Source organism: Aegilops tauschii, chromosome 6, assembly GCF_002575655.3.
Source record: "Aegilops tauschii subsp. strangulata cultivar AL8/78 chromosome 6, Aet v6.0, whole genome shotgun sequence".
NCBI lineage: Eukaryota > Viridiplantae > Streptophyta > Magnoliopsida > Poales > Poaceae > Aegilops > Aegilops tauschii.
This window is the reverse complement of record NC_053040.3, coordinates 88,802,234-89,069,191: the sequence shown is the minus strand read 5'-3', so window position 1 is coordinate 89,069,191 and position 266,958 is coordinate 88,802,234. Positions and strand designations below refer to the sequence as shown.

Below are 266,958 nucleotides of genomic sequence, written 5' to 3'. Positions count from 1 at the left end.
ATGAAACAGCAAATCATTTGCTGCTCTAGTGAAGAATCCCAAGGTTGAACCCAAACCCGAGACTAAGTGCTTCTGTAATGAGGGGAACGGTCACTGAAGCAGTACTACCCTAGATACTTGGTAGATGAGAAGGCAGGCAAGGTCGACAGAAGTATATTGGATATACGTTATATGAATGTGTACTTTACTAGTACTCCTAGCAGCACCAGGGTATTAGATACCGGTTCGGTTGCTAAGTGTTAGTAACACGAAATAAAAGCTGCGGAATAAATGGAGACTAGCTAAAGGTGAGATGACGATGTGTGTTGAAAGTGTTTCCAAGGTTGATGTGATCAAGCATCGCATGCTCCCTCTACCATCGAGATTTGGTGTTTGCGTTGAGCATGATTGGATTATGTTTATCACAATACGGTTATTCATTTAAGGAGAATAATGGTTACTCTGTTTATTTGAATAATACCTTCAATGGTCTTGCACCTAAAATGAATCTCGATCGCAGTGACACACATGTTCGTGCCAAAAGATATAAAATAGTAATGACAGTACCACATACTTGTGGCACTGCCATTTGAGTCATATTGGTATAGAACGCATGAAGAAGCTCCATGTAGATGGATCTTTGGACTACTCGTTTTTGAAAAGATTGAGACATGTGAACCATGTCTATTGGTATATATGCATGAAGAAACTCCATGCAGATGGATCGTTTGGACTCACTTGATTTTGAATCACTTGAGACATGCAAATCATACCACATGGGCAAGATGACTGAAAGGCCTCGTTTTCAGTAAGATGGAACAAGAGAGCAACTTGTTGGAAGTAATACATTTGATGTGTGCAGTCCAATGAGTGCTGAGGCACGCAGTGGATATCGAAATGTTCTTACTTCACAGATGATTTGAGTAGATGCTGAGAATATTTACTTGATGAAACACAAGTCTGAATTATTGAAAGGTTCAAGTAATTTCAGAGTGAAGTTGAAGATCGTCGTGACAAGAGGATAAAATGTCTCTGATATGATCATAGAGATATCTGAGTTACGAGTTTGGCACACAATTAAGACATTTTGGAAAGTGTTTCACAATTAATACTGCCTGGAACACCACAGTGTGATGGTGTGTCCGAACATCATAAATGCACCCTATTGGATATGGTGCATACCATGATGTCTCTTATCGAATTACCACTATCGTTTATGGGTTAGGCATTAGAGACAACCGCATTCACTTTAAAAGGGGCACCATGCAATTCCGTTGAGACGACACCGTTTAGAGAAACCTAAGTTGTCGTTTCTTAAAAGTTTGGGGCTGCGATGCTTATGTGAAAAAGTTTCAGGCTGATAAGCTCGAACCCAAAGCGGATAAATGCATCTTCATAGAATACCCAAAACAGTTGGGTATACCTCCTATTTCAGATCTGGAAGCAAAAGTAATTGCTTCTAGAAACGGGTCCTTTCTCGAGGAAAAGTTTCTCTCGAAAGAATTGAGTGGGAGGATGGTGGAGACTTGATGAGGTTATTGAACCATAACTTCAACTAGTGTGAAGCAGGGCATAGGAAGTTGTTCCTGTGGCACCTACACCAATTGAAGTGGAAGCTTATGATAGTGATCATGAAACTTCGGATCAAGTCACTACCAAACCTCGTAGGTCGACAAGGATATGTACTACTCCTGAGTGGTACGGTAATCCTGTCTTAGATATCATGTTGTTAGACAATACTGAACCTACGAGCTATGGAGAAGCGATGGTGGGCCCATATTCCGACAAATGGTTAGAAGCCATGAAATCCGAGATAGGATCCATGTGTCAGAACAAAGCATGGACTTTGGTGAACTTGCCCGATGATCGGCAAGCCATTGAGATAAATGGATCTTTAAGAAGAATACGGGCGTGGACGGTAAGGTTACCGTCTATGAAGCTCGACTTGTGGCAAAGAGTGTTTTCACAAGTTCAAGGAGTTGACTACGATGAGATTTTCTCATCCGTAGCGATGCTTAAGTCCGTCGGAATCATGTTAGCATTAGCTGCATTTATGAAATCTGGCAGATGGATGTCAAAACAAGTTTCCTTACCAGTTTTCGTAAGGAAAGGTTGTATGTGATACAATCAGAAAGGTTATGTCGATCCTAAGGATGCTAAAAGGTATGCTAGCTCCAGCGATCCTTCCATGGATTAGAGCAAGCATCTCGGAGTCAGAATATACGCTTTGATGGAGTGATCAAAGTTTTTGGGTTTATACAAAGTTTGTTAGAAACTTGTATTTACAATAAAGTGAGTGGGAGCGCTACAACATTTCTGATAAGTATATGTGAATGACATATTGTTGATCCGAAATGATGTAAAATTTCTGGAAAGCATAAAGGGTTGTTTGAAAGGAGTTTTTCAAAGGAAGACCTGGATAAAGCTGCTTACATATTGGGCATCAAGATCTATAGAGATAGATCAAGACGCCTGATGATAATTTCAAAGAACGCACACCTTGACATGATTTTGAAAGAGTTCAAAATAGATCAGCAAAGAAGGAGTTCTTGGCTGTGTTACAAGGTGTGAGTATTGAGTAAGACTCAAGACCTGACCACAGCAGAAGAGAGAGAAAGGACGAAGGTCGTCCCCTATGCTTTAGACGTAGGCTCTACAGTATGCTATGCTGTGTACTGCACATGAAGTGTGCCTTGCCATGAGTTGGTCAAGGGGTACAATAGTGATCCGGGAATGGATCACATGACAGCGGTCGAACTTGTCCTTAGTATCTAGTGGACTAAGGAATTTTCTCGATTATGGAGGTGAAAAGGAGTTCGTCGTAAAGGGTTACGTCGATGCGAACTTTGACACTAATCCGGATGACTCTGAGTAGTAAACTGGATTCGTATAGTAGAGCAGTTATTTGAAATGGCTCCAAGTAGCGCGTGGTAGCATCCACAAGATGACATAGATATTCGTAAAGCACACACGGATCTGAAAGGTTCAGACCCGTTGACTAATAACCTCTCTCACAAGCATAACATGATCAAACCAGAACTCATTGAGTGTTAATCACATAGTGATGTGAACTAGATTGTTGACTCTAGTAAACTCTTTAGATGTTGGTCACATGGTGATGTGACCTGTGAGTGTTAATCACATGGTGATGTGAACTAGATTATTGACTCTAGTGCAAGTGGGAGACTGTTGGAAATATGCCCTAGAGGCAATAATAAATTGGTTATTATTATATTTCCTTGTTCGTGATAATCGTTTATTATCCATGCTAGAATTGTATTGATAGGAAACTCAGATACATGTGTGGATACATAGACAACACCATGTCCCTAGTAAGCCTCTAGTTGACTAGCTCGTTGATCAATAGATGGTTACGGTTTCCTGACCATGGACGTTGGATGTCGTTGATAGCGGGATCACATCATTAGGAGAATGATGTGATGGACAAGACCCAATCCTAAGCCTAGCACAAGATCGTGTAGTTCGTTTGCTAAGAGCTTTTCTAATGTCAAGTATCATTTCCTTAGACCATGAGATTGTGCAACTCCCGGATACCGTAGGAATGCTTTGGGTGTACCAAACGTCACAACGTAACTGGGTGGCTATAAAGGTGCACTACAGGTATCTCCGAAAGTGTCTGTTGGGTTGGCACGAATCGAGACTGGGATTTGTCACTCCATGTAAACGGAGAGGTATCTCTGGGCCCACTCGGTAGGACATCATCATAATGTGACCAAGGAGTTGATCACGGGATGATGTGAGTTATGGAACGAGTAAAGAGACTTGCCGGTAACGAGATTGAACAAGGTATCGGGATACCGACGATCGAATCTCGGGCAAGTAACATACCGATAGACAAAGGGAATTGAATACGGGATTGATTGAATCCCCGACATCGTGGTTCTTCCGATAAGATCATCGTGGAACATGTGGGAGCCAACATGGGTATCCAGATCCCGCTGTTGGTTATTGACTGGAGAACGTCTCGATCATGTCTGCATGGTTCCCGAACCCGTAGGGTCTACACACTTAAGGTTTGATGACGCTAGGGTTATAGGGAATAGATATACGTGGTTACCGAATGTTGTTCGGAGTCCCGGATGAGATCCCGGACGTCACGAGGAGTCCCGGAATGGTCCGGAGGTAAAGATTTATATATGGGAAGTCCTGTTTTGGTCACCGGAAAAGTTTCGGGTGCTATCGGTAATGTACCGGGACCACCGGGAGGGTCCCGGGGGTCCACCAGGTGGGGTCACCAGCCCCAGAGGGCTGCGTGGGCCAAGTGTGGGAAGGGACCAGCCCCTAGGTGGGCTGGTGCGCCTCCCACAAGAGGCCCAGGGCGCAGGAAGTGGGGGAAGGGGGAAACCCTAGGCTCAGATGGGCCTAAGGCCCATCTAGTGGGGCGCCCCCCTCTCTTCCCCCCTTGGCCGCCCCCCTCCCCCCCCCCCCAAGTCCCATCTAGGGTTGGCCGCACCCCTTGGGGGGGGAACCCTAGATGGGGGCGCAGCCCCTCCCCCTCCCCTATATATACTTGAGGTTTTGGGGCTGCCATACACACGAGAACACCTCTCTTTTGGCGCAGCCCTACCCCTCTCCCTCCTCCTCTCCCGCGGTGCTTGGCGAAGCCCTGCAGGATTGCCACGCTCCTCCATCAACACCACGCCGTTGTGCTGCTGCTGCTGGACGGAGTCTTCCCCAACCTCTCCCTCTCCCCTTGCTGGATCAAGGCGTGGGAGACGTCACCGGGCTGCACGTGTGTTGAACGCGGAGGCACCGTTCTTCGGTGCTTAGATCGGAATCAACCGTGATCTGAATCGCTACGAGTATGACTCCTTCATCCGCGTTCTTGCAACGCTTCCGCATTGCGATCTACAAGGGTATGTAGATGCACTCCCCTTCCCCTCGTTGCTAGATTACTCCATAGATTGATCTTGGTGATGCGTAGAAAATTTTGAATTTCTGCTACGTTCCCCAACAGAAAGAGGGGTTATGATGGAAGACAATGAAGAAGAAGAGGAGGACGACAACTATCCTAGCCATGGGTTCCCTGAATACGATGATACAACAATGGGGGAAGAAGTTGAGCCGGCAATGCGGGAAGAAGCTGAAGAAGAGGCATCAGATGAGCCCGCTGATGATCTAGGTCAGGCCATTGCCGATGCAAAGAGAAACTGCGCAAGTGAAAAGGAGAAGAAGAAGTTGCAGCGCATGTTAGAGGATCACAAGAAATTGTTGTACCCGAATTGCGAAGCTGACAAGAAAAAGTTGGGCACCACACTGGAATTGTTGCAATGGAAGGCAGAGAATGGTGTATCTGACAAGGGATTTGGAAAGTTGCTGGTAATGATAAAGAATATGCTTCCAAAGGACAACGAATTGCCCGAGAGTACGTACGAAGCAAAGAAGGTTGTCTGCCCTCTAGGGTTAGAGGTGCAAAAGATACATGCATGCCCTAATGACTGCATCCTCTACCGCGGTGAGTACGATGATTTGAACGCGTGCCCAGTATGCGGTGCATTGCGCTATAAGATCAGCCGCGATGACCCTGGTGATGTCGAGGGCGAGCGTCCGAGGAAAAAGATTCCTGCCAAGGTGATGTGGTATGCTCCTATAATGCCACGGTTGAAACATTTCTTCCAAAACAAAGAGCATGCCAAGGCGATGCGATGGCACAGAGAAGACCGTAAGAAAGACGGAAAGTTGAGAGTACCCGCTGACGGGTCGCAGTGGAGAAAAATCGAGAGAAAGTACAGGGAGGAGTTTGCAGGTGACGCAAGGAATGTATGGTTTGGTCTAAGCGCAGATGGCATTAATCCTTTTGGGGAGCAGAGCAGCAACCATAGCACATGGCCTGTGACTCTATGTATGTATAACCTTCCTCCTTGGTTGTGCATGAAGCGGAAGTTCATTATGATGCCAGTGCTCATCCAAGGCCCTAAGCAACCCGGCAACGACATTGATGTGTACCTAAGGCCATTAGTTGAAGAACTCTTACAGCTGTGGAATGGAATAGGTGTACGTGCGTGGGATGAGCACGGACATGAAGAATTTGACCTAAAGGCGTTGCTGTTCGTGACCATCAATGATTGGCCTGCTCTCAGTAACCTTTCAGGACAGACAAACAAGGGATACCGCGCATGCACGCACTGTTTGGATGATACCGGCAGTATATATTTGGATAATTGTAAGAAGAATGTGTACCTGGGACATCATCGATTTCTTCCGAGCAGGCATCCCGTAAGAAAGAAAGGCAAGCATTTCAAAGGTGAGGCGGATCACCGGACGAAGCCTCGCCACCATACTGGTGCTGATGTACATGATATGGTCAAGGATTTGAAGGTAGTCTTTGGAAAGGGTCCTGGCGGACAACCTGTTCCGAATGATGCTGACGGACGCGCACCCATGTGGAAGAAGAAATCTATATTTTGGGACCTGCCGTATTGGAAAGACCTAGAGGTCCGCTCCGCAATCAACGTGATGCACGTGACAAAGAATCTTTGCGTGACCCTGCTTGGCTTCTTGGGTGTGTATGGGAAGACAAAAGATACACCGGAGGCACGGGAGGACCAGCAACGTATGCACGGAAAAGACGGCATACATCAGGGTCATGCCAGCTACGCTCTTACCAAAGAAGAGAAGGAAATCTTCTTTGAATGTCGACTCAGTATTAAGGTATCATCTGGCTTCTCGTCGAATATAAAGGGAATAATAAATATGGCAGAGAAAAAGTTCCAGAACCTAAAGTCTCATGACCGCCACTTGATTATGACGCAACTGCTTCCGGTTGCATTGAGGGGACTTCTACCGGAAAACGTTCGATTAGCCATTGTGAAGCTATGTGCATTCCTCAATGCAATCTCTCAGAAGGTAATCGATCCAGAAATCATAGCAAGGTTAGAGAATGATTTGGTGCAATGTCTTGTCAGTTTCGAGTTAGTGTTCCCACCATCCTTCTTCAACATCATGACGCACGTCCTAGTTCACCTATGCGAAGAGATTAACGTTCTTGGTCCTGTATTTCTACACAATATGTTCCCCTTTGAGAGGTTCATGGGAGTCTTAAAGAAATATGTTCATAACCGTGCTAGGCCAGAAGGAAGCATCTCCAAGGGCCATGAAATGAGGAGGTCATTGAGTTTTGTATTGACTTTATTCCTGACCTTAAGCCGATTAGTGTTCCTGAATCGCGGCATAAGGGCAGACTGGATGGAAAAGGCACGCTAGGAGGGGATCAAATAATATGTATGGACGGGCATTCTCTCACTCAAGCACACTACACAGTTCTACAGAATTCCGCCTTGGTGGCTCCGTATATGGACGAACACAAGAATTTTCTACGCTCCAAACACCCGGAGCAGTCTGACGACTGGATTACACGTGAACAAACAGGGACTTTCGCCGGCTAGTTGCAGACACATGCCATGCAAGACGCCGCTATTGAAGATGACATGTACTTGCTGTCCCAGTTACCATCTTCGAATATAATGACTTTCAAAGCGTACAAGATAAATGAGAATACATTTTACACGACCACCCAAGATAAGAAGAACACCAACCAAAACAGTGGTGTCCGCTTTGATGCAGCAACCAAGACAGGAAAGAAAACATATTATGGTTACATAGAGAACATATGGGAACTTGACTATGGACATGGTTTGAAGGTCCCTTTGTTTCGGTGCAAATGGGTGAATATGACACGAGGCGGGGTAATGGAAGACCCGCAGTACGGAATGACAACAGTGGATCTCAACAATCTTGCGTATGCAGATGAACCATTCATCCTAGCCAATGATGTGGCACATATTTTCTATGTGAAGGACATGTCCACCAAGCCGAGAAAAAGAAAAGATAAGGTAGCGAATGCATCATACGATGATCCAAAGCGCCACATAGTTTTTTCTGGGAAAAGAAACATCGTGGGAGTGGATGACAAGACAGACATGTCAGAAGATTATGAAAAGTTTCATGAAATTGCTCCATTCACAGTGAATATTGACCCGAGCATCCAGTTAAATGATGAAGATTGTCCATGGTTACGGCGCAAAGGGACACACGCGAAGAAAAAGTTTCACACGGCCCAAAGATCCCACTCTGGGATGTGATCGGCTTCTCACTATCATCACTTTCTTCTCTAGTGAGTTTCTGGACTTATATATCTGGAAAGTCCCGCTTCGAACAAACCGGAGGGAATCTTTGTAATAGTTAGGGTACTTATGTGTTTTGGCATTTGAAACGCGAAGAAATTTTATGTGCAAACAAATTCTTTCATGCATTTACTAATTTTTTCAGCTAAATGACCCTCAAATTGAAAAACACTTCAAATGAGCCTCTGAAAAGGTTGAAAGTTGGCATGGTATTATAATTTCACCCACATAGCATGTGCAAAAAAGTAGAGAGGGTTACGGCAAAAACTAGATGCACTTCGTGTACAAAATGGACAATCTCTTTCGAAGTATTAGGGTTTTGGACGAAAACTCATCTGTTACAAAGGCATTTCATTTTTTAAATAACCTAAGTATTACTAAATTGAATATAATGATAAAACACACTAATATTAAACATAAGAAAAAAGAATCACTGAAAATCTATTTTTAAGGTTAAGTTATTCACAAACTAGTGATTCACACCAATTTCAAATAATTCAAATTTAAACTATTCAAATTTGAAAACTACCGGCACTAACAGAAAGTTTGTAATTTTTTGTACCTAAAGCAAAAATATTCACAAAGAAACTCTAAATACAGCAAAAAACAACTCAAAAATAAATAAAATAAAATAAATAAAGCATAAAAGAAAAAGAAGAAGAAAAAACTAAATAAAAAAAGCCCCCCTACTGGGCCACAGCGGCCTGCATACGACTAGAAACCCAACCACTAGTTGGGCCAGGATGCAGGCCCGCTAGTCCAGTAGGCCCAACAGGGCATCGCACCTGAGGTAGGCCCAGAAGGCCTGCTTTAGGGAGGAGCTCGAGACAGCAGCGGCGGCGGGGCTTATAAGCAGGTGCGGGCGCCCCTCGGCTAGCGAGGTGGGACTAAACTTCTGCGCCCCTCGCCTGGCAGCGCACCACCTTTAGTACCGGGTGGTGGCTCCAATCGGTACTAAAGACCCCCCCCCCTTTAGTACCGGTTGGAGCCACGACCCGGTACTAAAGGGCTGCAGTTCCCGCCGCTTGGCCTGGCCAAATTTGACCTTTAGTACCGGTTGGTGGCTACAACCGGTACTAAAGGTCCCTCCTATATAAACAACACTTGGAAAAATTTCATTCTCCCTCTGTTTCTTCCTCTGTTTCTCCATCGACGACGCATCGCGCGCTTGCCCCGCTCGATCGACGCCGTCGCCACCCCCGTCTCGGATCGTCCCCGTCGCGCGCCGTTGCCGTCGGCGCCCCCGTCCCCGTCGCCGCCCTCGTCTCCGTCGCCGCCCCCGGCCGGTCCGCGTCGCCGCCCCCCGTCTCCGCCCCCGTCGTCTCGCCTCGCCGTCGCCGTCGCCCCGCTGTGAGCTCTCCCCCTCTCCCTCGCCCCCGACCACCATGGCCGCCCCTCCCCGAGCCCACACACACACACATGCATGATGAACACACACACACACACACACATTTTCTTAAGTTAATTAGTATATATGTATTTTTGTATGTTTAATTAGTTTAGATGTTTTAGATTATTATTATTTCACTAGTATATATGTATGAATGCATGTTAGATGGATATAATTAGTGTTTAATTAGTATGGAATTTTTGTATATAATGTTTTTTTTCTATTTTTTAATGGATGTATAGAAGTTGCCTTTTCTATTTTTAGTGTTAGATGCTTAATTAGTGTTTCTGTTGCATATCCTAGTTTAGAAAAAAATTGCATATAAAAAAGTTGCATAGGAAAAAGTTGACCATATATATATATTTGTTAGACGAAGGACTAGGAGAAATTGCATAGGAAAAAGTTGCTCAAAATTTCCTAATAAAATGACATTGCATATATAGGAATTTTTTTCATAAGAATTTGTTATCGACGTCAACGATGCCCGGCCCGCATCCTCGCCGTCGACCCGTTCGCGACGACGTCCTGGTTCAGAGGACCCATGTCTGGGACTGGGCTCCGCCGGGCTGGCACTGGGAGGTGCTACCTTCAGGGGCTCGCCGCTTGGTGAGGAACCCGGCCCCGGGTCCCGTCGTCGACCCTGAGCTCCTTTGGTGGCGTTTGCGTGGGCCACGTTCGGTGCAGAGGGAGCCGGCCCCGCCGGAGGTGGTGCGTCGCCGTGTCAGGGAGGAGGACGAGCACGTCCGTCGCTACATGGCTGCTATGGACGTCAGGTTCTCCAATACCTGGCAGGTTCTTTGGGGAGATGACCGGAGCTATGATCCTGTGATGGTTCCTTCTCTTTGGGTGTCCACCGCCCGCGCCTCAGGAACCGCGAGTGGCCTAGATTCTTCTGTAGTATTCGATCTTTATTAGCTAGCTAGCTAGTGATGTATTCGATATATAATATTCGAGACGATGTATTCGAGATTATATATATTCGAGACGATGTATTCGAGATTATATACTATGATTCAGATTTTACTTATTGATTGCATGCATGCATTGTAATTTGAATACTAAATTGTTTTATATTTCTTCTGGATTAGTTAAATAAAAGCTATGGCGGACAATACCGGTGGAGAGGGAGAAGAGGCCCTGTTCGAGATCATACGCTCCCCTCGCGGGCCAGATGATCAGAATGAAGAATATGACGGCTCCCAATATCTGAACAATACCGGGGAGGGTGATGATATGATATTCGATCGCGACGACCGAATTGATGAAGTCATGAACTATGATTATGATGACGCCGAAAATGTTGATCTTGAAATAATAGAGACCGGCGAGGTATATTTATATAAGCAGGCATCTGGTGATCATCACATGTTTTTAATGACTTGAAGATATATTAACGAATCGATCTTTCTTCTTTCAGCCCTCCGGATCGAGCAAATCTTCTACAGGCAGCAGGACAGTGCGAGGCCCGGGCAAAAAGTTGAAGGAGGGCGTAAAGTACAACATCGATGCCATCAAAGCTAATGGCGAACCTAGCGCGCCTAAGAACATTGCGAACAAGTTCATTCGTCAGTGCGGAGTTCTTGTGAGGGACCAACTCCCGATCTCCATTCAAGAATGGAAAGAGCCAACAAAGAAACATCCAGCCATGCCGAGAAGCAGCATTGGTTCCGCCCCGGGCGACGCACTGCTGGATAGATACCCTGTGGATGACATCATGGAGAGCACTAACTGTGAGCTACACTTCAAAATGAAGAACATATCCATGAAGGTGGAAGACGCCATTGCTTATACAAATTCCCCCTATGCAACCTTCCATTGCAACCCGATTCCAGCCGGCTATGCTCGTGTCGTGGTTGATGAGGTGGTGGACCAATATTCGGGGCTAGAGCTTGACATTCCTAGAGGTGACGAGGAGCACACACTTGGAGAGGCCAAACATCATATCATCCTATGGAGAAAGGATTGCATCATCTTTCGAAGGCCACCGACACCGCGTCAGCAGACTCCCGCTCCTCCAAGTCCACCAACGCGTCAGGCCACTCCTCCTCCTCCAAGTCCGGCACAGCGTCAGGCCACTCCTCCTCCTCCAAGTCCGGCACAGCGTCAGGCCACTCCTCCTCCTCCAAGTCCGGCACAGCATCAGGCCACTCCTCCTGCTTCAGGTCTGGCACAGCGTCAGACCACTTCTCCTGCTTCAAGTCCGACACCACGTCAGGCCACTCTCCTGCTTCAAGTCCAGCACAACGTCAGGCCACTCCTCCTACTCCAACTCAGCCACGTCAGCCGTCTCCGCCGCCTCAGCAATCGCGGAAGAGAGCCGCCGCAGCTATGGTGCGTAGTGGTACGAGTCGAGGTAGTACAGGAGGTACAGGCGGAGGCAAGCGATATAAATATGGTCCAAGCCTCACTCCTCTTCCTCAGAGGCCTTACGACATGACCGAGGAGCAAAACACAGCCATAGTGAAGGCCCAAGTGGACGCCCATTTTGGACCGAAACCGGCACCGCCGCCAAGGGAGAAAGTGCCTGAGGAAAAGATTGACCACTTTATTCGTATGGCTAGACCACCAGCTCCCAAGCCTATTGACTCAGACTATGAGTGCCAAATAAGGAAGGCACATCAAGCACGACTACAGAAGGAGTCGAGCTCGAGCTCGAGCCAAGCAGCTGGCAAAAAATGCGGGAAAACCGTTCCCCAGCTGGGAGAACAGGCGGCGCAATCGATCCCCCCGCTTGTTGTGCCAACACATGAGAGTACCGGTGCCCCATGTGGGTAAACCGTTCCCCAGCTGGGCAATCAGCTGGTAATAATCGACGAGCATAGGAGCCAGGGTAAAATGCTCGGCATCACTGTTGGACAACTCCTCGAGATTGAGCCCATGTCTCCGCTTAGAGAGGAGGACATAAAACGAAAATATGTCCGCGGCCAACCTTTGGTCGAGCCCGAGGAGGTCAAGAAACTCCCAACGAGAATGTATGAATTGCATGATTGGTACATGAAAATTACCAAGAGTTCCAATCGTGAGTCCCTCATGGTGAAAGTCGAGGAGGAGCATTACTTCCATGGGCTAGCTGTCTCCGTTGAGTATTCAGAACTATTTTAGTTATTCAATCAAGATGCACTCGACAAATCTATCGTCAGTTGCTATTGTCTGTAAGTGATTTCTTTCTGTAATTTAAGTCTCAAGCTAGCTGTAGTGCTCATTGATCGATCATTACCTGTAATTATCCCCACTATATTCTTTTCTGTGGTATTATGCAGGATGAAGATGTATGAAATGAAAAAAGCTGGACGCTATGGCATTGGGTTCATTGACCCAAATTCCATTAATGAAGACGCATGGAAATACGAATGGTATAAACAAGATGTAGAGAAAAACATGCTAGAGTTCTTCAAGCGCCTCAATACCCAATGAAGATATACTACTGTTGGGGATCGTTGCAGAAATTAAATAATTTCTACGCATCACCAAGATCAATCTATGGAGTCATCTAGCAACGAGAGAGAGGAGTGCATCTACATACCCTTGTAGATCGCGAGGGGAAGCGTTCAATTGAACGGGGTTGATGGAGTCGTACTCGTCGTGATCCAAATCATCGATGACCGAGCGCCGAACGGACGGCACCTCCGCGTTCAACACACGTACGATTGGGAAGACGTCTCCTCCTTCTTGATCCAGCAAGGGGGAAGGAGAGGTTGATGGAGACCCAGCAGCACGACGGCGTGGTGGTGGAAGTAGCGGGGATTCCAACATGGCTTCGCCAAGCGCTGCGGGAGGAGGGAGATGTGTCACGGGAGGGAGAGGGAGGCGCCAGGGCTTGGGTGCTGCTGCCCTCCCTCCCTCCTCTATATATAGGGCCCCTGGGGGGGCGCCGGCCCTAGGAGATCCCATCTCCAAGGGGAGGCGGCGGCCAAGGGGGGGACTTGCCCTCCAAGTCAAGTGGGGCGGGCCCCCACCCCTAGGGTTTCCAACCCTAGGCGCAGGGGAGGCCCAAGGGGGGCGCACCAGCCCACCAGGGGCTGGTTCCCTTCCCCACTTCAGCCCATGGGGCCCTCCGGGATAGGTGGCCCCACCCGGTGGACCCCCAGGACCCTTCCGGTGGTCCCGGTACAATACCGGTGACCCCCGAAACCTTCCCGGTGGCCGAAACTGGACTTCCTATACATAATTCTTCACCTCCGGACCATTCCGGAACTCCTCGTGACGTCCGGGATCTCATCCGGGACTCTGAACAACTTTCGGGTTACTGCATACTAGTATCTCTACAACCCTAGCGTCACCGAACCTTAAGTGTGTAGACCCTACGGGTTCGGGAGACATGCAGACATGACCGAGACGACTCTCCGGTCAATAACCAACAGCGGGATCTGGATACCCATGTTGGCTCCCACATGTTCCATGATGATCTCATCGGATGAACCACGATGTCGAGGATTCAATCAATCCCGTATACAATTCCCTTTGTCAATCGGTACGTTACTTGCCCGAGATTCGATCGTTGGTATCCCAATACCTTGTTCAATCTCATTACCGGCAAGTCACTTTACTCGTACCGTAATGCATGATCCCGTGACCAAACACTTGGTCACATTGAGCTCATTATGATGATGCATTACCGAGTGGGCCCAGAGATACCTCTCCGTCATACGGAGTGACAAATCCCAGTCTCGATTCGTGCCAACCCAACAGACACTTTCGGAGATACCCGTAGTGCACCTTTATAGCCACCCAGTTACGTTGTGACGTTTGGCACACCCAAAGCACTCCTATGGTATCCGGGAGTTGCACAATCTCATGGTCTAAGGAAATGATACTTGACATTTGAAAAAGCTCTAGCAAACGAACTACACGATCTTGTGCTATGCTTAGGATTGGGTCTTGTCCATCACATCATTCTCCTAATGATGTGATCCCGTTATCAATGACATCCAATGTCCATAGTCAGGAAACCATGACTATCTGTTGATCAACGAGCTAGTCAACTAGAGGCTCACTAGGGACATGTTGTGGTCTATGTATTCACACATGTATTACGATTTCCGGATGACACAATTATAGCATGAACAATAGACAATTATCATGAACAAGGAAATATAATAATAACCATTTTATTATTGCCTCTAGGGCATATTTCCAACAACTACTTCCTTACAACTTCCCGTGAGTCATACTGTCTTGTACTACAAATTTTGTTTTTGCTTACTAGCTAGCTAGATGTTAATAATTACGTGTATAGGGTTTAGGGTAGTTGATTAGTGTTATGCACATGCCTGCTTAATTAAGACATGCAAACATGTGCGCATGCAGTTACCACTGGTTCTTGTTAGTCATTAAAGTTGAAGAAGGAACAGTTGAAGTACTGGACTCACTACTTAAAAAAGAAAGTGACTTCACCATCTTGAAGGGGATAGTCGGCAGGTAATTTCAATCATTATTAACTATATCTCGGCCTTTTAAGTTCGTCATTTCCTGATATCAACTATTTAATAACCCCTTTATTCATTTTCTTTGTCGGCGGGCAGAGCTTGGGCAAAGTTCATCAAGGTGACTCCAGGCAAATGGCGACAAAAGCTGTTTTGGTTTCGACCCAAGGTAAGTAATTAAGTAGTACTAGCTAGCTACCATCTCTTTAATTCTTGTTTCAATATCATTAATTAATTATCATGCTTGATTAATTATTATCTGATTAAATTCAATTCTCGTAAAGGCCCTGAAGCAGGCGCCGGGAGCTGATCTGTGTGCATACTACGTTTGCGAGAACATTCGCATGATGGCGTCCTAAAGGAGCAAATCTGATAGACAGCAATGGGTACGTTTGCAAGAACACTATTCATAATTTTTACATGATTATCGATATCTAGTCACACAACTAATACACATGCATATTGATCTCCTTCTTATCAGTTCAAAGACGTGCGGGAGCAGCTCCTACCAACGGAGCGCATACTAGCAATTCAAGAGGAAATAGCGGGATTTTTGCTCGACCAGGTCATAGATCCCAAACCATTACCCGCTACCGCCCCCATGAACCACTCCCAATTGTCACCGTGCTCCGAAGGCACCAAGGCAACATGTAGAATAAATTGTATATATACCTAATTGTATATATGTATACATGTGTATGTGTGAATAATGGTGGTTGTGAGACATTCGATGATATATATATATATATATATATATATATATATATATATATATATATATATATATAAAATCGGTTCTACGAGAAATTCTATTTATATATATGCATAACGTGTACAATATGTAGTATCGTAAAATACTAGCAAACGAAAAAGAATTAAATGGAAAACACAAAATTAAAGGAAAAAGAAATCATGAAACCAAAACCCCCCAAACATTTTAGTACCGGTTGGTGTTACCAACCGGTACTAAAGCGCTCCCCGCCCCCGGCGCTGGCTCGTGCCACGTGGTGACCCTTTAGCGGCAGTACGTGCAGAACCGGTACTAAAGGGGTGAGTGCCGGTTACAGAACCGGCACTAAAGGCCCTTACGAATCGGTGCTATTGCCCGGTTCTGCACTAGTGTCGGTGAAGGTTGAGGGAAGGAAGACGTTTCCCTAGTTGCCTTGGATGTTCTGGAAGTGCAACTGACAAAGAGTTTAGTTGTAGCCTTTTGAAGTACTACCTCCGCCCGTGTTTAAGAGGCCCCTAGACAAAATCTCTAGGACAAGGTAACATCAGTTATGAAAAATATTTAATTATACGTGTCCTGATTACCTTAGACTACCCATAGTGGGAGTAACATAGATGGTAACATCACATGTATTTAGACAAAATAGATGATGTGACAAGTAATTAATGAAGATAGAGAGTGGTGTGGTAACATGGTTAGTTACTAGTAGTACGAGTAACATCACACATACCAAGACAAGATGAGTCTACAACTTAATAAATGAAGTGTTGCATGACACCACACATATGTTACTCCCCTTTGTGGAAGTGGTAACATAGACTAGTAACATATGCATGTTACTACTCCCTCCGTCTAGGTGAATAAATCATCTTAGGTTGTGCACCGTGACCAAGGAAGAGTAGAAAACGAGAGAACTTAATGTTTATTTACTAATTAATAGCATTGCATGCAATGAACTAACCACTGCATTTTATGTTTGATAGTCTCAAGTCATTTAAAGCATGCACGCCCCACATCTCTTATTGGTTGGTATGTTAAGAAACAAAAGACAAGGTGGGAGTTAATGCATCGCGCCTAAGTGTTTTGGGGTTATTTGGTTTTTGTAAGGTGACTTATACACCTAGACGGAGGGAGTACTCTAAGTTACTCCCCACTGTGGCTAGTCTTTACAATGGGTAGTAACATAGAGTATTAACATGACCATGTTACTACTCTATGTTACTACCTCTATAGTGGGGAATAACATATGTGTGGTAACATGCAATATTTTATTTATTAGGCTATAGACTCATCTTGCCTTGATATGTGTGATGTTACTCATACTAGTAGTAACTAGCTATGTTACCACATGCCTCTCTTTCTTCATTTATTGCTTATTACATCATCTATTTTATCTAGATATGTGTGATGTTACTACCTATGTTACTCCCATTGTGGATAGTCTTATAGTCCAATGATGTTAAAAAAAGTCTTTATAGTCCATTGGGAAAGAAAGAGAGGCCCCACTAAATCGGGCATGCACTGGCGACAACTCTAATTACGCGCATGTACAGCAGGTCAACTTCCCTCCGCTCTCATGCGGCCTCGTCCGTTACGCCTTGCATGCAGCCCCACCTCGCGCAAATCAAAGCTGACTAAAAAGCTGCGCGTAAATTACGGCGGGCCTTAAAATTACGGACGGAGGCAGTAAGAATCGATCCCATAGAGAGCAAATGAAATGATCTTTTTCTCGTATAGTGGTTTATTTAAATGTGCTTGCAAGTTAATTGTGATCCGAATCAAAAGGGTTGCGAATGTGAAAATATTGCAAGGGTGTTGTTACTAGAATTTAGAGTGTGCAAAAAATAAGTAAAAAAACAAGAGAGTAACCTAAACAATGAGGCTAAGGTGTTCTCATTGTTACATGTAAACAATGAGGCTAAGGTGTCGATTCACCTCATATGTTTCTGGGGCGGTTGGGCTCACATCGTGGACACTGTTTTTACATTACCGCGCGGCTTAATATGTATATTTGCATCTTCAAGTGATGTAAAACGAGATGTAAACTTTTTTCTACATCTACATCATGTTTTTTTTAGTACAAGTAATGAAAAAAGTAGGTTGGAGTGGTAAAAATAAGAAGTATAGGTTGGGGATGAACGTGCCTCCGATTTGGGTCGAATTGGGCTCCTCCCGCAGAACCGACCGCTTGGACACAGGCTCGAACGAGAGCCTTTCCTCCCCCGCGGCGGCGGCGGCGCAGGTATCTTCAAGGTCACCGCGGCTGCCGCCCCTTTCCATCCCCTTCAGCCGTCTTTCCTCTCCCGCGCGAGTCCCTGCATCTCGCCTCATTCCAACCATCTTGCTGGCCGACGCAGCCCCTCCATCCCGCCCTTCTTCTCCTCTGCCATCTTCTTCCTTCCCCTTCCCTGGATCCCCTTCTTTCTCTTCTTGTCCTTGCCCAGCCAGCCCCCTTCCAAGCCCTCCTCTTCCCCTGTTCCCATTCTCCCCCTGCTCTCCATTGTCCCATTAGTTTACTAACCACAGATTCATGTTTTGCAGGTCTCGCTGATAAGGGGAACACGGTGGCGTACTCCTGAGAATACGTTTGCGTCCTCCGGTAGCGGGAAGAGGCAGGCACCACCGGGATCCCCTTCCCCTACCTCCCTTACCGCCGCCTCTTTTTTTCTTGGTGGGGAGGAAAAGAAAGGAAAGCCGAGGAGGAGCCTCGAGGAACTTCTCGGCTCGGCTTCTTCTCCAATCCAATTCATTGCCTTTCCAGTGATTCCCACGGCCCGCAGCTAGCTCCACCGTCGCACTACCGGCAAAAGGGAGATCAGACTGTGAGATGGCTTCCCCGGAGCCATCGGCGGGCGGCGATGCGGCCAGCCAGAGTGCTGCGGTGCAGCCGCTCCAGCTGCCAACGCCGGAGGAGATCAAGGGGCAGGAGATGATGAACAACTGCGCCGTCCGGAGCGTCCTCAGTGGTGTCATGGGTAACGTCGCTCACGATCCCCAACTCAAATCTCTTGATGATACTACGTATATGGCTAATGCTATTCGGTTACTGAGCAATTGTACTACTGGGGCGCATTATACAACCCTGTAATTGGATCATGCTAAAATGCCGAGTTAATATGTCTGCATGATCTTGTTCAAATGCCATGCGATCAGAGTTTCTGGATGGTGTGACATGGATGTGGTTGTTCATTCTTTAGATGGTTAGTTCTTCACCTGAAGAGTTGCAAATAAGACGATGCCAGCTCTGCAAGAGATGAACTTAATTTTGTTTTGAGCGAGTGCACGCAAGAACTTAAATATGTTCATATGCTGATTCGATTGTGCTCACTTGTACACCTGTCTACTGTTAATTAGTTACTCTAGCTGCTCAAATTCTTTGGTGGCGTTAAAAAAACACTTCTTTCCTCCCGTATGGATGATCCTTCATGTGATAATACATACTGGAGACGCCTTTGTTTCAATTTTTTTTTTTTTTTGGTTTCAAGTGAACTTGCCTGGGAGAGTTCGGGCCTAAGTTTATGTAGTGGTTCGTCCAGTAAAGTTGGGGTCACGAAATCAAACTAATTAAATTCCAGTACTTGCACATAGTATTAGCTTTCAAAGACTTTAAGATTGAGAGTTTCTCTATATGTCAGATGGTCAAGTATTCGGAAAGTGGTTGGATAAAGTCTCAACTAGTCTGAAAAGGGTTTTGGTAGAGCATTAGAAAGGTTGCTGCTTAACAATGCACAATCGTTTTCCGTTGTAGCTACAACATTGTGCCATAGGCATACAGCGTGATGTGCGGAAAATAGCAAGGTCGGCATTTATTGAAGGTTGTCTGACAGTTGTTCTAATTTTTTGAGCAATAGTCTGAATATTTTTTATACAGCAGTAGAAAGGTTGCTGTTTGGCGGTGCGCCCCTCTCTGCCCCCCCACCCCACCACCTCCACTATCAATTATTCCTTTTAGCACCGGGTATGTGCCTTCCTCTGTTTGCATGCTTGATTGCACAATTTTCGCTGCGTGAATAAAATCGATCAGAGCTGTTGTGGTTCCTCCAGTTGTCTCCTAGAAAAAGTTTGCTCTGATCCATTCATTCCATGTTCTGCTGTTTCTGCTTCAAATGAAGAAACTGAACATTGGATCTAATGCTATAACACTGTGTATGTGTGTGCTTGTACGCGCGTCCACATGTGAGTACTAGTAACATTTCACTTGTGCAGTATATGTAGCTTTCCAACAGCTTGTTGATACTGTCATTGAATATAGAACATGGCGAAGGCCTGCGATGTCAAAGTATCTGTTGTCTGATTTTGCCCTGTTTAATGATTTGTTTGTTAACGGCCTAGAGGATAGAATCAGTGATGTCGATACTGTGCACTCTATTGTATGTATTACCAAAGTATCAGTATTTCATGTAGTTTGACATTTGGTATCCTCAAGACAACAGCCAACAGTCAGTGTCTGGATACTCTGTCCTATACTAACTTAGAAGTCATGTTGAGTTGTTGCCTAATGACTTGTGCTTCTATTATTGTCAATCATTTTGCGTCATGCTAAACAGCTTAGAGTATCAGCTATGGGCTTATCCCAAATGGGGCCCACTTACAAGTGCATAATGTTCCATAAAATGGACTTATGGAGTATGCACATCTGTTATTAACTGCATTGCTTTCATTCAATAGGAGGTGGTCTTGGTGTACTTATGGGACTATTTTTTGGAGCTTTGGAAAATCCAATAATGTCAGAGGAGATGACAGCAAGGCAACAAATAGTCTACCAGGCAAAACAGATGGGTAGGAAAAGTATGAGCCATGCTAAGACCTTTGCAGTAATGGGCTTGATTTTTTCTGCAGCTGAATGTGTCGTAGAGAAGGTAGGTGCAGTGTGACATTTTTTTTCCTTACATTTATGAGCATTTCTGTAGTACTTATTTGGACACTTTGAATGGTCATGTCCTGGCAGGCTCGGGCAAAGCATGACATTACCAATTCGGCAGTAGCTGGCTGTGTCACAGGAGGGGCTTTAGCTGCAAAAGGTATGTTTTTTTTGTACAATAACTGTGGATGAGAACCAACATAACTTTTACAATGGATCAACTTATGCTCCCATGAGAACTTCCCTATCTGCAATCGTTAGAGATGTTTTAGGCTTGCTTGAGGTGAATGGGCCGACATATTTTTTTGAATGTAAGAAAGGGAGTAACCTCACTCAAACTAGTTTGGTTCTACTAGGGCAAGTTGAAGGGCAGTCGTACTCATCAGGTAGTCGGTGTCTCTGTTATGATATTTCAGATAGTTTAACCAATGCTATATTTCTGACTGTATTTGGGAGTTTAGAGATACCCATCATGTAGTCGGTGTGCCAGGTCAGCAGTCTGTTATGGTGTTTTGACCACTTACCTTGTCTACCCCTTGATTCTTTACTGCTTAGCCAAAGTTGTGATTGCTTATTTTGAAACATTTTTTTGCTAGCTGATAAAGCAGTAAATTATAATAATGAGGACAAGAGAAGCATGGATAACAATTAGCAAAGCACTCTAGCACCACTAGCAAGTTGTTATACTGTTATTGGTTATGCAGCTCAGTTTGATATTTCATCCCTAATGGAACTGGTATTTTTGTTGCAGGTGGCCCTCAAGCTACATGTATCGGGTGCGTGGGTTTTGGTGCCTTCTCTGTGGCGATTGAGAAGTTCATGGAACGGCATACTTGAATCGGTGATGGAAGCGTTGCATCCGATAAACCAAGTGATGCGTCTTTGTACCAAATCATTAGCAGGATTCAGCATTGGCCAAAGAGGTTTTGGTTATTTTTGCAATATTCAGTCGTTGGCATGTACCCAGAGATGGGGTAACCTAAATTTCAAGTCTTGCGGCTATCCATCCATAGCACTGAGTAGCTAAATTAGTCTGTAGCCAGTTTGATGGCATGTACCCAGCGATGGGGTATATACGCATTTTCGCTGATGCAATCTCGCGCCATGTATCTGTGTCTGATGTCTGAATGGTTTCAGAGAAGTCTATTTTACTTTTTATACTTGTGCGTGGGCGTGGCAATGACTTGAAATCTGCTCTGGTCTTGTACCCTGATAGGCTGACAAAGTAATAATAGCATTATTAAGTTCTCTCTAGTATTCAATGCGATTTTTTTTCTGCGAATAAGTAGTCAATGCAATTATACAATGTATTTTTGTTGTTCTGTGGGGTATCAATTTTATTTTCTGGCAACGACTCTAAATTTAAGCATGTCAATGGTAAATATCAGAACACACTCCAGGGTAAAGTATATATTATTCAACAGTTCGTTAGACCCTAGAACGAGACCCAACGAGACAAATTGAATCTATCGGTACATTCCAGCGAGTATGATCATCATGCTGGTCTGGTAATCTTTGTACTCCCTCCATTTAGAAATACTTGTCAGAGAAATATATCCATTTCTCCGTCAAGTAGTTCCGGACGGAGTCTGTTAGCATTTCAAGTCATGTTTGCTATAATAAGGATTAATCATCCACCATACGTGCTTGCGCTGACTTCATTACTCATGCTAAAGATCCTTCATCTTAGCAACCACGGTTTAGCCCAGCGTATGAGAATTTGTCTAGGTAGCCGCTAATCCATGTGAAACCATTTTGTCTGGCCACTCTAACCAAGCCTGCACTTTGAACTAAACAGCAAGTCCAAAAGATATACTATATATCAACAAATAATCTAACCATGGCCATTTAAATAAATTTGGCCCAACATACCTAGCAGCCAAATTATACGTTCAACGCATGGCTAGCCTACTATTTGTCGAATTTTCAATAGTTCTGCGTCAGGCAAGCCTAATGTAGTACTCCCTTCATTTCTAAATATAAGTCTTTTTAGACATTTTAAATAGACCACAACATACGGATAGATGTATGTAGACATATTTTAGATTGTACATTCACTCGTTTTGCTTCGTATATAGTCACTTGTTGAAATCTCTGGAAAGAATTATATTTGGAAACGGAGGGAGTAGTAGGAAGTAAAAAGGAAAGTAGGGCCGGTGTTAGGTGTTTAAGAAAAACCGATTTATTTTCACAAGTGGGTACTACTATATCGTATCTGATGCAAGGTTTTGGTTACCGAATGAGGCAATTTTACCGAGGGGGACTGGTAAATGTGGTTACCACGGTTATCGAGAAATACCGAGAATATTTTGAGCGAATTTTGTAGTTGAATTTTGAATTCAAATAAGTGAATGAACGAATATTCGAACCAGAGACCTATCAAAATAGGAACTAGGTTGCTACCAACACGCCAGAACCAACTCTCATGGCATTAATTAGATCCTACGTACTTTACTGTAAATCGAGTGTTCTCGGTATGTCGATTTACCGAGGGGCGTGAAAATACGCGGTAATCATGAAAAATCTTGAAATTTCGACCGGTAACCAAAACAGTGATCTGATGTGGCCTGACGAGTGACGAGGGAACCAATAATTCTGTATGCTGATTTGACCGATGCCGACGCCAACAAACAGCAGCACCTGTCGTGTGCCCGTTCGCCTACCGCGTTGCTGGGTGCGGTGAGAGCTGGCCCCTACCCTACGCGCACCGCGGAGCCGGTTGATCACTTGATCTGTAGTCCTGTACCAAACCACCACTACCACTGCTCTCCGGCTCCTCCGCCTTCTGCTCTGTTCTGCTCGGCAGCCGAATCTCCGCCCGCCCGTGGTCAGGTGAGAAACCTCGTCCCTCCCCCAGCCATCGTTCCTCCAGTTTGCTCGCTCCATTTCCGTTTTTTGGTGGCGGGGCAACCTCGAGCGCCTCCGGATTGGGATGATCTGGGCACCCCGGATCCCCAGGTTAAGATAAACACCACTGCTTCGGATTGATGTAGCAAGGCAGCGATTTAGCGTTCTTAGGGGGTATGATCCGGTATCTTAATTGCGTGAGATGAGCTTAGACAAAAAACAATTCTCATGCGTGCTTTGAATAATTTAGTCGAGCCATGAGCCCATGATCCAAGTAGTAGCAGTGGAAGTTTGGGCAAAGGGTATGGAAACACTGGTTTTCTGGTAAACTTGAGTTTGCCAAGTGTGAAAATCATAGCATCTCAACTACAGAATGCAAAAAAAGGATGCTCGCCGGGAGATGTCGGCTTGTATGGTTTCAGTCATTTTATCAGTCAGATATGGCTTCCAGTTCCATCGATTCTCTAATTAACGATGACGCCTTGTTGATTGTTGAACAGAAATTCTTGGTGCCTTGCCCCTTCGCCAGAGGATGCCATTCATTAAGGTTTGCCCTTTCGTCTTGACAGTATGTTTTTCAAGCAGTATATGCTTCCTGATGCATAAGAGTAATTTGTGAGGCATTACTGAGAAACACAAGTGTATTTCTGACCACTGCACTATAATGCCGATTTATTATGAAGCAGAGCCTCCTCCAAATGATAGAATAGATATCCATCGTATAAGGACTATCAGGACATATTTATGCACATAATCATCATGTCAAAACTAAGTTATGCTCTGGCTAGTTATCAAAGTTTGTAACTGTAATTTTCTGTAAAGAAGGAATGCGCATATAAAAACTGTTGTTCAGAAAATGGTACGGTGTTGCCAAGACAAGTCTGCTTATTTTCATGTAATTTTCAGTATGGTGGTTTGGATGAGCATAGGATATGTAGTAAGATGATGGTTGTATGTATGGTCAGATATAGGCAAGTATTTAGGCATAATATCCTTACTCCTAGGACGATTTTCAATTTGTGGCGGTGGCCCATTCATCTTCGAGCCACGCCAACTGTTGACCTTGCCCAAACCATTTAAATGAGAGCGGGTATGGACGAATTTGGCTCAGCCAAATGATAGTGCAGTGTCCTTCTTAAACATTGTTGCATTGCATGGGTATTGTGCTATTGGCTTTAGAAAGTTGGAAATCAGGACTGGGTCATGATTATTAATGAGCCGTGATCTCTTGACCACATGCTTTCTTTGTTGTGTTCATTCATTCTTCTGCATGTTATCCTAACCTATGTTTTTTAGGTGCACAAACGTGGGGTTATAAGCCGCTCCATTGACATCGGTAGGTTCTCTGGATACGGAGAATTGAATCAAGCTTTGGCCCACATGTTTGGTATCGAAGGGCAACTCGAAGAACGACAGACTAAAGGTTGGACGTGTCTCTACCAGGATGATGAGGGTGACTTCCTACTTCTCGGTGATGGCCCATGGGAGTAAGTCCACCGTCAACTTTCTGCCTATGGCAATATGAACTTCTCAAGATTCCCGATCTCAAATATTCCCCGAGAAACTGGAAGCTGTTAAAATGTCAGTAGTTGATACGACTGAAACACGAATTAATGTGTGCATATTTCCTTGAAAAAATGAGAAGTTTAGAACACCGCCCTCTTTTCTTTTACTGTTCATACGATGAAAGATTTTATTATTTTTTCGGTAAAGATTCTATTGGTTGGGTACCCTGACATTTTTGACATGGATGCTGCAGGGAGTTTGTGATCAGCATCAAGTCCATTCTGATCATGTCACCTCAAGAGGTTGACCAGAAGTGTCTGCAGAAGCTGGGTGGTGGTTTAGCATCAAGGCTGTAGCCTACAAAATCAATGCAGTGAAGAATATAGTGTATATGTGTGAGCTTATTGTTGTGAGGGCTAAAATTCTCCTAAGACTAGCTTGATCACGCGTGCTGCGACATTTGCCGTGAGGGTTATAATTCTCCTAAAACTAGCTTGACCATGGGTGCTGCGACACGCCATTTAAATGCTACGTACATTGGCTCTGGGCTCTACTCTTTTTCTATATGTATTTTCTCCCAACAATAATGTGTTAAACTCTCTGAGAAGAAAGATAAGATGATATTATCTTCTAAGATTTATAGCTTGATATTCACAATGCATTACACACGACAACTCATTCACAATTGTCGGTATTTGGAAAATAATCCGAGCTTGCTGATTTGGTTTGCTTCCAAATCATGATCATAGCAGGTATATGTTCGTGTATGTTTCGAATTACAGCACGAATATGGTCTACTCTAGTTAGTGTTATTTTGATGCGATGGATCCTTGGCAAACCCATGCAGGGCTGAGGTCCAAGATTTAAAGCCGTGCTTGTCTAGGAGAGGTGACCCATGCTAGCGCCTCGGGACGGGCGATCATTATTTGGTGAAACGACAAGGCAAAGACGGTGAGCACATTGTTGTTAGCAAGGGCGACGGTCATCTTCCTGTGGAGCGCGTTAAGATCATCTTTAGGGGAGTTAGACGAATCATGAAGTCATGTGTATTCATGTAATGTAAGCACGCCTAGTCAGCACCGTGTCCGTGAGCCGTGGTTCCATCCATATCCTAGCGGGAGCGATGTTTTGGCGCGAGGCCAATGTGATAGGGTGTGAGGCCGATGGCGATGGTGTGAGATCATTTTTGTACAAAATTGGTGAATGTTGACTTCGATCACACCACAGTCAGTGAAATGCCCATATGAGATGGGTAACATGATGCCGCTAAGGCGGGATGAGTCATGGAGTTTGTGTAAGTACCCCCTCCGTTCAAAAACAAATGTCTTTAATTTAGTACAGTATTTGTGTATAAGTGCTTGATTGTTTCTGAGAGACACTATTGAAGTTGAAGCACATCACGGTTGAGGGGCTATCCGGTCTCTGAGTGTGTCACCATGGGTGAAGAACATGCACTAAGACAAAAAATCGGGTGGTTATTGTCGCGGTCATGACATCCCTAGCAGCACACTAGGCGAGGCGGTATATAGTTCATGGTCCATGGGATTTGAGCAGAGGAATTTCGAATCCTAGGGTTTTAGGAGGAAGGGCAGCTTAATCTTTGATGCCCCATGATGAAGAAGACCGCAGCTTAAGTAGATAGTTGTTGGCTACAGGGCCTCGGCCCACTAGGCTCCCCCCTTCCCTTTGTCAGTGTCATTGGGTTCACACGCCATGACTGAAGGAAATATGCCCTATAGGCAATAATAAAGTTGTTATTTTATATTTCCTTATTCATGATAAAGGTTTATTATTTATGCTAGAATTGTATTGATCGGAAACCTAAATACATGTGTGAATACATAGACAAATACTGTGTCCCTAGTGAATCTCTATTTGACTAGCTCGTTGATCAAAGATGGTTAAGGTTTCCTAACCATGGACATGAGTTGTCATTTGATAACGGGATCACATCATTAGGAGAATGATGTGATGGACAAGACCCATCCGTTAGCTTAGCATATTGATCGTTCAGTTTTATTGCTATTGCTTTCTTCATGTCAAATACATATTTTTCGACTATGAGATTATGCAACTCCCGGATACCGGAGGAATGCCTTGTGTGCTATCAAACGTCACAACGTAACTGGGTGATTATAAAGATGCTCTACAAGTATCTCCGAAGGTGTTTGTTGGATTGGCATAGATCGACATTAGGATTTGTCACTCCGAGTATCGGAGAGGTATCTCTGGGCCCTCTCGGTAATGCACATCATAAGAAGCCTTGCAAGCAAAGTGACTAATGAGTTAGTTGCAGGATGATGTATTACGGAACGAGTAAAGAGACTTGCCGGTAACGAGATTGAACTAGGTATGTAGATACCGACGATCGAATCTCGGGCAAGTAACATACCGATAGACAAAGGGAATAACGTATGTTGTCATAATGATTCGACCAATAATGATCTTCGTAGAATATGTAGGAGCCAATATGAGCATCCAGGTTCCGCTATTGGTTATTGATCGGAGAGGTGTCTTGGTCATGTCTATATAGTTCTCGAATCCGTAGGGTCCGCACGCTTAACGTTCGATGACGATTTAGTATTATATGAGTTATGTGATTTGGTGACCGAATGTTGTTCGGAGTCCTGGATGAGATCACGGACATGACGAGGAGTCTCGAAATGGTCAAGAGGTAAAGATTGATATATAGGATGATAGTATTCGGACACCGAAAGTGTTCTGAAGTGTATCGGGTATTTATCGAAGTACCGGGGGGGGGGGGTTATCGGGGGTTATGGGCCATAAGAGGGGTGTACACGAGCCCACAAGGGGTGGCGCCCCCCCTATGGAAGGAGGCCGAGTGGGAGAAGGGAAAGAGGGGGTTCGCCCCCCCCCCCCCCTTTCCTTCTCTCCTTCCCCTTCCTTTTCCCCCTCCGGCAATTATGGAAGGGGGGAGGCCGAATTGGGGAAGACCCCAAGTAGGATTCGGCCTACTTGGGGCCCCCCCTGGCTGCCTCTCCTCCCCTCCCCTCCCACTATATATATGTGGGGGGGCGCCTAGAACACACAACATCAATTGTTAGCCGTGTGCGGCGCCCCCTCCACAGTTTACACCCAGGTCATAGTTTTGCGGTGCTTAGGCGAAGCCCTGCGTGAATCACTTCACCATCATCGTCACCACGCTGTCGTGCTGACGGAACTCATCTACTACCTCGACACCTTGCTGGATCAAGAAGGCGAGGGATGTCACCGAGCTGAACGTGTGTAGAACTCGGAGGTGTCGTATGTTTGGTGCTTGATCAGTCGGAGCTAGAAGAAGTTCGACTACATCAACCGCGTTGTCAAACGCTTCTGCTTTCGGTCTACGAGAGTACGTAGACACACTCTCCCCCTCGTTGCTATGCATCTTCATGGATAGATCATTGCATGTGCATAGAAATGTTTTTCTTTTCCATGCTACGTTCCCAACAATGACATACCCCCCCCACACACACCCCCCCTCCTCTTGTGGAATGGCCTAACCCCAAGCCGTCGATGGAAACTAATGCTACATGTCAGTGAGTTCTTCCCAGGTCGCTTTTTTCTTCAAACATGATCAGATCTATTATAAAGATTTATTGAAAGTACAAAATACCTCAAACATAATAAAAATTACATCGAGGTCCATGGACCATCGAAATACCATTGTCATCGCTAGAACGAGTCGCCAACACGCCGCTGTCGCGCTCCCATACCGGAGCCGGCCTGACCTTGTCGATGATAGCCGGGAAGTCTTCGTGCATGTGCCCCTAAGGACCAGCGCCCCGGAGCCGTAGTCGTCATCCTTGAATCCTTGAATCGATCTGAAGAACCTCACACCAAATATCGCCACTAATAAATAAATTGTCTGAAAACTAATGACCGCTAATAAGAACTCAACCAAGACTGGAAAAAATAATATACTAAGGAAAAATGATGAAATAAGATAAACAGCTTAAGTGGGTACTAGATAAGTAATGAAATGATAAAATAAAATAAACCGAGGAACAAAATTAAAACCGAGAAGAGTGATACTATAGACCATAGCTACACGACTCAAAACTTGTAGCAAATTAAGATACACAAAAGCACTAATGAAAATAATAAATGACAAAGACCCATGAGAGTAAATTGCAGGAAACCACCACTTTGAAAGTTAGGTTAGCAAAAAGCACTACGTTACATTTTTTTGCAGAAAACACCAATTAGTGTAATCATTTTGCGAAAACTACTGATCGGCAGATCTGGCTCTATTAAGTGTGATTATGACAGATGGACCCCTGTTATGTTATAGCATGGCTTGCAAGCATTCCGTTTTTAAATAATCTAGCTTAAGCTTGCAAGCACTGTATTTTATGACAGTTTTTAAATAATCTAGCTTGTAAACACAGCAGTGTAAAAACCATGGACTAGTTGAATGGATTGATCCAGCTTGGCCGAATACACTGGAGAATGCATTGGCCAAGTTATGAGATATGTATGAACAGAGTAAGAGAAACATGACTGAGGACAATCTGATGAATTCATTTGTTATTCATAACCTGACACGAGAGAAGAAGAAACTATAGGCCAGCTATGAGAAGCTGTTTCAAAATGTCAATGCACTTCTGGATGCCCAGGAGCATAGGCAGAGATAGAAAAGAAAGATGTTGAAAGCAGCAAGCTACAGGAGAAGTATGACGTGGTTAAGAACTTGTCAGCTACTCAAGCCAGTGTCATTAGGAACCTCAAGCTCAAGCTAGCTGAAAAGAGGAAGAACTTGCGGATCATAGCAGGTACTCCCTCCGTTCCAAAATAGATGACTCAACTTTCTACTATAAAGTTAGTAGAAAGTTGAGTCATCTATTTTGGAACAGAGGGAGTATATGTTTGTGTATGTTTCAAATTACAGCACAAATGGTCTACTCTAGTTAGTGTTATTTTGATGCGATGGATCCTCGGCAAACCCATGCAGGGCTGAGGTCCAAGATTTAAAGCCGTGCTTGTTCAGGAGAGGTGACCCATGCTAGCGCCTCGAGACGGGCAATCATTATTTCGTGGAGCGGCAAGGCAAAGACGGTGAGCAATTGTTGTTAGCAAGGGCGACGGTCATCTTCCTGTGGGCACAGCTCTGTCCTTTTCCTAGCCCTCGACTTCTTACTCATTGCCCTGGCTCTGGGCATGGTTTTTGTTGTGACAGCGGCAGATGGATTGGGAGCAGAGGCACCGTCCCCTGCCAGTTGCCTGCACATTTAGAAACAGCAAAGTGAATCATTCGATTAGACATCCTTGACGGCGGCGAACCTCATCCCTTGTGCCGTGATCCCCACCTCCTCTATATGGCACAGCGCGACAGGGGCCCACCAGCCTTGCTTGGGCTGGACGCCCCAGATCAGGGCGTGAGTAGGGGTCCGATGGGTATCATCCGTACGTGGCTGCTTGAGTACGTGGCTACATGAGAGGTCATCATCCGTACATGGCTGCTTGAGTACGTGGCTACATGAGTGGTCATCATCCGTACGTGGCTGCTTGATCGCAGGTAATCGTTATTACGTGGTCGTTTCACTACTGCTACTATCTATGCAGTGCAAGTCATGTGTTGTTTGTACTCAATAATGCAATCTGTTTCATCGATCCTTGCCCACTGCGTGAGTTACATACTGGAGAAGGGGATAAAGAACACACAAACAAATCACACCCATAGCGATTCGGGATGGACTCGCTCCCGCGAGCGGCTCGGGAGCAAATCCTAGCCGCCGCCAGCGCCCCACCCACCCTCCCCTCCTCCCCCTCGCCGTCGCCGACGGAGGTCGCCGGGCGAAGCCCGCGCGGCTCGGCGGCGGCGGGGCCCTCTTCCTCCTCCGCCCGGGGCTGGCTGGCGCGGGCCGGTGGCATCGGGGGGAGCTCGAGCGGCGGCGCACGCTCGGGGCGGTGCTTCTGGCCGCCGAGGACGCGCACGGAGGCGCTTGGGGCCTTGGGGCGTGCGGATCTGGCGAGGGGCGGCGCGGGCTGGCCGCGGCCGGTTCGCGAGTGCTGGGATCTGGCGCGGCGCGTGGTGGTCGCGGCCGGCTCGCGGGCGTGGGCGCGCGTGGTGACTGCTGCGGCTCGGCTGGGCGACGGTGGTCGCCGTGGTTTGCGCGACATGGCTGCTCGGCTGGGCGGCTGCGTGTGGTGTTAGGTGGGGGACCTGGATCTAGCAGGCTGCGGTGGGCAGGCGGCCCGGGCGGGGTTCTACCGGCGGCTGGCGGTGCCCGTTGGCGATTGCTGGAGCAGGAAGGCTTCGCCCGTGGTTTGGACGCGGGGTGCAGGACCAGATCTGGTTTCTTGCAGGCCCGTCGACGAGGAGGCTTGCTGGTGGCCGTGCACAGCGTTGGCGCGCTCGTTGTGTGGGGGGTGCACGGTCCAGTGGAGGTACGGGTCGGCCTCGGCCGGCTGCGTGGGAGTGGTTGTCCCGGGCGAATAGCCTGGCCGGTGCTAGCCGGCCGGCGACGACGGCGCTCGTGGGCGTCGCTATCCTCCTTGGAGGCGTTGTCGGGAATCTTCACAGCCTCAACTCCCGGATCAAGTTCTTCGGGTGAAAGCCTAGACCCTGTTGTAGGGTCGGGCGGTGAAGACCTTGATCCCATTAGTGCTTCCTACGGCTGGACGTGCATGGTGGTTTCTGTGGCAACGATGACGGCGATGAGCAATGTCGGAGGCGTGGCCTTGGTCGTGGTAGTCGGCTCTTCTTCTCCGGCGTGTCCGTGGGTGTGCCTCGACCGCCTGTTATTGTGAAGTCGAAGCCGCGGTGGGGGGGGGGGGGGGCGGTGGTATACGATGACGCGTGACAGATGGCTCGTTCGGTGATCCTCCGTGACGCCACTCCTGCCTGTTTCCTTAGTAGTTTCTTCGTCGGAGTCGGAGCTGCGCTGCCTAGTATGGATTGTATGGAGTGTTGTGCTGCAGCTATTAGGGCTGTTTTTTTTTTCTTTTTTTTTCTTTCTTTGATCTCCGGATCTGGTCCTAGGACCTTCACCATCTTGTTGTTTTCCGCTGCTTCCTGCTATTATCAATGAAATGCCAGCGATACTGGATCTTTCAAAAAAAAGAGAAGGGGATAAAGGCATTGGGCATTGTCTGTGCTGATGTGCTAGTGAAGGGAGGCCTGATGTCATGTTCTGTTGGTGAGGGCAACGAGCCATCAGGTGGGACCGGCCGGGTCGCTGTCGTCCACACCTAGGCATGTCATCTGGTAATATTCTCTTCTTCTTCGTGCTTGTGAATGTTCCAAGATCTGCCGTTCAGCACTTGGTTTTGGTGAAGCATCAGCAAAGTTCACACAACTGAACGCCATCATCGGCTATGACAAAAATGACAGCCTTTCCTTTTTCCATCCCCACAAATAACATTTTCTTGCAGCCAAGACCCTGGAATTTTGCATGCAACACCCTAAAGCTCTTGTTTCCTTACAAATAAGGACAAAATTTCGACAAGTCATGGGAATTTCGGGTAGAAATTTCGGCAGCATAACACGTCGGTTGGATTAAGAAATGTGTCCGCAACAACGCCGCATGAATGACAAGCAATTTTGGCTACTAAGTAGAAAGGATGGTTGAAACACGAGCGAAAGCAATTTTGGCACCAAACGTGTGTGTCATCATGATCACAACTACACAGTTTCCTGAATAAATCCCTACATGACAAACCATCATGACACTTTGTTGCTCGTCCATTTGATTTTGAATCTGTGCTAGGGGTGTCATATAAATCCACTCTAGTCTAGTATTTCCTAAGTACTATTGCGAATCAGTTTAACCCCTAATATCAATGTGCTCTCCAAACAACCTTGCATTTGGTTCCTACTAAGTAATTGAGATACTGAAGAAAAATTGATCAGTAGTCATGCATGCATGCCGACACTAAATACACTCATATGCACAAACTAATTTTTTAGGTACCTAACCCTCATTTGCACAAACTGCTTTTTCTAGGTTCCTAACCCTCCTTCATGGAGTTCTCTTAGAATAATGACTACTGAACAACGACTAGAATAACCGCAGTATGCCTGCATGTTTCACATGTTCTACACTCCACTTTGCTTTGTTAAGAACTGTTACTGTTGGTGCTTATAACTTCTAAGGCATGCCTACATGTTGTTCAGTATTTTTGTTCCTGCATGTATGCATTATGCAAACTCAAAAAGGATCAAATGAAAGAGGAGTTGAATTAAACAAGGGATGAATCATGACTTGCCATCTTCTTATTGTCTGTTGATGTTTCTTTCTGAAGATACATTGGTTATTCCTAACTCCTGCATGCATGCTGTTAGAAAACTCAAAGGAAAATAGTCTTGGCAGTGTTTACATTGGGCATCCAAGAGTCTTACACCACTCTGATATGTTCTCATATGAATGAGGTAGCATTGCCCGTGCAAACAGAAACTTTTATCCCCATACAACATGTGGTCACCTGCTGCAGCCAACGTGCAAATTTATGTCCATCCTAGTTCAGAGTTTTTACCTAGCCTCGCACTGCAGCGTTTAGACCAAGAGTCTGGTACAAGGTCTTCACACGCCCTCATGATTGTTGGTTTTAAAAGTTCAGGTTTTCATACCGGCCAATAAACAAATAAAACCAGGTGGTCATCGCTGTGATTTAGCAATAATCGCACAATGTAGCTGCCACCAAGGCGTCAAACAACTGCTAACACAAAGAGATTGGTTGATAATTACTGGTGCCCAATAGATAATTACTAGGCTCACTCTTCCTCTTTTTCCATGGACACCAAGTCTTAGAGAGACTACGGGTTGTAGTAATCGTTGCCACAAATATATATACTTGTGTTGGTGGTGCTGCTGCAATGCTACCTACATGGCTTGCTACTAATTACTAACACTTCCTTTATACTAGACTAGATCAGTTCATTATCTGATTGAATCTTGTACTAAACCTGATGTATGTTTTAATACGAGACAAGGGAGGAATGAGGGTTTCATGCTCTACTGCTCGATTATACATATTACTGAAAAAATCAAATCAAGACAATCAACTTTACTACTGAAAAGGAAGCATGCATAATTATTTTAGTACCTTTGCTTGGATGAGCTGGTGTGGATCTTCTGAATCAAACACCCATGTACACCACTGGCCCATCACCCTTGTTAGGATGCTTGTGCGGAAGGGTACTTCTTGCCAGCATCTCTGCCTCCTCATGTCCAGCAGGACCATCTGCATCACAAGGTACACAGACCCTGCAATTTTCCGAATTTTCACATGACAATTGTATTAGTGCACGTTAAATGTAGAAAAAAAAATTGAAGGCCGTAAAAGGAAGCTATCTCCCCTTCGTCATCAAATATGCATTGTTCCCTCTCGGAATCACGAGCCTTCTAGTGAGTTGCTCCGGTTTGTGAGGGGTGTGTGTCAAAACTTTTGTCAAACATGCCAATTTTTTTACCACATCATCTTGGTGGCATGACATTACATCAAGCAAGGTTTGATGTGTTTCTGATCTTTTTTAATTTTTTGGAATTTAAATGTCATGGCACTCCATGCTTAATTGTGTCATAGCCGTGAGACCAATATGTTTGAAAATTCCTTGCAATTTACTGCACATGGAATTAACTCGCACACAAGTACGCAGAATATGATTTTTCAAACCATTATGGTTAGCTGTTGCATGTACATGTAGTTCAAATTTGAATTACGGTCATTAAATGGCTAGAAAATCACTTAAATGTCTTAAAAGGTCAAATGACCCCTGAATTTTTTTTAAAATTTGACATGACTGTTGTATTAGTACTACAAATTTTCACGTACATTTAAAACACCATCTGTTGCCACTTTACTCCAAATTCGTCTTTCACAGCTAATAAAAAATATCAACAACATCACACAAAGTTTTTTGTAGGAACCATTTGCGATGAAAATTCCTGGGTCTATTTAAATTTTCCTCCTTAAGCTTCGTCGGCTCGTCTGCTCCAGTGCTGGCAACCCCCGGATCTACGAATCCCGATCCCCATTCCCGGAACCCCTTCTTGCAAAGATGACGCCGTGGAAACGCTTCGTGAAGGCCCGTACGGTGGTCGCGTCCTCCCCGAGCGCGGCCTCCTACGCCGAGAGTGCCGCCGCATCCGCATTGAGCGCGGCCGCATTCGCCGAGAGGGCATCTGCGGCAGCCAACAGGGTAGCTGCAGCAGCCGAGACGGTTGCAGCTGCTGCTGCGACGGCGGCTGCAAACGCCGAGAGCGCTCGAGCTGCCGTCTGTGCCGTCGATGTCGCCCTGGCCCGGGTCGAGGCCGTCCACACCAAGAACGAGGACACACACGCCAAGATATTCTAGGCCACCTCGGAATCCAGCATGCAACCCACGTCCGAAAAGGCGGCGGTGGCCATGGAGCACCTGCTTCCTCATGAGATCGCCGAGCGGGAGCTGCAGATGCAGGAGGCGGCGGAGATTGAGGAGCGCCGGGAGGAGGAGTTGCGCGTGGCCGAGGTCGAGGTAGAGAAGAGTCTGTTTGTCGAGTAATCGGCGGTGGAATACCAACGCGAGCTCTGGCACAACCACTACTACGATTACTACAACCTTGAGGGCGGCGCCGAGGACGAGGATGCGGTCGACTTCAGCAGGGGGACGCAGAGTCCACCAATGGCGGCATGTCGCTAGGACAAGTCATCGACGTCTCTGTTGGAAATATGCCCTAGAGGCAATAATAAAATGGTTATTATTATATTTCCTTGTTCATGATAATTGTCTATTCTTCATGCTATAATTGTGTTATCCGGAAATCGTAATACATGTGTGAATACATAGACCACAACATGTCCCTAGTGAGCCTCTAGTTGACTAGCTCGTTGATCAACAGATAGTCATTGTTTCCTGACTATGGACATTGGATGTCATTGATAACGGGATCACATCATTAGGAGAATGATGTGATGGACAAGACCCAATCCTAAGCATAGCACAAGATCGTGTAGTTCGTTTGCCAGAGCTTTTTCAAATGTCAAGTATCATTTCCTTAGACCATGAGATTGTGCAACTCCCGGATACCATAGGAGTGCTTTGGGTGTGCCAAACGTCACAACGTAACTGGGTGGCTATAAAGGTGCACTACGGGTATCTCCGAAAGTGTCTGTTGGGTTGGCACGAATCGAGACTGGGATTTGTCACTCCGTATGACGGAGAGGTATCTCTAGGCCCACTCGGTAATGCATCATCATAATGAGCTCAATGTGACCAAGTGTTTGGTCACGGGATCATGCATTACGGTACGAGTAAAGTGACTTGCCGGTAATGAGATTGAACAAGGTATTGGGATACCGACGATCGAATCTCGGGCAAGTAACGTACCGATTGACAAAGGGAATTGTATACGGGATTGATTGAATCCTCGACATCGTGGTTCATCCGATGAGATCATCGTAGAACATGTGGGAGTCAACATGGGTATCCAGATCCCGCTGTTGGTTATTGACCGGAGAGTCGTCTCGGTCATGTCTGCATGTCTCCCGAACCCGTAGGGTCTACACACTTAAGGTTCGGTGACGCTAGAGTTGTAGAGATATTAGTATGCGGTTAACCGAAAGTTGTTCGGAGTCCCGGATGAGATCCCGGACGTCATGAGGAGTTCCGGAATGGTCCGGAGATAAAGATTTATATATGGGAAGTCCTATTTTGGCCACCGGAAAATGTTCGGGATTTTTCGGTATTGTACCGGGAAGGTTCTAGAAGGTTCCGAAGTGGGGCCCACCTGCATGGGGGGGCCACATGAATGTGTGTAGTGGGGGCAAGGCCCCACACCCCTGGTCAAGGCGCACCAAGATCCCACCTTAGAAGGAATAAGATCATATCCCGAAGGGATAAGATCAAGATCCCTAAAAAAGGGGGATAACAATCGGTGGGGAAGGGAAATGATGGGATTTCTTTCCCCCACCTTTGCGAACGCCCCAATGGACTTGGAGGGCAAGAAACCAGCCCCTCCACCCCTATATATAGTGGGGAGGCGCATGGGAGCAGCACCCCAAGCCCTGGCGCCTCCCTCCCTCCCATGACACCTCTTCCTCCCCGCTTGCGCTTGGCGAAGCCCTGCCGGGATCCCGCTACTTTCACCACCACGCCGTCGTGCTGCTGGATCTCCATCAACTTCTCCTCCCCCCTTGTTGGATCAAGAAGGAGGAGACGTCCCCGCTCCGTACGTGTGTTGAACGCGGAGGTGCCGTCCGTTCGGCGCTAGGATCATCGGTGATTTGGATCACGACGAGTACGACTCCATCAACCCCGTTCTCTTGAACGCTTCCGCGCGCGATCTACAAGGGTATGTAGATGCACTCCCCTCTCTCTCGTTACTAGATGACTCCATAGATTGATCTTGGTGATACGTAGAAAATTTTAAATTTCTGCTACGATCCCCAACAGTGGCATCATGAGCTAGGTCTATGCGTAGTTTCTATGCACGAGTAGAACACAAACTTGTTGTGGGCGTAGATGTTGTCAATTTTCTTGCCACTACTAGTCTTATCTTGATTCGGCGGCATCGTGGGATGAAGCGGCCCGGACCGACCTTACACGTACGCTTACGTGAGACAGGTTCCACCGACTGACATGCACTAGTTGCATAAGGTGGCTAGCGGGTGTCTGTCTCTCCCACTTTAGTCGGATCGGATTCGATGAAAAGGGTCCTTATGAAGGGTAAATAGAAATTGGCATATCACGTTGTGGTTTTACGTAGGTAAGAAACGTTCTTGCTAGAAACCTATAGAAGCCACGTAAAAGCATGCAACAACAATTAGAGGACGTCTAACTTGTTTTTGCAGCATATGCCTTGTGATGTGATATGGCCAAAAGGATGTGATGAATGAGATATATGTGATGTATGAGATTGATCATGTTCTTGTAATAGGAATCACGACTTGCATGTCGATGAGTATGACAACCGGCAGGAGCCATAGGAGTTGTCTTTATTTTTTGTATGACCTGCGAGTCATTGAATAACGCCATGTAAATTACTTTACTTTATTGCTAAACACGTTAGCCATAGAAGTAGAAGTAATCGTTGGCATGACAACTTCATGAAGACGCGATGATGGAGATCATGGTGTCCTGCCGGTGACGAAGATGATCATGGCGCCCCGAAGATGGAGATCAAAGGAGCAATATGATACTGGCCATATCATGTCACTATTTGATTGCATGTGATGTTTATCATGTTTTACATCTTATTTGCTTAGAACGACGGTAGCTTAAATAAGATGATCCCTCTCAATAATTTCAAGAAAGTATTCCTCCTAACTGTGCACCGTTGCGAAGGTTCGTTGTTTCGAAGCACCACGTGATGATCGGGTGTGATAGATTCTAACATTCGAATACAACGGGTGTAAGCCAGATTTACACACGCAATACACTTAGGTTGACTTGACGAGCCTAGCATGTACAGACATGGCCTCGGAACACGGAAGACCGAAAGGTCGAGCATGAGTCGTATAGAAGATACAATCAACATGAAGATGTTCACCGATGTTGACTAGTCCGTCTCACGTGATGATCGGACACGGCCTAGTTGACTCGGATCATGTTTCACTTAGATGACTAAAGGGATGTCTATCTGAGTGGGAGTTCATTGAATAATTTGATTAGATGAACTTAATTATCATGAACTTAGTCTAAAATCTTTACAATATGTCTTGTAGATCAAATGGCCCACGCTAATGTTGCCCTGAACTTCAACGCGTTCCTAGAGAAAACCAAGCTGAAGGATGATGGCAGCAACTATACGGACTGGGTCCGGAACCTGAGGATCATCCTCATAGCTGCCAAGAAAGATTATGTCCTAGAAGCACCGCTAGGTGACGCACCCATCCCAGAGAACCAAGACGTTATGAACGCTTGGCAGCAGCATGCTGATGATTACTCCCTCGTTCAGTGTGGCATGCTTTACAGCTTAGAACCGGGGCTCCAAAAGCGTTTTGAGCAACACGGAGCATATGAGATGTTCGAAGAGCAGAAAATGGTTTTCCAAGCTCATGCCCGGGTCGAGAGATATGAAGTCTCCGACAAGTTCTTCAGTTGTAAGATGGAGGAAAATGGTTCTGTCAGTGAGCACATACTCAAAATGTCTGGGTTACACAACCGCTTGACTTAGCTGGGAGTTAATCTCCCGGATGACGCGGTCATTGACAGAATCCTTCAGTCGCTTCCACCGAGCTACAAGAGCTTTGTGATGAACTTCAATATGTAGGGGATGGAAAAGACCATTCCTGAGGTATATTCAATGCTGAAATCTGCGGAGGTAGAGATCAAAAAGGAACATCAAGTGTTGATGGTGAATAAAACCACTAAGTTCAAGAAAGGCAAGGGTAAGAAGAACTTCAAGAAGGACGGCAAGGGAGTTGCCGCGCCCGGTAAGCCAGTTGCCGGGAAGAAGCCAAAGAATGGACCCAAGCCTGAGACTGAGTGCTTTTATTGCAAGGGAAGTGGTCACTGGAAGCAGAACTGCCCCAAGTACTTAGCGGACAAGAAGGCCGGCAACACCAAAGGTATATGTGATATACATGTTATTGATGTGTACCTTACCAGCACTCGTAGTAGCTCCTGGGTATTTGATACCGGTGCGGTTGCTCATATTTGTAACTCAAAGCAGGAGCTGCGGAATAAACGGAGACTGGCAAAGGACGAGGTGACAATGCGCGTCGGGAATGGTTCCAAGGTCGATGTGATCGCCGTCGGCACGCTACCTCTACATTTACCTACGGGATTAGTTTTGAACCTCAATAATTGTTATTTAGTTCCAGCTTTGAGCATGAACATTGTATCAGGATCTCGTTTAATTCGAGATGGCTACTCATTTAAATTCGAGAATAATGGTTGTTCTATTTATATGAGAGATATATTTTATGGTCATGCCCCGCTGGTTAATGATTTATTCTTAATGAATCTCGAACGTAGTGTTACACATATTCATAGTGTGAGTACCAAAAGATGTAAGGTTGATAATGATAGTCCCACATACTTGTGGCACTGCCATCTTGGTCACATTGGTGTCAAGCGCATGAAGAAGCTCCATGCTGATGTACTTTTAGAGTCTCTTGATTACGAATCATTTGACACGTGCGAACCATGCCTCATGGGTAAGATGACCAAGACTCCGTTCTCCGGAACAATGGAGCGAGCAACCAACTTATTGGAAATCATACATACTGATGTGTGTGGTCCAATGAGTGTTGAGGCTCGCGGTGGCTATCGTTATGTTCTCACTCTCACTGATGACTTGAGTAGATATGGGTATGTCTACCTAATGAAACACAAGTCTGAGACCTTTGAAAAGTTCAAGGAATTTCAGAGTGAGGTTGAGAATCAACGTGAAGAAAATAAAATTCTTACGATCAGATCGTGGAGGGGAATATTTGAGTCACGAATTTGGCACACACTTAAGGAAATGTGGAATAGTTTCACAACTCACGCCGCCTGGAACACCTCAGCGAAATGGTGTGTCCGAACGTCGTAATCGCACTCTATTGGATATGGTGTGATCTATGATGTCTCTTACCGATCTACCGCTCTCATTTTGGGGTTATGCTTTAGAGACTGCCGCATTCACTTTAAATAGGGCTCCGTCGAAATCCGTTGAGACGACGCCATATGAATTATGGTTTGGGAAGAAACCTAAGCTGTCGTTTCTAAAAGTTTGGGGATGTGATGCTTATGTCAAGAAACTTCAACCTGAAAAGCTCGAACCCAAGTCGGAAAAATGCGTCTTTATAGGATACCCTAAGGAAACCATTGGGTATACCTTCTACCTCAGATCCGAAGGCAAGATCTTTGTTGCCAAGAACGGGTCCTTTCTGGAGAAAGAGTTTCTCTCGAAAGAAGTAAGTGGGAGGAAAGTGGAACTTGATGAAGTACTACCTCTTGAACCGGAAAGTAGCGCAGCTCAGGAAGATGTTCCTGTGGTGCCTGCACTGATTAGAGAGGAAGCTAATGATGATGATTAAGGTACTTCGGATCAAATTACTACTGAACTTCGTAGGTCCACGAGGACACGTTCCACACCAGAGTGGTATGGCAACCCTGTCCTGGAAATCATGTTGTTAGACAACGGTGAACCTTCGAACTATGAAGAAGCAATGGCGGGCCCAACAAATGGCTTGAAGCCATGCAATCCGAGATAGGATCCATGTATGAAAACAAAGTGTGGACTTTGACAGACTTGCCCGATGATCGGCGAGCAATAGAAAACAAATGGATCTTTAAGAAGAAGACGGACGCGGATGGTAATGTTACCATCTATAAAGCTCGACTTGTCGCTAAGGGTTATCGACAAGTTCAAGGGGTTGACTACGATGAGACTTTCTCACCCGTAGCGAAGCTGAAGTCCGTCTGAATCATGTTAGCAATTGCCGCATACTATGATTATGAGATATGGCAAATGGACGTCAAAACGGCATTCCTTAACGGCTTTCTTAAGGAAGAATTTTATATGATGCAGCCGGAAGGTTTTGTCGATCCTAAGAATACTAACAAGGTATGCAAGCTCTAGCGCTCCATCTATGGGCTGGTGCAAGCATCTCGGAGTTGGAACATTCGATTTGATGAGATGATCAAAGCATTTGGGTTTACACAGACTTATGGAGAAGCCTGTGTTTACAAGAAAGTGAGTGGGAGCTCTGTAGCATTTCTCATATTATATGTGGATGACATACTGTTGATGGGAAATGATATAGAATTCTTGGGAAGCATAAAGGCCTACTTGAACAAGTGTTTTCCAATGAAGGACCTTGGAGAAGCTGCTTATATATTAGGCATCAAGATCTATAGAGATAGATCAAGACGCCTCATTGGTCTTTCACAAAGTACGTACCTTGACAAGATATTGAAGAAGTTCAATATGGATCAGTCCAAGAAGGGGTTCTTGCCTGTATTGCAAGGTGTGCAATTGAGCACGGCTCAATGCCCGACCACGGCAGAAGATAGAGAAAAGATGAGTGTCGTCCCCTATGCCTCGGCCATAGGGTCTATTATGTATGCCATGCTGTGTACCAGACCTGATGTAAACCTTGCCATAAGTTTGGTAGGAAGGTACCAAAGTAATCCCAGCATGGAACACTGGACAGCGGTCAAGAATATCCTGAAGTACCTGAAGAGGACTAAGGATATGTTTCTCGTTTATGGAGGTGACGAAGAGCTCGTGGTAAAGGGTTATGTCGATGCTAGCTTCGACATAGATCTAGATGACTCTAAGTCGCAAACCGGATACGTGTATATTTTGAATGGTGGGGCAGTAAGCTGGTGCAGTTGCAAGCAAAGCGTTGTGGCGGGATCTACATGTGAAGCGGAATACATGGCGGCCTCAGAGGCAGCACAAGAAGCAATCTGGGTGAAGGAGTTCATTACCGACCTAGGAGTTATTCCCAATGCGTCGGGCCCGATGACTCTCTTCTGTGACAACACTGGAGCTATTGCCCTTGCGAAGGAGCCCAGGTTTCACAGGAAGACCAGGCATATCAAGCGTCGCTTCAACTCCATTCGTGAAAGTGTTCAAAATGGAGACATAGATATTTATAAAGTACATACGGACCTGAATGTAGCAGATCCGTTGACTAAACCTCTCCCTAGAGCAAAACATGATCAACACCAGAACTCTATGGGTGTTCGATTCATCACAATGTAACTAGATTATTGACTCTAGTGCAAGTGGGAGGCTGTTGGAAATATGCCCTAGAGGCAATAATAAAATGGTTATTATTATATTTCCTTGTTCATGATAATTCTCTATTGTTCATGCTATAATTTTGTTATCCGGAAATCGTAATACATGTGTGAATACATAGACCACAACATGTCCCTAGTGAGCCTCTAGTTGACTAGCTCGTCGATCAACAGATAGTCATGGTTTCCTGACAATGGACATTGGATGTCATTGATAACGGGATCACATCATTAGGAGAATGATGTGATGGACAAGACCCAATCCTAAGCATAGCACAAGATCGTGTAGTTCGTTTGCTAGAGCTTTAACAAATGTCAAGTATCATTTCCTTAGACCATGAGATTGTGCAACTCCCGGATACCATAGGAGTGCTTTGGGTGTGCCAAACGTCACAAAGTAACTGGGTGGCTATAAAGGTGCACTACGGGTATCTCCGAAAGTGTCTGTTGGGTTGGCACGAATCGAGACTGGGATTTGTCACTCCGTATGACGGAGAGGTATCTCTGGGCCCACTCGGTAATGCATCATCATAATGAGCTCAATGTGACCAAGTGTTTGGTCACGGGATCATGCATTACGGTACGAGTAAAGTGACTTGCCGGTCATTAAATGGCTAGAAAATCACTTAAATGTCTTAAAAGATCAAATGACCCCTGAAGTTTTTTTAAAATTTGACATGACTGTTGTATTAGTACTACAAATTTTCTCGTACATTTAAAACACCATCTGTTGCCACTTTACTCCAAATTCGTCTTTCACAGCTAATAAAAAATATCAACAATATCACACAAAGTTTTTTGTAGGAACCATTTGCGATGAAAATTCCTGGGTCTATTTAAATTTTCCTCCTTAAACTTCGTCGGCTCGTCTGCTCCAGCGCTGGCAACCCCCGGATCTACGAATCCCGATCCCCATTCCCGGAACCCCTTCTTGCAAAGATGACGCCGTGGAAACGCTTCGTGAAGGCCCGTACGGTGGCCGCGTCCTCCCCGAGCGCGGCCTCCTACGCCGAGAGTGCCGCCGCATCCGCATTGAGCGCGGCCGCATTCACCGAGAGGGCGTCTGCGGCAGCCAACAGGGCAGCTGCAGCAGCCGAGACGGCTGCAGCTGCTGCTGCGACGGCGGCTGCAAACGCCGAGAGCGCTCGAGCTGCCGTCTGTGCCGTCGATGTCGCCCTGGCCCGGGTCGAGGCCATCCACACCAAGAACGAGGACACACACGCCAAGATATTCTAGGCCACCTCGGAATCCAGCATGCAACCCACGTCCGAAAAGGCGGCGGTGGCCATGGAGCACCTGCTTCCTCATGAGATCGCCGAGCGGGAGCTGCAGATGCAGGAGGCGGCGGAGATTGAGGAGCGCCGGGAGGAGGAGTTGCGCGTGGCCGAGGTCGAGGTAGAGAAGAGTCTGTTTGTCGAGTAATCGGCGGTGGAATACCAACGCGAGCTCTGGCACAGCCACTACTACGATTACTACAACCTTGAGGGCGGCACCGAGGACGAGGATGCGGTCGACTTCAGCAGGGGGACGCAGAGTCCACCAATGGCGGCATGTCGCTAGGACAAGTCATCGACGTCTCTGTTGGAAATATGCCCTAGAGGCAATAATAAAATGGTTATTATTATATTTCCTTGTTCATGATAATTCTCTATTGTTCATGCTATAATTTTGTTATCCGGAAATCGTAATACATGTGTGAATACATAGACCACAACATGTCCCTAGTGAGCCTCTAGTTGACTAGCTCATTGATCAACAGATAGTCATGGTTTCCTGACTATGGACATTGGATGTCATTGATAACGGGATCACATCATTAGGAGAATGATGTGATGGACAAGACCCAATCCTAAGCATAGCACAAGATCGTGTAGTTCGTTTGCTAGAGCTTTAACAAATGTCAAGTATCATTTCCTTAGACCATGAGATTGTGCAACTCCCGGATACCATAGGAGTGCTTTGGGTGTGCCAAACGTCACAAAGTAACTGGGTGGCTATAAAGGTGCACTACGGGTATCTCCGAAAGTGTCTGTTGGGTTGGCACGAATCGAGACTGGGATTTGTCACTCCGTATGACGGAGAGGTATCTCTGGGCCCACTCGGTAATGCATCATCATAATGAGCTCAATGTGACCAAGTGTTTGGTCACGGGATCATGCATTACGGTACGAGTAAAGTGACTTGCCGGTCATTAAATGGCTAGAAAATCACTTAAATGTCTTAAAAGATCAAATGACCCCTGAAGTTTTTTTAAAATTTGACATGACTGTTGTATTAGTACTACAAATTTTCTCGTACATTTAAAACACCATCTGTTGCCACTTTACTCCAAATTCGTCTTTCACAGCTAATAAAAAATATCAACAATATCACACAAAGTTTTTTGTAGGAACCATTTGCGATGAAAATTCCTGGGTCTATTTAAATTTTCCTCCTTAAACTTCGTCGGCTCGTCTGCTCCAGCGCTGGCAACCCCCGGATCTACGAATCCCGATCCCCATTCCCGGAACCCCTTCTTGCAAAGATGACGCCGTGGAAACGCTTCGTGAAGGCCCGTACGGTGGCCGCGTCCTCCCCGAGCGCGGCCTCCTACGCCGAGAGTGCCGCCGCATCCGCATTGAGCGCGGCCGCATTCACCGAGAGGGCGTCTGCGGCAGCCAACAGGGCAGCTGCAGCAGCCGAGACGGCTGCAGCTGCTGCTGCGACGGCGGCTGCAAACGCCGAGAGCGCTCGAGCTGCCGTCTGTGCCGTCGATGTCGCCCTGGCCCGGGTCGAGGCCATCCACACCAAGAACGAGGACACACACGCCAAGATATTCTAGGCCACCTCGGAATCCAGCATGCAACCCACGTCCGAAAAGGCGGCGGTGGCCATGGAGCACCTGCTTCCTCATGAGATCGCCGAGCGGGAGCTGCAGATGCAGGAGGCGGCGGAGATTGAGGAGCGCCGGGAGGAGGAGTTGCGCGTGGCCGAGGTCGAGGTAGAGAAGAGTCTGTTTGTCGAGTAATCGGCGGTGGAATACCAACGCGAGCTCTGGCACAGCCACTACTACGATTACTACAACCTTGAGGGCGGCACCGAGGACGAGGATGCGGTCGACTTCAGCAGGGGGACGCAGAGTCCACCAATGGCGGCATGTCGCTAGGACAAGTCATCAACGTCTCTGTTGGAAATATGCCCTAGAGGCAATAATAAAATGGTTATTATTATATTTCCTGGTTCATGATAATTGCCTATTGTTCATGCTATAATTTTTTTATCCGGAAATCGTAATACATGTGTGAATACATAGACCACAACATGTCCCTAGTGAGCCTCTAGTTGACTAGCTCATTGATCAACAGATAGTCATGGTTTCCTGACTATGGACATTGGATGTCATTGATAACGGGATCACATCATTAGGAGAATGATGTGATGGACAAGACCCAATCCTAAGCATAGCACAAGATCGTGTAGTTCGTTTGCTAGAGCTTTAACAAATGTCAAGTATCATTTCCTTAGACCATGAGATTGTGCAACTCCCGGATACCATAGGAGTGCTTTGGGTGTGCCAAACGTCACAAAGTAACTGGGTGGCTATAAAGGTGCACTACGGGTATCTCCGAAAGTGTCTGTTGGGTTGGCACGAATCGAGACTGGGATTTGTCACTCCGTATGACGGAGAGGTATCTCTGGGCCCACTCGGTAATGCATCATCATAATGAGCTCAATGTGACCAAGTGTTTGGTCACGGGATCATGCATTACGGTACGAGTAAAGTGACTTGCCGGTCATTAAATGGCTAGAAAATCACTTAAATGTCTTAAAAGATCAAATGACCCCTGAAGTTTTTTTAAAATTTGACATGACTGTTGTATTAGTACTACAAATTTTCTCGTACATTTAAAACACCATCTGTTGCCACTTTACTCCAAATTCGTCTTTCACAGCTAATAAAAAATATCAACAATATCACACAAAGTTTTTTGTAGGAACAATTTGCGATGAAAATTCCTGGGTCTATTTAAATTTTCCTCCTTAAACTTCGTCGGCTCGTCTGCTCCAGCGCTGGCAACCCCCGGATCTACGAATCCCGATCCCCATTCCCGGAACCCCTTCTTGCAAAGATGACGCCGTGGAAACGCTTCGTGAAGGCCCGTACGGTGGCCGCGTCCTCCCCGAGCGCGGCCTCCTACGCCGAGAGTGCCGCCGCATCCGCATTGAGCGCGGCCGCATTCACCGAGAGGGCGTCTGCGGCAGCCAACAGGGCAGCTGCAGCAGCCGAGACGGCTGCAGCTGCTGCTGCGACGGCGGCTGCAAACGCCGAGAGCGCTCGAGCTGCCGTCTGTGCCGTCGATGTCGCCCTGGCCCGGGTCGAGGCCATCCACACCAAGAACGAGGACACACACGCCAAGATATTCTAGGCCACCTCGGAATCCAGCATGCAACCCACGTCCGAAAAGGCGGCGGTGGCCATGGAGCACCTGCTTCCTCATGAGATCGCCGAGCGGGAGCTGCAGATGCAGGAGGCGGCGGAGATTGAGGAGCGCCGGGAGGAGGAGTTGCGCGTGGCCGAGGTCGAGGTAGAGAAGAGTCTGTTTGTCGAGTAATCGGCGGTGGAATACCAACGCGAGCTCTGGCACAGCCACTACTACGATTACTACAACCTTGAGGGCGGCACCGAGGACGAGGATGCGGTCGACTTCAGCAGGGGGACGCAGAGTCCACCAATGGCGGCATGTCGCTAGGACAAGTCATCGACGTCTCTGTTGGAAATATGCCCTAGAGGCAATAATAAAATGGTTATTATTATATTTCCTGGTTCATGATAATTGCCTATTGTTCATGCTATAATTTTTTTATCCGGAAATCGTAATACATGTGTGAATACATAGACCACAACATGTCCCTAGTGAGCCTCTAGTTGACTAGCTCATTGATCAACAGATAGTCATGGTTTCCTGACTATGGACATTGGATGTCATTGATAACGGGATCACATCATTAGGAGAATGATGTGATGGACAAGACCCTATCCTAAGCATAACACAAGATTGTGTAGTTCGTTTGCCAGAGCTTTTTCAAATGTCAAGTATCATTTCCTTAGACCATGAGATTGTGCAACTCCCGGATACCATAGGAGTGCTTTGGGTGTGCCAAACGTCACAACGTAACTGGGTGGCTATAAAGGTGCACTACGGGTATCTCCGAAAGTGTCTGTTGGGTTGGCACGAATCGAGACTGGGATTTGTCACTCCGTATGACGGAGAGGTATCTCTGGGCCCACTCGGTAATGCATCATCATAATGAGCTCAATGTGACCAAGTGTTTGGTCACGGGATCATGCATTACGGTACGAGTAAAGTGACTTGCCGGTAACGAGATTGGATAAGATCAAGATCCCTAAAAAAGGGGGATAACAATCAGTGGGGAAGGGAAATGATGGGATTTCTTTCCCCCACCTTTGCCAACGCCCCAATGGACTTGGAGGGCAAGAAACTAGCCCCCTCCACCCCTATATATAGTGGGGAGGCGCATGGGAGCAGCACCCCAAGCCCTGGCGCCTCCCTCCCTCCCATGACACCTCTTCCTCCCCGCTTGCGCTTGGCGAAGCCCTGCCGGGATCCCGCTACTTCCACCACCACGCCATCGTGCTGCTGGATCTCCATCAACTTCTCCTCCCCCCTTGCTGGATCAAGAAGGAGGAGACGTCCCCGCTCCGTACATGTGTTGAACGCGGAGGTGCCGTCCGTTCGGCGCTAGGATCATCGGTGATTTGGATCACGACGAGTACGACTCCATCAACCCCGTTCTCTTGAACGCTTCCGCGCGCGATCTACAAGGGTATGTAGATGCACTCCCCTCTCTCTCGTTGCTAGATGACTCCATAGATTGATCTTGGTGATACGTAGAAAATTTTAAATTTCTGCTACGATCCCCAACAGTCTCATCTCACACCGGCGATGCATAAGCCGGTGCGGTAGCGGCTTTGTTAAAATTATGCGTACTTAGGCTTTGTTTTTAATGCTGGTCTTTTGTTAGAGCAATGTTTAGGTCAACTGGCTCTGTTTTATTACTAAAATTACCCGATTCAGTAAGTGTGGTATGTGTGATGTACGCTCTTTTGTATGCCCAAATTAGCAAGCGATGTTAAATTATGCAATGACGTGGATGAGGACAGTACCCGGGGAAATTTCCACCAAAGTTTGAATTATCAAACTCATCCCATGCACGTAAAGCAGATGATTCGTTTGCGATGCACACAATCGTTCAAAGTGAATGGTGTCCGGCGGTACTGCGCGCAAAGTTTCCCTCCACATTTTGAGATTTTTGGCCTACCGCCGAAATATCTACCCCCCCTCCCCACATTTTCCCTGTTTCCTCCTTCCTTCCTTCCTTCCTAAGCTATAGCCGCTTCCTCGCTTGCTTCCTCGCTCTCGCCGTCTCGCATCCTACCACCGGGGTCGCCATGGTCTTCTTCAATGACCTCTCCAGCGGTTCCTCCTCCGACGACGACTCCTTCACCACCCGGGTATGCCTCTCTTCTCTCTCGGGCTATGACTTGGAATGAAGGAATTTAACCCGACGGTCGATTTGAGTCATTTCTTCCTCTTGTAGCTCCCTAGAACCATCAGTTGCAACGAATGGAGTGGGGTGGCTGAAGATATGTCTGCTCGGTGTCACCATCAATCTCCATGCGTGAAACTAGTTGCGTTTGAATCTGTGGACAGTGGGAGGAAGTTTCTGGCATGTGCAGAGAAGGTTAGCCCCTCTTTCGTTGTTACAAATCATTTGTTAGATATGATTCAGACACTGTCATGGTCCCAACCCATTCATAACACACCTTCAACCAAACGCATCCTAAGACAATGTCACAGTTTGTACCTAGTATCTAAAAATGTTGCCATCTCATCATCAGTGCTGTTAGAAAATTATTTGGCACCGCTTCAGCAGTTTGTGCAGCCAACTTTGGTCCACACATCCGAGCAGCCAAGCAGTAAAATACTAAATCTTTATGGCACGAAGGAACTCGGCATCGGAGCAACTAGGTGCTCCGGAGTCCCGGTTCCTGATTCTTTTCCGCTGCATCGGCTCGCCAGTGCAGGGCACCGGTGCGAAATGTAGCAAAAGTTGTCTTTACGCCGGTTTTGGCATACATAGTGGACGGCCTTAGTGCTATTAGTTCTATGTTACTAAATTTGTGCATGTACACACCTGTTAGTATCATTTTGCTGTCATCCAAACACTGCCGCTATGTTGTTGCAGTTACATTTAGCTTCCTCATAAAATGTTCAATTTGTTATTTGTAGTACATGAGTAAGAACTTGTAGTGTTGTTGTAGTTAATTATAGCTTCTGATGTTTCAGAATTTGGTTGTTGTCTCAGTAGCAATTAATTCATTTGCACATTGATCTTTTCGAGAAGATATGTCATAATTAACCTGTTTCTTCAGTTTTTCAAAAGAAGTATTGGCGATTTTCTATGTTGCTATAAACCCATTTCCCCTACAATTGTTACTGATCTAGTTTTAAATATCATAGGATGAACGCAAGTGTTCTTACTTGGAGTGGGTTGATCAAGAGTGGCCACAGTCTTTGAAGATGTGCCTAGTAAAGCTCTGGAGCATGTATGAGGAAGAGAACAGAGGTAGGCTTAGAGAAAGTATTGTCAACACTGAAGAATATTTGAAGATGCGGGATAAAACGAGGAAGGTGGAGAATGAGCTCAGATTTTTTAAATCGAACTTTGCTAAGATGGTGTTGGCGAAGCAGGAGGCACTTTCCCAGTTGACCAGTGCAAAACAGGTTCTTACTGAACTGGAAGCAGAGGTGGATAAGACGAGCCTGGATGATCTCAATTAGGGAAATGAATATATTGTCCTTATGAAGCTGAACTAGCTATATGTTGTACTATGTTGTTTTCAGGTAGCTATCGTACTGTGATGTTAAAATATATTTATGTGCCTGATATGAAATTGGCAAACCGATGTTCGATATGAAATGTGAATTTGCGTAATATTGGAATTATTAACTGTTAACTAATAAACCTGCTAAATGGGTCATGAACTTTGCAAACGGTTCTAGCAGTAAAAGCGCTTGTGATGGATAGCCCAATGCCACACAGTTTACTTCATCAAATCGTATGTGATGTAGTTGAATAAAAGCAAACGGTTAACCGAGGCAGAGCGTGTGTGATAGTTACACCTATCACACACGAGCCTATACATAAAACTGCGTGGGATGTACATATGAACGGAAACATTTTCCCTGGATTGACTATGTGGGATGTACATACGAACGGAAATGTTTTCCCTGGTTTGACTGTGTGGGATGTACATAAGAACGGAAACCTATTCCTTGGATTGACTGTGTGGAATGTACATAACAAACGAAAACATTTGTTTGGGACTGACTGTGTGGGGTGTACTTACGACCGGACCGATTGGGCCTGTACAATTGTATTTGGTCGCTCGCCCGTCGCACACGACCTCATTTTGCCGAGCGTGTGTACCAGGAGGGCGTATCCCCGACGGTTTCTGGGTCGTGTGGGAAAGACCCCCCCCCCCCCATCGCAGTCACTCACTAGACGACGGTTCAGAACGCCATCACGGAAAGGGGTTAAAACCGTTTGTATAGCACCTCGATGTACCAGTGATGAGATATCTCATGTCTTGTCCGCGATTCTTCATCCCTGCAGGTACCTAGGATCATGGAGACCGATCACCGGTAAGGCTAGGAACAAGGGGACCGTGAAGTGTTATACCGAACACCGATGACAGTAAGGTTCAGTAGGGTAACATGGATCATATCCTTGGGGATAACTGAGGTGTAGTCATTAAACGCCCAAAGCTCTTGTCTGGTTTCATTATCTTAATTATCGACGCAACCCGGCGTGTGGATAGGGCCTGCGGTAGGACAACTGATTCTTGTTGCAGGACGCGTGTCGGTCAAGATGTTATTTGGACACATTAGCATCAAATATAACATAAAGCTATTCTTGTATTTACTCCTTGCTTGGCCACTTGAACTGATGTGTGGATGATGTTTTTTGGCCAACTTTTAATCTCCTTTGCAGGTATTTCTAAGTTTGGATAACTTGTTGTTTTCATTTCTAATTTCTAAACATCCATTTACTTTGCAACCTTGCACTTAAACTATATTTTGAGTAACTAATATTAGTAATCAAAATTGCTTGTTCAAACCAGTTATTGTGATAACAATAAGTATATTTTTTTAGGGACATTTTTTTAACTCCAATAATTCCATGTCACTAATGATGAAAATAGATCTTGCAACTCCAACACTAGAGACCTAAGTATAGTTCACCAGATTTTTTATTGTACTTTTTCTAATTGTTGAATTGACCTCATAACCTCAATGTAATGGTAGATTTACGGTATTCTTCATATTATGTGTTTGTCGATTGTGTGAGGCGGATTTCCACTTGGAGCTGTTGGAGTAGGGTGCACACCTAGAAAAGAAGGGAAAGTGTGGGGCGACTAGACAAGATAGGAGGGGAGGGGAAACAAGGCGGGAAGGGCTAAGACGAATTAGATGCAATGATTGAGAGGTACAGAGCCCATGAAATTCTCATTAGATTTAGATGGTCTCTTTGGTAAGTTATGGGTATGAGTAACAGTGACATGAATATCATGTACATATATGATTTATTGTTGTCTTTACTAGATATGGTGTAACAACTCACATGCACAAAAACTAGTTAATTCTATTAGTTGAGACGTGATCTAAGTATTCACAATTTGACTTCAACGAAACGTGTGTTGCATGTATATTCCTTGCTATTTTACTATGTGTCTAATAATATCAATTTTGTATTAAGAATGTTGAATTTTTTTTTATAAACTTGGTCAAACTTTCGAATAGTTATGCGTCAGACAAGCCTAATGTAGTACGGAGTGAAAAAGGAAAGTAGAGCCGGTGCTTAAAAAATTGATTTTTTATTAACATAGTACAGACACAAAGCGCTCATATATACACGCATACATTCACTCCATGAATGCACGCATGCACACTCTATCCATATAAGCACCTCCGAGAGACCGAGTCGGGCATATTATTACAAAATCTTTTTTTTCGGTTATATTATTACAAAATCAATGTAGGCGACTCGCCGAAAATCCTAAAATAAATTCAGAAAAATGTGAGCATCAAGACTTTAACTTTGATGGATTAGGGATATCATTGTCCTTTACCCACCCAACCACAAGTTGGTTCACAAATAGTGCAGCGCCGGAGCTACGGCTGGGCCAACCCGTGCCCTGGCCTGCCATTATTCAGAAAACTGATTTTTTTTAACACACCAGAATTTATGCGAGCATCAAAACTTAAGACCTGATGGGCTGGGATACCACTTCCCTCGACCAACCATCGCGTTCAGAAAAGTGATTTATTTCGACGAGTGGGTACAGTACATCGTATCTGATCTGGCCTGACGAGGGAACCAATAATTCTGTGTGCCGATTTGACCGATGGGACGGCAAAGTGCTTGTTCGCCGACCGCATTGTTGATTGTTGGGTGCCCCTACGCGCACCGCACAAGAGCCAGTTGATCAGTAGTTGTGTACCACCACTACACTTTGGCTCCTCCGCCCTCTGCTCTGCTCTGTTCTGCTCGGCAGCCGAATCTCCGCCCGCCCGCCCGTGGTCAGGTGAGAAACCTCGTCCCTCCCCCACCCATCGCTCCTCCATTTTGCTCGGCCCATTCCGTTTTTTGGTGGCGGGGCTTTCGGTTCCATCGATTCTCTAATTAAGGATGACGCCTCGTTGAACAGAAACTCCCGGCGCCTCGCCCCTTGGCCAGAGGATGCCATTAACTAAGGTTTGCTCTTTCCTCTCGACACTATGTTTTTCAAGCAGTATATGTTTCCTGATTCATAAGAGTAACTAATTTGCGAGGCATTACGATAAGGACTATAAGGGGCGTATTTAACTGTAATTTTCTGTAAAGAAAAAGGAAATTATTTAGGAATAATATATCCTTACTCCTATGAAGATCTTCAATTGGTGCCGGTGGTTCATTCATCTTCGGGCCACGCTAACTGTTGACCTGGCCCAAACAATTTAAATGAGAACGGGTATGGATGATTTTTGCTCAGCCAAATGATAGTGCAGTGTTCTTCTTAAACATTGTCGCATGGGTGTTGTGCTATTAGCTTTAGAAAGTTGGAAATCAGGACTATTTGCTCAGCCAAATGATAGTACAGTGTTCTTCTTAAACATTTTTCTGCATGTTATCCTAACCTATGTGTGTCAGGTGCACAAACGTGGGGCTATAAGCCGTTCCATTGACATTGGTAGCTTCTCTGGATATGGAGAACTGAATCAAGCTTTGGCCCACATGTTTGGCATGGAAGGGCAACTCGAAGATCGACAGAGTATAGGTTGGAAGTGTATCTACCAGGATGATGAGGGTGACTTCCTACTTCTCGGTGATGGCCCATGGGAGTAAGTCCACCGTCAACTTTCTGCCTATGGCAATATGAACTTCTCAAGATTCCCTGTCTCAAATATTCCCCGAGAAACTAGAATCTGTTAAAAATGTCAGGAATTGATACAACCGAAACACAAATTAATGTGTGCATATTTCCTTGAAAAAATGAGAAGTTTAGAACACTGCCCTCTTTTCTTTTACTGTTCATGATGAACGATTATACTGGTCGGTTACCCTGACATTTTTGGCATTGATGCTGCAGGGAGTTTGCGATCATCGTGAAGTCCATTTGGATCTTGTCACCTCAAGAGGTTCTTCAACCGATGTTTCCGGGTGGTGATTTAACATCAAGGCTGTAGCCTACGAAATCAATGCAGTGAAGAATATAGTGTATAAGTGTGAGCTTATTGTTGTGAGGGCTAAAATTCTCCCAAGACTAGCTTGATCATGCGCGCTGCGACATTTGCCGTGAGGGCCAAAATTCTCCTAAGGCTAGCTTGATCATGGGTGCTGCGACGCGCCATTTAAATGCTACGTACATTGTCTCTGGGCTATACATTTTTCGTGCCTGTACTATTTTCACACAACAATAGTGTGTTTAACTCTCTGAGAAAGACAAGATGATAGCATCGACTAAGATTTACAGCTTGGCATACATAGCGCGTCACACATGACAACTCATTCGCAAAGAGTAAGGAGTAATATCTATTGGAATTTGGAAAATAATCCGAGCTTGCTGATTTGGTTAGCTTCCAAATCATGATCATAGCAGGTACTCCCTCCGTTCCAAATTACTCGTCGATTTGGAACGGAGGGAGTATATGTTTGTGTATGTTTCAAATTACAACACGAGTGGTCTACTCTAGTTAGTGTTATTTCGATGTGATGGATCCTTGGCAAACCCATGCGGGGGTGAGGTCCAAGATTTAAAGTCGTGCATGTCCAGGAGAGGTCACTCATGCTAGCGCCTCACGGGGGTAGATCATAGTATGGTGGAGCGACAAGGCAAAAACGGCGAGCACACTATTGTTAGCAAGGGCGGCGGTCGTCGTCCGGCGGAGTGCGTCAAGATCATCTTCCGGGGAGTTAGACAGATAATGAAGCCGTGTGTTGGCGCAAGGCCAGTGTGATATGGTGTGTGGTCGCCATGTCGACAGTGTGAAATCATTGTTGTACGAAATTGGTGAGATGTTGGCTTCGATTACGCCATAGTCAGTGAAATGCCGATATGAGACGGGCAACATGATGCCGCTAATTAAGGCGGGGTGAGTCATGAAGTTCGTGTCAAGTGTTTGTGTACATGTGCCTGTTTGTGAGAGACACTATTGTAGTTGAAGCACATCACGGTCGAGGGGCTATCTGGTCCCCGAGTGTTTCACCATGGGTGAAGAAAGTGCACTGAGACAAGAAAACGGGTGGTTATTGTCACGGTCATGACATCCCTAGCAGCACACTAGGCGGTATATAGTTCCTGATACACGGCAATCGTACGTGCTAGTTTTACTACCACTACTACTATCTATGCAGTTCAACTTAACTTTCCCAGCATTAGGCGGGCACCAAGATGGAACTACTTCTGTGGACATAACTGAAGATTTTGGTATAGGTCGCCCATTTATCTGGCAGGCCTCCCCTATGGACCAACACTTGCGTTAACACACCGTCATCTTGTTGTACCTGGCGCCGATCGTGGACATTTATCGGCTGAGCAACATGATCGGTATTGGTACAAATTTCATGAAGATCCAGACATACCTCCCGAAACGGTGGCACTGCTTTCTTCAAAACAGATACATGGACCACAGGGTGGATTTTACTGCTCTCTGTATAAGCGAACTGTCAAAATAATTGAACGCCAAATTTTTATCCGTCCTCCGAGCAACTGTCATTTGCACCTACGGTTGAATCTCCAAGTATTACTTGTGTAATCTTCAAGTATTACTCCCTCCGTAAACTAATATAAGAGCGTTTAGATTACTAAAGTAGTGATCTAAACGCTCTTATATTAGTTTACAGAGGGAGTACTTGTGTTATACCAGAACTCAGCTAACGGCAACCAATGGTCCCATTTGTGGGAACATCTCGAGTAAGTTTCCAGACACTGGTTTAATCCCTCTGTCTCTGGGTGGCTAGCGCTACTCATATTCAGTGAGTGACAGTTAACCGGAAGAAATGTTGCCAAAAGTGGCTGGAGAAAACTTCATCCCTACCAGAAATAATAGCATCAAGCATTCTGGATGTGATGAAGTATAAATTATGTGTGGTTCCAAATTCAGTTTCAGGAATTCAGAAGTTGGTTCTAATATAATGCATGATGATGTTTGAAGTATAGACATAAATCCCTCACTTTGCCCAACGAAAGAAGAGTGTCAGGTTCCAATTGTATCGGTAAGACGACAAAGCCATCGTATCTGATGACAAGTCACAACCGAAGCAAAAGATTGAAGTGTCAAAAACTAAAACCACGTCATTTATTTCCGAATGGAAGGAGTAGAAAATAACATCGGCAGCATTCGGTTACCTCGATCAATAACTAGCCCCGAACCGAACCAGCGCATAAATAGCAGCTAGAGGCACCACTACAGCACCATGCCCACATAAACAGAGATATTTACTGGGTTTTCCCTCCATGCACTGGTAAGAACCACAGCTCATGTCCTTTTCCGAGCCCTCGACTTCTTGCTCATTGCACTGGCTCTGGACGTGGTTTTTGTTGTGACGGCGGCAGATGGGTCGGGAACAGAGGCTCCATCCCCTGCCAGTTGCCTCCACATTCGGAAACAGCAAACTGGATCATTCGATCAGAAATCCTCAGCTGCTGGCCTACATTATGAAACAGGTCAAATATCGACTTGGGCAATATTCAGTCTGGCTTCTAGTCACAGCCTCACAGGTAGGTGCTTCTATTAAGCGTGAAAGGTATTTAGATGGCCTTGAGAGCTCGGTGATCTAACCTGCCAATCTCCTAGACTTGCTCGAGGAAAGGGCCAACGCTATCCATGTAGGTGTTGAACTACAGAAAGAATCAATATATTAGCACCTACAGATATATTTGAAAAGATGCATGCTCTATTGATTATTTTACAAAACAGTCTTCTAGCTGACACGTACCGCCTTCACAATGTTGTTGAATTTTGCGTGAATCTTCTGCTGTTCTGCTGTGGCAGCAGTCCTTACTGAAGCAGCTTCCGAACACAAATTCGAAGCCTATGTGGTGATATACAGAAACGTGATATGTCAGTTATTTTCAGGAGAAAAAAAAGATACAATTAACATAATGCAGCTAAACCTGCAGGCTTTAACTATCAAAGAGATGGACAGCTAGTATCGTACTTCTGCACGAACAGGCGGCAATAAATACTACTCCCTCCGTTCCAAAATAAGTGCCGTGATTTTAATTCTTGTGAGTAATAAGACCTCACAAGAATCACCAATTTAATGATGTTTCTCATATTAAAAGGATTTTAAGTTTGAACCAGCAATATATTCAGAATAAAGAACATCACCTCAGCGATCATTGCCTCTACTTTCTTTTCTCTAGGTTCAAGGCACTGCAGTTCACCTCAATGCGTGCAGCTTCTGATTTTCATCTGCTATTATTTGATTCCTTTCTTTCACTTTCCCCTTGAGATGCTCCTCCATTTCATGTACTGGTTGGAAGGGATTCATGCAAAATGTGAGGAAAACAGCAACTCTCAGAAAGGAAGTAACATACAATACTTGAGTAGTACTAACAAAATACTCCATCCGAAAATACTTATCGGAGAAATGGATAAAAATGGAAGTATTTCCTGACAGAGGGAGTATATATTTAGAAATTAGAAAGATAATCATTTCCTTGCCAATCAACAATCTGTGCGTCAGATGACATAACTGATACACTTTCATCATTAGGCTTAGCTTTGAGATCATAACTTCCTTTTCAACTGTTTTAGCAGCAACAGAAAGCAAAAGAGTTAGACTAGTCTCATCGTTCAATCAATCCACCTACAGAATTCAATCATCCCTTGCAGCTGTTCTTACCTGTTCATGTACATCCTGGATTTTAGAGTGTTGCTTCATCAGTTTTTTCATGAGCCTGCAAGATGGAGACAGTTTAGGACGCATTTACAGGGGTATCTACTGGTTAAGCATAACTAGGAACAGCAGTAAGTGCCACCCTGATACAAAGTAGCACCACCAGGCACCAGCTGTACCAAACAGATAGTCCAAAATACCGAAGAGATATATCATATGCTGAAACTAAATTGTCCTGGGAAACGCACCTAGCAAATAGTTTATTTTATCAAATTCCAAGAAAGTAAGTCTGAGATCAGTTGTCGCGGTCATGTTCATAAGCAAAACACCTTCTAGAATTATCAATACTACACAGTAGTCTGAAATCAGTCGTGGATTCATAAAGAAATATGACGGCAGAGAGTTACCAATACACAACTGTAGAACTGCAGTGAGTGAACATTATATTCCTTTGAAAGGCAGAAAGGAAAAAAATGTATGACGCAATACATATGATAGAATGAGGTCTGTGTGAAGCATGATCTGGGTAACAAACAGATGCATTGCTTTTTTGTGAAATTATGAGGTGGAAGTACCAAGTGTAGTATTTGAGAACATGCTGGCCCTCAATTCACAATACATAAATAATCAATCCAGTCACAAGTCAAAGATATTTCAGTGTTACCAAAGCCATCTTGAGAAGCAAATACCAGCACTTCAAATATACTCCAAAAAGATGAACTAAAACTAGAAAAGGTACTAACTAATGTGGGCGAGAAATATCAGATAATGATCAATGATAAGCACCCACCCCAACCAAAAAGTGTATCTAACACCTATTTCTTCCGCATTAGAAGCACACACTCATTTCATTTGTTGGACGAAACACGGCTGTAGTATTCAGTGAAGTCCAAACGAAAGAGAAGGAACTTCAAATCAACGTGTTGCTGCAGGGGCAACTGGGAGATAAATGAGTCGAGAGAAGCTGTATAATCTTTCGCAATGCTATCCAAATCTTCACCCATTTTCCGAAATAGTTCCCCTGCGAGTTGAATCATGGCTTTTCTGCCCCCCTCCAGCCATGAACCTGTTTCCTTGGATTTTGTTTTCGGTTTACTCTTTCCCCTGCAGTACAAAGGAGAACTTAAAAGTAAATCAAACGGTAGATGTGATGAGATTTTGAGGGAAAGATGGCATTAGCTATTTCTGCAATAATCTAACCTTAGTTGCAACTCATATATCCGTTCAAACCACCTATCAGCATGGCTGCGGAACTGTAATATGATGTCAAACAAAGCAAATAGATTTCTCAAAATTCCCAGGGACCGCTCACCCAGGAGGGACTTCTCCACAATTGAAGTGAGATACTTATCATGTCCCATGAGAAGATCATCCAAATCTTTTGCTGCATCCATTTCTTCTGAAAAACGGGCCCAGGAAACCTCCAGGACCTCAAACATAATGTAGTACTGGAAGTTGGTCACAAAATGGTTCATCTCATTAAACAGAACTTGGCATTTCCGAAGAACTGAAACAAACTGAGCCCTGATGCTTGTCCCTTCCTTGTAGAATGGAGAAGAAACAATGCAATTAGGCTTCATTGTCTTCCAGACTCCAGTCAGAGAATGGTCAACACGCTTAAGCTTCCATAGGAAGTTGAATATCTTGAGGTACATCTTCATGACTGAAGCTGTGAACACCGTGTCCAGAGGGACCCTAGCGTCATACTCCAAGGAGAAGACGTCCCAGCCACGATCACCTTCTCCGTGATCCATCATCTTTACTCTTATCCGGTCCAAGATGTCACGGTCATCATATTGCGCATCAGACGCACGTATTGCAGTTTCAAGCAAGCCAGCAAGGTGGAAGGAGCTAATTCTATTGGCTGGTTCTGACAACTCTGGACCAACAACATCCATCAGATACTGAACAAAATCACCCTGCCCAAGAAGCAAATATCTCTTGATAGCAAGACAATGGTCTTTAAATCGGTATCGCTTATGGATCACATCCATCAAACGTTGATCAATCCTCTTGGCTGCTTCTACCACCAATGCCTCCAAAGCATCAATCTGCCCATAGCCAAGCCCACCTCGACTTGTTGTGGTGCCAACATAGGCTGCAGCCTCAGTGGCAGCCTCAGCCCAACCATTATCATCACAGCAAACTCTGAGAAAGTTGATTGACTTCCCTGTTCTGAGGATCCTTTGTGCCAGCACCGGAGAAATGAAACTCGGTAGCATATCAGACTGAATAAGGTAGCCCTCCCGCCACAAAGATTCAGCCTTAACTGGCTGCCCAACAATGAAGAACTCGCCAAATACATCCTCCAATTCACCTTCAAGCACCCAGCTTCGGACCATTTCAAAGAGTGGTGAGCAGACTCGCCGCAGCAAGCGGCCCATGAAGTCTTGAACCATGGGATCCCCATGCTGTGCGTGCCCGTGGATCGCACCAGCCATTCCACCACCTCTCAAACCACGGCATCCATCCACCAAGACAGCCATCAAGCGCATTTTCACCGCAGGCTCAGCAAGCCACACAACAAGACGCCGCAGCGAGAGGTAATTACCTGACACACCCGAATCAGACCCAGGTGTTGGGATCGGGTTCAACGAGTACGACTCTAGAACTGCAAGCAGCTTATAGTAATCAGACAGTTCCTCCTGTAGAGCTGAGCAGAAGGCCTGAGCAACAGTGCCGACCTCGGCGGCGGCATGAGAGGGCAAGCGGCTCACATTGTCGGAAACGAAGCCTCGCACCTTGCGGAACAGCCAGCCGACCTCGCACAGCTTGCGTACCAGGGTGCGAGTGGAGCTGGGCACGTGGACTCCGGCGGGCAGGTCGTAGGTGTCGCTGGCCTTGTCGTACCGAACGTAGCGTCCGTCGATGCCCTGGCAGGCGTAGAGCACGTCGCGCACCAGCGTGGCCTCTGACACCTCCGTCTCGTCGAGCACCAGCTCGGTGTACTCCCGCAGCGCGATCTCGCGGATGTTGTCCGGGTCCTTGGAGACGAGCGCCACGCCGCCGGCCGGCGTGCCGGGCGCCCGCGAGGCCTGCCTCGGCGGCGCGGCGGTGGGGAGGTCGGGGAGGCAGGAGGCGGCCCCGCGGCGGTGGGAGGAGAGCGAGTCGAGCAGGTAGAGGAGCGGCCAGAGGGAGGCGGGGCGGGACCGGGCGGAGAGCTTGGAGTGGAGTTCGGCGAAGGCGAGCGCGTCGTCGGGGCGGCCGGAGGCGGCGAGGCGGCGCTTGACGGACTCCGCCAGCGCGTGCTCGTCGGGGAGGACGGCCGGGGCGAGGCGGCTGGAGAGCAGCCGGTGCGCGAACCGCAGCGCGCCGCCGGAGTCGGCGGGGACGAGGCGGAGGACGAGCTCCTTGACGAGATCCCCGGCCTGGTGCTCGTCCATCGGGGAGGAAGTGGGCGCTAGGGTTCTCTCGGGTGCGGCGCGGGAAGGGGCCGGCGGCGGCACGCGGGTCAGACGCGGCGGCGAGCAGCTGGCGCGGCAGTCCAAGCCGGCCGAGAGGGAAGGGGAATCGGGAGGAAGACCTAGCTAGCTAGAACTGAATCGCCATGGCGTCTCTCTGTCGATTTGGGTTTTTTTTAGGAGGGAAAAGAAAGGAGAAGAGAGGGACGAGCGTGAGAGGTATCGGTGCATTGGGCTGGCGAAGCGAGTTTTCATGTCGTGGGCTAGGCACGATAGTGCGGAGGCCCGTCGTTTCCTTGGGCCGTCGATCTGGATGCTCTACTCTGTCCGTCCGTCGGTCGATCTAAAAAAAAGATCAAAATAGACTCGGCACTCAAAAAAATTTCAAAATAGACGAATGGATCTATACATATGTACTCGACCGATGTAGTGTTAACTCTTAATCAAGTCAAATTAGGCCGAATGTGTGCAATCAACCGGGGAAATTTGCCTCCTAATGCAGGCAACCTAATACAGTCTATCAAACTTTGTGCAAAATATGATTTCTGGTAAATGCAGGCAACCTAATACAGTCTATCAAACTATGTGCAAAATATGATTTCTGATATGTATCCACTCATCCAGTCTCAGTCGAGCCATAGATGTTAATGGCTCAAAAACAATGCAGGTAGCCGTGGTGTTTTCATAAACCACAGAGATGCGAGCTCAATTAAAGCATCTCCAACAACAACCCTGTTCTAGAACACCAAAAAGTGAGTAAAATTTCGGGCACCAAAAGGTGAATTTTGGGCAAGAAAAGATGGTCATCTTGAATAGTTGTCCTAAAATAGGGCAACATTGCTCTAGCAGCTGTCCTAAAATACGATAGCCGCACCATAATTTCTTCTCCATAATTGCGTATGTTTTGAAACAAATGATGAACTATGGATAAACTTTTAACTTTCGAAAAATGATTGCACACATATCAAAATCAACTCAAATCCACATATCAAGTTCAAATGCAAACCACAAGCATAGTACATCACCAACACAAACAAAATTGCATTGAGCAAAGTGCATAGCCTCTCAATTTTCATCACCTTCATTGGCACTTGTGCTTACATTGTCTCCATGGCTTGGAACATTGTATTGCCATAATTGGCCTCACTGCCACCACTGAATTCATTGTTTTCATGGCCTACTCCCATGCCACTACCCATAGAACCACCCCTGCCTCCACCCATGTCACAACCCATAGCACCACCCCTGCAGACACCGTACCCGTCCACAGACAGGGAGGACCAGTCCGCGGACACGGATGCAGGAGCTGACCATCCAAGGCTATCAGCATACATTTCAAACATAAAATAACCGGACAAATTTAAGCAAACACGTCAGAATTCATTCAAAAGTTCGGAGATAAACTAAAAATTATAGCTTGTACCAGCTGACCACCTCGTATGCGTGGTCACCCTGCCCGGCCGCACCGCCATCGCTGGCAGTGCCGCCGTCGTCGTCCCTCCAGCGATGGTAGGGCGTCAGTGGGTCGCGGCAGCCTTGTTCGGCCGCAGCCTGGCTCTCGCGGAGGAGCCGCTCCCCTTCCTCCTGTGCGGTGCAGAGGGTTGTCGCAGCCAAAGCCGATGACGCACGCGGAGCACTGGCAGCGGCCTTGCCATGTTCACTAATTTGGACGTCGCGGTTGCCTGGCGGGGACGACTGCTTCTCCTTGACACATCGTTCGATCTAGAACGTTGTCGCGGTTATGCGCGGCGGCGCGGGGGGGGGGGGGGGGGGGGGTCCTACTTCACCCACCGGAGAGGGGACACCGTTTCCCGCTTCACACAGTAGCAGCGCGGGGACGGCGGCTCCTTCTTGACCGCACGCGGCGGCGACAGTGGTGCGGGGACCATCTAACGGAGCAATCGCTCCGTCATGAGCTCCATCTGACGAAAGAATCGCTCCGTCATGAGCTCCATCTGACGAAAAGAATTCCTCGTCCGTCAAAGCCGCCTCCGCAAGGAGGCACAATTGCTGCTACAACTGGTACTCTTACGGCGGCACTTGGTCATCCTCGTCACCGGAGGAGCTGATGATCTCCTCCTTGCCTGAGGAGCAGGCCGCCGTGGACAAGGGGCCCAGCGAGCGAGGGCGGCAACGCTATGAACCGCCTGGCGAATAACTATCGTTGTCATCGCCGCTTGTCGACGCGGAGAACCAGGACTTCGGCATCGCAGGAGTTGAAGATGCTCGGGAAGGAGGAGGGGCTCAGAGAGGGGGATGGGCTTGGAGAGGAGGTAGTGTGGATATGTGCATCGTCAGCGCATGATTTTAATAGCCGCGACCAGGTCATGTGAAAGGGCTGATCAGCCCGCTTCAATGCAGGGGCAGTGGCTGGAATTGGTTTCTCCAGACGCGACGTTTGCATTGAAGCAATTACACCCGAGAGGTAGCGTCAGTCAGCTTCGCCCTCCCGTTCGGTCATGTCGCTCGACATCAATGTTGGCAGTGGTATGCTCTAGCCTGGTATGAATGCGGCGCAGCAAGCGTTGCAGCATTGGACGAAAGTGCGAGAGAGGTGGGAGAGGTTATTGGGTAAGCCAGAGCAATGCGGTGACAGTCTAGACGCCCGCAATCCTCCAGTTTTTTTTGGTTTGCGAAAAAGTTCACGGACTTGGTCGCCGGACCGGCCCGTATCTATACCTACTATTAAAGAAAGTTAATATTTTTGGTTTGGTCCAGTAATTTTCGTCCGCTTTGTCCTATATTATGCGTAAAAAAAATATGTCCAATCCGACGACTAGAGCTATCTGCAACGCACGGGTGGGCTACCGGTCCATGTTTGTCCCGTCCCCAACCCAATTTTCTCTTTTCCTTCTTCCCTCCGCTTGATTCTTGCCCCGTGCGGCCGTGCCCGATCCCTCGATCTCACCCGCGGAACACGCCGCAAACTCCGCATCGGCCTCCTTCTTGTGGCCAGCTGCGGCACATCAAGCCCTACGACGCTGCATGACAGGATCGACTGCGGCATGTGGGATCTGCCGCCCCCATCGACGGCCATGGTCTAGCACCACAGGTGAGGGTGATGATGGCGGATGGTGTAGACGGAGGTGTGGCCAGGTGAAGAGGCCATGGTCGAGCAATTGCAAAGCATGTGTGTGTGGTGTTGCTGCATCACCATAGTCTACGCGTGCAAGATTTGGTCAGATGGATAAGACTACAGAGGTGCTCGGGTTGAACACACAGAACGAAATCATCTTTGCTCGTGTCTGGCCACATTCGTCAGGTTTGGGTTTCATATGTACGTGTCCTTTTCTCTGGCAAGCATCGTTTCCTTTTGTACATAGCATCTAGCCAATATAGGAATAAATCAAGGATCGGCCTTCGTGTACGTGCATGTGTTGCTCAGCAAGTTTAGGATCAGATTTTAAGGTTATAATGAATTTGTTCTTTTGCAAGAATTAAGATTAAGTCTGAGTTGCTTATACAGACATGAGAGATTGCAACGAATTTGTTCATCCGGCTTTTTCCTGATTGATGTTGCTCCTTCTCAACCCATACTTGCACATGTTCAGATGCTCAGCCAAACCGAAGCATTGCTTCTCTTGCTGGGTGATAACAAGGCTCTAACTGGCGCAAATGGAATGTTTGTCGGATTATCCGGATGTATTTAGAAGCTGGCCACCTCAACAAATTAGTGGCTATTTTTTGATCGTGCAAGGTCTACGTGTTTGACTCCTTCAGCTTCATGTTATCAAATACTCCCTCCGTTTGTTTTTATAAGACGTTCAGACAACTTGCTTTGTGCTGTTTTCAACAGTGTCTGAAAGTCTAAAACGTTTTATAAAAATAAACAGAGGTAGTACTTCTGAATCTTCTGGTCAGAAGGAGAAAATTGGAGTTAGTAACTTAGTATTAAGAGTGTATTTGGACATGCTTGAAGATGCATTAGGTTCTTTCACATAAGAAGATATTCTTGATTTAGTTGTCAATGCTTTAATCAAGAGAGATAAATTCTTACAGGCTATTCATATAATTCAGCAGTTAACGAGTTTGAACATTGAAATAAACAAGGAACCTTTCAGCTGTAGGAAAAGAATTTTGCAAGAAGGACGATGGAGATACAATGAACTCCTTGAAAGAGTGGATGCACAGGGATTGCCTCCGACATACCTCGACGCCAAGGAGACCGGGAAGGTGTGCGAACGCCTCAAAATGATCTAGGCCAAGTACACATGACAAGTTATCAGTCTTTCTAGCACCATATTCAATCAGAAGCTCCCTCACCAGTTTAGTTTGACCTAGCATGCCCCAGGCACAGCCACCAATACTACCTCCTTGCATCTAATTGCTTACCGCTGTCAAGACGCCAAACAAGTACATCTCTTCCACTTTGCTAGTTATCTTTCTTTAATAACATATACATTGTATGATGCCCTGAAAATGGATATTGTATGACATCATACACAACCACATAAGTGGTTCAACCCATGCTCTAGATATGTACTGGTTGATTTTATCTACTATCAAGTATTTCCTAGAGAAAATAGATAATAAATATAAACTATAGCATTGGAAACCAAACATATCATTTTACTTGGGCGGTTGTAGTTGATTAGACTTTGAAATGCATAATTGTTTAAGAATTGAATATAAAACAAAAAGAACTGACTGCGATGTACCGGTATACTCCCTCCGTCCAAAAAAGGTTGTTTCAAGCTTGTCTATCAAATGGATGTATCTAGAGAACGGCGATGGCGTGGACGGGCTCGTGTGCTCCTGGTAAGTGGACGAATTGTTGGACGACGCGTTCCAGGGCTGCATTGAATGCGACCGTAGATAGACTGGTCGGCTACACCCATGAAAACAGTGGCATACGCAGACGGCGGCGTGTAAGAAACGGGTAGTTAGCAGTCCATGATGATGTTGTTCCATTGGTACAGGTCAAATCCTGGAGTAGGCGTGGATTGGTCGAATAAGCCAGCATCCCCAGTTCAATTATCAAGCCAAATAGCAAATGGTTTAGGTGGCAGATAAGAGTTATGCCGCAACTATATCAGCTCAACTTTGTTTCTGCTTATGTAACCCTGTCGCGTTTAAAAGACTTATGCTACGACTATATGTTTATGGGCTAAGACAAATACTAAGTTTATTCGGCCCTGTCGCCGTGTAATCGACTGGTATGCTATCATCTGAATGACAATTCGGAATTGTCCTAGTACCAGTAACTTAGTTTAATAACATAAATAACAATTACATTTTGCACGTGCATCACCGGGTGCCCTTTTGAGGATGTGTTGTAACGCTTTTTATCGGGTTTCCGTAAATTAAGCGGACAACTCTATTCTACTTTTTTAATGAATCGGAACTTAAGGGGCCATGTTTCAAAAAAAAATATTTGGCCCGTGCTGATGTGATTTTTTTATTGAATTAAAAAAATGTCAAAGAAATAACTCACATTAAAGATGTTGCTCATACGCTGCCTGCTAACCACACCCCATGGTATCCATCCTTCGGAGTCTTGGTCAAAAGCGTTGCAAATAAATGGAGCCACCTTCCGATTTTTGGTGAAAATCATTGCAAAAATATGGAGTACCATCCACCTTCAGATTCTTGGCCGAAAACATTGCAAACTTATGGACAATCTTGGGGAAGACGGAGCTATGTCTACAAAACAGAGATGCCTACGTGTGAGATGCTAGTACAACCCTATAAAAATTCAGTGTAGCACTTTCAAATAGTTCCCCCATTCTGTTGAACAAACAAATAAGGCCAAAAAAATAGCACTCCACTGCAATGCATGTGGTGTACGCACGTAGAAAAAAGATCGACAAACAACAAAATTATAGACATGATAATAAATAAAAAAGGAGAAAACTTTTTAGAAAAACAACTACACATCTACTCCCTTCGTTCCGAATTACTTGTCACAAGTATGGATGTATCTAGATGTATTTTAGTTCTAGATACATCCATTTCTGCGACGAGTAATTTGGAACGGAGGGAGTATTAGCTTTCCGTAAATTGATTATGCCACTTCCTCCAAAAGAATAGTACATGACACATAAATTCACATGAAAAAAATATAGTAAGCTCACAATAATTTATTTTTCCATTAACAAACACACAATTTAATTTCTTTTTAATACCTCAGTTAGCGTCCCCACCAAAAACACATGAAAAAAACTCTACCCAATTTTAGAAATGTTTTTCCTTCCTTCTCATTGTAATAGCTCCGACAAGTAAAAAGAAGGCTAGATACTTGCATCAGTTGCATGCCTTGCTCATCCGGTGTGCATATAAACAAAAGACATTCCTCGACCGCCGCCAATCCTCCTAAAGCTTATTGTTGACGAGGCCAAACTTTTGGGTTACAACAGAGGCCAAAAAATTAGGGACAGTTGTGTTACGCGAGTAATTGTCATGCCATTTTCTCGGGCTTTTGTAACACTCTGTAACTCTATTCTCCTCTAATTTATCGACAAGACAAATCTTTTGCCTCTGATTAAAAAAAATAAATTTCTCGACGGTGTACTTCAAAAAGATGCTTCCGTGTGACTACCACCCAATACTGTTGCAAAGCATTCTCATCACCGCCCCCACAAGCATCGCGAAAGGAAAATAAAACAATCCTGCCTCTAACAAAACACAATTTGGTGATTTGTATGGTGAGAACAATCGAAAAGATCCAATCGATTGCGCTGGCCTCCATACATAAAATACGCCCAGACATTTAAAAACATCATAAATCCCTAGTTCAAACACTACATGCTTTTATTCAAGAGACCTAGATGGCTAGATGTGGTCAGCCCCAATACCCAGTCCTCCCTAGTTGAAAAAGCAAATTCCACAAAAGACATAGCAATGCATATCCATCATCCCTTGCCTTCTTCCAGAGTAGCCCGTAACACATCGTCAGCCACGAAATTCTCATGCTCATCCCGCAGACGAAATACCTCAAAAACAGCTGTTTGACGGAAAGTGACCAAGTTTTTCTGCATAATTCATTGGTAGCGGCATGCAAATAACATCTATCTTGGGAACAAAAAAAAAACAGCATCCCGTTTAACAACAAGATTATGAAAAAACATAGCAGACTCTATCACCTTATTCAGTGGCCACATCATTTTGTCCCCATCGTGCTGCCCAATCGCGTGGAGCTTACACATTCCGGACTAGGCAAACAAACATGTCATCTCCACCAGGCGTCCACTTACCGAAAAAGGCTTTCGCCCCGCTTTATGTTATAAAGCCAACCGAACCACAAGCATCCAACAAGGTCCAACACAAAAACACGCACACACACACGAAAGTCCACAGGAACAAAAGGTACAAGAAAGGGTCAATGCTGAGGGCACAGCACAACAAGCCCTAAACCCAAAACACACACGCCATACAGCCGCCAGGCGGTCTAGTCAGGCTCAGGAGGAGGAGACGGTAGCGGGGGAGCCACGCGGAGCGCCATCGAGCGGAGATCGGAGAGGAGGGTGGTGATGACGTCCCGGTCCTGGGGGCGGCTAAGCGGCCGCCAAAGCTGCAGGTAGCCACACAATTTGAAGATTGCGTCAGTCGCACGTCGGAGAGGCACCTTCTGAATAACAAGCTTATTGCGAATGTTCCAAAGCGTCCAGGCGAGAACCCCAACGCACAACCATCTAATATGGCGGTAGCGAGTAGGGAAAGCGTTGAGCTCGGCAAGCAGGTCGGGGAAGTTGGTATTACACCACTGTCCGCCAACCGTTTCGCGGAAGCAGGCCCAAAGGAACTGGGCCGAGTGGCACGAGAAAAAGATGTGGTTAGCATCCTCAATCGTGCCACAGATGGGGCACATCCCATCACCCGGGCCATTACGCTTGAGGACTTCAAGCCCAGAGGGGAGGCGTCCACGGATCCATTTCCACAGGAAGATCCTGATTTTCAGCGGAAGTCGGATGTCCCAGATCAGGCTAAATGGTTCCGGGGCCGTCGAGGGAGCAATGGCGCCGTACAGGGACTTCGTGGAGAAACAACCAGAGGGCTCGAGGCGCCAGGAAAGAACATCCCGGTCCTCCTCGACGTTAATCGGCATAAGTGCGATGTCTTGGAGGAGGGAGTCCCAGGCGGCCACCTCGAGGGGGCCAAAGGGGCGCCGGAAGGCGAGACGCCCTAAGTCAATAAGGGCCGTCTCGACAGAGACCCGAGGGTCAGCCGCAATGGCAAATAGTTCTGGGAATCGCGCAGCCAGGGGGGAGTCCCCAAGCCAGCGGTCGAACCAGAACAAGGTCGAGGCCCCGGAGCCAACCGAGATGGATGTGCCGATGCGTAGTACGGGCAGAAGCTGGATCACGGACTGCCAGAACTGGGATCCACCCGTACGTTGGCAAAAGGCAAGAGGTTGGCCACGGAGGTACTTATTACGGATGATGGTGAGCCAGAGGCCTCCCTCCCCATTGGCAATACGCCACAACCATCGGGTCAGGAGGGCAATGTTCATGCGTCGGGATGACAGGATCCCAAGGCCACCCTGGTCTTTGGGTTTGCAAATGTCGGGCCAGCTCACCATATGGTACTTCTGCTTGTCGCCCTCACCAGCCCAGAAGAACCTCGACTGGTATTTGGCCACCTCCTGATGGAGGGTCTCCCAGGCGTCCACTTACAAAAACGTTGGGAAACTTACAAACATTCATTTACCTTGTGAAGACGTCACGGGTTATCTTCGGGAACTTGCGCTTCCATCTGTCAGCTGAACAAAGTCATTTCGCAAAGAACTCATTTAGACAGTTGAACAAAGCTGTGTGAATCTGTGACACGGCTCCTGGTGGGTCGTGTGCCGCAGTTTTGCTCCCGCAACTTGGGCACACAATCCGCTGTCTTCATCGCTTGGACGTCGATCGGCACTATCCGCTCCCACCGCGGGCGACCTCATGCGATGTCACGAAGCACGCGCACCTGCTCGAGCTGCTTTACCACCTGGTCGTGCCAGCGGTGCCCATGCTCACTGACACGGAGAATGCACACACCACCCTGCTGTTTTTCGGAGAAATCGAAGTGCATATCTCTGTCCCTGAGGAGCAGCAACCGGGCGGGGGCAGCCAAGGCCAGGAGGAGAAGCCTTGCACTGGCACCGGCAGCGAGCACGTGATGATGCAACTGTTCGAGTTCATCGCGTTGAAGCTCAAGGGTGGTCGCCTTGGCAAGGTGATAAAGCCGGTTGAGCTTGTGGTCAAGGCATCGTGGAAGCTGCTCGCCGGTATACCTAGTATGCATGTTGAGCCCTTCATGTCTGCCGGCGCCAACCAGTAGGAGATCACGATCCCACCGGTGTTCGAGCTGGTTAGCTCCGGCGTTAAGTTTGCGTCCACCAACGGCAACATGTCTAGTGCGTCAACTATCGCATTCAACCGCAAGACAGCGACACTCTACCTCCCCGCGGTGACCCTCGACGGCAACACAGAGGTGGTGCTCCAGAACCTGATCGCCTTCGAGTCATCCGCCGCGTCAGGCCCGCTGGTGCTCACCCGGTACACGGAGCTCATGAACGGCATCGTTGACACGGACGACGACGTTGCACTGCTCCGCAAGCGGGGCATCGTGCTCAACCACATGAAGAAAAGGGACAGCGAAGGGGCCAACCCGTGCAACGGCATGAGCCGGTCGGTGCAGCACTCCAAGGTGCCGACCATGGACAAGGTTATCGAGGACGTGAACCGCTACTACGATGGTCGGTGGCGCGTCAAGACGAAGCGGTTCATGCACAAGTACGTGCTCAGCTCATGGAAGATTCTCACCTTCCTCGCCGCCATCAGCATACTGCTGCTCACCACGTTGCAGGTCTTCAGCTCCATTTACACATGCTTCTGATGGTGGTTCGGTGACAGCGTCACCGTCATATCGGGGTCAGGGTGTCCCACTCCGTCTCTGTCCGTTATGTACACGCATTAAATACACCGCGTCCGCGTCCGGTAATACTACATACGTCCCAAATCCCGAAGTGAACGAACGCATGGCGATACCAGGAGCGAGCGAGCTCGTCCACGCCAGATAATTTTCGATGTATCTAGCACTAACTTGATGCTTGATACATCCATTTGAGGGACAAGCTTTTCCGGACGGAGGGAGTATGTGCTAGCTTTATTTGACTATTTTACACATAGATAATTAAAAAAAATTCTTATGTAATTGTTTAGTACTCCCTCCGTCCCAAAATAAGTGTGGTTGATTTAGTACAATTTATTACTGGACTGAAAGAGTATTTTACATATGTTCTTATATGTGGTAATATTTTTTTACATAGAGATGCACACGATGTTCTAATTGCACATACAATTCTCACCAAACTTAAATACATGATAATTTTATCTCCCGTTGCAATCACCCGGGCATATGTGCTAGTTGAAGACAATGCACATAATGATGAAACACGTTCGGACCACGTAATGGTGAAACACATCCAGAGCGCGCATGCGATCCGGCTTGAGTGTCTATTTCTAAGCAATAACAAATACTTCTTGAGTTCTATAATGTAATGTGTTGGATTTTCTGAAAAATCAAACCAACAAAAAATAGTTTACTAAAAGAATTATTCGTATATATAATTTCAAACATATACAACATAAAAATATACACGATGATGTATCATAATTATTCATATATATAATTCAAACATATGCAACGTAAAATTTACGTGATGATGTATCTTCAGTGATACGCATTTGCTGTTATTATCTTTTGCCAAAAAGATATGCATTTGCTATTTTAAGTGTACATATTTTGGTATATAAACATGATCAAAGTTTCTAGTGTCTGACTTCTGACAAAAAGTATACTCGGTGCATTACGACGGAGGGAGTATGAAATAGTTAAAATGCTAACCTAAAAATATCGATATTTCAAAGACAACATATGCAAATGCAAAAAAGGAAAGAAAGAAAAAGAAGATTGTGGCTGCTGGGATTCGAGCCCAGGTCTCCACGGCCACAACGTGGAATTCTCACCACTAAACTACAGTCACTGTTTATGTACCCCCAGTTGATTTGGTTATCTTGACCAGGTAACAGTAGTTGGCCAAGTGATCGATTGAGTGTTTGCAATGGCAAACCTAAAACTCCGTGAGCTCTATAAATCAATGCCAAACATCCAGGTGATCAGATACTCAAGTATGGATAAGATCACACTGCAACAAGCGATGGAAATGAAGTCGACTGGCGTCCATGCTTCGGATTGGCACACAAATAGTTGAACACTGCTGCGATACCCGATACATGGAAACAACGCGTTACAGTTGCAGACTGCAGAGCGAGCTTCCGCCAAGCTACACAACCTGGCCTCCTCTGTGACCTACCTAGCTAGCCTCGCTAAGTAGTCTACTGGACTGCTGCTAGTTGAGCTAGAACCTTAAACTAGTCCCAGCTCCCGCTGAGCAGCGGCTTCACGTCGGCCACCTCGCCGAACATCTTCACCAGGTCCGAGCACCCGGCCCAGGCGCGGCCGCCCTCGCCGCCATCACCAGCGCCTTCCCCCGTCTCCTCCTCCGTCTCCGTCTGCAGCTCCAGGCCCAGCTCCTCCTCCACGTCGTCGGACGCCGAGATCAGCAGCAGCTCGCACCCCTCGTAGTTGAGCAGGTCCGGCGGGTCGGCCGGCGCGTAGCGGTTGCTCCCGAACCGCCCCTGCAGGTGCTCCGGGAACGCGGCCTTCCGCTTGCCCTGCAGCCCGCCGAAGCCGCCGCCTCCGCCCCCGCCCCGGCCCCCGCCGCGCTGCTCGGGGTTCTTGATCTGCACCAGGAACGACGCCTCCGGCTCCACGTTCATGGCCTCCTGCGGCTCCCCGACGGCGCCCTCGCCGCGCGAGGGCAGCTCGAGCTTGTAGACGAGGTGGGTGTGCGGGCGGCCGCCGCGGCCCTCGTGCTTGACGATGCGGTACACGCCCTCGCCCATCGCCCTCGCCGCGGACTGGTGCCGCTTGCCGCGCGTCGCCGTGTCGTACTCCGCCCCCTTGAGCGCGTCCTTGACGTCCTCGATGTCGGTCGTGACGAGGTCGACGTAGCCCCAGAACGGCCGGCCGTGCTTCGCCGGGTCCGGCAGGCTCTTCTTCCCCATCACGATCAGCCGGAGCAGCGGCTTCTCCTCCACGTTCACCTCCTGCAAAGAACTAAACGGTGAGCAATGTGCAGATTTCTCAGACAGAGAATGAACGATCTCGTTTATCACCTCCTTCCCGTGGCCGCCTTCGTTGCCGCCGTCCGCCTGCCCCTTCTCATCGCCGCCGTGACGGGTCTTCCTCTTCTTGCCCTCCTTGCCGGAGTCCGGCGCCTGCTTCTCCTCGACGGCGCGGTCGGGGGCGGACTCCGGGCGCAGCACGACGTACATCCGCTGCACGTCGTCGGGGCTGTGCGCCTCCTCCTTGTCCACCTTGGGCCGGTAGAAGAAGAACACCTCGCCCTTCTCCTGCACGCGAAGCTTGCATCAATCAGTCGCCATTGCCAATGTTACTGCAGAGGACTAACTACTTCAGGTTAAAATCCATCGATTGCTTGACCTGGATCTCCACTTTGGGGTCCTCCCTGGTCTTCACCTCCGTGCCTTGACCCATGGTGCTTCAATGCTTGCTCGCTGCAGAGTGTGAATGAAGATTCAGTGAAGTGTTCGTGCTGAGGTTGGTGCGGCCGGCGGATGCTCTCTTAAACTACGGCGGTGAGCTCGCTGAGGCCGTTACACGTGCGCGGGTACGTGGCCGCCGGAAGCGTCTGGGTCCGACATGGTGTGGCGCGCAACGAGGTGGTCGGTCGACGTGTGTCGTGCAAGGTGTCTCGCGGCGGAGCCGGCACGTGGGGTCACGAGGAGAGCACAGGCCGCGGAAAACCTGAAACGATGATATATCCAGCGGATATATTAAGTCAAAGAAACAAGGGGAGTGATCTGAATTTTAATCTAAAAACCCCCGCTTACCCGTTCCATCGCGGTCGCCGAGGGCCACCACCGAGCGAAGCTAGGGTAGTGTCGTTGGCGGCAGGGCCTCTCTCGGGCATAGCCCCCTCTTCACCGACGACTAGGGCGGTGCTCCACCGTCGAAGTTCTTGGTGGCGTGATGTGGGTGAAGCTCCGACGGCGGCTCAGCTCCTTGGCGGCGGTGGTGGCGTGTGCTCCTTCCGGTGGTGGTGCCTTCATGTCAGCGGCGACCTAGGGTCTCGAGATCTGGATCTAGTTCTGGATCTGGCCGAAGGGGCTTCAACCGAGGCTGCCAACAGGCATGGTGACATCGGACCTCGATGGTTGTTTGGCACCATGCTGGTGCAGGTGGTTGCGGTGGTGGCTCGATGTGGTGGTGTTGGTGGAGTGTGACGATGAAGCTTCTTCCGTGAGGTGCTGCGGTGGCGGCAGAGTGAATAAACTCGAAAAGTGTGCCCCATTCCAGCGGGTAGAGTTGCAGGTGGGCTACCATTCGATTGAATGTAAGTTTGATTCTAGATCGGTGATGGCGGCATCCTCGATCGTATTCCTGTGTTGGGAGCATTGTTTCGGAGACACAGTTTGTAGGTCCTTGTTTGCGTACCTTTGGCGCTCACCGTTGTTCTGGATTTGGTCATTCGAGGTGCTATATACGCCACTGTAGATGATTCCAAGACGATGACTTTCTTGAGGTTGCCCGAGTCTCATCATCAATCTGCCAACTCTTTTCGGCAATTAGGAATGGTTAGTGCATCCTCAGGAGAGTGCTTTTGGTGTTGTTGCTCTTTTGAATGTGACTGGAGGTTGTTGAGATGCAGTGCAGTTGGTCAGTTCAAGAATACCCTTTGTGTTGGATTTGATTGTGTGTTTGAGTCGGTGTGTTATTTTCTTCTCACTGATGTGTGGCAAGAGATTGCCTTATCCTTGTACAATCCATGGGTAGTGTGTCCTTTTTTAGAATCGGCGCCGGAGATGCCTTAACATATTTGAAAGGGCCAAATGGAAGAAAAATGAACTTGTTGACACAGTTTACATTTTCTTTTTTGCTTTTGATGTAACGTTTTTCTTTGAGACAAACTTTTGATGTTACGTACAGTAGAAACAGCATCGTTTGCAGATTGCTCAAAAAGAAGAAACAATGGGCCAAATTGACCAAGCAAAGCCCTTCAAAATAGCCCAGCAATCACAAGTTCGTTTTCCTTTTCTTTTGATCATTTTCTATGAAATCACCAATTAAGGAGTACTCTTTGCAAAGAACACTCCACCTTTTCGGGTCGCGACAAGTGGCGCACATGCACCGCGCCACTTGTCGCAACCTGAAAGTTTTTTCTTTTTTCATAGATCTGTTTATTCAAAACGTTTTATCTCTTAAATCGTGCATCAAAATCTTGAACCGTTTTCACCGTTGGATTCCTCGCGTCGAGATCTTCGAAACTAGATACCATGTTGATAGATTTTGACGAACTTCTTTTTTCACGAAAAAAACCGGACAAAAAACCAGAACCGGGAGCACGGGTTTTTCCCTTCCCGAAAGAGGCACGCCCGTGCCTCTCGCAAAATCACAACCGTGCCTCTCGTGGAAGCAAAACCGTGACTCTCATGAAAGAAAAAAAAAATAGAAAACGCATTTCTTTTCCATTTCCGAAAGGCACAACCGTGCCTCTTGCGGAAGCAAAACCGTGACTCTCGCGAAAGAAAAAAACAAAAAACGCGTGTTTTTTTCCCTTTCCGAGAGGCACGGCCGTGACTCTCGCAAAAGCACAACCGTGACTCTCGTGAAAGAAAAAAACAGAAGACGTGTTTTTTCCCTTTCTGAGAGGCACGGCCGTGACTCTCGCGAAAGCACAACCGTGCCTCTCGCGGAAGCAAAACCGCGACTCTCGTGAATGAAAAAAAACAGAAAACGCTTTTTTTCCGTTTCCGAAAGACACGGCTGTGACTCTCGCTAAAGCACAACCGTGCCTCTCATGGAAGAAAAACTATGACTCTCGCGAAAGAAAAAAACACACGTTTTTCGCGCCAATTTTTTTTCTTGAATTTTTATTTTGATCGAAAAGCTAAGGAAGACCGGGGAAAAACCAAAATGTCAAAAAAAACCGAAAAAATGTTTAAAAGGTTGAAAACGCGTGCGAAAAAAAATGCGAAGAGAGCGTCCAGAGTGTGACACGTGACAAATGGCTTAGAGCGCGCCAAGTGGCGCTGATCGTTACGAGGCTCCAAAGGAGCGCTCGTTAACTAGTTGGTCTCCATTTTCTAGGCGTTTTATATGAATCAAAAGAGGCCAAACTGTTGTTTTCTACAGTAAGATTTGGCTATTTTTTTGAACTTGGGCGTAAAAACAAACTGTTATTTTCTGCCGTAAGATTTGGCCTCTTCTCTTTTGATTCATAAAACGCCTAGAAAATGATCAAAAGAAAAGGAAAACGAACTTGTGATTGCTGGGCTATTTTGAAGGGCTTTGCTCTTTGCTTAGTCATTTTGGCCAAACTGTTGTTTTCTACAGTAAGATTTGGCTATTTTTTTGAACTTGGGCGTAAAAACAAACTGTTATTTTCTGCCGTAAGATTTGGCCTCTTCTCTTTTGATTCATAAAACGCCTAGAAAATGATCAAAAGAAAAGGAAAACGAACTTGTGATTGCTGGGCTATTTTGAAGGGCTTTGCTCTTTGCTTAGTCATTTTGGCCCATCGTTTCTTCTTTTTGAGCAAATCTGCAAACGATGCTGTTTCTACTGTACGTAACATCAAAAGTAGAAAAAAAAAGTACACTGTGGCTGCTGGGATTCGAGCCCAGGTCTCCACGGCCACAACGTGGAATTCTCACCACTAAACTACAGCCACTTTGATGGTGAAGTTCTACACAAAGTTTTGTACTATCGCGCGTTGTCTCCCTTCTCAGTTTTGACTCTACGGAAGGGAGGCTAACAGTTCGTTGCCTGGTGACCAGTGACTTCCATCGCGAACAGCATGGCAGCAAGTAATCACCACACTTAATCGTACATGTCCCTGTACACACTGATCACGCACAATGGACTAATTGCTTTTGCATTGCGAACACGTAATTACCAGCCTACAAATTCATGTGCTCCGTGTTGCGTTCCAGATGTTCACATGCAAGTACTCAAGATCGATATGAAGCCGCATAGCCCGAAAACAGATATGCATAATGTATTTTTGCAAAGAGTGGAATGCACCGGTGATTGTTAACCTTTGCGGAGGGGAACGCTTTAGTGCATAAAAACGTAAGAAGTTACTCTAAATCAAACCACTATTATACTGCTCCATGCACGATACAAGTGCACGATCTATGCACGGCATATTAATCCAGCGGACGACGCCGTGTTCAATCATACGTATGTCCGGTCAAATTTAACCATCATGTGTGCATCGTTTAAAGTATGTCGTGTGCATAGCACTTCTTTTTTAAGAGTACGCCAATGACGTACCATATTTTTATAGAAGAGAAAAATAATGTTTACAAAAATCCATGTTAGACGAGAATGCCTACACGGGAGCTCCGGCTCCAAGAAAAAACAAAAAACTACTCTCTCACAAATCTATCTAGTCCCTCAACTCTTATACCCGCCTTCCTCCAAAGTTTGATCTCCTTATGGATTGGTTGAACTAGGCTTGTGTCCGAACGAACTTGATCATTCCGGTTGAACACTCCTGCGTTCCTTTGCTTCCATAGATGCCACACAGTCATGATGATGAATGAGTCGAAACCTCTCTTGACCTTGCCTTGAAAGGATTTACGTGTCTTGTCCCACCACTCCATGAATGTGTCCTCAGGGCTTGGGGTTTGAATATTGATTTGCAGGAACTGGAAGCAGCCACTCCAGACTTGCCTCGCATAAACGCACTGAGCTAGGATATGATCTGCTGTGTCCTCTTCTTGGCAGCAAGTATAGCATGCCGAAGTTGTCTCTTGTAATCCATGTCTCGTTCTTCGGTCTGATGTCCAAAGCCGGTACTGGGAGGCAAGCCAAGCGAAGATTTTGCACTTGAGTGGCGCCCAACTGCTCCAGATGCATTGAGCAGCGGCAAACTGAGTCATGCCCTGGCAAAGCATCTTGTAAGTGGATTTTGCGCTATAAGATCCCGCTGCACTCCAGGGCCAACTGAAGACATCGTCCTCCAATTCATTCCTTGCGACCGTAGCCACGGCCTGCTGCAGATGTATGAGTTGCAAATGTGCTGTAAAAGAGAGGTCTCCCGTGATGTCTTGAACCATGACCCCTCAAGCAGCGCCTGCCGGACCGTTCTCTTTCCCTTAACGTGTTTGTCGACCATTCCGGCAATCAGAGGGGCAATGTCCTTGGTGGCGAAACCGTGTATCCATCTGTCCGTCCAGAACATGACCTTGCTTCCCTCTCCAACTCTGATGAGAACCATGCTATCAAAAACTGCCTTTGCCTCCTTGTCCACCATGAGATGCAGCCCTTGCCAAGGGCGAGAGGGGTCTGTCCTTCTAAGCCACTCCCATCGGACACGCACGGCCAAACCTTGAATCTTTAAGTTCTAGACTCCCAGACCTCCAAAACATGTTGGTCTGCAGATGGTGTGCCAGGCCACCAAGCACTTCCCGCCATTTACTGCATCTTTCCCAGCCCAGAAGAAAGCTCTCATCCATTTGTCCACTTCTTCGAGCACCCATTGTGGCGCTTTCATGACAAGCAGATGGTGGATGGGTCGCGCCGCGATGACGCTGTTGACAAGCACTAATCTCCCTGGCCTCTGAATCAGGCCGCGTTGCCAAGCCGGAATAAAGTGCTTGACCTGATCAAGCATGGGCCGCCATTGCACTTTGGTGAGTTTGTGTATGCTGAGTTGCAGCCCTAGGTACTTGCAAGGGAACTCTCCCATTTGATAGTTGAAGAACTGTTGCACTCTCTCCGAATCTCCTTGCTACCCTTGAATCAGTGTTGCAGAGGTTTTGCGATAGTTCACTCAAAGACCGGAAGCATGACCGAAGACATGTAGCACCTCTCTAATGCAGTGGAGATCAGGCTCCGTGGGGCGCACAAAAAGTGCAACGTCGTCAGCAAATAAAGAGAGCCTTTGGTTTGCCAGCACGCCGTTGAAGGAGGACAAGACACCCGCTACGGATGCCCTGCAGATCAGGGCCGAGAGGGCATCCATCGCCATGACAAAGAGGAGTGGGGAGCTGGGATCTCCCTGACGCAGAGCGCGTGCGTGATCAAACCTCCTTCCTTGATTCCCATTCACAATGACTCGAGTAGACGCCGTCTGCAGCAGAATCGCAGCCCATCTTCTAAAGTTGTCGCCGAAGCCCTTGGCTCAAAACTTCAAACAGGAATGGCCACGAGATGGTGCCGAATGCGTGCGAGATGTCAAGCTTCAGGAACACAGCCGACGTCTTGCGAGCATGCATCTTCCTTTCCACTTGCCTAACCAAGAGGAAATTGTCGTGTAAGCTTCTCCCGCAGTTGAAAGCAGACTGGTTCGCGTTGACGAGCTCGGGCAGTCTCCTTCTCACTCTGTTGGCCATCATCTTGGAGAAAAGCTTGCTGATGCTATGGGGTAAGCTGATCGGGCGGTAATCACCCACCTCCTCCGCATCACTACGCTTGGGGATGAGGACCATCAAAGCCCTGTTGAGTTTCGCGAATCCACGGCCGTCTCCCACGTACAACTTCAAGATGCCCGCCATAATATCTCCCTTGATGATAGGCCATGCACGTTGATAAAAATATCCAATGAAGCCGTCTGGGCCTGGCGCCCGGTCCGGGGGCAGCTCCTTGATCACCTGCCATACTTCATCCTCGGTGAATATATCCTCAAGCTCGTGAAGATCAGTAGATTGCATTCCGAGGGCGTCCAGATCAAGAGTGAATTCACGTGCCTGATCTTTGCCCAGAAGTTCCTCAAAGGATGAGGAGAAAGCCGCCTCGATGTGGACTTGGTCTGTGTGCACTTCGTCACCAACCTTGATTCGCGGGATGAAGTTCTTAGCTCTCCTGCCATTGGCGAATGCTTGGAACAACTTCGTGTTTGCGTCTCCTTCCTTAACCCATGTCATTCTCGTTCGTTGGCTCTCGATGGTCCGCTCAAGCGAGGCCATGCCCAAAAGAGCAAGCTTAAGAGTACGTCGCAACCAGAGCTCATGATCCGTGAGGATGCGGTCCTCTTGCGCCTTGTCGAATCTGCATATCACGAAGGTGGCCACTGCCATAAGTAGCTTGATGTTTCCCATTGTTCTCTGTCCCCATGCTTGTAAGGATTCAACAACATTCCTTAAGAGTGCGTCAAGTCTCTTGAAAGGATCCACAATCGAGTCACTGCAAACCCAAGCATCTCTGATCGCCTCGTTGAACCCTTCAAGTTTTGCCCAATAAGTCTCGAACCTAAATCTCTTCTAGGGACAGCCGAACGTCCCCGTGCTTAGGTGAGCGGTGCATGAGCAGAAACTCCCGAAGATAGTGCTTGCAGAAGGCAATCCGGATACTCCAAATCCCAATCAACTGAAACTAGAACCCGGTCGATCTTTGTCAGGGTGGGAGCTTCTCTCTCATTCGACCAAGTGAACCTTCTTCCATGCATATAAACCTCTTTAAGTTCATTGTTATCGATGAAGCTACAGAACTTGTTCATCATGCTCCAGTTGAGGTTGGTGTTGCTCTTTCCGGTGGCGCGTAAGATTATGTTAAAGTCTCCTAAGATCATCCGTGGCCCCGGCCGTAGCATACGCGCGACATGAAGCTCTTCCAAGAACACCGTTTTCAGTGTATTGCCTTGCGGGCCATAAACCACCGAGATCTACCATGATGCCCCCTGTTTGGTGTGAACTTGTCCTGAGATGAAATCAGTATTCAAGTGAATATGATCGATGTCAATGCTGGTCGAATCCCAAGCAATGAGAATTCATCCTCTGGTCTCCGCGGCTTGCAAGAAAGCAAAACCGTTGAAGGACGGCCCAAGGCATTGCAACACGGTGTAACGATCAATGACATCCATTTTAGTCTCTTGGAGGCAAGCTACATTCACTCTCAACGTGGCAACAAAGGCCCTCACCGCATCTCTCTTTTCTGGGTTATTTAACCCTCTCACGTTCCAACACAGAATCGATGGGCTAAGATCCATGAATGATCTATCAGCACCACACTCGCGACACGAGGCGGCTCTAGTGAACTCCCATGATCCTCGAGCTCCCCGATCCAAGATCTCCACCGATTGGCATTGACTTCCCAAAGAGCGAGGCAATGACTCGGATGTGCTGCTCTCTGAGCGGCGAGTCGAACAGCCCCTTGAGATCCTCCACCATTTGCTCATCAACCTGAAGATCATGTGGCGCCATTCCTAGTGCATGTAGCAGGACACTTTCTGCAGGAGTGGCCTTCGCCGAGCTTGTTCCCCCTGCCCGTTTCGCGGCTCTGGTGGCGCGCCTTGGGGTGAAAGGCTCTGCATCGGGCTGGAGCGTGGATGCCTGCACCTCCTTTAGAAGGGGAGGTGCCAGCTTCTTGACAATGTTCACGCAAAACGCCTTGAGCTTAGTGTACGCAGTGGCTTCTAGGGGCGTCATCCCCTCCAGGGCTGTGGAATCCTCCTTGGCCGGCTCTGGAATCTCCGTGGTAACCAGCTCTCCTTGCATGGCGCTATCAGCTGCAATTATATCGGTGCATGGTTGGTACGTAGTCACATCCACGTGAACAGGAGTTGCATGGATTCTGTCAGTGATGATTGGCCCATTATCTTCCACCAGCACCTCGGGCTCCGCGCCGGTCTCGTAATGATGGCCCGGCACGGGATGGCTAGGTGGAACAGGCACCGGATCCGAGGCATGCAAGTCCCTGTCCGGAAGTGGTGGCCCCCTTCTATCCTGCATCCCCTCACTGGCTGGTTTGTCGCCAGCCAAGGCTTGTCGCATTGGCGTGGACTCAACCCTGGTGCATAGCACTTCTCATTATACAACTTCGAGTATGTACATGGATCGCTCTTTCCTCGACCTAGGCGGCGGCTGTTGGTGTCAAAACCGGCGGATCTCGGGTAGGGGGTCCCGAACTGGGCGTCTAAGGTCGATGGTAATAGGAGACGGGGGACACGATGTTTACCCAGGTTCGGGCCCTCTCGATGGAGGTAATACCCTACTTCCTGCTTGATTGATCTTGATGAATATGAGGATTACAAGAGTTGATCTACCACGAGATCGTAATGGCTAAACCCTAGAAGTCTAGTCTGTATGACTATGATTCTCTCTACGGACTAAACCCTCCGGTTTATATAGACACCGGAGGGGCCTAGGGTTGTACAGAGTTGGTTTACAAAGGAATGAATCTTCATATCCGAACGCCAAGCTTTCCATCCACGCAAAGGAGAGTCCCATCCGGAAACGGGACGAAGTCTTCTATCTTGTATCTCCATGGCCCATCAGTCCGGCCAACGTCTCATAGGCCGGACGCCCGAGGAAACGGGAGGAAGTCTTCTATCTTGTATCTCCATGGCCCATCAGTCCGGCCCACGTCTCATAGGCCGGACGCCCAAGGACCCCTTAATCCAGGGCTCCCTCAGTAGCCCCTGAACCAGGCTTCAATGACAATGTGTCCGGCGCGCAGATTGTCTTCGGCATTGCAAGGCGGGTTCCTCCTCCGAATACTTCAAAGTAGTCCTCGATCACAGAAAACTTGTCCGGCTCTGCAAAACAAGCTCCACATACAGCCGCAAAGAGTATAATATCAACAAGTCCCATCTACTGACATTTTTTGTAGTGAGACGCCACGTCCCTGCACGGCCATTATTTTGAACCGTTTTTAGCCTCCCGCTCCACGTTTCGACATGCGGTTTCCATTGGCACGTCTTGTCGAAGCAGAGATCGTGTCCCCTTATCACGGGATTCTCATCAATTCCCACCATGCCTTCCGCCCGACCCTTGGGGAATAGGCGAGTTTTAAGGCGAGTGGGGAGGCGCTTGATATTCCCTGCCTTTATAAAGAGATAAGGATTCACCCTTTCACCCACGCGCTCTTTCTCTCTGCCCATCCATTCTCGAGCTCCAGCGCCCAAGCTTCCATCCTTTCCGCCCCAAAAAGCACTCCAACCATGTCCGGATCTCGAGCACAGGGCAAGTGGATGGCCTCCTCCGTCACGGAGAAGGACATCATGAAGCTCCGAGAGGCAGGGTACCTGGCCTAGGAAATCGCCCACCGGCTTCCAGCCAAGGAGCAGATCGTCCCCACCCCGAAGCCCCAGGAGAGGGTGGTGTTCATTCCCCACTTCGTCCGCGGTTTGGGATTTCCCCTCCACCCATTCGTCCATGGACTCATGTTCTACTATGGGCTAGATTTCCATGATCTGGCCCCAAACTCCTTCCTCAACATCTAGGCATTCATTGTCGTGTGCGAGGCCTTCCTCCGCATCCCACCCCACTTACGATTGTGGCTAAAGACCTTCAGTGTGAAGCCGAAGATGGTGGGTGGTCAACACGCAGAGTGCGGAGGTGCTATGGTGAGCAAGATGTCCAACGTCACGTGGCCCAAAGGCACCTTCGTGGAGACTGTCAAAGGGTGGCAGCAGCAGTGGTTCTATGTCACAGAGCCCCGCGACACCACCTGGGCCGCGGCTCCCGAATTCAAGTCCAGGGCCCCAATGCGGCTCACCTCATGTCTAGAGAAGGGCCTGGACTGGGCCTCGTTGGACGAGCTGACGGCGCTGCAGACGCGCATCAAGAGCATGGTGGACAAGAACATCAAGCTTGTCAATGTGATCCAGGTGATGCTTTTTCGCTGGATCCTTCCTTGCCAAAGCCGGACTTGCAATTTGTGGGAGTTCGATCAGGCCAAGCACCAAACCTTGCAACAGTTCTTCGGTGCCACGCACGAAGGCATCTGGAAGGTGCTTTTTAAGGCCAAGGAGACGTGGCCGAAGACGACCGAGGACCGTGGGTACAACCTGACCCATCCCGCCAGTCCGGTAAGTTTTTCGTATTTCAAGGTGTATCCTTCACCTGTACATTCAAGGAAGATGTCTAAGCTTCCCTATCTGTCTTTTCAGGGCTGGACGACGAAGGCGGAGCGGATCCAGTGTCCAGCTCCGCTGCCCGAAAACCCAGCAATCCCACTTCTGACGAAGATGCTGGTTCCGGCGCCCTATCAGGCGCCAGAGAAGAAGGCCAAGGAGACCAGAAGTGGCCTCCGCCGTAAAGTCACTTTGGACGTGACGTTCGAAGACGCCGAAACCCACTCATCCCCTGCCACCGAGGACGACAAGGAGGAGAAGGAGGAAAGCAACTCTCCCCCCGAGGGGGAAGGAAGAAAAGGACAGCCTCCACGAATTTGGAGGCAGAGGCGCCCAAGAAGGGGAAGGTCTCCCTCGCGGACAACTCTGCATTGGACACTGATAGCAGCTTCGAGTGGCACCCCAGAGAGAAGCCCCTGGCCGATTGTATGTACTCAAAGGCACTTATACACACATATATCCAACTTCTTTACTTCGTGGTTGTAATATGTCGAATCATGCGCTGCAGTCCGGCCCATGCCCGCCCCCAGCGATCCTCATCTTCGGGGAATTCGCTGGATCCAAATGTGATGGATAGCGGGTCGCTTCCTGCGGCTTCCTCTCACAAGGACATGGACGACGCTGAGGTGTTGTCCCGAAGGACCTCCCCAGGCTAGGGAGAGGTTCAGGAGGCCGTCAGGGTGGCGCCAGAGGGTGATACCTCGGCCGCCGGATACATGGGGGAGTAAATCCCCCAGGAGACTGGCGATGGGGGCCATATCCAATTCGGCCCCCAGCCGAATACTGTTCCGGAGGCCCATACGGCTCCGGAATCAGGCAAGCAGCTTCCTTCGAAAGAGGGAGGTGCACCTGTTCCGCCGGTGACCTCTGTCCATCCAGAGGCACCGGATACTTTACTGGAAGCACTGCAAAGTGCTTCCATTGTTGAGGAACACTGTACCCTCATGGGTATGGTGGTTGAGAGGGTTCAGTCTGCTAAGAGCGGACTGACCGAAGCCTGCACCAGCCTTCTAGCAGGCTCTGAGGTATGCGACATAATTTATGTAAAAAGAATGTCATAGTATAGACAGTAGCCCCTGAGACTCTATCCGGTGTTCGAAAAGAAAAGCCGGACAGAGGATCAAATAATTTTCACAGGAGACAAACCTTATATGTCTATGTGAATAAGCAGGCGTCGATGCTAGCTGCGACCTCCCATTCTACCGAAGTCTCCAAACTGAAGCAGAGTCTAGAGCAGGCCGAGGAAGAGCTCGGCCGTGTGAAAAAACAACTAGAGGACAAGCAAGGTATGCAATGACCTATTCAGATCTGGAAAGATATGAATTGCTTGTGTTGATCATGTTATCATGATATTTTGTAGGAGCTGCTACCGAGGTGGAGTCCCTTAAGAACGCGCTGGCCGAGGCCCGGAAGAGAGCGGCGAAGGAACAAGCCGCCCGCGAAAAACACGAGGCAAGGGCTGGGGAGGTCCAGCAGGAGCTCCAGGATGCCTTAAAGAAATGCGAGTCCTTGGAGCGCAAGTTTGCGGACTAAGAGTCTGAACTTGCTAAGGCCCGCCAAAGCGCACAAGAGGCCTGGGTTGAAGCCCAGGGCGCCCTCCAGGAAATCCAGGAGGCCAGGAAAATCACGGCGGGTAAGGCCTTTATTATGCAGAGCAAATTTGTGAAGAAAAGGTACCTCTTACTGACCCGGATATGGAGTTCTCTGGATCTGCCGCGCAGTGTTGCTGATGCTGCGGAGTTCTTCCAAGCCGAAGAGGGGAGCTCAACGGAGAAGCTGTTCTGGTCGCAATACCTTGCACCAGAGCATTCGATGCCCTTTAGCGATCAGCTGAAACAGCTGACCGAACTGCATAGGGTGGCCAAATTGGCCATTAAGGATTTGATAATCCGTTTGTGGCCTGCCGAAGCCATACTCAGCAGCTACTTCGAGCTCGTGAAGCGGCTTGTCGATGCTTGCCCTCGGCTTGATGCCATCAAGCGGTCGGTCTGCATCGAAGGTGCGTGGATGGCCTTCGCCCGTGTCAAGGTGCAGTGAGTGAAGATGAACGCCGTCAAGCTCGCGACCGAGGGACCGCCCGCGGGCAAGGAGCAGCGCACGCCCGAGCGGTATTTTGATGATGTCCTGGAGGGATCCACTACTGCAGGATGGTCCAAACGCGACACTACGATCAGAGACCCTTCGACCAAACTGTGTGCGATGCCATAATCGCAAACGGTGGTGTAAAAAACCCGTCAAAAAGGTGCAAAATGTTTGTGATGACAGATGCATCAAACACGGTTTAGAATTTAGTTGCGTGTGCGATGCAGGGCATACGGTTCAGCTCAATGAACTGTTTGTGATGAGGAGGCACAAAAGAAATGGGCAGCTAGATGAAGGCGTGTATGATATACAGCATACGGTTCACTGGGATGAACTGTGTGTGATTAGGCAACACAATGGAAACGGTTCAACTGAACAAGATGTGTGTGATACGCGGCAAACAGGTCCGTAATCTGAAATGTGTGCGAAGACCAATAATAACACAGACGATGCTGCTAATAAGCCGTGTGAATTGCCGCAGGAATAAAAGGGGGCCGGGCGGCGTGGATTCTCGGCGCGTCCGCATGGCAGTTTTTGCAGCGGGTAACTGCATCATCGCGCCATGCCCGACGCAACCGCTTGCACATGAACGTGCGTGATCATGCGCCGGCCCATAACACTGGCAGCGTGCGTGGAGGGACGAGGGCAGAGCACCCGGAGGGATGCGAGAGCAGAGCGTGCGCGGCGGGACGCGAGCAGAGCGCGCCGCGGTCGCCTGAACCGCAAGCAACCACACGCATGGAGCAGTTGAACAAGCAGCAAATGGTCGCCTACAAGCCGGCCGACAGTTGCGTCGCTGCGTAGAGAGCGGCCGTGTGGTACGACCTCCGTCTAGTCTATAGTCTCCTTTATATTCCGTGCCATACTTTGCCCTCAAATTTAACCAATAAAATGTTAATGCATGTTTTAAAAATTATGTAATTGGAAACTATGTTCAAATACAAATCCAACTATATAATCTTTGGCGACATGCATTAGTATTTATTAGTTAAATCATACTTATAAACCAGGACGGTGGTATAGTAGGTAATTAAATCGCAACCGTTTTTTTATTAACCGTATGTGTACGTGGCCTTTCGTCCTCCTCTCGCACGTCTTGTCACCCTGCTGCCGCAGACGGCTTTTTTCCAAACGGTGGCGCCAATGAATCACCGGTGAGCCCGTTCCCGCGCAACCTCGCAGGTTCCCGCGCAAGCTTCCCGCCCGACTCGGTGAAATCCCCCAAGATCCCAATGCTTACCGGCCTGCTATAAAAACCCTCACGGCCGGCGAGTCCTGCGTCGCATTTTCCCCTGCATCCCTGTAGCTTATCTCATCTGCTTCTCCCACATTCGCCAATGGCACCGGTCCGTCGTCGTTGCTCAGCCACTCCGCTGTCATCAGAGGACAGCTCCAGCTGGGAGGCTACACCGCGGCGACGGCGCAGTCCCCGACGTAGTGTAGTGCGCATGGCGTCCCTGTTGGGTGTGCGTGGAACACCCACCACACGCTCCGCCGCCGGTGCCCGTCGGCAGCTGTTGCCGGCCGCCGTTGCCGCCACACCATCGTCGAAAGCCAGGGCCACTGCCCGCTCCGCCGCCGCGGCCCGAAGGTGGGAGATGGGCGTCGTGGCCGCCACCCCACCGCCGGCCACTGTGGCCATCACCCACTCCGCCACCGCGGCCCGAAGGCGGGAGGTGGTGGTCGTGGCCGCCACCCCGTCCTCGGCCGCTGTGGCCGCCAACCCACCATCGACCGCTGGGGTCATCACCCGCTCCGCCACAGCCGCCCGAAGGTGGGAGGTGGAGGTGGATGCCCGCACGTGCGACAGCGACCTTGCGCGCTACACCGAGTTCCTGCGGCACGAGGAGGAGCACCTTGTCGAGCATGCAAAGAGCCTTACCGCCGCAGTGGTAGCGGCACACGCCGCCTCAGAGGCGAGGAATCAGGAGATCTATGAGGAGAACCACTGCTTCGAGAGGGGTCGTCTGGAGCGCCAGAGGGCGTTCGAGGCGAGCGTCACTAAAGCTGCATTAGCGGCAGGCACCGCATTGCGGTTGCCTAGCTCGTCGGTAGGCTCCTCCTCCTCTGCCTCTTACTGAGCGGGCTCGACAGAGGGGAGGCAGCCGGAAGTAGTACAAAGCCCCTCCGCAGTAGTAGTAGTATTTACGTGCTATTTTGTTCAGTTCATCTGAGTATAGATGTGGTGGAACTGTACAATGTACTTAAACTTAACTAGTATATATAGTTGAACTAGCTATTTCAGTACGTGGTTGGCAACAATTGGGGAAAAGTTTGGTCGGTTCAGCTGTCGAGTTGAACTGTTTGTATAAATTAAGAACGACTGCTTAATCTATGAATGAAATCTATGCTTAATTACTGAATTTTAGTTGCAAAAATTAGATACTGCTAGTGATTTTTAGCTTCATATTTTGACAAATCGCAGTGTTACAAGGATTGACAAATCTTACCAAATTGTTTGTATGTGGTTGCACACGGGTCATCCAAAACAACCGTTTGTGTTGAAGGGATGCACAAATCCTGCGCTACTCTCACTTTGCATACGGGTGTTCTATCTAAAACGTTTGTGATCAAGAGCTGCAGAAATCCTGCTCGGCACATTTTCTCTTGGCTTCCTGGGGAAGCTGTCGGTTTGCATACGGGTGTTCTAACTAAAACGTTTGCGATGAGTGTTTTTATATTTAAAAAGCGAATTAAACTGCGGCTTGGGCGCCATTAATGGAGAGAATGCGAGCAAGGCGGGTGGCCATGGAAGTCAAAGGGCTCGCTTCCCAGTGAGCCTGTGCAGCGTACAGCTCGCAAGCTTCCCGGTGAGTCTGCGCACTCAAGGACAGCTTGCACGCCTCTCGGCCAGCCTGCGCACGGGACAACGCTCGCATGCCTCCCGTTCAGTCAAGGTCAAGCAGCTATCCACACGACACCTCCTATAGCCATTAAAATCAAGACACGTGGCGTCACGTGAATGGTTAACAGAATTTTGGATTTACTGGAATTTAAAAACCAGTCATCTCAATATTTTGCCGGCAATCAACGGTGCCCTGGTGTTTGAAATTCATTCCCATTTCTTGCATGGGACCAAAGCATGCACCCAAGGACACATATTTGATTTTTCAACCAATTTATATGCACTGGAGCATGTGCATGTAGTTCAATTTTGAATTATGCACATAAAATGCATTGAAAACTCAGTTAATGCATAAAATGTCCAAACGAACCCTGAAAAATCACAAAAAAGCACACAACACTCCTGTTGTTCTATGTTGACACGAGAATTTTTTTTTGAAAGCAATAAGAGGCAATGGATATCATTTCGTCCACAAAGGTGGGACATTCCCTACCGAAAACCATCATGCTTGTTGTGAGAAGCTCCGGTTTGTGAGAAGCATATACCCAAACCTGCCCCAAATGGGACAAATTTTGTACCATGGCATGTTGATGCCGTTCCATGATAGCATGCCAGGTTTCATGAATTTCAGACGAGTTTTGGATTTACTAGAATTTAAAAACCAGGCATCTCAATGTTTTGCCGGCAATTAACAGTGCCCCGGTGTTTGAAATTCATTCCCATTTCTTGCATGGGACCTAAGCATGCACCCAAGGACACAAATTTGATTTTTCAACCAATTTATATGCACTGGAGCATGTGCATGTAGTTCAAATTTGAATTATGCACATAAAATGCATTGAAAACTCAGTTAATGCATAAAAATGTCCAAAAGAACCCCGAAAAATCACAAAAAATCACACAACACTCCTGTTGTTCTATGTTGACACGAGAAAAATTTTTGAAAGCCATAAGAGGCAATGGATATCGTTTCGTCCCCAAAGGTGGGACGTTCCCTACCGAAAACCATCATGTTTGTTGTGAGAAGCTCCGGTTTGTGAGAAGCATATACCCAAACCTGCGCCAAATGGGACAAAATTTGTACCAAAACATTTTGATGCCGCTCCATGATAGCATGCCAAGTTTCATGAATTTCAGACGAGTTTTGGATTTACTAGAATTTAAAAACCAGGCATCTCAATGTTTTGCCGGCAATCAACGGTGCCCCGGTGTTTGAAATTCATTCCCATTTATTGCATGGGACCTAAGCATGCACCCAAGGACGCAGATTTGATTTTTTAACCAATTTATTTGCACCAGAGCATGTGCATGTAGTTCAAATTTGAATTATGCACATAAAATGCATTGAAAACTCAGTTAATGCATAAAAATGTCCAAACGAACCCCAAAAAATCACAAAACACTCCTGTTGTTCTATGTTGACATGAGAAATTTTTTTGAAAGCAATAAGAGGCAATGGATATTGCTTCGTCCCCAAAGGTGGGACGTTCTCTACCGAAACCATCATGCTTGTTGTGAGAAGCTCCGGTTTGTGAGAAGCATATACCCAAACCTGCCCCAAATGGGACAAAATTTGTACCACGACATGTTGATGCCGCTTCATGATAGCATGCCAAGTTTCATGAATTTCAGATGAGTTTTGGATTTACTAGAATTTAAAAACTAGGCATCTCAATGTTTTGCCGGCAATCAACGGTGCCCCGGTGTTTGAAATTCATTCCCATTTCTTGCATGGGACCTAAACATGCACCCAAGGACACAGATTTGATTTTTCAACCAATTTATATGCATTGGAGCATGTGCATGTAGTTCAAATTTGAATTATGCACATAAAATGCATTGAAAACTCAGTTAATGCATAAAAATGTCCAAACGAACCCAGAAAAATCACAAAAAATCACACAACACTCTTGTTGTTCTATGTTGACACGAGAAAAAAAATTTGAAAGCAATAAGAGGCAATGGATATCGCTTCGTCCACAAAGGTGGGACATTCCCTACCAAAAACCATCATGTTTGTTGTGAGAAGCATATACCCAAACCTGCCCCAAATGGGACAAAATTTGTACCATGACATGTTGATGCCGCTCCATGATAGCATGCCAAGTTTCATGAATTTCAGACGAGTTTTGGATTTACTAGAATTTAAAAACCAGGCATCTCAATGTTTTGCCGGCAATCAACGGTGCCCCGGTGTTTGAAATTCATTCCCATTTCTTGCATGGGACCTAAGCATGCACCCAAGGACACATATTTGTTTCTTCAACCAATTTATATGCACTGGAGCATGTGCATGTAATTCAAATTTGAATTATGCACATAAAATGCATTGAAAACTCAGTTAATGCATAAAAATGTCCAAATGAACCCCGAAAAATCACAAAAAATCACACAACACTCTTGTTCTTCTATGTTGACACGAGAAAAAAATTTGAAAGCAATAAGAGGCAATGGATATCGTTTCGTCCACAAAGGTGGGACGTTCCCTACTGAAAACCATCATGCTTGTTGTGAGAAGCTCCGGTTTGTGAGAAGCATATACCCAAACCTGCCCCAAATGGGACAAAATTTGTACCGTGGCATGTTGATGCCGCTCCATGATATCATGCCAAGTTTCATGAATTTCAGACGAGTTTTGGAATTACTAGAATTTGAAAACTAGGCGTCTCAATATTTTGCCGGCAATCAACGGTGCCCCGGTGTTTGAAATTCATTCCCATTTCTTGCATGAGACCTAAGCATGCACCCAAGGACATAGATTTGATTTTTCAACCAATTTATATGCACTGGAGCATGTGCATGTAGTTCAAATTTGAATTATGCACATAAAATGCATTGAAAACTCAGTTAATGCATAAAAATGTCCAAACGAACCCCGGAAAATCACAAAAAATCACACAACACTCCTGTTGTTCTATGTTGACACGAGAAAAAAAATTTGAAATCAATAAGAGGCAATGGATATCGTTTCGTCCCCAAAGGCGGGACGTTCCCTATCGAAAACCATCATGCTTGTTGTGAGAAGCTCCGATTTGTGAGAAGCATATACCCAAACCTGCCCCAAATGGGACAAAATTTGTACCACGGCTTGTTGATGCCGATCCATGATAGCATGCCAAGTTTCATGAATTTTAGACGAGTTTTGGATTTACTAGAATTTAAAAACCAGGCATCTCAATGTTTTGCCGGCAATCAACGGTGCCCTGGTGTTTGAAATTCATTCCCATTTCTTACATGGGACCTAAGCATGCACCCAAGGACACAGATTTGATTTTCAACCAATTTATATGCACTGGAGCATGTGCATGTAGTTCAAATTTGAATTGTTCACCTGAATTGGCTAGAAAACCAATTTAATGTATAAAATGTTCAAACGAACCCTGAATAATTCCAATTCTTTTACGACACACATATAGTTGAATGTTTACTCCAGATAAAAGGTCTAGCAATTCAAACACCGTCCATTGCCACTGTGACCCCATTATGTAATTCAAATCAAGATGAAAAATCAAGTAGATCGCACACAGTTTATTATCAGCAACCGTGTGAGATGTAGTACAAAATATCTTGGAGCACCGTCGGTGTATAGTACTCCTATGGCTTACGCAAGAAGGTGCGTCGGCTACAGTCTACAGCCGGCGTCTCAAGCACATTAGCTCGCTCCCCAAATATCATTTCACTGTTCAATTGTCGCCGGTGAAAGATGGGCACGTGGACCCGCATCGTGAGGGCAACTTCGGTGGCTCACTCCGGCGAGAGCGCGGCCACAACCGCCATGCGCGTGCTAACAAGGTGCATGAGTGCGGCCGCAATTTGCGACCGGGCGGCAAAGGCAGCCCGAACGGCCGCTGTTGCTTCTCAGGTGGCGGCAGCAACATCTGCCTCGGGGATAGCAACTGGCGAGAGCGGTACAGTAGCTGTTCATTCCGCAGCGGCGACCTTAGCCCTGATGGAGGCCGCCCACGGCCATGTCGAGGCCGCCCACGCCCAGCTCCTGGCGGTCACCGCACAAATCGAACGAAGCTTCTCCGACAACGGTCGGCAACCCGCGGTTGAAGAGCTGGCAATCGCCGAGAGCGTTTGAGCAGCCGTCCGTTCCTCCGCCGCATACCTTGCGACAACAGAGCCCGTCCAAGCCCAGATCGTGTCCGCCCACGCCCAGCTCATGGCGGCCTTTTCCAAAGAGATGGCGGACGCGGATGGCGAGATGCTTGCCGAGTATGGTGCGATGGATGCCATGGAGCCCCTTCCCCAGGAGACCGTCGGGCGCGAGCTGGACATGGAGGCGGCGGCGGAGATCGACGAGAACCAGCCGTAGTAGTACACTATGTTTTGTTTAATTAAGAGCGCCGGTCTTTAATTTTTTAGAGTAATGTTTAGGTCAGCTAGCTCTGTTTAATTGCTGAACTTGCTCGATTAAGAAGTGTGAGTGTGTTGTAGTCTCCTTTGTGTACCCAAATTATGCAATGACGTGGATGACCACTGTAACCATGGAAATTCGAACCAAAACTTTTAACGTTCAAACTCATCACACACGGGTTAAGCTATCTGAATCGTTTGTGATGTCCACATATCGTACACAGTTCTGAATAAGGGACCGTGTCTGATGGCACATTGCGCGCCAGTTTTTTGGCTGAAGCGATTCCAAATTTTCGGCTTCCGCAGAAATATCTACCTCCCCGGCCCCTCCCCCTTACGAAGAGCCACATTTCCCCTCTTTCTGCCTTCCTTTCCAAGTTGAAACCTTCACTCCTTGCTTGCAGCGCCACCGCCTCCTCGCCGGCGACCCTCCTTCACGCTGCTCGGCCTCCTCTATCCAGGTAGGTAATCCACACCCAACCCCCATCCTCCTCCTCCTTCCACATCCCACATGCCCCGACCGTCGGCGCGAGCGCGACACCTTCCACCCAAATCACCGACCCCACCACCAAATAAGCGCCGGCCTAAGCCATGGTGCACGCAGTATAGCCAGGACCTCAAGGAGCATTTGGCAGCGGAGAAGCAAATCACGGCCGCACGCGCGGAAGAGGTCGCGATGGCTGCCATTCGTGCCGACCCCCCAGATCTTGGAGGAGCACCTTGCCAATTGCTAGCTACGCCGGTTAAGCATGCTCGGTTTACCCGTTGCGTGTGCTGATCCTGCCTTTCCTTCACAAAATCTAGTGAATTGTGCTATCTAATTTCACCATGCAATCTGTTGCTCTATATGTTCTATATGTCGTGCAGTGTGGTGCTCACTTATTAACTATTTTGTTAATTAGTTGTCGTATTCAGTTAACTGTTTGGTTCAATTCTGCAAATGTGATGTTCAATTCTTCAGGCTGCAATTTTGTATTGTCTTCCATGTGAGAAATAAATCGAATTTATCTTTACAAAATTGTGGGTGCATTCTGTTATTGTATACCATGTGAGGAATAAATTGAATTTGGCTGTAGTAAATACATGAGAAACAAATACAATTGCTACAATTGGCTATAGTTAACTGTTTGGTTAAATCTTTGATCTTCTATTAGGAGTATGTTATATTGTGCAATGTGGTGCTCAGTTAATGTTTGGTTCATTTGTTGTGGTGTTTAGTTAACTACTTGGTTCAATGTTATATTGTGCAATGTGGTGCTCAGTTAATGTTTGGTTCATTTGTTGTGGTGTTTAGTTAACTGCTTGGTTCAATTCTACAATGCGATGTCCAATTATCGTGGGTAGAATTTTGTATTGTTGTGCATGTGAGGAATAAATCAAATTTGGCTGCACTTAATACATGAGAAACATATACAAGTGCTATATTTCCTAGTTCTTAATCATGCTGGGTTTGGGTAAATGGGTTCTCCGTGTGGCTTCAATTAATCTGATGAATCTGCAATGTGCTTATTTTTCATCAACATATTTTACTGATAGCATGCGAACCCTTACTTAACCTGATGACTAACTACCTTATATGTGTTGCATGGAAACAATGGGAAGCACTGAGGTTTACAATCGAGGTTAGCACGTGCATGCTCCATTGTCTAATAGCACATTATTGTGCAATTGCAGGAACCATTCTAATATTTTGGTTTTTAACAATTTGGTCTTGCACATGTAGGTCCTGCTGTCAGAGGTTTTGATCCACTGTTTGACCCTTTTTGCATATGGGGAAATGAGTTGTCCATGAATATCAATCAAATCAAGAAACTCAGAAAGATTGTTAGGATAAAGAAATTAGCGACAAAAAACAACAAGATCTTTGTCTGCACAATGAAGAAGACATCAGTTCACTACAAGATGGTACTAACTATTATACCTTGCCTTTTTTTATTCCTTTGCCCATTTCCAATATAGAGAAGATATTTATGCACATCCTTGTTTTCAGGCCTTTCCAAAGCAGTTCACTGATGATTACCTCTCAAACCACCTCTATGGTTAGGAGGCGAGGAAGGTTTTCATACAACACCCCCGGTTCAATATTGAAGTGTTCCTCAAGAGGTCGAAGGACGGACGGTCAATCATCCACAGGCACTGGCCTAAAGTTGCAAAGACCTTCAACATGAATGAAGGCTCAATATTCGCCTTCCACTTCAGCAGTTTTCCAGATGAGATGCATCTGTCTATATACCATCTATGATGCTAATTTCGAAAGGTTCTACATGTTGCATGTAGAACTTGGTGCTGGTGCAATTGTGTAATGAGGTAGCTGAGTGCTGAAGCTATATCATGTTGTACTCTGATGTATTTCAATTATGAAATCCTGCTTCCTTAATATGGAAATGAAATATATTATGTGCTCAATATGAATGTCAATTAGATTAATAAATGGATTATTAATAATAGGGCAATTAGCATGCTAATGGCGAATTAGCCTGCTAATTGGGTTTTGCTATTGCAAACGGTTATTGAGAAAATACCGTGGGCGATGACCTCAGGCAACGCACACAGTTTCTAGGAATAAACCATGTTGGATCAATGAACAATCACACACGACCTTCTCTTGAAAACTGTTTGCATAAGGCCACCTTGCGCAAACGTTTACCACATAAAAAATGTGTGTGATGGACATCCTTTGCCACAAAGTTTCTTCTACGGACCGTGTGTGATGCATTCAATAACACAAACGATTTAATGGAAAAAATTATGTGTGATGTACCTGTGAACAGAAACGTTTTCCTTGGAGCGACTGTGTGGGATGCGCATACGAACGGAAACGTTTAGTGGGGACTGACTGTGTGGGATGTACTTGCGACCGGAAACAATTTCGCCGTATAATTGTATTTTTTAGCTCTATCGTATGTATTTCCGTATTTGAGTGCTCGCCGGTCGCACACGACCTCATTTTGCCAAACGTGTGTGCCAGGAGGGCATATCCCCGATGGTTTCTGGGTCGTGTGGGAAGGACCCCCTGTCGCCCACACTCACTTGGCGACGGTTCCAAATGCCGTCACGGAAAGGGGTAAAAAACCGTTTGTTTAGGACCGACGCGCACCAGTGATCCCGCATTGTAGAGGGCCAGTGCGCAAAAGACATTATCTTTGAATGAATACATTCATGTTATCCTGTCCTGTATGATAAAAAAGCCGATATGTAATATAATGCTTGTTGTTTATTTAAAATTTTACCTCCTGTGCGGCCGTTTTTATTAAATCTGAGAGTTGGCCAGTCGTCGGCTTCAGCCCCCACGTAGGTAGTACGGCGGTGTTCGGGTTGAAACCTAAACACTCTTGATCCAAGAGTTTGGTCCTTGAAGGAGGTGTTTAGCGCAGCGAACCAGGCAATCGGACTATGTGGCTTTACCACCCTCACTTAGCCATAGGAGTTTGACAATAGAAATGTAGGCGCAGCCCCTAGTGAGGATATGTTAATCCGGACTAGGGTGCTGTAGACACCTGATCGGGTGGAGGCCGATCCATCGCATAATGCGGAAAAAATCGCAAAAGATTTGAACCTCCGAACAGCTGACTAGCTCTCGCCACATCATGACAGTCAATTTTCGGTTTTCCCTACTGAGGTGTTTACCCAGATAAACCAGAAACACAATCATAGTAGTTCTCCCTTTACTACCCTAGCCGATAGGACGGAACGTAAGGTAGTAAGCACAGGAGCCAGGCAACCCAACTATTGACCAAAGACATGATTCGGAGCCGATGCATATAATGCTAAATTCGGGGTGCCGAACTGTTGGGAATCGTAGCATAATTTAAAAAGTTTCCTACACTCACCAAGATGCATCTATGGAGTCTACTAGCAACGAGGGGAAAGGAGTGCATCTACATACCCTTGTAGATCGCGAGCGGAAGCGTTCCAATGAACGTGGATGACGGAGTCGTACTCGCCGTGATCCAAATCACCGATGACCGAGTGCCGAACGGACGGCACCTCCGCGTTCAACACACGTACGGTGCAGCGACGTCTCCTCCTTCTTGATCCAGCAAGGGGGAAGGAGAGGTTGATGGAGATCCAGCAGCACGACGGCGTGGTGGTGGATGTAGCGGGTCTCTGGCAGGGCTTCGCCAAGCTTCTGCGAGAGAGAGAGAGGTGTTGCAGGGGAGGAGGGAGGCGCCCAAGGCTATAGATTGCTGCCCTCCCTCCCCCCCTTTATATAGGCCCCCTTGGGAGGGGGGGCCGGCCAAAACCCATCTAGGGTTGGGGGGGCGGCGGCCAAGGGGTGGAAAGGGGTGCCTTGCCCCCCAAGGCAAGGGGGAAGTCCCCCCATCCTAGGGTTCCCAACCCTAGGCGTATGGGGGGAGGCCCAAGGGGGGCGCCCATCCCACTAGGGGCTGGTTCCCTTCCACTTTCAGCCCATGGGGCCCTCCGGGATAGGTGGCCCCACCCGGTGGACCCCCGGGACCCTTCCGGTGGTCCCGGTACAATACCGGTAACCCCCGAAACTTTCCCGGTGGCCGAAACTTGACTTCCTATATATAATTCTTCACCTCCGGACCATTCCGGAACCTCTCGTGACGTCCGGGATCTCATCCGGGACTCCGAACAACTTTCGGGTTTCCGCATACATATATCTCTACAACCCTAGCGTCACCGAACCTTAAGTGTGTAGACCCTACGGGTTCGGGAGACATGCAGACATGACCGAGACGCCTCTCCGGTCAATAACCAACAGCGGGATCTGGATACCCATGTTGGCTCCCACATGTTCCACGATGATCTCATCAGATGAACCACGATGTCGAGGATTCAGTCAATCCCGTATGCAATTCCCTTTGTCAAACGGTATGTTACTTGCCCGAGATTCGATCGTCGATATCCCAATACCTTGTTCAATCTCGTTACCGGCAAGTCTCTTTACTCGTACCGCAATGCATGATCCCGTGAATAATGCCTTAGTCACATTGAGCTCATTATGATGATGCATTACCAAGTGGGCCCAGAGATACCTCTCCGTCACACGGAGTGACAAATCCCAGTCTCGATCCGTGCCAACCCAATAGACACTTTCGGAGATACCCGTAGTGCACCTTTATAGTCACCCAGTTACGTTGTGACGTTTGGCACACCCAAAGCACTCCTACGGTATCCGGGAGTTGCACGATCTCATGGTCTAAGGAAAAGATACTTGACATTGGAAAAGCTCTAGCAAACGAAACTACACGATCTTTTATGCTATGCTTAGGATTGGGTCTTGTCCATCACATCATTCTGCTAATGATGTGATCCCGTTATCAATGACATCCAATGTCCATAGTCAGGAAACCATGACTATCCGTTGATCAACGAGCTAGTCAACTAGAGGCTTACTAGGGACATGGTGTTGTCTATGTATCCACACATGTATCTGAGTTTCCTATCAATACAATTCTAGCATGGATAATAAACGATTATCATGAATAAGGAAATATAATAATAACCAATTTATTATTGCCTCTAGGGCATATTTCCAACAGTCTCCCACTTGCACTAGAGTCAATAATCTAGTTCACATCACCATGTGATTAACACTCACTGGTCACATCACCATGTGACCAACATCTAAATAGTTTACTAGAGTCAACAATCTAGTTCACATCACTATGTGATTATCACTCAATGTGTTCTGGTTTGGTCATGTTATGCTTGTGAGAGAGGTTATTAGTCAACGGGTCTAAACCTTTCAGAACCGTGTGCTTTACGAATATCTATGTCATCTTGTGGATGCTACCACGCGCTATTTGGAGCCATTTCAAATAATTGCTCTACTATACGAATCCGGTTTACTACTCAGAGTCATCCGGATTAGTGTCAAAGTTCGCATCGACGTAACCCTTTACGACGAACTCCTTTCCACCTCCATAATCGAGAAAATTCCTTAATCCACTAGGTACTAAGGATAAGTTCGACTGCTGTCATGAGATCCTTTCCCGGATCACCATTGTACCCTCTTGACCAACTCATGGCAAGGCACACTACATGTGCGGTACACAACATAGCATACTATAGAGCCTACGTCTAAAGCATAGGGGTCGACCTTCGTCCTTTCTCTATCTTCTGCCGTGGTCAGGTCTTGAGTCTTACTCAATACTCACACCTTGTAACACAGCCAAGAACTCCTTCTTTGCTGATCTATTTTGAACTCTTTCAAAATCATGTCAAGGTGTGTGTTCTTTGAAAGTATCATCAGGCGTCTTGATCTATCTCTATGGATCTTGATGCCCAATATGTAAGCGGCTTTATCCAGGTCTTCCTTTGAAAAACTCCTTTCAAACAACCCTTTATGCTTTCCAGAAATTTTACATCATTTCGGATCAACAATATGTCATTCACATATACTTATCAGAAATGTTGTAGCGCTCCCACTCACTTTATTGTAAATACAAGTTTCCAACAAACTTTGTATAAACCCAAAAAACTTTGATCACTCCATCAAAGCGTATATTCTGACTCCGAGATGCTTGCTCTAATCCATGGAAGGATCGCTGGAGCTAGCATACCTTTTAGCATCCTTAGGATCGACAAAACCTTTCTGATTGTATCACATACAACCTTTCCTTACGAAAACTGGTAAGGAAACTTGTTTTGACATCCATCTGCCAGATTTCATAAATGTAGCTAATGCTAACATGATTCCGACGGACCTAAGCATCGCTACGGATGAGAAAAACTCATCGTAGTCAACTCCTTGAACTTGTGAAAATACTCTTTGCCACAAGTCGAGCTTCATAGACGGTAACATTACCGTCCATGTCCGTCTGCTTCTTAAAGATCCATTTATCTCAATGGCTTGCCGATCATCGGGCAAGTTCACCAAAGTCCATGCTTTGTTCTGATACATGGATTCTATCTCGGATTTCATGGCCTTGAGCCATTCGTCGGAATATGGGCCCACCATCGCTTCTCCATAGCTCGTAGGTTCATTGTTGTCTAGCAACATGACTTCCAAGACATGATCACGCATTACTCTGAAGTAGTGCGCATCCTCGTCGTCCTACGAGGTTTGGTAGTGACTTGATCCGAAGTTTCATGATCACTATCATAAGCTTCCACTTCAATTGGTGTAGGTGCCACAGGAACAACTTCCTGTGCCTTGCTACACACTAGTTGAAGCGACGGTTCAATAACCTTATCAAGTCTCCACCATCCTCCCACTCAATTCTTTCGAGAGAAACTTTTCCTCGAGAAAGGACCCGTTCTTAGAAGCAATTACTTTTGCTTCCAGATCTGAAATAGGAGGTATACCCAACTGTTTTGGGTATTCTATGAAGATGCATTTGTCCGCTTTGGGTTCAAGCTTATCAGCCTGAAACCTTTTCACATAAGCTTCGCAGCCCCAAACTTTTAAGAAACGACAACTTAGGTTTCTCTAAACAATGTCGTCTCAACGGAATTGCGTGGTGCCCCCTTTTAAAGTGAATGCGGTTGTCTCTAATGCCTAACCCATAAACGATAGTGGTAATTCGATAAGAGACATCATGGTATGCACCATATCCAATAGGGTGCAGTTATGATGTTCGGACACACCATCACACTATGGTGTTCCAGGCGGTGTTAATTGTGAAACACTTTCCACAATGTCTTAATTGTGTGCCAAACTCGTAACTCAGATATCTCTATGATCATATCATAGACATTTTATCCTCTTGTCACGACGATCTTCAACTTCACTCTGAAATTACTTGAACCTTTCAATAATTCAGACTAGTGTTTCATCAAGTAAATACACTCAGCATCTACTCAAATCATCTGTGAAGTAAGAACATAACGATATCCACTGCATGCCTCAGCACTCATTGGACTGCGTACATCAAAATGTATTACTTCCAATAAGTTGCTCTCTTGTTCCATCTCACTGAAAACGAGGACTTTCAGTCATTTTGCCCATGTGGTATGATTTGCATGTCTCAAGTGATTCATAATCAAGTGAGTCCAAACGATCCATCTGTATGGAGTTTCTTCATGCATATATACCAATGGACATGGTTCGCATGTCTCAATCTTTTCAAAAACGAGTGAGTCCAAAGATCCACCTACATGGAGCTTCTTCATGCGTTCTGCACCAATATGACTCAAGTGTCAGTGCCACAAGTATGTGGTACTATCATTACTATCTTATATCTTTTGGCATGAACATGTGTATCACTACGATCGAGATTCATTTTAGGTGCAAGACCATTGAAGGTATTATTCAAATAAACAGAGTAACCATTATTCTCCTTAAATGAATAACCGTTTTGCGGTAAACATAATCCAATCATGTTCAACGCAAACACCAAATCTCGATGGTAGAGGGAGCATGCGATGCTTGATCACATCAACCTTGGAAACACTTCCAACACATATCGTCATCTCACCTTTAGCTAGTCTCCATTTATTCCGCAGCTTTTATTTCGAGTTACTAACACTTAGCAACCGAACCGGTATCTAATACCCTGGTGCTGCTAGGAGTACTAGTAAAGTACACATTCATATAACGTATATCCAATATACTTCTGTCGACCTTGCCTGCCTTCTCATCTACCAAGTATCTAGGGTAGTACTGCTTCAGTGACCGTTCCCCTTATTACAGAAGCACTTAGTCTCGGGTTTGGGTTCAACCTTGGGATTCTTCACTAGAGCAGCAAACGACTTGCTGTTTCATGAAGTATCCCTTTTGCCCTTGCCCTTCTTAAACTAGTGGTTTTACTAACCATCAACAATTGATGCTCCTTCTTGATTTCTACTCTCGCGGTGTCAAACATCGCGAATAGCTCAAGGATCATCATAACTATCCTTGATATGTTATAGTTCATCACGAAGCTCTACTAGCTTGGTGGCAGTGACTATGGATAACTATCACTATCTCATCTGGGAGATCAACTCCCACTCGATTCAAGTGATTGTAGTACTCAGACAATCTGAGCACATGCTCAACGATTGAGCTTTTCTCCCTTAGTTTGCAGGTTTAAGAAACTTGTCAGAGGTCTCATACCTCTTGACGTGGGCACTAGTCTGAAATCCCAATTTCAGTCTTCGGAACATCTCATATGTTCTGCGACGTTTCAAAAACGTCTCTCGTGCCACAATTCTAAACCGTTAGCATTACTCACTGAACTATCACGTAGTCATCAAAACGTGTATGTCAGATGTTTCGCAACATCTACAGACGACGCTGAGGTTCAGCACACCGAGCGGTGCATTAAGGACATAAGCCTTCTGTGCAGCAATGAGGACAATCCTCAGTTTACGGACCCAGTCCGCATAATTGCTACTACCAACTTTCAACTAAATTTTCTCTAGGACCGTATTTTAAACAGTAGAACTAAAGCGTATGACATAATTCGCAAATACCTTTTTGACTATGTTCATGATAATGAAGTTCATCTGATTATGAACTCCCACTCAGATAGACATCCCTCTAGTCATCTAAGTGAAACATGATCCGAGTTTAACTAGGCCGTGTCCGATCATCACGTGAGACGGACTAGTCAAGATCGGTGAACATCTCCATGTTGATCGTATCTTCTATACGACTCATGCTCGACCTTTCGGTCCTCCGTGTTCCGAGGCCATGTCTGTACATGCTAGGCTCGTCAAGTCAACCTAAGTGTATTGCGTGTGTTCCGAGGCCATGTCTGTACATGCTAGGCTCGTCAACACCCGTTGTATTCGAACGTTAGAATCTATCACACCCGATCATCACGTGGTGCTTCGAAACAACGAACCTTCGCAACGGTGCACAGTTAGGGTGAACACTTTCTTGAAATTATTATAAGGGACCATCTTACTTACTATCGTCGTTCTAAGCAAATAAGATGCAAAAACATGATAAACATCACATGCAATCAAATAGTGACATGATATGGCCAATATCATCATGCTCCTTTGATCTCCATCTTCGGGGCACCATGATCATCTTCGTCACCGGCATGACACCATGATCTCCATCATCATGATCTCCATCATTGTGTCTTCATGAAGTCGTCATGCCAACGATTACTTCTACTTCTATGGCTAACGCGTTTAGCAACAAAGTAAAGTAATTTACATGGCGTCATTCAATGACACGCAGGTCATGCAAAATAATAAAGACAACTCCTATGGCTCCTGCCGGTTGTCATACTCATCGACATGCAAGTCGTGATTCCTATTACAAGAATGTGATCAATCTCATACATCACATATATCATTCATCACATCTTCTGGCCATATCACATCACATAGCACTTGCTGCAAAAACAAGTTAGACGTCCTCTAATTGTTGTTGCAAGTTTTTACGTGGTTTGTAGGTTTCTAGCAAGAATGTTTTCTTACCTACGTATGACCACAACGTGATTTGCCAATTTCTATTTACCCTTCATAAGGACCCTTTTCATCGAATCCGTTCCGACTAAAGTAGGTGAGACAGACACCCGCTAGCCACCTTATGCATCTAGTGCATGTCAGTCGGTGGAACCTGTCTCACGTAAGCGTACGTGTAAGGTCGGTCCGGGCCGCTTCATCCTACAATGCCGCCGAAACAAGAAACGACTAGTAGCGGCAGGAAGAATTGGCAAACTCAACGCCCACAACTGCTTTGTGTTCTAATCGTGCATAGTAACTACGCATAGACCTGGCTCATGATGCCACTGTTGGGAATCGTAGCATAATTTAAAAAATTTCCTACGCTCACCAAGATGCATCTATGGAGTCTACTAGCAACGAGGGGAAAGGAGTGCATCTACATACCCTTGTAGATCGCGAGCGGAAGCGTTCCAATGAACGTGGATGACGGAGTCGTACTCGCCGTGATCCAAATCACCGATGACCGAGTGCCGAACGGACAGCACCTCCGCGTTCAACACACGTACGGTGCAGCGACGTCTCCTCCTTCTTGATCCAGCAAGGTGGAAGGAGAGGTTGATGGAGATCCAGCAGCACGACGGCGTGGTGGTGGATGTAGCGGGTCTCTGGCAGGGCTTCGCCAAGCTTCTGCGAGAGAGAGAGAGGTGTTGCAGGGGAGGAGGGAGGCGCCCAAGGCTGTAGATTGCTGCCCTCCCTCCCCCCTTTATATAGGCCCCCTTGGGAGGGGGGGGGGGGGGCGGCCAAAACCCATCTAGGGTTGGGGGGCGGCGGCCAAGGGGTGGAAAGGGGTGCCTTGCCCCCCAAGGCAAGGGGGAAGTCCCCCCATCCTAGGGTTCCCAACCCTAGGCGCATGGGGGGAGGCCCAAGGGGGGGCGCCCAGCCCACTAGGGGCTGGTTCCCTTCCACTTTCAGCCCATGGGGCCCTCCGGGATAGGTGGCCCGACCCGGTGGACCCCCGGGACCCTTCCGGTGGTCCCGGTACAATACCGGTAACCCCCGAAACTTTCCCGATGGCCGAAACTTGACTTCCTATATATAATTCTTCACCTCCGGACCATTCCGGAATCTCTCGTGACGTCCGGGATCTCATCCGGGACTCCGAACAACTTTCGGGTTTCCGCATACATATATCTCTACAACCCTAGCGTCACCGAACCTTAAGTGTGTAGACCCTACGGGTTCGGGAGACATGCAGACATGACCGAGACGCCTCTCCGGTCAATAACCAACAGCGGGATCTGGATACCCATGTTGGCTCCCACATGTTCCATGATGATCTCATCGGATGAACCACGATGTCGAGGATTCAGTCAATCCCGTATGCAATTCCCTTTGTCAAACGGTATGTTACTTGCCCGAGATTCGATCATCGATATCCCAATACCTTGTTCAATCTCGTTACCAGCAAGTCTCTTTACTCGTACCGCAATGCATGATCCCGTGACTAACGCCTTAGTCACATTGAGCTCATTATGATGATGCATTACCGAGTGGGCCCAGAGATACCTCTCCGTCACACGGAGTGACAAATCCCAGTCTCGATCCGTGCCAACCCAACAGACACTTTCGGAGATACCCGTAGTGCACCTTTATAGTCACCCAGTTAGGTTGTGACGTTTGGCACACCCAAAGCACTCCTACGGTATCTGGGAGTTGCACGATCTCATGGTCTAAGGAAAAGATACTTGACATTGGAAAAGCTCTAGCAAACGAAACTACACGATCTTTTATGCTATGCTTAGGATCGGGTCTTGTCCATCACATCATTCTCCTAATGATGTGATCCCGTTATCAATGACATCCAATGTCCATAGTCAGGAAACCATGACTATCCATTGATCAACGAGCTAGTCAACTAGAGGCTTACTAGGGACATGGTGTTGTCTATGTATCCACACATGTATCTGAGTTTCCTATCAATACAATTCTAGCATGGATAATAAACGATTATCATGAATAAGGAAATATAATAATAACCAATTTATTATTGCCTCTAGGGCATATTTCCAACACGAACTCTACTGTAAAAAGTGTTCGGACTTTGTTGCCATAGTACGGAGCGCAATGAAGCCCCTGGCGAATTAAAGCGTACCAAAGTGTACGGGTGCAATCGATAAGAATATCGAAATAAAATGAAGTAGTAAGCCAGTGCCACATAAGTTGGGCCGCAAACTGATTCCACTATAATTTCATTAATACGTCAAAGCGTATTTGTACAAATAGTACGATAGGCAACAGGGCTATTTAACATGCCGAGACCAAGGGGGAGCTGCGTGTGGGTCCTGAAAACAGGTAGAGTGATCGTCAAGAAGACCAACTAGAGATTCCGCCACACGTCTATGCTGCTTGCCGCCTTGGTGTATCCATCCTTCGAAAGGGTCGATGATCAGGCCGTCGTGAGGGGCCTGTGGAAAAGAAACAATAAAAGGATAAAAAGAAAACAGAAAGTAAGTGTGCCCGAGGAAGATCGAGCCGTATTATGGACCACAATCAAGTTGTGCCTCCGTCTTTGCCCATGGTATTTTGAGTGCGTAGTTATGTACACGCGGTACGTACGCCGCCATTTGGTCGGGACTAAGACGGAGGCCGAATTGCTAGTCGAACTCCCGACGAGCTGGACTGTCAAGATGCGGAGTAGTCCGGACTCGTTTTACCGTGTCCGGGAGCTTGGCCGCTGAATTAAAATTCTGCTTGATAAGGCCGCTCTATACTTCCGCTGCCAGGGCCGCGGTGTGCTCCTCAGTACGGAGGGAGCGTTCAGTATTTCCATTGACTGTTATGACACCGCATGGTCCGGGCATCTTGAGTTTGAGATAAGCATAGTGTGGCACCGCATTGAATCAAGCAAATGCAGTTCGTCCGAGCAGTGCGTGATAGCCACTGCGGAAGGGGACTATATCGAAGATCAAGTCCTTGCTTCGGAAGTTGTCCAGAGATCCGAAGACGACTTCCAATGTGATTGAACCCATGCAACGGGCCTCTACACCTGGTATTACTCCTTTAAAGGTAGTTTTTGTGGGCTTGATCCTTGATGGATCGACGCCCATCTTTCGGACGGTATCCTGATAGAGCAGGTTGAGGCTGCTGCCACCGTCCATGAGGACTCGCGTGAGGTGGAATCCATCAATGATTGGGTCGAGGACCAGTGCGGCTAAACCACCATGACAGATGCTGGTCGGATGGTCCCTGCGATCGAAAGTGATCGGTCAGGATGACCATGGGTTGAATTTTGGGGCGACTAGCTCTATAGCATAGACGTCCCTGAGCGCGCGCTTGCGCTCCCTCTTGGGGATATGGGTAACATATATCATGCTCACCGTTTTAACTTGGGGGGAAACTTCTTCTGTCCTCCTGTGTTCGGCGGACGAGGCTCCTCGTCGTCGTCCTCACTTTGCGACCCCTTCTCCTTGTTCTCGGTATTTAACTTGCGACATGTTTAAAAACCCAACAACTTCTGTGCGTATGATTGGCTGGTTTATCAGGGGTGCCGTGGATCTGACATGGACGATCGAGTATGCGGTCCAAGCTGGATGAGCCCGGATTGTTTCTTTTAAATGGCTTCTTCCGCTGGCCGGACTTGGAGCCACTGAATCCAGCGTTGACCGCCGTGTCATCGGTATTGTCACCGTTGCTTCGACACTTGTGCCTGTTGCGTCGGGGCTTGCCGTTGCTATTTCTGGCTTCAGAGGTGCCAGGTTCGCTTGCAGTGTTGTTGCTATGGGCTAGCCAACTATCTTCGCCCGCGCAAAAGCGGGTCATAAGTGCCGTGAGGGCTGCCATGGACTTCGGCTTTTCTTGGCCGAGGTGTCGGGCGAGCCATTCGTCGCTGATGCTATGCTTAAAGGCCGCTAAGGCTTCGGCATCCGGACAGTCGACAATCTGGTTCTTTTTGGTTAGGAACCTGTTCCATAATTTCCTGGCTGACTCTCCGGGTTGTTGAACTATGTGACTTAAGTCATCGGCATCCGAAGGTCGGACGTATGTACCTTGGAAGTTGTCGCGGAAGGCATCTTCCAAGTCCTCCCAGCTGCCAATAGAGTTTTCTGGCAAGCTGTTTAACCAATGCCGAGCTGGTCCCTTGAGTTTTAGCGGGAGGTATTTGATGGAATGGAGATCATCACCGCGGGCCATATGAATATGGAGAATAATGTCCTCGATCCATACCGCAGGATCTGTTATTCCATCATATGATTCGATATTCACGGGTTTAAACCCTTCTGGGAATTCGTGCTCTATTACTTCATCAGTGAAGCAGAGGGGGTGTGCGGCGCCTCTATATCGGGCCAAGTCGCGACGTAGCTCGGATGGAGTCTGTCTGCGGGTTTCAGCCCGGACGTGGTTATACTTATCACGTCCGGCTAGATATTTGTTGTCGCGCGTCGGGGCACGCCCTCGCGATCCGTAGATCGATCTGGTCTGACCTGCTCTATTTTCCAGGTCCTGACGCAGGTCATATGTATACCCCTGAGCTGTTATGTCTCTATCTTTACGGCGAGGTGGCATGGGCTGGTGTTCGGCTTGAGCTGTCGTTCTGTCCCGGCCACGTGGTGGTCGGTCAGCTGCGTTACGCGCTGATGGTACGGGCTCCAGTGCCTCGTCATCGAATTGAGGTAGCAGTTTACGCTTTGGGTAACTTTTGGTTGGGCGCTCGAGGTCGTTTTCCTCGGCTGCCAGGACATTAGTCGACCTGTCGTTGAGTAGGTCTTGATCAGCTTGAAGGTGCTGCTGCTTCTTTTTCAGGCTCCTTGCAGTGGCTATTAGCTGGCGCTTAAAGCGCTCCTGCTCGAGAGGTTCCTCAGGCACGATAAAGTCTTCGTTGCCAAGGCTCACCTCATCCTCGGAGGGTGGAAGATAATTGCTGTCCTCCGAGTCTTCATTTACAGCCTGTTCATCAGGGCTAACTTGCCCATCTTCCCGATCGTCCTGTTCGGAGGTTGGCTTGACGGGGTTTTCTTGGTCTTCGGCACCGTCCGGAGTATTGTTGTCTCTCGTGCCGGTATTGCTGTCTTTTCCACGACATGATTTAGAGCGGCGCCGCTTACGTCGGTGCTTTGGTTGTAACTCAAGAGATTTATCCTCGACTGCATTCTTCTCGTTATCGTCGTTACCCTCTTTGGGTGTATCCACCATGTACACGTCATACGAAGAGTTGTCGTCCAGCGCTGGGTAAACGGCGGGTTTTGGGCCTGCTCTTCTCCGGCATCGTCGTCCATACCGTCGATGTCTTCGGAGCTGTAATCGAGCATGTCAGTTAAGTCCTCGATAGTGGCTATGAAGTGGGTGGTGGGTGGGACGTAAAATTCCTTGCTCTCAGCCCCTAGTCCGGGCTGGGCGTAGTTCGGACGTTGCTCCTTTGTAATGACGAGGGATCACATCAAGTCCAGAGCCTCGCTTAAAGGCGAGGTTTGGCTGGGGAGAAGAGAGTCCGTGGAGCACGGCGGGAAGGAGACTTCCTGGCCGAGCTCACACAATGCTGACTCCGAGGGCTCGGAGCCAGTGTCCGGAGAAGAGTTCGGCATCCTGATGGTTGCCAGCGACACTACTTCCCCCGGTTCTCCCGTACTGGGCTTAGTGGCCGCAGATAGTCCGGCGGCTCAGGAATCCCATCTTCGGACCTGGCAATGCACTCCGGATCTAAGGCCAGAGCGGAGGTTGGGGTCGTGAACCCTTGGAAGATCAAGTCTCCTCGGATATCAGCGATATAGTCCAGATTCCCAAAGCTAATTTGGTGTCCTGGGGCGTAGCTGTCGATCAGCTCTAGATGGTGATACGTCTCCAACGTATCTATAGTTTTTGATTGCTCCATGCTATATTATATTCTGTTTTGGACATTATTGGGCTTTATTATACACTTTTATATTATTTTTGGGACTAACCTATTAATCGGAGGCCCAGCCCAGAATTGCTGTTTTTTGCCTATTTCAGAGTTCCGCAGAAAAAGAATATCAAACGGAGTCCAAACGGAATGAAACCTTCTGGAACATGATTTTTGGAATGAACGTGATCCAGAGGACTTGGACCCTACGTCAAGAAAGCAACCAGGAGGGCACGAGGTGGGGGGTGCCTACCCCCCTGGGCGTGCCCTCCACCCTCGTGGCGCCCATGTTGCTCCACCGACGTACTTCTTCCTCCTATATATACCTACGTAGCCCCAAACTACCAGATATGGAGCCAAAAACCTAATTCCACCGCCGCAACCTTCTGTACCCGTGAGATCCCATCTTGGGGCCTTTTTCGGAGCTCCGCCGGAGGGGGCATCGATCATGGAGGGCTTCTACATCAACACCATAGCCTCTCCGATGATGTCTGAGTAGTCTACCTCAGACCTTCGGGTCCATAGTTATTAGCTAGATGGCTTCTTCTCTCTTTTTGGATCTCAATACAATGTTCTCCCCCTCTCTCGTGGAGATCTATTCGATGTAATCTTCTTTTGCGGTGTGTTTGTTGAGACCGATGAATTGTGGGTTTATGATCAAGTTTATCTATGAACAATATTTGAATCTTCTCTGAATTATTTTATGTATGATTGGTTATCTTTGCAGGTCTCTTCGAATTATCAGTTTGGTTTGGCCTACTAGATTGATCTTTCTTGCAATGGGAGAAGTGCTTAGCTTTGGGTTCAATCTTGCGGTGTCCTTTCCCAGTGACAGTAGGGGCAGCAAGGCACGTATTGTATTGTTGCCATCGAGGATAACAAGATGGGGTTTATATCATATTGCATGAGTTTATCCCTCTACATCATGTCATCTTGCTTAAAGCGTTACTCTGTTCTTATGAACTTAATACTCTAGATGCATGCTGGATAGCGGTCGATGTGTGGAGTAATAGTAGTAGATGCAGGCAGGAGTCGGTCTACTTGTCTCGGACGTGATGCCTATATACATGATCATACCTAGATATTCTCATAACTATGCTCAATTCTGTCAATTGCTCAACAGTAATTTGTTCACCCACCGTAATACTTATGCTCTTGAGAGAAGCCACTAGTGAAACCTATGGCCCCCGGGTCTATTTTCCATCATATTAATCTCCCGACAACAAGTTATTTCTAGCGTCGTCTTTATTTTACATTCTTTACTTTGCATCTTTATCATAAAAATACCAAAAATATTATCTTATCATATCTATCAGATCTCACTCTCGTATGTGACCGTGAAGGGACTGACAACCCCTTTATCGCGTTGGTTGCGAGGATTTATTTGTTTGTGTAGGTACGAGGGACTCGTGCGTGGCCTCCTACTGGATTGATACCTTGGTTCTCAAAAACTGAGGGAAATACTTACGCTACTTTGGTGCATCACCCTTTCCTCTTCAAGGGAAAGCCAACGCAGTGCTCAAGAGGTAGGAAGAAGGATTTCTGGCGTCGTTCCTGGGGAGTCTACGCAAAAGTCAACATACCAAGTACCCATCACAAACCCTTATCTCCCGCATTACATTATTTGCCATTTCCTATCGTTTTCCTCTCCCCCACTTCACCCTTGCCGTTTTATTCGGCCTCTCTCTTTTCAGTTCGCCTCTTTTTCGCTTGCTTCTTGTTTGCTCGTGTGTTGGATTGCTTGCTTGTCATGATGGCTCAAGATAATACCAAATTGTGTGACTTTACCAATACCAACAACAATGATTTCCTTAGCACTCCGATTGCTCCTCTTACCGATACTGAATCTTGTGAAATCAATACTGCTTTATTGAATCTTGTCATGAAAGACCAATTCGCCGGCCTTCCTAGTGAAGATGCCGCTACCCATCTAAATAGCTTCGTTGATTCGTGTGATATGCAAAACAAGAAAGATGTGGACAGTGATATTGTTAAATTGAAGCTATTTCCTTTTTCGCTTAGAGATCGTGCTAAAGCTTGGTTTTCATCTTTGCCTAAAAATAGTATTGATTCTTGGAATAAGTGCAAAGATGCTTTTATCTCTGAATACTTTCCTCCCGCTAAGATCATCTCTCTTAGAAACGATATTATGAATTTTAAGCAACTTGATCATGAACATGTTGCACAAGCTTGGGAGAGGATGAAATTAATGATACGTAATTGCCCTATGCATGGTTTGAATTTGTGGATGATTATACAAAATTTTTATGTCGGATTGAATTTTGCTTCTAGAAATCTTTTAGATTCGGCCGCGGGAGGCACTTTAATGGAAATCACTTTAGGAGAAGCTACTAAACTCCTAGATAATATTATGGTTAATTATTCTCAATGGCACACTGAAAGATCTACTAATAAAAAGTGCATGCGATAGAAGAAATTAATGTTTTGAGTGGAAAGATGGACGAACTTATGAAATTATTTGCTACTAAGAGTGTTTCTTCTGATCCTAATGATATGCCTTTGTCTACTTTGATTGAGAATAATAATGAATCTATGGATGTGAGTTGTTGGTAGGAATAATTTTGGTAACAACGCGTATAGAGGAAACTTTAATCCTAGGCCATACCCTAGTAATTCCTCTAATAATTAAGGTAATTCCTACAACAATTCGTATGGAATTTTTAATAAGATGCCCTCTAAATTTGAGACTAGTGTTAAGGAATTTATGAATTCGCAAAAGAATTTCAATGCTTTGCTTGAAGAAAAATTGCTTAAAGTTGATGAATTGGCTAGGAATGTTGATAGAATTTCTCTTGATGTTGATTCTTTAAAACTTAGATCTATTCCTCCTAAGCATGATATCAATGAGTCTCTCAAAGCCATGAGAATTTCCATTGATGAGTGCAAAGAAAGAACCACTAGGATGCGTGCTAAGAAAGATTGCTTTGCGAAAGCATGTTCTTCAAATTTCTATGAAAATAAAGATGAAGATCTAAAAGTTATTGATGTGTCCCCTATTAAGTCTTTGTTTTGCAATATGAATCTTGATAATGATGGGACTGAATATGATCCACCTTTACCTAGAAGGCGTTCCAGAAATTCGGAGTTTTTAGATCTTGATGCTAAAATTGATAAAAGTGGGATTGAAGAGATCAAAACATTAGATATTAATGAACCCACTATTTTGGATTTCAAGGAATTTAATTATGATAATTGCTCTTTGATAGATTGTATTTCCTTGTTGCAATCCGTGCTAAATTCTCCTCATGCTTATAGTTAAAATAAAGCCTTTACTAAACATATCGTTGATGCTTTGATGCAATCTTATGAAGAAAAACTTGAGTTGGAAGTTTCTATCCCTAGAAAATTTTATGACGAATGGGAACCTACTATTAAAATTAAAATTAAAGATCATGAATGCTATGCTTTGTGTGATTTGGGTGCTAGTGTTTCCATGATTCCAAAGACTTTGTGCGATTTGTTAGGTTTCCGTAATTTTGATGAGTGCTCTTTAAACTTGCACCTTGCGGATTCCTGTTGGGGAACGTAGTAATTTCAAAAAAATTCCTACGCACACGCAAGATCATGGTGATGCATAGCAACAAGAGGGGAGAGTGTTGTCCACGTACCCTCGTAGACCGAAAGCCAAAGCGTTAGCACAACGCGGTTGATGTAGTCGTACGTCTTCACGATCCGACCGATCAAGTACCGAACGCACGGAACCTCCGAGTTCAGCACACGTTCAGCCCGATGACGTCCCTCGAACTCCGATCCAGCCGAGTGTTGAGGGAGAGTTTCCTCAGCACGACGGCGTGGTGACGATGATGATGTTCTACCGACCCAGGGCTTCGCCTAAGCACCGCTACAATATTATCGAGGTGGACTATGGTGGAGGGGGGCACCGCACACGGCTAAAAGATCAAGCGATCAATTATTGTGTCTCTAGGGTGGCCCCCTGCCCCCATATATAAAGGAGCAAGGGGGGAGGTATGGCTGGCCAGGAGGAGGCGCGCCAGGAGGAGTCCTACTCCCATCGGGAGTAGGACTCCCTCCCTTCCTTGTTGGACTAGGAGAGGATTGGGAAGGAGAGAGGGGGAAAGGAAAGGGGGGGGGGCGCCGCCCCCCTCCTTGTCCAATTCGGACTTGGGGGGGAGGGACGCGCGGCTGCCCCTTGGCCTCCTCTCCTCTTCCACCAATTGGGCCCATGAGGCCCAATAGCCTCCGGGGGGGGGGGGGGTTCCGGTAACCCCCCGGTACTCCGGTATATATCCGATAACCCTCGGAACCATTCCGGTGTCCGAATATAGTCATCCAATATATCAATCATCATGTCTCGACCATTTCGAGACTCCTCGTCATGTCCGTGATCACATCCGGGACTCCGAACAACCTTCGGTACATCAAAACATATAAACTCATAACATAACTGTCAGCGAAACGTTAAGCGTGCGGACCCTACGAGGTCGAGAACTATGTAGACATGACCGAGACACGTCTCCGGTCAATAACCAATAGCGGAACCTGGATGCTCATATTGGCTCCCACATATTCTACGAAGATCTTTATCGGTCAGACCGCATAACAACATACGTTGTTCCCTTTGTCATCGGTATGTTACTTGCCCGAGATTCGATCGTCGGTATCTCAATACCTAGTTCAATCTCGTTACCGGCAAGTCTCTTTACTCGTTCCGTAATACATCATCCCACAACTAACTCATTAGTTGCAATTCTTGCAAGGCTTAAGTGATGTGCATTACCGAGAGGGCCCAGAGATACCTCTCCGACAATCGGAGTGACAAATCCTAATCTCGAAATACGCCAACCCAACAAGTACCTTAGGAGACGCCTGTAGAGCACCTTTATAATCACCCAGTTACATTGTGACGTTTGGTTCCACACAAAGTGTTCCTCCGGTAAACGGGAGTTGCATAATCTCATAGTCATAGGAACATGTATAAGTCATGAAGAAAGCAATAGCAACATACTAAATGATCGAGTGCTAAGCTAACGGAATGGGTCAAGTCAATCACATCATTCTCCTAATGATGTGATCCCATTAATCAAATGACAACTCATGTTTATGTCCAGGAAACATAACCATCTTTGATCAACGAGCTAGTCAAGTAGAGGCATACTAGTGACACTCTGTTTGTCTATGTATTCACACACGTATTATGTTTCCGGTTAATACCATTCTAGCATGAATAATAAACATTTATCATGATACAAGGAAATAAATAATAACTTTATTATTACCTCTAGGGCATATTTCCTTCAGTCTCCCACTTGCACTAGAGTCAATAATCTGGATTACACAGTAATGATTCTAACACCCATCACTACAAAAAAAAGACACATCCGTGACATTTTGGGCCGAACGAATTATTTTCTGTCATACAAATGACACTTCTATGACGATAATTGTGACAAAACCCGGTATCATCATAGATGTGGTGGGCTCCTACTTCTATGACAAAAAATCATGACAGAAAATGGGCTTTTCGTCCTGGGCGGTCCGGAGACGCAGCTGCATGACATTCTTTGGGCCATCCATGACGGAAAAAACCATGGTAGAAGCGAGGGGGAGGAAAATTTCGGGGAGTTCCCGGTTACGGTGGGTGGTCGGGGGCCGAGCGATGCGCGTTTCTCTTGTACACGTACGCGCGTGTGTGCGAGGCGTTGGCTCTAACTGAACCCGAGCGAGGCGTTGGGCTCTAACTGAACCCGAGCGATTACACTGCAGGCTATGCGTTACTGAACCGGAGCGATCGATCGATGGCTGTTAACTGAACCCGATCGAGCGATTCCTTCGCTACTGCTGCTAACTGAAGCCGATCGATTGGATGAACAGTGAGCGTTGCGGGGGGGGGGGGGGGGGTTGGATGAACAGTGAGCGGTGGCGTTGCCTCTGGATGAACAGGACCCCGTGGTGTGGAGGGCTGGATGAACGGTAGACGGTGGAGGGGTGCCCGTGGAGGGGTGGTTGAACAGGATCCCGTGGTGTGGAGGGCTGGATGAACAGTAGACGGTGGAGGGGTGCCCGTGGGGGGGGGGTGGTTGAACAGTAGCCGGTGGAGTAGCGCGCGGTGGAGGCTGGATGAACAGGAGCCCGTGGAGGCTAGAGGAGGTCGACGGTAGCCCGTGGAGGCTGGAGGAGGTCGACGGTGGAGATGAACAGTATCCCGTGGAGTCCCGTTTTGCGGTAACCCACACCCCTCCCGATGAACAGGACCCCCGTTTCGACCGTAGGAGGTCCGTTTCGTCCGTTTTGCGGTACGCCACACCCCTCCCGATCAACAGGACCCCCGTTTCGACCGTAGGAGGTCTGTTTCATCCGTTTCGCGGTACGCCACACCCCTCCCGATCAACAGGACCCGCGTTTCGACCGTAGGAGGTCCGTTTCGTCCGTTTTGCGGTACGCCAGACCCCTCCCGTTGAACAGGATCCCGTTTTGAACGTGGCCGGTCGAACACAAGGCCGTTTCCTCCGTTCTGCGGTATGCCAGGCCTCGTTTCCATCGCCTGTTCCGTCCAAGCCCTCCCGATGAACACGACCACGCATTCCGTTCCGACCCAGCCGGTTGGCTCCCACGCGTTCTGTTGCCTCCCGATGAACACGACGCATTCCGTTGCCTCCCCATGAACATGACGCATTCCGTTGCCTCCCCATGAACACGACGACGACGCTGTTTCTCCGTTCCGACCCAGCCATGTCAACGAGCCCTCGCCGTACGTATGCGCGAGTAGGCGTTCGAGACCCCGCCCGTATGTACACATACGTGGCCGTATTTTCTTTCTTGCACCCTGGCCGCTGTACGTACGTGTACATGCTACGTGCGCGCCTCTACTACGACACGTGCGCGCCTCTACATCCACCAGTATATATGTACGTACACGTTCGTGACCAGAATGACAATGCTACGTACGCTTCGACCAGGTGGGTCCCGACTGTCAGGCACTTCCTTGCGTGCGAAGATGTAGCTGGTGGGTCCCAGCAGTCAGGGGGGCGAATCGTTTTGTTTTTTTGCCCGGACGCACTTCCTTGCGTGCGAAGGTGTAGCTGGTGGGTCCCAGCAGTCAGGGGGAAATGTTTTTTTTCACGAAATACGGTGGCCTGTCCGGTGGATCCCTGCTATCAGGTGGAGGAATAATTATTTTGCGCGTAATAAGGAGGCACTTCCTTGCTGCGGCCGTGGACCCAGCTGTCAGCGTCTCCACACACAGTACTCTTCCAATGGAAGTCGGTCGTTGACCACATTGACCACGCTGCGCCGAGAGCACCACGGCGGTGGACGACGGCGAGGCCTAGGAAGGGGACGACACGGAGGCAGGGAAGACTCGGCAGTTGTTTCCCACGCGGAGGGGAGTACGACTGTATGAGGGTTTACTGGTTCGTCTGCCGTCGCCAGAGAATAGCAGCAGGTGTGGGTGAATAGAGGTATGGCTAGGCCAGCGATGGGAGTACGGTGGGGCGGTGAGGCCTGCGCGGCAGCACAGCCGGCCGCGGGGAGGAGGGAGCAGGCAGTCCCGCCGGCGCTTGTTTGAGCGACTGGAGCAGGAAGAGCAGAGATTGAAGAAGCACGACGGCCGTTGGATGGACATCCAACAGTCAGTGCTTGTGCGTCAACCTTTTTTTTAGGAAAGCCTCAAATCTGTGGAAAACAGCATACAACCCATCTGCCATTATTTCTAATAATTTACAGCCCATTTGCTAATTCTTAAGATTTTTTTTGGAGCCCATATTCTTTTTGTTAGCATTACAGCCCATATTGTGGCCACGGTTAAAAAATTATATGAAATTTTGCATATTTCGGTGCGGTCCGAACTGTTTTTAATCCCGAAATTTCGACTCACATTCAAACTGATTTTAAAAATAAATGTATATCAATATAAAATCCAACAAATTCTCCACGCATGAAAATTAATTTAATTTAAAATCTTGAAATAAAAAAAAAGATATTTGAAACTAATTGCCGGTTTGATGTGTTTTAAAAATGTACAGCCCATTTCTCATTACTGATGGGCCATTTTCTTGGCCAGCCGAATGAAAGCTCTCCTCGTCTTGAAAGATTTGCAGCCCAACAGGCCTGACAAAGTGACATACTTGGCAAATCACAAAAAAATTGGGCTACGGCCGTGGACCCAGCTGTCAGCCTCTCCACGTACAGTACTCTTCCGATGGAAGTCGTTCCTTGACCATGTTGACCACGCCGCGCGGAGAGCACCACGGCGGTGGACGACGGCGAGGCCTAGGAAGGGGACTACGTGGAGCCGGGGAAGACGCGACAGTGGAAGCCCGCGCGGAGAGGAGTACGAGGGTTCATTGGTTCGGCTGCGATGTGAGGCTGCCGTCGCCGCAGGGCCTGGCCAACGGTGGGAATAGTAGGGGGCGGTGAGGCCTCTGCGGCAGCACAGCCGGCCACGGGAGGCAGGAGCATGCGGCACGACCGGCGCTGCTTTGGGCGGCTGGAGCAAGAAGACCAGAGGTTGAAGAAGCACTACGGCCGTTGGATGGACATCATACGGTCACTGGAGCTAAAATCGTTCATATTGACTAAGTTGACAAAGCCCTTTGTCCCCGTCAACTTAGTAGGCCCACAAGTTAGCCTCCCACCAAGGTGGGTTCCAGCTAGCCAGGGGAGTATTCATTTTTTGTGCGTAATAAGGAGGCACTTCCATTGGGTCCGAGCTGATAGCGGGGGGAACATTTTTTTTCGCGAAATACGGTGGCCCATCTGGTGGGTCCCAGCAGTCTGGGGGAAACGATTTTTTTCGCAAAATACTGGTGGCCTGTCCGGTGGGTCCCCGCTGTCGGGTGGAGGAATAATTATTTTCCGCGTAATAAGGAGGCACTTCCCTACGGCTGCCGTGGACCCAGCTGTCAGCCTCTCCACGTACAGTACTCTTCCGATGGAAGTCAGTCGTTGACCACATTGACCACGTCGTGCCGAGAGCACCACGGCGGTGGACGATGGCGAGGCCTAGAAAGGGGACGACGCGGAGCCGGGAAAGACGCGGCAGTGGATGCCCACGTGGAGAGGAGTACGAGCGTTCACTGGTTCGGCTGCGGTGTGAGGCTGCCGTCGCCGCAGAATAACAGGGGGTGTGGGTGAGTGGAGGGATGGCCTGGCCAGTGGTGGGAGTAGTATGGGGGCGGTGAGGCCTCCGCGGTAGCACAGCCGGCCACGAGAGGCAGGAGCAGGCGGCACGACCGGCGCTGCTTTGGGCGGCTGGAGCAAGAAGACCAAAGGTTGAAGAAGCACTATGGCCATTGGATGGACATCATACGGTCACTGGAGTATTAACTAAGTAACAAAGCCCTCCGTCCCCGTCAACTTAGTAGGCCCACAAGTCAGCCCAACAATATGGTGGGTCCCAGCTAGCAGGGGGTATTCATTTTTTTGGCGTAATAAGGAGGCACTTCCTTGCGTGCGAAGATATAGCTGGTGGGTCCGACCTGTCAGCGGGGGGAACGTTTTCTTCACGAAATACAGAGGCCCTTCCTGTGGTCCTAGCTGTCAGGTGGAGGAATCATTATTTTGCGCGTAATAAGGAGGCATTTCCTTGCGTGCGGCCATGGACCCAGCTGTCAGCCTCTCCACGTACAGTCCACTTCCGATGGATGTCGTTCATTGACCACGTTGACCAGGCCGTGCCGAGAGCACCAGGGCAGTGGACGACGGCGAGGCCTAGGAAGGGAACGACACGGAGCCAGGGAATACTCGGTAGTTGTTTCCCACGCGGAGGAGTATGAGGGTTTACTGGTTCGTCTGGCGTCGCCAGAGAATAACAGCATGTGTGGGTGAGTAGAGGGATGGCTAGGCCAGCGATGGGAGTACGGTGGGGCCATGAGGCCTGCGCGGTAGCATAGCCGGCCGCGGGAGGAGGGAGCAGGCAGTCCCGCCGGCGCTTGTTTGAGCGGCTGGAGCATGAAGAGCAGAGATTGAAGAAGCACGACAGCCGTTGGATGGACATCCAACAGTCACTGCTCTCGTGTGTTGACTAAGTTGACAGGGCATTCCGTGTGCGTCAACCTTTTTTTATGAAAGCATACGCGTCAACCTGTAGTAGGCGCACAAGTCAGCATCAAATATGTGGAAAACAACATACAACCCATCTGCCATTATTTCTAATAATGTACAGCCCATTTGCTAATTCTTAAGAGTTTTTTTTGGAGCCCATCTTCTTTTTGCTAGCATTACACCCCATATTGTGGCCACGGTTAAAAAGTATACGAAATTTTGCATATTTCGGTGCGGTCAACTGTTTTTAATCCAGAAATATTGATTCACATTCAAACTATTTTGAAAAATAATTTATATAAATATAAAATCCAAATAATTGTCCACGCATAAAAATCAATGGAATTTAAGATATTGTAATGAAAAAAAATTGAAACTAATTCCCGGTTTGATGTGTTTTAAAAATGTACAGCCCATTTCTGGGCAAACCGAATGAAACTCTCCTCGTCTTGAAAGATTTGCAGCCCAGCAGGGCCGATAAAGCAAGTAGGCCTTGTTTGGGTATTTCTTAAAAAAAATAGAACTGGGCTAGCCATTTTCAGCAAGAAAAAACACAACTGGGCTCATGATGTGGTAAACATAAATAAAACCCTGGCTAGACAGGCCACAGCCCCCGCACAACCCCGTTGTTACCCTGATCCGTCGCTAAAACTAGTATAAATAACAACTGCTTGTTCCTAAAAAAAAACTGCGCGACTTGTTGGGTCCCTGGTGTCAGCCGCTCGTAGTGTAATTCTCTTGTTTATTGACTACGTTGACAATGGCGTGAGCCCCAGATGTCCAACCATTAGGAGGAACCATATTTTTGGGCTTGTACTATAGAGGCACTTGTTTGCGTACTGCCATGACGCTGGTGGGTCCCTACTGTCATCCTCTCCACGTATAGTCATCTCCTTGTTCCTCTCAGTTGTTGACGACGTTGACAACGCAAGAGGGCGGCGCACCGCGCATGGCGAGCGAACCAAGGCCGCAAGGCGGAGGACGACGACGAGGCCTCGGACGAAATGAACAGGAGCCGTTGAAGATGCGCCGGTCCAGTCGCAGGCGGAGGGGAGTACGAGGGTTGACTGGTTCGGGCGCGGGTGCGTGTTGGGGCTGACGTCGCCGGAGAATAATAGGACGTGTGGGGGAATAGAGGGAGGGACTGGCCAAATTGGAGGGTACGTACGGTAGGGCGGCGGAGGCGTAGCCAGCCATGGGAGGCGGGAGCAGGCGGAGCCGACGGGGTGGTTTGGTTTGGGCGGCTGGAGGAAGAAGAAGACGAGAGATAGAAGATACACGACAGATGTTGGATGTCAATGCAACGACTGGTAGGCAGAATCGTTTGTTGACTGCCTAGTAAGTCGACACCACCTTGGATAGGCTATTTCCTCAAGGGTCCCAAATGTCAGAATCCAAATCTATCATGGTCATGCAGCCTTTCCTATGAAAATTTACAGCCCATTTGATGTGCTAGTTCGAAATAAGTTTGTGGGTGCTGGTGGGGGCTAATCACTTGGCTTCTGTAATGCACAGTGAGCTCAAGCAGCCGGCGAGAGTGATGTTATTTCCCTTGGTTGGGATTTGTTACAATATTTCACTCTAAATTAAACGAATGGCAAGCCATTTGCCTTGTTTCAAAGAAAATATGACAGTCACAGCCGAGTTGAAAAGGGCAGGAACATCTAACTCCAGCTTACAAACTGTACAAAAGCACGAGGGTTAATTGTTCATCAGGTTTACAAAAAAAACCAGATTGAAAAGGGCAACAACATCTTACTCCAGCACTGTTTTCGGCAGTCACAGTCAAATGGATCGGTCAGGTCCATAGAATGAACATCCTGGGTCGTAAAATTTACTGGATTATGACCACAATATGTTGTAAATAGAAGCCCGACATGTTCAGAAGCTCTTTTGCCCCACCTGAAACTCCTTTTTTTGCTCTTTGACATACCCATCCGTCAAAACCATGCTGTTGATAAACTTAAGCCTGATGGACAATAGTAACCTCGCATTCAGCAGGAAGAATGTGACAAATCTTGTGTTTGCACAGTTGGCTACATATCGTTCTAGCTTTATTGTCTTCAATCGAATCTCATGAGAAGTGAGAAAATCCCGATGCTTACGAATCCACCGATTGGTTATAACTTTCTTACCCCGTCCTGTTGCCTAAATAGACATGAAGATTGAAAACAGTTAAGGTCTAAAAGAAGAGTGTCAAAAGAGCAACAGCTGAACGGTTAATTCTAGTACACTATATGCGGGCTTCCAATGTGCGTGAAATTATCACCTTTATATACAACTTCTCCAGACATGGAAAGCATTGCAGCAAGCCAATAATCTTGTTCAGATCAAAACTATTGGATATATAAGATCTTGATAGAATCCAGCACCATTGATAGGCCATCCATGGAGAAACTTTTCATTGAGCATAGAACATAATATTAGTACAAAATGTGTACTCCAAGATGATATATAAATTATGCGCAGAAATTTAAAATGCAGCTTATGGTTACAAGTGTAGATGATAATATAAAGTACCTGAAGAACTGTGGAGCCAAACACCATATTGAAATGAGCACAGAGATCATGTATTACACCCAAGGTCTCCAGTTTAGGCGCAGAGAGGACGGTTATTTGCAACAGTGAATAACTAGAATCAAGGATCAACCTTTGAAGTGAAGGGGCATCTTGGATGACGAGCTTCCTTCCATCAAAAGAAATTCCAATTCTTACAAGGTTAGGCGACTTTATTTGGAGACAACTGATTCTAACTGTGAAAACAAGCACCAAGCACTCCAGCGCAGGGCAACTGGAGTGGATGATGCTGTGCAATGAGGCCTCCGATATACGAACCCGCACAAGTGAAAGTTTCTTGAGAAATGGAAGTCGAAGGTTTAGTACCAGATTGTCTGGTAGGTAGCACAGCACAAAGGTGGCGGTGTGGAGAGAGGACGAAAACCGCGAGATGCACATCGGTGCTGAGGGCACAAGTTCATGGCGTTCGGTATGTGGTATGTGATTTCTAGGGGAATAGTAGAACTCAAGCAGCTGTAGTTCTGTGAATTCAGGGGATTTCAGCCAGGCGTCCACCGTGCAGGGCATGGTATGCTTGCTCAGGTAGCTTGACGGGATGCAGAGGCTTTGAACGGAGCCCTGGTGGGAGGAGATGATGGCTCTGGGGATTTCAAAATCATTGAAGAGAGATAGCTGACGACAGTCGAGATTAAGGGGCACGGCACACCATAGAGGGCGCCACCAAATTGAGAGGACTTGGGTGCGGCAGCAATCCTTGGTGGGGAGAAGCGAGATGATCTCCCCAAGGACGGCGTCGGGGGAGATCGCTGATGCGGTCCACCCGAGATTCTATGGGTTCCTGGGATCCGGTGGGGGCGGGGTCGCCGCTTCTCCCCGCGTTGCCGGGTGCGGGATCTACAACAGGCGTCGCCGCTGGCGGGAGCCTCATCTTCTTGGCGCTGGGGTCAGCCGACTCCATTTTCCTCGAGGGCGTCGCGTCGCGCTCACAGATTTGAGCAGAGTAACGAATGACGAGCCTAGTTCTAGTGCGAGCGAAGAAGAAGGGGAGCTGGGGGTTTTCTGTATGAGTGAGGAAGAAGGGGAGCTGGGGTTTTCTGTAGGAGTGAGGTGAGGAATTTGGGGGTACGAGTGGAGCGAGCTGACGTGAGGTGGGTGGGAGCGAGGAGGAAGAAGAACACCCAGTGTGGATGGGATTTTGAATTGATTTTACTATTTACTAGTGTGGATGGGCTGTTTTGTCTTGGGCCCAGAGAAACAATTACTACTAGTACAGTGGAGACACTCTACAGCTACCCAGAAAAACAATTACTACTAGTACACTGGAGACACTCTACCGCTTCTGGCTCCTCCTAGGTCATTGAACGTCTCCCTCTACTGAATGCCGTTATACTTTTGTTCACCGACATGCGGGCCATGCAGCGCGTGGGCCCAAATGCCATCCACCAAATTAGAAGGCAGTATGCAGGCGGAGAGTCACCCCGGTCGTAGCGCGGCAGTAACGAGCCGTCGTATCACAAAACCCCACCTCCCCGCAGTCTAAGTTTGACGGACGAAGCAACCATCATTTCACTCTTCGCTGAATCCCCTTCTCCCTCGGACTATCCTTCTCCCTCACCGTCTTCAAGAAAGGCAACACTCGCATCTGCCACTGTTCTTCTCTCCGAACGAAGGGAAGGTAAGCGGATCCGTGATGTTGGTATATTTTCGTTCAGAGAAAAAAAGAACTTTTGCAAAGCAGTAACCGATCCTCACTCTCTTTTTTGTTTCATTGTCATTGCGATTGTGTTTTCCTTTCAGTGGTCTCCTAGTATTCGTCAGTTTCATGATGGACCAAGGAGAACCAGGCAAAGATCTGCCGATATTGGAGCAGACACGGGAGGCTGATCCCCACGAGACAGAGAGCTCCAAGAAGATGGAAGCAACCACCGAGCTGACCCCAGATACGCTCACGGCCACTACTGAGATGGTCAACGCCCCGTTTGAGGTTACAGCCCCCGTGGCACTGCAGGAGCAGTTTTCCCCCTTCGAGGATGTGTCCCCCCCGCTGAGCTGCCCAAGGTGATTTCCTTCTTTGCCGATCTCGATTGTGGTTTTTCATCCAAGTATGTGGTGATTTTTTTAGAAAAGGAAGTATGTGGTGATTAATAATGCAAAATTTTATTAGCTTCGATGCCATGCTATACATAGTGGTTTAAATAACTTGTGTTTCTTATACTGAAAAGTAATTCAGAATTTGTTTCTGTTTCAATTAGAGCCCTGATGTAGACAAGGATTGTGTGGTTGTACATGTCACTCGCTATGAGGCGGACGACCTGCATATACGCACTGGGAAAACAGAGTTCTTAGGCTGTTGGATCCTGGAAGCCATTTGCGGTTATACCAATGAAGAGTTGTATTCTAGCCTCACTGTTGTCAGGCGTGTTGTCCAGGGTGTACTGAAGCACAAGAAGTTCAAAGCTACTCCTTCGTTTGTAAGGCATACTGTTCTTGTCAAGCTTACACAGGAAGATGACATGGCATGCCCCCACAAACAAGTTTATCAGTGGCAAGGCCACAAGGTTGTCTTCATGAAGGTTCACAGGATTGAGCTGTTGCAGGGCGTCCTCGATGATGTTCATGGCAAGGCCCGTCTTGTGTCCAGCCCAAATTAGATCGAGGCATGAAATAGTTGCCCTAGCTAGTGTTCAATAGTAGTTTGGATTGTGTCTAATTATCCGAACCTTGCCTGTTATCGACCCCTCTGGGCTAGTACTCTGTTTGAATCCGTCTATGGGAACTGCTGCTACTTTTGTGTGCCCGTGAATCATGTGAGAACCATCGTAATTGTTGCCGAAACAGATGCGTCCTCACTAGTTTTTTCATGAATATGGCATGGTAAGACATAAGTTGTCACGGTTTATCATACGAGCAGTGTGTGTTTTGATGAAATAGAGCACTCATTCGAGAACCGTGCGCCGATGTATACATAAGTACTTGTAAACACTGTTGGTGCTACCCCACTTGTAAGCAGTTGTGCAAAACACGGCACATTGGCTCAGCTCGCTTCAACACTAGGCTATCGACCAGCTAACAATCAACAATCTGCTGTCTGACATATAATCAACTATGTATCTTGTTACAGTGGTTCATGCAGTTAATTGAGGCCACAATGTAATAAATTCCAAACGTTCACACGCTAGTCCAGCGCTCATGTGGAACACTCACATTAAACTCGTCTTCATAAAAAACTTGAAAAGCATAAGTTAAGCAATTTTATACATCTCAATGATTCATAGAACATAACAAACATATACTAGTTCACAGCAAAAGACAAAGTTGTGAGAAGGTTTACAAATCAGGAAAAAACAAGCAAGGCTTCTCTGAGCAAAGGGCCTCCCGGCAGGCTTAAATTTCCTGGAGTTCACTCTGGTTTTTTCTTGTTGCCACCATTCAGGGTTAGGTTCTCTCATTCCAGAATAACCAATTATAATTGTGGTCTCAGCTGGAATGCTGAACTGAACCATGCAGTGTACTGACCAGCTGAAATGCTTGTGCATTCCACTAAATTTAAGCACAACTATTTGCAGAAATAAGCAGACCACAATGCCTCTTGTCCGCGCACCTGTCCAAAAAACCGCCGTGCAGCCGTGCCAGCTAGTACTCGGTCCAAGGATGAACTGGTAGAAAGTGCATTCAGGACTAGGATGCAGTTGTTTTCGCTCGTCCCTGCACTGCAATCAGGAAGTAAAACGTACGAATCAGCTTCTTTTAGATTGCGTTGGTCATTCTACCTTAGTTACTAGTACCAATGTAGGGATACCTTGAAGACGGGAGGTTAGACGACGGCAATGAGGGATAGCCATCTCATTTTGCGCAGTTGTACTAAAACTGAGGTGTGTGCTTTTGATTGCGCGGATAGAAACGATACGGAGACAGACATCCCTGTTTGCGCAAATACGAAATACGGTTATTTAAACAGTGACATATATTACTACTTTCCCCCGTTTCCTCTTAGAACCAAGTCCTAGATTCATGCTACAGCTTTCCCACTTTCTTCCCTGTTTGAACCAACGCTTTGAGTCGACTGTATGAACTAGCTTTACTTCTAATAATAGTAGAAGTCTAGGTGGCTTTGGAACAGCGGACGGAAGTAGAAAAGGATCCACACGAAGGGAGTTGGGGCAGTAGAGCAAGGCAGGTTTCGAAGGAATATATACCTGAGGGTCGTCGGCATGTGGCAAAGACAGCGTCGGGAGGCCGCATCTTGGCCACAATACCGCAAGGAGGAAGAAGGGGTCGGAGGCCCTCCCGAGCCGGCGCTCTCTCGGAGAGAACGGCACGGCCGCTGATCGGGACGCGCGGGCAACCGTTCGTCTCCTCCCTCGCCGCCGACGACAGCGTGAACGATGCACCTACACCCCTGCCCCGGTCGAGGTTGTCCGGCCGGATTTGTGACCAGCCGTGAGCTGAGAGAGAGTGTGGCCGCCTATGTGTTGCTTAGATCTGGAGAGCATGAGAGAGTGAACGAGAGGAACCCTAGTAAAGCAAGCGCTAAGGCTCCTGCTTTTATATATAGTGGAGTGATTTTGTTGTACCAGCTTAAAAAAATGCGCTCCTACGTGTACCCGCGAGTGGGTGTGAGAGAACTAGTGCGTGCGTGCACCGCTTCTCTTCGTGAGAGTACAATATACTATGCCCAAAGAACGTTCGCCGCAAGAGTAATAGTATAAGTGTGTGACGTGTGAGCTAAAATAAATGTGCGCACCGTCTTTTGTTTTTTAGAAGTTCTGAGGGTAGGGTGTGAAGAGCACATATGCGCGTGACGTCTACCTGCAGATAGACGGTGGGTGCGACGTGCGAGTCTGCGAGAGGACTCGGGAGAGTTGTGACTCGTGAGGGTGCGTGTGCGTGAGAGAGAGGGGGGCACGTATCAATGCAATGCATGTGTCCGTAAATCATTATCCGACAAACGTTCGCCAAAAGCCTTTTCCTGACGAACGCCGTAAGAACCGTTAGATCGGCATTCGATAGTGTCAGTTTTGCCATGTCATTTAACAGAACAACCACTCCTCCTACACACAAATCTTCCACGTCAGTGTTAGCAACTGCCGTATGCTCCCTCCGTTCCGAAATGCAGTGCATATAGCTTTATTGAAAATTCGAACCTCACAAACTTTTACCGAGTTTTCGTGTACCAAATTGCACATGTAGAATACCATGTATATATCATTTCATTCATCTTCGAGAGGTAACTATAAAGATGGGTGAGGAGTCTACAAAGAAAGACCATCGTATCACCCGCATCAATTTCAAGCATCCTTTAATGTCGAGGAATATCATAGGAACTCTATATGATATGATTTTTATAAGATTTTTTCCTTTAGAGCCAATTGGTTCATAGGAATAGATTCATATACTCCACATTTCAAAGGAAATAAACATGATATCATTTCTATAGCTTTAGAGCCACTTGGTTCATATGAATGGATTCCTATACTCCCTTAATTTCAAAGGAAAATAAACATTAGCGTATATTCAATAGAAAAGTTCCTATGATATGAACCAAATTACATCTCTTTTCTAATCCCTCCTCATAGGAATTGAGATACATGTCATCTCTAGATTCAATAGAAAAGTTCCTATGATGTGAACCAAATGACATCTCTTTTCCAATCCCTACTCATAGGAATTGAGATGCTCCATGTCATCTCTTTCCCTACAACTTCCATGTATACATCTTCTATTCCTAAATAGATAGTACAACCCACTAGTAGCTTTTTTCCAAAACATGCAACTATGGCACACGAACTATATAGTGTGCCAATAACTTTGAAAGATGGTCGCTGGATGAAGCTAACCCGATAGTGCAGAGATAGGCAAATCCGAGCACTACTGGCCGTTGGATATCATCAACATTCCACCAGATCTGCCACATGTACAATTTAGAAGACTCCATGGTTGAACTTAAGCATAATGCACAAACCTCAAAACACAAGCACTTCTCCTTTGTTCTAGAATCTTCTGTATCATAATTGATTATTTTTTCTAAATGAATTGCCATTATTTGTTTTTTACTTTATGATTTACAATGCACAACCCCATGAATCTTAACATTTTTATAAAACTAATTGATTTTGAATGAGATGAACTATAAGAACTAAACGAACATCTACATCATGCATATATGACTCAAAGCTTTACATGCTATAGTGTGTATTTATTCGTAATTTGGTTTCAAAATCTCATGCGTTCAATACATGTGTACCTTACTAGTTTTGAGTAGAGTAGCAAATTTCACGCAGCCCCGGGTATATCAAAATGCAGGGCCCATGCATCATTGCCTTTCGGTCGAAGCTACGTCCACAATTTTTTGTACGTACTATATCTCCACTGGTCCCCGAACCCAAAATGATGCCTCGTTCCCGTAAAACCAAGCGGCCCACACATATTTAAGGCGTCGACTCGAACCCGTTTACTACGACGTGGCCCCGCACGCCGCATTACTCCTACAAACCCTACCGCCGCACTCATCATCGGTTTTCCTCAAGAGGACGAGGGAGAAGCCGATTTGTAGTGGAGGCGCTTTCAAAAAAAAGGATCAGTAGTGGAGACCCCTACCCTAGGGTGCCCTAGGTAGCTGCCGCATGCATCATTGTTTTCTCTTTTATTTATGCTCTTGCGCCCTAGAGTGAAATGATGGTTGCTTCGTCCGTCCAGCTTAATGCAGGAAAGGTGGGGCTTTGTGATTTGACCCCTCATCGCTCATTTTCTACTACTGCGGCGCTACGACTGGGGTGCCTCCAATTCCAACCGCTGCTCCGAACTGTAATTTGGTGCATCGCACGTGGAACAAGACGGTGGATGAGGCACATGTCGGCCAAAGGGGTCCTGTTAAGTGTGTCGCCATTTCGTGTGCGGACTGACCCTGCTTGAGTTGCTACGCCAACACGACAGGAGCAGCCTACCACTTGGTTTTGCTCCTTGGTGAATCCTGACTATATTTATCTAAAAAGATACGTGTTGAACTACCCTCTCCGTCTCGGTTTTTTTATTTTTAGGCGTCTCGGTTTATAGGGCCTGCACGTAGTTCTAGGTCATCCATTTGACTAACTAAATATGAGTTACTATGTAACAAAAAGTATACCATTGGATTCTTAAGCGGATGTAGTTGTATTTAAAAGTCAAGGGCGGGGCTTTTCCTGCGCGGTAGGCGGGGAAGTTCCGCCTAGTCGGTTCGACAGAGACGCGAGAAGACGAGGGAGTAGGCTGCTGCAAACATAGGGCTGTGTGATTTGACAGCGAGTTACTGCTGGACAGGTGGGGCCCCGTGATTTGACTTGCCATTATCATTTTAACTGCGGCGCTACGACCGGCGTGAGTCTCCTGATTCCTGACCACCTCCATACAGGTGCCTCTCCCAATGCTCCACCATGTAGTAGAGGCTGGCTCTTGCATGAGAGCCCACTTCTCCACTTTTTCCTTGCCTCTCTTTCCTCCACATATGCAAAAATGCCATATAAAGCGCACTATTGTACTTACTTTTACTTGCTCCTGCAGGTGCTTAAGCTTGCCACATAGGCATAAAGTCTGATGTGGCAAGTTAATCAAGAAGAGAGAGACTAGTTTGGTGACCCAAGGAAGAAACGGTGCTAAGCGCGTGTACCTAGGTGAAAAGACAATTTTGAGTCTATAGCTAATTAAATGAAGCACCATTTCATTGGAAGAGGTCACTCCTTGGAAAATGCAATAAATACTAGTATTCCCTGTGTTCCATAATATAAGAACGTTTTTGGCACTACACTAGTGTCAAAAATGTTCTTATATTATGGGACGGAGGGAGTACGAAGAAAGAGATAGAGAGGAGTAAAAAAAATTACACTTATAGCCAACCTTATAGCCAACCTTGTTGTAGTATGAGTGACTAAGTGATGACTATGTATGACATGCCAACATCAGATAGCCTAATGCACCGTGTTAAATCTCCAAGGGCGCGACCGCGCGAGCGACGCGACGGTCGTGGTGGGCGCGACCATGATACAGGCTGCTGGCAGCCCTTGGATCTGAGATCAAACGGTCACATGCTAAGTTGCTGAAAATTTGCAGAATAACCCTCCAGGATAGGATATTCACCCATAGGTCTAGAATCACGCCATGCAACCGTTCGATCTCAGATCCAAGGGCTCTCGGAAGCCCGTATCATGGGAGAATGGAAAGCCACTACCCTGCCGTTCGCATGCTGGCAGTTCGCTCCTACTCGTCCCCGCACGTCCTTCAATACTACAGCGGTTCGCTCCTAGTCGTCCCGTCCATTCACATTACGGCAGTTCCACTAATCCTAACCCTCCCCCCAAATCCATGGCGTCCCAAATCTCCACGATCGGCGGTGAGTACAAGGTTAGAACCATCACCGGCGATGAGTTCGACGTCATCTACACCCGTTCTTCCGCGACGGTGAAAGGATGCCTTTCTCGCTTCAGACGCATGTTCGAAAACTCAGATGATGAGTGGGTCGCTGGGCTAGATGTTGAGTACACCACAGTCCTGGGATGAGAGAAGGATCTAAAGGACGAAGAGAGGAAGAAGCCCGCCGTGATCCAGGTTTGCGTACATAACGTTTGCTTGGTCTACCACATATGCCATGCCGACGTTGAGTGCCAGGATTTTAAGAACTTCCTCAAGGACAAAACAGTGAAATTCGTTACTGTAGACTTTAAGAACGACAAAGAAGTCTTGAGTCGGATAGGCCTCGTTGTAGGCAACCCCTTCGACCTCCAGAAGAATCGGCTGGTGCCCTCTCGTCAGCCTTCAATGCTGACCCTGGCAGGAGCCATGGTTCATCCTTCATACCGTAAACTGGAGAAACCTCATTACACGTTTCATCGTCATGCATGGCAGCGGAATGTACTAGATATAGACCACATCCACTACACTGCAATGGATGGCTACCTTTGTTTCAATATCTACAAGGGTCGGATGAAGAGCAACAACCAAGTGTGCGGTTCAAGCAAAGAAGTATCGGCCAAGAGGAAGAGGGACAAGGACGAAGTCGAGGACGTGGACGAGGACTCCGAGTAAGGTGGCAGTGTCGTTGCTCATGGTGGTTCTAAACTTCTAATGCGGTGTCTACCGGATTAGTTGCATAGTTTAATTTCAGGTGTGCTTAGTTTAATTTGAGGGGTGTGTTGTGCTGAGCCCCCAGCAGAACTATGTTATGTTTCTTCTCGTTACTTTAACTCTTCAGTATGTACATACTACTAGTATTTCTTTAATAGAATTTAGCACCCCAATTAAGCACGTACTAGCTTTTTTAATAGTACTATATGCATAATTTGACGACGAGCGCTCTCTATATGTACCACCTTTTTTTTAATTTCAATTTTTGCTCCATGGCGCAATCCATCGATAGTACTACTGTACAAAAGTATACATTTTTTAAAAGGCTAGAGTACTGTTCATCACATATATAGCCAGTTAAATTCTCAACCTAGAACGATGTGCATGCCATGTAGTAAACCGATACGGAGGAAGTATAGTAAAAATGAGGTGATTTTACCGAGCAATCGGCGGGGGAGCATGGCCTGTCATGCGGTCCCACGTGTCATGATGTACCAAGGCGATGCGCGTGTCCCTCTTGAGGCAGAAGCAATACTACGTGGTTTGAGATGATGGTGAACCGAAAGTGTGAAATAATGGTTGCTTCGCCCGTCTGGGAAGGTGCGGCATTGTGATTTGACGTCTCATTGCTCATTACTACTACTGGGCCGGTATGAGTGGGGTGCGTCCCCCCTGCTGTTCTGCACTGTTATTTGGTGCTTGACACGTCGACCCGGTTGCTATATGTCCCACATGTCGGCGACAGGAAGTACAGAATTCATGAAAGGGAGCGTCGATGGAGGAGTATACTACATAATTCATGAAAGGGAGCGACTTAGTTTTGGTAAAATCTGTTTTTACGGAGTACGTACCCACTAGGGCTTATAGGGCTCATCTAAAAAACATTCGTTTTTCTGTTTGATAAGTCTCAATTCTACTATACTAGTAGTAGTACCATTACATGTTGGATTTCGAGGTGCGTTAGATCACCCGACGCAAGCAGTGTCAAGAGGAAACTAACCAATGCATGTACAAGTTCATGTAAATTTAGTGGTCATTCATGCATTCGTTCTAATTAATGCCTCGGTAAACATAACTTCTTGAGAAAAACGAGCGTACTAATTACTTGTGCAAACTACGAAATTAATTCAACCACTCACCGTCTACCTTGGTTGGAGAGATTTTGAAATTGAGCCATAAACTGGAAAGGAGGGAGTAGTAACTTTTGTCTCGATTACTATTTATGGCCTTGTATAGATGCAAAATGTATTTTTTTATAGTGGCCTTGTATAAGTAAATGGAGGGAGTACTAACCAAAGTACGTAGTAGGGACGAGGAGTAAACGGAGGGAGTAGCAAAATTTACTCCTCGTGCTGCGAGCCACCGCGCGCGTGGGCGAGGGAGTGGGCGTAAAGACGTACAGTAGTAGTAGTAGTACTACTACTCGTAAGCAAGCTTCACCTCATCCTGCGAGCCACCGCGCCCGTGGGCGGGGGAGACGGCGTACTAAGCAAGCCTCTCCTCGTTCTGCGAGTTGACGGGACACATCAAAAGTACTCCAGTGTATAGAGCCTTGCCTCTAAGGTAGGCCCCACATGGTTTGCCTCTTTTTTAATTTAACATAACGCGTCAAGTCACAATTTGTTTGTTCACCCGTGGTAGACGATCCTCCCTCCACCAAGTGGACAACCAGTACACGTGCCAAATTACCGCGTGGGCTGCCTTTTTCGTACAGAAATGAGCTCCACCGTGTACCCGCGCGGGTGTGGTTGGGAAAGAGACGGGAGTACGTGCGCCGTGCGTGCACCTCTTCTCTTCGTGCACATCCCCCACCTACGTGGGTGTGTGTGAGAGAGATACAAACCTAGACATAATGCGCCGTCCATCCCCATGCCTCCGCCCAGTCCGACCACCAGTCACCACCACGCCCCATTCCTCCTCACCTTATCTCTCATCTTTCTCCCTCCATTTTTATATACAAGGGGCCACTATCAAAATTACAATTTGCAGATATACAAGGCCACTAACACTAATCGATGCAATATTAATGGTGTTTGCCTCGTGGTACTAGCAAAGGAGGACATTAATTATCCCTTGCATGCATGCGGGAGTTTGTAAAAAATGCATCTTGATGTTCCGTGCAATGCACGGGCATCTTGCTAGTCCATGAAAACAACACATGGCAAAATTCCACGGCGAACAAGGGATTTGAATCTATTGGGAGGTGCTGTTTGGATCTTGCCCGGGGTAGCCAAAATATTGGTGACCCTTTTGTCCACCGGTGCCTTTGCCACCGATGAACGAGGAATGGCTCGGGTGCTCATGCTGTCATGCATCCTCCAGTGCGCACGTTGGAGACGAGCTCGCATGAGCTGTGTTTTTTTGTCCCACAACGCCGCCCGAGCCGCCCGCAGACCGACCGGCGACCCGCAAATTACGCCATCCAACCGTAGCCGCACACATTATGACAGCAACTCAACCAACCGGACGAAATTCACGCAAACACGTAGACAAACTAATATTTCATGTAAACAATGACGGAAATCATATAAAATACCGGATTTTCATACAAACATGACGGATTTCATTACATTCAAATGAACTACGCGGTGCTAGTTCTAGACAGCACAAGTATATAATACCTTGCCTAAATGGTCGCCCGCCGATCGATTTGTGTTCCTCATGTCCGGCAGCACGATCACCAGACTGTTGGGAGCCTCGGAGGTATATGCTTCAGCGCAAAGGACGGCTTGCTTCCCCACTGCCCAACTGATATCATTGGTTGGTGCCGAAGATGATGGTGGCCGGCACCGGTTCGAGTTCATCACCGGCCACTACTTCGCCATGGCCGGCACCGGCTCGAGTTCATCCTAACATTCCCCTCTTCCGTGGAGCCCATGCGGGGTCGACGAAGGTCCTCGCAACAAAAGGATCCGGCAAGACACCTGCTGTGTACGCCGGCATCGCCTCCGCGGTGGCCTTCATGGGACCAAAGCGGCGGCGGCCTCCCGTGTTCTACTTCTCCTCGATGATGGCGGCGGACGCGGAGGCGCTGGCCACCGACTCGTCGCTCTCCGCGCACCCGGCTTCTGTCGCTGCTTGCATGGCGCGGCCGCCGGCATGGGAGTCTCGGCCACAGAAACGGGAGACACGTTATGAGGCGGCGGCGTGGACGGCATCAACGACGCCCGTGCGCCGCTCCTCGTCAATCTGGCCTGGAGCGGCGAGTTGCTGAACCGCGCGCCGGCTTGGGGCGGCAACTGGCTCCGTCGGGCGAGGGAAGGGAGGTGGATCAACGAGCTGCATAGCTCGTATCCGGCGGGCTACCCAGCCGGCTTGGATGCGGAATAACTACTCTTCGTAAGCCATTGTAAGAGTGGACAAAATGGTGGAGGAGATAGGGGAGCGGAGGAGGTGTGCGATTCTTGGCCGGCGTTTGGCCTCGTTTAAATAGGAGATTAAATAGACGGCAGACGGGAGGAGCTCGGCCGGCGTTGCGTTTAACACCGTCCCGGTCATGAACGGACGTGTGTCCAGAGTGGGTTTCTCGGCTTCCACACGGGCGGGTTTCATGGAGGCGTTTGAATGCGGCACGGAGGCGTGTTCAGCCGGGCGTGCCGCGAGTGGCGCCCTCGACTCTGACCTAGGACACCGCGCCGTGCTTCCACTAACGTGTGGGCTCTTTGGGTGCATGGCCTACATGTCAGTGACCCAACGCAGGCAGCGCACATCAGAGGAACCTTTGGTGGGCCAGGGCGGTCAGAAGCGGGCATTTCATAAACCGATGATTGTTCATTGAGTGTGGCGTCATCTTTTTCATGTAGATAAGCCTACTATGTTGATAGCCCGTTCGATACGTTGTGATTCATAAAGACCGCTGCAAACATCAATGTTCTGCTTATCACAGATAAGATTGATTAATACCCGTAACAATCCATGTCCTTAACAAAGGGTGCATGCACGTATAGGTTGAGCGTGTGTCTTGCGTCGTGTGCTGTGTGCATGCAGGCGTGCGAGTGTTGCGTGCGTGCAAGGGTACGTTTCAGTGTTGCATGCATGGGTGCGTACGTCCGTGTGTTCGTGAGTGCATGTGTACGTGTCAGTGTTGCACGCCAGCATGCGTGCGTGTGTACGTGCCAGTGTTGCACGCCTACATGCGTGCGTGTCTTGCGTGCGTGCATGTGTACGTGCGGGGTGAGGCTACACGTCAGTCGACTGACTTTTTCATCTCTGGTCATTAGATTTTCCAGCCGTTGGATACGAAATCAAGGGCCTCCAGTTTATCATCAAACTCCACCCCCCTGAGCCGCCAGCCACCACCGGCCGAACCGCCAGCCCCCGCCGCCCGCGGCCGGCCCGCCCTCCCCGAAACCACTCCCCACCGCCGGTCCACCGCCGCACCGGCCATCCCTCTAGCCCCCCCGCCGAGCTTTTTCTCCGGGGATCCCCACCCCACCGCCCAATGAACGCCCCCCAACCGTCGGTGACTGCCAACCAGAGGTCTCACGACTTCGAATACCCACCGACCACTAATTTATTACCATTTTTGTCCTTCATATACGCGCTGACGGGTGGGCCCTATGGTAATGTGCGCTGCTGAATGTGGACCGTTTGACTGGTCAATTGATCGTGTTATCAACAAATTACGGAGCTGTATGGTGAGCCAGTGACCGTATGATCACCCTAAAATGACTGGTCAATTGATTGTGTCATCAACAAAATACGGAGTTGTACGGGTGAGCCAGTGCCCGTATAATCATGATATGTATTTGTTTAACACGGTACAGACGCAAGGGCTCATATATACGCGCAAGCACTCACCGCTATAAGCGCACACACACGAACCCTACCCCTATGAGCACCTTCGAGAGAGTGGGCCAGCATATATGATCTTGAGACTTTACGAAGTAACCATAGGTGCCTCGTAGTCGAGTGGAACGTCTCCTCCCACTGAACGTACATCGCCAGAAAATACTGAAATTAACACAAGATAAATGCGAGCACCGGGACTTTAACCTTGGTGGGCTCGAGAAACCACTGTCCTCTAACCATCCAACCACATGTTGGTTAGCACGACAAAATGTATGTGGTGACCGTGATGAGCTTATTCTGAAGTCCAGTGACCATATCGTGCTTTCGCTTCAAATACAATGACCGTAAGTGTCGTCAACAAAATACGGAGCACGCATCAAATGCAAAGTCTGTCAGTGTCATCAACAAAATATGGAGACGTATCGTGAGCTAGATACCGTTGTACTATTGTATATGCTTATTTTCTTAGTGGCCGATTGCGTGTGTGGTGTGGTGGGCACATCATTTGTAGTTGTGGTGGGTCAACATGAAGACTCATGGGTCGGTTCCATCCTGCGCCACATATAGGTTGGACCGAGACGTGTTATACGAAGACCCATGTGGAGGACTCGGCGTACAACACGAAGCTACCAGAGTCGCGGAGGACTCTATCCCCACTGGTGATAAGCCGACTATATATGATTTGTAACCTAGGCCCTTAGTATGTTATACAAGCTTGGGGGCTAGTTCGTCGATAGTATACACACACGCACAATGCCTGGTATTCACATGTACTTTGTACACACCCCTATCACTAATATACAGTACCAGGAGTAGGCTCTTTCTTCAACTGCAAGGGTCCGATCCAAACTAGGGTAAAACTGTGCCTCGTATTACCGTCCAGCCTAACAGCCAGGGGTATCCTACTGAATGATATGATGAAATCATATCTGCCAACTACTAAGAGAGAGGTGTGTCGGGGGGGGGGGGGCAATGTGTGCAAGAGAGGCCTAAAGATAATGTGCGTGCGGGAGACACGTAGGCACATATATGTGCGTATAGAGGGCTAGTAGAGACCGTTCATGTGTATATATGCATGTGAGAGAAATAGTGTTTTCCAACTAAGATTAGTGAAAAGAGTGGTACATAGTAGTTAGAAAGAGAGAGAGAGAAACAGAGAGAGCATGTGCGTGAGACACCCCGACACCCTGAGAGAGATTGTGAGCATGTGTGAAAGAGAAATGCCGATGCATATAAAGTGTGTGCACTTATGCGTTAGATAGAGAGATATATAACGCATTTGTGAGAACGGGGCGAGGCATAGTGCATCTACGTGTAAAAGGCGGTTCTACGCATTAAATTAAAATATAAATGGCATTATTATTTTTGGATGAGATCATGAATTTTGCAAATTGCGTATGGACGAAAATCGGTCTATCAGACACCCATACTCTATTGAATTCTAGCATGTGCATGTGTTTATTTCATATTATCGATCCATAGAGTGAGAGCGGTTTGAAATACAGGCAATGGATGCTTTTGCAATTCATATATAAACATTAATTAGTGCACTCCATGTTGTTAGTGTGAAGCACTTTATACATTTGTCACTTGCATGGATACATTCCAAATTGCTAGCTACGAAATAGAATACATGTCGAATTCAACATAAAGGGGGTTTCGAAGATTCGAATTCATAGGAAGTGCATTCATCTATTTGAACCCGAGATAATGGCATTTGTAAATCAGATGTAAAAGGGGGCATCAATCTTTGTTGTGAGTTTGAACATGCTATATATATTCATACACATATCTAACTTTTTTTTGCAACCAAGGAGATTATATCTGGAACCATGCATGAACTGAGGTAAGTTGCATATTTTTTAATATATACTCGTGTACAATGTATATTCAAATGTACCCCCTCCATTCCAAAATAATCTTAGCTTTAGGATTTTCAAGAGTAAAGATTTGTGAAGTTTGACAAATCCTGAAAGTACAATTCAAGAGAACCGAAAATGTTAATGCTTCTGCTCCCAAATATTGAACGAAGCGCCAAATAGGCCTCTGGTCACCCGAAACCGCGCGAGACTAATGTTTTGGTGGTAGGAAATTACTGTCTTGACTCTGGCCCGTGCAGCCTATCGGCCCGATGTCCAAAGGTCTAAACCGGGGTAGGTTTGTAACTTCACCAAGACGCCAGTCTCAACCGCCTCCGAGAAGCATTCATACGCCGTGGGCGCCTACCCATGCGCTCGACCGAAATCTATCTGTAAGTGCATCTAGTGCCCCTTAGTGATTTTGGTGTATTGAAGACTTATAGGTTAAGGGACTGATGCGTTTGTGAGTGTACACAGATCTATAAGTCTATGAGGAGTTTGATAATTACAGTGAAAGTCGACCCCTAAAAATGAAGTTCTTTGACTGAAGACTTTGGATTTCTGAAGTCTTTCTGAAGACTTTGAAAGTGAAGAAATTGGTGTGACCTTGAAGACTTGGTATTCGTTTGAGGAACATGAAGCGGAAGACTTTTGTTTTCGTAGTTTGATTTTCTCTTTCTTGAGTCATAGGAAACACCGTACTGTTAAAGGGGGTCGAGGAAATACTAAGGAAAAATTTCCATGTGATGCTCAACTCAAAATCCTACACCTACCAATCCCTTCGAGTGAAGCCATTGGAAATCTCATATAGTTCAGTCATATTCTTCAGTGACAGAGACGAAGTTCTCCTGGTCTCTGAGGAATTTGTTCTCACTGAGGAGTTAGGAATTCGCCAGTGCGGATTACCTACATAGTGAGGAACATGATATCCCTAAGGAATTTGATACTCAAATTTCCGACTATTGCTGTGCTATGCGCCAGCTGTCCCAAAATATCTACCCACCTAACAGTCATATCATTGAAGGGCATTTATGTCTTATCATGCGGGCTGCTCCCTAGGCTATAAATAGCCGCCCCCTACAACCACTAGCTGGTTGGCTGCTTCGAGAGAAACTGACACTTTTCATTTGAGAGTGTCCCATCCTCCGAGGACTTTGAGCGAAAATCATCAAGTGAGGAAAAACCCCAAACCCAAACACCTACAAACCCAAAGTGATTGAGCATCACTGAAGAGATTGATCCTGCGTGGATCCGACGCTTGTTACCTTTGAAGACTGTGCTTCTTCCAGACGGTTAGGCGTCATGGTCTAGAGCATCCAAGAGGAAATTGTGGATCGCCGCGTGACTAAGTTTGTGAAGGTTCGGAAGTCACCTGAAGACTTACCAAGAGTGATTGGACAAGGTCTGTGTGACCTTAGTTCAAGGAGAATACGGTGAGGACTGTGTGTCCGGGACTGGGTGTCCTCAGGTTTAAATACCTAGCCGCTCCAACCAGACGTACAACTGAGACAGCAGTTGGAACTGGTCTACCAAATCATTGTCTTCACCAAGCCAATTGGTTCCATTTCCTCAACTCATTCATTTCCTCATTCCTGTGTTGCGCAATTGTTCATATCTGTGTTTGAAGACTTTGACTGAAGACTTTCTCAATTTCCTCAGTTCAATTTCCTTAGTCTGTTTGTCTTCTTCCTGTGTTATCCTGTGTTTACGCTTTCTGTACTCTGTGCTTGTTTTCATTTCATCATGATGACTATGCTTGTGCTCTGCTATGCATACGTGTGAGTACTTATTCCGCTGCAAGTAGTTCTTTGCCAAGGAATTTCCTCACCCACAAATTCTCAGTGAAGAATTTATAAAAATCACCTATTCACCCCCTCTAGTCGATATAACACACTTTCAATTGGTATCAGAGCAAGGTACTCCCTTGTTCTGTGTGATTTTGGTTTAACCACCTAGAGTTTTAGTTATGTCGACCACATGTATGAAGAAAGTGACATGTCCCATCTTTGACGGTCATGATTATCCCATGTGGAAGGCCATGATGAAGAAGCGCCTCATGGCGATGAACAGCGAGCTGTGGACCGTCACTGAGATTGGTCTTACCGATCTGTGCAAGATGGCAGAAGCTGATGACATTCGCAAGTACACTCTTCTCAACCTCACGGCGAAGGGCGTCATCTGCTCCTGTCTGTCTCAAAATCAGTTCAGGAACGTTATGCATCTCGATCAGGCGAAGCTTATCTGGGACCGTCTCTCTGATGTCTATGAAGGTCATCGAACCCGTCATGATCCTTGGTTTGAGGCAAGGAATCTCTCAGATCAATGACATTCGAACCAGAATCATCATCCTCCTCACCATGCCTTATGGCAGATGGTGAAAAGGTAACTGAATGCTATCCGTCTGAATCTAGTGATGATGAATCTGATGATGAATTAGGACCCAGTTATGTCAAGCTTGTTTCCCTTTCTGCTAAACAACAAAGAGCTTTGGAAAAGGTTCAAAACATGCTTAGTAAGAGCGATGATATGTTGGGTGAAGAAATGGATCAGTCAAAAGCTTTGGCTGAAAGTCTTCAGAGACTTCATACTAAGTATGACACCCTTCAAGATCAACATAACACTCTCTTATCTGATCATGAGAAGCTTTCTTATGAATTTCTTCAAAGAAAGGAAGATCTTGAGATTCTAAGAGTGAGTTATGAAGATCTTCAGAAGGAGCGCGATTCATTACTTGCTCAACAAATCAGCGCTGCTCAGGAAGAATTTGTTCCTCCATGTTTGAAATGCATTGAACGTGAATCTGCTAATTCTTCACCTGAATGTTCAAATGCTTCTAATGCTACAAATTCTTCAACTGTCTCTGCTATCACTAATTCCTCATTTGAGGACATTGCTAGTATCACTAACGATGCAGGGCTGAAGGAATTGTACATGACAGGCATGTACAAAAGCCTCAAAGGGCATTAGACTCTTTGTGATGTGCTTAAAAAGCAGATCCTCAACAGGAACCCTAGGAAAGAGGGTATTGCCTTTGAGAGGAAACTCAATGCTGATGGTACATATTGGAAGCCTGAGCAGTACCCCAAAACCTCATGGGTTGCTGCAAAGGGACCTCCAGTTAATCGAGATCTAGTGACATAACGCAAGGTCTTCCAAAAGTGGAACAAATCTTTGAAGCGCGTTCAATTGATTCCCATCTAATTTATCTGGCTTTACATGTGAATCTTCTCATTCTTCTGATGAGTCATTTGACTCCAACTATCAACTATTCAAAAATCAGAATGGTGAAGTATTTGCTAGATATGTTGGCACTAACTGTAGGAACGGTTCTCCTATGAAGAAAATATGGGTTCCCAAAAGGTGCCTTGAAAGTCTTCAGGTGAATGTCCTCATGACACCACATATGAAGAATAGGAACCCCAGATCAAATTCCTCATACAGACCAAATTCTTCACATGGATCAAATTCCTCAATAGGATCAAAGTCCTCATATGAACATCATTGTGCTAACAACTCTGTTTCGCAGGGAAGAGCCAAGGGCTATGAATATGAGCATTGTTCTTCTAATCATTATGTTCATAAGTCCTCGAAAAATTTCTCTGCTTATTCATATGCTTACCCTAACTCCTCTTATGTGAAACAAAATGGATTGGCTTCTATTCCACCTTTCTCGTATGGAGCTCGCAGAGTGATGAACTCTTTGCCACCCCTTCAGATGTGGGTGGTGAAGAAAAAGAACTAATCTCTTATGCAGGGTCAGGTCTCCAGACGCGCGTGAACTTCTGAAGAATTTGCTGGAGACCTGAAGGTTGCCTGAAATGACGCATGCTAATCGTGAAGAAATGAACTTTCATTTCTCACGTCCTCATACTGCTTTATCTGTTCTGTTGCTTGATGAAATTGATCTGATGAACTGATGTCATATTCTTCACTGATGAAGTATATGAAGTTCGTAAGTTGCACTAATTCATCTGCAGGATGATCAACCCAAAGCCACTGAGTGGGTCCTCGATAGTGGATGTACAAATCACATGACTGGTGAAAAGAATCTATTGATTGATGCTCCCTTATCACCATCGCATCTGAAGCATATCATCTTCGCTGACAAAGGAAAAAGTCAGGTATTGGGTCTAGGTAAGGTTGCAATCACAAAGGATCGACACATGGACAAAGTCATGCTTGTCGAGTCCTTAGGATACAACCTCATGTCTGTCTCAATGCTTTGTGATCTTGATATGGTAGTTCTCTTTGGCAAGTATCGTTGTGTTGTGGTTATGGAAGCTGACAATTCCAAAGTCTTCGAAGGCTTTAGGAGAGGAGACTTGTATATTGTTGATTTCTCTACAAGACCGCAACCAGCCGTGTGCCTACTTGCAAAAGCTTCAGAAGGATGGCTATGGCATCGACGACTTGGTCATGCAGGCATGAGGAATTTCCACACGCTTGCGAAGAAGAAGCATGTCATTGGCATTGACAATGTCAAATTCCTCAAGGATCACCTATGTGGAGCTTGTGAAGCTGGAAAGATGACCAAGGCTAAGCATCCAGCGAAGACTATCATGACCACTACTCGACCATTCGAATTGCTTCACATGGACCTCTTTGGTCCTAACCATTACTCAGCTGTCACAAATGACACATCTCTCTATGGGCTTGTTATTGTTGATGATTACTCTCGTTACACATGGGTACACATTGTTACTTACAAACATGAAGTGCAGGAAGTCTTCAAACGATTTTCCTCGAGGACTTCAACCAACTTTGGTGTGAAGATCAAGCACATCAGAAGTGACAATGGAACTGAGTTCAAGAATTATGGTCTTGATGACTATCTTGATGAACTTGGTATTACTCATGAGTTATCAGCTCCTTACACTCCTCAGCAAAATGGCGTCGTGGAGCGCAAGAACAGAACTCTTGTTGAGATGGCTTGCACTATGCTTGATGAGTACAAGACGCCTCGTCACTTCTGGATTGAGGCAATTTATACTACGTGCCACATCATCAACAGGGTATATCTTCACAAATTCTTCAAGAAGACTGCTTATGAACTCCTCACTGACAAGAAACCCAATGTGAGTTATTTCAAAGTCTTCGGTGCTAAATGTTGGATTAGAGATCCTCATCACAATGCTAAATTTGCACCGAAAGCACATGAAGGTTTTATGCTTGGTCACGGAAAGGACTCGCACACCTATAGGGTCTTCAACACCATTCCTCATAAGGTTGTTGAAACTGTAGATGTGCGGTTCGATGAAACTAATGGCTCGCAAAGAGAGCACCTACCCTCTGTGATAGATGAACCAGCACCTGAGGAAACTATCAAGTTCAAGGCTACTGAGGATGTCATTCCTACCAAAGAATCTTCTGAAGAATTCATTCCAGAAAGTGAAGAACGTCGAGCTAATGCACCTGAAGAAATTGCTGAAGAAAATGGTGCTGAAGAAAATGCTGATCAAATTTCTCGACGACAACCTACTCATCCTCGCGTTGCAAAAGAAGTGCAAGTTGAGAAGATCATCGATGACATTGAAGCACCAGGTCCTCTCACACGCTCAAAAGCTTCACATTTATCTAACTTTTGTGGGCACTATGCTTTTGTCTCTATCTCAGAGCCCACTAAGGTAGATGAAGCATTTCTGGAGCCTGAGTGGATTCAGGCCATGCAAGAAGAATTACATGAGTTCAAGCTCAACAACGTTTGGGAACTGGTCAACCGTCCAGATCCTCGCAAACACAATATCATTGGCACAAAGTGGATCTACCGCAACAAGCAAGATGAAAATGGCCTTGTGGTGAGGAATAAGGCACGGCTAGTAGCTCAAGGCTACACACAGGTTGAAGGAATTGATTTCGATGAAACTTTTGCACCTGTTACTAGACTTGAAGCTATTCGCATATTACTTGCTTATGCTAACCATCATGATATCACCTTATATCAAATGGATGTGAAAAGTGCATTCCTCAATGGTAAGCTTGAGGAAGAAGTATATGTTGCTCAACCCCCAGGTTTTGAAGATCCTAAGCATCCTGACAAAGTCTTCAGACTAAATAAGGCCCTCTATGGCCTCAAGCAGGCCCCTCGAGCGTGGTATGATACTTTGAAGGAATTCCTCATGAAGAAAGGCTTCAAACCCGGTTCACTCGACCCTACTCTTTTCACTAAATCATATGATGATGAATTGTTTGTATGCCAAATATATGTTGATGACATCATCTTTGGCTGTACTGACCAACGTTATAGTGATGAATTTTCCTATATGATGAGTGAAGAATATCAAATGTCTATGATGGGAGAGTTGAAATTCTTCTTAGGTCTTCAAATTCGTCAACAGCGCAATGGCATATTCATATCTCAGGAGAAATACCTCAAGGATGTACTGAGGAAATTCGGCATGCAAGATTGCAAAGGCGTCAAAATTCCTATGCCCACAAATGGCCATCTGTGCCCTGATGAAAATGGTATTGACTTTGATCAAAAGGTATACCGCTCCATGATTGGTTCTTTATTGTACTTATGTGCATCTAGGCCAGATATTATGCTTAGTGTTGCATGTGTGCCCGATTTCAAGCTACACCGAAGGAATCACACCATAAGGCTGTGAAGCATATTCTTCGATATCTAGCTCACACACCAACACTTGGATTATGGTACCCCAAGGGCTCGGCTTTTGATCTCGTTGGATATTTTGACTCTGACTATGCTGGTGATCGTGTGGATCGCAAGTCAACATCTGGTACATGTCATTTCCTCGGACGATCTTTGGTCTGTTGGTCCTCGAAGAAACAGAACTGCTTATCACTGTCTATTGCTGAAGCTGAGTACATTGCTGCTGGTTCTTGCTGTGCTCACTTACTGTGGATGAAGCAAAATCTCAAGGACTACGGCGTCAACGTGAAGAATGTGCCTCTCTTCTGTGACAATGAGAGTGCCATCAAGATTGCTCACAACCCAGTTCAGCACTCGAAGACAAAGCACATTCAGATTCATCATCATTTTCTTCGCAATCATGTGTTGAAGGGCGACATTTCTATTGAGCATGTGAAGACTGAAGAACAGCTAGCCGATATCTTCACAAAGCCCTTGGATGAGAAGAGATTTAGCAAGTTGTGGTGGGAGCTAAATATCCTAGATTCTTCGAATGTTCTTTGAAAAGTACACTCATCCTAACACTTCTGCAAAATTGATGACTTAGATGTGCAACACATGAAGAAACGTTTTTCTTCAATCAATGAAGAATAACACTCTAAGTGTGAAGAAATTAATGAAGAATTTGATTCTGAGAACCCTACGACAATTGTACGCGGTGTCTGAAATCATCATTCTTATATGGTGGGTCACGCCACCACAAAAGTTGAAAATCTTCAATTTGAGTTTTTCCTCAGTTTTGAAATTCCTCAGTTGTTCATATTCTCCAACTTTGCAAAATCTTCACTGTTTCCGTCGTTTCTCTTCATTGGCTATATAGATATATATGAGTTTATGTCCTCTACAGCATTCACTTATGGCTAATTCTTCAAGTTGCGTTTTTCTGCTAAGTGAATGTGATCGGACCCTTCTCCCTCTATGCTATACTCAACCCAATCTATTCACAAATTTTTCATGTGCGTTCTATTTGAAACTCGTTCAAAATCTTCACTGTGTCCTTGTCAGCTGAAGAATTTGCGAACGGAACTTTTAACTTATCTTATCCAAATTTTCGGCTTTGCCGCTCAAACCGTTCCGCTTCCCACGATATACTTATCTATTCACCCACGATCTAACACGATCTCCACCTCTCAGTACGTGGGTGACACATGTCATGCGAATGAGAAGGGTCAGGGGCACGTTCGTCCAATTTCTTCGGACGAACCGTTTTTCACCGTGGCTATAAATACCCCCTCTCCCCTTCCTCACTTCTTTTACTCCGCTCGACCTCTCTCCAAGCTCGACCTTCTCAAACCCTAGCGCCGCCGCTACATCATCGTCGCCGGTGAGGAAGAGCTTCACTGCCTCGACCTCGTCGCCGCCGTACTCACGCCGGCCGCGGAAATCTTCACTCCGCCGCCGCCGTAGCCGTCTTCCTCCGCCAAGTTAGGGCGTGGAAGATCTGCACAGACGAGCTTCACTTCTCCTAATCCCAGTTCATCGTGTTCTTCGTTCAGGGTAATTAAAAGTTACTTTTACTGCCCACTTTGATTCAAATGTTTACTACAAAATCTTCAAAGGTGTTTTTCTTGAAATCCTCACACACTAAACACCTCACATGTCATCTGCTCTTGATTTGTTTCTCTAAGCATCACTTTTCTTCAAGATTCCTCAATTGTGTGGATCTTCGATCTATACAACTCTGGAACCTAAGACAAAGAACACTTAGTGAAATTCTTCAAGACACATCTGGTCAAATTCCTCAAACTTGTTCTTATTGAAAAACCTTCTCACGCATATGACCTCTCCAAATTCCTCGCAACTATACTCTGTTCACAGGTACTCATGTCCGCCGCTGAATCACTAGGTTCTCATCAACTTAACTCATTTGCAGCATTCCTTGAAGAAAAGTTGCATACTTCTTCAGAGAGGTCAATTGTTAAAATTCCTAAACTGAAGAAAATGGCTAATGAAAAGAGGCCACAGAAAGGAGGAAAGAAACCTGAGGTCAATTCTGCCTTTGAAATCCCTGAGGACATTTATGTGGGGTACTGCACACCCCCCGAGGAAGATAAAAATCAGCGCAAGGTGCGCATTCAGAGGATAGAAAGGAGATGGGCAAAAGAGTGGAGGGAGTACAGGTATGTGACTCCAAAATACATGAAGAAATTTTCTGTTACTCCTCCATGCTCAAGACCTCCATTGGCACCTGGCCAAGAGGCAGATCCCACTAGCATCAAGCGCGGTGAGGATTTTCCTGAAGAATGGGCCAAGCGCCAGGCCAAGTTGGCCAAACAGGCAAAAGATGCAGTGAGGAAATTCAACGAAGATTCCACTGCTGCTGCTGCTGAGGCCTCTGTACGGCCGAAGAAATCCATGGCAAAGAAGCCTGCGCACAAGCCAAGTGCCTCTTCGTCAATGCCCTCACGGCCAATTTCCTCAGCTCAGCCCTCATGGCCAATTCCTCCAGCCGCTCCTGCTCCTCCAAAGTCCTCAGCTGCCCCGACAAAATCCTCAGCACCTGTGCATCTCGCCACGTGACAAAGGACTACATGCATTTCTATTGCCTCAGGAGCTTCAGCAAGTTCCTCAGCTGCACCAAAGTCTTCAACAGGACCCTCTCTGTTGAAGACAAAGACAACTGCTGGACGAGGCTCTTGCCCAAGTCCTCAGAAGAAGCAGGCCGCGTTCCAAGTACCGTCTGAAGAAGACGAAGCTGATGATGAAGAACTTGCTGAAATCATCAGAGACAGGCAAGTCAGGGCCGCTAGAGCCAAGGGCACAGAAGTGCCACTACTTTTGGATCCAAAACTGATCCTCGACTATATTGATATCTGGCACAAGGACCCAAACACTCCTATGCCCAATTTCAAGTTGACACCTGGCCAAAGTCACATGCTGACCCATTTCATCAGTGAAGAAAAATGGAAATATGAGAAGGCCAGGCAACTCAAGAAAGCACAGTACATGAAGGAGAAGTTCCTGAAGAACAACGTTGTCTCTATGACAACTGATGAACTTGTAAAGCTCCAGTCTGAAATCAAAGTCCTTAGTGATGATTTCAGCGCTTACTATGCTGATTGGAAAGGAGCCAAGGTCAGGTTCGTAAATCTGACGAAGACACTCACTTCAAGTGCCGCTGCCCCTGTGCATATTAAAGTCACTCAGGCTGAAGCATCTGCTCAGCAAACTGAAGAACATGCCAGCACCACTGATGACAATCAGGCTGCTGAAGATAATGTGAGTTCCAGGGCACCCACTAGCGGTGCGCCTGAAGAAAATGAAGAGGTCGGGGCAACTGCATCAGTTGTGCCTGAAGAAACTGCACCAAGCTCCTCTGCTCCACCTGCGCCTACTCCAACTCCTATCCTTCCATCTGCATCAGATGTGAAGAAGACCAAGGCTGTAGAGCGTGCAACAGTGAAGAAAAGGAAAGCATCAGCTTCTTCAGATTCTTCTGCTCCGAAGAAAATGAAGCCTATGACCAGCTCTTTTGCAAACCCGATTGATGTTGTTCCAATCTCCATCATGCCATCAAAGGACCTTGTTCCTTTTGGTGAAGAATATGTGATCCCTAGCGGATCTGATGAAGAAACTCCTTCTGCTGCTACGTCAGAGCAGATGGATGAAGAAATTGAAGTAGCTGAAATCCCTTCAACCCCAGTTGTTTCCTCGCCTGTGCCTCAGTTTACTGTTGAAGACGCCGGCGTTGAAGAAATTGAAGATGAAGATGTGGACATTGGCTGTACCACACCTGTGATAAATGATGACTTTTGGGAAAGTCAACACCCCAATTCTCCACTCTTCACTCCACTGCAGCAAATTCCTAAGTCCCCAGTCACTACAGTTCAAATGGGATCTGATGAAGCTCATGAAGACATTCCAGCCGCTAGTGCTGAAGAAACTGAAAATGAAGAATTCAAGAACTAGGCTGCCACTAAAGAGGAACCAGAAATTCCTCAGCCTGAAGAACCTGAGATTGTGATTCCTGAGGTTGTGATGCAACTCACTGACACTCCTCTACCCAAACCAAAGGATCCTTTCTCCAGGAAGCAAAAATTCAAGACTGATGCCTTCTTTGGCGAGCATGTATTCTTCACTGATTACAACCCTTATGACTCTGCTCGCATAAGGAAGAGGCGTTTCTGGACTGCCAGCCAGGCAAATTTCTATTCCTCAGTGCTGTTCGACAAAGACAAAGTCTTCGATCATGAGCACATTCCTCACGTAGACATGGAATCTCTGTTGTGCTTTGTGCCAGTTCTCAGTGTTCTTCATGACGCTGGACTGTTAAATTTCTGCACTGGCATCTGTGATTGGAATGAAGAACTTATTCTTCAATTCTATGCAACGCTGCACATCACCGGAAATTCTGAAGATGTGAATTCATGGGTGCTGGACTGGATGTCTGAAAACACTCACTACAAGGCACCTGCTTCTGAATTGCTTCGTGCCTTATCTCTGAGTCGGCCCCCTGAAGGTGCTTGTTGAGTCTACAATGAACCTGAGCTAACCGATCACTACATGCAAGTGCTGATGAAGCCTTTGAAGCCAGGTCAGACCTCAAGAACAAAATTCCTTGTGAAGGAATTGATGTATGTGCCTCGGACTATCTATCGCATTCTGACGAAGACATTAAGTCCAATCAAGGGCCACGACTCAAATGAAGAAGAAGTCATTGACATCATGAAGAATCTGCTTTTCAATATCATTCATGGCATTCCCATCAACTTCCATGATTTCTTCATGAGGACTCTGGCCAATGTCGCCATGTCACCATTTGAGTTGAAGCCTTATGCACCTTGGATTATGAGATTCATCAAGACAAGGTCTTCACTCAACTATAAAGCTGATACACTGAACCATTGCAGCTACTTGCCCCCAATTGAGGTCCTCAAACGGACATTTTCCTCAGCTGATGAAAAGGGCAAGGCCACTGCTGTAATTGATGAAGGCAGTCGTCCATTGGATGGACAATTTCGCAAGGCTGCATCCTGCTCCACCAATGATGACCCTGCCACCCATGACTCTGCCGCCAACACACCCAAGCAAAATCCTCAAGGCACAGCACCCAGGGTGATGACTGACCGTGAGCTTCTCCTCAGTCTTCACCAGAAGGTTGATCGCAATCATAAATGGGTTAAGCGTCAGTTTGGTTCAATTCTTCACAACATGACTACTACCCACAATGTAGTGAAGAAAAACCACTACTACCTTCATGAAATCCTCAACCGCACCTGGGCTGTTCTGTCTCAAGTCTATAGTGAAGAAGATCTGAAGACAATGGGTCTCAAGGACGATCTCGACTGGGCTGCACCTCCTCCGAAGAAGTACAAGAAGGTCAAGGTTCCTTCCTTGGTGGCCAGCTCCTATTCTTCATCACGTGACACTGATGAAAATGAAGATATGGACGACACTGCGGCAGGCCCTACTCCAACAACCGACCCCAACAACGCTGACGCTCCTTCATCACCTTGATATTCTTCAGGGGCGTTAGTCCTCATTTTCGACCCTTTTGGTCATTTGATGACAAAGGGGGAGAAATTTGAGTTAGTCTTCAAGCGGGTCTATTATATGGGCGTTTTTTGTCTAAGTTGCAACTCTCGTTCTTTTGAAGACTTTGCTGGATCGAGTTGTAAACTTAAACTCTATGGTGACCTGATACTTTTGCTATTTCTTCTGCATGCTTATTCCTCGTTAATGTTATTGCACGCATGCTGAATTACATCAGTCACCATATTTCATCATGCATTTCAAATTCTTCATATATTATGTCAAATGCGTGTATGAATTACAAGATATAGGGGGAGATCTCCATGATTCAACTCTTCAAGTGTGCATTGCTTCAGAAGCAAATTCCTCACTATGCACATCTTCAGGGGGAGTTCTTCTATATCTTGCAATCAAATTCCTCAATATCAGTATTTACACTTCATATGTTTATCCCCGTTGAAAACTTAACCTATATTGTCATCAATCACCAAAAAGGGGGAGATTGTAAGTGCATCTAATGCCCCTTAGTGATTTTGGTGTATTGAAGACTTATAGGTTAAGGGACTAATGTGTTTGTGAGTGTACACAGATCTATAAGTCTATGAGGAGTTTGATAATTACAGTGAAAGTCGACCCCTAAAAATGAAGTTCTTCGACTGAAGACTTTGGATTTCTGAAGACTTTCTGAAGACTTTGAAAGTGAAGAAATTGGTGTGACCTTGAAGACTTGGTATTCTTTTGAGGAACATGAAGCGTGAAGACTTTTGTTTTCGTAGTTTCATTTTCTCTTTCTTGAGTCATAGGAAACACGTACTGTCAAAGGGGGTCGAGGAAATACTAAGGAAAAATTTCCATGTGATGCTCAACTCAAAATCCTACACCTACCAATCCCTTCGAGTGAAGCCATTGGAAATCTCATACAGTTCAGTCATATTCTTCAGTGACAGAGACGAAGTTCTCCTGGTCTCTGAGGAATTTGTTCTGACTGAGGAGTTAGGAATTCGCTAGTGCGGATTGCCTACATAGTGAGGAACATGATAGCCCTGAGGAATTTGATACTCAAATTTCCGACCATTGCTGTGCTATGCGCCAGCTGTCCCAAAATATCTACCCACCTAACGGTCATATCATTGAAGGGCATTTATGTCTTATCATGCAGGCTGCTCCCTAGGCTATAAATAGCCGCCCCCTACAACCACTAGCTGGTTGGCTGCTCCGAGAGAAACTGACACTTGTCATTTGAGAGTGTCCCATCCTCCGAGGACTTTGAGTGAAAATCATCAAGTGAGGAAAAACCCCAAATCCAAACACCTACAAACCCAAAGTGATTGAGCATCACTGAAGAGATTGATCCTGCCTGGATCCGACGCTTGTTACCTTTGAAGACTGTGCTTCTTCCAGGCGGTTAGGCGTCATGGTCTAGAGCATCCAAGAGGAAATTGTGGATCGCCGAGTGACCTAGTTTGTGAAGGTTCGGAAGTCACCTGAAGACTTACCAAGAGTGATTGGACGAGGTCTATGTGACCTTAGTTCAAGGAGAATACGGTGAGGACCGTGTGTCCGGGACTGGGTGTCCTCAGGTTTAAATACCTAGCCGCTCCAACCAGACGTACAACTGAGACAACAGTTGGAACTGGTCTACCAAATCATTGTCTTCACCAAGCCAACTAGTTCCATTTCCTCAACTCTTTCATTTCCTCATTCCTGTGTTGTGCAATTGTTCATATATGTGTTTGAAGACTTTGACTGAAGACTTTCTCAATTTCCTCAGTTCAATTTCCTCAGTCTGTTTGTCTTCATCCTGTGTTATCCTGTGTTTGAAGACTTTGACTGAAGAATTTATAAAAATCGCCTATTCACCCCCCTCTAGTCGATATGACGCACTTTCACTATCCCGCCCACATTTGGGACACCTAACATGACTGTCCTACCCCCAACCTGCAATATGTCCGAAATTTTAGATGGGGGCAAAGTTTGTAACTTTCCCCAAATTTCAAACAAGCGCGTCTCAAACCGAAACATTGTTCCCCCTTAGTTCCCCGCCTCCCTCCGTTTCCCCATTCATACTCCGTGGGCGCGAAAACGCCCTCTCCACCAGCCGCGAAACGCCAGCCTCCTCCGTCCTCCACCCCATAGCGGCCAATCCACCGCCGCCCTCCTCCATCACGTCGGAGCCGGTACCCCGACGTCGTCGTCCAACGCAACCGCAACCGCAACGCCCTCAAGGAATTAGCAGCTGAAGCCGAGGCAGAGCTGCCTCCACGACACCGACGCCGACGTGCGCCGTACTAGAACCACTCCGACCACGCCGTCCTGCGCCTCACTGCTGCGGCTCCACTGTCGCAACCGTCCATGGCACCGGAGGTGTTCCCGCTACGCCTTCGTTCCCCGCCTCGATCTGCTTCCCCGCCGCCGACAGACGGCCACCGCACCACACTCAACAACTTGGCCATGGGTTCGTCCAAGGCTGCACCGTCCTCCACAACTTCTGGTTTCCGGCGAACAACAAAAAGATCGTCGAAAAAACAGAAGGAGGACACAACACTGCCAGTAGAAAGAGGTACTCCTCTTCCCTTATTCATGCAAATCTTACATCTCCGCTCACACCGTATTCATCCCACGAAAGAAACTAGTTGAGCGCTTCTTACTGCATCTTCTTCGTGATACTAAATGCACAAGGTTTCCTCCCTTTTACTATTCACCTTTGCTAGAGGTCAGTAGCCCACCTGGATTTCAATTCAGGGTCAGTCGAACCGCAATTAAAAGAAGCAGCACCCGCATAGGCGCGTAGAGCACCTAGTCCGCCTGTTCCCCAGGGAAGCGGCGCATCGGTGTCTATCATAGGGGTGTGGGGCGCAGGAGCTGCTTGCGCCCGATCTGGAGGTCGGCGGGGCTTGAATGGATGGCCGGGGGGGGGGGCGGTGCCAAGCACGGCGGTGCGGTGAGGTCGATGGGAGGGCGCAGGCAGGGGAGGAATACTGGGCCGGTGGTCGCTGGCGTTTCGAGGAAGATCGTCAACACTGACTGGCTGGAGGTAGATGAAGGCGATCTGCTCGTTCTTTGTACATCGGACGGTGCAAAAAAAAATGGACTGACCTATTTGCTTTCAGTCGACTGTTATTTTCATAGAATCCTGTAGTAATTTAGTGTGCCATGCATGTTGTAGAGCTATCATATGTCTCCCGTCATTTATTTCTCACCGACCTGCTATCTGCTACCTTTACACTGTACTAATTGTGCACACACTTCACCCATACTCACACTATTGTTTTTTTATGCATGGGTATTTCAGACTCTGACGCAGTGTTGATGAATGCAGAAAAGAAAAGACAGAAGTCGCTCCAGTGTAATTCGAAGATAAGCACTAAGCGTTTCAGCGCTCTAATGGGTGCAGTGTCAGCAGTTGGAGACAATAAACGTAGCTCTGCAGTTGATGATCTCAATTGCCACACACAACCATCCCAGGTGCTTGCTTTAACTTCGCGCTGTCAAATGTGGTTGCATGTTGCATATGGTGTCTAGCTTGTATTGCTTCCAATTTGGTTAAATTGCATCTGCTTACTTTACACATTATACCTTTGATAATGACATGCCTTCCTGTTTTTTATACATACTACATATGTCTATTAACCATGTTCGTACATCAAACTAATGCTCTTTTGTATCCCTCATCAATCACTTATGATGAGACAGTCACCCGAGTGGGTTACTGTGAGACGCCCTACTCGTTTAAAGAGTGCAGTGTCATCCTCCCCACATCATTCTCAAGAAACACCAAGGCTAAATGAAGATAGTCAACGTAGCTCTCTAGTTGATCACCGCAATTCCCCCACACCACCATCGCAGGTGCTTGCTCTTACTTGGCGGTGTGATATGTGGTTGCATGTTGCATATGGTGTCTACCTTGTAATGCTTCTAATTAGGGTAAATTGCATCTGCTTAGTTAACACATTATACCTGTGAATATGACATGCCTTCCCGTTTTTGGTACATACTACGTCTTTCTATTAACCATGTTCTTACATCAAACTACTTTTCTTGTGTATCCCTCATCAATGCTCCTAATTTGTTAAATTGCATCTCCTTAGCTTACACATTATACATGTGAATATGACACACCTTCCTGTTTTTGGTACATACTACATCTGCCTATCACACCATGTTCTTACATCAAACTACTGTTCTTGTGTATCCTGCGTCTATCGCTTATGATGAGACAGTCACGCGCGTGGGTTAATATGAGACGCAATACTCTTATAAAGAATGCAATTTCATCCTCTCCACATGATTCTCAAGAAACAACAAGCCTGAATGAAGATATTGAACGTAGCTCTGTACCTGAAGACCGCACTTCCCCTACACCACCATCACAGGTGCTTGCTCTAACTTCGCAGTGTGATATGTGGTTGCATGTTGCATACGGTGTCTAGCTTGTAATGCTTCTAATTAGGGTAAATTGCATCTGCTTAGTTTACACACTATACCTGTGAATATGACATGCCTTCCTATTTTTGGTACACACTACATCTATGTGTTAACCTTGTTCTTACATGAAACTACCTCTCTTCTGTATCCTGCATCAATCACTTACGATGAGTCACCTTTATTCGTTGCATATTGCATATTATTTCTAGTTTGGTCAAATACATTTGTTAGGGCACCCTTTTAATTTGGCAGAGTGATATTGGTTTCATCTTTCATATGGTTTCCAGCTTGCATCGATTCTAACAAGTTCAAGCACCTTGTGCTTAGTTTACACTTTATACATCATACATGTCAATATGTCACGCCGTCCTGTTTTTCATACATATTCCATCCTCCTATCATGCGGCTGCCTTACATGAAAGTAGTGTTCGTCAGTATCATGCATCAATGAGTTCCGAAGAGCAAATTTTATTCCTTTTTCTTGTGGGTTTGACTTGACAAGGCAAAATCAAGAAAGAGGAAGGAAAAGAGTAAGGAAGGCGATGATGGTGGTCCTCTGCAGCAACATAAACGGAGCATCTGTACCGATTCTCCTTGTACTGATAGTGCATTACAAGGTCCAAGTCTCCGCTCCCCTACTGCACCATCCAAGGTGCTTGCTCTAACTTGGCAGTGTGATATCTGGTTGCATGTTGCATATGGTGCCTAGCTCGTATTGCTCCTAATTAGTGTAAACTGCATCTGCTTAGCTTACACATGATACATGTGAATATGACACGCTTTCCTGTTTTTGGTACATACTATATCTGTCTATCACACCATGTTCTTACATGAAACTACTCTTCTTGTGTATCCTGCATCAGTCACTTATGATGGGACACCTTTAAGTTGGTAGTGTGATATTGGTTTGCGTCTTGAATATGATTTCTAGCATGTGTTGCTTCTAGTTTGATGAACGCCACCTATGACGAGACAGTTTTAACTTGGCAGAGTGATATTGATTGCACCTTCCATATGGTGTCTTGCAGTGTTTCTAATTTGTTGAAGTGCCTTCTGCTTAGTTACCACATCATAGGTGTGAATATGTCAAGCCGTCCATTTTTTCGTACATATTCCATCCTTGTATCATGACTTTGCCTTTCATCAGAGTAGTGTTCGTCAGTATCATGCATGAATGAGTTCTGAAGAGAGAATGATATTCCTTTTTCTTGTCGGTATGACCTCACAATGCAAAATCAATAAAGCTGAAGGAAATTGGCAAGGCATTGGATGATGGTGGTCCTTCCGAGCAACTGAAATGGAGGTTCTCTACAGATTCTACTCCGCCATCCTCCCAACAAGATTCGCAAGACAACGCAAGGCTAGACAGTCAACGTAGCTGTGTAGATGATGAGCACATCTCCCCTACTCCACCATCACAAGTGCTTGCTCTAACTTGGCACTATTATATGTGGTTGCATGTTGCGTATGATGTCTAGCTTGTATTGCTTCTAACTTTGTTGAATTGCATCTGCTTACTTTATACATAATGCCTGTGAATATGACATGTGTTCCTGTTTCTACATCAGACTACTATTCTTGCATATCCCGCATCAGTCACTTATGATAAGGCACCTTTAAGTCACCACTGTGATATTGGTTGTGTCTTGCATATGATTTCTAGCATGTACTGCTTCTAATTTGTTGAAACGCCATACAGTTTGAACTTGGCAGAGTGATATTGGTTGCATCTTTCATATGGTGTCTAGCTTGCAGTGCTTCTAATTTGTTGAAATGCCTTCTGCTTAGTTACCACATCATAGGTGTGAATATGTCACACCATCCTGTTTTTCATACATATTCCATCCTCGCATCATGTGTTTGCCTTCCATCCGAGTAGTGTTCGTCAGTATCATGCATGAATGAGTTCTGAAGAGCGAATTTTATTCGTTTTTCTTATCGGTTTGACTTCACAATGCAAAATCATTACAGCTGAAGGAAATTAGTCCGGCAGTGGATGATGGTGGTCCTTCGGAGTAACTCAAATAGGGGGTCTCTATAGATTCTACTCTGCCATCCTCCCAACAAGATTCACAAGACAACACAAGGCTGGACAGTCAACGTAGCTGTGTAGATGATGAGCACATCTCCCCTACTCCACCATCACAGGTGCTTGCTCTAACTTGACACTATTATATGTGGTTGCATGTTGCGTATGATGTCTAGCTTGTGTTGCTTCTAACTTGAATTGCATCTGCTTACTTTACACATAATGCCTGTGAATATGACACGTGTTCCTGTTTCTAGAACATACGTGTACATGATGAGGACATCTCCCCTACTCCACCATCACAGGTGCTTGCTCTTACTTGGAACTGTTATACGTGGTTGCGTTTTCCGTATGATGTCTAGTTTGTATTGCTTCTGATTATGTTGAATTGCATCTGCGTAGCTTACAACTTATACCTGCAACGATCACTTACCCATAAGACACATTTAACTTGGGACTGTGATGTAGGTTGCATCTTGCATTGTCTTCTAGCTTGTACAGCTTCTAATTTCTTGAAATGGCACTTACGACGAGACACTTTTTACCTGATAGAGTGATATTGGTTGCATGTTCATATGGTGCCTAGCTTTCATTTCTTCTAATTTTGTTGAAATGCCTTCCGCTTACTGTTTTTTCATACATATTCCATCCTCCTATCATACGTGTGAATATGAAATGCTGTCTTTTTTGTATATATTCCATCAAAGTAGTGTTCGTCTGTATCATGCATCAACCAGTTATGCAGAGCTAATTTTATTCATCTTCTTGTGGTTTTGACTTCATAAGGCAATATCAGAAAAAAGGAAGGAAAAGAGTAAGTTAGGGGATGTCGGTGGTCCTCCGGACCGACGCAAACAAAGACTCTCTAGATTTGCCACTGCTACTGCTAATGAAGTTGAAGTCCCAAGTCTACATGATGAGTTCATCTCCCATACTCCACCATCGCAGGTGCTTGCTCTAAGTTGACAGTGTGATAATTGGTTTCATGTTGCATATGTTGTCTAGCCAGTATTTCTTCTATTTTGATTAAGTTGCACGTGCTGAGTTCATACGTTATACATGTGCATATGACATGGCTTTCTGTGTCTAGAATACACTGCATCTATCTATCATACCATGTTCTTACATCAAAGTACTGCTGTTGTGTATCCCGCATCAGTCACTCATGATTGGACGCTTTTAACATGGCAGTTTGATAGTGGTTGCATCTTGCATTGATTTCTACGTTGTACTGCTTCTAATTTTTTGAATTGCCACTTATGACAAGACACTTTTAACTTGGCAGAGTAATATTGGTTGCATCTTTCATATGGTGTCTAGCTTGCATTACTTCTATTTTCTTGAAAATCCTTCTGCTTAGTTTGCACATCGTAGCTGTGAATATGTCATGTCGTCCTGTTTTTCTTACATATTCCATCCTCATACGGTTGTCTTACATCAAAGTATTGCTTGTCTGTATCATGCATCAATGAGTTCTGAAGAGTGATTTTATTCTTTTGTGTTGTGGGTACAACTTGACCTGGCAAAGTCAAAAAAGAGCAAGGAAAATAATATAGTAGGGAGTGCTGTTACTCGTCGGGTGAAACGGAAAAGGTTCTCTCGTCGAGATTCTGCTGGTACTTATAGTGCAGTAGAAGTTCCAAGTCCACCGGCTAAATCTACAAACACAGTATCACCTGCTCCACCAGCTGCAGCATCCGCTTCAACTGTACCAGCATCTCAACCAGTTACTCGTTCGTTTGCTCTGGAACTGGCCAGTTCCCAAGCTGCCTTCACACCTAACACTACTTCCGAAGCACTGCTGACACAACAGGACTTGGCAAGATCAGATGAACCTCATGAGCATCAACACCAAGACGGTACCTGACCGAGTCAAGTTGCAGTTGCATGCTCCTTTATATGTACTCTCACAGTTTGATGTACACTAACACTTTCCATATTCGTTGTTGAACTAGCACCAAGGCGCAAGCGGAAACAGACATCAGGGATAATGCTTGACAGATTAACAAAATCTAAAGGAGGAAGAATGGAGATCCATTTTGAGGCAGGTTTAAAAAGGCCACGTGATGCTACAGAGTTAGCCAAGTTAGTATCAGAGGCAGCCGTTGCCGTTAGGTGTCATGCACGTATCCTCCCAACGTGGATCCAGTATAGGAATGTGAAAGACAATAGCCAGTTTAACACCTTCCTTGACCATTTATCCGTAAGTAATGTTATTCATCGCAATTAGTAATATTGTCTTGCTCTATCCCATACTTTCTAGCTTCCTCCTAATAAGACTCACATTCTTTTTTCAACAGATGAGGTTCAAGTTGGATCCAAAAGATGATGCAACTAAACAAGCATGCACTCATGTTTTTCAGTCTGCTCTGCGACAGTATCGGTACCACCTTAGAAAATCTCACTTTGAAGGCAAGGCTAACAATGAAATCGCCCAAACATCTCCAGTGGAATATATTACAGATGAAGACTGGACATCCCTCGTTAAACACTGATCTGATCCAAAGTATCAGGTAGGCTATATGTATTTGATCAGACCACATATTGAACTTGTATTTATGTATGTGCCTTACAAGTGTATCTTCTTCTAGGCTAACTGTTTGAAGAACAAAACCAACCGTTCTAAAGTGAAATTCCAACAGACAACATGATCTCGTAGCTATATTGCACACTGCGAGGCTCTTCTAAATAGCTGCTACTTCCTTCTTTTTTTGTGCCATATTATCGTATCTATATTGACTTGTTCCAAATACAGAGGAAAGCCCGTGCGGACCAAAAAGAACCTGAACCCAATGCAGTGAAAATCTTCAAGGATTGCCACACCAGCAAGATGAAGGGCATGAGCACACCAGTTCAAGCCGCTGTTGTAAGTCCTTACTCCTCCTGCCTTGAACTGATTGGTACTGTGATGTGTTCATTTAACTACTTCGTTTGCAGCCAATGTCAGTTACTCTGTTTACTTTTATTCACAGTTGTCTTAACGTATCATTTCACCTTACATGGTTTAAAAGAGATGAAGGATATTCTTTTGGTCTTGATCTGTAATCTAGTTGTTATGTTCATGTGCGCACACAATGATAAAATAGCCTGTTTGTTTTATACCTGTTTGCCCATGATATGAATGATGTCATACTATGTTCATCCTACTTTAAACCATGTCTCTTTATCCTTAGATGTCAACGAATGTGAGGAAATAGACAATACAGTAGGCATGCTACATGGACACATGTGCCGAAAGTGATTTTATTATGTAGTTGGTACTACAATACATGCTAATGTATTACAGTAGTTCACCAAAATAAGTTATGTATAAACGTTTAACCTACTTTGTTTGTTTTTGTCTCATTAGTAACTTATCTGGTACACTAATCTGCAAGTTCAAACTTTCAGGAAGCTATGGAACAAATGATTGAACAGCCACAACCACCTGAAGGTGACGAGGCTACTACAGGCACAATGTCACCTCTTGCTGCAGTGCGTCAGTATCTCTCCACTAACAGTGCAAAAAGCACCTTCCTGCGTAATTCTGGGTTGGTTGTCAAGGTAACCTCGTCCAAATCGCCTACTGAACAAAATCTTCCGGCTAGACAGAGTGATATATCTGTGCTCCAGACACAAGTCCAATCCCTAATGGACGTTGTTTCGGAAACAAGAATAGTGGTTGAGAAATGTCGTCAAGATATGAATGGTTTTGAAACCAGACTATCAGACATTCGCTTTGTTGTTCAAGAGCAATGGCGGAAAAAATTGGAGGTCGTGCTGCTCCATCAGATTCTACAGCCTGAAACATTAGCACTCAGGTCAAATGATCTGTGCTTCTATACATCTGATGGTGCTTTTATCTGGAAGGACTGTAAACTTTATGCCAACAGGCCTTTTGTTGTATGGTTGGAATTTATTTTGTTGTGATACAACATTTATGATGCTGCCTCAGGCTGCAGTAATTACGACGCTATTTTTGTATAGTGTAGGTTTATCTTAGTAATGTATTCAGCCGAAAGCTTCGTAGGAGCCCAACATGCCAACATTCGTCGGGCACATTCCAATTGGGCTAAAAACGATTACGGGCCGAAATTGGCATGTAGCCCACTAAAAATATCTGGGCCTAAATCAGCATAAGCTTTCATATTTTTCTGGTAGGCCCGTGCCCATAGTGGGCCTTTAACAGGCCTTAACATAATTTGGGCCCTTAGTAAAAATAGGCCGTTTACAGGTGTAAATATCTCGAGCCCATAAAAAACATGGGCCTTTAATAGACCGAAAGTGAGATTGGGCCCTGATTGTGCCAAATAACCCACTGGACTTAGCAGGCCGAAATGGTGGCCCATTTACGACGCGGATCTTTGACAGGCCAAAATTCGGACGGGCCGTAAATGCGTCGACCTAATACACGAGCCTTTAACAGGCCGGAACTTTGGTCGGGCTAGATTATCGTCATTTTTATATGGGCCGTTAATGGGCCCGATATGACGTTGGGCCACATATGGCCCATGGTTTACGTCCGGTGTTAACAGGCCGAAAATGACAACAGGCCGAAAGTGGCCCAAAGCTATAGTGGGCCTCTAACAGGCCGAATGTCAGACATGGCCGAATATGACCCAAATCCTTCACGGTCGTTTATGGGCCGAAAGTTTTGATGGCCTGTAAATGGGCCCAAATGAAGCCGGACCTTTAACAGGCCGGAAATACACCGGGCCGTAATTCGGCCCAATTACTTAGCGGACTGTTAACGGGCTAGAAGTGACCATGGGCCGCGTTGATGACAAGTTTAGGACAGGCCGTTGACGGGCCGATTTGATAGAGAATGTTGGGCCTTTAGCTGGGCCGGCCCATTATGGTCTGCAGAATCTTGTGGGCCTTTAGCTGGGCCGGCCCATTGTGGTCCGCAAAATCTTGTGGGCCTTTAGCTGGGCCGGCCCATTATGGTCTGCAAAATCGTGTGGGCCTTTAGCTGGGCCGGCCCATTATGGTCCGCTAAATTTTGTGGGCCTTTAGCTGGGCCGGCCCATTATGGTCCGCTAAATCTTATGGGCCTTCGGTTGGGCCGACCCATTTAAACTTTGTGGGCCACTTTTGGGCCGGTCCACGTGTCAACATATCATAGGCCCATCTCGACCATTGGATGAGTGACACCTGTGCCAACGCGGAGCTGACGCGTGGATCCGTCAGCCAATGAGAATTTTACACGTGGAAAATCGGCATTGGTCGTGGCTGTTAACGGGTTATCAGATCCAAAATCTGACCCGATAGCTTAACGGCGTTCCGTTACGGTGGATGCCACGTGTCGGTCACCCTTGACGAAAGCACTTCTGTGACACGCGATTTATCGTCATGGAAGTGGACACTTCCGTGATGATAATTTTGGCAATGTCATGGAACACTTCTACGACAGCACAGGTATGACTATCTTGATTCTGTCATAAATTTATCATGGATGTACATGCATGACAGAAAACGCGACCTACTGAGACAAACACGTATCATCACGGAAGTGTATTTTTTTTGTAGTGCATGGAGCCTTGGTGCTGATCATGTTTTGCTCATGGAAGAGGCTTAGTCAACGGGTCTACAACATTCAGATCCGTATGTATCTTGCAAATTTCTATGTCTCCCACCTGGACTAAATCCCGGATGGAATTGAAGCGTCTCTTGATGTGCTTGGTTCTCTTGTGAAATCTGGATTCCTTCGCCAAGGCAATTGCACTAGTATTGTGACAAAAAAAATTCATTGGACCTGATGCACTAGGTATGACACCTAGATCGGATATGAACTCCTTCATCTAGACTCCGTCATTTGCTGCTTCCGAAGCAGCTATGTACTCCGCTTCACATGTAGATCCCGCCACGACGCTTTGTTTAGAACTGCACCAACTGACAGCTCCATCGTTCAATGTAAACACATATCCGGTTTGCGATTTAGAATCGTCCGAATTAGTGTCAAAGCTTGCATCAACGTAACCATTTACGATGAGCTCTTTGTCACCTACATAAACGAGAAACATATCCTTAGTCCTTTTCAGGTATTTCAGGATGTTCTTGACCGCTGTCCAGTGATCCACTCCTGGATTACTTTGGTACCTCCCTGCTAAACTTATAGCAAGGCACACATCAGGTCTGGTACACAACATTGCATACATGATAGAGCCTATGGCTGAAGCATAGGGAACATCTTTCATCTTCTCTCTATCTTCTGCAGTGGTCGGGCATTGAGTCTTACTCAACTTCACACCTTGTAACACAGGCAAGAACCCTTTCTTTGCTTGATACATTTTCAACTTCTTCAAAACTTTGTCAAGGTATGTGCTTTGTGAAAGTCCAATTAAGCTTCTTGATCTATCTCTATAGATCTTGATGCCCAATATATACGCAGCTTCACCGAGGTCTTTCATTGAAAAACTCTTATTCAAGTATCCCTTTATGCTATTCAGAAATTATATATCATTTCCAATCAGCAATATGTCATCCACATATAATATTAGAAATGCTATAGAGCTCCCACTCACTTTCTTGTAAATACAGGCTTCTCCAAAAGTCCGTACAAAACCAAATGCTTTGATCACACTATCAAAGCATTTATTCCAACTCCGAGAGGCTTGCACTAGTCCATAAATAGATCGCTGGAGCTTGCACACTTTGTTAGCTCCCTTTGGATCGACAAAACCTTCCGGTTGCATCATATACAACTCTTCTTCCAGAAATCCATTCAGGAATGCAGTTTTGACATCCATTTGCCAAATTTCATAATCATAAAATGCGGCAATTGCTAACATGATTCGGACAGACTTAAGCATCGCTACGGGTGAGAAGGTCTCATCATAGTCAATCCCTTGAACTTGTCGAAAACCTTTTGCAACAAGTCGAGCTTTATAGACAGTAACATTACTGCCAGCGTCAGTCTCTTCTTGAAGATCCATTTATTCTCAATTGCTTGCCGATCATTGGGCAAGTCAACCAAAGTCCACACTTTGTTCTCATACATGGATCCCATCTCAGATTTCATGGCCTCAAGCCATTTCGCGGAATCTGGGCTCACCATCGCTTCTTCATAGTTCGTAGGTTCGTCATGGTCTAGTAGCATAACCTCCAGAACAGGATTACCGTACCACTCTGGTGCGGATCTTACTCTGGTTGACCTACGAGGTTCAGTAACAACTTGATCTGAAGTTCCATGATCATCATCATTAACTTCCTCACTAATTGGTGTAGGCGTCGTAGAAACCAGTTTCTGCGATGAACTACTTTCCAATAAGGGAGCAGGTACAATTACCTCATCAAGTTCTACTTTCCTCCCACTCACTTCTTTCGAGAGAAAGTCCTTCTCCAGAAAGATTCTGAATTTAGCAACAAAAGTCTTGCCTTCGGATCTGTGATAGAAGGTGTACCCAACAGTTTCCTTTGGGTATCCTATGAAGACACATTTCTCCAATTTGGGTTCGAGCTTATCAGGTTGAAGCTTTTTCACATAAGCATCGCAGCCCCAAACTTTAAGAAACGACAACTTTGGTTTCTTGCCAAACCACAGTTCATAAGGCGTCGTCTCAACGGATTTTGATGGTGCCCTATTTAACGTGAATGCAGCCGTCTCTAAAGCATAACCCAAAAACGATAGCGGTAAATCAGTAAGAGACATCATAGATCGCACCATATCTAGTAGAGCACGATTACGACGTTCGGACACACTATTACGCCGTGGTGTTCCGGGTGGCGTGAGTGGCGAAACTATTCCACAGTGTTTCAAATGAAGACCAAACTCATAACTCAAATATTCTCCTCCACGATCAGATCATAGAAACTTTATTTTCTTGTTACGATGATTTTCAACTTCACTATGAAATTCTTTGAACTTTTCAAATGTTTCAGACTTATGTTTCATTAAGTAGATATACCAATATCTGCTTAAATCATCTGTGAAGGTGAGAAAATAACGATATCCACCATGAGCCTCAACATTCATCGGACCACATACATCTGTATGTATGATTTCCAACAAATCTGTTGCTCTCTCCATAGTTCTGGAGAACGGCATTTTAGTCATCTTGCCCATGAGGCACGGTTCGCAAGTACCAAGTGATTCATAATCAAGTGGTTCCAAAAGTCCATCAGTATGGAGTTTCTTCATGCGCTTTACACTGATATGACCTAAACGACAGTGCCACAAATAAGTTGCACTATCATTATCAACTCTGCATCTTTTGGCTTCAATATTATGAATATGTGTATCACTACTATCGAGATTCAACAAAAATAGACCACTCTTTAAGGGTGCATGACCATAAAAGATATTATTCATATAAATAGAACAACCATTATTCTCTGATTTAAATGAATAACCGTCTCGCATCAAACAAGATCCAGATATAATGTTCATCCTTAACGTTGGCACCAAATAACAATTATTTAGGTCTAAAACTAATCCCGAAGGTAGATGTAGAGGTAGCGTGCCGACCGCGATCACATCGACTTTGGAACCATTTCCCACGCGCATCGTCACCTCGTCCTTAGCCAATCTTCGCTTAATCCATAGCCCCTGTTTCGAGTTGCAAATATTAGCAATAGAACCAGTATCAAATACCCAGGTGCTACTGCGAGCATTAGTAAGGTATACATCAATAACATGTATATCACATATACCTTTGTTCACCTTGCCATCCTTCTTATCCGCCAAATACTTGGGGCAGTTCCGCTTCCAGTGACCAGTCTGCTTGCAGTAGAAGCACTCAGTCTCAGGCTTAGGTCCACACTTGGGTTTCTTCTCCTGAGCAGCAACTTGCTTGCTGTTCTTCTTGAAGTTCCCCTTCTTCTTCCCTTTTCCCTTTTTCTTGAAACTGGTGGTCTTATTGACCATCAACACTTGATGCTCCTTCTTGATTTCTACCTCCCTAGCCTTTAGCATTGCGAAGAGCTCTGGAATCATCTTATCCATCCCTTGCATGTTATAGTTCATCACGAAGCTCTTGTAGCTTGGTGGCAGTGATTGGAGAATTCTGTCAATGACGCTGTCATCCAGAAGATTAACTCCCAGTTGAAACAAGTGATTATTATACCCAGACATTTTTGAGTATATGCTCACTGACAGAACTATTCTCCTCCATCTTGCAGCTGTAGAACTTATTGGAGACTTCATATCTCTCAATTCGGGCATTTGCTTGAAATATTAACTTCAACTCCTGGAACATCTCATATGCTCCATGACGTTCAAAACGTCGTTGAAGTCCCGGTTCTAAGCCGTAAAGCATGGCACATTGAACTATCGAGTAGTCCTCAGCTTTGCTCTGCCAGACGTTCTTAACATCGTCAGTTGCATCGGCAGCAGGCCTGGCACCCAGTGGTGCTTCCAGGACGTAATTCTTCTGTGCAGCAATGAGGATAATCCTCAAGTTACGGACCCAGTCCGTGTAATTGCTACCATCATCTTTCAACTTTGCTTTCTCAAGGAACGCATTAAAATTCAACGGAACAACAACACGGGCCATCTGTCTACAATCAACATAGACAAGCAAGATAATATCAGGTACTAAGTTCATGATAAATTTAAGTTCAGTTAATCATATTACTTACGAACTCCCTCTTAGATAGATATCCCCCTAATCCTCTAAGTGATCACGTGATCCATATCAACTAAACCATCACTACAAAAAAAAATACACTTCCGTGATGATACGTGTTTGTCACAGTAGGTCGCGTTTTTTGTCATGCATGTACATCCATGACGATTTTATGACAGAATCATCATACCTGTGCTGTCGTAGAAGTGTTCCATGACATTACCAAAATTATCATCGCGGAAGTGTCCACTTCCATGACGATAAATCGCGCGTCACAGAAGTGCTTTCGTCAAGGGTGACCGACACGTGGCATCCACCATAACGGAACACCCACTACTGGAATCAGCTAATTTGCCATCTGCTGGCTCTTTGCCGTCTGCTAGCGGATGGCAAAGAAGGTCTTTGCCATCAGCTACCCAAAAGCAGACGGCAAAGAAATGGCAGACGGCAAAACAGGCCTTTGCCATCAGTCACTTCTTTGCCGTCAGCTGGCGGACGGCAAAGAATCTTTGCCGTCAGCTGGCCGACGGCAAAGAATCTTTGCCGTCAGCTGGAGGACGGCAAAGAGAGAGGTGGCCCCCCACTAACGAGCCGTTTACGAAAAAAAAAACGCCCCCTCTTTGACGTCTGCTAGCAGACGGCAAAGAGACAAAACAGCGGACGGCAAACCAGATCCACACCCACCGCGCGTTATCTCTTCTCTCCCTCTCTCCCCCCGCCCGTTATCTCTTCTCTCCCTCTCTCCCCTCCCCGACGCCCACCAGATCCACACCCACCGCCGCCCCCGCCGCTCCTCGCTCCGCCGCCTCCTCTCCTCGCCGGCCGTCTCCGCGGCCTGCCTCCTCTTCGGCCTCGCCAGGTTCCTCGCCGCCGCGGTCTCCCTCTCCCGGGCGCCCGCCGAGGCCCCGCGGGGCCGCTGCCCGGACTCCTCGCACCCGCTCTCCGTCTCCGTCGCCTGGGACCGGCGCCCCGGGGATGCCGCGGGCGGCGCCACCGACCTCCCGGCGGGCCTCGCCACCGGATCGCGTGGCAGGCACAAGGTCATGGCCTTCGTCGGGATCTTCACCGGGTTCGGCTCCGTCGGCCGCTGCCGCGCGCTCAGGCGGACGTGGCTCCCCTCCGATCGGCAGGGTCTCCTGCGGTTAGTTGTCGCTGGTACCACAGCTTCCTGGTTCATGTTCGCTTGTGTTGCTCGAGATCTAGCTTTAGTGCTGAACTGTTGATCTGGTCGGTTGCCTAACATTCCGTTTGTCCATTTCTGTGATCTAGATTTTGACTGCGGCGTATTCAAATCATCCTGTGGCTATTATAATTCTTAGTCAGTAACATAAGTCATTGCTGGTCACTTGAATTTTAAGATCGATAGCTAGCTCATTCATTCATTCATATGGAAAGTTCACCCTGTCGATCATATGGATATTGGATTCATTTGTTTCTATGTTTGCTCCTTGAGTTTGATTGTGAGTTATCTGCTGTGGCATCAGACTTGCTAATTCTTAGGCATTGGATCTAGTACTTTCATATCATAGGATATAAAGAAGTAGTGGGGCTCACTTGGATTGGTCTAGTAGGCAATATTTGCTGTAAGGGCCTAAATTTGTTTTTCTATGTTTAGCGCTGACTGTTTTGGATTGGGTCTAGTACTTTCATATCTGCATTTTTTTCATAGTTAAGTTCTGAGCTTCCTGAGATATGTTTCTTTTAGAGCCAACAATTGTGCTCGAGTATTGGAAGGGAATGCAATGGTTAGCATGGAATGAGGTACTGGACTGTTTAGAATAGGTTAAGCAGCTTGTTGTTCTCAGTGAATAGGGTATGTACTACTAGCATGGACATGTATGTAATGGCCGGGAGAAAGTTGGTTATAGTGTTTCCATTTAATAACTGGATCCGGTGGGGGTGGGGGGGGGGGGGCTGTCTAAGAAAAACAGTGCGAACTTAGAGAAAAATTGTGTGGTTAACTGGTTAAGAACCTGAGAAATGCAACTGCAAGTTTAGGGGTACATAAAACATACATTGTACAAGTTGAGGGAACAAGAGCGCAATTCATACCATGTGTTTTTTTGTATTTGCGAACAAGAGCGCGATGGTGCTGGATGTGCCCACGTCGCCGGCGGTGCTGGATGTGCCGTGGCGCGGTGGTGCTGGATGTGCCCACGTCGCCGGCGGTGCTGGATGTGCCGTGGCGCGGTGGTGCCCCTGGGTGGCGCCTCCGTGCTGCGGTGCCCCTGGTTGGCGCCTTCGTGCCCGTGCTCTCACTGGTGCCGCCGTTGTGGTGCTCTCTGGCAAGCTCCGGCTTGTTGTGGTGGTGTTGGTTGTGATGCTGGTCACACCATAGTGATGGTGTGGCTGCATCCTACTTCGGCTACAACTCCTTTTGGTGAGCTTCTCCTTGCTCCCCTCCTGATCTCTCTAATGCATAGCTCTAGATTTTGATCTTGTGGGATGTGAGGCTCTATTAGCTGTGGTTAGCTGCTGTAGATGAGCATCAACTTGTATTGGAGCTCTCTGTGATGGATTCTTGCTGTGTCAGGGTTTTGGTCAGTGACCATCTATGTGTATTTGTGAAGTATATATACTCCTGTACTGCTCTGTTCTGTTTAGTTGATCCTGGAGTTGTTACTTTGGTCAGTTACTTTACTCATGAACGGATACTCACTTGTTCTTAGTTATTTTACTTCTAATACTGATATGAACAGATACCACTTGGTTTGGCTATTCCTATTTGTCTCTTTCTAATAGCCTATGAACAGATGCTATACTTGGTTTTGGCTGTTACTTTCCTAGTTTTCTACTGATAAGACAGATACTACATCTGATTTGGGCAGTGATGCTGGTCTGAGCCCCCCTCTCTTAGGCTTAATTTACATGTGACTATCCCTGTGCTATGATGAACTAGCCCTGGCACTTCCAGGCTGTCTGAGCACATAATCCCTCAAGTATACCTTGAGGTCTTCTGTAGCTCTCCTTAATAGTTATCTATTCTAAGCTGTTGGTGGTTGGATGTGTTGGGACTTGGTCTGGTTGGCTGATTATCTTGATCTCAAGTACTGGCTCCTAGGGCATTGCATTTCACCAAGTGAAATGCTACATTTCTACTCCTAACCCATTCTCTCTTTCTTAGTGTTTTTGTTATGCAGGTTGGAAGAAAAGAAGAAGATCCGGAGAAGATCTTAGTAATAAGATAGTTTTTTAGGAAAATAGATATTTAGTTTTAGATCATTCCTTGTAATATTTGTTGGATATGTGTTCATGGATATGTGTTGGATATATATGTGTTCATGACTATATATTGGTAACATGTGTTGGATATATATGTGTTCATGAGTATTGGTAATATGTGTTGGATATGCTATATTGGTCATATATATATATGTGTTTGATTTTCTGTGAAAATGAATTGATATAAGAAGAAACAGAATTAATGCCTATTTGGTCTCTTTGCCATCTGCCAACAGATGGCAAAGAGCCTGCAGCCTTTGCCGTCAGCTGGCGGACGGCAAAGGCTGCCGTTAGCCACCTAACGGACACTAACACTACTCATTTTGCCGTCCGCTTCTTTGCCGTCCGCGGCAGACGGCAAAGGCGCCTTTGCCGTCAGCCGCCGAAAGCAGACGGCAAAGTAGGTCTTTGCCGTAGCCTACTTTGCCGGAGCCTTTTGCCGTCCGCGGCTGACGGCAAAGGCCTTTGCCGTCCGCCGTTCATGCCTTTGCCGTCCGCCGTGGCAGACGGCAAAGTAGCTGATTCCTGTAGTGACCGTTAAGATATCGGGTCGGGTTTTGGATCCGATAACCCGTTAACAGCCCTGACCAATGGGAAATTTCCACGTGTAAAATTCTTATTGGCCGGACGAAACACGTGTCAGCTCGTCAGTGGGTCAGATAGGCGCCTATGATATGTCGACACGTGCCATGGCCCACCACTTGCCCATTTAGCTTACAAGGCCAGCCCGTTTGACTTGGTCAAAGTTAATGGGCTGGCCCATGAAAAGCCTATTAACGGTCTCTTTGCAAATAGCCCATTTTACGACCCGTTAACTCACGGCCCGTTAGGCCCTAAAGGAAATCGGCCCAACAACGTCATGTGGGCCGTCGAATATAACACCAGTCCATTTCACTTTTGGCCCATGTATGGCCCACGACGTCTTTCGGCCCATATGAGGCCTTCGTATCTTTCGGCCCTTTACAGGCCCACGGTGACTCTAGCCCATAATGAACAGTAATTTTCTTTATACCCGTTAACGGCCCATGATTTACATGGGCCGTTTCCAGCCCGTGTTAGCTTTCGGCCTATTGACGGCCCATACGTTCTTGGGATCCTTTTCGGCCCTCGATTACTTCCGGCCCGTTACTGGCCTGTTCCCCTAATGGGCCAAATTCGGCCCATGGCAAGAGACGGCCCATTACTGGCCTATTCCCCTAATGGGCCAAATTCGGCCCATGGCAAGAGTCGGCCCGTTACTGGCCTGTTACCCTAATGGGCCAAATTCGGCCCATGGCAAGAGTCGGCCCATTTCTGGCCTGTTAACACGTTGCGCCATTTCCAGCCCGTCCTATATTCTGGCCCATTAACGACCCGTTATGCTTGTGACAGAATTAAGCCTTTGCTGTCCTACGGCCTATTACCGGCCTGTTACCATGCTGGGCCGATACCAATTACGCCCGATTACGGCCCATCTAGACCCATTTATCCGACGGCCCGAGGCCCATCGATTACAGGCCATTTATCGATGGCCCGTAGGAGACCCATGGATCCTACGACCCGTATATGGCCCATGGTAGTTGCGGCCACTAGCAAACTAGGGAAAAAGAAGACTAGAAAATAAATAAGGCCGAAACTAAAGCTAGGCTATTAAGGCAATTGCACAGATTACATCCACTCGACATCAAAGATCGCCACCAGTGCAAATATAGGGAACACCCTACACTATACAAAAATGGCTTGCTGTTTTCTTCAGCCGGTGGCTGCACGTTAAGAATAAATTTTGTATCGCACCAAAACAAATTACAACTATATAACAAAAGGAAGGTTGGCATAAAACTTAACAGTCTAGGAGATAAATGCACCACCAGAAGTTCAGAAGCTCAGTTCATTTGACCTGACTGTTACGTTTTCATGTTGTATTGTCTGATGGAGCACCATAACCCTCGCCTTCATTTCCCCTAGGCTCCTGAACAACATAGAAAATGTATGATAGTCTGGTTTCAAAACCATGCATATCTTGACGACATTGAGCAATGTTTCTCCTTGTTTCACAAAGGGTCTCTGTTAGGGAATGGACTTGTGTCTGGAGCGCAGATACAACATTGCTTTGAGCTTGCATATCTTGATCATGAGGCAGTTTGGACGATATTGCCCTAACAACCAACCCAGTATTATGCATGAACGTGCTTTTGGCACTGTTAGTGGACATGTACTGACCCACTGCAGCAAGAGCTGACATTGCGGTTATAGTTGCCTCGCCACCTTCAGAAGGTGGCGGTTCCACCATTTTTTCCATAGCTTGCTGAAAAGTTGAGGTTTTACATTAGTAGTACCAGAACAGAAGATATTAAGGAGGCAGCAAAACCAAACAAAATAGCTTTGGTCTATATACAGAACTTATTCTGGTGAACCCATGTAAAATATTAGTTGTATTTTATTGCAAAGTACATAATAAAACCAGGTTCCAAACATATGACCATGTACCATCGCTAATGTATTGTCTATTTCTTCACATTGTATTGAGGGCTACGGATAAAGAGGCGAAGTTTATAATACGGTAAGCATAGTATGACATCATTCATATCACAAAACAACTGAGAACAGACAAACAGGCAATTGTAACGTTGTGTGGGAAAGTCCAGCACAGAACTAGATTACGGGTCAAGATCAAAGGAACATCACTCCTCTCTTTTAAACCTTGTAAGGTGCAATGATACGCTAAGACAATTGTGTATAAAATTGAAAAGAGTAATAGACATTGGCTTCAAACCATGCAGTTCAAGGCACAAGTCAGAGTAAGTAGTAGTTAAAAGGCATGAGGATCAAGGACTTACAACAGCGGCTTTGATTGGTGTAGTCATGCCCTTCTTCTTGCTGGTGTGACAGTCCTTGAAGATTTCCACAACATTTGGTTCAGGTACTTTTTGGTCCTTGCGGGCTTTCCTCTGCATTTCGAACAAGTCAATATAGATCTGATAATATGGTAGAGCGAAAAGAGTGAAACAAAAGCTATTTACAAGAGCCTCGCAGTGTGCAATACAGCTACGAGATCCTGTCGTCTGTTGGAATTTCACTTTCGTACGGTTGGCCTTGTTCTTTGAACAGTTCACCTACAAGAAGATAGATTTGTGTGGCACATGCGTAAATAGGACTTCAACATGTGATCTGATCACATATATATAATGTACCTGATACTTCAGATCAGACCAGTGTTTAACAAGGCCCCTCCACTCTTCATCCGATATATTTTCCAGTGGAGATGTTTGGGAAAGTTCACTGTTAGCCTTGCCTTCAAAGTGAGTTTTCCTCAAGTTATACCGATACTGTCACAGAGCAGACTTGAAAACATGGGTGCAAGCTTGTCTGGTTGCATCATCTTGGCTATCCAACTTGAACCTCATCTGCTGAAAATTATGGGAGTCTCATTATCAGCAACCTAGAAAGTATGGGACAGAGCAAGACGATATTACTAGTTTCCATACATAACCATACTTACAGATAAATGGTCGAGGAAGGTGTTGAACTGGGTTTCGTCTTTGACATTCCTGTACTGAATCCATGTTGGGAGGATACGTACATGACACCTAACGGCAACCGCTGCCTCTGATACTAACTTGGCTGACTCTGTAGCATCACGTGGCCTTTTTAAACCTGCCTCAAAACGGATCTCCATTCTTCCTCCTCTAGATTTAGTTAACCTATCGAGCATTATCCCTGATGTTTGTTTCCTCTTGCGCCTAGGTGCTAGTCCAACAACGAACATAGGAAGTGTTAGTGTACATCAAACTGTGATACTACATATAAAGAAGCATGCAACTGTAAGTTGACTCCAGCAACTACCTTCTTGCTGTTGAAGCTCACAAGGTTCATCTGATATTGCCAACTCGTCTTGTGTCAGGAGTGCTTGGGAAGTAGTGTCAGGTGGCAAGGAAGCTTGGGAATGTGCTGCTAGCTCAGTTGACGCACGAGTAAGTCGTGCAGCTGGTAGTACTGTGGTAGGTGTTGCAAGAACTAGGGCTGTCTCTGCTTGTTTGGTGGCAGCTATTTGTTTCTGTTTGGCTTTTTTTGCAACTCTGTAGCATGGGATGCCGTGTTCGTAGAATTTTCCACTGGACTTTGACCTTCTATTGCACCATCAGTACCAGCAGAATCTGCAGGATTCATCCGCTTCTCATTCCCTGCCATTCTGTGTTTCTTCCTCTTTCTCTGTGCCATGTTAAGTCAAGCCGACAAGAAAAATGAATAACAATTTAGTTCTTCAGAACAAATTGATGCGTGATGCAGACGAACTGAACTTTGATGTTAGACAACCACATGATAGGAGGATGTAATATGTATGAAAAACAGGACGGAAGAGATAACCAGAACTATGATGTGTAAACTAAGAAGAAGACATTTCACCAAATTAGAAGCAATGCAATGGAAGGTAGACACCATATGAAAGATGCTACAAATATCGCTCTGCCAAGTTAACAGTGTCTCATCATAAATGGCGTTTAAACAAATGTGAAGCAGTACAAGAAATAAATCATATGCAAGATGCAAACAACATCACACTACCATGTTAGAGGTCTCTCGTCATTAGTGCCATTGCATATTCACAGCATTGCATATTCACAGCTTATGATGTGTAAACTAAGGAGAAGGCATTTCAACAAATTAGAAGCAATGAAAGCTAGACACCATATAAAAGATGCAACGAATATCACTCTACCAAGTTAAAACTGTCTCGTCATCAGTGCTATTTCAACAAATTAGTAGTACAAGCTAGAAAAGAATGTGAGATGTAACCTATATCACACTCCGAAGTCAAACGTGTCTTATGATAAGTGATTGTTGCAGGTTACACAACAGTAGTAATTTGATGTAAGAACATGGTGTGATAGACAGATATTGTATGTTCTAGAAACAGGAACACGTGTCTTATTCAAGTATAATGTGTAAAGTAAGCAGATGGAATTCAACAAAATTAGAAGCAATACAAGCTAGACATCACACATAACATGCAACCACATATAACAATGCCAAGTTAGAGGGAGCACCGGTGATGCTGCACTAGGGGAGACGTGCTCATCATAAACACAGTTTTGTTGAGTGTCTATGCATGTGTTGTCTTGCAAATCATCTTGGGGGTGTGGAGGAGTAGAAACTGTAGAGGCCCTCCGTTTGGAAGGAGCACCTTTATCCGCTGCCTTGCTAACTTCCTTCCGCTTTATATATTTTGAATTGTCAAGTAAAACTGACAAGAAAAAGCAATAAAATTCTCTCTTCAGAACTCATTCATGCATGATACTGACAATCACTACTTTGATGTAAGGCAAACACATGATACTAGGATGGAGTATGTACGAAAAACAGGACAGCATGGCATGTTCACAACTGTTTGTGTAAACTAAGCAGAAACCATTCCAGCAAATAAGAAGCAATGCAAGCTAGACACCACATGAAAGATGCAACCAATATGACTCTGCCAAGTTAAAAGCGTCCCATCATAAATGGAATTTCAACAAATTAGAAGCAGCGCATGCTATAAATCATATGAAAGATGCAACTAATATCGCACTGCATATACTAAAGGTGTCTTGTCATGTTGATTGATGCGGGATACAAAAAAAAAATAGTTTTATGTAAGGACATGCTTAATAGACAGATGTACTATGTACTAAATACAAGAAGGCATGCCACATTAACAGGTATAATGTATAAGCTAAGCAGACTAGCACATGCAGTTTAACCAGATTGGAAGAATTACAATCTAGACACCATACGCAACATGCAACCACATATCACGCTGCCAAGTTAGAGCAAGCACCTGCGATGCTAGTGTAGGGGAAATGCTGTAATCAACTACAGAGCTACATTCACTATCTTCATCTAGCATTTCTGTTTCTTGAGAATCATGTCGGGAGGCTGACGCTGCATTCTTTAAATGAGGAGTACTCCCCTTGCCTGCCTGCCTCGTCATAAGTGATTGATGAGGGATACACAAGAACATTAGTTTGATGTAAGAACATGGTTAATACACAGATGTACTAGTATGTACCAAAAACAGAAAGGCATGTCATATTCAAAGGTATAATGTGTAAGCTAAGCAGATGCAATTTAACCAAATTGGAAGCAATACAAGCTAGACATCCGGCTGGAGTGGTGAGCATGATGATCTAGGACCTGAGAGCCTGGTGGGAGGCGGGCTGCTTCGCCACCATCGTAGCTTTTTAGTTGGCTTCCAGGTAGTGCCTATCTTTGCTGGGCTTGTCACTGGCTCGGCCAGTGCCCTGACTAGCTATTTGTCTTCTGGTGCTCACGGGATGGTGGTTCATGTAAAAAAATATATTTCCTTATCTTACCGACTTCGGCCTTTCGAATACAAGCTAGACACCATATGGAACATGCAACCACATATGACACCGCGAAGTTAAAGCAAGCACCTGGGATGGTGGTTCATTGCGAGCGAGGTCATCAACTCCAGAGCTACGTTTACCGTGTCCGTTTGCTGACACTGCACCCTTTATAGCGTTGTAACGTGTCTTGCCTAACCGCACACGAAGCTGGAGCGACTTATCTCTTTTCTTTTTGGCTTCTCTCATGGCAACAGAGTCTGAAATACCCTTGCATAAAAACACAATAGTGAGAGTAAGGGTGAAGTGTGTGCAGAACTAGTGCACTGTAAAACTAGCAGATAGCAGGTGGATGAAAAATAAATGACAGGAGACATATGATAGCTCTACAACATTGCATGGCAAACAAAATTAGATTCTACTCCGTATGATTTGTAATATATGAGCACAGGAAATGCAGGTACTCCACCAGCACACCACCACATGTGGTCATATCTAAGATAACAGTCGACTGAAAATAAATAGGTCAGTCGATTTTTTAATGAACCGTCCGATCTATAAGGAACGGGCAGATGGCCTTCGTCTACCTCCCACCAGTCACTGTTGACGATCTTTCTCGAACTGCCAGTGACCACCGGCCCAGACCCCTGCCTCCGCCGCCCCGCCCTCCCATCGACCTCACACCACCGCCATGCTTGGCAGCGCCCCCAGGCCATCCCTTTAATCCCGGCCGACCTCCAGATCGGGCGCCAGTAGCTCTAGGACGCACACGCCCCTAAGAAAAACACCAAGGCGCTGCTTCCCCGGCGTAATAGGCGTACTAGCGCCTGTTACGCCGGGGAATGCTTCCGTTAATTAGGAATCAACTGGCCAGAAATTGAAATTCAGGGGGGCGACGGACCTCTAGCTAAGGTGAAATAGTATATGAGGAGAAACCTTGTGCATCGCGAGTTACTAGGAACATCTAATATCAAGAAGAAGCGGTCAACTAGTGTCTTCTATGGGATGAATACCGTGCAAGCAGAGACATAAGATTTGCACGAATAAGGGAAGAAGAGTACCTTTTTCTGTTGCCGGTGTGGTCACCTCCACATGTCGCGCCGATCTTCTTCTTTTTACCGGGGAAACCGATGTTCTGGAGGGTGCAGGCTTGGACGAACCCATGGCCAAATTGTTGATTGTGTTGCCGTGGCCGTATGTCGGCGGAGGGGAAGCAGATCCGAGGCGGCGAAGGACGGCGTAGCAAGAATAGCTCCGGTGCGGTGGAGGGTGGCGAAGTTGGAGCGGCAGCGGTGAGGTGCAGGACAGCGTGGTTGAACTGGCTCGGGTACGGACGGCTCGGCCTCGGCTTCAACTACTAGCCGTGGAGGGCGTTGTGGTTGAGGTTGCGGTGGACGACGACGTCCGGGTATCGGCTCCGGCGTGATGGAGGAGGGCGGCAGTTGATGGGTGGGATGGGGTGGCAGACGGAGGACGCCGGGGTTTCGTGGCTGGTGGAGGGGTAGTTTTGGCGCCCACGGAGTACGAATGGGGAATCAGACGGGTGGGGGGGAACAATGTTTCGGTCTGGGACGCGCTTGTTTTTGGCTTTTTTGAACAGAAGATGGGACGCGCTTGTTTGAAATTTGGGGAAAGTACAAACTTTGCCCCCCTCTTAAATTTCGGACCTACTGCGGGTCGGGGGTAGGATGGGAATCCCAGGTGTCCCAAATAGTGGGCGGGAGCGATTTCGGGCGCGCGCATGTGTGCTTAGGCGGCCATTGGGTATGAATGTTTTTCGGATGCGGTTGCGTGGCGTCTAGATGAAGCTAGAAACCTACCCCGGTTTAGACCTTTGGACGTTGGGCCGGTAGGTTTCACGGGTCGGAGTTATTAGAAAAGTAATTTCCTTGTACTACCAAACATTGGTCTCACGCGGTTTCGGGCGAGTAGAGGCTCTTTTGGCACTTCGTTCGAAATTTTGAAACACAAGCATTCACGTTTAGAGTACCCTTGAACTATGAGGATTGACCTAAATAGACAACGTTATATTTGACCTTGTATGTTTGAAAACCTCATTAAATTATCCGCTTCTTTTTGAAATGTTGACACTTGAAAATCCTATAACTACAATTATTTTGGAATGGAGGAGCTAAATTTGAATCTATTTTGTACACGACTACATATGCTATTATGTACAAAATCAGAGCAAAGATTGGTGCCCCCATAATTTAGGTATGGTTTACAAATGCCATGATATCAAATTCAAGTAATTGAATGGATTTCATGTTGAATTTGATTTTTTAAACCACCTTAAGTTGAATTCAAATGTATGCTAGTTCATAGGTAGCTATTTATAATGTCCATTGTGTAACTTTCGTATGTATAATGTGCTTTACACACACAACATGAACTATACTCACGTTTATATTCGATTGCTAAAGCGATGCATTGTCTGAAGTTCAAAATACTAACTATGTGGATCAATTGTGTCGAATAATAACATAGACATGCTCAAATTCGATAGAATCTAGATGTCTGATGGATCAATGACCGCTCCTTACGCGAATTGCAAATATCATGATCCCATCCTAATATTTGGATACAATTTATATCTTTAATCAATGTGTAGAGCAGTCTTTTACGTGTAGTTTCACTCTCCATCGGTGGTCTCTCACACATGCTCACACACTCTCTCCCGAGGTGTCCTTCTCGCACACATGCTCTAGATATAACCCTCCCTCCATCTCGTAACCATTTACATCTGTTTTCACTAACCTTTATCACAAGCACTCTTCCTCTCGCAAACATACACATGCACAATCCTCATCGACCCTTTCTATATACATGGACCTGCCTACGTGTCTCATGTACGCACATTATCTTTACGCCTGTCTCTCACGCATTGTCTCACACCTCTCTTCCTTATCGATGAGTATGATTCTAGCACAGCATTCTGTAGGATGCCCCTTAAAGTTAGGTTGGATGAATAGTAATATCAGAGATAAAGGGGTTACCTTAGTCCGAGAACCTGGGGTTACAAATCCTAGCCGGCTTTGTCAGTGGACATAGAGTCCTTCACAATTCTGCTATCTTTTTCTTGTACGACTAGTCATCCATGGGTCTTCCTAAATGCGTCACGGGCCGACCAATGTGGCGCAGGTCGGAACCGAATGAAGGGCCTCACCTCGACCCACCGGACCTCACGCGGTGACACACCCTCTGCCCCCACGTCTCATTATCTTCTCACACCCACGCATACCAACACAAACACCACAGACATAGAAAATTTCTCCTGGTGCCTCTATTCCTTCCCCCCTTGCATATACACACTCAAGGGAATGGAATCTCTTTTCGTGACGTCATATTCGTCTCTCTCTCTAGACCACTCTCATTTCTCGTGCTATCTCTCCCACGCCCCCCCGTCGGCCCCTCTATCCATGCCTCTCTCGAATATGTAATACACACACATACCTCTCTAGGCCCCGCCAAATGCATCAACTACAAATTCACACATGTTACATCACGTACCCCATTGATCTAAAAAGCCCTCTCTTCACGTTTATTTCGCATACAACATTCCTTTTGAATAAAGTGTGGCCAAAAAATTATTTTAGAGTTTCTACATATATACAACATTACGAAGTTATATGGAGGAGTACGAACGCTAATTTGCATTGCATGGTGCCCACAATGATATTTATTCCGCATTGTGAATTTGTATATTTTCATACTATATACAAAGTTAGTCATAATAAAGAGAAACGAAGAGCATCTCTCTCTCCATCGCATACCCCCCTGTACGCCCCTTTCACGTATGCACACAAAACTATCTCCAGGTCCTCTAAAAGTAAGCCCCCAGAAAATTCACGCATGTTTCATCTTTCTCTCGCGATATATGCAATGACGATCATTGTATTTGATGCGAAAGCACGATACATACATTGGACTTCAGAATCCACTCATTACGGTCACCATTTACGTTTAGTGGTTATTATACAGTCATGGGCTCACCGTACAACTATGTATTTGCTCATGACATGACTAGTTGACCAGTTAAACGCTCCACGTGGCACCTCTAGTGTTGCATCACATTATCTCACTACCATCGTGCCCACCTGTCGACTTGTATCTACTCTACATCTACACTCTTATAAAATACATAAAATACACTCTTATAAAAAACAGAGTTGGTGATGATGGTGTGCCTGCCATCCTGCAATATAGGCCGTCCGATTTATATCTGACGGATAGGAAAGAAACTATGGCAATTTTGCAAAAAGGTACCCACACACCTCTCCACATGTGCAAATAAGGCCTTCCCTCGTTCATCCTTTTCTCTCACAAGATAAACAAGTCATACAAATGCATCTTGATGTTACGTGCAACTCACGGGCATCTTGCTAGTAAGAATGAAAACAAACGACAAAAACATATTTGGACGGTGGTTCGAAGTCACGACCGCGGGCACAGCGGACAAGGTGGCCTTGTATTGGTATGCTGAGCCGTCTATTTTAACACACAGGAGCTGGTGTGGTGATTATACACACACGCACGCATGCACACGAACTGCATCCACGCAACACTCACACAATGTAGCGACCAGACCTCAAATGGTCTGTGCTGCTGTGCACCAGTGTCATCCCTGGATCAGTAATGCTGACACGCACAGTACAAATGGAGGATTTATAACAGAGTAGCAATCACACACCTATTACATCGAATATCTCCAAAGAGATTAAGTATGATAAATATGGCTTAAGGCCAGCTAATAACGATAACAGCGGAAGACTTGGAAGGTAAGTGAGTCCATCAACTCCAGCGGCATCACTGAGTATAAGACCATGACCTAAGGCACCTTACTCGTCGTCTGAAAAGTCTGCAACATGAAACGTTGCAGCCCGAAAACGGGTCAGCACATAGAATATGCTGGCAATGTAACACATAGAGAGTAATGAACAATAATAATGCTATACTACATGCATATATGGTTGGTGGAAAGCTCTACGGTTAAAGTTTAAGCGAAAAGCCAATTTTTCCCTACTACAAAGGAATAAATTTTATTTAACTATCATGGTGGTTGTGAAACATTGAGATGGTTGACAGCATCTCAATCCCAATTAAATGTCATCAATAAGCCCAACCAAATTAATTAAAAGTAACATGGTGATGAGATTCAAATGATAATCCAGGTACTAGATACTCAAGTTGTCCATAACCGGGGACACGACTAACCATGATTAGTTTGTACACTCTACAGAGGTTTGCGCACTTTTCCCCACAAGACTCGATCGCCTCCGCTTGATTCTCGCACTGCATGATGTTTGAGAAACGGATGACCGAGACACAGTCTTTCAGAAACAATCACTCTTTACTCTGGATGGACCGGTACACCTACTTTCCCCTACATCTGCTAGCCCACCTCTTCAAGAGATCTGGTAACCTACTCAACTATGCTAGAGCCCATAATAGCTTGTGGCTGCACACAGAAGTTTCTAGCATGAACAATCTTATGATCCCTTTGAGCCTGGGTGGCGGACCTTATAAAATCAGACAACACTGGGTTCTCCAGGTGCCTCAATCCACCCAGATGTGAGTTTTAGTTGCCACCTTGAGTTGAACCATTAATAAACATCTCACATCTGTCATGAATATCTCTCAAACCCAATACACGTCTACGAGCATAACATGGCAATAATAATAGCAATGTAGAAGTAACTCCCAAGGGTTTGATAAAAAGAACAGGTAATAGGTACTACCTCAACTACTTCCCAATACCCACAATTTAAATAGATCCTAATCATGCAATGTTTGAGGAATGGATCTAATGCAATAAAAACTGGGTATGGAAGGTATATGATCAAAGTGTTACTTGCCTTGCTGATGATCCGCAAAACCTAACGAGTCGAAGTAACAAGCGGCACACTCCGGGTACTCTATCGCAAACAAACAAGCATACAATCAGTACTCATCTAATGCACAGGTAAAATTCGAATGAAAGATCCAACCAGAAAGTTCAACTTAAGAACTCCGGTTTGCAAAAAGAATCAACTCGAAAGAAGCAACGAAAGTCAAACTACGAAAGAAAGAAGCTTCGTTTACTAATCTAGATCTAGGTCAAATTTTACTGTAGCAAAAACTTGTTTGAGTAGGCTAAACAGAAAGAGAATTTCGAGACGAAACTCTAGGCGCTTGAATCGCCTGATTCCGATAAACGAGCGAGAAGTTAAACAGAAATGAAGATTCGATCAGAAATCGAATCTGAGATAATCGCAGAAAAATCCGACGAAAAAGAAAAACGGACGAACGGTTAAAGAACGGACGTTCGTTAACAGAGAAAAACCGACGAACGCGTTCGTTAAAACGAACGGTTCGGTGAACGCTCGCAAAATAACAAAACAAAAAAAAACCGATCTAGGTTTTTTTTAAACGAATGGTTTTTTTGAAAACAAAAACCGGCGACGAACGAGGCGAGGCAGTACCTCGTCGGGGCAGAGATTCGGCGGGGCTCTGGCGGGGCGCGGGGTGCGGCGGGGGTGCGGGGCTCGGGGGGGTGCGAGGGGCGGCGAGGGGGCGGCTCCGGCGACGAACGGCGGCGGCGGCGGGCTCGGCTCCGGCGGCGGCGGACGAGGTGGGTGCGGGCGGCGGCGGGCGAGGTGAGAGGAGAGGGGGGTGCGTTTATTTATATGGGGGGGAGAGCTCGGCTTGGAGGAGGGGGCGGCCGGGGAGGCGTGCGGCGGCGGGACTCGGCGCGGCGGCGCTCCCGTGCTGGGGAAGGAGAGGGCGACGGGTGGGCCGGCGCTCGGCGGGGCTTTGGCCCGGTCGGGCGTCGCGCAGTTTTTTTTTCTTAAAAAACGTTCCGCGGAAAATAATTCACAGAAAAATAAATAATAGTCAAAAAAATATAAAATAAATTTTCCCCGTCTAGTTAGAAAATCTAGAATAGGGTGAACATTTTTTTAAAAATCAAAATAAATATTTTGAAAACATGCAATATTTTTAATGCAATAAAAATTGCAAATAAATTCCAATAAATGATTTTAACATTTTACCTCCAGTATTTCAATTGTTTTGGAGAAGTCATATTTTCTCCTCTCGTTTATTTTTAAAATGAAATATTTTTCCGGAGAGAAAATAATTAAAACCAAAATCCTCGTCTTATTATTTGATGAAAATCAAATGTGAAAATTCGAGAAAATCCCCAACTCTCTCCGAGGGTCCTTGAGTTGCTTAGGATTTATCGAGGATTTGTCAAAATGCAATAAAACATGATATGCAATGATGATCTATGTATAACATACCAAATTGAAAATTTGGGATGTTACAAACCTACCTCCCTTAAGATGAATCTCGCCCTCGAGATTCGGGTTGGCTAGAAAACAGGTGGGAGTGGTCCTTCCGTAGATCTTCCTCTCGCTCCCAGGTGGCTTCATCTTCCGTGTGGTGACTCCACTGAACTTTGCAAAACTTGATAACCTTGCTGCGGGTAACTCGGCTGGCATACTCAAGAATCTTAACTGGTTTCTCCTCATAGGTCAAATCACTTTCCCGCTGAATCGCTTCCAGTGGCACAGTATCTCTCAGCGGTATCTCAGCCATCTCTGCGTGGCACTTCTTCAATTGAGAAACATGAAATACATCATGTACTCCAGACAATCCTTCGGGCAATTCCAGCTTGTAAGCAACCTCTCCCATACGTTCCAACACTCTGTATGGTCCGATAACACGGGGCGCTAACTTTCCCTTAACTCCAAAGCGCTTCACTCCTCGAAGTGGTGATACTCGAAGATACACTCTGTCTCCGACTTCGTGAACTGTCTCTTTTCGTTTAGAGTCTGCATAACTCTTTTGCCTGGACTGGGCTACCTTGAGCCTATCGCGAATCAACCTCACTTTCTGTTCAGACTCCTTAATCAAATCTGGTCCAAACAACTGACGGTCTCCAACTTCGTCCCATAACAACGGCGTTCTACACCTCCTTCCGTACAAGGCTTCGAAAGGGGCCATCTTCAAACTGGTTTGATAACTGTTGTTATATGAAAACTCTGCATATGGCAAATTGTCGTCCCAACTGGATCCATAATCTAGGGCACAAGCTCTCAACATGTCCTCCAAAATCTGGTTGACTCTCTCGGTCTGTCCATCTGTCTGCGGGTGAAAAGCTGTACTAAATTCCAGCCTGGTTCCCAATGTTTCATGTAACTGCTTCCAAAACTTCGAGGTAAATTGGGTTCCTCTGTCTGATACAATGGTCCTCGGAACTCCATGCAAACATACGATCCTGGTCATGTATATCTTTGCCAACTTAGCACTGGTGTAAGTGGTCTTTACTGGAATGAAATGAGCCACTTTCGTCAATCGGTCGACTACAACCCATATCGAGTCATAGCCTGAACGAGTCCTGGGTAATCCTGTGATAAAATCCATGCCTATTTTATCCCACTTCCATTCGGGTATCGGCAATGGTTGTAGCAATCATGCTGGCTTCTGATGCTCTGCCTTCACTCTCTAACACACATCACAAACTGCTACATATTCCGCAATATCCTTCTTCATTCCGGTCCACCAGAAAGTATTCTTCAGATCCAAATACATCTTGGTATTCCCTGGGTGAATCGAGTACGGTGAATCATGGGCTTCTTGCAAAATCAACTTCCTGATCTCCGGATCATTTGGCACATATACGCGGTCCTCAAACCATAAGGTATCGTGCTCATCCTCACGAAATCCCTTGGCTTTTCCTTTGCTCATCTTCTCCTTTATCTCTTCAATCTCCTTGTCTGTCTTCTGGGCTTCTCTGATCCTTCCCATCAAGGTAGACTGAATCTCCAATGTCGCTAAATAGCCTCTTGGGACTATCTCCAAGCATAGCTCGCGAAGGTCCTCGGCTAACTCCTGAGGTAACTCTCCTGTCATGAGGGTGTTGACATGACTCTTGCGGCTCAACGCGTCTGCTACTACGTTAGCCTTTCCTGGGTGGTAATGCAATCTCATATCATAATCTTTAATGAGCTCCAACCATCTCCTCTGTCTGAGATTTAACTCCTTCTGCGTGAAAATATACTTCAAACTCTTGAGATCTGTGTACACCTCACAATGGTTTCCGATGAGAAAATGTCTCCATGTCTTCAATGCATGCACCACGGCTGCTAATTCCAAATCATGCGTAGCATAATTCTTCTCATGGGGTTTAAGTTGTCGTGAAGCATATGACACAACTCTTCCTTCCTGCATAAGCACTGCTCCAAGTCCTTGACGAGAAGCGTCGCAATAAACTTCATAGTCCTTGCGTTGATCTGGCAGAATCAACACTGGTGAGGTAACCAATCGTTTCTTCAACTCCTGGAAACTAGCTTCACATTCCTCAGTTCAATTGAATTTGGTGTCCTTCTTCAATAGCTCAGTCATGGGCTTAGCAATCCTTGAGAAATTCTCGATGAATCTCCGGTAGTATCCTGCAAGTCCAAGAAAACTCCGGATTTCTCCAACTGTCGTGGGTGATTCCCAACTTGTCACTGTGTCGACCTTGGCAGGGTCTACCGCTATTCCTTCTCCAGAAATAACATGTCCAAGGAATCCAACTTCCTTCAGCCAAAATTCACACTTGCTGAACTTGGCATATAACTGATGTTCTCTGAGCTTCTCAAGTACCAATCGTAAATGCTCCTCATGCTCTTCCTCGTCTTTGGAAAAGATTAAAATATCATCAATGAACACCACGACGAACTTATCCAAAAACTCCATAAACACTTTGTTCATCAGGTTCATGAAATAGGCAGGTGCGTTAGTCAGTCCAAATGACATAACGGTATACTCATACAATCCATATCTGGTGGTAAAAGCCGTCTTGGGTATATCCTGCTCTTGAATCTTTAACTGATGGTATCCCGATCGTAGATCGATCTTGGAAAATACTTTAGCTCCTTGTAGGCGGTCAAACAAATCATTGATCATCGGCAGTGGATACTTGTTTTTGATAGTCACTTCATTCAACCCTCGGTAATCAACAACCATCCTCAGCGATCCATCTTTCTTCTCCACTAGAAGTACTGGTGATCCCCAAGGTGACGAACTTGGGCGAATATAGCCTTTATCCAGTAACTCCTTGATCTGCTTCTTAATTCCCTCCAAATCCTTTGCTGGCATCCTGTACGGTCTCTTAGATATTGGCCATATGCCTGGCAAAAGTTCAATCAAGAACTCAATGTCTCTATCTGGTGGCATGCCTGGCAACTCTTCTGGAAATACATCCGGATAATCCTTCACCACTGGTACTTCCTCCTGTACAACTCCTGATAAGGAATTTACTTGAGTCCTCTTCGGCATATGCCGGGATACATACTTGATCCTTTTTCCTTCCGGGGTGGTAAGCAAAATCGTCTTGCTGGCACAATCGATGTTTCCTCCATACAACGATAGCCAATCCATTCCTAAAATCACATCCAAACCTTGCGATTCCAAAACAATGAGGTCTGAGGGGAAAACATGCCTTCCAATGGCCAATGGTATCTGAAAACATCCTTGGGTTGCCATATACTCTGCTCCTGGCGAGGTTACTAACATAGGGGTTTTGAGAACTTGGGTGGACATCTTAAACTTATTCACGAATCCCCTTGATATGTATGGATGCGATGCACCAGTATCGAAAAGAACGGTTGCAGTAAATGACTTAACCAAAAACTTACCTATTACTGCATTAGGCTGAGCTTCAACCTCCTCCACGTTCACGTGGTTCACATGTCCTTTGTTGAACGGGTTCGGCTTCTTCCCAGAGCTTCCATTGCCATTTCCATTTTGGGCTTCAGGACAATCAGTTGCATAATGTCCAGTCTTCTGGCACTTGAAACAAGTAATGTGACTTAGATCCCTCTTGGTTGGGGTAGACGGGTTGGTGCGGTTCTGTCCGTTGCCTCCTCCATTCCCATTTCCATTCTTGGAGCCATTATGGTTGTGCGAACTACCTCCTCCATGGGTATGCTGAAACTGTCCTCCCGGCTTCGGGGTAAATCGTGGCTTCTGCTGGGCTCCAGAATTGTACTTTCCTTGTCCATACTTCCTCTTACGGTTTTCAATCTGCTGTTGCTTCCCTTCAATCATGAGAGCTCTATCTACCAGCTCCTGGTAGTTGTTGAAGGTTGCTACCATCAACTGCATACTCAGATCATCATTCAGCCCTTCCAAAAATTTCTCCTGCTTGGCAGCATCTGTAGCAACGTCATCTGGTGCATAACGTGCTAACTTACTGAAATCCTCCACATACTGGCCTACAGTGCGTCCTCCTTGGCGTAGGTTACGAAACTCACGCTTCTTCATAGCCATAGCTCCTGCTGAAACATGAGCTGTACGGAAAGCTTGCTGAAACTGGTCCCATGTGATAGTGTCAATGGGGTGCGTGGCTGTATAATTCTCCCACCATGATGCTGCGGGTCCATCAAGCTGATGTGCGGCAAAACGCACTCTTTCCACATCTGTGCATCCTGCAGTGGTCAACTCCCTTCCAACTTTGCGGAGCCAATCATCTGCAACAACCGGCTCGGTGCTACTGGAAAACACCAGCGGGTTTAGCCTTAAGAAACGGGCTAAGTGATCAACAGGTGGTGGTGGCGGTGGGTTGTTGTTGTTGCCTTGGTTCTGCACTAACACTTGCATCAGGGCATTCTGTTGCTGAATCAACTGGGTGATCTCTGACGGGAAAACAAATCCGGTGTCGCGTCTCGGAGGCATCTGATAGGTTTAGAAAAGATGAGAGTTAAGAATAGAATGAGGTCTAGAGAGAAAACACTACCCATATGCTCATGAGACAAATCAATCAATATCACTCAATCAATTCAAACAAGGCATAACAATCGATCTAACCAGCGTTACAAAGTGCTTGAACTATACTATTAAATGGGGGAAAACTACTACTGATATGGTGTTCTAATAAAATTCTAATCCGTTGAAGACTCCATGATGTCTGCTCCGGCTTCATCAACAAAGTCGTCTTCACTTGGTTCCGAGTCGGTGTCGTCGATGATGATGTAGTTATCCGGACAAGTGCATTCGTCGACTTCTGCTTTTGGCACTGGATTTCCCATGAATACTCCAATCTTCTTCTCCAGGTCGTCATTCTTCCCTACTAGTGCGATGATTTCCTCCATATAATCCTCGTGTGTAGCCTTGAGTTCTTCTTGGAGCTCCTTGATCTTCGTTAATGCCTTCTTCAGTTCTTCCTTGTCCGTGCACATCTGGTTCTCCTGACGACGAATATGTTGATTTTGCTCCTGGATGAAAGCTGCAATTGATCCATCCTTCTTGGTTCTGATCATCTCCCATTGCGCGTCTCGGCGTCCACAAATCTGGTAAATTGTATCCTTAAGCTCCTGGTGGTAGACTTCTCCAATGCGTCCCATCGCGATGTGAGCGGCCATGCTCTTCCCTAAACTCCAGGTTGGTGCTTCGAAAACCAGTCTTATGGGTTTAGTAACTGGCACAAACGTCCTTCCTGGAATGTGAACTTGAATCTTCCAGCTCTCCTCTTCGGGTAATGTGGCGTTGTAGGTTCCGGTGATGCTTGGTATTCCTATGTTCAAGTACTTGGTGACTTCCTTCAAGGGTCGACCAAACGGCGTGTCTTCATATGGTTGCATGAACTTGCTCCTTGCATCCGCCATTCCTAAAAGATTAGAAAGTGGAGAGGGGTCAGAAATGAGAAGAGAGAATCATTCTAGGGCTTAAGCTTAGTGGTCGTGTCCTACAGTCAGCGTGTGCTCTGATACCAACTTTGTAGCGACCAGACCTCAAATGGTCTGTGCTGCTGTGCACCAGTGTCATCCCTGGATCAGTAATGCTGACACACACAGTACAAATGGAGGATTTATAACAGAGTAGCAATCACACACTTATTACATCGAATATCTCCAAAGAGATTAAGTATGATAAATATGGCTTAAGGCCAGCTAATAACGATAACAGCGGAAGACTTGGAAGATAAGTGAGTCCATCAACTCCAGCGGCATCACTGAGTATAAGACCACGACCTAAGGCACCTTACTCGTCATCTGAAAAGTCTGCAACATGAAACGTTGCAGCCCGAAAACGGGTCAGCACAGAATATGCTGGCAATGTAACACATCGAGAGTAATGAACAATAATAATGCTATACTACATGCATATATGGTTGGTGGAAAGCTCTACGGTTAAAGTTTAAGCGAAAAGCCAATTTTTCCCTACTACAAAGGAATAAATTTTATTTAACTATCATGGTGGTTGTGAAACATTGAGATGGTTGACAGCATCTCAATCCCAATTAAATGTCATCAATAAGCCCAACCAAATTAATTAAAAGTAACATGGTGATGAGATTCAAATGATAATCCAGGTACTAGATACTCAAGTTGTCCATAACCGGGGACACGGCTAACCATGATTAGTTTGTACACTCTGCAGAGGTTTGCGCACTTTTCCCCACAAGACTCGATCGCCTCCGCTTGATTCTCGCACTGCATGATGTTTGAGAAACGGATGACCGAGACACAGTCTTTCAGAAACAATCACTCTTTACTCTGGATGGACCGGTACACCTACTTTCCCCTACATCTGCTAGCCCACCTCTTCAAGAGATCTGGTAACCTACTCAACTATGCTAGAGCCCATAATAGCTTGTGGCTGCACACAGAAGTTTCTAGCATGAACAATCTTATGATCCCTTTGAGCCTGGGTGGCGGACCTTATAAAATCAGACAACACTGGGTTCTCCAGGTGCCTCAATCCACCCAGATGTGAGTTTTAGTTGCCACCTTGAGTTGAACCATTAATAAACATCTCACATCTATCATGAATATCTCTCAAACCCAATACACGTCTACGAGCATAACATGGCAATAATAATAGCAATGTAGAAGTAACTCCCAAGGGTTTGATAAAAAGAACAGGTAATAGGTACTACCTCAACTACTTCCCAATACCCACAATTTAAATAGATCCTAATCATGCAATGTTTGAGGAATGGATCTAATGCAATAAAAACTGGGTATGGAAGGTATATGATCAAAGTTACTTGCCTTGCTGATGATCCGCAAAACCTAACGAGTCGAAGTAACAAGCGGCACACTCCGGGTACTCTATCGCAAACAAACAAGCATACAATCAGTACTCATCTAATGCACAGGTAAAATTCGAATGAAAGATCCAACCAGAAAGTTCAACTTAAGAACTCCGGTTTGCAAAAAGAATCAACTCGAAAGAAGCAACGAAAGTCAAACTGCGAAAGAAAGAAGCTTCGTTTACTAATCTGGATCTAGGTCAAATTTTACTGTAGCAAAAACTTGGTTGAGTAGGCTAAACGGAAAGAGAATTTCGAGACGAAACTCTAGGCGCTTGAATCGCCTGATTCTGATAAACGAGCGAGAAGTTAAACAGAAATGAAGATTCGATCAGAAATCGAATCTGAGATAATCGCAGAAAAATCCGACGAAAAAGAAAAATGGACGAACGGTTAAAGAACGGACGTTCGTTAACAGAGAAAAACCGACGAACGCGTTCGTTAAAATGAACGGTTCGGTGAACGCTCGCAAAATAACAAAACCAAAATAGCAACCATCATTTTACTCGTTGGTCGTTGCTGAATCCGCTTCTCCCTCATCTTCTTCAACTTAACCACGTGTTGATTCTGCCGTTGTTCTGCCTCATGTGGGACGCGGATCGGCTTGGTAAAGCACTGACACGTGGGACTGCATGTTAGCAAACCGCCAGGACAACGTCCTCCAAAAATAAGAAGCCTAATCCTAGACTTACAAAGGGCTACGTAGCTGCTACGTATACTTTCCATCTAATCTATATATGCCCCCCTGATTTTCAGGTGGGGTGGGCCTAATCCTCTCCTTTAATCCAATCAAATAGTCCCACATCACATTAGTTTGTAACTTTACGTAAACCATTACGTGGATGTAGCATTTCTCAAATAAGAAACCTCCCCCGCCATCCGCGCGGCAAAATCACCTCCTTTTTACTAATCTTGATTCTATAATTTTTAGATCAATATAATTGAGATTTGTATAGATAGCACACAGGAGCAAAACCAAGTGGTACGGTTAAGGGCATCCACAATGTGTAGCCAAATGTGGAAATAGCTTTTGGCATCGTGGGAACCATTGTGGACGGTGTTGCCAAAGCCAAAAAGATGGAACCGAAGCTCCCTGATTGATTGATTGAAGGAATAGAAAAATGCAATGTCTCTCCTCTTTCTCCCATGCTTGGACGCATGTAGTACAGTATAGAGCACAGAGTCTACTCCCCTGTCCCTTCTATCACAAATCACAAAGCAGTGACGCGTCAAATCACAAAAGCACGGACGAAGCAACCATCATTTCACTCTTCGCTGACTCCGCTTCTCCATCGTCTTCTTCGAGAAACCATCTCACCGCACTAGTACTCCTAGTAGTACTAGTAAAGGACTTCCTGGATGCAAATAAGGCGGTTGTCTCGGCTTGCAGGCGGCACTTGCGAACGATTTACCGTGGTCTCCCTCAATGGGGTTCTCCATCGAACGCACTTCGCCAAACCACCAAAAAAAAAGATATCATCGACGTCACCGCAATGGGGAAGGAAGTCAAATATAGTTACTACCTCCATTTTTTTGTACACAAGGCCAGTATATCAAAATTACAATTTGCAAAGGGCCACTAACACTAATTGAGGAAAAATTGATGGGGTTAGCAACCAAGGACATTAATATCCCCTGCATGCATGCGGAAGTGAGAAGGTTGGTTTGCATGGCGCTGCATTAATCAAGCAATGAGGAGTGAGATGGTTAGCTCTTTGGTCTTTGGAGAAAAAAATACACATTAATTGACACGTGAAACGAGGATTTGTATTGATTAAATCCCGCGAAGGAAAACCCTGCCTTTCTTTTTTAACACTAGTACTCCTAGTACATACGTACTTATCCTGTTTGGGTCTAGGCCTTGCATTGCCAAACTTCGCCACACATTTTTGCCAAGCTTGCCTAAAGTTTTAAAAATGAGAAGGAGGTACACTTGCGCACGGCTGTCGCGGTCGCACCGCACCCTCACATGGTCGCTCCTGCACGCCGCGGTCGCACCGCACCCTCACACAGTCGCTCCTGCATGCCGGAAACCCAACCAAGGGAACGCACCCTCACTGACACGTGCTGTCGCATGTGAACAAACCAAACTCAGCCATCCTATTGCTGACACATAATTTTCGTTCATAGAGTATGTTTATCCAACCGCATGTTGGGGAGTATCCGTACGACCCGTGCGGTGGTCTGTTGGGGAAGAAGAAGAGGTGAGGAGGAAGGAAAGAAGGGTTAGGAGACGTAGGATATTCATCCAACCGCCGGAAATGGTAGACTGACCCAAGTCAGGCGACTTGCATAACAAATATATGTTTTTACAGAGCAAAAGATCCATAAAAACAACAACATAAAGAAAAACTATCACTGCTCGCGGAAAGAGACGGCCTCGTCGTCTTTGGCTGCCGGCGCGAACCAGCCGTCGCGGCCGACGTGTGTCTCCGCACCGTGGTTGTCCTCGGCCTCCAGCTACTCGTTCAAGCGGAGCGTGCTGGTGCTCTGCACGGACGAGAGCACAACCCGGTTCAAGTCGAGGACGTCCGGTTCCGCCTGCAGGAGGGCCTCGATGGTAGCGGCATCCGCGCGCTCCGCGTCGAGTCGAGCCTCCGCCGCCCGGTTCAAGTCCAGGACGTCCGGTTCCGCCTGCAGGAGGGCGTCGATGAGAGCGGCATCCGCGCGCTCTGCGTCGAGACGAGTCTCTGCCACCCGGTGTCCAGGACGTCCGGTTCCGCCTGTAGGAGGGCCTCGATGGCAGCGGCATCCGCGCGCTCCGCCTCAAGTTGAGCCTCCGCCGCCCGGTTCACATCCACGACATCCGGTTCCGCCTGCAGGAGAGCCTCAATGGCAGCGGTATGCGCGCGCTCCCCGTCGAGTTGAGCCTCTGCCTCCCGGTCCTCCTTTAGTATCACCATGTTGAACCGTTGGTCCGCCTGCACCATGGGGGACTCGGACGGCGGCACGAAGTCGACGTCCATCGTCTCATACCCATCGGGGGCCTTCTGCGCCGCGACCCGTGCCATGAACATTGGATCGGCTTCCTCCTCCTCGTAGCTTGGCTCCAGAGAACTCGGGGGTTGGCCCGCCGCAAAGCGAGCTTGGGAACGGAGGTCTGTGGCACCGACCGCCGCCGCGATTTCTGGGCGGCGCTCCAGCGTCAGCATCTTGTAGTAAGTGATCTTGCGGCGCACCATGGCTTTCCGGCGACCTAGGGGACGCTTGATGCGGGCTAGGGGATTGAAAGGTGGGGGAATGGGCTGGAGATTTGGTGTGGTTTTAGGGCAGTGGCTGGCGTAGGCCGAGCAACGAAGGTTCTGGTGTGAATAGTGCTTCCGGTGACGACGTAGCCGGACGCGGACGCGACCGCACAAGTGGTGGCCATGCTGGCGGCCGATGACGGGAGCACCGTCAGGCACGCATCCTACTTGCCGCCGTCCAACGTCCGGCACCGCCGAGGTCGGGGACTCCTCTGAGGATGAGTAGGGCATGGGAGGCGGCAGGGCATGGTGTGCCAACTGGCCGGTCCGTATCCCGTGTTCTACTCTTCCTCGCCGGAGACCGCACCTTCACTTCACGGGTCTTGAACCCTGCCCCCGTGCATAGAGATCGCAGATGGAGGACGTCGGTCGCCGCCGTAGAATAGGTTTAGGGTCGGGTTTCTTTTATTTTTCTGTCCTATAAAAGTTCGAAATGTAATGAAAATCTGCCGTGTTTGCATTAATCTCGGCCGGTGTATATGAACTTTCACAATAATATACATATTGTAGGAGTACTAGCAAGATGCCCGTGCGTTGCACGGAAGATCAAGATCTTGTGGGAGAAAAGGATGAACAAGGGAAAGCCTTATCTGCAAATGTGGAGAGGAGTGCGGGTAAATTGTCATAGTTTCCTTCCTATCCGTTAGATATAGATCAGACGGCCTATATTGCAGGATGACAGGCACACCATCATCACCAACTCTGCTTTTTATTGAACTGAGACAAATCTAACATGCCAAGTAAAATAAACACATAGGGTCTATACATACACAAATTATCTTAGGCACTCCAATAGTACGTCCACTACACATTCACGCATTTCACATCTTTCTACATCTACGGGAACCTACGAAAGGGTTAATGTCAATTGCCTCTCTCTCTCCTCCCCTGATTTTCATGGTGGTGGGCCCCTCCCTCCCCCCAATCTACAATCAACAGCTCACACGTTTCACATTACGTTAATTACGTAACTGGCATTACGTAGGTGTAGCATTACTCGTCCTAAATAACCCAAGTAAGCCAACCTCCCAGCAGATCGCGCGGGAAAAGACCCGGCGGCGCCGTTTTAGTCGGGATTACCGGATTACTAGTAGTAGTATCAATGGATCGCGCGAAGCAACAAATTTTTTTTTGAGGGGGCGAAGCACCTAGTTTAAAAGGAAAAAAAGGCGGTACACTCACAACACTCCTGTCACGGTCGCATTGCACCCCACACACGTTCGTTCCTGCACACGGCTCACGCAAACGGAACGCGCTTCGGCTTGCCTCTTCACTGACACGTGGGACTGCACTTGGAGAAACCGACCATGCGCCAAACTCCCACCGCCCACCGCGCGAAAATCCTCCCCCCACACCCAAAAGTTCCCCCCAAATCCGATTCAACCGCCCTTCAGCCAACTAGCCAATAATATTCCCCAAACCCCCTCCCCCCTGTCCCCCTCCACTCCATTCGCTCCGCCAAAGCCGCCCTCCCTGCCGTGCCAATACGTCGGCGCCGTGGTTCGGCGATCCTCTCGCTCCCACAGTACGCTCTCGTAGACTGCCGTCCTCTAGCCGCGCCGCCACCTCTGGCTACGTTCTTGTGGAGGCGTACGACGGTCAGCGCCGCCACCGCTGGCGACGTTTGTGTGGAGACGTACGGCGACCAGCTTCTCCCATGGTACGCGCATTCTAGACTGAGGCCCCGTTCATGTCGGTGTAGCGCTGAATGTTAGCTGATAGACGCTGTTAATCTCACTATTTGCCGAAGTAGTTTACTGTCAATATGCTCTGCTTAAGAAGCTTCATTGCCCTGTTATCCACTCAACTTGCTTAGCTGAGATGGCATGCCAAGGCCAATTAGTTGCTAAAATATCCTGCCATATATTTATTGTGACATAGATTGCCATGGTCTAGTAGCCAATCTGTTAGGTGAAATAGCTCTACACCGTTTTATACTCGATCTTTGTTGCTGCGATGGCCTTCGATAGTTTGATGGATGTGTGCTCGGCCTCATTGACTGCTGAAACAGCCTGCCATAATTTGGCACTCAAATCTGTTTGCTGAATTAGCTTTACATATATTTTGTTACTTAGATCTGCTCGTCCAAATATCTTGCCATAGCTTTAGACATTGACCTAGGTATTTTTTTCTGGACTTCATAAAAAAGCATATATGTTTTGCTGTAATATCTAGTAGAAGAACTAATTTGTATGTCTAACAGATGGACAGGACTTGGATAACTTCTGCTCGAAGATTCTCCGCTGCATATGTCGAGGGGGTTGAAAACTTCATGAACTTTATCAGAGCTGAGTACGGTGGTCCAAAATCAGATGTGCTCTGCCCATGTAGCAGTTGTATGAATTCAGTTACAAGACCCCAGTCAACTATGCAAAATCATCTACACTTGTATGGGATGTCGGTCACATATACTAGGTGGGTTCATCATGGTGAAGCTGTGAACGTCAATGTTATTGACTACGTGGAAGCAGCAGATCACCATCTTGATCTGCCTGATGCTCAGGTGGAAGAGGAGGAGGAGGTGGTGGTGGCGGAGCCAGTGAGTTTGACCAACATTTAAACAATGCTACGAAATGCTCGTGCATTCCCTGAACTTTCACCTGCAGAAGAAAAACAGTGGGCCCGCATGTTGGAACAATGCAACATTGCTGTCACCCCAGGAAATAAGCTGTCAGTATTCTCAGCTATGGTCACCTTTCTTCAGGTGAAGACATCTGAGCGGATGACCAACAAATCATTCGATGCGATGTTGACTGCTTTCCGTGAATCTTTCCCAGATGCGTCTGAGCTGCCACACACCTACAGTAAAATGAAGAATTTCCTTCGTGCAGTTGGAATTGGATATGATATGATCCATGTTTGTAAGAATAATTGTGTTCTATTCCGGAAGGATTATGCCAACTTACGTGAATGCCCGAAATGCAAATCATCAAGATGGAAAGATGGCGATGCTGTGAAGAGGATTCCTCATAATGTTCTGAGACATTTTCCAATTATACCAAGATTGCAGAGGTTGTTTCATGATGCTGAAACAAGAGAGGATGTACTGTGGCATTCTAGGAACCAAGAGTACAGAGATCAGAATGTAATGAGCCATCCATCTCATGGTAGTGAGTGGAAAAGCTTCAATGATAAACACAAAGAGTTTGCTGCTGACCCGAGACACATTAGACTTGGCTTAGCTTCAGATGGATTTAACCCATTTGGCCACCAGAGCGCCACATATAGCATGTGGCCAGTGCTTGTTATCCCTTACAACATACTCCAAATGTCTGGACCAAAGAATCAAACTACATGATGGCCTTGCTCAGCCCAGGTCCAAAAAGTCCTGGAAAGGATTTTGATTTGTTCATGGAGCCTCTTGTGGAGGAACTTCAACAGCTATGGAAGGGTGTTCTCACTCGAGACCTATATAGCAGCCCACCAGCTGATTTCTTTCTGCGCGCTGTTATAATTTGGTGCATCCATGATTATCCGGCTTTGGGCACTATGTCAGGGCGAACGACACATGGTTACAATGCATGTGTTCGCTGTGACAGGAATCCGCTGTCATACGCAATACTTAGCAAGATCTGTTACATTGGACACCGTCGTTTCCTTGCCAAGGACAAGCCGCACCCTAGAAAATACCGAAGACATGTGTTCAATGCAAAGCATGAAAACCGTGATGCGCCAAAGAGGCTCACCGCCGTTGAGTTGCAAGTGGAATTAGAGAAGGTCAGGCATATTACACCAGGAAACCATCCTGGTAATGGTAGCGGGAAAAGGAACCGTGGCAGGGTAGAAGAGAGATTATTGTTTACCCGCAGGTCCACTTTGTGGGACTTGGAGTATTGGAAAGATTTGGATCTGCGGCATAATCTTGATGTGATGCACATCGAGAAAAATATATGTGACAACATTATCGGCACACTTCTTAATATTGAAGGCAAGACGAAAGATACCTTAAAATCTAGGATTGATTTGACACACCTGGGTACCAGAAAGGATTTGCAGGTGCAAGATGAAGGTAAACCACGGGATATGGCACCAGCTGTGTACGTCTTGGACAAGGCAAAAAGAAAAGAATTCTGCGAGGTCCTGTCACGTGTGAGATTCCCACATGGATTTGCTTCCAACCCTGAAAGGAGAGTCAGTGCAGATGGAAACAAGTTACAAGGGTTGAAAACTCATGACTGCCACGTCCTACTTCAAAGGGTTTTACCTGTTATCCTTAGAGGATTGGGCCACCCTGACTTATACAGAGCAGTTGCAGAGTTGGGACAATTCTTCAGGGAACTCTGCAGTAGGAATATCAGGATAGATGCTTTGGAGCGTCTTAGAGACAAGATAGCAACTATCCTATGCGACCTTGAGAAGATATATCCTCCAGCCTTCTTTGATGTGATGGTGCATTTGGCTGTTCATCTACCTGATGAGGCACTACTTAGAGGTCCAGTACAGTATGGCTGGATGTACCCTATTGAAAGGCGGCTAGGCACTTTCAAGGGCTATGTTAGGAACAGAGCTAGACCCGAGGATTCCATTGCAGAGGCCTACATTGCTACAGAAGCGTTGACATTCTACTCAAAATACATTGAAACAACAGATCAGCTTAGCAAAGAGGTGGGTGAAGACAATCCCGGGCTCAATGTTTTCGATTATTCTGTTCGAGTTACAGGGAGGAGTCGACAAGAGGACAAACCTAAAGATTTGGACAAAATGGTTTGGTATGTGTTGAATAACTCTCTTGAGATACTACCTTATATCAAGTAAGTGCAGTACTGCAGCTTATACATCGTAATCTACTAAACTTGCAGCACATTCTTATATATTTAGATGTTTGACGCGATCACTATGTTGTGCAACATCTACAAAGAGGAGTTACTGCCGCAAAATCCAAGAAACATTGACAAACTGGTTATGGCAGGATTTGCGAAATGGTTCAAGAACCATGTAAGCTTTTGAAGTGCACTGTCAGTTTTTTTAATATATTGAGTACATAAGATGATCAGCTTGTCTATTTTCTAACCATAGGTTAAGAAGATGTGGGAGGATGGGCAGGCAGTTGATGATGCCCTTTACTCACTAGCAATGGGTCCTGATACTCGGGTAAGACATTATGAATCTTGCGTTGTTGGAGATGTGCACTACAACACCCTTGCACGAGACGAAGGAAGGAAGACACAAAACAGTGCCATCATGAGCACGGATACGTATGACAAAGAGACAACTGAAATGTATGCTAACATAACAGACATTGTTCAGTTGCAGTATATCTCCAGTTTTGAGGATCATCGGTGTGTGGTTCTGTTGTGCTGTCGTTGGTATAACCTGTTTTCCAGGATCACAAAACCCAGAGCTGATGATTATTTCAAATCCATCAATGTCAAGGTGGCGTACCAGACCAACGAGCCTTATATTTTGGCAAATCAAGCAACACAGATATTTTTCTTGGAAGACACATTTGCACGTAGCGATGACTGGAGAGTATTGCAAAGGTTTGAGCAGAGGAATTCGTTTAATGAAGTTGCACAACAAGATGATGCTTACACTGCTCCTGATGTACAAGATAACATAGATGTTCCTAATATCTTTGAGAACCATCACGTCAATGACGCCGGCGAAAAGATTGCCTGTCGTGCTGTGGACATACAAGAGTTGATCAAGAAGAAGCCAACGTTCGAGGATGTTGAGGAGGAAGAAGAAGATGACACCGTGGGGAATTACGATTCAGACTGATACACATGGCGAAGATGTTGACGCTGCTGCTGCGGATGATGATTACATTGCTTTTGTCGTATTTGCCTGTTAGAAGACGTTTTTTAATCTACTATGTGAAATTGTGTTTGGTATGACAACTGAAACCTGATGAACATGTTGTTTAGTATTTTGCTGTGAGAACATCACTTGTTATGTATGCTGATTTGTGTTTGGTGATTGTATGACAACTAAAACATGATGACATTGTTGTTTAGTTGTACTCATATTTGGCTATGAAACTTGAATTTGATGACATAGTTTGCTGTTGGACTGCAATTTGCTCGACGTCTTCGAATGAGAACAAAGCTGACCCGACAGGGCCTCTGCAATTTATTTATTTATATGAGCAAAAGGGGATACCCCCTGATTTCCGTTCATAGAAATCATTAGATGTTCACAACACTACGCCCAGCCTGCTACACAGGTTTCATTCATTACTAGTTTCAGCAAAGTACTCATGTCGTAGCCATTGAATACATCACGAGTGCTACATACACTGCAAATAAAGAGACAATCATCCTACAGAGCGCATCGATTTTGCCCATTATCTTCACAAGCTCTTTCATCTCCTCATTGCTGTCAAGGCCGTTCAGCAGCTATTGCTTGGCCATGATCAAAGGAACTGCATCTTTAACCTTCTGCTCTGCATCTTCCTCTTCTGCCGTTCCTACTGTTACTTGTCCAACACCCCAACCTGCTGGTATTGGATTCCTCGGCTAACCAAATAATCAGCGTAGTTGCATTCCCCCACATTAGCAACTTCCCAGAAATACAAATCACATGAATATTCCCTTTTCTGCACGAATCAAATTGGAAGATCATCAACCAAACTATTAAAAAAATCAGCAACTGAAAGCAGCAGAACAACACTTAAACATATTATTACCCCATGATTCGGGCATTTGTAGAAGACTCGGCCAGGGTTGCGGATTGTGGTTGAGACGCGACGGATGACTCTACATGATTTGCAGCAGTGGCACCACACCAACGGCAGCGGGTTGCGATGAGCAATCGGCTGCAGTGCGCGTGCCGGCGGGGGTGTGATGAGACCCACAGGCGATGGTACGGGTGGCGACATGGCGCATATCTGGTTGTTGCCTGCTGAAGAGCAGGTGGACGAGCAGCCAGCGGACATGGGTTCTGCGGCCAGAGCTTATGATGCTAGGCAGAGTAAGTAGAGAAGAGGAGAAGCGAACGTTGGATATGTCAGTTTCATTACTTGCAGAGTAGCATAGCACCATATATAGTCATAGTCTAGGTTTGGATTCGAACCAGCTACAGGAGGGACCTCCTTTTTTGCGAAAAAATTATTTCTCCACCTGACAGCTGGGACCCACCGGCTGTATCTTCGCACGGAAGGAAGTGCCTCCTTGTTTTGCGAAAAAAATTATTTATCCCGTTGACAGCTGGGACCTGTCAGATTTGGTGACTGACTTGTGGGCCTACTATGCGGACATGTACGCACGACTTTGTCAACTTAATCAACAAATGATTCTAGCAGCTGGACCGTTGGATGTTAATCCAACAGCCGTGCTCCTTCTTCAACCTCTGTTCTTGCTCCTGTCTCCTGTGGGCGGCACCGCGGCTGTGCTGCCATGCACCCGAACCAGTGAAGTTTCCCACTCCTCTCCATCTGCGACTCCACTGCCCCGTCTTCCCCATCTCCGGGTCGTTCCAGTATGGGTGCGCTCGGCACAGTGTGGTCAACGTGGTCAACAACCGAGAGTCATCGGAAGATGACTTTACATGAGAGGCTGACAGTGGGGACGCACCACGCCCATGGACGCATGCATGCAACGGAACGCGGCGAGGTCAACGTGGTTAAGGAACGACTTCCATCGGAAGTATACTGTACGTGGAGAGTCTCAGCTGGGTCCACGGCCACAGCAAGTAAGTGCCTCCTTATTACGCAGAAAATAATGATTCCTCCAACTGACAGCAGGGACCCACTGGACGGGCCACCGTATTTTGCGAAAAAAACATTAGCCCCCTGACTGCTGGGACCCACCTGACGGGCCACCGTATTTCGCTAAAAAAACGTTCCCCCTGCTGTCAGCTCTGACCCACCGGAAGTGCCTCCTTATTACGCACAAAAAAATGAGTACTACCCCAGCTAGCTGGGACCCACCTTGGTGGGAGGCTAACTTGTGGGCCTACTAAGTTGACGGGGACGAAGGGTTTTGTCAACTTAGTCAATATGAACGATTCTAGCTCCAGTGACTGTACGATGTCCATCCAACGGCCGTAGTGCTTCTTCAACCTCTGGTCTTCTTGCTCCAGCCACCCAAAGCAGCGCCGGTCGTGCAGCATGCTCCTGCCTCCCATGGCCGGCTGTGCTGCCGCGGAGGCCTCACCACCCCCTACTATTCCCACCGCTGGCCAGGCCCTGCGGCGACGGCAGCCTCACACCGCAGCCGGACGAGTGAACCCTCGTACTCCTCTCCGCGTGGGCTTCCACTGCCGCGTCTTCCCCGGCTCCGCGTCGTCCCCTTCCTAGGCCTCGCTGTCGTCCACCGCCGTGGTGCTCTCCGCGCAGCGTGGTCAACGTGGTCAAGGAACGACTTCCATCGGAAGAGTACTGTATGTTGAGAGGCTGACAGCTGGGTCCACAGCCACAGCCCAGTTTTTTTGTGATTTGCCAAGTAAGTCGCTTTGTCAGGCCTGTTGGGCTGCAAATCTTTCAAGACGAGGAGAGCTTTCATTCGGCTGGCCGAGAAAATGGCCCATCAGTAATGAGAAATGGGCTGTACATTTTTAAAACACATCAAACCGGCAATTAGTTTCAAATATCTTTTTTTATTTCGAGATTTTAAATTACATTATTTTTTATGCGCGGAGAATTTGTTGGATTTTATATTGATATACATTTATTTTTAAAATCAGTTTGAATGTGACTCGAAATTTCGGGATTAAAAACAGTTCGGACCGCACCGAAATATGCAAAAATTCGTATAATTTTTTAACCGTGGCCACAATATGGGCTGTAGTGCTAACAAAAAGAATATGGGCTCCAAAAAACCTTAATAATTAGCAAATGGGCTGTAAATTATTAGAAATAATGGCAGATGGGCTGTATGCTGTTTTCCATAGATTTGAGGCTTTCCTAAAAAAAGGTTGACGCACAAGCAGAGACTGTTGGATGGCCATCCAACGGCCGTCGTGCTTCTTCAATCTCTGCTCTTCCTGCTCTAGCCGCTCAAACAAGCGCCGGCGGGATTGCCTGCTCCCTCCTCCCCGCGGCCGGCTCTGCTGCCGCACAGGCCTCACCGCCCCACCGTACTCCCATCGCTGGCCTAGCCATCCCTCTACTCATCCACACCTGCTGTTATTCTCCGGCGATGGCAGACAAACCAGTAAACCCTCGTACAGTCGTACTCCCCTCCGCGTGGGAAACAACTGCCGAGTCTTCCCTGCCTCCATGTCGTTCCCTTCCTAGGCCTCGCCGTCGTCCACCGCCTTGGTGCTCTCGGCGCGGCCTAGTCAACGTGGTCAACGACCGACATGCATCTGAACTAGACTATACGTGGAGAGGCCGACAGCTGGGTCCACGGCCGCACGCAAGGAAATGCCTCCTTATTACACGTAAAATAATGATTCCTCCACCTGACATCAGGGACCCACCGAAAGGGCCTCTGTATTTCGCGAAAAAAAGTTACCGCCGCTGACAGCTCGGACCCACCAGCTATATCTTCGCACGCAAGGAAGTGCCTCCTTATTACGCACAAAAAAAAATGAATACTCCCCCTGTTAGCTGGGACCCAGTATAGTGGCAGGCTGACTTGTGGGCCTACTAAGTTGACGGGGACGGAGGGCTTTGTCAACTTAGTCAATATGCACGACTCTAGCTCCAGTGACCGTACGATGTCCATCCAACGGCCGTAGTGCTTCTTCAACCTCTGGTCTTCTTGCTCCAGCCGCCCAAACCAGCGCCGGTCGTGCCTCGTGCTCCTGCCTCCCGTGGCCGGCTACGATGCGGCGGAGGCCTCACCACCCCCTACTACTCCCACCGCTGGCCAGGCCATCCCTCTACTCACCCACACCCCCTGTTATTCTGCGGCGACGGCAGCCTCACACCGCAGCGAACCAGTGAACCCTCGTACACCTCTACGCGTGGGCATCCACTGCCGCGTCTTCCCCGGCTCCGCGTCGTCCCCTTCCTAGGCCTCACCGTCGTCCACCGCCCTGGTGCTCTCGGCACGGCATGGTCAACGTGGTCAAGGAACGGCTTCCATTGGACGTGGACTGTACGTGGAGAGGCTGACAGCTGGGTCCACGGCCACAGCAAGGAAGTGCCTCCTTATTACGTGCAATATAATTATTCCTCCACCTGACAGCGGGGACCCACCGGACGGGCCACCGTATTTCGCGAAAAAAACATTTGCCCCTGACTGCTGGGACCCACCAGCTACATCTTCGCACGAAAGGAAGTGCGTCCGGGCAAAAAAAAAACGATTCGCCCCCCTGACTGCTGGGACCCACCAGCTACATCTTCACAGGCAAGGAAGTGCCTGACAGTCGGGACCCACCCGGTGGAAGCGTACGTAGCGTTGTCATTCTGGTTGCGAACGTGTACGTACATATATACTGGTGGATGTAGAGGCGCGCACGTGTCGTAGTAGAGGCGCGTACGTGTCGTAGTAGAGGCGCGCATGTAGCATGTACACGTACGTACAACGGCCAGGGTGCAAGAAAGAAAATACAGCCACGTACGTGTACATACGGGTGGGGTCTCGAACGCCTACTCGCGCATACGTACGGCCAGGGCTCGTGTATATGGCTGGGTCGGAACGGAGAAACAGCGTCGTCGTCGTGTTCATGGGGAGGCAACGGAATGCGTCGTGTTCATGGGGAGGCAACGGAGTGCGTCGTGTTCATGGGGAGGGGTGTGGCGTACCGCAAAACGGAGGAAACGGACCTCCTACGGTCGAAACGGGGGTCCTGTTGATCGGGAGTAGTGTGGCGTACCGCAAAACAGAGGAAACGGACCTCCTACGGTCGAAATGGGGGTCCTGTTGATCGGGAGGGGTGTGGCATACCGCAAAACGGAAGAAACGGACCTCCTACGGTCAAAACGGGGGTCCTGTTGATCGGGAGGGGTGTGGCGTATCACAAAACAGACGAAACGGACCTCCTACGGTCGAAACGGGGGTCCTGTTGATCGGGAGGGGTGTGGCGTACCGCAAAACGGACGAAACGGACCTCCTACGGTCAAAACGGGGGTCCTGTTCATTGGGAGGCGTGTGGCGTACCGCAAAACGGGACTCCACGGGATACTGTTCATCTCCACCGTCGACCTCCTCCAGCCTCCACGGGCTACCGTCAACCTCCTCCAGCCTCCACGGGCTCCTGTTCATCCAGCCTCCACCGCGCGCTACTCCACTGGCTACTGTTCAACCACCCCTCCACGGGCACCCCTCCACCGTCTACTGTTCATCCAGCCCTCCACACCACGGGGTCCTGTTCAACCACCCCTCCACGGGCACCCCTCCACCGTCTACTGTTCATCCAGCCCTCCACCACACCACGGGGTCCTGTTCATCCAGAGGCAACGCCACCGCTCACTGTTCATCCAACCCCCCCCCCCCCCCCCCCCCCCGCAACGCTCACTGTTCATCCCAGAGGCAGCATCGATCGGCTTCAGTTAGCAGCAGTAGCGAAGGAATCGCTCGATCGGGTTCAGTTAACAGCCATCGATCGATCGATTGGGTTCAGTAACGCGTAGCGTACAGTGCAATCGCTCGGGTTCACTTAGAGCCCAACGCCTCGCTCAGGTTCAGTTAGAGCCAACGCCTCGCACACACGCGCGTACGTGTACGAGAGAAACGCGCATCGCTCAGCCCCCGACCTCCCACCGTAACTGGGAACTCCCCGAAATTCTCCTCGCCCTCGCTTCTACCACGGTTTTTTCCGTCATGGACAGCCCAAAGAATGTCATGCAGCTGCATCTCCGGCCCGCCCAGGATGAAAAGCCCATTTTCTGTCATGATTTTTTGTCATAGAAGTAGGAGCCCACCACATCTATGACGATACCGGATTTTTTCACAATTATCATCATAGAAGTGTCATACGTATGACAGAAAAAAAATTAGTTCGGCCCAAAATGTCACGGATGTGTCTTTTTTTGTAGTGCATGTCCGATCATCACGTGAGATGGAGTAGTTTCAACGGTGAACTCACTATGTTGATCATATCTACTATGTGATTCATGCTCGACCTTTCGGTCTCCGTGTTCCGAAGCCATATCTGTTATATGCTAGGCTCGTCAAGCTTGATCTGAGTATTCCGCGTGTGCAACTGTTTTGCACCCGTTGTATTTGAACGTAGAGCCTATCACACCCGATCATCACGTGGTGTCTCAGCACGAAGAACTTTCGCAACGGTGCATACTCAGGGAGAACACTTATACTTTGATAATTTAGTGAGGGATCATCTTATAATGCTACCGTCAATCAAGGCAAGATAAGATGCATAAAAGATAAACATCACATGCAATCAATATAAGTGATATGATATGGCCATCATCATCTTGTGCTTGTGATCTCCATCTCCGAAGCACCGTCATGATCACCATCGTCATCGGCGCGACACCTTGATCTTCATCGTAGCATCATTGTCATCTCGCCAATCTTATGCTTCTACGACTATCGCTACTGCTTACTGATAAAGTAAAGCATTACAGGGCGATTGCATTGCATACAATAAAGTGACAACCATATGGCTCATACAATAAAACATGATCATCTCGGTTACAAAACATGATCATCTCATACAATAAAATTTAGCATCATGTCTTGACCATATCACATCACAACATGCCCTGCAAAAACAAGTTAGACGTCCTCTACTTTGTTGTTGCAAATTTTACGTGGCTGCTACGGGCTTAGCAAGAACCGTTCTTACCTACGCATCAAAACCACAACGATAGTTTGTCAAGTTGGTGCTGTTTTAACCTTCGCAAGGATCGGGCGTAGCCACACTCGGTTCAACTAAAGTTGGAGAAACTGACACCCGCCAGCCACCTGTGTGCAAAGCACGTCGTTAGAACCAGTCTCGCGTAAGTGTACGCGTAATGTCGGTCCGGGCCGCTTCATCCAACAATACCTCCGAACCAAAGTATGACATGTTGGTATGCAGTATGACTTATATCGCCCACAACTCACTTGTGTTCTACTCGTGCATATAACATCAACGCATAAAACCAGGCTTGGATGCCACTGTTGGGGAACGTAGTAATTTCATAAAAATTCCTACGCACACACAAGATCATGGTGATTCATAGCAACGAGAGGGGAGAGTGTTGTCCATGTACCCTCGTAGACCGAAAGCGGAAGCGTTAGCACAACGCGGTTGATGTAGTCGTACGTCTTCACGATCCGACCGATCAAGTACCGAACGCACGCACCTCCGAGTTCAGCACACGTTCAGCCCGATGATGTCCCTCGAACTCCAATCCAGCCGAGTGTTGAGGGAAAGTTTCGTCAGCACGGCGGAATGGTGACGATGATGATGTTCTAGCAACGCAGGGCTTCGCCTAAGCACCGCTACAGTATTATCGAGGTGGACTATGGTGGAGGGGGGCACCGCACATGGCTAAAAGATCAAGCGATCAATTGTTGTGTCTCTAGGGTGGCCCCCTGCCACCATATATAAAGGAGCAAGGGGGGAGGTGCGGCCGGCCAGGAGGAGGCGCGCCAGGAGGAGTCCTACTCCCACCGGGAGTAGGACTCCCTCCCTTCCTTGTTGGACTAGGAGAGGAGAGGGAAGGAGAGAGGGGGAAAGGAAAGGGGGGCGCCGCCCCCCCTCCTTGTCCAATTCGGACTTGGGGGGGGGGGCGGCTGCCCCGTGGCCTCCTCTCCTCTTCCACCAATTGGGCCCATGAGGTCCAATAGCCTCCGGGGGGGGGGGGGGTTCCGGTAACCCCCCGGTACTCCGGTATATATCCGATAACCCCCGGAACCATTCCAGTGTCTGAATATAGTCATCCAATATATCAATCTTCATGTCTCGACCATTTTGAGACTCCTCGTCATGTCCGTGATCACATCCGGGACTCCGAACAACCTTCGGTACATCAAAACATATAAACTCATAATATAATTGTCATCGAAACGTTAAGCGTGCGGACCCTACGGGTTCGAGAACTATGTAGACATGACTGAGACACGTCTCCGGTCAATAAACAATAGCGGAACCTGGATGCTCATATTGGCTCCCACATATTCTAAGAAGATCTTTATCGGTCAGACCGCATAACAACATATGTTGTTCCCTTTGTCATCGGTATGTTACTTGCCCGAGATTCGATCGTCGGTATCTCAATACCTAGTTCAATCTCGTTACCGGCAAGTCTCTTTACTCGTTCCGTAATACATCATCCCACAACTAACTCATTAGTTGCAATGCTTGCAAGGCTTAAGTGATGTGCATTACTGAGAGGGCCCAGAGATACCTCTCCGACAATCGGATTGACAAATCCTAATCTCGAAATACGCCAACCCAACAAGTACCTTCGGAGACACCTGTAGAGCACCTTTATAATCACCCAGTTACGTTGTGACGTTTGGTAGCACACAAAGTGTTCCTCCGGTAAACGGGAGTTGCATAATCTCATAGTCGTAGGAACATGTATAAGTCATGAAGAAAGCAATAGCAACATACTAAACGATCGAGTGCTAAGCTAACGGAATGGGTCAAGTCAATCACATCATTCTCCTAATGATGTGATCCCATTAATCAAATGACAACTCATGTCTATGGCCAGGAAACATAACCATCTTTGATCAATGAGCTAGTCAAGTAGAGGCATACTAGTGACACTCTGTTTGTCTATGTATTCACACAAGTATTATGTTTCCGGTTAATACCATTCTAGGATGAATAATAAACATTTATCATGATATAAGGAAATAAATAATAACTTTATTATTGCCTCTAGGGCATATTTCCTTCTATTCCACCATTAAGAAACCTATGGGAAGAATTAATGATGTTCTTATTGTTGCAAATAGGAACTATGTGCCCGTGGATTTTATCTTTCTTGATATCGATTGTAATCCTTCATGTCCTATTATTCTTGGTAGACCTTTCCTTAGAACGATCGGTGCAATTATTGATATGAAGGAAGGAAATATTAGATTCCGATTTCCGTTAAGGAAACGCATGGAACACTTTCCTAGAAAGAAAATAAAATTACCATATGAATCTATCATGAGAGCCACTTATGGATTGCCTACCAAAGATGGCAATACCTAGATCTATCCTTGCTTTTATGCCTATCTAGGGGCGTTAAACGATAGCGCTTGTTGGGAGGCAACCCAATTTTATTTTTAGTTTTTTTGTTTTTTGCTTCTGTTTAGGAATAAATCTTTGATCTAGCCTCTGGTTATATGTGTTTTTATGTTTTAATTAGTGTTTGTGCCAAGTTTAACCTATAGGATCTTCTTGGATGATAGTTATTTGATCTTGCTGAAAATTCCAGAAACTTTCTGTTCACGATAATAATTGTTAAAAATCACCAGAACGTGATAAAATATTGATTCCAATTGCTGCTGATAAACAAATTGTCTAGGTCATCCTATTTCGGCTGAATTTTTGGAGTTCCAGAAATTTGCGTTAGTTACAGATTACTACAGACTGTTCTGTTTTTGACAGATTCTGTTTTTCATGTGTTGTTTGCTTATTTTAATGAATCTATGGCTAGTAAAATAGTTTATAAACCATAGAGAAGTTGGAATACAGTAGTTTTAACACCAATATAAATAAAGAATGAGTTCATTACAGTACCTTGAAGTGGTCTTTTGTTTTCTTTCGCTAACGGAGCTCATGAGATTTTCTGCTGAGTTTTGTGTTGTGAAGTTTTCAAGTTTTGGGTGAAAGATTTGATGGATCATGGAACAAGGAGTGGCAAGATACTAAGCTTGGGGATGCCCAAGGCACCCCAAGATAATCTAAGGACACCTAAAAGCCAAAGCTTGGGGATGCCCCAGAAGGCATCCCCTCTTTCGTCTACTTCCATTGGTAACTTTACTTGGAGCTATATTTTTATTCACCACATGATATGTGTTTTGCTTGGAGCATCTTGTATTATTTGAGTCTTTGCTTTTTAGTTTACCACAATCATCCTTGCTGTACACACCTTTTGAGAGAGACACACTTGATTCGGAAATTATTAGAATACTCTATGTGCTTCACTTATATCTTTTGAGTTATATAGGTTTTGCTCTAGTGCTTCACTTATATCTTTTAGAGCACGGTGGTGGATTTGTTTTATAGAAACTATTGTTCTCTCATGCTTCACTTAGATTATTTTGAGAGTCCTACAAAACAGCATGGTAGTTTGCTTTAACAATAATAGGCATTCAAGAAAAAAAGGAAGAAAAATTCTTATGAGTGTGTTGAATACTATGAGAAGTTTGATGCTTGATAATTGTTTTGAGATATGAGGATGGTGATATTAGAGTCATGCTAGTTGAGTAGTTTTGAATTTGAGAAAGACTTGTGTTAAAGTTTGTGATTCCCGTAGCATGCACGTATGGTGAACCGTTATGTGATGAAGTCGGAGCATGATTTATTTATTGATTGTCTTCCTTATGAGTGGTGGTCGGGGACGAGCAATGGTCTTTTCCTACCAATCTATCCCCCTAGGAGCATGCGTGTAATACTTTGCTTTGATAACTTGTAGATTTTTGCAATAAGTATATGAGTTCTTTATGACTAATGTTGACTCCATGGATTATATGCACTTTTCCTCCTTCCACCATTGCTAGCCTCTCTAATACCGCGCACTTTTCGCCGGTATCATACACCCACCATATACCTTCCTCAAAACAGCCACCATACCTACCTATCATGGCATTTCCATAGCCATTCCGAGATATATTGCCATGCAACTTATCACCGTTCCGTTTACTATGACACGCTCCATCATTGTCATATTGCTTCGCATGATCATGTAGTTGACATTGTATTTGTGGCAAAGCCACCGTTCATAATTCTTTCATACATGTCACTCTTGATTCATTGCATATCCCGGTACACCGCCGGAGGCATTCGCATAGAGTCATATTTTGTTCTAAGTATTGAGTTGTAAGTAAATAAAAGTGTGATGATCATCATTTTTAGAGCATTGTCCCAAGTGAGGAAAGGATGATGGAGACTATGATTCCCCCACAAGTCGGCATGAGACTCCGGACGAAATAAAAAAATAAATAAAGACTAGGAGGCCAAAAAAAGAGAGAAGAAAAGGCCCAAATAAAAAAAATGAGAGAAAAAGAGAGAAGGGACAATGTTACTATCCTTTTACCACACTTGTGCTTCAAAGTAGCACCATTATCTTCATAATAGAGAGTCTCCTATGATATCACTTTCATATACTAGTGGGAAATTTTCATTATAGAACTTGGCTTGTATATTCCAATGATGGGCTTCCTCAAAATTCCCTAGGTCTTCGTGAGAAAGCGAGTTGGATGCACACCCACTTAGTTTCTTTTGTTGAGCTTTCGTATACTTATAGCTCTAGTGCATCCGTTGCATGGCAATCGCTACTCACTCACATTGATATCTATTGATGGGCATCTCCATAGCCCGTTGTTACGCCTAGTTGATGTGAGACTATCTTCTCCTTTTTGTCTTCTCCACAACCACCATTCTATTCCACATATAGTGCTATGTCCATGGCTCACGCTCATGTATTGCGTGAAGATTGAAAAAGTTTGAGAACGTTAAAAGTATGAAACAATTGCTTGGCTTGTCATCTGGGTTGTGCATGATTTAAATATTTTGTGTGGTGAAGATAGAGCATAGCCAGACTATATGATTTTGTAGGGATAACTTTCTTTGGCCATGTTATTTTGAGAAGACATAATTGCTTAGTTGGTATGCTTGAAGTATTATTATTTTTATGTCAATATTAAACTTTTATCTTGAATCTTTCGGATCTGAATATTCATACCACAATTAAGAGAATTACATTGAAATTATGCCAAGTAGCATTCCACATCAAAAATTCTGTTTTTATCATTTACCTACTCGAGGACGAGCAGGAATTAAGCTTGGGGATGCTTGATTCGTCTCCAACGTATCTATAATTTTTGATTGCTCCATGCTATATTATATTCAGTTTTGGACATTATTGGGCTTTATTATACACTTTTATATTATTTTTGGGACTAACCTATTAACCGTAGGCCCAGCCCAGAATTGCTGTTTTTTTTCCTATTTCAGAGTTTCACAGAAAAAGAATATCAAACGGAGTCCAAACGGAATGAAACCTTCGGGAACGTGATTTTTGGAACGAACATGATCCAGAGGACTTGGACCCTACGTCAAGAAAGCAACCAGGAGGGCACGAGGTAGGGGGGCGCGCCTACCCCCTGGGTGCGCCCTCCACCCTCGTGGGGCCCACGTTGCTCCACCGACGTACTTCTTCCTCCTATATATACCTACGTACCCCCAAACTACCATATACGGAGCCAAAAACCTAATTCCACCACCGCAACCTTCTGTACCCGTGAGATCCCATCTTGGGGCCTTTTCCAGAGCTCCGCCGGAGGGGGCATCGATCACGGAGGGCTTCTACATCAACACCATAGCCTCTCCGATGATGTGTGAGTAGTTTACCTCAGACCTTCGGGTCCATAGTTATTAGCTAGATGGCTTCTTCTCTCTTTTTGGATCTCAATACAATGTTCTCCCCCTCTCTCGTGGAGATCTATTCGATGTAATCTTCTTTTGCGGTGTGTTAGTTGAGACCGATGAATTGTGGGTTTATGATCAAGTTTATCTATGAACAATATTTGAATCTTCTCTGAATTCTTTTATGTATGATTGGTTTTCTTTGCAAGTCTCTTCGAATTATCAGTTTGGTTTGGCCTACTAGATTGATCTTTCTTGCAATGGGAGAAGTGCTTAGCTTTGGGTTCAATCTTGTGGTGTCCTTTCCCAGTGACAGAAGGGGCAGCAAGGCATGTATTGTATTGTTGCCATCGAGGATAACAGGATGGGGCTTATATCATATTGCATGAGTTTATCCCTCTACATCATGTCATCTTGCTTAAAGCGTTACTCTGTTCTTATGAACTTAATACTCTAGATGCATGCTGGATAGCGGTCGATGTGTGGAGTAATAGTAGTAGATGCAGGCAGGAGTCGGTGTACTTGTCTCGGACGTGATGCCTATATACATGATCATACCTAGATATTCTCATAACTATGCTCAATTCTGTCAATTGCTCAACAGTAATTTGTTCACCCACCATAATACTTATGCTCTTGAGAGAAGCCACTAGTGAAACCTATGGCCCCCGGGTCTATTTTCCATCATATTAATCTCCCGACAACAAGTTATTTGTAGCGTCGTCTTTATTTTACTTTATTTACTTTGCATCTTTATCATAAAAATACCAAAAATATTATCTTATCATATCTATCAGATCTCACTCTCGTAAGTGACCGTGAAGGGATTGACAACCCCTTTATCGCGTTGGTTGCGAGGATTTATTTGTTTGTGTAGGTGCGAGGGACTCGTGCGTGGCCTCCTACTGGATTGATACCTTGGTTCTCAAAAACTGAGGGAAATACTTACGCTACTTTCCTGCATCACCCTTTTCTCTTCAAGGGAAAACCAACGCAGTGCTCAAGAGGTAGCAGATGGCCAAGCGAGTTGGCCCGCAGTGCGAAGCCGCCGAATACGAAGATCTGGCCAGGGAGAAAAACCTCCCTCCGGGCAACATTGTTGTAGATGATTGACGGAGCAATCGAACCTTCTGATAACGACACATCGGAACTCTCAATGAAAGCACCAATGTTGGTGTCAAAACCGCCGGATCTCGGGTAGGGGGGTCCTGTTGAGGATATAGACCTTATAGTCACCCGCCAGGAGGGGCCGGGTTACTCATATGGTCGTTGCCAGAAGCCCGGAGCCAAGCTTGAAGACGATGGGCCAGAGATGGGCTGAGACCCGGATATGGCTTAAGGCCCGTGGTTACAATCATTATTATGGTACAACTTGTAGTGTAAGGCAAGTATAGTTGAGAGTCCGAGCCGGACACTCTTATGAGCCGGCCGGGACTCTAAGGGCTGCTGGGCGTCAGCCTCCCTATATAAAGGGACGACCCGACAGTGTTTTGGGGACAACAACAATCTCGCCGAGAGCCGGGCATAGCATTTTAGCTCCCTGGTGATCGTAACCCTAATCAATACCACCCCAACTGGACGTAGGCTTTTACCTTCACCGTAAGGGGCCGAACCAGTATAAACCCTCGTGTTCCTTGTCCCACATAACCCCTTCAAGGTTCCTAGTTGCGATGGCTCCACGACTAAGTCCTAGCTCGAGGACATCTGCCATGACAATTCCACGACAGTTGGCGCCCACCGTGGGGCCCGCACACGGTGGATTTGAGTTCTTGAAGGGCAGCTTCGAAGGGCTCAAGGGATACGCTGTGGGCCGGATGACCAAGAGTCGTCGCGGCAAGCTCTACATCGATGATGCAAACTGGGGCCCCGACGCCGGCTCAATTGAGTACGGGTACCGGGTCCCCTTCGGCGGAATTCATGTTTTCATTGGCAAGATTGGTGAGCCGGGTCTCTGCGCCGATCTCTTCGAGACGGCTCAGCTTGCGCGACCCGCCCAGGCCCGGCCTGCCTTAAAGCATGCTTTTGTGGGGTGTATCCATGGAGGACCCTCCGATCGATCTGGATCTGGTGATGAGGCGGCCGCCGGCTCTGACGGCGAGTGGGCCACCGATGAGTCAAACTCGTTGTACCAACTTCAAGACGGCAGGCTCATGGGTTGTTCCGATGGTGACAGTATTCCGGACCTCTTTGAGCCGCCAAGTCAGGTCGGAGTTTTTATGGCTGGTGCACAGCCTGTTCAGAACCCCGCCGCTGGAGCAGGAAACCCGGTGCCTTCTCCGGCTCAGGTGCTAATGGATCTCACGGACAAGATGACGGCCCTGTTAACCGCCACGGTTGACCCGGCGGATCAAGCTCGGCATGATGCGGAGGTGGCACAGCTAAATTTGGATCTAGTAAAAGCTAAAGAGGATCTGGCAGCGGAAGGGATCAGGCTGGCTGCGGAGCAGGCGGCTCTCGATGCCCAGACTCAGCTGATTCAGGCGCAGTCCTTCCAACTCACAATGGACCAGAACGCGGCCAATGAGGTCATGAGAAGGAGGCATCAAAAGGCCCAGTCTCGACTCCCACCGGTTTACGATCCACGCAACCTCTTCAACACGCCAGGTGCAGGGTCTAGTAACCCGCCAGGGGTCATAACGCCCGGGTCTAGACCCCTCATTCAGCCACGAGCGATGGGGCCTCCCCAGGTGCCCCCTGCCCCGCCTCAGTATGTGCCAATACCCTCGGGTCATTATAATAACACGCTGGAGAACATGGTCGCTGCGGCAGCACGGCTGGCGGCTCTCCCAGTTGACGGCGACTCTCCGACGGCCATTGAAACCCGCCGGGTCAGGGAACTCCTTCAGACAGCACTAGCGCAGCAAGAGGCATACTCCTACAGCCGGGACAGGATCCACTCGACCCCTCGTCCAGGCCAGAGCCCGAGTTACAGCCGGCACATGGTCTTAGCAACCGGCTCAAGTAACGTCCGACGCCATGACCCGCCCCCTGACCATGGCCCGGCTTATAATGGAGCCTTTTACGCAGCAGACCAGGACAAAGCGCGCCAGGAGGCGGAGCAAGTGCCTCAATTGACGGCTTACCAGACCCCCCCGGCTTATCCAACGACTTCGGTTGATGTGGGTATCCCTACCAGGACCGGGGGTGTCCCTTGTTTGGTGCCAGCTATCCGTAATGAACGTCTACCTAAGGACTTCAAGGGCCCTAGGAAGGTGCCTAACTACACAGCTGACTTACAACCCGCAGCCTGGATCGAGAGTTATGAAATGGCTATGGAGCTGCTGGAGGTCAGTGAGGCGGCCATGGCCAAGTATTTCACCATGATGTTAGATGGAACTGCCCGCACTTGGTTGAAAGGGCTACCACCGAATTCCATTGGGTCTTGGGCTGAGCTGAAAGCCCGGTTCATCCAAAACTTCAAAGATACCTGTAGGCAGTCTATGTCAATTGTGGATTTGACTAACTGTAAGCAGCAGGAGGGTGAGTCCACGACACATTGGGTTCGCCGGGTTAAGGAAATCATACATTCATCAGACAAAATGGATGCCGGCTCAGCAGTTTTAATGCTGGAGCAGAATTGTCGTTTTGTGCCCCTAAAGATGAAACTCGGGCGGCTTAAGCGCGACTGCACTGATATGGGTACACTAATGGCAGCTCTTGTCAAGTACGCCGATTCTGATGGTACCAAGGATCCCCCTTCAGATGATGAAAGGACAGGGAAGGGAAAGAAGAACGGCAACGGCAAGGGTCCTCAGTTTAACCCGGGGAACCAAGGAGGAGGCAAGCGCAAGGCAGAAGGCAGCCTAGAGTTTGTGGCCAATGCCAGCGCGCAAGGCAATAACCAGCGACGCAAGTGGAGACCCCCTCCCCGCGGCGGCGGGTCAGGTCCGACGCTGGAGCAGCTGCTGAATGAACCTTGTCCAAGGCATGGCTCTAGAGAGAAGCCAGCGACTCATCTATGGAAGGACTGTGCAATCATGAAAGCCTTTAAAAACTACAATGGCTCGGGCGGCGGCTCAGGCGCCGGCGGCTTTCATGGCCCGGGGGGGCGGCTCAAATTCTGGTCCTCAGAGTGGTCAAGGGGACTTTAATCAACAGTCTGGCCAGGGTCATCAACAGCAGCAGGGGGGTTATCAGACCAATCCAAAGCAGCTTAGCGGTGGACAGTATCATGTGTTTACCACTAGTTTGTGCAAGCGAGATCAGAAGCTTCACAAGAGGGCTGTGAATGCGGTTGAGCCGGCGGTCCCACGCTACTTGCGGTGGTCTGAGCAGCCTATAGTGTGGAGTAGGGAGGATCACCCTCCCCGGGTGGATAACCCGGGCCACTTGGCCTTAGTGGTGGCTCCTCAAGTGGGAGGATATAAGTTCACAAAGGTGCTCATGGATGGAGGCAGCAGCATCAACATCCTCTATTATGAGACATTTCGCCGTATGGGGTTGGTTGATAAGAACCTCAGCCAGTCAAACACCATCTTCCATGGTGTAGTACCTGGTAAGTCGGCTTATCCAGTTGGCAAGATCGAATTGGAAGTGGCCTTTGGTGATGAGAACAACTACAGGGTGGAGAAATTGACCTTTGAGGTAGTCAAGATAAGAAGTCCATACCATGCTATATTTGGACGGCCGGCTTACGCCAAGTTCATGTCACGGCCGTGTTATGTGTACTTACAGCTCAAGATGCCGGGTCACAATGGGACTATTACGGTTCACGGCAGCCGGAAAGTGGCTCTGGAGTGTGAGGAAGGCGACGCGGCTTATGCAGAATCTGTGTGTGCTACAGAAGAGTTGAAGTTTTACAAAGACAATGTTGACCCAACAGATATGACCTCTTTGAAAAAGCCAACCACAGAACAAGAGCCGGCAATGAAATTTATGTCAGCTGATGAGACTAAACTTGTTGATTTTGTTCCAGGTGACTCATCTCAGCAGTTTAGCATCAGTGCAAATCTAGATCCAAAATAGGAAAGCGCGCTCATCGAGTTCATCCGTGAGAATAGGGACATCTTCGCGTGGAAACCTTCTGACATGCCAGGTGTACCTAGAGAACTCGCTGAGCATACTCTCAATGTTGATCCGAAATTTAAGCCGGTCAGACAGTTCCTTCGGCGGTTTTATGAAGAGAGGCGAAAAGCTATTGGTGAAGAAGTGGCCCGGCTCTTGGCGGCCGGGTTTATCGTTGAAGTTTTTCACCCAGAGTGGTTGGCTAACCCGGTGCTCGTGCTCAAGAAGAATGGCACCTGGCGGATGTGTGTGGACTACACGGACTTGAATAAGGCGTGTCCGGCTGATCCTTTTGCCCTCCCCCGTATTGATCAAATCATTGATGCTACGGCAGGTTGTGCACGTTTAAGTTTCTTGGATTCTTATTCCGGTTATCATCAGATTAAGATGGCAGTTAAGGACCAGGAGAAGACGGCGTTCATCACTCCCTTTGGAGCCTTCTGCTATGTGTCTATGCCCTTTGGACTCAAGTGTGCACAGGCGACTTACCAGCGTTGTGTACAGAACTGTCTTCATAGACAGATCGGGCGCAATGTTCACGCTTACGTGGACGATATTGTGGTTAAGTCCATCAAAGAGGAAACTCTGATAGATGATTTGAGGGAAACCTTTGATAATCTCCGGGTCTATAAGATGATGCTTAACCCGGCCAAGTGTGTTTTTGGTGTTCCTGCAGGCAAACTCTTGGGCTTCTTGGTTTCTGACAGAGGCATTGAGGCTAACCCAGAGAAGATCAAGGCCATCACCTCCCTGGCTAAGCCGGCGTGTATAAATGACGTTCAGCGTTTGGCGGGTCGCATTGCTGCTTTAAGCCGGTTCATAAGCCGTTTGGGTGAGAAGGCCATGCCCTTATATCAGTTGATGAAGAAAACTGATAACTTCGTCTGGAATGATGCAGGCAATACCGCCTTTGAGGATTTGAAGAAGCAGCTGGCAGAGCCCCCAGTCCTTGCTGCTCCGGTTGATAAAGAGCCCTTACTGCTGTATGTGGCGGCAAACGCACGAGCCGTCAGCGTGGCTATTGTGGTGGAGCGCAAGGAGGACGGTAAGGAGCATCCGGTTCAGCGGCCGGTTTATTATGTCAGCGAAGTGCTCATTGAGTCCAAGCAGCGGTACCCGCATTGGCAGAAGCTTGTGTATGGTGTGTTCATGGCGAGCCGGAAACTTAAGCATTACTTTCAGGGTCATCCCATCACTGTGGTCAGCTCTACCCCCCTTGGTGATATCATCCAAAACAGAGAGGCTACAGGGAGAATTGCTAAGTGGGCTATAGAACTTGGTCCTCATGGTCTCAAATATGTGCCACGCACTGCGGTTAAATCTCAGGCCTTGGTGCATTTCATCAATGATTGGACAGAGTCACAAGTGCCTGAACAAAAGCCGGATAACACATATTGGACCATTCACTTCGATGGGTCCAGGCAGTTGGAGGGCTCGGGGGCTGGCGTTGTATTGGCGTCCCCTAAAGGTGACAAGTTCCATTATGTGCTACAGTTGATGTTTCCTTGCACTAACAACGCGGCTGAGTACGAGGCCTTGCTCCACGGTCTTCGGATGGCTAAGGAGATGAGCTTGAGCCGGGTAAGGTGCTTTGGTGACTCAGACTTGGTGGCTCAACAAGTATCAGGCAAGTGGGATTCTAAAGATCCTCTCATGGCGGCTTATCGCCGCGAGGTTGATGCAATTGCTGGGCACTTTCAGGGCTACCAGGTAGAGCACATTGATCGCAGGAAGAACGAGGCGGCTGATGCTCTAAGCCGGCTCGGCTCTCAGCGAAAGCCGGTGCCGCCTAACACTTTCCTGGACGTCCTGTATAACCCTTCGGTTAAGTTGCCTACAGAGGAAGACTTGGCTGTCCCTGACCCGGAGGCACGACTGGTGGCGGCTCTTCATGTCATACCAGACTGGACAATACCATATCTGGCTTATATGACCCGGGGCGAGTTGCCTGAGGATGAAACTTTGGCCAGGCAAATAACCCGGCGGGCTAAGTCAATGATCGTTATCGATGGCGAATTGCATCATCGCAGTGTCACGGGAGCATTTCAGCGTTGTGTCTCCCCTGAGGAGGGTCAAGAGATCTTGCGTGAGATCCATGAAGGGGATTGTGGCCATCATGCCGGCTCAAAGTCCCTTGTGGCCAAGACTTTCCGTCATGGTTTTTATTGGTTGACGGCTCATGCTGATGCAGAGGACTTGGTCAGTAAATGTGATGGTTGCCAAAGGTTCTCACGACGGGCTCACGTGCCGGCTCAGGAGTTGAGGATGATCCCAATCACGTGGCCCTTTGCGGTCTGGGGGCTTGATATGGTTGGGCCTTTTAAAAGGTCCAAGGATAAGAAGACCCACCTCTTGGTGGCAGTTGATAAATTCACAAAGTGGGTGGAAGCTGAGCAAGTTAGCAAGTGCGATGCAGCCACGGCGGTTCAATTTAGGAAAAAGGTGATTTTCCGCTTTGGCTTTCCGCACAACATTATAACTGACAATGGCACCAATCTTTCCAAAGGCGCCATGGAAGAGTTTTGTCAAAGAGAGCATATCCGACTTGATGTTTCCTCAGTGGCTCATCCTCAATCCAATGGTCAAGCTGAGAGAGCTAATCAGGAGATTCTGAAGGGCATCAAGCCCCGGCTTTTGGTCCCTTTGACTCGGAGCTGGTGTCATTACCTCTTCAACCACCGGGTTACTGGCGCCGGTGTCATCCTGTCAATGAGCAAGTGTTGATAAGGCGGACAGCAACAAATAACAAATGCAGCAAGAATTTAAAGGCTTAAGGGTTACCTCTGACTCGGAGTTGTCGCTTAATTGCATCAGCTCCGAAGCAGTAGGTCTGCTTCCGTTTTTGCGAGGGGCGGCTTTCTTGGCGGCTTTCTTTGCCTTCCTGGCTTTCTTGGCCGCCTCATGGTCATACTTGACCCGCCAGAACTTATCATCAGCCTGAAAATACAATGAGGAATTCTTAAAACAGGTTTAGATGAAGGTTATATGCAGACGAAGATAAAAAGTTAAAGTCAGTGGCTTACCGCTGGGGCTGGATTGGTCTTGCAGAAGGGGGCTAGCCCGATCCTTCCACAGTCTGCCAGGCTCTCGTTTAAAAGAGCCTTGGTCTCCTCCTCTGCAACGTCTTCTGGAAGATCATTGCGGCTGTGCCTCTGGGGGTCATCCTTTCGCCCGGTGTACTCACACATTAAGCCGGGGCGGCGGCTCAATGGGATCACCCGCCATGAGATCCAGACCCGGACCAGGTCGATTCCGTTCAGACCGTTGCCCAGGAGGGCCTTGATTTTGTTGATAGTAGGAAGCAGAGGCTGGCGCTCCGCTGGAGTCAGCTTGTCCGACAGTGGGTGAGTCGGCTCTAGACGTGTTGGGCGAAAGCCGGGCAGCGGGCTTTCATCAGCCGGGGACGTGTCTTGGCAGTAGAACCAAGTCAAGTTCCAGTCCATGGGGTGGCTCGGCGGCTCTGCGTAAGGGAAAAGACAGTCCCTACGCCGCTGGATGGAAATGCCACCTAACTCCAGACTCGGCCCGTTGGCGCACTCATTCTGGCGGTTTAAGTAAAACAGCTCTCTGAAGAGCAGCAGACTAGGCTCTTCTCCAAGGTACACTTCGCAAAAGACTTGGAAATTGCAGATGTTGGATACGGAGTTGGGTCCTATATCTTGAGGCTGCAAGTCAAAGATGTTGAGCACGTCCCTAAAAAACTTTGAGCCGGGCGGTGCGAAGCCCCGGCTCATATGATCTGCGAAAATCACTACCTCCCCGTCCTTTGGCTGTGGTCTCTCTTCTGACGGGTCAGGGGCACGGTAGGACATGATTTCCTTCTTAGGCAAATATCCGGACTTAACAAAATTGGCTAGGGTCTCATTGGTGACGTTGGACCTCATCCAGTTGCAAGTGATGGGAGCCTTGGGAGGCATGGTGAAAATTGGTGGTCTATAACAAAAAGGAAAATGTCCGGGTTAATTATAAGCTGGAGATCTACAGTTCAAAACTAAGGTGGCGGCTTATGAAGGGGACTAATGATATATACTCAGGTACAGTGGGTTATTTAAGCCGCAGGGGCATTCAGAATAAGTTGATTATCTACGGCCCTTATCACAGCTAAGCCGGAGGATTCTACAAAGCATGTTTCTCTTTAAGCCGGAAGGTTCTACAGCATGTGGTTTCTTTAAACCGGAATTATAAGCCGCCAAGATTCATTGGTTGCAGTTTTTACTAAGTGTGGTAAAACAAGTTTCACATATTGCAGTAACTTTTTTGGATCAAAATGGTCGGGCAAAAGAAAAAATTTCTAGACCTAGAAACAACAGTGAGGGAGTTCTTGGGTTCAAACAGAGTTCTTATGCAGTTCAAGGAAGGCTACTTGCGTGTGAAATGGATCTTAAACAACCACCGCACTAGTTCTATGCAGGACTAACATCAAGCAGGAGCAGTAACTAGGGGAACTACCGAACTTGCGGGCAATGGTGACGAACACGAAGAATGTGGAGAAACCCTAATGCAGATCTACTCTACGGGGTGGTGAGAACTTACCAGAGCTGAAGAGGTGCGGGAGTCGCCGCCGTTTATCTGGTCCGAGTCAGGGTGATGCAGCGGCCAAGGTTGACGAAGACCGGAGGCGAGACGACGGCGGCGGAGTGCGAGCTTAGTGAGAAAAGCAGCGGCGCGAGGAGGAAGAAGGGAGCGTGAGAAGAGCCCGTCGGGCCGGCCTATTTATAAGGCAAGGTCATAAGTGGGCGCGAGATTCAAGGAGACCACGGCGTGGTTATCTCCCCCCCACGACGCCTCGATTTTCGGAATGGCAGTAAAAGCAAAGATCCGTTGCGGATCTGGTGGAGTAAAAAACGGGCTTAATGGAGGATGACGTCATGGCGGATTATCCGGAGTCCAGAGGATGACGTCACGCCGGGTTATGGCCTTCACATGAATGGTAAGCCGGAGATTTTTTCTGTCGGCAGAGTTGAAGATTGACATGAGCCGGCTCAAATCAATCTGGGCCTAATGTTGAGGATATAGACCTTATAGTCACCCGCCAGGAGGGGCAGGGTTACTCATATGGTCTCTCACAACCTCATTCAACACAGTTGGGGCTGATATTATTTGGATGTCACGCACCTCCTCCCTTGCCTGAACAGAAAGTGGTAGGTGAAAACCTGTCTGCAGGTCTTCTATCGACAAAAATTCAGCAACCGAAGCGTCCTCTAGTGTTGTGTAAGAGAAGGCCCGAGGGTGAGATTCTTCTAGTGTCTGGTCATTCCAGAGATCTTTCCAGAAGAGAGTAGTGGAGCCATCGCCAATATCAACTTTGGTGATCCCCCGATAAGTGTCACTGAGGTTCATGACATCGCCCCACCAGAACGATCCACAGAGGTGGGATGTGTGTGGAATCTTGTCAACATAGGGCGTGGACCAGATGAGCTCAACCCATGGTGTGTCGCGTTTGTTACAGAAGTTGTGTAGATATTTCAACAACAACGCTATATTCTGTACTTTGATGTCCAGAACTCCCAGTCCTCCTCGATTTTTTGGACGGCATACCAGGTCCCACGCAGCCAGGGAATTGCATATTTCACCTTCTCATTTTTCTTGCGCCAGAGGCATCGCCTCCTGATTTTATCCAGGTGTTCAATGAGTTTCAGAGGAAATTTCAGCGTGCACATCAGGAAGATCATGATTGAAGTGATCATCGAGTTTAGCAGTGTCAGTTTGCTCCCTTGGTTCATCATGCATAGTGCGGAGGATAGCTTGCGCTCGGCTCTTTCCACAATCGGCATGAGGTCGGTTACAGTGGGTCTAGTGGTTCCCATCGGTAAGCCAATATAAGTGAACGGCATGGTCCCAACTTTGCACTTCCATATTTGTGCCAAGCTTTGGACTAGTTCATCATCCACGTTGAGGGGTACAATCACTGATTTGCCAAAGTTAATCTTCATATCCGAACGCCAAGCTTGCCATCCATGCAAAGGAGAGTCCCATACAGACATGGGAGGAAGTCTTCTATCTTGTATCTCCATGGCCCATCAGTCCGGCCCACGTCTCATAGGCCGGACGCCCGAGGACCCCTTAACCAGGATTCCCTCAGCGGCCGATCTACTTCGTCTCCTTGGTGAGACTGCAAAGGGCCCCTCCACCCCCCTCTCTGCTCGCTGCTCCAGCGACGAGAGGTGGCAGGGGCCCCAAGACATCAATTCAAAGGTAGAGTTAGGAATAAAATTTGGTTTTCTCTATGTTAGCCAGTGGCGAGACAATAGTGTCGACGGTGGCATGGAATAAGGTCTCCTTGCCTCGCCCTCAGGTTGGTGTCGTTTGTTCGTATCCTTGGAAGGCGTGCGAAGGATGATGTGTCCTTAGATCTGGTTCTTCAGGTCAGGCCTTTTCTTCTGCATGTTTGTTTTGGTGGCGATGTCCTGCGGAGTGGACATCATGGTTGTGTGTTGGTCATCCTCTCGCTCCAGTTTGGACTAATTGAGGTTGAACAACCTCCCTCTTGCCTGACCTGGGGCTTTCTATAGGCCCTCTATGAAGTTTTTTTCTCCAGGGCTACTGACGACTTCTCGACCGTTGTTTCTACAAGCTCCTGAGCTTCAACAAGCTGGGACAGAGGACTAGATGTGGCAACGAGCTTTGACCACAAGCACCGATGGATGCGGAAAAAGAAGACTTCGGCACCACCAAGGACTTGGATGCATTTTTCAATTTTTTTAAGAGTGATTTTGGAGGATTTGTGCAACTTAATCTATGGTCTTTGGTCTTCTTCCCAAAAAATAAAACCACCAAATTTAACAGGAAGATTGTTTTGGACCATAATCATATAACACAACTTACAAACATGGTGTGCTTTGAGGACATGGAAAGGTCCCATACGCTCTCTCCTAACTGTGAGGCTTTCCCCCTCGTTGCCTCCTTTGTCGTTGGCGAGGGGAGGAGGAGAACGACGAGAAATGACGTGATGGCTGGGTTTGGCATCCAGAGTCACCCGGTTAGAGACACGGGGGCATGAGAGCCTCCGTGTAGCAGGTCCATTGATTGGATCGTGGTCGGCCATGGCGGTGGCGGGGGGGGGGGGGGGATCTTGTGCCACGGGGATTAGTGAGTCCACCAGACCAATCAACATGGCAGGTGGGGTCGACCTCATGTGGTGTCCCTGGATCGGGTGTGTCTTGTTTAATGATGGCCTCATATGGGACGGTTTGTGGTCGGGCTTTTAGTATGTTTTCCTTAGCCATTGAGTGTAACACCCCGCATGTAACTTGCCATATTTATAACTCCGACTCTTGCCATTTTCGGCTATGTGATATGATATTCCCTCCGTGGTCGGGGTTTGTCTTTCGTTTTGCATTTTTCATGTCATGCATTTTCATATCATGTCATCATGTGCATTGCATTTGCATACGTGTTCGTCTCATGCATCCGAGCATTTTCCCCGTTGTCCGTTTTGCAATCCGGCGCTCCTATCTCCTCCGGTGCACCCCTCTTGTTTTCTTTCGTGAGCGGGTGTCAAACTTTCTCGGAATGGACCGAGGCTTGTCAAGTGGCCTTATTATACCACCCGGAGACTACCGGTCAAGTTTCGTTCCATTTGGAGGTCGTTTGGTACTCCAACGGTTAACCGGGCATCCGCAAAGTCCATTTGTGTGTCCAGCAAAACCCCCCTCTAGGTCGTTCGATCACGATCGTGTGGGCGAAAACCGCACCTCATTTGGACTCTCCTAGCTCCCTCTACCTATATATTGGTGACCCTCCCGATAACGAACGCAGTCCAAACCCTAACCTCGTCCCTCCGCGCCGCCGGACACGTCCGGGCGGAGCCGGACGCGTCCACCGCCGCAGCCCCGACGAATCAGAAGCTGCCACGTCACCCTCTCTCTCCTCCGCCGCACGGCCCGCTGGAGCCCGTCCCCTGCCCCCGCGGCCCGAGCCCGCGCCGTCCGCTGCGCGCGCCTCCCGCCGGCCGGCCCCGCCGCCGCGGCGCCGCCGCGCCCCGCCACCGGCCACCCGCCGGCCACCCGCCGTGCTCGCCGCCGCCGTCGCCCGCGGGCCCCGCCGCCCTCCTCGCCGCCGCCGCCGCCTCCGCTCCCTCCTCCCGCGTTGCCGGAGCCGCGCGCGCCCCTCCTCTTCCCCAGCGCCGGCGTCCTCAAGCTCCATCGAGCCGGCCCGATCGGATCTGGAGGATCCTCTGTGTGCGTTGACTTTCCCGTGCTCGTTTTTTCTCTAAGTCCTCTAAATTTTATAGCAGGTGCTCATGTTCCTCAGTGCATAACTTCTTGCATATAGCTCCGTTTCCCGCGTGTAATATGTCAATTTGTTCGCCTCGTGATGCTCTTCATTTTGTTCAATTGCACCATGTTCATTAGAGGTCATCTTGATGACCAAATCTCTGTTGCAAGAGGGCTAGTTGCTGTTATCTGCTGGTTCTTATCAGGACTTGGAGATTTGTCATTTTTGTATCTTTAAATATGTGCATCTTATGGGCATGAGCTCTACATGTGTTTTGTTGTACGCCATGCCATCTTTCCAAGGGTGTATGCCATGTATTTTTGTGATCTCTGTGGTGACTAGCACAAGCATGCAAAGTAGGCTCCGTAATCTTTCTGATTCCAGGGACTTGGTGAATTCTCTGTCTTTGTCTGTTGTTATTTTGTTGCCATGTAAACTTGATGCTACAGAGAGATCCATGCATATTTTGGAGACGCTCAGTAAGGATGTTTTTTAGCTATAGTTGTAGTTGATGCATTACTGCCCTTGTTTGTAATTATGGAGTACCATAACATGACTCAATCTTGCTCTACTTGTGATATAAAATATTTCTGGCAGATTCTTTACATGATATGCAATTTTGCCAAGATTATTGTTGTTGATCCATACATGCTATGCTTTTGTTCTTTCCATGGATAGCTTCATAAACATGCCATCTTGCTGTAGGTATGCTAGTTTTGTCATGCGTTGCTTTGTGGTGAGTGCATCAAGCTCACAAATATGCCTTCATATTATTATTTCTGCCATGCTCTGTTTTCTGCAAAGTCTGGAACCTGATAACGAAACTTGCTATGTTTACATGCTTGCCATCATATCTTCTGGTCCTTTTTAGCTTATTGTCAGTAAGGGACTTTTGTCATATGCATTTAGTAGAATACTGCCATGCCTTGTTTTGCCATGTTAAGTTCCTGTAGCATGTTGTTTTCGTGCTCTGAACATTGCTACCTGATGCTGTTTCAGACATGCCCAGTAATTTCACTGTCTGTGAACCTGTTATCTTTTGCACTTTTGCCATGCTTGTTTGAGCTTGTTATTTTGTTATCTAGCCGTAGATCAGTGTTCATATTTTGTCAAGCATCACCTGTAGATTACTGTCATATGGTTTGTTGCTATGTTGGAGTGCTGTAGCATTGTTGCTTGTTGCATTCTAAGTGCTATCATGCTGTTAATCGCAGATTTGTGTCATTCTTGTTTTGCTTGCCATTTGCAAACCGTGCATCCGTTTCCGGTGATCTTTATATCGATTTCAACCGAAATCACCTCATCTTTCCAGTGGCATGCTTGGTTTGCCAAGCTACTGCCTTGTTCATCATTTTCCTTCCGGAGCACGCATATGCATCGCATATCATATCTTGCATATCATACATGTTTTGCATTATGTTGCTTGTGCGTTTCTCGTGGTTGATTGTGGTTCCGTTTGTTTGTGTTCTTGTCTTGGGTAGAGCCGGGAGACGAGTTCGTGAATGAGGAACTTGTTGAGTACGCTTACGAGGATCAAGCTTTCGACAACTCTGAGAACCTTGCAGGCAAGATGACCACCCCTCGAAATCACTTCTATCTTTGCTTTGCTAGTTGTTCACTCTATTGCCATGCTGCGCTACCTATCACTTGCTATATCATGTCTCCCTTTTCGCCATGTCAGCCTCTAATCATCCTTTCCTAGCAAACCGTTGTTTGGCTAAGTTACCGCTTTTGCTCAGCCCTTCTTATAGCGTTGCTAGTTGCAGGTGAAGTTGATGTTTGTTCCATGTCGGAACATGAATATGTTGGGATATCACAATATCTATTATTTAATTAATGCATCTATATATTTTTGGTAAAGTGTGGAAGGCTCGGCCTTATGCCTGGTGTTTTGTTCCACTCTTGCCGCCCTAGTTTCCGTCATACTGGTATTATGTTCCTTGAGTTTGCGTTCCTTACGCGGTTGGGTGATTTATGGGACCCCCTTGACAGTTCGCCTTGAATAAAACTCCTCCAGCAAGGCCCAACCTTGGTTTTACCATTTGCCACCTAAGCCTTTTTCCTCTGGGTTTTCTAGAGCCCGAGGGTCATCTTTATTTTAAACCCCCGGGCCAGTGCTCCTCTGAGTATTGGTCCGACCTGTCAGTCGATGGTGGCCACCAGGGGCAACTCTGGTCTGGCCTATCGGAAGCTTGGACAATCCGGTGTGCCCTGAGAACGAGATATGTGCAGCTCCTATCGGGATTTGTCGGCACATTCGGGCGGCTTTGCTGGTCTTGTTTTACCATTGTCGAAATGTCTTGTAAACCGGGATTCCGAGGCTGATCGGGTCTTTCCGGGAGAAGGTTTATCCTTCGTTGACCGTGAGAGCTTATGATGGGTTAAGTTGGGACACCCCTGCAGGGTATTATCTTTTGAAATTCGTGCCCGCGGTTATGAGGCAGATGGGAATTTGTTAATGTCCGGTTGTAGAGAACTTGTCACTTGACCCAGCTAAAACACATCATCTGCGTGTGTAGCTGTGATGGTCTCTTCTCGGCGGAGTCCGGGAAGTGAACACGGTCTGTGTTATGTATGACGTAAGTAGGAGTTCAGGATCACTTCTTGGTCATTGCTAGATGACGACCGTTCCGTTGCTTCTCTTCTCGCTCTCATTTGCGCAATTTAGCCACCATATATGCTTATTGCCGCTGCAGCTCCACCTCATTACACCATCCTTTCCTACAAGCTTAAATAGTCTTGATCTCGCGGGTGTGAGATTGCTGAGTCCTCGTGACTCACAGATTCTACCAAAACAGTGGCAGGTGCCGATGATGCCAGTGTAGATGATGGAGTCGATCTCAAGTGGGAGTTCGACGAGGAACGTGGTCGTTACTATGTTTCTTTTCCTGATGATCAGTAGTGGAGCCCAGTTGGGACGATCGGGGATCTAGCATTTGGGGTTGTCTTATTTCATCTGGATTTTGACCGTAGTCGGTCTATATGTTTGTATTTTGGATGATGTATGATTTATATTCATGTATTGTGTGAAGTGGTGATTGTAAGCCAACTCTTTATCTCATTCTTGTTCATTACATGGGATTGTGTGAAGATGACCCTTCTTGCGACAAAACCACTATGCGGTTATGCCTCTAAGTCGTGCCTCGACACGTGGGAGATATAGCCGCATCGTGGGCGTTACATTGAGATTTTCGATCTAGTTTCAACTCTCTTCTCAATGAATTGCAAAATGGTTTTGACAAAATATAGGGAGTGCTTTGCTTTTCATTAGATGGAACTGTCAAAACCCAGAAATTCCCCTTTGGGTGCTCCCCAAAAAAGAAGAGACAAAACTACAAGTTGCGTGTGTGCTAAATGCTCATCCGTTTCAGTATTCTTTGCACATGTAATTTGGACCATTTATGTTGGTCAGTGCTCCCTTTGTACACAAATGTAAGATTTTCTAACATTTTTTAAATTAGATGTATATAGACGCGTAATGTTTGTTCACTCATTTCACCTCCTGTCTACTCCATATTGAAATGCCAAAAATATCTTACATTTGTGAAAAGGGGGGGTGTTACAATTTTGTTAGAATTGCACTGTCTAGTTGACAGATATTGCCAGGTATAACGGATAAAAGTTTCCAGGGAATGTGCATAGTAGTTGCCATGTGGCCATCTAATCTAAAGCCTTGGAAAAAATAGAAATGACAAATGATTTTCCATGGCCATGTGACATAAATTTCCATGATATGACTGAATGAGTTGCCATGTGCAAAATGCTAATTTAAAAATAACAAAATTATGGTTCTGAATTTCATGCAATTTTTTTACATTTACTGCGGTAAAAAGTGACAGAAATTTGGGGAAATTTTGCCTTGTAATTGCCAAAAAAAGTTCCATTTAAAAAGGAATTTGGGAAAATAGGAATGAGGATGGTTTGCCGGGGATAGTTGCCATGTGAACCTAATAAAAGACGACATCCAATGCGCATAGTAATTGCCATGTAGTCATCTAATCAAGGCTAATGATTTGCCAAGGTTATGACACTTGAATTGCCATGATATGACTGATTTACTTGCCACATATAAGAATGTTAATTTGAAATACAAGAAAATGTGGTTCTACCAGGGCTAGTTGACATAAATTGCCATGTAAACCTTATAAAAGATGTCATGAAGTGTGTATAGTAATTCCCATGTACCCATTTGATTAAATGCTTTGAAAAAGCAAGAATGAAAATTATTTGCAAGGGCTATGTGACATAAATTGCCAAAATATGACTCATTTACTTGCTAAAAAATGCTAATTTGAGAACAAACAAAATCTGGTTTTGAATGCCATATGAAAATCTCTGCATAAAACTTCCATGTACTGCAAAATAAAGTGACTAGGGAAATTATCATAGAAATGGCAATTTTTAATTATTATTTGTGTTTGAAAAATAGAAATTGAACATGTTTTTGAACAAAATGTAGGTTCCAACATGAGATGAAGCTGTGTATGTCCTACTATGTCGCAAAGCTAGACGATTGTACTTGCAAGGTGAATACTACGAGAGAGTCATTAGACTTAGAAGCAGAGGATCCTTATAAAGGCAGGGACAACACTGTCAGGGCTAACCTTGCAAATGTGATGTACATTTGCGAATGCTACGTATAATTTTTTTTGAAACGGAGGCAAAAACTTTGCCTCACCTCATTAAATAAGAAGAAGTAGGACAAGGTTTCAAACTAACAGGACCACATAGGTCCAGAAAAGATGCGATCACTCTCCCGGAATTAAATTTCCAAGAAACTAGCCCCGGCTAACACCCACGTCTTGGCCTCCTCCTTGATTATCCCTACTACTCTTGTGGGCATATATTCCTTTTTATGGAAGAACCTAGCATTTCTCTCGTTCCAAATCTCCCAACAAACGAGAATTTGTAGGGAGTTGGCTGCCTTCCTAGGGCAGCCAAGTCGCCTCCCGCTGGCGGCCCACCATTGTTTGACCGTTTGTAGATCACTCCATGAGGGCGTTGTAGACTGTATACCCAACCAATCATAAATCATGGTCCAGACTCTGATGGAGTAACGATATTTGAACATCAGATGGGCCGACGATTCTGGTTTCCTTTTGCAAAGCTGACAGAGGCCGCAATTTGTCCACCCTCTGTGTTGTAGTCTGTAAGAAGTACACACTACAAAAAAAATACACTTCCGTGATGATACGTGTTTGTCACAGTAGGTCACATTTTCTGTCATGCATGTACATCCATGACAAATTTATGACAGAATCAAGATAGTCATACCTGTGCTGTCGTAGAAGTGTTCCATGACATTACCAAAATTATCATCACGGAAGTGCCCACTTCCATGACGATAAATCCCGTGTCACAGAAGTGCTTTCGTCAAGGGTGACCGACACGTGGCATCCACCGTAACGGAACGCCGTTAAGCTATCGGGTCCGGTTTTGGATCCGATAACCCGTTAATAGTCGGGACCAGTGGGAAATTTCCACGTGTAAAATTCTGATTGACCGGAGGGAACACCTGTTAGCTCATCAGTGGGCCAGATGTCGCCCGTCCATTGGAGGAAACATGCCTACGATACGTCGACACGTGGCTGGGCCCAACAGAGGCCCATATAGGTTAAAAAGGCCGGCCCAGTTAAAGGCCCATAGTACTTACTCAGGTACTAGTGGGCCAGCCCAATAACGGCCTGCTTAATAAAGGCCCATTTACGGCCCGAAGCCAGATCTGGCCCGTTAATTGTTCACCGAATATTTGGGCCCATTTACGGCCCGAAGCCAGATCTGGCCCGTTAATTGTTCGCCGAATATTTGGGCCCAATTACAGCCCAGTGACTTTCGGCCTGTTAGAGGCCCCATGTAGACATGGGCCCATTTCAGCCCGGTGAGACTTTCGGCCTGGGAATGGCCCGTGCTGCCCATGGGCCATATATGGTCTGACGGGACATCGGGCCCACTAACGGCCCGTGATAAAGGTGGCAACAGTTAAGCCCAACGTGACTTTGGGCCTGTTAAAGGCCTCTCGCATAATTCGGCCCGTTGATGTCTGTACTAAGCTTTCGGCCTCTTAAAGGCCCATGATATCAGTGGGCCAACTAAGGCCCGAGATATGTTTCGGCCTGGTAACTGCCCGTGATATAACTTGGCCCAAAAAGGCCCGGTCTACATTTCAGCCTGTTGAAGGCCCGTCGATGACTAGTGAAAATTGAGGCCCAACATGCATTTCGGCCTGCTAAAGGCCCATGGTTTCATCTGGGCCGTAACAGGTCAGTACAATATTCAGCCTGTTAATGGCCCAACGCTACCTGGGCCAAACTAAGCGCTGGGTCCACAAAAGGCCCAACTAAAATATAGGCCGGTGTAAGTTGTGGGCTTCGCGCAAAGTCTGAAGGCCCCAATCATTCGGGCCCAAGAAAGATGCAGGCCGGCCCAATTGTGTCCCGCTAAACACCAGGCCCGTTAGAGGCGAATGTTTCGGCCCGGTCGACTACATTTGATTTTTTTCCAGATAGCGAATGATGGCAGTAACTAGTAGGAATTAAGAACAAACCTACTCTATACAATAAAGAAATTACGGCATAGTAACTAAGAATAAACCTACACTATAGAATAAAGGATTTATGGTATATTACATCCACTGGGCATCGAAGTTCGCCACCAGTGATCATAAAGCGCAACGAAGAAGCAGATTACAAAAACTGGGCACCATTGCAGCGTAACAAAATAATACTGAACCGAGACCACTTCCAAGACAGTTCAAGAAAGGTTAGCCTTGCACGGTAACTGCTGCGCAAGCTGCTGAGCAAGGCTCTGAGACCGGCCTAGCATGTCGGTCATAGCTTCCAGGTGTAGCTGTTTAGCGATGAGGTTCTCATTGGTGTTCTCCACAATCTTTCTTAGAGATAGGACTTCAAGTCGAAGTTGAGTTGCAGAATGCCTTTCTGCTAGAACTTGGGACTGAAGTAGTCGAACTGATTCAGACAACGAATTCTGTGAGCTTGTCTGACTGCTAGTCTCAAGTAACTTGAACACTGCATCAAGACAAGACTTTGGGGTTGTCTCGCTATCTTCAAGTTGTTTTTCCTTCTTTGCTGCAATATATGTTGGGTTTGTCTCACAGCCTTCAGCAGACTTGTGCATGCCATCAAGCATATCACCCTGAAACAAAGCAGAGAGATGACAGGTTTTGCACGTGTATAAACAAAGATGATAACTGTGCTGTCAATTCCATCCAATTTCGAATTAGAAAATAAAGAGTAAGTTCAAAATATCAATAGCATAATTTGGCATTATTCTTAATGCGGGGAGCTTAACCACACTACTGGATTACCATGTCAACATAACAAGCATAGATGAAGGGCAAAGAAAATCATTGTATCTATTTTGGTTAATGTGCATGGCATGTTGTTCATATCATCAGCCACATGAGTAAGATAAAACAGGAAATGACAAGGTGCAAACGTGGGCTGCTTCACCACACACTGGATTATAGATCCACAAAAACAAACATACATATAGGGAGTATTGAGTAATGTGCATGGTATGAATAAGGAATTTGGTTTTACAAGTAAAACTTAGAACTTACGATTCTTGCGAACATGCATTTTGGTAGAAACAGCAAACTAAACAGCAGTAAACGATAGGGAGTATGAGCAAATTAAACAGCAGTTGAGGATAAAGGCTTTAGAAGGACTGACTTACATTAACAGTTAACACCGGCTTTATAATGACCTTCTCCATGTCAAGGGAAGGATAACTCTAGAATTTCAGCATAGAATCTTCTTCATAAGCATTGCCTGTACTCTACATTTTGTAGAGAGTAATTATAGATATGATAATACTGGAAGGGATAGAGGATAATGAAGATAAGATGCAGATCGATGCTACATAATCAACTACCAATCCCTGGAAGTACAAGCGTTACAGGACAAAATGTACTGACAAGAGCAATGGGCTACACTTCTGCACTGGCATTGTCTGTGTATTCTACTTTTTGGTAAGATTAAATATAGATCTGATCTTTTTTAGTAAATGGTGGCCGAGGGAGATAAGATGCAGAATGCTACACAATGAACCAATCCCTCTTCCCATAATACAAGAGTGTTTTGAACACTGGTGTACTGTACAAAACGTTCTTATATTATGGGACGGAGGGAGTAGCTGTTAATGTAAGTACAGTGATAGACGACGTTCAGTCCTTACAAGAGGACTGCAGAGCTAAACCTCTTCAAAAGCATTGGGTTGATTCTAAATTTATGTAAGAGTCCATACGGATCTTATAATCTCCACCAAATGGACGATAACGAGGCTAACATGTCTAGTGATGCTACATAATCAAACAACTATGAAAGTAAGTAAGGTCATACAGGGCAAGAGGTACTCACAAGAGCAATGCAGTGTGCAGTATAGTTGCGAGATTCTGTGGTCCCTTGAGAATGAATGTTCTTCTGCTAACAGTTTTCGTACAAGTGAGATGTTAAGGCAAATGCAGAAATGTAGTTCAAATTGTGATGTGATATCATAGATAGTACCTTACGCTGCAGCCGAGACCAATGTGTAACAAGATTATTCCAGTCACCGTCGGATAAATGTAGCACCGGAGACTTTACAGAAATTTCATTTAGAGGCTTGCCATCGAAGTGCGCTTGCCTCAGGTAGGAACGATACTTCATCAACGAGTGCTTGAAAAGCGCAACCAACCCTTGCTCGTCTTCACAATCCAGTTTGGTCCTCGCCTATTTAAAAGAATGAAATCTCGTGTCTTCTGTCAGCAGAAACATATGCAATAATGACCATGAATAACATTAGTACATTACTTACGCGTAAGTTGCGGAGGAAGACTGGAAATTGTTCTGTGTCTGCGGTATAATCTTTCCATGAAGGAAAGATGCGCACAAAGTTCCTGACAACAATATAAGCTTTGTCTTCTAAACTAGGAAGAAATGGAACAGGGGTCATATTTGTTGCAATTGGGGCTCTCTCCGGTTTGAAAAGGGATTTGGCAACAGGATTTGGTGTACAGTTTGCTGGAATGGGGTTTTGCATCATAGAGCTGGTGCTATGTCAACTGGCATAATCATAATCTTTGCTGCAGTTGGGGTCTGCTGAGTTGGGGCATCAGAAATGACCAGTGTAGTAGGGCTAGAGTCTGCTAGAGTTGGGGTGTTTTGTGGGTCAGGTGATATTGCAACTACACCTAATAGGCTATTTGATTTATCAGGTGCCACTACCTTTTCCAAATACTTTGCTTGTGCTTCTCCACGATCAGCAATCGCCCTCTTCCTTTTGAACGTCTGATACACAAGAACATCATTTGACTGGATAAATATGGTACGATGACAGATGGAATATACTGAAAATGGATAGGCAGGGCGTATTCACATACACGATGTGTAAACTAAGCTAATGGCAGTTCAACAAAGTAGAAGCAATGCAAAGCATCAGTTGCAAGATATGTGCGACCAATATAACCTTGGAAAGTTAGAGCAAGCACCTTGATGGGTGAATAAGATAGGGCATCTTCCTCTGACTCCTCCACTAGGGAGCTACATTGACTTAGGTCTCCCTCTAGCTCAGAATCACTGTTAGGATCATATTCTGAGCATGAATCTGTAGGTGGAGAGCGTTTGCATTGCATTGCATCCAGACTTGATTTCAGTCCCTTCATGCCAAGTTTGACAGCCATGGCATTGTTCTGCTTTATTCTTTTCATGCGCGCAAGCTCATAATCATTATGATGTTGTTCAGAATCTAAGATTCACGAAAACATAAAAAGTAGTCGGATTATCTATGGAATGCATTGCGGATTCAACTCGAAGAGTGTCTCCCTCTAAACCCCTGCATATGCAAAGTTCACCCCCCAACCGTGCTGACCAGACCATACACAGAAATACAAACCCCTTATGTCTCTATAACAGGCAGACACACATTTCAAAACTGAAGTAGGAACATTAGAATCATATGAAATTTGTATTTGAACAAATAAACTAAGGAATTATGAGTGGCATAATGTTTAGCTTCAAGGGTGGAGTGTTGGTAGTGGGACACAAAGCAAGTAGGCAGATTGTATTCCATGTAAAAGGTACAAGCCTATGTAAAAGCTGGAAATGACACTTTCTTTCCATAAAATGCAGTGTTCGTTGCCCACACATGATGGAAGAGATCACATAGAGAAATACTATTCACTCATGTCTACGGTTGTAGTATTTAGAAACAGGGTGGTCCACCCTAAAAGAATATTGACAACAAATATGACAAGGCAAGCATAGATGTAGTGAATCAATCATTTACTTGTGAGCTTACTAGGACAAGTATGCAGAATTGTAACTGCAGTAAGAGACCGTCCAAAATCTGAATCAAGAAGTTTGTCTAGCACTTATTGTTTGCACTAATCAACGTGAATAATTGGATATTATATCGAATGAGTAAGAAAGACAAGTAAAATTGTCAACAAACCTGGCTTGCAGTAGTAATCTGGGTCAATGTCACTACGACCAACAATCCAAAATGACTAGTGACTCTTCCTAGGGCTGGAATTTTGGAAACCCTGTGAACTTTACAGGTACTAAAGATTACCGGAATACATCTGAACCATTAAGTGTTGGTAGCACTGAGCACACAACAAACCCTAATGACAGTCCTGCCTAATGAGTAATGAATCAATTAGAAAATGGGTGATGAGGAGTGGCTGCTGAGTGTTGAGGACGTATCTCAGGATAAATCGGGTTGGCTTAGTGGGTGCTGCATGCCTGAGCCCTGAACGGACTGGGAAGGTAGGCACGGCGGCGCGCCCGGGCAGCGGTGACACTGTTGGGCGAGCGGCTCCTAACCTCCTGTTAGTCCGGCGTCTCCTCCTAGAGTCATGCCATTCGGGGACGGCAAGTCGCCGGCGAGGCAGGCGGCTGGGGGCGAGTAGAGATTGGAAGCGCGCAGCAGAACAGAGGGGAATCGGGGCCTGGGATGACCCAAAATCCCAGGGTGGGCCGGCCCACCGTGGGCACCCTATAGAGATACACACCCGAGCGGCGAACATGCATTTTCAAAACTAATTTAGGAACATTTAGCTGACCAAGTAAATGACTCTATTTTAATAATATTATATTCGTATTTGAACAACTAAGCTTGTTTAGCTTGATGGGTGGAGCAGTGCTATTATGACACGAAGCACATATTCTGATCGTATAGTGATCATAAAAGGGGGAAACCGGAGAAATGATATTTAGCAGCCATTGTTTGCTTCGAACTAAGAACTAAATTCTAAGAGCTGAAAAGAAAGTAGAGTAACCAAGTTAAGATCTATTTTCTGGTTGAGATCAAAAAGTTGAGGAGATATGAAGTACCACCTCTCTTGCGGCGCCGTGTAGGCATCGGGGGTGCGATGGCTGTCAGTGGCGTTGAAGCAGATCTGCCATGGTAGACGGGTGCATCGGGGGATAAGTCTCGTTGCGGTGGAAGAGAAGGTCATGTGAGCGGCCCCGACAAAGAGGACGACGGCGCCGATGAAGCGAGAGGACGTGATGCAAGGCTCTTGGTCCGTCGCCGTGGATGAGAAACGTCCATCTCTAGCAGTGGATGACGCGGTCTTCGTAGGTTCTCCAGCATGGTGGAGGACGGTGGCGATGGATGTGGTGGAGGACGGCGGCGATGGATGGGGTGGAGGACGGCGGCGATGGATGGGGTGGCGGACGAAGGCTGGTGTGGGGATGGTGTTCTAGCGCAGACAATGTATGAATGGGAAAATGGAGGGAGAGGTATGGGGAACCATGTTTTTGGGACGCGCCTGTCTGAAATATGGGAAAGTTACGAACTTAGCCCCCGTTTAAAATTTGGACGTCTCGTCGGTTGGGGATACGATGGTAATCTCGCTTCTCGCCAATATTTGCCCAGAGTGATTTCGGGCGAGGAGAGGGTGGTTGGTGCCCATGGTTGGCGCCCACGGTGTATGAACGGGGCTGACAGGTAGGGCAGTTATGTCACGTCTGAGTGAAGTTACAAACCTGCCCCTATTGAAAATATTTGCCTACATCGGTTTCGGCCGAGTCAAGTTTGTTTTGCCGCCCACCGTGTATGAATGGAGAAATGGAGGGAGAAACAGAGGTCTTTCAGACGAGCTTGAATCAAATGTGTTTTCTGCCCATGTTTGGCGCCCACCGTGTCGGAATGGGCTCAGAGGTGGTCGTGTCACGTCTAATTGAACTTACTATCCTACCCCTATTTAGAGCAGTGGAAATCTGGCTGATGGATTGTCCGTGTAATGGGTAGACAGTAATTTCCATCTCCTAGACACTTGGCTTCGGGCAACCGACGTGAGTGGACATTTTGCCGCTTCTTTCGAATTTTGGGACAATAAGCATCGATGTTTACCCTGGCAACTAAATTCGAATCCATTTTGTATTCCTATACGAATCTTTATAAATCATTCTATGTGTTTTTATATATCTTCAAAAGGACGACAAAGATGTATTCCACTGTCATATATGAATATGGTTTACAAATGCCGATACTCAAATTCAGAAGCTAGAATCCAGTTTAAGGTGAATTCGAATATTTGGAACACTTCATGTCCAACTCAAATGTCACACGCAGCATAATGTGTACTCCCATTTAGATATGTACACAAGCGATGTATCAAAATTCAAATACCGAGTCAATCAACCAAGAATGTACAGAACTAACAGACATATAAACACTTATAGAGTATATGGATCAATAATATCAACTAACATACATAAGCCAGGCCGATGTACTTTTTTTTCTACGACAACATCCTTTTTTTAGCCAAGCTACTACAGCATCTTGGCCCTTTCCGATGCGTGCCACTTATGGTCCATCTATACTACTATTATTGTTGAATGCACATTCAGCCCGATTGGCATACTTGTAGGTCTGGCACAGCAATCAAAATGAAATGTCTCCGAGTCTTATCAATTAATACGGACAGACTTGTGCTCAAATAAAATTACAAACCAAAAAACAAAAAACAAAAAACAATTATTACATGATCTCTAAAACAAATGGTTTGATTGATTACATGAACAAACAACACAAAGGTTATTCAATGATGGAAAGAACATTTCACCTATGATTTACCAAGTGGGAATTTATTTTCCTTGTTTCCTTCAGGACCTTAACAATGTGGTCAGTCTCAGCTTGCTTCATTTTGAAATCCACCAAATATTTAATGGTTGTCTTGAGTACTGCTACTGATTGTGTTGTTTGCTTCCTCAACATGTCAACTTCATCTCTAAGTGCAGAAGCAGAATCTCTTTCTACCACTAGTTTAGCCTCTAGAGCATCAGCAGTTGGCAATTCATAATGCACGAGTGGGCCGGTGCCACTGCTGTGGGATGATACAACGTCCATGGGGACCTCGCTCTTTGATCTTGGGCTAACCTGTTTTGCCATTAAAGTTCCGATTGGATTCAGAAAAGTTGAAGTTAGCAAAACATCTCAACTGGGAGTTATAACAGCAAACCAGTTAAACAAACAACAAATTAAAGAGTTTCAGTTCGATGCTGAAAAGTAGTTATTAACATCATTGTAACCCGTTGTTGCAGCAGCAAAGCAGTTAAACAAACAAGTAGCTATTTAAGTTCAGGCAAACAGGTAATTCTTAATAGTAAGTATCAAACACATAGATAGGCGCAAACTATAATAGGATTAACATGTTGTGGCATTATGTAATCAGTAGCAAACTAAATTAAGCCAAGCAATGTAATTGAACAATTTTGCAATAAGTAGCTAACTAAAATTGCGAGAAGCAGGTAACTGAACTTACACTAGTTTTTGTACAGGCACACTGCAACTTCTTTTTCGCTTACAAGGTTGTACGAAGGAGTCCTTGGCATCAATTGCTTGGATACGCAGTCCCAATACTTCTTTCTTCCCACACTGCGTTGGTAAGTAGAATGGTTAATCTGGTAAGATGGTGCGTCCTTGATATGTTATATGAGGACGTGTAGTCAGACTAGTTGTAGGCACACACATCACACTGGCTTTTACTGTATATTTCATGCGATTACTTTTGGCATATCGAGATCTAAGGAATCTACAATAGGATGAAAAGACTGGCATCCTTCACATTATTGGCGAACTCAGTTCATAGAAACAAGCAATTCAACCATTCTGTGGGTAAACCAAAAGCGCCACTGGAATATTTTTCACTACCCCAATCATACACGCAAAAAGCAGGGACGCCACCATAGGGGCTGGTATGGGCGGCCGCCTCAGGTGGCTCGAAAGTGTGCACCTAGTTTGAGTCGTCCAGGTTGGCCCAGGCTAGTTTTGTTCGTCCCAACGCATGAGCAGGCAATGTAAAAAATGAAGAAAAATGTTTCAATTTGGATAAGCCAATAACATAAGTGCAAGGCAGGCCCTATAGCAGGCTCACGGCCCAAACGAGCGCCTCCCATATCGATCGACAGCAGGAAAAATCCCAATTCATCCGCTCCAGCCTCCAGTCTGGTTCGCTCCTAACCTAGCCGCCGCTGGACAGACCAACACAGCACTTCCTCGCGCCCTCGTTGGAGGGCGGTCGTCGGGCTTCAAGCGAACGGAAGGACAAGAAGATGAAGATCCAACCCTGGGTGTAGCTTGCGTGGGAGGCAGCGGCAGCAGCACGGGCATGGCATCGAGCTTGCGCAAACGGACAGTCGCAGCTTGCAAGAGTAGCATGCGGAACTAGAAGGTACATCACATCCCTGATTATATCTAATTCAACTCTTCAATTTCTGGCCAATAGTTAAACCTGACGGTGTTATAAACTGCTTGTATGTAGGGAATCTATGAGAAAATGAAACCAATTTCTACTTATTTTATAACTCCCCCAATCAATACTGAACTGACTGAATCTGATGTATCTAATCAAGTTTCTGGTGCATACATCCAAGCTCATGTTGTTCTTGAGCCTGAAGTGTCTAATGAATAGACTGCTAATGAAGGATTTGATGCAAACATTTTACATGCTCCTGGTGATGAACATATAGTGTCTAATGAGGCATCTAATGCAAGCATTTTGCAAGCTCCCATTGAAGGATTTAGTGTCTAATGATGATCTGCTATGTTGAGAGACACATAGAGATTTGCAAGCATTGATGACAAGCAAATTATAGTGCATTTTCATGGCTTGAGGAAACGTCGAGGCCATCTACGAGAAAGTCCCCGTATCATGACAACGTAGCATAAATACTTTTCTAATCTGTTGTTTGAAACTATTGCATACTTGTGCAGGATAGATATATTGATATGCAGTTTGCGCACTGGTTATAGGTGCAATTACACTTCGATATTTTCAGCCAGAGAACGAATAATTCAAGAAGGTACAGACCATGTTTGTAGTCCTTGTACACCATGTTGCATTTTGTGTTTTTTGGTGGTTGCATCATTTAGTGTTTATAATCTGAACTACTTTGGATCATTAGCTGGTTTTCAAAGTGCATGTAGCTTCACATTTCTCAAGTTATGTTGATTTCCGGAGTGCAAGTGCCTTCGTATTTTTTATGTTAAATGTTCGCCCCTGGTAACTTGAATTCGTGGATCTGCCACTGCACACAAATCATACACGAATGCCAGTACGAATTTAATGAAATGCAGGGACTTACGCTAGCTCATTGTACAGGCTCACTGCAGCTCTGCTTGCGCTTGGGATGTTCCATGTACAAGTCCATGTAACCACTTGCTTGGATGTGCAGGCCTTGTGCTCCTTGCATACCCCTCTGCATTTTTGACACGGCGAATGGTTGATCAAATAAGAGGAATCGACCTTGCTGTTGTACCAGAGGACAGATACTTACAAGGTTATACGGGTGTGCAGGATGTGTACCAGATCCCGTAGCGCCGTCATGCTTCGCTAAAAAATGGATTTGCTTATTTCAGATGATATCTCCAGAAGAAATAAGAGTTAAAGTCAGAGTTGGATAGGCGTGTAAGCTAAGAGAGCAGTGAAAGGATATCCAAACATCATCGGAACAGTGCACAAGGGAGTGATGTGTGGATACCTAGTTTGGGCCGGCATTTGGGCATGCTCGCCTAGCTAGAGTGTGGGTCACTTCAGAGCCATTGAGGGTGATGCGCTGGCGTTGGCTGGCCACGCACGGATGCAGATCTTGAGTGGCAGCAGAGCGCTACGATGCGGTGGACGAGACCGTTGGTGAAGCTCCAGCGGCCTCGGGGGGCGGAGGCGCGACGATGTGCTCGGTGAAGTAGCCCCGGTGAGCTAGGAGACGGCATCGGTGAAGCACACCTGATGCAGTGGAAGTCAGTGTCTGTGAGGCACGTCGGTTGCGGCGGCCGACGTTGTCGGTGGACCACCCGGTGCGGTGGACGAGGGTGTAGATGAGGTAGCTCCAGTGCGGTGGTGAAGCGCGACCGTCGTCTTCGTTGTCGTCGTCCGGCACAGATGTGGGGAAAGAGACGAGACGAGGGGCGATTCGAACCTTGCTTGGGTTGGCGGCGAATTAGGGATTTGAGCAATCTGGGAGCGGAAGGGGACGGTGGAGAAGGGAGATTTTGCTGGGCTGGAATTGGGGCCGCCAGATAGTTCAATCCGAAACATGGAAGCGCGAACTTATTTTGTCGTTGTCCTTTTTTGGGGGGGGGGAGGGGGAGGGAGGGAGGGGGTGGGTGGCTGGGTGCTAAGCATCCGTCCGACACACGCGACCACCACGACACGACCCTGGTCTGCCTAGTGCGCCTACATTTGAGAATGCAAACGAATCTTCTTTCATTTGCAAACGAATCTGTATGTATTACCATGCCCGTGTTTTCCTTGCAATAATTACTCATTCGAAACGATATACTATAAATTAATTAATGAGGAGTTATTTGAAAAAAAATCAAAACAGTATCCACGGTATCCATGCTAACGTGGATTAGAGTGTGTGTCACATAATTAGTTATTTGAATTAGAGTGTGTGTCACATAGCGATCCCAATTCTAACGTGGATTTTGCATTTCATTGTATCCACGCTACTTTCTTAATACAAATTCTTATGTATATGATGAACGCCATGGTAGTGAGAAAATGTTCGAATGGATTCAAATATATGACCTACAAAATAGCACAACAAATTGAGTCAATGTCAACTTTTCGAAACCTAGTATGGCACGAATTTGAAATAATCACCAATATGCATGGTCCTCAGTTCAAATCTTACAATGTACACTGAATTGAAACATCGATATTAAGTACCGTACTATCTACATTCAAATGTTGTTTTTAGCCCCCCCCCCCCGCCCCTGCACACACGCTACATACTTCCTGTATCGGTCAATCTTCCTCTCCTAACCACCTTAGGAAGCTATCGGTTTCCAACACACATCCATTCTTTCTCCCCATGTTTCGATCTCTAACTCTCTCAACTACACAACCCCCCTTTTCCACTCTGTTACCAAATGTATTTACCTCACACACCCGCCACTGCACCCCATGCCGAGCACTCTCTCTCTCTCCCTCTCCCTCTCACCCTCTCATGCTAAATACATGCATTGCCTATCTAGGCCCCCATCCTCTCGTGCGCACGCACGCACGTTGTCTATCTAGGTCACTCCCTCGAGACTGTCTCACTCTTTCTTCCGCACCGCAGGCCACACTCGCTCAATCTCGCTCTCTTTATCTGAGTCTCGTTTAAGCTTGTTTTCTTTCACACACAAATGATATATCTCCCTGTTCGGGCCTCGATCGACACACTCTATACTCTCTCACGTAGATTGTCTATCTAGGTCAGTCCATCGAAGCCGCCCCCAGTCTTTCGACCTCATGGCGGGCCACGCTCGCTCTCTCTCTCTCCCCTCTCTCTCCCCCCTCTCTCTCCCTCTCTCCCCCCTCTCTCTCCGTCTCTCTCTCTTTGTATGTCTCGATTGACCTCGCTCTTTCTCGGACAAAAACGATATATCACCATGTTTGAGCCCAGTTCGACTTATTCACATTGTATACTCTCTCACGCACATTGTCTATCTAGGTCATTCTCTCCAACCCGTCTCACTCTTTCGATCGCACGATGACCCTATGTGATCGATTGACCTTGCTTCCTCCCACGCACAAAATATTTCTACACGCCTGTGACTGGATCATCTCTCAAGCTCTATCTTACAACCCTCGCCCTTGCCAAAAGCTCAATCGGACAATATCTCTCCAGAGCATATATATCTGTTCAATGAATGTCGGACGACACTCATTTTGTCTCTCTATCTATATGTCTCTCGATTGACCTCGCTTTCTCACGCCGTATCTTCCACGCATTGAAGCTACCTCTCCATCCCTCGCAAAGCCGGAGCTATTTACATTGCGAGGGGCACTCCAACCTTGGATTAATTTGTGTAGGCATTTATTCCGGTCGGTTTAGATTATATTTTCGTAGCATTCGGCCCACAACTACTCCAAACACCGTTGCAACCCCCGCAACTCCCGTAGTTGATTTCCCTCTAGCTCGGTCATCGCTCTCTCGCACATCCTTTCTCGCCTTCAACGTCGCACCATGGTATTATTGCAAAAAACTATGTTGTTCTCTTTAATTAATATAAATAAGCTACAAAACTACACACCGATAGTCCACTCGGAATGGAACAAATTTCGACCCACAAATTAAAGTGCTACAAACTACACACCGAGGGGCCCACATGTCATGAAACAAATTTGGACCCATATACAAATTAAAAAATAAAGGACGAGGATTGTTGGGGATATTACTACTGGGCGTAAACCGGCCAGGAGAGGCCGGGTTATCCCCATAATGAATTATTATATTTGAAGCCCATGAAGACAAAGATGATGGCGCTTTATGAAGGCCCAGGGCCCAAAGGCAGATTAAGGCTTGTAGTCATAAACCGACATTGATATGTAAGCTTGTGTTGTAAGGCAGAAATAGGAGAGACCGGGCCGGACACGTTTATGAGCCGGCCTCGGAATCCTGTAAACCGGCGGGCGTCAACCCATGTACATAAGGGGACGACCCGGTGGCGGTTTAGGGACAACAAACAACAACTCGAGAAGCAGGCATAGCGGATTCGCTCCCTGGTCATCGAAACCCAAGCAATTCCACCACAACTGGACCGTAGGCTTTTACCTTCACCGCAAGGGGTCGAACTAGTATAAACTTTCTGCATCCCTTGTCCTCTTTAACCCCTTTAAGCTAACCCGTCGCGATGGCTCCATGACTAAGTCCTTTCTCTAGGACATCTGCCATGACAAAACCACGATAGTTGGCGCCCACCGTGGGGCTATCGCACGATGGTTTCGAGTTCTTAGAGGGCAGCTTCGAAGGGCTCAAGGGATACGCTGTTGGCCGGATGACCAAGAGTCGTCGCGGCAAGCTCTACATCAACGACGCAGGCTGGGGCCCCGAGGCCGGCTCAATCGAGTACGGGTACCGGGTCCCCTTCGGCGGCATCCACGTTTTTAGTGGCAAGATCGGCGAACCAGGCCCTGAGCCGGACATCTGCACCGACATCGTCGAGACGGCTCAGCGTGCGAGACCTGCCCGGGTTCAGCCTGCCATGAAGCGTGCCTTCGTGGGATTCATCCATGGAGCGGAATCTGAGGATAGGTCGGCATCTGGTGGTGAGACCGTCGTTTATTCTGACGATGAGTCATCGACCGGAGAGACCGAGTCATTGTACCAGTTGCAAGATGGCCGGATTGGGGGCTGTTCCGATGGCGACAGTATTCCGGACCCCTTTGATCCGCCAAACCGGGTTGCGATCTTCATGGCCGGTACGCAGCCAGCGCTCCACTCTTCGACCGCAGCGGCGATGGTTTCCTCGTCAGTAGCAGCGACAGCGGCCGGGGAAGGAGGCCCCGTGCGACCGCTGGCTCAGGTTTTATATGATTTATTTGACGCTTTGGCAACACTGATGGCGGAAGTTAACCCGGCGAATCAAGATGAGAATAATGTGGAAAGCACAAAGGTGAAAGATCAGATAACTCAGGCAAAGGCCGACCTGGCAGCTGAGGATACCAGGATGGCTGCGGAACGGGCCGCATTGGATGCACAAGCTTACCGGCTTATGTTGGATCAGAGCGCGTCAAACGATGTCATGAGGAGAAGGTACCGGTCTCACCTGCCGCCGGTTTATGAGGCCAGGAACCTCTTTAATACCCCAGGGGCAGGGACCAGTAATCCGCCAGTGGTAAACCGGGCGGAGGCACCTGGAACGGGGGCGCCAGTTCAGCCGCGTCCAACAGATCCGCCTCGTCAGAACAACGTTCCGTCACAGCACGTCCCAACACCACCGGGTCACTACTCTAACCCGATGGATAACATTGTCGCTGCCGCTTCACGACTGGTGGCTCTCCCGATCGAAGGCGAGTCCCCAGTAGCGGTCGAGACGCGACGAGCTAGGGAGCTCCTTCAGACAACTTTGACTTAGCAGCAGGCTTATTCATATAGCCGCGAAAGGATCCATTCTACTCTCCGCCCACGCCGGAGTTACAGCAGGCATATGGATAACCACCTGTGTCAAGCAGTGCGCGAAACCGTAATCCGCCCCGTGGCCATAACCCGGCGGGTGGCGGTGGTGATGCTCAGGATGTGGTAGATCATGCTAGGGCACGTCGAGAGGCCGAGTTAGCGGCGCAGCATGAAGCCCGCCAACTTACTCCGGTTCGTCCAACCACGTCGGTGGAACCAGGGTTTACTTCCAGCTCTTTTGGGGGTACCGTGTCTCGTCCCAGCGCTGCGCAATGTGTGGCTGCCCAAGGATTTCAAGGGCCCACGTAAGGTGCCGAATTGTACTGCCGATTTATCCCCCGAGTCATGGGTTGAAAGCTATGAGATGGCAATGGAGATGCTGTATGTGGACGATGCGGCGTGTGCTAAATACTTTACCATGATGTTGGAAGGAACAGCTCGCACATGGTTGAAAAACTTGCCAGCTAACTCCATTGGGTCATGGGCCGAGTTAAGGGCCCGATTTATCCAGAATTTCAAGGATACGTGCAAGCAGCCCATGTCAATTGTGAACTTAACTGCCTGTGTCCAGGAGGATGGAGAATCAACAACCCATTTGGTGCGCCGGGTTTCGGAGATTCTGCATTCATCGGACCGCATCAACGCTGATACAGCAGTTTTAGCGTTGGAAGGCGATTGCCGGTTTGCACCTCTGAAATTGAAGTTGGGACGGCTCAAATGTCACTGCAATGACATGGGAACACTTATGGCAGCTCTGGTGAAGTATGCCGACTCTGATAGTACCAAGGATCCCGAGTCTGACGACTACAAGACAGGGAAGGGAAAGAAGAGCGGCAGCACCAAAGGGCAGCAGCATAACCCGGCGAGTCATGGAAACAGTGGTAAGCATAAAGCAGATAACAGTTTAGATTTCGTGGCTAATACCAACGCGCATGACAAAGGCCAGCGGCGTAAGGGTAAACTACCCCAGCATGGTGGAGGACCAAGTCCCAATCCGGAGCGCCTGTCTTACCTGTTAAACCAGCCTTGCCCAAAGCACGGGTCGCGGGACAAACCGGCCACGCACCTCTAGAAGGATTGTTATATCATGCAGGAGTTCAAAAATTCAGATTTTTTCGGTATGATCATGGACCGGGGGGCGGTTCAGGCCATGGATCTCATGGGCCAGGTTACGGTGGAGGCAGTTCCGGTTCAGGTTTTCACGGTAATCAGAGCAGACATGGTAATCAAGGCAATCAGGGCAACCAAGGTGGTTATAATCACCAGGGGAATCAACAGCAGCAGCAGCAGTTGGGTTACCAGAGCAACCCGAAGCAGTTGAATAGTGGGCAGTATCATTTCTTCACTACTAGCCTATGCAAGCGCGATCAGAAGCTTCATAAAAGGGCAGTAAATTCCGTTGAACCGGCGGTGCCCCGTTACTTACGCTGGTCTAAGCAGCCGATCGTGTGGAGTAGAGAGGATCATCCACCCCGGGTTGATAATCCGGGTCATCTGGCGTTAGTGGTGGCGCCTTAGGTTGGAGGATATAAGTTCACCAAGGTACTCATGGATGGAGGGAGTAGTATCAATATCCTTTATTATGAAACCTTCCGTCGCATGGGGTTAACAGATAAAAATCTTAAACCATCCAACACGGTCTTCCATGGTGTGGTGCCTGGTAAATCGGTGTATCCAGTTGGGAAGATAGCTCTGGAGGTTGCCTTTGGTGATGAGCATGATTCAAGATCAGAAACATTGACCTTTGAGGTGGTGAAAATCAAGAGCCCGTATCATGCCCTGTTTGGACGGCCGGCTTATGCTAAGTTCATGGCAAGGCCTTGTTGTGTTTATCTGCAGCTCAAGATGCCGGGTCACAAGGGAACTATCACAGTTCATGGAAGCCGTAAGATCGCCTTGGAATGTGAAGAAGGTGATGCAGCATATGCTGAGTCGGTTTGTGCAGCAGAGGAGTTGAAGTTCTACAAGGACAATGTTGATTTGGCGGACATGACTTCTTTGAAAAAGCCAACTACAGAGCATGATCCGGCCTTCAAATTTAAATCGGTTGATGAGACTATGCTAGTTGATTTTGTTCCAGGTGATTCATCCAAGCAGTTTAGCATCAACGCTAACTTGGATCCGAAATAGGAAAGCGCGCTCATCGAGTTCATCCATGAGAATCGGGACATCTTTGCGTGGAAGCCTTCTGACATGCCAGGTGTACCGAGAGAACTCGCTGAGCACACTCTTAATGTTGATCCCAAGTATAAACCGGTCAAGCAGTTTCTTCGCCGGTTCAATGAAGAAAGGCGCAAGGCAATTGGTGATGAGGTAGCCAGGCTCTTGGCGGCTGGGTTCATCGTTGAAGTATTTCATCCTGAATGGTTGGCTAATCCGGTGCTGGTGCTAAAGAAGAACGACACTTGGCGTATGTGTGTGGACTACACAGATTTGAACAAGGCTTGTCCAGCAGATCCTTTTGCTCTCCCTCGTATTGATCAAATCATTGATGCTACGACGGGTTGTGAGCGTTTGAGTTTTTTGGATGCTTATTCTGGTTACCATCAGATCAAAATGTCAGTTAAGGACCAGGAGAAGACATCGTTTATAACTCCTTTTGGAGCCTTCTTCTATGTATCTATGCCTTTTGGGCTCAAGAGTGCCCAGGCGACTTATCAGCGTTGTGTGCAGAATTGTCTTCATAATCAGATCGGCCGCAATGTTCATGCTTATGTGGATGATATTATGGTGAAATCCAGAAAGTAGGTGACATTGATAGATGACTTGAAGGAGACCTTTGATAATCTCTGGGTTTATAAAATGATGCTTAATCCCGCCAAGTGTGTCTTTGGTGTACCGGCAGGTAAGATCTTGGGCTTTTTGGTGTCTAACAGAGGCATTGAAGCTAATCCGGAGAAAATCAAGGCTATAACTTATTTGGCTAAACCGAAGTGTATCAATGATGTTCAACGCCTGGCAGGCCGGATTGCAGCCTTGAACCGGTTTATTAGTCGCCTTGGGGAGAAGGCCATCCCTTTGTACCAGATACTGAAAAAGACAGATAACTTTGTCTGGAGTGACACCGCCAATGAAGCATTTGAGGACTTAACGCGGCAACTAGCTGAGCCACCTATCCTTGCTGCTCCGGTTGATAAAGAGCCCTTGTTGTTATATGTGGCTGCTAATGCCCGGGCTATCGGCGTGGCTATTGTGGTGGAGCGCAAGGAGGCTGGAAAGGAGTATCCGGTACAACGGCCGGTTTATTATATCAGCGAAGTACTCATTGAGTCCGAGCAGAGGTACCCACATTGGCAGAAGCTGGTGTATGGAGTTTTTATGGCGAGCCAGAAGCTTAAGCAATATTTCCAGGGTCATCCCATCACTGTGGTCAGTTCTGCTCCTTTGGGAGATATAATTCAGAACAGGGAAGCAACTGGTCGGGTTGTCAAGTGGGCTATTGAGCTTGGGCCTCACGGGTTAAAATATGTGCCCCGGACGGCGGTCAAATCTCACGCACTTGTGGACTTCATCAATGACTGGACAGACTTACAGGCGCCAGAAGAGAAGCCGGATCATACTTATTAGACTATTCATTTTGATGGGTCCAGGCAATTGGAAGGCTCGGGGGCTGGAGTCGTATTAACTTCCCCACGAGGTGATAAGTTTTTTTATGTTCTCCGTTTAATGTTCCCTTGCACTAACAATGCAGCTGAATATGAGGCTCTACTCCACGGTCTTCGGATGGCTAAGGAGATGAATTTAAGCCGGGTTAAGTGCTTCGGTGACTCGGACCTGGTGGCTCAACAAGTGTCTAGTACTTGGGATTCCAAGGACCCACTCATGGCAGCATATCGTCGAGAGGTGGACATTGTCGCAGGTCACTTCAAAGGTTATCAGGTTGATCATGTGGACTGGCGGAAGAACGAAGCAGCGGATGCTTTAAGCCGTTTGGGTTCTCAACGTAAACCGGTTCCACCCAATGTTTTTCTGGATGTACTGCATAATCCGTCAGTCAAGCTCCCTACAGAGGAGGATTTGGCTGTTCCTGATCCGGAGGCTCGGTTGGTGGCGGCTCTTCATGTTATCCTGGATTGGACGATCCCATATTTGGCGTATATGAACCGGGGAGAATTACCAGAGGATGAAACCTTGGCCAGGCAGATAATCCGGCGATCAAAGTCCATGACTCTTGTCAATGGCGAGTCACATCATTGCAGTGTAATAGGGGCGTTTCAGCGTTGCGTATCTCCTGAAGAAGGCCATGAGATTTTGCGTGAGATCCACGAAGGGGATTGTGGTCATCACACTGGTTCAAAGTCACTGGTAGCTAAAGCTTTTCGTCATGGCTTCTATTGGCTGACGGCTCATGCTGATGCGGAAGACTTGGTGAAAAAGTGCGACGGCTATCAGAAATTTTCACGCTGAGCTCATGTTCCGACCCAGGAATTGAGGATGATTCCAATCACTTAGCCGTTTGCAACTTGGGGGTTGGATATGGTTGGGCCCTTTAAGAGTTCCAAGGACAAGAAGACCCACCTTTTGGTGGCGGTTGATAAGTTCACTAAGTGGGTGGAGGCAGAGCCAGTCAGTAAGTGTGATGCAACCACGGCGGTTCAATTCCTCAAAAAGGAGATTTTCCGGTTTGGCTTTCCACACAGCATTATAACTGATAATGGCACCAATCTGTCCAAAGGTGCTATGAAGGTGTTCTGTCAACGTGAGCACATCCGGCTCGATGTATCATCAGTGGCTCACCCCCAGTCTAATGGTCAAGCGGAGCGAGCCAATCAAGAGATCCTGAGAGGCATCAAAGCCCGGCTTATGGTTCCTTTGCAGCGAACGCTGGGTTGTTGGGTGGAAGAGTTACCTTCTGTATTTTGGAGCATCAATACCACGCCCAACAGATCCATGGGTTACACGCCTTTTTCATGGTTTATGGAGCGGAGGCGGTTCTCCCTAGTGACATCCGTCATGACTCGCCTCGTGTGGCGGCGTATGTTGAGGCTGACAATGAGCAAGCACGACAGGAAGCACTTGACCTGTTGGATGAGGAGCATGACATTGCAGCAGCCCGTTCGGCGATTTATCAGCAAGATCTGCGTCGTTATCACAGCCGCCGGGTTAGAACCAGAACTTTTCAAGAAGGCGATTTGGTGCTCCGACTCATCCAGGATCAGACTGATATGCACAAGTTATCCCCGTCGTGGGAAGGACCCTTTGTGGTCAGCAAGAATCTGCATAACGGGTCATACTACCTTATAGATGTTCGAGAGCACAAAGACTCACGTAAATCGGAGGAGGAGACCCACCGGCCATGGAATATCGCTCATCTTCGGCCTTACTATACTTGAGCCATAGGCTCTGCTTATGTACATAGTTATGACAATGTATATATTATGATCAATATAATAAACCGGATCCTCAGCTAAATCGGGGTATCTGTTGTTTTTCTTACATCATGTGTGGTTACATGGGGGCTTCTATTTCATAAAGCGGCGTCCGGTTTACCCCTTGATTCAAATTATAAAAGCTTTATATAAAAATCACTTGGGGGCTTGGTTGTACTTGAACCATAGCTACACCTCTTGATCGGCGCAAGGCCACCAGAAAAATCACTTGGGGGCTTGGTCGTATTCGAACCATAGTCACACCTCTTGATCGGCTCAAAGCCAGATTACTTCGGAGCCAAAGAGAGTGTTGCAAAAGAACAACTCAAACCTCACCCACTGAGCACAGCTCAAAATATTGCTTGGGGATTCTTTGCTATCGCAATGAACAAAGAATCTACACTTGTAATAGGATATCAAGCCACGGCTTGGCAGCCTGGTGTATACACCTAAAACCCTGGGTTAGCCTGCCTTTTTAAGTAAGTCACTCCGTCCAGGTAAACCTGGTATGACCCGCCAAACTTTGACAAGTCAATCTCATAAGACACTGAACTTGTCAAAGTTAAAACGACGATTGGTTAAAGATTGAGGTCCATCTTAAAAGGCTTTGTAAAATGGTTTAACTCAGTGGCCTGGCAGCCCATGAAAAGCCTCGAATTTGGGGCCTGGCAGCCCGTGAAAAGCCTTGACTACAAGTTTTTATATGCTTTTATTTGCTAAGTTTTTTCTTCCTTTGATGAGATTTATGATGTTTTTGATAAATCAGTGTTCATTAACCCGGTTCGTCTTTCAACTACAAAGTTGTCAGTACATGATCAGTTATAATCCGGAGATTATTAACCCGGTCTGGTTTTGACTATAAGTCGACAGAATCGAATATGAATAAATCGGTGTTTATCACAACCCGGAACGGTTTTTATCATAAACCGACACAATATGACAGGAGTTATTGTTACTCAAGATTAGGGTTATCACCCTCACTACAAAAGTTGGTCAGCCAACATTATGACTCAAGGTCATAGGTATCAATTATTTTCATATTTGATTATCTTTTTACAGCCTTGGTTATAAACCCTGGCTATATATCTGGGCATCATGACCCGTCCGACGGTAAACCGCCAGGACACTATCAACTTCTTGTATGCAGGAATAGCTTGAATAAATTGCTATGGATTATGAACATAATATGTCTTAAGCATGGCGGATTAACAAGTGTCAGGCACAAATAAATATGCACGATGGCATAGCAGACGAAGTGTTTTAACTAGCCTATTACAAGGCGTTTCAGTGCCCAAAAGAATAATTGTTTTTTGGAAATTATTGTACCACGCGGAAGGTTAAACCGGCCTCCGGATCATGATTCGTCACTAGGTTGACCTGACGGCTGTGGATCATCTTGCACCGGTTCATCATCCTCCTCTCTACCAAGTGGCTGGAAGTCAATGGTTGCCCACTCGATCCCTGTTAGGGCTTGGAATACAGCTTCATTGCTTATAAGGGTGGACGGTTCAATGTCAGGGGCATAGGTGTGCTTACAGATTGGCGGGATAAGATTTTGAGCCTCAGGAGTTGGTGCAGCGACCCGTTTGTTGTTGACGTCATAACTCGCCTGGTAATATGAAAGATCAGCTTCTTCAGCCAATTGGCAAGCCAGTGGATGTACTTCCCGGTTTATGGCTCGGAGGTCATCATTGCCAAATTCTGATCCGTCTTCTTTTAAGCTCGGATAGCCTTTACCCACGTCCTCCGGATCAAGATCAGGCACCCATGCTTTTGCCCAGGTTAAGGCGGTCAGAGCACCAGCCCTTGCAGCAGATCTCTTTAGCTCTTCCACCCGGGCAGGCAGCATTGACAACCTTTCTAAGGTATCTTTGATTAAAGTTGGGGGCAGCTTGTTGTGAGAAGCAGTGCAGATAATCCGTTGAGCGCCGGTATATAACTGCTCTATAATAGTATAGGCAGCCTTCAGCTTTTTCTGTACATCAGAGCCCAGATGGCTAATGCGAGTTCCTGCATTATTACAAGTATTAGTAAATCGACGATGTATGGATGATATGTTGAAAACTTAAAGCCAGGATAGTTACCAAACACAGCAGCAGTCATGGCATGTATTTGCCGCTTTACACCAGTCAACTCGTCTACCACCGGTTTAAGAGCTGCTTCTGCGTCCTTGGCTCTTTTTTGCAATGCGGATTTTTCTATCTCCCAATCCGCCCGCTCCTTGTTGAAACTCTCCTTCAGTTTTTCCATAGCAGCTAAGGCACTGGTCAGCTCATCTTTGGCTTTGGAGGTTTCTGCTTGCTGGGACTTGATGTTTTCTTGCAGATCGGCGGTTTGAGTTTCCTTTTTGCTCAGCTCAGCCTATAAGAGATAGACATATCATGAGTTGACGGTACATATTTGAAGTACCAAGCACATAACAAGTTATGCACCTGATACTTAGGGGCTAATGCATATTTGCTTGTTCTCGGAAATTTCTACAAGTCCCAAGCACAATACAAGTATTACTCTTGGCACTTGGGAGCTTCATTATGTTTGCTCAAAGTAACATTATGGGAATTCTTCTAAAGTCCCGGTTCATCTTCATAAGTTAAGCCGGCCCTTGGGAGCTACACCAGCGAAAGATACAATATTACAATTCTAAAGTACCGGTTCATCTTAAAGAGATAACCCGGTCCCTGGAGGCTAAGCATGCAAAGTTAAGATATTACGAAGTCCCGGTTTAGATTAACATCCTAAACCGGCCCTTGGGGCTACTGGAGTTGACATTTGAAATTGGACATAAGAGAAACAGTTGTGTGGTTACCTCATACCGCTCCTTCATCAGATTTACTAAACCGGCTTCGTAGTCGCGGCTGGTGTACAGACGGTTCAAGAAGCCAGAGTGAATGTCTTGGGCGTTGAGATGGGCGTAGCTGGACAAATCGGTGTTCCATTTACCTTTGCCCATAGCAGAAAGCTCATCCTTGGCGCTATGCTTGGATCAAGCGACCGGGTTGCCAGGAGCGGTGTGGTTGACGCCAGTAATCATAATGTCATCTTCTTTATCATTAGTACCCTTCACAGAAGTGGATGGTTTATCAGCAGCCTTCACTGGAGTGGACGGTTTATCAGCAGCTTTAGCTGGACTGGCCGGTTTATCATCTGTGCGAACCGGACTAGTCGGTTTGTCAGTGTGACCTGTGGTGTCAACTTCTACTCGTTCAACAACGAAGTCATAATCTTGTGGTGGCGGATCATCAAGCAGAGCGTCAGCATTGGTCTCTACTGGATCTGGGGTTTTCTCCGGTTCAATGACCACATTTTCGTCTGACGGTTTGTTTAACCGAGCCTTCTTGCTGGGTCTTGGATTGGCACTGAGAAGAACAAATATAAAGGTCAATACATTGTGTAAAACATAAGGCATTGAAAATAAATTTAAAGGTATGACTCACCCAGGAACTGTCTTGAGGGGTGGAAGCTGTGTGGCCGATGACTCGCCAGAGGATGAGTGGGTCGTGCCCTAATAATTTGAATCAGACGGATTAAGAGGCTGACGGAAACAACCCGCCTTGGGACAAGAAGTGTCAGGAATGTAAGAGACCTCTGATTAATGTTTCCGGATTGGAGTATTCGGTAAACCGGCTAAGGTGACTACCTGGCCGCTGTGCAAGGTTGTGCGGCGAGCTTCGTGTTGCTGCGTCTTCAAAAGAAAGTTTGGGTCCAAGTGAGCAAGGGGGTGAGAAAATTTTACTTTCCGGTTTGCTCGACGGATTTTCGGTGTTGGCAGAGGATATGAACCGGAGGAAAGGATAATTACCTCTACATCATCAGCTTGCCTGCCTTCAGCGTCATCCTGATAATAGTCATTGTCAATGAGGTGTATGAAAAATGAACCAAGAGAGTCAAGTTCTACCTCTGAGTCCAGATTAGCCAAGTCAGCATCAGCATTTGGCTCAGAAGACGCAGTGGTTTTCTTCTTGGCAGACTTTTTGGTAACTTTGGTCTTTGGGCTGTTAGAAATATGCCCTAGAGGCAATAATAAATTGGTTATTATTATATATCCTTGTTCATGATAATCGTTTATTATCCATGCTAAAATTGTATTGATACGAAACTCAGATACATGTGTGGATACATAGACAACACTATGTCCCTAGTAAGCCTCTAGTTGACTAGCTCGTTGATCAATAGATGGTTACGGTTTCCTGACCATGGACATTGGATGTCGTTGATAACGGGATCACATCATTAGGAGAATGATGTGATGGACAAGACCCAATCCTAAGCCTAGCACAATATCGTGTAGTTCGTTTACTAAGAGCTTTTCTAATGTCAAGTATCATTTCCTTAGACCATGAGATTGTGCAACTCCCGAATGCCGTAGGAATGCTTTGGGTGTACCAAACGTCACAACGTAACTGGGTGGCTATAAAGGTGCACTACAGGTATCTCCGAAAGTGTCTGTTGGGTTGGCACGAATCGAGACTGGGATTTGTCACTCCGTGTAAACGGAGAGGTATCTCTGGGCCGACTCGGTAGGACATCATCATAATGTGCACAATGTGACCAAGGAGTTGATCACGGGATGATGTGTTACGGAACGAGTAAAGAGACTTGCCGGTAACGAGATTGAACAAGGTATCGGGATACCGACGATCGAATCTCGGGCAAGTAACATAGCGATTGACAAAGGGAATTGTATACGGGATTGATTGAATCCCCGACATCGTGGTTCATCTGATGAGATCATCGTGGAACATGTGGGAGCCAACATGGGTATCCAGATCCCGCTGTTGGTTATTGGCCGGAGAACGTCTCGGTCATGTCTGCATGGTTCCCGAACCCGTAGGGTCTACACACTTAAGGTTCGATGACGCTAGGGTTATAGGGAATAGATATACGTGGTTACCGAATGTTGTTCGGAGTCCCAGATGAGATCCCAGACGTCACGAGGAGTTCCGAAATGGTCCGGAGGTAAAGATTTATATATGGGAAGTCCCGTTTTGGCCACCGGAAGAGTTTCGGGCGTCACCGGTAATGTACCGGGACCACCGGAGGGTTCCGGGGGTCCACCGGGAGGGGCCACCAGCCCCGAGGGGCCCTATGGGCTGTATGTGGAGAGGGACCAGCCCCTTAGTGGGCTGGGCGCCTTCCCTCCCAGGGCCCATGCGCCTGGGGGTTTGCGGGAACCCTAAGGGGAGGCGCCCCCCTTGCCTTGGGGGGCAAGGCAACCCCCCTGGCCGCCGCCCCCTCCTCAGATTGGATCTGAGGGGGCCGGCCCCCCTCTCCCTTGCCCCTATATATATGTGGGGGGTGGGAGGGCAGCTGCAAGCCAAGTTCTGGCGCAGCCCTCCCCCTCTTCCATGTCCTCCTCCTCTCCCGCGGTGCTTGGCGAAGCCCTGCAGGATTGCCACGCTCCTCCATCACCACCACGCCGTCGTGCTGCTGCTGGACGGAGTCTTCCCCAACCTCTCCCACTCTCCTTGCTGGATCAAGGCGTTGGAGATGTCACCGGGCTGCACGTGTGTTGAACGCGGAGGCGCCGTGGTTCGACGCTTAAATCGGAATCAACCGCGATCTGAATCGCTACGAGTACGACTCCTTCATCCGCGTTCTTGCAACGCTTCCGCTTAGCGATCTACAAGGGTATGTAGATGCACTCCCCTTCCCTCGTTGCTAGATTACTCCATAGATTGATCTTGGTGATGCGTAGAAAATTTTGAATTTCTGCTACGTTCCCCAACAGTGGCATCATGAGCTAGGTCTATGCGTAGTTTCTATGCACGAGTAGAACACAAAGTAGTTGTGGGCGTCGATTTTGTCAATTTACTTGCCGTTACTAGTCTTATCTTGATTCGGCGGCATCGTGGGATGAAGCGGCCCGGACCGACCTTACACGTACACTTACGTGAGACAGGTTCCACCGACTGACATGCACTAGTTGCATAAGGTGGCTAGCGGGTGTCTGTCTCTCCCACTTTAGTCGGATCGGATTCGATGAAAAGGGTCCTTATGAAGGGTAAATATAAATTGGCATATCACGTTGTGGCTTTTGCGTAGGTAAGAAACGTTCTTGCTAGAATCCCATAGCAGCCACGTAAAACATGCAACAACAATTAGAGGACGTCTAACTTGTTTTTGCAGGGTATGCTATGTGATGTGATATGGCCAAAAGGATGTGATGAATGATATATGTGATGTATGAGATTGATCATGTTCTTGTAATAGGAATCACGACTTGCATGTCGATGAGTATGACAACTGGCAGGAGCCATAGGAGTTGTCTTAATTTATTGTATGACCTACGTGTCAATGAAAACGCCATGTAATTACTTTACTTTATTGCTAACCGTTAGCCATAGTAGTAGAAGTAATAGTTGGCGAGACAACTTCATGAAGACACGATGATGGAGATCATGATGATGGACTTCATGGTGTCATGTCGGTGACGAAGGTGATCATGCCACGCCTCGAAGATGGAGATCAAAAGGCGCAAGATGATATTGGCCATATCATGTCACTTTATGATTTGCATGTGATGTTTGTCATGTTTACATCTTATTTGCTTAGAACGACGGTAGCATAAATAAGATGATCCCTCACTAAAATTTCAAGAGACGTGTTCCCCCTAACTGTGCACCGTTGCGAAGGTTCATTGTTTCGAAGCACCACGTGATGATCGGGTGTGATAGATTCTAACGTTCGAATACAACGGGTGTTGACGAGCCTACCATGTACAGACACGGCCTCGGAACACATGCAAAACACTTAGGTTGACTTGACGAGCCTAGCATGTACAGACATGGCCTCGGAACACAAGAGATCGAAAGGTCGAACATGAGTCGTATAGTAGATGCGATCAACATGGAGATGTTCACCGATGATGACTAGTCCGTCTCACATGATGATCGGACACGGCCTAGTTTGACTCGGATCATGTATCACTTAGATGACTAGAGGGATGTCTATCTGAGTGGGAGTTCATTAAATAATCAAATGAACCTAATTATCACGAGGATAGTCAAAAGGTCTTTGCAAATTATGTCATAGCTTACGCTTTAGCTCTACTGTTTAAAGATATGTTCCTAGAGAAAATTTAGTTGAAAGTTGGTAGTAGCAATTATGCGGTCTGGGTCCGTAAACATAGGATTGTCCTCATTGCTGCACAGAAGGCTTATGTCCTTAATGCACCGCTCGGTGTGCTGAACCTCAGCGTCGTCTGTAGATGTTGCGAAACATCTGACATACACGTTTTGATGACTACGTGATAGTCCAGTGCGTAATGCTAACGGTTTAGAATTGTGGCACCAAAGACATTTTGAAACGTCGCAGAACATGTGAGATGTTCCGAAGACTGAAATTGGGATTTCAGACTAATGCCCACGTCAAGAGGTATGAGACCTCTGACAAGTTTCTTAAGCCTGCAAACTAAGGGAGAAAAGCTCAATCGTTGAGCATGTGCTCAGATTGTCTGAGTACTACAATCACTTGAATCGAGTGGGAGTTAATCTTCCAGATGAGATAGTGATGGTTCTCCATAGTCACTGCCACCAAGCTATTAGAGCTTCGTGATGAACTATAACATATCAGGGATAGACATGATGATCCTTGAGCAACTCGCGATGTTTGACACCGCGAAAGTAGAAATCAAGAAGGAGCATCAATTGTTGATGGTTAGTAAAACCACTAGTTTCTAGAAGGGCAAGGGCAAAAGGGATACTTCATGAAATAGCAAATCATTTGCTGCTCTAGTGAAGAATCCCAAGGTTGAACCCAAACCCGAGACTAAGTGCTTCTGTAATGAGGGGAACGGTCACTGAAGCAGAACTACCCTAGATACTTGGTAGATGAGAAGGCAGGGAAGGTCGACATAAGTATATTGGATATACATTATATGAATGTGTACTTTACTAGTACTCCTAGCAGCACCAGGGTATTAGATACCGGTTCGGTTGCTAAGTGTTAGTAACTCGAAATAAAAGCTGCGGAATAAACGGAGACTAGCTAAAGGTGAGATGACGATATGTGTTGGAAGTGGTTCCAAGGTTGATGAGATCAAGCATCGCATGCTCCCTCTACCATCGAGATTGGTGTTAAACCTAAATAATTGTTATTTGGTGTTGAGCATAAACATGATTGGATTGTGTTTATCGCAATACGGTTATTCATTTAAGGAGAATAATGGTTACTCTATTTATTTGAATAATACCTTCAATGGTCTTGCACCTAAAATGAATCTCGATCGCAGTGATACACATGTTCGTGCCAAAAGATATAAAATAGTAATGATAGTACCACATACTTGTGGCACTGCCATTTGAGTCATATTGGTATAGAACGCATGAAGAAGCTCCATGTAGATGGATCTTTGGACTCACTCGTTTTTGAAAAGATTGAGACATGCGAACCATGTCTATTGGTATATATGCATGAAGAAACTCCGTGCAGATGGATCGTTTGGACTCACTTGATTTTGAATCACTTGAGACATGCAAATCATACCACATGGGCAAGATGACTGAAAGGCCTCGTTTTCAGTAAGATGGAACAAGAGAGCAACTTGTTGGAAGTAATACATTTGATGTGTGCAGTCCAATGAGTGCTGAGGCACGCAGTGGATATCGATATGTTCTTACTTCACAGATGATTTGAGTACATGCTGAGAATATTTACTTGATGAAACACAAGTCTGAATTATTGAAAGGTTCAAGTAATTTCAGAGTGAAGTTGAAGATTGTCGTGACAAGAGGATAAAATGTCTATGATATGATCATAGAGATATCTGAGTTACGAGTTTGGCACACAATTAAGACATTGTGGAAAGTGTTTCACAATTAATACCGCCTGGAACACCACAGTGTGATGGTGTGTCCGAACATCATAACTGCACCCTATTGGATATGGTGCATACCATGATGTCTCTTATCGAATTACCACTATCGTTTATGGGTTAGGCATTAGAGACAACCGCATTCACTTTAAATAGGGCACCACGCAATTCCGTTGATACGACACCGTTTAGAGAAACCTAAGTTGTCGTTTCTTAAAAGTTTGGGGCTGCGACGCTTATGTGAAAAAGTTTCAGGCTGATAAGCTCGAACCCAAAGCGGATAAATGCATCTTCATGGAATACCCAAAACAGTTGGGTATACCTCCTATTTCAGATCTGGAAGCAAAAGTAATTGCTTCTAGAAACGGGTCCTTTCTCGAGGAAAAGTTTCTCTCGGAAGAATTGAGTGGGAGGATGGTGGAGACTTGATGACGTTATTGAATCATAACTTCAACTAGTGTGTAGCAGGGCACAGGAAGTTGTTCCTGTGGCACCTACACCAATTGAAGTGGAAGCTTATGATAGTGATCATGAAACTTCGGATCAAGTCACTACCAAACCTCGTAGGTCGATAAGGATGCGTACTACTTCAGAGTGGTACGTAATCCTATCTTGGAAGTCATGTTGCTAGACAACAATGAACCTACGAGCTATGGAGAAGCGATGGTGGGCCCGGATTCCGACGAATGGCTCGAGGCCATGAAATCCGAGAGAGGATCCATGTATAAAAGCAAAGTATAGACTTTGGAAGAAATACTTGATAGTCGTAAGGCGGTTGGGTGCAGATGGATTTTAAAAGGAAGACAGACAATGATGGTAAGTGTCACCATTAAGAAAGATCGGCTTGTCGTTAAGATGTTTTCCGACAAGTTCAAGGAGTTGACTACGATGAGACTTTCTCAGTCGTAGCGATGCTAAGAGTCTGTTGGAATTATAGCAGTTACTGCATTATTTATGAAATCTTGCAGATAGGATGTCAAAACATTGTTTCCTCGACGATTTTCTTGAGGAAAGGTTGTATGTGATACAACCAGAAGGTTTTGTCAATCCTGAAAGATGCTAACAAGTATGCAAAGCTCCAGCAAACCTTCTAAGGACTGGGGTAAGCATCTCGGAGTTGGAATGTACGCTTTGATGAGATGATCAAAGATTTTGGGTTTATACAAGGTTTATGAGAAACTTGTATTTCCAAAGAACTGAGTGGGAGCACTATAGAATTTCTGATGAGTATATGTTGTTACATATTGTTGATCAGAGATGATGTAGAATTTCTGGAAAGCATACAGGGTTATTTGAAAAGTGTTTTTCAATGGAAAACCTGGATTAAGCTACTTGAACATTGAGCATCAAGATCTATAAGGATAGATCAAAACGCTTAATAGTACTTTCAAATGAATACATACCGTGACAAGTTTTTGAAGGAGTTCAAAATAGATCAGCAAAGAAGGAGTTCTTGGCTGTGTTACAAGGTGTGAGTATTGAGTAGGACTCAAGACCTGACCACGGCAGAAGAGAGAGAAAGGACGAAGGTCGTCCCCTATGCTTTAGACGTAGGCTCTACTGTATGATATACTGTGTACCGCACATGAAGTGTGCCTTGCCATGAGTTGGTCAAGGGGTACAATAGTGATCCGGGAATGGACCACATGACAGCGGTCGAACTTATCCTTAGTATCTAGTGGACTAAGGAATTTTCTCGATTATGGAGGTGGAAAAGGAGTTCGTCGTAAAGGGTTACGTCGATGCAAACTTTGACACTAATCCGGATGACTCCGAGCAGTAAACCGGATTCGTATAGTGGAACAGTTATTTGAAATGGCTCCAAGTAGCGCGTGGTAGCTGCATCCACAAGATGACATAGATATTCGTAAAGCACACACGGATCTGAAAGGTTCAGACCCGTTGACTAATAACCTCTCTCACAAGCGAGATATGAATAAGCCCCATGGGTGTTGGATTCATTACATTCACATGGTGATGTGAACTAGATTATTGACTCTAGTAAACTCTTGGGTATTAATCACATGGCGATGTGAACTAGATTATTGACTCTAGTGCAAGTGGGAGACTGTTAGGAATATGCCCTAGAGGCAATATTAAATTGGTTATTATTATATTTCCTTGTTCATGATAATCGTTTATTATCCATGCTAAAATTGTATTGATAGGAAACTCAGATACATGTGTGGATACATAGACAACACTATGTCCCTAGTAAGCCTCTAGTTGACTAGCTCGTTGATCAATAGATGGTTACGGTTTCCTGACCATGGACATTGGATGTCGTTGATAACGGGACCACATCATTAGGAGAATGATGTGATGGACAAGACCCAATCCTAAGCCTAGCACAAGATCGTGTAGTTCGTTTGCTAAGAGCTTTTCTAATGTCAAGTATCATTTCCTTAGACCATGAGATTGTGCAACTCCCGGATACCGTAGGAATGCTTTGGGTGTACCAAACGTCACAACGTAACTGGGTGGCTATAAAGGTGCACTAGAGGTATCTCCGAAAGTGTCTGTTGGGTTGGCACGAATCGAGACTGGGATTTTTCACTCCGTGTAAACGGAGAGGTATCTCTGGGCCGACTCGGTAGGACATCATCATAATGTGCACAATGTGACCAAGGAGTTGATCACGGGATGATGTGTTACGGAACGAGTAAAGAGACTTGCCGGTAACGAGATTGAACAAGGTATCGGGATACCGACAATCGAATCTCGGGCAAGTAACATACCGATTGACAAAGGGAATTGTATACGGGATTGATTTAATCCCCAACATCGTGGTTCATCCGATGAGATCATCGTGGAACATGTGGGAGCCAACATGGGTATCCAGATCCCGCTGTTGGTTATGGGCCGGAGAACGTCTCGGTCATGTCTGCATGGTTCCCGAACCCGTAGGGTCTACACACTTAAGGTTCGATGACGCTAGGGTTATAGGGAATAGATATACGTGGTTACCGAATGTTGTTCGGAGTCCCGGATGAGATCCCGGACGTCACGAGGAGTTCCGGAATGGTCCGGACGTAAAGATTTATATATGGGAAGTCCCGTTTTGGCCACCGGAAGAGTTTCGGGCGTCACCAGTAATGTACCGGGACCACCGGAGGGTTCCGGGGGTCCACCGGGAGGGGCCACCAGCCCCGAGGGGCCCTATGGGCTGTATGTGGAGAGGGACCAGCCCCTTAGTGGGCTGGGTGCCTTCCCTCTCAGGGCCCATGCGCCTGGGGGTTTGGGGGAACCCTAAGGGGAGGCGCTCCCCTTGCCTTGGGGGGCAAGGCAACCCCCCTGGCCGCCGCCCCCACCTCAGATTGGATCTGAGGGGGCCGGCCCCCCTCTCCCTTGCCCCTATATATATGTGGGGGGTGGGAGGGCAGCTGCAAGCCAAGTTCTGGCGCAGCCCTCCCCCTCTTCCATGTCCTCCTCCTCTCCCGCGGTGCTTGGCGAAGCCCTGCAGGATTGCCACGCTCCTCCATCACCACCACGCCGTCGTGCTGCTACTGGACGGAGTCTTCCCCAACCTCTCCCTCTCTCCTTGCTGGATCAAGGTGTGGGAGACGTCACCGGGCTGCACGTGTGTTGAACGCGGAGGCGCCGTGGTTCGGCGCTTAGATCGGAATCAACCGCGATCTGAATCGCTACGAGTACAACTCCTTCATCCGCGTTCTTGCAACGCTTCCGCTTAGTGATCTACAAGGGTGTGTAGATGCTAGATTACCCCTTCCCTCGTTGCTAGATTACTCCATAGATTGATCTTGGTGATGCGTAGAAAATTTTGAATTTCTGTTACGTTCCCCAACATGGGCGAGTTGGTTTTGCCGGTTTATCCTGTGGTTTTTTCTTCCAGAACGGATCATCGCCCTGTCAAAGATGGACAAAATTTTGAGAGAATATTTGAAAGAATCAAATTAGAGCAAAAAAGTTATGTGATCCTTATAGTTGGCGGTTTGTTGGAAACGCAGAAAGGACTTAATCCGGTCTGGTTATAGGCAGCCTCCGGTTCATTCAGTATCTTCTTCACAGCCTCAGTAACTTCAGCATCTGTAAGCTGAATATCAACGTGTCGTCGAGGGTCCTTCAAACTCCCGGTGTATTCACACATTAAACTGGGGCGTCGGCTTAAGGGCAATATGCTCCAGGTTATCCAACAACGAGCAAAATCAACACTTGTTAAACCGTTTGCCATAAAGGCTGTAAGCTTTGACAGTTGTGGAGCATAGTTGGACCTTTCCTTTGCAGTTAATCTCCAAGGAAAGGGATGTGTATTGCTAAGACAGTGAGGACGGTAACCCGGCAAAGGATTTTCATCAGTTGGAGATGTGTCTTTGAAATAAAACCAAGTCTGGTTCCACTCCTTGGGGTGACTGTGAAGCTTGGCGTGAGGGAAGCTGACGTCCTTCCTCTTTTGAATCGCCATTCCGCCGAGTTCAGTATTGGGTCCATCTGTGAACTCTGTGTGACGGTTTAAATAGAAGAAATCCCTAAACAATTCAACTGTGGGTTCCTCTTGAAGATAAGCCTCACAAAAGACTTGGAAATTGCAGATGTTGGACACAGAGTTTGGACCGATGTCCTGAGGGTGGAGTTGAAAGCTGGCAAGCACATCTCGGAAATTTTTTGAACCGGGAGGACTAAAGCCTCGACCCAGATGGTCAACGAAAACGACTATTTCTCCGTCCTTGGGTTCATGGGGATTTTCCGGACCAGGGGCCCTCCAATGGATGACCTCTTTCTTGGCTAAAGCGCCAGTTGCGACACATCTGTCTAGTTGTTCTTCAGTGACCCGGGAAGGAACCCAGTTGCACTCATAGACTTGTTTGGCCATTTCAATGGAAAGCTGAAACATGGTTATTGCCGGTTTAAGATTTATAATGGACAAATATAAAGCGATGCAAGAGCAGAAGAAGAGAGAAGTATATACACATTGTTAAACCGGAATCAGACATGGGAGATGGTACAAAGATAAAACGGCTTGGTGGTTCAATAGGGGACTAATGGTACCTACCGGATCATCATTTTTCTATGAGATTAAACCGCCTACTCGGGTATAGAAGATACAGATCTAAGATGCCTAAGTGAAGGAAAAACAAGTTTCACAGCTTGGCATGGTAATTTCAGATCTGCAGTGCGTTGGTAAATCAAATTATATTTAGACTTAAAGTGCGGGTGCTTAAGCAAGTTTAACAGATCCAGATGAGTTTTTCTACACGAGGTAGATGATCTAAGGATAGAAAAGGGGATTGTAACTACAACTGTGTAAGAAAGTAGTAGATCTGAAGTCATCATGTACACTATGAAGAAGAACGGGGAAGAACAGTTTCAAGCCTCGAGGAACACCGAAAACCTAATGATAGATCTAAAGCAAGGGAAAGGAAAACTTAATGACGTTGACAGAGCAGCGGAGGAGCGCCGCGTTTCTCTGGTGCATTCAGGTCGATGCCGGCCGGTGTTGAGGTCGATGGCGAAGCTTGTCGATGGCGGCCGTACGTGAGGGTTCGGTCGGCTCGAGGAAGAAGAAGAAGCGAAGAGGCACGGGGGAAAAAGGAAAAGACCCCCTGGTCCTATTTATAAAGGCAAAGGGATAAGTGACAGGCGCGAAAATCGAGGAGCCCAAAAGTTGGATATGTGGCGGAGCTGTCGCCTCGATTGTCGGAGGCTCATTAATGAAGGTGAGCTATATGCAATTTTTAATAACAGATGACGTCATGGTGGTTTATCATGATCCTGGAAGATGACGTCATGGCGGTTTACAAGATTTATGCGAAGGTGCTGGAGAAGAAATTTTCTTAAGTATTGAAGATTGACATGAACCAGTTCAAATCAATCTGGGGCCTAATGTTGGGGATATTACTACTGGGCGTAAACCGGCCAGGAGAGGCCGGGTTATCCCCATAATGAATTATTATATTTGAAGCCCATGAAGACAAAGATGATGGCGCTTTATGAAGGCCCAGGGCCCAAAGGCGGATTAAGGCATGTAGTCATAAACCGACATTGATATGTAAGCTTGTGTTGTAAGGCAGAAATAGTAGAGACCGGGCCGGACACGTTTATGAGCCGGCCTCGAAATCCTGTAAACCAGAGGGCGTCAACCCATGTATATAAGGGGACGACCCGGCGGCTGTTTAGGGACAACAAACAACAACTCGAGAACCAGGCATAGTGGATTCGCCCCCTGGTCATCGAAACCCTAGCAATTCCACAACAGCTGGATCGTAGGCTTTTACCTTCACCGCAAGGGGCCGAACCAGTATAAACTTTCTGCGTCCCTTGTCCAGTTTAACCCCTTTAAGCTAACCCGTCGCGATGGCTCCACGACTAACTCCTTTCCCAAGGACATCTGCCATGACAAAACCACGACAACGATCGAACATGCGACCAGGGCCTTCAAGCCACACGTCAATAGGCAACATACGTAGAACAACAATGTTTGTTGTACCTCCCTTGGTTCACATAATGTTTTTATATTACCACAGTCTATTTAATGGATAACATGTAATATTATTTTTAGTACTATTCGCCTTCACTTACTGGTGGGTTCCATGTGTGCTCTCTCTCTCTCTCCTCCCTTCTGTGTTTAGATGCACGGGCAAACACGAAGAATTCGCGGGCGATGTTGCCGTTGATCATATCTGGACGCGTTCACAAGTTATGGCACCAGTTTCACGTGCTAGCAGCACTAGTCAGTGTGTACGTGCATTGCATGTTAATTTGGAAGTATATTAAGTGCATGCAGATATTAAGTAGGATATTATTTGCGTGTTATTATGTGATTAGCACTATTTTTGGCATGAAATTAACTGCACGCTAAACGTGTTGAGCGCTCGACATTGAAGCAGTCTAGGTCATTGGATGACAAGGAATACATGTGGCTTGATGACGTTTTATATTTAATTTGATACGGCTCTAGCAGAACATTCAATCGATCAAACCATAGATTTCGTTCAGTCTGACTCCGACTTTAAATTATACGACGATCGATCTAAAATAAACGGAAATGATAAATGTTCGGATTTTAAGCATGGCAATCCGAACGTTTTTCATGGGAAATTTAGATTATGCGGCGGCGGCGGGGGCGTCTTGCGGTGGGAAGCGGCTCCTCTGTCGTGCTCTGTGTGTCGTCGGGCCACTGATCGACAGCGACGGCGGCGCCTTGCGCCGTTGTTGGCGTACTCTAGGATGTTAGCCTAGCTTCAAGGAAGGCCAAAATGTTCTGGACTTCGGAGCGAGTCAACTGGCGGGAGGACGCGACTGGCGTTGGTGCAAGGAAGCGGTCGACGGCGGCCATCCATGCCGCTGAGGGGGGCACTGGCACCCGCGGGAGGACAGGCGTTGTCAACGGCGTGGCAGAGACATTCGTGTGCACGGGCACCGGCACGGGCACGCACGTCAGTGCACACGCAGGCGCATGCGCTGGTAGGTGCACGGGCACCGGCACGGGCGTACGTGTCAGTGCACGCGCAGGCGCTGGCAGGTGCACGGGCGTGTGAAAGTCGGCGGGGACCTCGTGGAACTCCATGGCATCAAGCTCGGCGACAATGTGCGGCTCCTAGCCATCAATGCCACGGGGATGAGCGCTGGCGCGGTCGGGGCGACGGGAGCCGGAACGGGAGCGGGGACAGGCGCGGCGTCTTCCCGCAAGGCCAGTTCAAGCTCGTCCCAAAGCGCCTTATGTTCTTGAGACTCCGGCTGGGTGTCTTCCTCAAGAAACTGGAAGACTAAGGGCAGACCATCTTGATGCGGCATGGCGTACGTTTAGGTCAGGCTGGTTGGAGGTAGACGACAGGAGAATCGGAGAGGA

The 266,958-nt window shown here is 46.7% G+C and overlaps 6 protein-coding genes and 3 non-coding genes across 17 annotated transcripts; 5 read left to right on the top strand and 4 right to left on the bottom strand.

The window, feature by feature from the left end:
* Window positions 1-17,795: 17,795 nt before the first annotated feature.
* On the top strand, window positions 17,796-21,781 carry LOC109734176 (mitochondrial import inner membrane translocase subunit TIM22-4). Of its 4 annotated transcripts, none has more exons than XM_020293387.4 (6): window positions 17,796-17,908; window positions 18,208-18,641; window positions 19,538-19,624; window positions 20,335-20,525; window positions 20,615-20,687; window positions 21,279-21,781. In XM_020293387.4, exons 2-6 carry the CDS (start codon window positions 18,494-18,496, stop codon window positions 21,362-21,364), a joined length of 585 nt encoding a protein of 194 aa, XP_020148976.1. In that variant the 5' UTR covers window positions 17,796-17,908; window positions 18,208-18,493; the 3' UTR covers window positions 21,365-21,781. The 4 variants fall into 4 exon arrangements, with proteins under 4 accessions (XP_020148976.1, XP_073357179.1, XP_020148977.1 ...); XM_020293386.4 differs by having other exon boundaries at window positions 17,822-17,919; XM_073501078.1 differs by lacking the exon at window positions 19,538-19,624.
* A 1,379-nt stretch (window positions 21,782-23,160) lies between these two features.
* LOC109734165 (auxin response factor 5) lies at window positions 23,161-25,520 on the top strand. Its single transcript, XM_020293381.4, has 4 exons — window positions 23,161-23,359; window positions 23,875-23,921; window positions 24,671-24,861; window positions 25,134-25,520. The coding sequence occupies exons 2-4, from the start codon at window positions 23,907-23,909 to the stop codon at window positions 25,234-25,236; spliced, it is 309 nt and encodes a 102-aa protein (XP_020148970.1). The 5' UTR covers window positions 23,161-23,359; window positions 23,875-23,906; the 3' UTR covers window positions 25,237-25,520.
* A 27,525-nt stretch (window positions 25,521-53,045) lies between these two features.
* On the top strand, window positions 53,046-54,723 carry LOC109734167 (uncharacterized). Its single transcript, XR_012187253.1, has 4 exons — window positions 53,046-53,193; window positions 53,317-53,363; window positions 53,799-53,989; window positions 54,238-54,723. It is a non-coding gene; the product is annotated as an uncharacterized protein (transcript).
* A 1,528-nt stretch (window positions 54,724-56,251) lies between these two features.
* Window positions 56,252-61,617, bottom strand: LOC109734177 (gamma-tubulin complex component 3). Of its 6 annotated transcripts, none has more exons than XR_012187249.1 (8): window positions 59,193-61,617; window positions 58,783-59,096; window positions 57,999-58,053; window positions 57,482-57,901; window positions 57,087-57,182; window positions 56,930-56,988; window positions 56,497-56,798; window positions 56,252-56,386 (listed from the first exon to the last, which is right to left on the bottom strand). XR_012187249.1 is itself a non-coding variant. In XM_040392014.3 (2 exons), the coding sequence occupies exons 1-2, from the start codon at window positions 61,373-61,375 to the stop codon at window positions 58,841-58,843; spliced, it is 2,439 nt and encodes an 812-aa protein (XP_040247948.1). In that variant the 5' UTR covers window positions 61,376-61,617; the 3' UTR covers window positions 58,634-58,840. The 6 variants fall into 6 exon arrangements, 1 of the variants encoding a protein (XP_040247948.1); XR_012187250.1 differs by lacking the exon at window positions 56,252-56,386 and having other exon boundaries at window positions 56,417-56,798; window positions 57,482-57,625; window positions 57,850-57,901; XR_005759422.3 differs by lacking the exon at window positions 56,252-56,386 and having other exon boundaries at window positions 56,417-56,798.
* Window positions 61,618-70,720: 9,103 nt separating this feature from the next.
* LOC141025847 (putative UPF0481 protein At3g02645) lies at window positions 70,721-71,209 on the top strand. Its single transcript, XM_073501773.1, has one exon. The coding sequence runs from the start codon at window positions 70,721-70,723 to the stop codon at window positions 71,207-71,209; it is 489 nt and encodes a 162-aa protein (XP_073357874.1).
* Window positions 71,210-72,287: 1,078 nt separating this feature from the next.
* TRNAH-GUG (transfer RNA histidin (anticodon GUG)) lies at window positions 72,288-72,359 on the bottom strand. The gene has a single exon. It is a non-coding gene; the product is annotated as a tRNA-His (tRNA).
* Window positions 72,360-72,562: 203 nt separating this feature from the next.
* On the bottom strand, window positions 72,563-74,016 carry LOC109734168 (uncharacterized). The gene is made up of 3 exons (XM_020293383.3): window positions 73,883-74,016; window positions 73,555-73,791; window positions 72,563-73,485 (listed from the first exon to the last, which is right to left on the bottom strand). The coding sequence occupies exons 1-3, from the start codon at window positions 73,934-73,936 to the stop codon at window positions 72,748-72,750; spliced, it is 1,029 nt and encodes a 342-aa protein (XP_020148972.1). The 5' UTR covers window positions 73,937-74,016; the 3' UTR covers window positions 72,563-72,747.
* A 3,044-nt stretch (window positions 74,017-77,060) lies between these two features.
* Window positions 77,061-77,132, bottom strand: TRNAH-GUG (transfer RNA histidin (anticodon GUG)). The gene has a single exon. It is a non-coding gene; the product is annotated as a tRNA-His (tRNA).
* Window positions 77,133-83,378: 6,246 nt separating this feature from the next.
* Window positions 83,379-167,349, top strand: LOC141025846 (probable beta-1,3-galactosyltransferase 14). Its single transcript, XM_073501772.1, has 2 exons — window positions 83,379-83,428; window positions 166,761-167,349. Exons 1-2 carry the CDS (start codon window positions 83,379-83,381, stop codon window positions 167,347-167,349), a joined length of 639 nt encoding a protein of 212 aa, XP_073357873.1.
* Window positions 167,350-266,958: the final 99,609 nt, after the last annotated feature.

Bases quoted from the DNA above. Each gene is read 5' to 3' on its own strand.
- LOC109734176 (XM_020293387.4), top strand. From the start codon at position 18,494: ATGGCTTCCCCGGAGCCATCGGCGGGCGGCGATGCGGCCAGCCAGAGT. The intron at 20,526-20,614 runs GTAGGTGCAGTG...ATGTCCTGGCAG, and splicing joins CTGAATGTGTCGTAGAGAAG to GCTCGGGCAAAGCATGACAT. The intron at 20,688-21,278 runs GTATGTTTTTTT...TTTTTGTTGCAG, and splicing joins AGGGGCTTTAGCTGCAAAAG to GTGGCCCTCAAGCTACATGT.
- LOC109734165 (XM_020293381.4), top strand. The intron at 24,862-25,133 runs GTAAGTCCACCG...TGGATGCTGCAG, and splicing joins CTCGGTGATGGCCCATGGGA to GGAGTTTGTGATCAGCATCA.
- LOC109734168 (XM_020293383.3), bottom strand. From the start codon at position 73,936: ATGGGTCAAGGCACGGAGGTGAAGACCAGGGAGGACCCCAAAGTGGAG. The intron at 73,792-73,882 runs GTCAAGCAATCG...CTTCGCGTGCAG, and splicing joins ACCCCAAAGTGGAGATCCAG to GAGAAGGGCGAGGTGTTCTT. The intron at 73,486-73,554 runs GTGATAAACGAG...AGTTCTTTGCAG, and splicing joins AAGGCGGCCACGGGAAGGAG to GAGGTGAACGTGGAGGAGAA.
- LOC141025847 (XM_073501773.1), top strand. From the start codon at position 70,721: ATGTCTAGTGCGTCAACTATCGCATTCAACCGCAAGACAGCGACACTC.
- LOC109734177 (XM_040392014.3), bottom strand. From the start codon at position 61,375: ATGGACGAGCACCAGGCCGGGGATCTCGTCAAGGAGCTCGTCCTCCGC. The intron at 59,097-59,192 runs GTTAGATTATTG...TTTGTACTGCAG, and splicing joins ATATATGAGTTGCAACTAAG to GGGAAAGAGTAAACCGAAAA.
- LOC141025846 (XM_073501772.1), top strand. From the start codon at position 83,379: ATGGCCTCCTCCGTCACGGAGAAGGACATCATGAAGCTCCGAGAGGCA. The intron at 83,429-166,760 runs GTACCTGGCCTA...GACGTCTGCTAG, and splicing joins ATGAAGCTCCGAGAGGCAGG to CAGACGGCAAAGAGACAAAA.